This window comes from Platalea leucorodia, assembly GCF_965183815.1.
Source record: "Platalea leucorodia genome assembly, chromosome: Z".
NCBI classification, from domain to species: Eukaryota; Metazoa; Chordata; class Aves; order Pelecaniformes; family Threskiornithidae; genus Platalea; species Platalea leucorodia.
This window is the reverse complement of record NC_138858.1, coordinates 29613803-29902160: the sequence shown is the minus strand read 5'-3', so window position 1 is coordinate 29902160 and position 288358 is coordinate 29613803. Positions and strand designations below refer to the sequence as shown.

At 41.6% G+C, this 288358-nt stretch overlaps 3 protein-coding genes across 13 annotated transcripts; 2 read left to right on the top strand and 1 right to left on the bottom strand.

The window, feature by feature from the left end:
* Positions 1 to 54372: 54372 nt before the first annotated feature.
* Positions 54373 to 156685, bottom strand: DOCK8 (dedicator of cytokinesis 8). Of its 5 annotated transcripts, XM_082337052.1 has the most exons (51): positions 156390 to 156685; positions 154373 to 154579; positions 152481 to 152653; positions 149442 to 149495; positions 129177 to 129279; positions 124794 to 124969; positions 121677 to 121748; positions 118140 to 118263; positions 117708 to 117920; positions 117078 to 117163; positions 116450 to 116516; positions 116048 to 116197; positions 115340 to 115420; positions 113652 to 113811; positions 112921 to 113060; positions 112595 to 112688; positions 111272 to 111434; positions 102173 to 102290; positions 100417 to 100487; positions 99584 to 99722; positions 98007 to 98108; positions 97202 to 97297; positions 95867 to 96101; positions 94734 to 94898; positions 92805 to 92980; positions 90933 to 91028; positions 89513 to 89608; positions 88565 to 88714; positions 85991 to 86104; positions 84801 to 84956; positions 82312 to 82451; positions 81546 to 81715; positions 79773 to 79918; positions 78865 to 79047; positions 78046 to 78181; positions 77372 to 77459; positions 74670 to 74766; positions 73259 to 73393; positions 71251 to 71403; positions 69997 to 70155; positions 69107 to 69207; positions 68459 to 68651; positions 63045 to 63188; positions 62054 to 62185; positions 61145 to 61279; positions 60545 to 60634; positions 59881 to 60117; positions 59107 to 59250; positions 57979 to 58085; positions 56971 to 57138; positions 54373 to 56316 (listed from the first exon to the last, which is right to left on the bottom strand). In XM_082337052.1, the coding sequence occupies exons 6-51, from the start codon at positions 124919 to 124921 to the stop codon at positions 56253 to 56255; spliced, it is 6114 nt and encodes a 2037-aa protein (XP_082193178.1). In that variant the 5' UTR covers positions 124922 to 124969; positions 129177 to 129279; positions 149442 to 149495; positions 152481 to 152653; positions 154373 to 154579; positions 156390 to 156685; the 3' UTR covers positions 54373 to 56252. The 5 variants fall into 5 exon arrangements, with proteins under 5 accessions (XP_082193178.1, XP_082193179.1, XP_082193177.1 ...); XM_082337053.1 differs by lacking the exon at positions 154373 to 154579; XM_082337051.1 differs by lacking the exons at positions 149442 to 149495; positions 152481 to 152653; positions 154373 to 154579; positions 156390 to 156685 and adding an exon at positions 148264 to 148501.
* Positions 156686 to 156789: 104 nt separating this feature from the next.
* LOC309603014 (zinc-regulated GTPase metalloprotein activator 1A-like) lies at positions 156790 to 186023 on the top strand. 7 transcript variants are annotated; one of them, XR_014230764.1, is made up of 16 exons: positions 156790 to 156869; positions 157009 to 157164; positions 158347 to 158433; positions 159328 to 159424; positions 160648 to 160739; positions 164180 to 164239; positions 165306 to 165343; positions 168614 to 168660; positions 169426 to 169512; positions 170220 to 170264; positions 174228 to 174284; positions 175615 to 175666; positions 182674 to 182742; positions 182842 to 182907; positions 183716 to 183937; positions 184673 to 184755. XR_014230764.1 is itself a non-coding variant. In XM_082337305.1 (16 exons), exons 2-16 carry the CDS (start codon positions 157053 to 157055, stop codon positions 185588 to 185590), a joined length of 1113 nt encoding a protein of 370 aa, XP_082193431.1. In that variant the 5' UTR covers positions 156790 to 156869; positions 157009 to 157052; the 3' UTR covers positions 185591 to 186022. The 7 variants fall into 7 exon arrangements, 6 of the variants coding, with proteins under 6 accessions (XP_082193431.1, XP_082193435.1, XP_082193434.1 ...); XM_082337305.1 differs by lacking the exon at positions 183716 to 183937 and adding an exon at positions 185517 to 186022 and having other exon boundaries at positions 184673 to 184802; XM_082337306.1 differs by lacking the exons at positions 156790 to 156869; positions 183716 to 183937 and adding exons at positions 157918 to 158002; positions 185517 to 186023 and having other exon boundaries at positions 156876 to 157164; positions 184673 to 184802.
* Positions 186024 to 203261: 17238 nt separating this feature from the next.
* Positions 203262 to 280835, top strand: PGM5 (phosphoglucomutase 5). Its single transcript, XM_082335426.1, has 11 exons — positions 203262 to 203551; positions 211578 to 211740; positions 214277 to 214423; positions 216954 to 217079; positions 219623 to 219813; positions 220714 to 220868; positions 249918 to 250033; positions 259162 to 259297; positions 260274 to 260457; positions 266554 to 266688; positions 278327 to 280835. Exons 1-11 carry the CDS (start codon positions 203291 to 203293, stop codon positions 278414 to 278416), a joined length of 1704 nt encoding a protein of 567 aa, XP_082191552.1. The 5' UTR covers positions 203262 to 203290; the 3' UTR covers positions 278417 to 280835.
* The last annotated feature ends 7523 nt before the right edge of the window (positions 280836 to 288358 follow it).

Sequence of the window (288358 nt, the reverse complement as noted above, 5' to 3'; positions counted from 1 at the left end):
CATAACTGCTTATTCAATTATTTTGTAATTAGTCGGAGGCGCAATCATTTTCCCAAAAAACATAGCTCAGTTTCTACCTACCCAGCAATTCTTCTGCCATTTCTAACCACGTTTGTTTATACTGCATACAGCTTAGCCATGTTTGCATTGACGCACACTGGGAAAATCTGTGCAGCCATCCCTGAGCACCTCATTAAGAGCAGCATGAAAGGGAGGAGGAACGGGGGAAGAGGAGGAGAACAGGAAAGCACCCTGAGGCTACATGTGCTATACATAGCAGATGGGTATCATGCCTTGGCACACCACATTTCATGGAAACTGCATGAGAGTTGCCAGCCAAAATGGCTGTTGGGAGAAAAAGGGTTAAAAACTGCTCTGCACTCTGCAAAAAAGGACTCACCAACTTCATTGTGGAAAGATAATCCGTAGAGGCCTCTAGAAGGACAAAACATGATTTGTTATCACGGTTACAGACACTAGGCAAGGACATAGCTCTACTTAAAGCAAGTTTTCCAGAAATTTCATTACTTTTACAGCTGAAAGTGAGTTTGGACTAGGTATCTACTGAATCCATTAGACGATCTCATTAAGAATCAGTTTCTGTCACTGCAGAACCCCTCGGGGCAAACAACAGCATTGTTATGGTAGTTCGCTAAAATCAGCATGTAATTCATTACCCTCCCTATCCATTTCAAATTAGTGGAGGGCAATATAGTGTAACAACAAAAAGGAGAAGAAAAGAGATTTTTGTCCCTGTGATGTCCTTGTGATGCACAGGGTGAGTATGTCCTGCAATCTAGCCGGCAGAACCGGTGTTGGTACTGCAGACAGGCTGAACTACGTTCTGCCATAAGCACTGATCCCACCCAAAGCTTCGCCTGGCTGTGTGGCAACAGGCTGCCACGCTGCAGATTTCAACAGTGAGGTAATCAGAGCACAAGGCATCTGCGTTATAACCAAGACAGGTTTTGTAGCACTGATCAAACCTGGAAGAGGCTGCTGAACTTTGTCCCACCCAAACAACTTTTATACATCTTTTTGTACCAAGAGAAGAGAGAACAGAAAGAACAGGAGTTTTCTTTCCCTTATAATAGGGCATGCTGCAACTTGTCAGAGACAAAGCACTTGGCATTACACCTGGGTGGGGATGGATGCAACCACACACATTTTACCCTCCTGCCCTATGCTTTCAAAAAGAGAATATTTTAGGCAGTACCTTTCAAAAATAATCGAAGGATGCCCTGCCCCGCCCCCCCCCCCCCCCTCAATTCCTATCCTAGAAGAAAAAAAAAAAAAAACATCATATTTTAACACAGTAGAAAAGGAACTGGAAATACCACCTTAAAATTGGTTCTTTAAAAATGAAAGGTTGTCAGATAACTTTTGTTCACAAGCCAAGCCCACCTGCCTCACTGCTCCCCTACCACTTTGCATTTATACTGACTGCTAGGAAAAGCCTCTCGTGTTTTCCCTTGGGAAAATGAAATTATTTATTTATTTTTTAATCAGCTACTTTCCGGTCCTTTTGCATCATGCCATTCCTGCAACACCTGAAATAGCTCTATACGATTACAATTAAACATTAATATTGTTCCATTTCTTTTCCTCATATTTTTAAAAGCCATACTTATATGGGATAGGAAAAAGATTTTGCTGCAGGTGTCCCTGTATTTTGAGCATGGCCTGCAGAGATCAGTCATGTGAAGCTGATTTCTTACCACCTCATCCATCCCACTCTCAAGGCCTTCTCCACAACTGCTTTCCCAAGGGTAAAGAATTTGGGATGGTAGCAAGCAACACTCAGATCACTTGCACAGTAGATTTCTAATCTAGGTAACCTTCTGAAAGTCACTTGACCTTTTGGGACTACGGCATGTTTTGTTAGTATGAAGAAATTAAGAAACGTCAAATTGCGTTAAAGCTCTTTTGTGTTTGCAGGACTACTGATTGACTTCTGGGGGGTAAATGAAGAGGTCAGAGTAACTTCATCCATGCACTGCCTGTGGAGTGCACAGATGCAGAGAAGGAGAATCCATCCCCACTGTACTTCGCGATGTTTCCTTATCTTACAGTTTCTCATTACAGCAGCCACTAGCAATGTCAGTGAGAGATGCTCTTTTAAACAAAGATCAGGAACAAGGAATTTTCAAAATTGTATTTCTCTACTGAAGTATACTTGTTTCAGAAAAAATTACGCACACACACACACTCATACTCCAAAACTGTCTGAATAGAAGAAGGTTGTAACAAAGCCAGAATTGTAGTAATATGGCTGAAGTCTGTCCTTCTGTATGAAAACACAAACAGCTGCACACCTGTTCCAAAAACAAAATCACAGGAACGTCAATGTCCAATTGTTTGTATTTTCTGTAAGATAAAATTAAATGTATCCTCTTCAACCAGCACAGAATTTTTAGTTGCCTGTATTACATCTGAATTGGATAAACATTTCAACTACTGGGAAATTTGCCACTTTGACCAACCAAGTGAATTATCGCAGACCTATCAGAAGGCCTATAGAAAACCTTCCGTTCCCCTTCCACAACAGCTTTCCATGCATCAAGCGAGCCACAAAATTCATGATGTTGAATATCGAAATAGTCTTCAAGATGTCGAAGCTTTCCTTTAAATCCTCACAGCACCAAGACCCTTTTAAGATAAATGATTTTATATTAGCAATGAAGGAGTTAGAGATTTACAAAGTCAGTAAGAATTCATAACTTTCGCATTTTAATCATTCATAGCCACTGTATTTGATTTACCCCACAATTTCCATCAGAAAATGAAAAAGTTTTGAAGAATGAGTTATTCTCAATGTAAATCTCCAGCAAGCCTCTGTCAATCATGTTAGTCCTTTCCCCGTTAGTCTTTCCTGCCTCCTGATTGAAACTACACAACCAGGTTAATTACTTCATTACTTACTTTAAAAGGCTGTAAATATATGGAAAGTTAAACTAATACACAGCAATTCTCCATGGAATATAGGAAACCATTATAAACATCAGTATAGCTCATGAAGATCAACTATATACTTTTCACTACCCTAACACTTTTACAAAGGAAAAAAAATCTGTAGAGGTCTGGAACGCTTCTACCAAAGGATATGTATGCGCACACATAAAAGAGGGAAATAAACAATTCCATGCTCAAATACAATATTTGCTTTCCACAAATTGTACATTCTCTCTGCCTCTAATAGAACAACAACCTGTGGGAAGCTACCATTCCAGAAATTACAGCTTAAAAAGAAGTTTCAGTGTTGGACGTTTGTTGGAAAGATTAAGCCTTTGATAGTTTTGCTGGCAGGTTTTATTTTTTTACTTACTTATTTATTAATTTCCAGTGTTGAGCAACTCATTGTACCTTTGTTCAACTACAGGGAAAGAACCGTTTAGTTTACAGCACAGTTTTATATGCAAATTATATTCAGTAGACTCTCTACTCATCATAAGTGTCAACAGGAAAAAAAAAAGTATGACAGATTTAAGGCTGTTGAGATTTTTTCATAAACTTTGAAGGAACACTGAAATTACAAAGCACACCTAACTCACTGTAAAGCATTTTCTCTAAGTATATGCTAAATCATGTATACTAAAGGATTTTTTTTAAACGTACTATGACACTTTGTGCTCCATTTTCCATTTCTAAATATTTGTGACAACTAAAAAAGTCATGTCTTCTGCATACAGTCAAACTTACTGTTTGCTTAGCTCTTCCACAAACGAAGCTTGTTTCTACTCTGTGGAAACATTTCCATTAGATTTAGTAGCACTGGAGAAAAAGCAAGTTTTCTCCCCCACACAAATCAAAATTCAGGAGGAAATTCAGAGTTCAAAATGAAGAGCTATTTTACTGCCAATAGGGGAAAAAAAGTCTTAACAAATCAACCAGCTGTTGCACTAACAACATCAAATAAAGAAATTGTAGAGCTTATTCTACCCTTTATCAATAATGCATGGCTGCGCACAGACAATTTATAGCTGTTTTCCATCACTGTGTATTGTGTAGTACTAAATTAAGTCTACAAAATTCAAGGACAGTCCACCCACACAGCTACTGTAAGCCAGCCAGGCCACTTTGAATAAACATTTTAAAGGCATAAAGTGAGTTTTATTAGCATGCTGAGCCACAGTTCCTAGTGGACAAAGCATCTTCTTTGAAAAAGTAGAAGTACATTTAGCAGAAGGACAGATGAGTTACTCTTGTGCCTTACACGTAGAGAAATAGCAAAAAGGAAAAAAAATATATACATGCAACAACTCAAAACCCTAAATTTAAGATTAAAACATGAAGCACGATAATTTATTTTTCTATACTAGAAATTGATTGTCGGTCTCAGAAAATCCTGAGAGGTGCTGAACAGGTCAGGTTCTGGCAGCAAAAGAGCTAAAAACCAAAGATGGTTTTGACAGGTTTTGTTTATATTTAGATAGCTCCAAAGATTAACAGACTTACTTTTTAATCCTTCTTCACAAGTCATATAAATCAGAAAAGCACACGTAAGGCTTTCATCAAGATAAAGATCTAGTTATCATACTGAAATCTCCTCAGCAACTTTTACAGCACCAGTAAATATGTGATAGTTGGGGTCCCTTCCACAGGCCAAATTAACCAAGAAGTGGTATGGCACAAGTTGGTTGCTTTCGGTCAGTCCACCTCTTCCTACCACAGCAGTCCCAGCACTTGAATGCCTGGAGCACAAGAAAGCATCAAGGAACTTGGAGCACACAAGCTGGCCACCAGCAGCAAAAGGATGCAGATGCCAGGTCTGTGCATCCAACAGTTTTATCCAGGCTCTGCTCTGGCAGTGGCCAACATGCCACCTGGGTCCTCCACCTGGGTCCTCCACCTGGGTCCTCACTAGCTGGGTTTCAGGTGTGGAGTCAGGTGTAACCAGCCACAACATGGATGGCACCACCACCAGCAGGTGGGTTTGGGTCACATTGCAGACTCCTACTGCTGTTCCTTTTACAGTTGCGCTGCCCAGCTTCCCTCTAAAAAAAATACTGGCAAGTAGAGGTTTGTGACGGCTGTTTTGTAACCAGAGCACCACTTCATGTGGGACCCTCCAGGTCTCTCTGGTAACTGGCATAGACAAGATGACATCCCTGCCTGGAAAAAACTACTTTCATACAATGTGGGATGGCGGAGGATGTAGCACAGCATGGCTGGGCAGCTTGATAGCTTTGTGGCATATTTAAGCACAACCACAGCTAAGAGCAGGAAGGATGCAAGAGACAGGACTTAAGGCACATCTGCTCTAAGTTGGTCAAGTGGAAATATCTGGCCAAATCAAAAAAAACGTGACTGCGTTTATCATGCAGGTGTGGAGAGGAAAAAAAATCCCACTCTGATCAGTGGTAGTTGGATTTGCAGACACCTTCCATTTTCTAGTTAAGGTGTATACTACTCTATAGCAAAGTTTAACTTCACTTACAACAGGCAGGCTTTGTCAAAAATCAGATCCCCTTTGCAGATGCAAGTATCTCATAGACCTCTGAAGCCAACTAATCAGTGTGTAGAACTCTGATTTAACTGCTCCAGCAAACCCTGAAAATTCAGAAAGTGAAGAGCCAGACTTGACTGAATCTTCTCACTACATTGCTGTGCCAGAGCAACCAACCCCCAGCCTTTGGTGAAGCTGCTTCGCCCCTGAGAAAGCAGAACCTGTCTGCTCTGTCCTACAGGCAGAAACTATCCCAGATGAAGTTGTACTGAGATCTAGTCATGTTTTCTGTAAAATCTGTTTTAAGATTTTCAAGATAAGCAGAAGTCTAAAAAACCTACAGCTTAAGGAAAGCAACTGTTGGGTATTTGTATTTTAACCCGTCAGAAGTGCAAGGTTTTATTCAGAGGGTTGGTTGGGGTTTTTTTCCATTTAATAGGTTGAGTTTCTGCTGTGAAAAGTGAAAATGCTGTTTTTAAGTCTGATGATATTGCAGTAAACCCCTTGGCTAAATCAAGGCTACAGGACACAGCTTTGAGAAACTCCAGACAATCCCACTGACGCAACTGTGGCTTTATAAATGGAAATTAATTTTAATAAGTCCGTTGCTCATCTCACATTGCCAAAGTCTGTTATCCAATTAGAAGCTCACTGCTTTCATGACCTGCACAGGGAGCACATTTGGTGAAGTTCAGAGACACACCAAATGCTCTTGGGGCCTCTCCATGGAGCATGTCACTCCTGTGGGATGCTGGCTTTGTAACTCAGAGGCAAAGAGCACTGAGGTGGTCACATTAGTATTTCAAAGTTAGCAGTTATCTGTACAAATGCAGAATGTCTTGAGCACAATGAAATGCTATTGTGTTACATGCCATCATGGGCACACATGATCTTCAAACACTGTATTTTATGAAGAAAAATTGAGACCACTTCTTCAAAGACTTGCTAAATTAGTAGCCCTAGTGTACCGACATTTAATTTGTAGTACCTCTATATAGTGATGGCTATTGCCATTAATGCCTGTACTTCCCTGTCCTCTGTAACACCAAGTTACAGCCCAGCACTACTCCAATATACAGCAGGACAGTTTGCCATGGCACTTGGTGTAAGAATATGCAAAGAAGATATGTATGTATATATATATAACATGAGGAGTACTTAAATTCAAAGCATCTGAGAAGCCCATCTCTTCATCTTGCTCCTCTCTGTAGCCACAGCCTTGTGATGAGCGCTGACATAGGAGCTGCCTTTACTGTCCATTTCTTAGCGACTGTACATGATACTCCTGTGCTTTCTGAGGAGCCACCAGACAGTCAGCAGTCACCACTACTTTGGCTCCCTGACAGCAGATACAAGTCTGTTCTGGGTTTTCCAGCCTTTCTGCAATCGTACTCTTCCTCTCTGTCCGCATGTGTTTCCTTACAGCCTCCTGCCCTCTTCGCCCACCCCGTACCTTGCATGGCCACCCATGCACCCCGCCAGACATCCAGGCCATGACTACACTAGTTTACTGACACCTGCCGCAGTGCACCGGGCAGTCCAGGTCTGTTGACCTGCAAGGGCAATCTGAGGGTCTCTATGCATATATCCACATTTCCTTCACTTAGAAGCCCATGCATGGCTGAGGGTGCACGCTTCTATAGCCAGGACATGGCAGTGGCACACAGCCACGCAGGAACTGGGACAAGCCTAGTCACAGTGATAAGTTTCCTTATTTAGCCTTTTCTAAGCATTTCTCCTCCCTGCCAGCTACAGTCCTGCCTTGGGCCCCAGAAGCAGTTGTGGCTGCTTTCCCCCAACTCCTGTACAAAACACTTCTCTGCCACCAGAAAAGACAAAATTCACGTACAAATGCTTTTCCCAGTGAAAAGAAGGAGCTCTAGAAGAGCAAAAGCCCTGATATGCCCAAGTGAAGAACAGCATCCTGCAAGGAGGGACAGGCACCGCTCCACGAGCAAGAGCCCAGGGCCGATTTGAAATGTGCTGGCGTGAGGTCTGCTGTGTAAAGTGCAGGCAGGCTTCCCGGTCATGGCAGCTTGCCACAGGTGCATTGCAGCACCCTCTGCCCCCTCTCTGAACTGAGTTTTGCGCAAGAGAGCCAAAGGGAGAGTCAGTGGAGTCTGGGTGCATGCACGTGCACACCCACACGCCCCATCTAAATGGCAAGTTCAGAGAGTAATGAAGAAAGGCAGGCGATCTGCTCTTCCACCCTTACTGAGTTTCGCAGTTTGGGAAAAACAGTTGGTGCCCCTGCATCTTTGGGATCACTAGATTCAGTAGCCCTCTACCTGTCCCAAGAGCTGTCGGTAATTCAAGGCCACGTCTGTAAGCACAAGATTTGCTCCACACTCAAAAGCCAAACAAGCTGTCCCCCACCACTTGGTTTCACTCTGATTAAAGCATTAAAAGCAGCACAGGACAAGTTAATCTGCAGTGAGCTATCCTAAATAGTCAGAATGACCAAGAGACTAAATCTTTGCTCTTCAAGAGATGAGTTCAGTTTTAGGTGTGTCTTAGCTCTCATCCAAACCTGCAGCACACATAACAAGGTGGGCAGTGACAGTCACCAAAAGTAAATAAAAATAGCAGTCAGCTGCCACTTCAAACAGCAGCTGTCAAACCTGAGGGAATTCAGGAGTCGGCAACAAAGAGAGCATTTACATGGGGATTACCCATCTGGGTTTCTTTTATTACAGATTTAATTCGGGCCCTCCCTTTGGTGTTGCTCTTAACCTGATTTGTGTCTTTGCACAGCAACATTTCTATACAGCCCTGTCCAGCTGCGGTGCTTACACCGAGTCCCTCGTCACCGAAACAACTCTGCAGCAAGAAAAGGCCATGGTGTGCACTGGGCATTGCACAAACTTACCCTCCGTTGGTCTGGTCTGTGGCTGGTGTACTGTGCTGCTGAGAAAAAGCAGCAGCAGCACTACAGTGCAGCAGACAATCCAGCTAGGAATCCAAAAGATGGGTACAAAATATAGGTAATTAATTAATTAATGAAAACGACGTCAGCAGCAGCTCTAGTCAAAGCAGAATGGTCACTTTTCCAGCTACAGTTGCATTTAGCTTCTTACCTACATTTTTCCTGGTGAAGAATTTGTCTCAGCCTGACATCCCATAGGGACTGAAGACTAAATCTTTTTACTAGTAAAACATGAATAATACATAGATGAAGGATTAAGGCATTCTAATGGAAAGGTATACAAGCACTTAAAAGTGTAGAATTGGTGATGTAGAAAAAGAAACCAAGTTGTTTCTTCATTGCATCAATTTTTACTTTATTGGAGTCAGTGAATTGAGTTATAACTAACAAATACTGATAGTCGGGTCCAGTCTAAGAGTTCATGTTAGTATGGTTTATTACAGAGCCGGGGGGGAGGGGGGGGGGGCGCTGAGACAATCTGTGGGACCACATCTATTCTCTTCCCTCTGCCCCCTGCAAAAGAAGTCACATCTTACCTTAAAACATTGCAACAGAAGTGCCAGTCCTCTACTTCCCTTTAGGCCTTTTTAAACATCAGAAATAATGCAGAGGATTCAGCTAGTTCAATGCTTCAGCATTTGACAGCACATTCAGGTTCCTGAGAGTCATCCTACAAGAAGAGAAATGAAAAGCACCAATTAGTCATTGTACATGTTGGGCAACATAAGACCTGTTTAAAACAGCTGATGCCTGGTAAAGCCATGGTGCTAAACAATAATGAAGTTACCAACAATCACAAATAGGAAAGGCTGTTATTTCTTGCTTCCGCGGTGAAATGCAGAAGCAATATTTTGGTTAGAGCACCCTGGAAAGAAAGCACACGTCTTGCAACAGATATGTCACCGTGCACTGCCTTCCTAGTTTAAATTGTCTTTGTTCAAACAACAGTCCATGTGAATGCACAGAAACAAAGCTCCAGGCATGTCAGGATACACCAGCCATGCCAGTTACAGAAACACAACAGTAAGCATTTAAGGAAGGTAACCTGGTACTAGTTTGAAGTGGGAAACGCAGTAGAAGCCCACATGAGCTAAGCAGTAAGCCAGGATGTTGGTGTACATGAAAGACACACACAAGTATTTTACAGACTGCAGTAAAAGGAGAGAGATCTACAGACTGGTTTGTCTCATTTCCCTCAACAGACTTTTTAAAAAATTCTGATCTTGCGAGGACTCACATATGCTAAACCCTTACTGAGTAAAGACACTCCAACTGCAGCTAAGTTCATGCCTGCACCACAACAGCACATAAGACAGGCCTCTTCCTCCACAGCAATTCAGCTAAGATATTCTGTTACCAAGGTGTAGGCACTCGTTTTTCAGTTCCAACTCACTTGGCATGTCTAATCCGCCAAACGAGCAAGCTTCCCAAAACCACAGGCACACACATAGAGAGACACCATTCTTTGCACCAAGACATCCCACCTCACAGTCACTCACAGGTACAGTCCAAGTCGGCTACACCCTGAGGCTGTGCTGATGTTGAATCGTTGCACAACAACGCTGCTGTGACATTTGACAGCTAGGGAGGGATGGGATGGCAGAACAATTTATCTATATCTATCTCTTACTCAAGAGAGTTTTGAAGATTATTTTCAGGGAAAAGACACTTCTTATCCTCCAGGTTTTAATTAAGTATTTCTCTAAAGCTTTGGTATGAAAACACACAGTGATCATTGTCCCCGTCTGTAGAACTACAGAGTTGTGGGCTTAATGGAGTACAAGGGAATCACTCCAAGTAAGAATTAAAGAGTTTTTCTTAAAAATTAATAAATAAACTGGCACTAAAAGGATGTCTCAGACCAGTATACCTACATATATATATTGCTCTAATCCTACACTGTTTACAAATCCCTAAAACAGCCTCCTAAGGGTTAATTGTTTTCATAAACTAAAATAACAAGTAGCATTTGAAGGGAGAGGACAAGGGTCTGTCTGTGGGAGCAGCAGAGGGGGGATTAAGCAGGAGACCTTACTCACTGGAAAGATAAACCATAAATGTAACATCTGTTACAAGACCCGATATCCAGAAGTCCCAAGCTTAGGTGAGCTTTAAAATAGTACTGAGTGCTCTTAGGTTACCCCACAGTAATGGCAGTCAATTTCTTCTCCCCTCTAACACTTCTTCAGTACATTTTGTTATACTTTCAGCTATTCATGTAAAATATGAACTTGTTTACATTGCATGTTAGCTGTTCATGATACCCCAAAAATGCTTTTCTTGCATTCCAATGGGAGTGCATTCCAAGATGATTACAAGTATCCCCATTTACATAATATTAAAAACTGTAATGCATTAGGAAACTTGAGATGATAGAAAACAATTATATCCTTGGAGCTATATATTCACAGATAATAAGAAGTACCACAGCCATCATATTTCTATATAACCTCCTGCTCTACACTTCTGTATAAAGCGTTACAGCAGTTTTCTGTAAAAATTCTGAATATTTCAAGACTTCAGCCTTTATCTTCCAAGTTGTTCAGTCAACAGTTACATATCCTGGACCACTGTTCGAGGACATAACAAAAACTGACTTTCAAACCCCTACTACCATACCCACCATGCCATGTCCCCAATACACGGCGTGACGATCATTCAGGTATTTCTCATGGGTTAATTTTGCTCCAACAGATTTCACCTTCGCACGTTGTCCCACAGCTAGCATAAACTCTATACCAGGTACTCTGTGTAATTCAGCTGAAGGGAGTGTTTATGCCTACACCTGATCCAGATCAGTTTGGAAGCACAGTAACTGTGCAACACCGAAGGCCAGGACTAGGACACAGCTTGAGCTCCAAGATGAACTAGTGACAACTTTGTGGGAGTTGCTCCTCTTTCTCAAAGAGGACTGAACAAAAGTCAGAAATCCTTTGGGAGCTAAGATTTATCACATACCTTACCATTTTCCACAGCAATGCTTCAGTTTTGCTTTTTACCCCAAACAAATCACAGCATACAAGCATACACAATCATCTGACTCCTACACATCCAAGCCCAACCAAAACAAAAAACATTACGTTGCATGCCCATTTTTTCCCTTAAGGTGAGAACAAACCACACCTAACAGGTATTAACAAAAACATCAAACATTAGAAAATATTATGATACAATGGGGATTTAAAAATATATATGTAACACTGTAAGCAAAATTTGAATCTGTATAAAATGGATTTACGTATCTCATACCAAAAAGTAACTGTTCTTCTAAACTGTCTCACAAATGGCAATCTAAATTGATTCCCGGGCAGAAAACTGACTCAGTGATTAGCAGAGTGCTAAGTATAAGCAAAGAAAAGCAGAAATGAAAACAAATACAGTAAAACAGTTAAGCAGAGATATTACATATACAAAGGGAGCACATTTGCTGATAAAGTTGTCATTTTTACAGGAAGCTTTAACCTTGATAACATTTTACGTTTCAACAAAGCTTGCTATGCAACAGGTATTTCTTAAATTTCCAAAGACATGGTTTCACCAATTTTTCACGGAAAGTCTACATACTTCACAGCGTATTCTAGCTTGACAAGCTCTTCACAGGCGGGTGACACACGTATTCCATCTTCTCCTCTTTTCCATTTTAATAGTGTTCAACACCTCCTCCCACACACTCCTCCAACACATGCACCTCCCTCCAGCAGCCAGATTCACTTATCTAAACAGGAATTTATGCTGGCCTGAAAAAACACCAGCCCCTTCAACTGCAAGGACATGCCTGGATAACTTATTGAGATATGCCTCAGATGTTGTGTCAAACATTTCAAAGTCAGTTAAAGATGCACTGCATAGCACTAGAAGGGTAGTTACATTCTTGCTGGGAAGGAGACATTATTTTAAAATAAATTGGAATTTGAAGGCAACATTTCCAGTGGTAAATACACTATTTCTTGGTGAATATGTTCTAAATTTTTTGACAGAAAGCCTTTAAGTAGTCAAAACCAATATTCAATCTCGGTACACCTCACTAGCATAAGTCCTCGTAATTGCTAAAGGAAATAACTAAGGCTATGTCTGCATGGCACAAAGCACCATGCTAATTAACCCTGCAGAGACACTAATTAATCTGGGCAGGGTGCCACGGTAACATGTCTACTCTGCTGCTTCGGGAATGTCCCCATGCTGATGTATCGATGTATCGTGCCATTCGGTCACACACACACACACAGAGCGGTCTCTTTCACATGAAAGAAGTCTTACACCAAAGATGAACCCCCCATGGAGGGGTGCTTCCTCTCGGAAGCTGTCATACAACTCTTTTATTTAAGCCTGTGACCTGCAGCATACAATATGGAGCTGTACATTGCACTAATTCTTAACAAACAGTCAAATAATCAACCAGTATGACTGAGGATCATAGGCTGCTAGGAGGAGGAACGTGAGAGGGTGTATGTATGGACAGTCTCCTTGGTCCCACCCAGCAGAGATGGTCCAGGAGAGCATCCCAGAGGAGCTATGTGTAATGATAATCATGATTGCCTGCCAATCACCTGAAGCAATTCACCCCACAACATCTTAATTTCTCAGCTGGTCTCAAAGCAGAGCAAGGAGAGACCCTGTAGTGCTAGTGTAAATGTTCGCCAGTTAGTAGGTTCTAAATAGCAGATAATGCTGTGGTTGTTAGCACATTAAAAAAAGTTAAATTGTTGCCAGAGCAACTTTCCTTTCAACATTCAGGTGATAAAACAAGTCTTGGGCTAAAGCCAGAACACCTTATCTGCTGTACCTGATGCCACCTCTTGGTACAGAGACCAGCTCTTCACGTACTGCAAATGGACTTTGAGCTTCTTGTGACTTGTTAAAACACGTGCCATAGGGAATAATGTACTCAGCAGTAGCTTGAAGTGCCTGTCCCAATAGGAACTGTTTTTTGAGCAGCCAGAGAGCAAGAGGGAAGGGGAATGTCTGACATGCGATACAACCTGCAGCAGAACATAGCCTTGTAGCCTGCCCAACAACACAGGATGGGAAGACACAGAAGGGTCATTCACTGTGGCACAAACAAGCCAAAGTCAGGGAAAAGTGTTTTACTGCCAGGCAGAACAGCCAATTTCAGAGTCTGAACAGCCCCTGTCCAGTCCCCTCTTTTTCCTCCCCAGCAATCCACATCTAAAAATGAAGCATTTTCAAGACAATCCTGTTCGCATGGCCTCTCTCAAGAAACGCAGACCTTCTGCAAAGCACAGCCCCATGAATTTATGCATGAGTTAGCAAGGGGACTCACATTGCTGGTAAATGGGATACAGCAGCTCAGCTAGAACCTGGCGGGCAAGGCTGGCTTCTCACATTTCAGTCCCTTTGCACAGGCAGAGGTCAGAGCGCGAGAAAGGGCAGCTTCACCTTGGTCCAGGGTTTGCACTACAGCGGTCAGAAACCAGTGACAGGTTTCAACAAGTAAGCTGTTTATTGTGGCAAAAGCACAGGGACAACTGTTACTCTAGTATGAAGTGCGCTGCACTGAGACTGGGAGAAACCACATGAAATAAGCAGCATCAAAACCCTCTTGAGGCTTTTCAAGACTTCAGCATTTATCAAAAGCCTTGAAGCATCAAAACCATGCTCTCAGAGTGGACAAGTACTAAAATATGTCTGCCAGGTCCAGCACGGATGAATACAAATCCTACACCACTATAAAAAGCATAATCGTTAATTTATGAGAAATAAAATTGCATTTGATAAGTAGGTGTTAAAGCAGCAGTTCTCACACTTAGACCCAAAGTACATCAGATCATGAAAAATGGAAAGATGTCATAAAATACACATTTGCTACCTGATTGCTTAAAAAAACAGCAAGACTTTTTTCACAGGCACATGGTGCACATGTAAGTTAGAGACTGACTAATAAAAGGCTGTCTCCTTCAAAACATTTAGTTTTTTTTTTTTGACCCAAAGGCTGAGTGTTTGTGAATTGGACACAGTAAAAGTGACAATCTAGGTAAACACTTCAGTCTCCAACCAACAAAAACTGGTCAAGATTGTGACAAAACAGTAAAACCCAGCAAGCCATACAAACAGATGTGCCAAATCTTAACTCTTTTAGCTGTCAGGTCAGGTGAGACTGACTCACCATTCCCTGTGCCCTCAGAGGCCAGATACATGTCCCACTCCCTCCTCCAGCACCCTCCCTATACAAACTGTGGAGTTTGCCATGGGCTTTCTGAGTGGAGATCTTTGCTTGGCAGGACAAACAGTGCTGTGACACAACCACCACTGCAATGGAGATCTTCAGCTGACAGACAGCAGTCGAAGCTTTAACCACGCATGGGCAAACTCCTGAAAAGAACCGGCACAAATACCCACTCTGATGACTGACGCTGCTGCCAGAGATAAAGATTCACTTGCAGTGCCAGAGCTCACCCAGTGCCGCCTTTTATCCCATCCGCAGGGAAGTCACTGCTCATGGACTTCATCAACCATAGATAGGGACTCATGTCCAGAGAGTAAGAGGAGGGGAAGTCCTTAGCACACCTAAGTTTTGTTTATAGGGATTTTTTACCCTTCTTTTTCACACGTCCCCTTTTGCAGCCAGATCTAATTCTTTGTTCTCTGTCTGCAAGGCTAAGTTACCAAAACTCAGCCCAGATTTAAAAACATAATGCACTTCCTAGGGCTCTAAAGCAGGATGGGCTTTACAAGGCCAGTTTAGTTGAGATATTTGATGTTATGCAACGAATGGAGGGAGAAGGGGGTGTCACAACTGAAGCACTGGTGTGAAGTTACTTAAAAGTGGTTCAAGCAAGAAGGAAAACTGGGAAGACCCTCAGCTACAGATCATCTTCATTTAATCTTTCTCAATACTCCAGTTATATCCTGTAATACATCCTTTATCCAGTTATATCCTTTGCTTGTTTATACTATCATATCATGAAACACCTCTCACAAGCAACAACACACGTGATAAATCTCTGCTTGCTTCCTTAAGGAGAGCAGACATTAGGAGAGGGCATGAAGGTCATCCTTTTGTCTTCAAATGAAAAGGAACTGGGAAGGTGGAGAATGAAACTGAAAGGGACCATAAAACACTATATTGCTTGCCTGGTTCCTAGGTCAGATGGCCTCTTACCTGCCTGTAAGACACAGGTGCATAGACACAGACTGCTCCTGATGAGAGCCACCTGCTTGCTCCTCTGGTCCTATCTAAGCTGGGCAAGCAGAAGAAGGGAGGGAAAGGGGCCTGCCAGCTTTTAAAAGGAAGAAGACACTTCATCAAGCAATCTTCACCTTCAAAATTAAGTTAAAGATACAGAGCTGATTGCCATTATCTCTAGAAACAGCAGCTCAGAAACACTAGTAACCTTGATGGGCCCCCAAAATTCTTAACTGCTGGATTTCAAGTGACAAAAGCAAACCTCTGTAAAAACTCTGCTCTTTCTTTGTGCTATTTCCCCATCCTCATAGAAAATGAAAACATTCCCCAGCTGCCAAGCATCACTACATATCTTCATGAGTGTAACACAGCTGTAGATAACAACAACAAAATAGGCAGTTGATATGCTCTAGAACCACACCAAGAACCTGCATCTTAGGGAATACATATCCATCTCCGTATGTAGGCTGAAGCTCCCATTGCTTTGGGACAGGCCATGACATGCAGACGCTTCGAGTTGGAAGGAAAAAGACAACAGGACTCACGTGCTCCTCTGGCACCAAAGCAAACCTTGGACCAGGTCACTTGCCTTTGCAGCGCAGGCTTTCTATATGCATGGTGCCTAGCTGCCTTTGGGATGTTCAAACAGATCTTACCACCATCTCCCTAGTGATATTCCAGAGCTTATATTCCTAAGGGATGGGATTTTTGGAAGGACTTCCATAGACCAGCCTCCAAAATCCAGCAGCGTTTGTGAATGACCCTCAACACCCACCACATGCTCCTGTAATAGCTCTGAGAAATTTCTGGTACTGAACCAAGATGAGAATAAGCCTCTATCATATTTTCAGCCTAAAGCTTTGAAAATGCAATGAATTGATGAATCCTAAGCTGCACAGTTCTATTGGGTAGTATGTTCCTCACTACAGCAGGCTACAATGAGGGGAATACTCAAAAGTGTAAACATAGTCACATATAAGTGAGGACTACTGTCATAGCAATGCTGTTTCCCTTGTGCAAAAGGGAAAAAGAAAAAAGTATGACAGCTGTCTTATCAGATGTTCTGAATCAATATCTTGAACAAGAAAAGCTAAAGTCATTCTGAATTTACCTCCTGTGAAGCAAACTAATCCAGAATAACTGCTGTATGTCCTTAAACCTTCAAGAGTACCACATTCTAGACATGGCAATTCATTTTGGACAAGGAGTGGTAGACAAAAATGAGCATTTCCAGGGATTCAGTGACCAGGAAAATTAAGCAAACAAGCATGTGGCCTCCAAAGGAAAGGACAGATTATTCTCCAGAGTCCCACCACTAGCTCTTAATAGAAGAGCTTTCCCCAATTTCATTTCAAGCCCTATCACACTAACACATTTGTCTGTGTCCCTCAGAAATGAAGCAGGAGAGTAGCTGGTCCTAGCATAAGCGAGAAAGATTAGCAAGGGGAGGACAAGCATGAGACATGTGGTGCTGGTCAGGATGTTCTTCTCTATTGAAATTGTTATCACGGCTAGCATATTCAGCAATGGCACAGACTAGAAATTCCACAAAAGAAGGCATACACAAATGGCAATATTCCTGTCCCTTCGGCCAAAAGATAGGCAGGGAGACTGTCATTACAATAATAGTAACATACACACACGCAAGAGTGTTTGTGTATATGTATATATATACACACGCACTATATACATATACACACTAAACACTGGATTTTCAGGCTCCCACTCACAGACATTAAGGTTGTAATCTAACAACATAATCTCTCAAACTAGACTGGGGGAAACACATATGTGAACAGGGTGATCTTCAACGAGGTGTTTCCCTCGAACAGCCAAAATAATAATATAAAATTGCAAAAATCCCCTCTATGCACACAGTCCATAAAACATGAAGGTCACAGAGCAAAGCGACCTCAACCGATTCCGCCTGAAAAGTTGCAGACTCTCATTTGCAAGCGCAGCCAGCAGAAGGCGGGGGAGGGAGAGGACAGAGTGGAAAAGCAGATGAAAAAGCCAGCACAAGCTTTGCAACACTGCTTTATTACCGCGGCTTGAAGGCTCAGCCTGCTTGCGGGTACTCAGGGTCACGGCGGATGAAAAATCGCCAACTTAATCGTTGTCCCGCCATGGCTTCTACCTAGCAGATGTTGATTTGTGCAGGACTATCCGGGTTGTTGCAGCAGTTTGCCCACCAGAAAGAGATACCAACGGAGGGATTTCTCACGCACACGTATACACACACTCTTATACTTCCTCAACATTAAAGTACTGACATTCAAAAACAAATCACCACTTCAAGCCACAAGTACTCTCCCATTTAGATATATAACCTACTCGGTGACACAAACCAGATCAGATTTCACTATTTCATGAAAAAGCCAAAAAAAAAAGACTGAACTTACAGGGCTGTTAGTCCACTGTTTCTCTCTAGCACACGGTACATCATTGAACTGCAATGCCTGAAACAGTAACTTGACCTCTCTGGGAAGGTGGGCGGTATTATACAAGCTGAAACATTAGAAACATGCATAATTATGCTGGGTATTTGCCACACATTCTTTCATCCGTGAACAAATATGAATGGAAAAGTCACACTGACACTCCAGGCTTAGATTATGTGCAAACCGTCAATTAAGAAAATTTTTCACAAGGCCCTGAGCGAACAGAATTTTTTAGGGCAAGAGACATTTTCTTTGGACTTAAGCTGTGCATATCTTACAAAGATACGACGACAGTGCTGCCAGCTCAAATCCCAGACAACAGTGGGCTACACCAGGGGTTTTCAGCTTTCTTCCCCACCACTGACAATGTAGTGTCACTTTGTTCTCCCCCGACCCCACGCACCCCTTCATGCAGCACTTCTGAGGATGCCTGCCGGGGCACCAGCCGCATCCCGTCACTCATCATCCACCAGTTCCCGCACAGTGATGCCTCTCGCACACCTGTGCGGTGCTGCCTGCTCCTCAGCACAACCACATGCCTCCATCACACCAAGGAGCTGTAGCATAAGCAGTCCATCCATAGGGCTGGTGGGGTTGAAAACACCACTGCAAGGACAAATGGGGCAGGTGATTGAAAAGAAGAGGCCATGCTTCCTCCTAGCTCAACCGGCAACCCCAGCTCACATCACAGCTGCTTACGCTTACGGCAATATCCCTTTCACACCAAGCATACAGAGCGTTCTCTGTGTGTAGCCATTCACCTTTTGAGTTTTGGGTGGCAGAACCAGAAGACAATGAAACACCGCAAGCCAATATTCACAGCTGGAGCCTAGCAGCATACACACCACTTTCAAAACTTTTAAAGCTAGAAGACAACACAAAATGCAATTTTTTTGTAACAAGGAGCAACTGTGGTTCCCAAAGACAGAAGAACTGTGTACACATCTCTAACTACAGTCTTCTCCTGTTACATTAAGTTCTCCTATTCCTCAAACTCAAGACCTAGCCACACTCCTGACCAAGTGAGATGCAGCAACATCTATAGTTGTGCACTGTGATCCCAGTTGCCCCTCAACTTATTTTGATACCAACATCCACATGTTACTGTTCTGGGCAACTAACTTGCTTGTCCCCTTTCCAAAATGAAACGCTTCCAGTGTTATTGATCCAGTCCATTTCATTCCTGGTGCTTGCCACAAATAGATGTGGAACACGGTATTTATTTCAGCTAATTCCCCATGCACTAGGGACAATGCACACATCTGGAACACTGATCCAGCAGAGATACATGAAAAATTCTAGAATAGTTCTTCTGGTATGTACTTAAAGGGGCCCAACTCCCTCCATCTCTTCACCTTCATTATATATTTTCAAAACCTTTGAATATTGTGGCAATGCATATAGTGAAGTACCTCTCGATATATGTAAGTCAGATTTTGCAGTTTCCGAGATCTGTGTTTCTCCTTTATGCCAGATAACCATGTATGTCAGGGAACCTGAGTTGCCACGATGACCATAGAAAAAAAGTAAAAACTTAAGAGCAAACTTTTTCCACATGTATCTGAAATCTCAAGATATGAAAATTGGTCAGTGTCAAGTTATTAAGACAATATAAGCAGAACTTGCTGGAGATTTTTTTTTGGTTAGTTTTAAACCTGCTTTTACAAATAGTGGTTTATTCACTGATTAAATCTTGCACACTTTCTTAGACTTCTGAAAACTGTGGGCAGCTTGATTTTGAAGTTCCTCTCCCTCTTCCATATAACCTAAAAATCAATTAAAAGATGACAGAGCAACCCTCTTAAGCCTTACCTAAAGTATCTATTCAGAATGTCTGGGCTATGTGATGAAAATACTTTAAGTCAAACAAGAGTGGTCTGTGGTGAAAAGAGAGGAAAATTGATGTGCATTTCAGCACAGAAACTGCTACAGAGCAAAGATCTGAGTTTGCATCAAACCCTGCTTGGAATCATTTAATTGTCACTAGGTAAGAGCAGGAATTTCTCAAGTCTTTTCCAGTATTTGCTTTTCCAGTAAACACAAGAGAAGGGAAAAGTCAACACTATAGTTTTAAGATTTCAATTTATAAGTGGTTTGATAACAACCTTCCCCAAGTCATTCTCCTGGGAAAGAGTTTAGAGCACAGAGCTAATTAGGGCTTGTCAGTTAAGCTCTTTCTCCTGCTTTGTTCAGAAAACCTAGACAAATAGCTTATCCCTGGATAGACCTGGGGGCCTTTCACAAATATTTTGTATTCCACTGCAAGCTTAGGCACATTACATAAACATCTGGAGTACCCACTAGCAATGCGAACACCTCCCCCTCTGCCCTACAGTGACTGTCTTCATGATGCTTTCATCAACAGTGACATAAAGAAAACAATATTATAGAGGGCTTCCATCCAAAAAAATGCTGTAATCTATAGCTTGTCTATAGATACACAAGGGTTTGAGGGAAAAGGGAGGTGGGGAAATTCAGGTGCATAAACAAGTTTCCAATCCTCCTTATCAGTGCTTAACTTCTGAGAGAAAGGAACAAAGTGCCTTGTATCATTAATAACAAGAGACTGTTTCCAGAAGGATTGGAGACTAGACTGCTCTGGGGAGAAATCAGCAGTGAGAATCAGGTATGTTCATCTTTTCCCTGGAGGTGCAGTCCAGTTTGGAAGTGCTCTGAGCACCAAGTACCTTGGGCAATGCCAAGTCATCCTGGTGTACTCTTGACACCACCGCAGACCAAGAGCATAAAGAAAACCACAGACACTGTATGAAACACGGGCATCTACAAAAGGTGCCAGCTGTGTTGACCATGCCAGGGCCCATAATTAATAAACCAGTTGCTCACAATGTAGCAGATACTTTCATACCACATTTCACAGCATGGCTGGATTGGAGCCAAGGAGCTACTTGCTGTGTGAGCCAATCTGTAAGGAGGGAAAGGCTCACAGCTCTCTCTGGGATGCTTTTCCCAAAGTCCTAAAACAGCAATGTCAGCACCTTCAGCTTAAACTGCAAAGATTCCTGCAGAATTGCAACTACCAAGCCTAACCACTGGGCAACTTTTTAATGTATTTGTTTATTTTTCGAACCTGTAGAGAAGCTGTACCTTACTGTACATTTCAGCAACCGCATAATAGGTGCAGCTTAGTCACCCCAAAACATTCCCTTCAGAAAACCAGGGAAACAAAGGCTTCCTCTTCACTGATACTCCACAGGAGGGCACTGAAAGTGTCTGGTGAGACAAAGGCAGTAGAAGACAACCAGTGTGATAAACTATCATTGAGATTTTATTCCAATGAGTAATAATTACGTGGTTTAAAAATACACAAAATCCGTGCATATGTTAAACATGAAAGAAACTGTCCTGAAGAGGTAGATGCTCCGAGATCACATTTCAAAGCCATGCAGTATCATTCTGTTAATCTTTTGGGAAAACCAGCATGGGTATTCTGCTTCAGTGTGATTACCCCAGGAATTCCAGCCTCTCCATTGTGACCTTCCACAGAAACCTCGGGGGTCAAGAGTAGCAGCTTGTATGTGTCCTGCTACAATGCTAATATATCTGTACTATCAACAAAAGCCTTCTCTAACAATAGGACCAACAAGTTTCAGGGGAGAAAGGGAGAGTCTACATATACACTCTAAGACTGCCCCAAAATAGTTTCTATGCAACTGTTAAGTGAAATTTTTTTCTTCTCAAGGTAGTCGCAGAAATTTCATTTTTGCAAGTTTACAGATTTACTTCCATGTTTTAATCTCAAAAAATACCCATACCCTATCAAAACAGTAACAAATAAAAAACTGCTTTCTTAGAGCAATGGTTAATGAACAAAATAAAGCTGAGAGAAAGGCTACTTCTTGCTCTGACAGTGAAGTGCTAGGCAGAGAGAGGGAGGGTTTGGGGGAAAGGTGTTGGGTTTTTTTTCCCCTTGAGCCACATGACAGTAAATCCTTGGTGGAACCTGAGGAGCACAAGCAAACCTGCAGCCTGCAGTGACAATGCTGGTTCTTGCCGTTCGTGCCAAAGTGGCCATGGCCTCCTCCCACAGCGCGTCTGTCTCAGCAGAGTGACCGGCAGAGACTGCTCCAGGGGAAGGGAGATGCGTGGGCAGGCGAGGAGGTGACGGACACTGCCCTGCTCTGCAAAGGCCCTGGGCTCCATGAGAACAGCCGGTGAAAATTTAAACTGAACCCCACTCAGCGTGCTTGGCATAAATAGCCTCAGGATGGCCAGGATCAAGCCATGAAAAGAGATCATCAGACGAGTTTTTTCTCCTCATTCTTACCCTTTGCAATCTGAGAAGAGTGAAAGAGGACACCAGCTAGCAAGCAGTCTACTAATTAAGTCCTCCTCACCCAGGCACTGCAATGCTTATAGCTGCAAAGTACCTGCTTATCTAGGAACAGGCACTTGATAGCATTTTAAGAAAGAGGCTTGATTCGTTCTGGAAAATGCCGTTAAAACAGACACAATCATCTCACAAGATCAGTTTGTAACATTTTCCCTATCAGCAGTGAGAAAAGATGAAAGAAAAGCAGCATCACTCTTGCCTACATTATTTTAAGCCTGGTTAATTTTCAGAGCACCAACCTATGTTGCGCAGCAATTTTGATGAGAGGTCAGCATGCCACAGGCATAGATGCTTTCAAAAGGATGACTTTACATGAGGAAGAGTCCTCGCATCATCTCTTAGGTGAACAAGTTTCCCCGAAATAAACTATCTCTGAATAAGCTGCAACAGGGTAGAAATGTCTCGCTCTAAGGGCAGGACCAGAATGCAGAGTGCAGGTGACGTGCCAGTTTAAGACACAGGCAGCTAAAGCACTTTAAAGCTAAGGGAGCAGGACTCTGTTGTCTTAGGTGCTCAGTTAACCTGGATCAAAGGCTAGAAAAAGCTATTTAGAAATAGCACTAAGACAAGAGATGAGTCAGACAGAAGGAATAATGGAAAAACACTAATGGACCCCACAAAGAGATTTCAGCATACTCAAGCTTTCTGCGACCAGCAATAGTCTGTTTGCCTAGCAAGGCTGCTCAGCTAGTGCTATCACAATACAAACAAGAGGAGAAGTCCCAACATCAAGAGTTAAACTCCTGGCTGTCAGTAGGCAGATACAGCCGTAAGTCAAGTATCATCTGAAACACCTGCAGCTCAGCTCTAGCCTTTTGGAGTGCCAAAGGGACATCACAATCATTAAAACTTTGAAGAACAAATCCACCTACAGGCACAAAAGCTCAATAATCCAAACAACTTTCATCCTTCTCACTCTATTTATGACTGTGATGTCCCTCCTTTTAGCTAGGACACAAAGCATGGAGTTATTTAAATTAGTATTTTGGTTTTTTGATGAGGCAGGACAAGCTATAAACTTGTGCAACACCCGAAGTACCTCTAAACTTATCAATCACTCTTTTCTAGTTATGTTTAAATGCTCCCGGCACTATTTCTATTCACTACCTGCTTCTACCCAGGGCAAAATGGGAGCACCAAGACCACCTCTTCACACTGCATGGGTACAAGTGAGAAACAGGCCAACCGGACAAACACAGGCAACGGAAGGGATTTTTTTTACTGTGTTATCACCTCCTGGGCACACAGAGTGCACGCTGAATGCACAGCAGATGTGCAGCCTAGCCAGCTGTGTTTTCTCACATCAATTTCCCGTTCCTTTGTCCCCATCCTGAAACTGCTTTTCTTTCTACCCACCCAGCAATCTCAGCCACATATCTTCCCCTGAAAAAAAGGATTATAGTTTCTGGCCTTACCACAGCTCACAAATTTCATTGAAATCTGAGAAGCAAGAATGTTTTACTTGGTTTGAATCTGAAGACACCTGCAGTTCAATCTCAGGTGTGCAATTCGGAGCCAAGAGCAAAAGAATGGAAATGTCAAGGACCAGATACTTTCTTAAACATACCAGATTTTGCTCTAGGCAAACAATGGGAATACTGTTTGTTTTGTTTTTTTCTTTTTAAATCAGAAATCCTCCACTGTAGGACACACTACTGTAGGTTAATCAGTTCCCATGTACAAGCTCCTCTCTGACGAACTGACTGGCTTCAAGCCCTTCTTTGGGCAGGTAACCTAGAAGAGGTCAGCCAGAGGACCCTGCAGGTGCAGACAGGCTGGATCAGGAATGCTGGTGGCCAGAACCCAGACTAGGTAAGCAGGAATTACACAGCTATCCTCTGGGTGATTACTGAGCATTTCACACCAATGCTATCAGATCTGAAGAATGGGACAGAAAACAAAATGCATAGGGACACATTTCCTACTAAACCCTGTAGCTCCTTCTCAAAAGCAATAAAATGTCCTTTTTCAAGTGTAAAAGCGAGGGCGAGTCCTTCCCTACTCAGAATAACCACACTTGTGCACATTCCTTCCTTTTATACTGTGTACATCTCTACTTGGCATCGCAAGCTGTTGCAGGATGATTCAGTTTGTTACTGATTAACAGCTCAATTCAAGTCTTTTCTGTGTGCCTCAATCCAACTCTGCTCCTATCAGTCAGGCATCCTGACACTATCCGCTCCTTACGACTTTGCCCTCGGGTGTACCAGACAAATACTAACTCAATAGCCCAGAGTTCACCATGTACCAGCAATCTTCTTCCCCACTCTCCAGAGCACATACCAGCAATCTTCTTCCCCACTCTCCAGAGCACAAACCCCACCTGCTTGCAACTAGGCAGTCCTGCAGCACAAGCCTTTCACATCCCCAAAGGCTCTGCAGGCAGCAGAGCAGGGCTGTGGTCTTGCTGCCATCCCAGATTTCCGTGCATGAAGAGACTAAGCTGCAAGTCAAGAAGAGGTGTCCTCTCAAGGGAAGGTTCTGCCCACTCAGGCACCTGCAGATACCTGATAGATACCAGCAGATGGTAGACAGCTGGACCACCATGCAGCACATGACCCATCCACTTCTGGAGAGCGGGGCCTGGCCCTCCTGCCCAGAAAGGGTGTGTGTGCATGTACGGGGATGGGAATTACTTTAGGGTGACCGACAAACACAGCGCTTCAAACCAGAGACCAGGGGAAAAACTTCAGTTTTGGGTGTATTTCACCCAAATGAAGTATTTTTTAAAGAAAAAAAATCACCCTTTTCCTACATATTGAAGACAAGGTGTCAGGCCTTCATAAATACTGGGACTGCTGTCTTGAATAGTCATCCAGAGCTATGTCCTGGCATGGACAAAAGGCAGCATCCCCCAGCAAGCTTTGCTCAAACAGCTGCTGAAAGGTGATGTTATCCAGCCAGCACCTCACTGCCTTCCACCCTGACCCCCCCACCACCATCACCACACCTTCCTCCCATGCACCAACACGACCTCATTCAGCTTCGTTTGCTCGCAGCGCACAGCCTCCAACCACCTCCATCTGTGCCTGCAGCTCACGCTTCTCCCACCAGTGCTGCTGCCTGCACGGGCACATACACACCTGCCCCTACAGCAACACCCCACCTGCCTGCCAGCGAAAGAGGGAATCCCAAGCACAGGATCTCGCCCCTTCTCTCACTCTTCTTCCACAGCGTGGTATTTCCAATAAAATATTTACAAACACACACACAAGCTGTGCACGCTGCGAAGTCCTGCCCAAGGGTCTTACCCTACCACGTATTTGCATTGTGCAATGAGTGCTCCTAAGCCCTGCCATTGGCACAAGCATGCCAGAGAGCCATGCAGGGGTGAAGTCATATCTTCATAGCCTCACAAAGCCTCCAAAGGCTGAGGCAGTGCCAAGTGACATGCAACTGTCTTTCAGAAACAGCAGCAGAAGAGAAGGCAAAAAGACAAGTCACTGCCAACACTGGAAGCTTGTTTCCTGGTTTAAGAGTTGTATCAGGGGATAAGCTAGAAGACCTTCTCCTGCCCATCTGCATGCAACTACTGGCACACCTGGTCTTATTTCCAAACCTGATCCCTAACAGTCAATGCAGGCTGCTTCATGAATTTAACTGTGCCAACCCCAATATGATGGTTGGATGGTTAATTAACAGTTGGACTTGATGATCTTAAAGGTCTTTTCCAACCTAAACGATTCTATGATATGGGTGATAGCCAGAAATCACTCCTGTGTCAGGAGCACTGGTAGTCCCTATAAAGATCAGACAATATTTACATCTGCATCAAACCCATGGTTTGGCAAAAAAAAAGTTAATTCACCCAAGAGCGCTTTGATCCTCTGACAAATCATTTCCTGATTCAAGTTGAAACAGCACAAAGGACTTTGGACACCAACCAGCTGTCGCCCTTGTGTTGTGAGCTGGCACTAAATCCCACACAGACAGAGAGGAAAGATTTAGGTGGTGGGAGGGGAGCAAATGGTCCATTTGCATTCACAGCATGTGAGAAGTTCCTTCTGGAGAAGCGATTCCTTCTCTTGCTACCTATCTGATGCAAGCTGACAGAACAGGGATCCATCAAAACTCATGAACAGGAAAGCAGCTGCAGGACACTTTGACAGCGCCAAAGTACAGCAGAACCTGTTGGATGTACTACAACCAGGGGGGGTGAGAGGAGATGGTTTTTTCTTTACTTTGCTCTCCAAAGGATGCTTAGGCACTGACAGATCTCCAAATGCAATGACCCCCTTGCGACCTTTGGGCTTGAGCTGGGTGAGAGAGAGAAACAAGAAGTGAGCTTAACAAAGATCTGAGACAGCAGCTGGGAAAAGCGAAGGCAGAGCTGAGGTTTAATAGCCATCTCCTTTTGTTCTGTTTAAAATAAAGCATTCACACACTTACTTGCAACCCCCCAAAAAAACCCCAAAACAACCCACAAAAAACCTGATGCTAGCAGACTGCTTTCAACATCCTCCCTCAGATAGTCTCTCAGTACAGATATATTCATATTTTCCTGTGTTTCTATTAGCAAATATAGCACTTGGCAATTAAAAAGAAATGCAGCTTGGGGCGAAGCTGATTAGAAGCATAACTTGCTACATAGTTCTGGTATGATGAACTCTTAATTCAAAAAACATTATTAATTCAAGGTGTTGAAAGAAACAGTCCACAGAACTAAGTAGTTTCTTCCAGTCTCCATTCTCATTTTAACTGATGTGTTTTATTACCAGGCTTTGAGAAACTGATTCTACAATCTTGTTAAATGAACAAGCCATAATACACAAGCCAAAGAGAAGTGACTGACTAACCTCTGAGATGCTCTTTATGTTTATTGACTTATTTTTACTGCAGGCGGCAAAAAACCAAACCCCTAAAACTTCTCCCTGTGACAGGCTTGTTACTCTTCTATTATTTCTCATTAAAACAAGTTTTAGTGGCCAGGCAACACTCAGATGTGCTGCTTCACCTGCCACCTGCCTACTTCCAACTGGATCAGCGTCTTCCAACTTAGCAGCACAAAGGGATCAACTTGATAGAACTCATGCCTGGCTTTGAACTGCCTAAGCCAGATCCAGAGCTGACATTACTCCAAGTCTCTCATGGGGCTCTGTTGTGATGCAAATAATGTACAATCCCCAGACACAAAAAAAAGTAATTAAATTGGAATTAGGTGTTATAAGTAACTGGCAACTTGAAGGAAAAATCAGGGTTAAAAGGAACACTAAAGAAAGATGTACAAATCAGAAATAGCTGTTCACAGTTACACTTCAGCAAACATAAGGGAACACAGGTACAAGGACAGTACAGCTCTGCAGCAGGCAGCCTCCACCACAGGCTCAGCCTGCTTTCCTTTTCCCAGTGCACGGCATGCACCCACATCACCCTTCTCCCTCCATAAGCCTGACGGACTTCGCCATCCAGCCCTGCCTGTGGGCCGAGAGCACCGATAGCATTTTAACTTTGCAGCCTCCTGCTAAGCCTGCCAGCCACATCGGTCGGCAGACAAGGCTAACGACAGCAACAAGCCAGCTCTGTGTGCAACCTGGAGCCAAGGCCATCCCATCTCCAGCCAAGCTTCCAGCAGCTCCCCAGCTGCTGACCAAACAGGGAACCGAGCAAACCAGGCAAGAGCAGAGGAAACACTCACATGCTATTAGGTCAGGAGTTAAAATATCTCAATGACCCACAACTTCCATCATAAACAGGACTGATGAATGCCAGAGACACACGGAAGAGAAAATCATCTACAAAAAAAACATCCAGTGTCTCATGCAATTTCTGTCACTCCAGATAGCCAGCAAGGTGAAAGTAAGAAGGGTCTCTCCCCTTCAAACAAATTAAACCATGACTTAAAATGAAGTTTTCAAAAAACAATCAAGGAAATGGATGGAGATAGTGGAGACTTCCTAGATCAGAGAGAAGCTCAGCATCTCAGTCTAGCAAGACAGCAACATCAGCACTGACCATCGTTCACCTCATCCGACTTCAGTCCCGATCGGGACATCCAAGATGAATTATAAGCCAGTCATGAAGCACAACAGGTTTTTTCCTGCAGTAACAAAAACATAATTCGTACAGGAATGTACAACACAAGTTGTGGCTATTCTTCCCCCAGAATGTAAGCAGCCCTGTAACAACCAGCTCTCAATTAACAGGTTAACAGTGAAAGGGAATCAAAAGGTCAGTTCAAAAAAAACCATGCGTAAATAAGGCTAGAAGAGTGTTCACAGCTAAGAAAATACCAGATTCCTGCAGAAAGCTTAAGAGAGCAGCCAGCAGAGCAAGCACATCCTTTGTGCCGCAGGCTCAGCTGGTCACAGCCCCTGGTCAGAGGGGAGGGCAGCGAGGGGGTTAGTACACAGCCCACGCTACCCAGCTGCAAACACCCGGGACTGGAGACTAGTCACAAAAGTACCTGTGGCACCTCAAAGCATTTGCGTGTTGTGATCCCTGGCCACTATGTGGTTTATCCCAGGTTGGATTCTATTCTATTTCTGAGAAGATGACAAAAATGCAAGTTCTCGGACATCCACAGATAAGACAAGATTCAGGCCAATGTTCCTTGCCAGAAAAAGTTTCCTCTCTGCAAACTGCCATGAAGTAGCATGTGTATCTTTTATTAGATACGCATAAATTTTCTTTGCAATGCTGAAGCTTGAGCTTGGTACCAAGAATAGCCCAGTATGTCTTCTTTTTTCCATTTCCAAAGTAGAACATCTTGTAAGACTGCAGCAGCCTGAAAAGTCGCGGTAGTTGCCCACTGCTGCTGTGTTACAGTGTGAGGCAGCTATATCTTCCCCGCCCCCCCCCCCCCCCCCCCCCCCGCCCCTTGCAATGAGGAGAAAAGGAACTGCACAGCTGGCTCATCACTTCTGCTCCTGCAATAGCCCCTTGAGACAAAGTTCAAAACTAACAGAAATTTGATGACAGGCTGAAAATGCAAAGGGAAAGACAGATTTTCAAGAAAAAGTTTTACTTGTCAGATTAGGCAGAGGAGCCTGAATTCTGTCAGGGACAGCTCTTTCACTTCTCCCTTTTATTTCTTCCATTTTCTTCTTGTTACCCCCTTTTCTGTATCGTCTTAGAGAGTCTGAATAAACAGAGCAAGCATTCAGGGGCAGGGTGAAAGAGAAGGAGCAGGCATGACTTGATGGGCAGCAAACAAAGCATGTGCTAGATGGAAAAGTTACATGAAATAAAAGGAGTCCGGAGAGTCGAGACAGAGGAATAGCAAAAGCATGAAAACAGCTGAGATGCGAGATGCTTCACAGACACGTCTGGGCAAACTTTCAAGGCCGTGAGGTAAGACTACCAGAAGCCAGGAGTTACATCGTGCTTCTTCATACTGCAGTAAAAACTACCCTGAACATCTCCCAGGAGGGACCCACAGGCAGCTCACAACTTCCACTCCAGCGACTTGTTCAGAACTGGGAGAAACCAGTTGTGTTAGATATCCAGGCCTCCCCTAATCCCTCTTAATCAATAGGCGGCTGGTAATCAACCTGGCTTAAGTGGTCAAGATGAGGCGATGGGCACAGATGGGACGATGAACTCACAAGCTTTGTCAGGAGAGTGGTCAGCTGGCATGGACCAGTTAGAGCTGTGCACTGAGCACATTTAACCTCCAGTATCCAAACCAGTATTTCTAGCAGGGATATTTTAAGAAGCCTCATATCTCCACAGTACAGTCAGAAGCTTCCTGATAACTCTGCAGAATTGTTCTCCTAGTTCTCCAAAGCCAGCAGGAAATTTATTTAAATTTTTCTCACGACACTGTGCTGAAACCACATCTACCTGAGCTGTTCAGGCATCCTGCTGTGGGCAGGTACTCTTGCTGAGAGGCAGGCTAAGCAGGTGGTGAGAAGTACCATTTCAGCTATCTAACTTTAATTTACCTCTGCGTGCAAGTCAAAACCATCTCAGCTAAGGCCAATCTCTTTCTAGCAAAAGCTAGGATACTATACTGCAGTTACATCCTCACCTGCAAGCCACCATTGCTTTAATTAGATTCAGTCAAATCCAGGTCTTTGCAGTCTAGACATGGTTTAGCAAGTGCTTTTATGTGAGTAATTCATTGCAAGAGAACACAATTCTTAAAAGGAATTAGAAAGATAACTCATCACATATGAAGTTTTATGTGGAGCTTACCTCAGTCTTGGCAAAGAAAACCTCGTTGGATTTTAACAGGGCAAAGTCAGCCTAACCTAAGTATTCAAGTATCAGTCCAAGTGAAGATTTTACTTGAGGAAGGAAGGAAAAGAAAATGTTCCTCTTTGAACCTAAAGCTTTTCCAAAGTTTAGCCAGCCACAAAAGGCTTTCTGTTCACAGCAAGAGCATTAACATCACAATTTCACAACACAACACAGAAACACGAATCTTGAGGTTAGACAGAATACAGACTTCCATCCCTTACCCTGGCCCCTTCTGTAGCCTCTGTACTACTCTGGGTTTTAGGCAAAGGTATGAAGTTTTATACAAAGGAGACAGAAGAGGCACATAGAGAGTAACTACTGCTTCTGACCTACAGTACAGATACACTGGTCACATTTTCAAGGACCTCCCATGCTCACACACCTATTTACAGAAACTTAAGGCAGGAATATCAGGGCAGCTTTGTGGCTTGACAACTTCTGCGTTGAAATCAAAGTGATGAGATGCTCCAGCTCCACCAAAGTCAATTTGACTAAGCTTTAATATATATACAAAATGGCTGTTGGATGACAGAAAATCTTAAGTGCCAGCACTATTGTGCTCCTAGGTGTGCATAAAGACATTATTTTACTGCTATGTTTGATTTGCTCAAAGAATCTCTGGCAGAGTGTTAGCAAGACATGGAGAATATCAGCCCAGTGTTTCTGAAGGCTGGATCGGCAAGGGAAAAGACCTTACATACCCAGCCAGTTCTTCTCCAGGGCAACACCAGTATCACAGGCCAGCCAGTCCTTCTCCTTGTAATGAGACTCTCAGCACTGGTACAAGAATGGCTGTAACTGGACATTGCAGTAATACAGCATTAACCAGTTCAATTAACAGTTGTACTTGAATGCACCAGTAAGCATAAAGCAACTCATAAATCATCTCATTTTTACTCGAACAGTTGAAGAGATCTTATTTTCTGCAACTTACTAAGGAGACAACCCCAGCTCACTTTTGTGATGCAAATTAGCAAGTTGCTTGGAGGAAGAGGGGAAAAAAAGGTCTTTTAACTGAAATGACAATGAAACTTCCTCCCTATACAATAGCCACAGACACCAGCACCCACTGAGCCTCCTCCAGGACTCCACCATTCTCCTTCAGACCATGCACAGCCAAACCTCTGGCCTCTTCATTGCACACTCTCCTCCCTGCTACACGCCCCTGTCACCTCACTCACCTGCAGTCACCAAAAAGGCCTGGAACCACCCAGAACCGGCACCAGATGTGTTACACTGCGCTCAAAACTGAGGGATGTAAACCACTGCCCTTCCATGAAGATGTAGCTGTGAGGAAACTCCTTTACCAAGCAGTAACAGCCTGCAAAGCAAAACACCGTCCCAAATGAAATGCTGCTGAGGAATGTGAGCTATGTGGGCAGGGGGGCTCTGATGGATATTGAGGGAGGACAGGAGCAGGCAGGCTGCTTTCACAACCGACAGTGGTTTCCCAGCCAGAGCAGAGGACCAGCCTGGCCGCCCTCCCTTGCCCCACACCTGTGCAGGCACAGGCATGCCCGCACAGGTAGAGCCTGGGGATGTGAGCGATGCAGACCCGGGGCTGGGGGTCCTTCGCTGCCTGGCAGAGAGGGATGGGAGCGGGTACCCGGGAAATAACAACACCAAGAGGCAGCTGGGGTTGCTGCAGAGTCGCAGCACTCCCATTAAGGCGGGTCTGTGGAGGGGCCGCAAGGCGTGACTGCAGGCTGCAAACCAGCGAAGGGTCCCTTCTTGTCCCACTCAGCCCGTGCTTGTGGAAACAAAACTGTACGTGCAACTTTGCAATAAACCTGCCCGTCATTGATTTCTACCAGCTGAAACAAACTGCAGGTCCCCCGGTTTTTGGCTAGTTGCTGACATGAAAAACATGCCAGCATTAAGACTAATAAACACATGCACTTAACACTTCCTGAGCCAGAGATCTGATACTCAGCTGTACAAGCACAAGCCGTTTCTCCCCCAGGCTAACAGAGGATGGAATTGCTACAGATAAAACAGACCTGAAACCCACCCAAGCCTCCTTCAGCCAAAACCAACAATTCCTTACAGCGTGAAGAACATATTCAGTCACCTGCTATTTTTAAGGTTCTTGAGGAACTCCGTTTTATTTCTACCATATTTTCTTGCTCCACAGGTCTCAGTCCAGAGAGTCAGTGAACGAGCACCGGCCGTCTGGCTGGGCTGCAGCCGGGCAGGAGGGGCTCCAGCCGGGGGCCAGCAGCGCGCGCCAGCGCCGGGTGCCGCCGGAGCGAGCACCGAGCGCACCGCCGCAGCGCGCCTGTCGCGCAACTCGTGACAGTCCTCATGTCTGCGCCAGCACAAAGACGGGCTTGTGTTCCTTGAATTTCCCCAGCTGAGAGGCTCCCGGCCGCCGCTAGTCTCTTCGTTGACGTGACTGATCTCGCACATTGCTTAAAAACAGGACAGCGGTCACAAGCAGCAGCAGTGATGGGGTGAGAAGCCGCAAGAAAAACGCAAAAGAGGTAAAGACCGAGTGATGGTCTCACACAGAGATGGGATCAGGATCCAGACTACGGCGACCCCCACTCCACACACGGGCACACATCAGAGCCCTTGTCTACTCCAAAAAACCATGAGTAAAACAGCCCACAACACTGCAAGAACAAAGTAAGAAGCATGCTTGAAGTTTGTCAGCCCGGTTAAACGATGCTGACAAGATACATAAACTGCAGCAAATCATGCCTACATCATTTTAAGCACCTCCTGGTTTCAGAGAGATTCAATCCCAGGGTCTTCTTGGAGGTGATTTTATCTCATCTGGGAAAGTTACTGACTTGCCGTGCACAGAAAAGAATCTGAGCAGACTGCTGGTAAAGTACACAGATGGAGAAAATGGTCAGTGACGCCAGAGTAAAACTAGCATTCGTCTGAGGAAAGAAAACTCGTCAAGGGCTTACCATGAGGGGGAAAAAAAAAAAAAGGGCAAGTTAAAAGTTTAAGAACGAGTTCAACATCACATGGCAGGAAGGAATGGAACTGAAACTAAAAACCTCTTCTTATGTTGCTTTTTGTAAGTCTTAAGATTAGCCTGGGATAAAGACTGTTGTTTTAAAAGCAAAGTTGTTTATTGAAAAATGTGGAGCGTGGTTTCTAAAAAGTACCATGAAGCAGCTTAATTCTAATCCCACTCATGTAAATCCACACTGAACACCTGAAAAGAGCCAGATGACTTTTAATGCCTTTCAAAAAAAGAAATAATAAAACCTGACTCCCCTGCTCAAGAACCCTAACATTTTACAGTTTATTCATTGTTTTGGTTTTTTGTTGTTGTGTTTTTGTTTTTTTTTTAAATACCAAAACTGGCTTTTCAGCAAAACTGTCTGAGAGCTAAAACCATGAGAAATTATAGTAAAAATGGAGACCTTCTGCATTTTCGTTTGTTTGCAGAAAACTGGAGATTATGAGCAGAGTTTAGAGCAACTTCAAAACTTACATTTCTATTAACATCTTCATTGTGAAGTGGTTTCAAAACCAAGTGACAACTGCTTTTCACTCAGCAAGCCCCTTTTTGGTTGCCAGTCTCTACAAAGAGAAGGTGTTACTGCCACATGTTACTGCCAAATGGACAGAAAGCTGGAGAACACAGAGCAGGTTTAAGAGAGCAAGAGAAAGGCTCTGAAAAGCACAGGAGCTATAGGAATTCTACTTCAATATAGGTGTCCCACCTTGGTATAGCTGCATGATATTCCGTAACATCCATATGCAGTTTTGACAACCGTCCTCCACTTTGTTAGGATTTCTCCAGCCATTCTGCATCCATCTTCTACTTCTGCTCTCCCGTGTGCTTACACCACACAGAACAAAAAAGCTAAGTCTCGCCTGCCAAATTACTTCTGCTTCCTGTCCCCGTTTGCCCCAGAAACCCAATTACAAAGTTAACTCATGCTAATGGAGCCTGAAGGGATGTGCACTCACACTCAGCTACATGACAGGTCACAATGAATGAACCGCCTGATTTTCACCCTGGTTTGGTATCTGAAACGTAAACAATGCACATGGAAGTTATCTATTGCAGAATTGCAGATAAATCTTGGTCTATCTGTGGGTAATTGGAGTGAAAAGTCAGATTCCAATAGATGACTCATTATCCATTAAAGCACTCTGCTAAAAAAAACCCCCACACTACAGTAGGACTGACCCCAGTATCAGTTTCTACGCTGAGGAAAGATTCAGCTAAACTAAACATTTTCTCTCAGCAGATATTTTGCTGTGTCTGTTGAGGTACATCCACTCAGAAAAAAAGCAAGGCTTTTGCTCTAGTTCACCCCTCCAAAAGCTGGACTGAAGTGGGAAGCAGATTACGTGTTAATATATCGATCTACTAACACTGCAAGGATACTGGAGAGGAGGAGTTGAAACAGTACAACCTGTCTACTAGCAGCTGGGTTAATAACAAAGCACCGGTGAGAAAAAACCCAAAGGTTTAAATTACCTTTGCCAAGCTGCAAAACAGAGAAGATCCATCAACCCTTTTGTTCCAATTTCTCTTCTGTCGGAAATCTAGAAATCAGAGACAAACTCTGCAATATTGTTTCATTTAATAATTATGCATGGGTCATGTCCCCATACTTTTGTCTCATAATCAACATCTTAACTGTCCTTTGTTACTTTTTATACTCTTAATTTTAAAACACTCAAAAACCAAAAATAGAGGGAAAAGCTCTCTAGTATGAATCCAGAGATTCCCACCCACCCCCCAATCACTGCACTTCTTGGCAAATTCTCTCTGGAGAAATACTGAAGAGCCACATAAAACACTCATGTGTCTGTCTTTCTCTGTCCAACCCAGATTAGTCTGGAGTAACTCTTAGAGATCCTCTGCATCACCATATGCTGAGACAGGGATGAAAAGAGCAACATTTGCAGAGAGTTCACTATTGTCTGAGGTCCTTGGGGGTTTTTTGACACAGCTGTTCCAAAACAGCTCAGGAATGAGCCCCATCCTTTTCTCATTTAACAGCTCATGCACTGAATGAAAACACTGTGAGGAAGCCCCACCATGCACAGCCATGTTTATGCACCTAAACAAACACATTCAACCTCTGACATTGTCTCACTCCAGGGGAGACTCCCAGCCGTTAAACTGGGAAAACAGTTGCAGTTAAAAAAAGGGAAAGAGCCAGAAAAACCCTGGGGAAATCATTGTTTTAAGCTAAACTCTTCATCTTTGAGAGGAAGAAGGTGCAGGCCAGTAGCATGCATGAATATGAAATGCAAGGCCAGGAGCTTTCCCAGTCCCACCCACAGCGCAGGATGCTTCTGATCATCCTCTGCCAAGATGGTCCTAATGGACCAAACTTTAGAACAAGTCACATTGGTTTCCAACAGTTCACAGGCTCGGGAGGGAATCACAGTACCATGATTTCATGCCTACGAATTTCTGACACAACCCCGTACTGCCGCTGAGAGGCTTCCCACCCTCTCCCGCTATGCTGGCACAGCACGTGGGATGCTGTGCACACAGAGAATAGCCTCGGGGGGTATTTTAGCAGGTTTGTTTCCAGCCAGATCAGTGCTCCGATCTGTTTCGTCCCGCAGCCACATAAATATTAGCATCATCACAAAGCAGCTGGCAGCAAAAGCATAGGAGGAGGGCTCGCTGTTCTCAGCCAGGCACAGATTTACTGCCTACCTGCAGCCCCTCTAAGGCCCCCGTGGCGTGGGCAGCTGCAGTCAACGGGAAAGATCCAGGAGGTGCAGAGATTCATACAGGTGCCAAATAAAACAGGAACAGTTCTGACGCCACTTTAGAAACTAATGGTGCCAAATCATCTGGGTCAATCTGGGCAGCATCCTCCCCCTTAACAACGACACTGCAGAACTGGGAAGGGATCAGAAGTATGTAGAAATCATAAAAAAGGCTTCAAAAAAACACTTCAGCTTTTAATAAACTAAGCAAATACTATTTGGAAGGGGCTCAGGAATTATGTAAAATAACGAAAGGCGCATAAAAGCTAAATCCATTTTTCTCCTTATCTCAAGAACGAGGGATGATCAAGCTATGTAATTAGGGGGCTGAAATGTGTGCGGGCACACGCTACAGAAGTCATTATCACTGCACAGCAACCATGAAGGCTACCAGCTCAGTGGGACCAAGAGAAGGATTGGACACTTGTGTGGGTAACAGCCCTATGTGGAGCTACACTTAGGAATACTAATTAAAGTCTTCAGGGAAAAAAAAAGTCCAGGGACTTACGGCTTAAAAGTCAATGTCCACTAATTACAGATCCATACAAGACATAAGGTAAGGGACAGATTAGCCCTCATCAGCCTTAAGTGTATGGATACTGCACATTTCTCAGAGACTCTGGTACAAAACCTCTCAGCACAAAGCACCTTAGCAGGGCTGGCATCTCATCCTATAACCAACATTTTGACTGCTCTCCCCTCCTCAGAAGACAACAGTGCCAGCACAATCCACTCCTGCCAGGGAGCTACTGCTTCATGTAACTGCACTGGTCACCATTTGGGCAGAGAAGATGGTAGACCAGTAAGAAAACCCCAGGTGCTTGGGATGAGGCATGGGTACGTTTGTGCAATGAAGAACTCAACAGTAATGCCAGCACTTCAGCTCTGCAAAAGCAGCTTTTGTATTTCCTCAGCATCTCCCACCAACAGCTCAGGGCACCTACAGCCAGGAAGGGCATCCTCTACTTCAGAGCATTGGCATATGATGAAGCAGGTTTAAGAGATCACCAAGCCAGAGCAGACCAGTGATCCCTCCTGGGAAGTGTGGTGCTATGAACATTTGCCCAAGAGACCCAACGAGGTGTCCCCACTGCCCTCGTGGACATCAGCCACCACCAATGAGGGCAGAGTTGCCTATAGCTCATGGCACACACAGCTGCAGAGAAGATGGAGAAAACCCCCACATTGCATGTAAAAGACCCTTCTCTCACTGCCATTTCTTCCTCCCAGGCTCTGCGTGCCATGCAGCAACACCCAGTGCTTCAGGCCAGCACAGACACCTCCCTCTGTGCAAAGAACAGCATGGAGGCACCATCCCTGAGCCCAGAAACAGTCTGGGACACCCCCACTGCCCAACACCCTCCCACCATCACCTTCACCAGAACATTTTCTAGAGATGCCTCATTTCAGGGAAACAGTTACAAGCTCCAACCCATCAGGGCAGATACTCAGGTCTGGTTTTGGCTCCTGTGTGCAACAGGGAGCCTGTACACTGAACAAGTATGTGAACAGCAGTTGGGCTTATAAAAAGGCCAGACTGACTTTGACAGATTTGCTTACCCACAATTAAGTTCCAACTGTTCTTGTCAGACTCCTCCATCTTCAGTCTACTCACATCTCTAAAGAATTAAAGGGACACTCAAAACACGCATTCATGACTCATGTTTAATTGTCAGCTGTCCTTCCCCAGTACAGCTCTAATTAGAAATCAGAAACACATTTTTGAGCACAGAAAGACACAAAAAATTGGCATTAACTGCCAAGGGAAGCCTGTGGGAGCATTTTAAGTCTAACAGGATGCCTTCTTCTAAGTTGTGCTTTAGCCAAACTAGTCATTGGGCTTAATACAAAGGTAAGAGCCCAAGGCCTGTGACAGCCTGGAAGCGAGATCAGACGCTCTTGCCATCTAACCTGAATGACAGAAGTCTTTTCATTACTAGCAGAGCTCAGAAAGCATTTTCAGTATTCACTACAGCACCTTAAAAGTAATTTCCTCTTTTCCTCATCACAGACAAGTACGTCTTTAATGCTGAGGAAGTGACTATCGCCATATACATCTTTCTGCTATTTTGCAGTTTGCCTGGGAACCTTTGGCAAAGTAAAAATATAAATATAGCCTAAACCAGTATTCAGATTTAACAAGTCTCAACACTGCTGTCATGATTGCAGACACAGTTTCCCAAAGTAAAATACATGGGCAGTATTTAGAGTTAGAGAATGAGCTAGACATTAGAGCATAATTCACAGTACAACACTGCTAGAAGTGATCTGCATAAAATATATAAACTGCAAGGAAAAAAAAATCAATTATGCTGGTTGTTCATTCTTGATGTGTATTATTACTTCCCTTCAGGTTCCAGTCTTTTGATAGCTGGGAACAACCATATAATTTGAATGTTATTTCCCCTCGATATGTAGCGTCTATAATGGGAGCAAGAGAGAACTGTGGAGTGTCAGAGAGTTGACATGCCTAAGTGGCTTCCCCGATTTCTCCATGAGATGCCTAAATGCCTTTTTACAGCACTGCCAATTATTCAACCACACAGATACTATTAAGATACTTAAAATGAATCATTTCCCACTAGAACCAAACACATTATAGTTTGATCATAAATCTGAATCTCTAGTCAAGACAAACTTATTTCAGTGCTTACATAAGGTTTATAAAAAGATATTGTGACTTTTATATATTTTTATGGAGCTTGAACAAAAAACTTCTCAAGTAAATCCTGTAAAAAAATTACAGCTGACATTTCAAGCCATCTGTAAACTACATTTACAGATTAGGTGGAATCAAAACTTTTTGCAAGTTGTTCATTGCTACTTCATGTTGTAATTCCATGTGAACTTATCATCATTATGACACGATAACCTAGTTATTAACTTAACACTTGTCATCTTGCCACAACCCACAAAAATTTAGATAAAATTCATACCCGTGCATGTATATACACACCAGCTTTCAAGCCACTTTGCAAGTTCTGTGTTTCTTCCCTTTCTAAAGCACACAGGCAAATTCAGATGGATCTCGAACAGTCCGAGCAGTGACACCTGAAACTTCTCCTATGGCCCATTAGTCAATTCCATTAGCTAAATGACTAGGGAAAAAAACCTCCTTCCCCCTGACTTACCACTACAGTAGGTGCTGACACCACAAGAAAATCTGCAACTGTCCTCAATTAACAACTAATGCTTTAGTAACTAAAAGCACGATCAGCTGCCCATTTCTGACAGCTCTTTGCAGTGGCCTTGCATCATTTGCAAAAGAGACTCTTCATTTAGATGTTTTCATCTCACTTTCAGCATCTATTATTTAGACATAAAGGGCACTGCAGAAACTGAGACCGCAAGCTCTACCAGAGGCTTACAAGCCTGAGAAAACTGCCAGAGTGGGAAAAGGCAAACAGATACTGAGGGGGAGAGACTGAACAGACTCATCTCATACAAAAGTCATTTGTGGTATGAGAAATACATCCATTGCCAGTCCTCCCAATGAGGCAGGATTTTCAGAGACTTGCTAAACCGCCACCTAAAACTAATCCATATTCAGTTTTCAATCTAAGGATCCAGTTTTATTCTCAGTTTCTGCAAGTGCAATTTTAAAGTAAAGCCTAATCTCAAAAGAAAGCAGGTGTGTACAAATTTAAAAACTAAGGCACTGGGGACTCCTGTATAGTCTGAAGTGCTACTGAAGTCGTCACCAAATTACCCAGAGTGGTCATCAGTAATTTATTTGATGGAGGTATCACGTTTGCCAATAGAGAACTATCCACGTCAGCTGATGAATTTCCATCTAGTTAGAGCTCTGGCAATAAAAGGGGAAAAAACCTCACTGAGACATCAGACAAACGAAACACAAAGAGTTCAGCATAACATCAAATTGCACCAAGCACATAGTCGGCAAAGTCACAGATTTTGAGGCGCACAAGAGCCTCTATCCACCTACACTTCTGCCCAAACCACTCTCTGGCAGCTGGAGTTGTACTGCTGCTGGGGGCTTCTGCACCCGCCCTGGTGTGACTGACCCTGCTGTCCCCACACCCAGCGCTGTGCGGGATGCTCACGCAAGGAGCTCCCGCGCCCCGGCCCCCCCAAGCCTGGTGCACCAGAGCTGCAGCCTCCCTCGCTCAAAGCAGACGGAGGAAGGACCAGGGCTTCCCTGCCATAGGACAACGCCTCATCTTCTGTTGGGAAGGTAGTTTTGGGGTAAGATCCCATTTTACCCAGTCACTAGTATGAGGCAGGTGTTCCCAGGCAGAAGAGAGACAAGACTTTAAGGATACCGCTTGCAGCATGGATTGAGGGCAGCCCCACTGCTGCCCCGCTGGCACCCGCTCCCTTTGGAAAACTGACTCCAGACCTGAAGGCCCAAGCAGCCCTCCCAAGGGCTTGAAACCCTACCTGAACGAAAATGTCATGGCTCTCTTTGCACACCTTGGGCACTTAATAGTTAGTTCAGCCTTTCTAAAACTCACATTGACCCAATCAGCCTCCTATCACTTATCTCATATTTTGCTTTTCACAACATGTACCCACACAACCTTTAATCAGATCCAGTCACCCTGCCAGAAAGGGTGAAATAAAAGGGTAAGATACATCCGATATCTTTAATCAGCAAATTGTGGTCACCTTTCTTGGCTAGCCAATATGCAAGGTTGTCAACTAAGCTACAGAACTGCCAGATGGGCTCTGCCGCTAATTAAATGTTTGAGAGCTTTGATTTAACAAAAAGCACATTATCCTTGATCTTAACGTCAGTACAAGAAAGTTAAGCTTAGCTTGGTCTTATGTGAAACCCAGGGCCAAAGGAGTCACAAGAAAGTCACTGTCATTACTGAGGCTTGTAATTATGCCTGAATCAGTCTTCACACGTAACTGTGTTTCAAGCTATAGAGCCTCACAATGTTCTTTGTTTCAGAAATAATAAGACGGTTTTCAAACACTTCAGGATGTCTTTAAGAGTTTTTTGAGATCCGTGAAGAGCAGCCAAAGTTAAGGCATATTCATAAGCATCAAAGCCCAAGACCTACTCCCGCCCCTCCCCCCCCCAAAAAAGAAACTCGCTATTGTCTTTTTAAAGTGCCAGCTCACAAGTTAGACAGTACCCAAGACAGGCCACTTCAACAAAGCACCGCTGAACACCGCTCCCGCCGCGGCTGCGACCCCCTCCCCACACGCTGGTCCCCGGTCTCAGCGCCGCTCTCCGCCCCGTCCGGCCGCACTTCCATCCCCCGACGAGCACGAAGCAGGCAGCCAGCGCTCACGGTCGGGGGAAACTGCCCAAACCTGCGGTGGGCGTACGGCGGCTGCCCCGAGGAGCCCACCGGCCAGACGGGCACGCCGTGAAGGGGAGGGCTACGATGCACCTTTGCTGCCCCGAAGTAGAGACGGGATGCAGCGAGGCACAGAATGCGCCCGTCCCTGCCCCCCAAGCGAAATCACGGATTTTCACTCAAACCGGGGAGCGGGTACCGGTAGCAACAACTCTCCGCCACACCCTCGCATACCGGTCCGCCGGGACGGCCGCATCCCCCCCGGCGGGGCAGGGCGGTGCGGACCGCCGCTCCCCGCCCCAGACGGACCCAGAGGCTCCCCCGGGGCGGCTGCTCTCCCCGGCGAGAGGGGCAGCGGCGCCGCCGCCGCCGTCCCCCGCCCGCCCCGCCGCCGTCCCCGTCGCTCACCTCCGGGCTCCGGCGCCCCGGCGGGGCCCCGCCGCGGCCGCCGGCGGGGGGGGTGGGGAGGTGGCGGTGGGGCGCTGGGGAGCCCCGCAAAACTCCAGCCCCCCCGCCAGCCCGCACCGCCGGCAGCCCGCAAACTCCTCTCGCAGCCGCTTTGTACCCGCCGGCGGCCCGCACTGCGGCTGCGCGCTGCCCAAAATCAACAAGGCGCGCTTCCAGCCCCCCGCCGGCACCCTCGGCCCTCCCGCCCCCCCCACCCAGTAGGGCCGTCCCTCCGCCCAGGGCCATCCCTCCACACCCCCAGCAGCGCAAATCCTCCACCACGCCCCCCGACAGCAAACCCTGTGCCCCCCGACAGCGCAAACCCCGCAGCCCCCGACCGTGCTCCCCGCCGCAGCGCAAACCCTCCCGCACCCCCGGCAGCGCAGCCCCCAGCCCCTCCGCACCTCAGCGCATCCCCCCGTTCAAACCGTCCTGCCCCGCCGCGGCGTGGGGTGGTGTGGGGAGGGTTCGGGGGGCGCACGGCGCGGCGTGGGCGGCCGCGGCGCGTGTTCCCCACGCAGCTCCGGAGATGCGCTGGAGGGCGAGGGCCGGCGGCGGCTGCCGAAAGGAGATCCCCCGCCTCCATCCAACAGCCCGGGCCAGCGGCCACCGGGACGCGGGAGCTCCCTGCCAGGGAGAGCAGGGCTACCGTCGGGGCTGCGACTGAAAGTACAGCATCCTTGGGAAAACCTGTCCGGGCCTAACGTAGATGAAGTATTCCCTGTCCTCAGGCTGGAGGGAGTGATTGGAAGCCCGCGAAAGGAGCGTTGGTCTCGGCAGGGTTTGGGTCAGATGCGATACCTGGTCAAGGCTGGCGCTGCCCGGTGCCAAGGGAGTGGGATTCCCCACAGGGGGCTGTCATGCGAAATGCTTTTTTTGGTGTCAGAGCCTCGGCAGGACGCGCCCACCCGCTGCCGGCTGTTCTGCTGCGCTGGACCGGGGCCTCGGCCAAGGCCTTCAAAGGAGAGCAAAGTGTGCATCAGCTCCCTCTGCATTGCTTTGTGAATCTCAGCTGAGAAGCAATGTTTTTAAACTTGTGCCTTGACCTTTACTGGCCAGAACAGGCTGTCTCTAAAGCCTTTTCAGCTGTGAAAGGATACAGTGATCCCTCTTTTGTGAGCCTTGAGTTTTTTGCTTAACAGTTTGAATATTAGGTATGAGTTGAGGCATGGTTTCTTTCACTCCTCCCACTCTTATCTCAGATGCTATCCTCATTGCCCCGGGGCTCCCAGATCCCCAGGAGCAAATGCCTCGGAGGCTTTGTGGTGATGCCGGGAAGGGTTTCATGGGCGGGAGCTGGACAGTCCCTCCCAAACACAGAGAGGTCAGCAAAGGGAATCCACAGGCCAGCAGTAAGCAAGATGCAGGGGACTCAGCGAAGGCAGGAGTGTGACAACACCTGGTCTTCTTTTCCACATGCGGAGGTGGGACCCTGCAAGGTGATTATTGTGAGTTACTTCACAGCACAAAAGGATGCAACTGTGGTGCATCTCTCCTTGCTTTTTACTGTTTTCCCTGTAGTGTGCTGTCAAATGCTGGCACCTCCTGACCCTCCCTTCTCATTTCCTTCTTTCTGTGTCATTCGTCTGCTTTTCTTCTGCCTTTCCCTGAGCAATTCTCCTGAAACTCTGCGTATTTCCACTTTTTTTTTTTTGCAGACATGATGCCTGAAGCTCATGAATGGAGACCAGCAAAGATTGTCACAATGAATATTGATTCCAGAATAGAGCAAAGAGGATATTACGGAAATTTGAAAATCTCTCTGTCTGTTTTTCCCAGTGGACCACACTCAAGTAATGGTAGACAGCAAATGGTAGGGTTTTCTCGTTCTATAAAAAGCTAGCAGGCTCGGTGATATTTCTGTCTAAATCATTTCCAGTATTTCTTCTGAAATCTCTGAAGCCCTTAAAACATTTTAGAGATTAAATAACATCAAGTATTTTTGTAAGTAAAGCTACTATGACGTTGATATAAACCATCTCTCAAACCACTAAACTTTTGTTAAAAAAAAAAAAAGCTTTTATACATTTTAATTCAAGAGCACATATTTTTAGAAATATTTGCGGTCCAAATCTGCGACCAGACCCTGCAGCTCTTTAAGACGCTAATAATTATTAATCCTGACTGTGCTAACTTCCCATCCACAGGCTATTTTTTATGGCTGAGGTACCAACCCTAGAAAAAATGGGGGACTGATGAAAGAAATAGTGGAGACAACAGTGAGCACCACTTACCGTTATTTATATTAACAACCAAAAAGAAAGTATACTCAGGCCAGCAAACAACTCCTTAGCATCAGCTTATTCATCCGAGCAGTTGGGTCAGGACCATGTTGTACCAGAAACTGTACAAACACGGAATGAAAGCACTCCAGACTACGGCAATGAACAGAGCAAGCAGATAGGGCTCTTTCCACTTCTCCCACTTAATCCTTTCTTTCAGGAGTTGCCAGCTCTTGACAGTTTAAACAAATGAAATTAAATAAAGAGGTCAATTGTTGCGTTACCTGCGTAAGAGTGACAGGAAAAGACTTTCAGCGTGGTCATGCAGTGGATGGGGCTTTTTTCTTTGATGGTGTAATTAAAACCACCAGGTCTTTGTTCACCCTTCAGCTCCTTGGGCCTTGTCTGGCACTGCAAAGAGCTTGCAAAGTGCACTAACCCGGAGCCTGGGGATCTGCCAAATGGGGCAGAGGGGGGATATAAGGGAGCAGAAAGTGAGGGGGGCCAGTAAGCACCTGCCGCTCTGCTCTGTCCGCCCTGGCCTCCCGGGCACAGGCACATGGGGGAGGCTGGGAGAGGGGACATAGACCCTCCATAGACTCCCTGTAAAGCACCAAAGAGAGCGACTGGCTTCAGTCTAAACTGACCCAGGCAAAGCCTCAAGGAGAGAGGGGGATGAGGTTGTCAGTGTGTTCCTACCCCTCGACAGGTGGGAGCGGCGAGGAGCGGGGTGCTGCTCCCCAGCTGGGCATGCCCTGGCTGGGGCACTGCCGCTGGCCGTGTCACCCTCGGAGACGCCTGCGCAGCCCCCACCGTCCACCCAGGGCAGTGGGAGTGAGTGAGTTTGCCTTGCTTAGACCAAGCACCAGCGAGAAGCACAGAACAGGGAACAGGTGCTTTTTCAGGGCTTTTCCAGCTCCCTGGGGTGTTTTTCATTTGGGACCTGCTCTGGCAGGTAGGAAGGCTGGACACACCATTAACATTTAGCAAAAGAACCCACCCACCCACCTTCAAAAAAACCCAAACCCACCTATTTCCTTCAAAAAGCCAGATGCCCCATGTCTGTGACTAGGTAATCCTAAGTGGCGTGTCCAGAAGTAAGTAAAGGTAGTACTTGAAGAGAGAGAACACATTGTATTTTTCCATGATTTGGACCTGGTCCAGCTTAGTATTGTGTATGCCTTGGCAGAGTTTTCTGTGAGATTTTAGGTTGCACACAATACAGATAAAGCCTATGCACACATAGCGCATGAGTTAAAAAGAACGACTTAAGAGAAATCATCCCGCCCAATGTAATTTTTGGTGCATTGAGCAGGAGCTCAGGCAGAATGAGTTCCTATGGACTCTCAGGCCGCATCCCTCTGGGTTTTAACACTCACCATGCCTGAAACCTGTTTTGTGTTGAACATCCCGCATAGCTCACTTGGGAGCCATGGGGCTGCTAGAGCACGAGGGTCACATCAGCAGCCTCGGAGGCTGGAAGTCCACCTGAGTGCAGGTGGTCTGGGGGCTAAACTTAGAGGCAGATTGCACCGACCCTACTCCCAGCTGTGGCCCATACCCTGTTTGGAAGTGTGAAAAGGCGGGGGGGGATCAGACATCCCCTCTGCTGCTGTATTTGGCAGCAATTCTTTGCTTAGCTGCAGCCATATTGGACCACAAGAGGCCACGCATATCTTAGATGAGTTGCCTGAGGTCTTCCTCTAACTGGGATGGGCATCTACGGCTCCACACCAAGCAGCTCCTCAGCAGGACAGTGGGTGGAAAAGGCTGAGGCTAACTCACTTTTTGAGCAATGCCCCCCTCTCCTGCCTTCCCCCAGCACACCCAGCATCTGAGATGCTGCCAGTCCCGCAAGGCTGACAGCTCCAGGGGAGCCCCTGAGGCCACAGCAAGCTTCACCTGATTTGTTGGGATAGTGGAAACAGCTTTGCCCTGTAAACAAAACAATCCTATTAAAATTTTATAAACAGAATAATTCTGGTTTTGCCAAAACAAAACATTGAAATGTTCTTTCCACAGGAAATGGCAATGCTTCCCTGTGCCATGTTTTGCCCATTCTGGAAATACCACTTACCTGAAAAAAAATTCCATATTTGTACCGAAAAGAAGGTTTGGCTTGCAGGAAGTGATGTTCACAGCACCTGGCTAAGCCTGACCAGAGCACTGTGACCCCCCTGCCCGCCCCCAATTCCTCCCTGCCTTTGTGGGGTCTCACACAGAGAGGGGCTGCGAGGGGGCAGGGCTGCGCTGCTGGGAGCTGCTCCCGTCAGGGGCCCGGGGTGCACTTCTGCCTGTGAAGGACACTTTGAAATGCTGATCACTGCCAAGCAGCTGCAGTTGCCAAAACTGAGTAGCAACTTAAGGAATTAAGTAAAACCCGATTTTAAAAGCACTGGACCTTTGCTGCCCTGAATATTCTGCAAGCCATTGTGAAAAGCAAGGGTAACACATTGCACTGGTGTGAATGACCCCACGCAGTGGGCATGGCAGCTGAGAGTCAGATTAATCCTCTCCGCTGGCAAGCCTGTAAAAGCCCAGCTTTTTCTCTCTGTGCATCTACTGTTCTGACTTGCTTTTAGGGAAGCAGCGGTTTCAGTAGGTGTACACACTGTCACTCTTCTCTCAGCATAGCACATCCCTAGCAAATCACACTGCGTGGCTTCTTTCTGAGCAACATCTGCAAAGGAGAGATGTTACACAAACAGAAAAGAAGGCAGAGCGTTTTTTCTGCCCTGATTCAGGAGGACTCACATCAGTGGCAGCCTGGAAATAGTACCACATACTTGCCTGTCAGTTCAAAGTGAAATGAAATGATGCAGCGTGCAGCTGAGCTTCCATCATCTAAGTTTTCAGTGCTGGAGGGTACTGTTGCTGTTCACCACACATTGTCTTGGATCTCACCATTAGGCCTACGGATATTTGAGGCACAACAGCGTTCTTGATTTGTGCATGAATACACAGGAATGCAACTCCAGAAATCATTTACTAGATGAAATGTAGCACTTACCTTTCCCCTTATCTTTAAAGGAACAGTGTCAAAATACTATACTCTCCAAGGTTTGACCAGCTCTAATAAGATAGAGGAAAAATTTTCCTAACCTTGCCTTCTGGAGTTTACCTGCCTTTTATCACTGAAATATTGTAAAGAATGCTTGGTCCTCCAGAGCTCCCAGTCCTTTATTTTACCTCTGAGCTGGGTGAAAAGGCCACTGCAGTTTAAGTTGAATCAACAGCATCATGCAGTTGTATTACCAAGCTTAGTCTCTGCAAAAAGTTTTACTTGGACTTGACGTCTGTCATGAGTTGTCTGAGAGATTACTGTAATAATTTCCTTAATGGGTATGTGCATACAGCAACTGATGTCTAGAACTACATTGGGGAATCATGCTAAAACCTAACATTACCACCAAAGATCTATTTGGACACCTGCGCTGGGGGACGTGAGCAGGTCCACATGCCAGCTCATGACAAGAAGATTTGGCTTGGATGAGTTCAAGCAACAACTATAGGAAGAAAGCAGGAGATAAAAAGTTTTGGCAATTTCTTGCTGGAACAAGGAATTTGTTAAATGAACTCCCAAAGTTAGGATCAGTTGGCATGATCCTAAATTTGTGCGTGTTCATCCCAGGGAATGGCAGAACCAGGAAATTAATGACCCCAGTGTTCCTTTCCCTGATGCGTGGCTCCTTGGAGGAGTTCCTCCCTCATCGCAGATTTTGGCTCTACAACAGGGGATAGATAGGACCTGAGGGACACTTTGAAGGACCCCTGCATTTTACATATGAGATATTTGGGATTTTATTTCTGTCTTTGTACACTGCAAATTCTGAAATTAAAATGTGCTCTGTGCCAAAATTGGGCTAGCAAGGACCACTCCTATGCACAGACGGATTTATTTACTTTGTATAAATGATGATCTGATTTCTGTCATGATGATTTGATTTCATCAAATGAATTAGTCAATTGTCCACTTAGAATGTAAGTTTCTCAACCTTCATCCTAGTTTCAAATGCACAAGTGGATTTTAACTTAGAGGCATGGTACCTTTTTTAAAAAAATGTGATTAGGATATGGAATGCCTTGACTGTAAAACTGCAAGCAAAAAAAATTGATGTACTTGAGCATTTTGTTGAAAAGGGTGGTCAAGCTATCTTCTCCTGTTTTTCTCACTTGCTGACTGACTTAACAAATAAGGGCCCATCTGATGATTATTTAGTGACAACTCTGAACAATAAATGTCTCATCTTGACCAGTGAACAAGCTGAAGAAGAGAACAGGTTCTTCGTTCCTGTTTCGCAGACATCAGTGCGAGGCTGCTTTGGCAGAGACGCGGGAAAGTTTTAGCTGTTCTTGAAATGCATGTCTTGCTGATTAATCTGTGATTTATAGCACTGGAGGTGGGTGTAGATCCTCTCTCATAACTCGCAGAGATTCTTCATCTTGCAGCATCTGATACTGGCTGCTGCATGGGTAGGAAACTGGACGAACTGAACGTCATGCCCAGTCTAATAATGCTGTATTTACGTTTCAACAGACTGTGGACTAACAGTGGAAATCTCCAGCCTTCAAATGTACCTCCTGACAACATGACCTGGCACAGACAGCAAGTACAGATTCTTCCATAAACTAAGCTGACCTATCGCTTTATTTTTGCTAGCCAGAGGCTTCATCTAGGATCTGGCAGTTGTTTTATAGGCACAGGTACCCTCTCACTGTTTCAGACCATCCTAGAACATATGAAGAGTCACTGTTTTTAATGCATGGTGTACAACTCTCCTCTGTGGATGCAGGGAGTGCACTTTGGTATTTTACTGATGCACAGTGCTGCTGAGGATTCAAAAAAATGCATTAATCCCCAAAGCATTTCCTGGGTTTGGGCAGTTTTCCACCCTCCTTCCAGCAGTGGCGTTGAGCAGCTCCCACGGTGGCATGTTCCTGCATGTCCCAGCTCTTCTGTACAGTGCCCTCGGTGCTCTCCTGCAGCCGTGCCTGCAGAGCTGTGAGCCACACCGACACCTTCGTGGCCGCTCCCTCCTACACCGGACTGTCCTAGTCAACCCACACGTAGGTTCACAGCAGTCGGGTATGGGGATCTTGGGCAGGGGGTGAATTACAGCAGCATCACGGAGAGGAGAGACGGGGACTGTTTGAAAGAGAACTGCTGAAGTTAAACAGAGGATTAAACAAGCTCCAGTTTTGCAACCGCAAATACCATGTGTTAAATGCTTTTCCTTACGAGGCTGTGGGAATGATCAGCAGGGAAGCAGGGTTTAGCTGGCCTTTCTAGGAAGATTGTCTCCATCTGTGAAACACTCTGAGTGCCAGGAGGGCAGCTGGTGCCACGGGGTCAGTTCCCCAGTGACGGTGCATGGCTTGTGAGCAGGATCCCAGCAATTGCAAAGCCACTGGTGTGTGCATTTGGGTGCATTCTCCATCGGTTAGCAATACAGAAGATTAACAGTGAACCAAAATTAACAGAAATAACATGACATTCTGCCTTTGCCCTCTGTCTCAAACTATGCCTGTCTATGACTGTATTTCCAAGCTGAATAATTTCTGTCCACAGCATCCCTTTTGTGCATGGGCCATGGAACCAGTGGTCACTCTTGGCACCCATTACTGCAGGAGATGTGTGCGGCCATGTCGCTGCTCCCAGCTGGCCTGGATCCCACGTTGGAAGTAACAGTCCTGATGCTTAGTCTGCCTCCTTCAAAGGAGCGATGGGAAAGCACAGCGTGCATTTTGTTTGTTGCTTTTGCAGTGCCCCCAGTTCTTGATGGAAACTAGGAAAGTCTAGGCAGTCAGCATTAAAAAACAAAAAAACCCACCCCCAAAATCCACAAAATCCCCCCAAAACCTAAGAAGATTTTTATGAGAAATATTAGAGTTTTCCCTATTTCATTATTATTATTTTTTAATCTTTTGTGAGTATGTTTTTCCTGACAGCTTCCATTAAAGCACAGCAGACCTCAGTTTGGTGCTGAGTGCCCCACATGGTCTAGAAAGTGAGATGCATTCAGCACTTTAACCTGCCCTTAATTCCATTTCCATGGTACTACTCCCCTTGTTTCCCGCAGTGTGTTGGGTTTTTAATCTTTTGCTCTCTGATTGCTTATTTATTTCTTTATGGATGGATTTCTTTCACTCAACTGCAGCCTTTGTCCTAGGCTGCAGCAGGCCTTGGGGGCAACCGGGTTTCTCTACAACCTGAGCTGAGCAATCCTTTCTGCACAGTCACAGAGGACGGGTTTTATTTTCTTTAACCTGCCACAGATTATAAGAGTTTTGTTCTTCCTAATTTAATCAATGGTTGAAGTCTGTTACATAAGCCAGCCTCTTCGAAATCTTTTAGACTCTGTTGATTTAATATTATTCTCCCAATGTTAAAGGCCAGCAGCATGAAGTTGCAGTGAAAACAACATCCTTCCAGGCTGATGAGAAACCTCCAACCCCTGAGGCAAGCACTATCAGCTTAACTTTTGTAAAGTTGTTCTTGCTGGCAGCCCCTCCCCCTTCCCTTCCCTTCCCTTCCCTTCCCTTCCCTTCCCTTCCCTTCCCTTCCCTTCCCTTCCCTTCCCTTCCCTTCCCTTCCCTTCCCTTCCCTTCCCTTCCCTTCCCTTCCCTTCCCTTCCCTTCCCTTCCCTTCCCTTCCCTTCCCTTCCCTTCCCTTCCCTTCCCTTCCCTTCTTTTCCCATTTGAAAAATGCCACCCCAAGGGTTTCGGTTTGAGCCCAGGATTTTACACCTTAACTCAAGAAGGAACACACTCCTTTGGGAACACTTCCAACCTTTCTTTGATACCTGAGAAGGGATTGTTCATTTCTCTTGAAGCTGAGCTGCAAACAAAGGAAAGGATATGGTTTTGTGCCTACTTCCTTTCTTCACTGTTTATTAAGTCCAGAAACACTTGTTTGCTTGGGGTTTTGAGATAGCTTTCAGGCACTCTCAAGTTCTAGATGTATCAGCAATGCTAAGCTTGCTTTTTCTGTTTTTTCAGAGAGCTCTCCTTGGGGAACAGAAATTGGTACAGATGTTTACATTTGGGAAAGTTGGAAATGTGTGGTAGGAAATCTTCCCTTCCAGTTGTTTTACAGGTGCTTGTTAAATAACGCCAGACACAGTCCTCCTGCCATCCTGCTGAAATACCTTGTCCCTTTGGTTATTAGAGTTTAACTTTCTTTGTCATTTGGATTTCACCACTCCTAGTAGTCATTTAATACATGTTTAGAAATACTCTACGAATAGAGGCAGATAGGGAAAAAACTTATTCATGTAAAAATAAATAATTCTAAAAAAAGCTTTAGATCCACAGATGGACAGAAATAGAAAATCAATTTTATAGCATAGGAAAAAAGTGTATAATGATTTAGAGCATTTACATTTGCATTTAGGTATCTTTTCATTCTGTACATGTGGTATTTAAACAACTACACACCAATTTTTCCTCTCACAATTTTTCCATTGAGAAGGTATATAGCTTATAAATAGTGCACCTGTATAGTAACTGCGACTAAATGCATGCTTAGCTCTGGATACCACAGCATATGCTGTGTAAATTCATTAAGGGAAATTAAAAAAAAACAAAACAAAACAGAACAGTAGAATTCAACTTTGCATTTTTTTTTCCTAAAGGGAAAATTTTGTTTTGACGGGTGCAAAGCAGCAGATTGCTTAGAACAGCCAAGCAGAACAAAATGTTACAACTTTCAAGGCTGTCTAAACTAACCCTGGAAAAAATACTGTTGGGTTTTTAGTTTGTTTTTATCATCTGAGCATTTAATTTGATATTTTCAGGATTGTTTACTGAGCAATATTGAATGACTACATTGTTTGCAAAAAACACTTGGAAAACAGTCAGGTTTTGAATAAAAATGCTTCATTTAAGCCAATCCTTCACTGAGAACATAAGGAGTCACAGAAACATATTCGATTCACTATGTCAAGCACTCAGTCAATGCCAGATTTTACTGTTACCTTCCCAAACACTAATTGAGCTCTACTGTGAGTGTGCATTGCCTTTATTCATGTAATCAAAAAGGACTTTTTCCACAGGGGCCCCTTCGCCTTTCAGTGCATTGATTAGACCAGAGCATTACCCAACCTGAGATGACTTATCAAGACCTGTTGATTGCTTTTTAATCACTCTGTTTAACCAGTTTAAAAGATGGTTCAACCATAGTCAACTGAGCTACTCCCCAAATTGCCCCACGCCCAATTTCAGCCCTAAGGGGAACAGCCTGTGAACACTCCTTGTATGTGTTCCTGTCCACCAGAAGGCAGCAACACTGTAGTGCAGTAAAACACAGTAAAACACTGTTACCATGTGCTTCATTTTCATAACAAGCATTGCTTTTAGAGATTATAACATCTTAAAGACCCTAGGTGGCTCTATGTCAGGCTGTCTGCTAAGCTTTAATTCTCCTTTCTGTAATATTTGACATGATGGTACTTCAAACAGAAAAGAAGGAAAAACAAAAAAAGGAATTAAAATGTTTACTTTCATTTTTCCAAGTCCTCACATCGATAGTGTCCTGGTTTCAGCTGGGATAGAGTAAATTTTCTTCCTATTAGCTGGTATAGTGCTGTGCTTTGGATTTAGTATGAGAATAATGTTGGTAACACACCGATGTTTTAGTTGTTGCTGAGCAGTGCTCACACTGGTCAAGGACTTTTCTGCTTCCCATGCTCTGCGGGGCGCACAAGAAGCTGGGAGGGGGCACGGCCAGGACAGCTGACCTAGGCTGGCCAAGGGGCTACTCCATACCATATGATGTCATGTTCAGTATATAAACCAGGGGGAGCTGGCTGGGGGGCAGCGATTGCTGCCCAGGGCATCTCCCTTTTACCCTTTCGATTCTCTCCCCTATCCCACTGCGGGGGGGAGTGAGCGAGCGGCTGTGTGGTGCTTAGTTGCTGGCTGGGGTTAAACCACAACAGGTGGGAAACCTAACGAGGAAGCATTCAGCTTCCAGAGAGAGGTCGTGGGACTCAGACCTGCCAGTTGTAAGTGACAACGCTGCATTTCTCTTTAGCCGGCACAGGCATGGCTACAGCTACTCACAGTCATGCCTGTTCAGTCCACCACCTGCTGAAGCCTGGAACGTGTGATTTTTTTCACGCAGTATGAAAGGTGTGCTCCCTTTCCGGCTGCTGTTCTGCAAACTAGGAAATCTAGTGTTAGAGCTGCCCATGTAGGATCAGTAGTGCTGACCAAAAGCACCCACCTTGACTATCCAAACGTGTTCAAAACATGCTGACAGGTTAATTTGTACTTCTGGGCATTATTGTTGGTCTCCCCACAGCCAGCATGGACTCCTTACATATGCGTGTTGTCTGCATGCTCACAGACGTGCGAGTGTGTGCTCCCACCTGATTTGGATCAGCTGTGCTGCGCTGGGCGATGGGCCTGTGTGCAGGCTTGACGCGGCTGGTCACAGCGTGCCGCTGTGCGGTGCAGCGGGACGATGCACGGCTGGTGTGGCGAACAGGGAGATGCTCATGCTGAGCTAAAGGATTCCAGCCCTCAAACCAGCACCACGCTCCTTAAAGCTGGTGCTCGCTGATGGTAAGTGCAAGGAGTAAGTGAGCGATGGTGAATTCCCAGCCGAGACAACTGTGGGAATCTCTGGACCAGAATGGGTGTAGTTCGGTGCCTCACTTGCTGGTTCCCCCGTGACAGTCTCAATATTCTAGCCCTGGACTTAAGTAGTGTGGACACATGCAGCTCTCCCTCATCTTGAATCACCCAGATGGTGTGTCATTCAAGGATCAGGCATGTTTCTGCTCTACATCTACACACTGGAGGAAGAAAGGAGGGCGCTACTGCCACTGAGCTTCCCACTGCCATTTTTCATGGATGCTGAATGAAAAAAGAAGTTAGGAAGCAAGTTGTTGTCTGTTGCTCCTGCAATGGACACAATTTATCCTAAAGACAGACTGACACCTCCTGCCCCAATCTTTGTATTTCTGCTGAATGATGCTTCTACAAGGAAAGGTTGTTCCTACTGAAATTTTCTTTCCAGCTGGATTGTATTGAGGTATAAAGTACAACACAAAGGCACTTCTCAACATGCTGTGAAACAGTCACTTTATTTTTATCTATGAAATTTATTTTATTTATTTACGAAAGAAATGTAAAAACCATGTTTCATTTGTAGAAGGGACAACATGAGCTATAAACTGAGGGCAAGACTGGCCAACTGGTTGAGGAGTGCTCAGCTTGTAAAATGTGAGTGAAGAGTCCTTCAGTATTCATATTATCCTGAGTATTGTTTCAGTTCAAGGACCAGACAACATGAAACACTTCATTACTTTTACATAGTATATTGTTCACCTGTAGGGTTTTTTTGTTTACCTGAGGTTTCTGTTATTTGGGCTGTAAAGAACTGAGCTTTTTATACCATTTGCTTATGTACTTTCGATGTGTTCAGTTCAAAATCACAGAGTACTTACTCCTTATTACTGCATTTAACAATACTGTGAATGAGGAGGGAAATGCTTTCTTACACTCCAAGTGCTGTGTAAGTACAGGGTTTATTTCACCTGTTTCCACATTTCATCTTGTTTGATCATCCCTGTGAATCTTCTACATAGCACATTCAAAATCTGACTCACTCAGATGTCAACAAAGTGCTGGGAAAATTCCTGTTATCAAATGGTAAGGCGGCAGATGACCATAAAAAGCCAAAATGTTTCCACTAAAAGCAGTAGCCTCAATCTCCCTTATACTTTGGGAGCAGAGGCTTATGCATTTAGAAACACATGGCATCAGCTCTGAGAAGGTTCACTGTAATTTTCTAAAATTAAGTACAAAGGAAAAACTTAATTCCACTGTTTCTTTTAACATTAAATTCTGTGTGTGGGCAAATGGGATTAGTTACCTTAATCAGCATTGAACTATAATTTCCAAAACCCTGAAAAGGTGGAGGGAAGGAAATAATATCGAGGGACACTTTCATGGATCTTTGTTTCAAAATACAGACATTACATGCTAAGCATGGTCATAATACAAATTGTGGCTCTGCCACTGCCTGACTAAATGAGTTCCAAAGTCCTAATCTCTCTCTCTCTCTCCCTCAACATCCTCATCTACAAAACTGTAATAATATTTCCTTACTTCAGAGAAATGCGGTAAAGATTATTTAGTAAAATGTTTGCTCAGGGTTCAGAAAATACTAAGCATTACGTATTATAAATTATGTGCTAATTTCTCTTAAGCTGCAGTAAAGCCTGAGTGAAGTGCTTTGTACGATATCCCCACTGTGCGCTTCTGTAGTTAATTTTGGATAAGATTATTTACATAAGGGCATTGTATTGTAGAAGAATCACTCATAGCTTAGCATCTTCTTTTTGAACTATTACTTGTTAGCTCTGCTAAACATGACACTGATTATTAAGAAATCCAACTGCAGGTCAAGTAGTAGTCCCTATACTTAGAAAAACATATAGACTATCTCTAAGAATTATTTATTGCTGCTTTTTGCTTTCCAAACTTTGGTTGAGAAAACTTGTGCAGAACTCTCCCTGCAGTTAAGGACCATGCTAGAAACTGGTGACAGAAACCGACTGAGGAAATTATTATTTCCTACAGTTCTAGCTCAGCAAACACTGAGCAAGGGACCATGTCACTCCTCATTAAGACAGAATGTGCTCCATTGCCAAAAGCACATGGATAAATGCTGTCTTGGAAAAGGACTATAAATAGACATGATTTGTCAGCATCCCTTAGACACGTTATTTGGATTCACATAACACCTCAACCAAACCACACAGAGTTCTGTGTCTGTTAGCTAGTGGTGACTGACCTCATGCCACTGACCTCATGCCACTCACCACTCTAATGGTCCACCCCTCTTTATTAAGCGGTTATTTTACAATATATGCAAAAGCATCTAAAAAGCAACGCCCTCCTTCCCAAGCCCTCATGAGATGTGGCTGATTAGGAGTCATCCCCAGTTTTCATTCAGTGATCTTGTGTAAATGCTTTTCTGCATGCTGTCCAGAAAGCGCACATGCTGCCTTGTGAGAGATTTCTGATTTCATAGATGTTGAATATCCCATCACTTCTAGCTTGCAGCATGAAGCTCTTCCTTGGCCAAAGCAGCTAGTCCTCAGGTGCTTTGTGAAGAAGTCTGGGCATCATATTTCCTAAAACTGTGGTTACGAAAAGATTCCCTGCAATGAAATGGATCCATAAATAAAGCTGGCAAATGAAAAAGAATCCAAGAAATACCTGCCTTGTGAAAAGGAGCAGCTGACAAATCATCAGCTGAAACATGTTATGTGTTGGCAGGTCAGAGGCATATTCCTTCTTCTGCTCCCACCCCACACTGGACACAGTGGCTTTGTGCGGAAGCGTATATTCGTAAGTAAAGGACGTAAGTTAAGACTCTTCTGTCTCAGTCATGGGACTAAGCTGGATTAGGTTGTCTGGGACTGAAAGGATCACTCTTACTTCATGCTGACTAAGACCACGTGGTGCTTTGTGTTCAAAACAAACACATACCTGTTCTATCTCCTTCCTGGCTTCACATGTTGAAGAAATGGCAAGATGTTTCCAATATCTTTTCATTAGGGCGAGGGGGAAGTCTTCTTTAACAATGCATTAAAATGACATAAATCCCCCACCCCAGGAATGAGAAGCAGCTTGAGAAACACAGTTAATACTACATTCAGCTCCAGCGGAAGTCATCAGACTTCTTTAATCAAGTATGAAGTTGGCAGCGTATATTATAGCCTGGTTTTAGGTGCCAGTAAAACTGCTTTTCTTCCTCGCACAAATGGCATCTTTTTGTATAGGTACGACAGATAACCCTGCCCTAACTGTACCTTGTGCTATGGACTTTCACTACAGGTTTGTACAGCTCTGGGATCTTCCTCTCAATCATGGGCCTAAGGTTCTCCTTCAGCTTCCCATAGTTCTTTCTGAGCTCTTGCTGATATTCCCGCTGGTCAGCAGTAATAAGGCGCTTGTTTTTTTCCACTGCTTCACCACACCTAGGCAAAAGGAAAGAAAAAAAGGCATGACATGTACCACCTATTTCTGTTAAACTCATTAACTTTGTGTTAGGTAATCTGAATGGCCAAGCATCCACCTGCTCTGGGCTAGGCATTCCTCTGATAACTTGTGAAGTCCAAAATGATAATGAACTAATAAGAAACCTCTGTCTTTTCCAAGTACACAAATTCAGGTGATATTTTTAAGACAGTAGAAATGCATGAGCTAATAAAAAAGCAAATTTAATGACTGCAGAATACTGAGCTACCTGCCTACTTACCGTAAACAGATGCAGTGACAACAGCAGAGAGTAGAGGCTGTATGTTCTGCATAAGGCTCATTTTTATTTAACTCGAATTTATCCCTCAGCAATTACACTTTGTTTGGACTAAGGACATGAATATCTTGTTAAGTGAGTATGCTTGTTAAGATTTTTTTAGTGTCTACCACTACCAATGTGTCTGCTGACAGATAGGGTCAAATGTTTTCTTATGAAAACCTTCCTACATAAAAATGCCATTTTATTAAAAATAAAATCAAGGCAATAGTCTGAAATGCTTGATTTCTGTGAAATGTCAAAAGATCAAACAAATGGAAGACCTTAATTTGTACATACTTAGTTTGAAGTGTTAAAATTTGCTCCCATTTGGGATGCAAAGCTTACCAAAGCATTGATCATGAAGCGGAGAAAACAAGTCTGGACCAAGTGTCTAAAGCGTGAGATGCCAGGGTTCACGATGCTAACTTGCATAGTTAATTACACAGTAATATTAGCGTTGCATTATTGCGATTATTTGCTTTATTGATGCAATTCAGCATTTCAAGTTTGTTTTACTGACCTCATTATAAACTCTTTGAAGCACAACCTCAGCTTGTTGTGATGTCGATAAAGTTTGGGGTCTGCTGGAATTTCAGCCAGGAACACTTGCGCTACCTCTAGCGGTCCCTTATAGGAATAACATAGGAAAACGTCAAACACACCTGCTTAGACTGAAAACAGACCACATGTTTGATTACGCTGTTTGTTATTTCATGGGCGGAATTATGAAAGAAAACTATGCATAGACACCACAACAGGATGGTTCTTTGCTTTCTTTTCCCCCCCAATTTTTCCTTCGGCAAGCAGAGTTTTTGCCCATCATATTTCATCCCCTCCTGTTTTTATTTTTCCTCCAGCCCCACAAAAAAGGGAACAGACGAATTCTCCTCAGCAGAGAAGAGATGGGATAGCTCTACTGCCAAACCTGGTTACACGAGAGAAACACAGCTTTCACGTGTGGCATTCCAAAACCCCAAGGGAGTTAAATAAGCCCAGCGCAGCAAAGGACCACTCTTTCCAAAGCCTACAACAATGTGTTACTTCAGACTAGAGGCTTTCATTGACGAAGAGTATTTAGGCTTTCAGCAAAGAAACCAAGCTCTGTGAAATTGTGGATAATGCCAAGTTTTCTCTCAGTTATGTCTGCATTCTTTCATTTTAATTTTTTTAACTGCCTTTTTTTGTTAGCAGGCATATTTATGTTATAATTATTGCATCTCAACTTTCCTTTGGGGCACTCAGGTCTTGACTTCATGTATTTTCTGTGAAACTCTGAGTTTGTGGTGGTCTCACAGCAGAATTGTTATTATTAATCCCATTCCCCAAGGATACACCTGGAGTGAACAAAATGGCTGAGACGGCTAGTGTGCTAGAAATGGAAAATCCTTGGATGCATTCACAAGGCTTCTTGAGTTTCTGCACCTACAACCAAGACAGTGCTTCCACAAGCACTTTCACCAAAAGCACACCTAATGAACAGTATACAATGACTAAATATCAAGGGATGAAGTTTAAATGCACATTGTGACTAAATGTGCCTGACTAGATGTACTCTACTTCCAGTGCAAGAGATGAGAGCGACTGAAAAAGAAAGTACAATGAGAGAAGTATGCAGAAACTCTTCATCTGGCTTATTTGGATCCCTTACCTGATTTACAGTGGCTCCAACTGAGCCCTGCAAAACCATCTGGAGCATTTTGGCATCTGGTGGTTCTTGGTTGGTGGCTGCAGTTAGTTCCTGTGTTTTTTTCCGCATATCTTCAATTGCAACTTCAATTGGGGTTAAAATAAACTAATTGAAAGGGAAGAAAAGATGCCTCATTACCTGAATCATGCATGCAGTTGACATGTTCTAAATCTGGCAATACCACTGTCATTCTCTCATGCAGTAGTTGTGAAACCCAGGAAGACTGTTCAATCTAAATGTCATCTTGGTAGATGCTGCATCTGATCCAAAGCTCTTTGACATCGTATCTTTTGCAAGAATAGGATGTGGATCTGACTCCTTGTTTGCATAAATTCATTATTATTCTAAGTTACTGACTTCATATCTGAAATGGTTTTGCACTTTCTACCTTCATAAAGCTTCCCTGTCTCTAAACCAGCTCTGAGCCTACTTTAGTTCTTTGACTGTGCTTTATCAACTAGAAGTACAGCCATAAACAGAGCTCCACACATCCTCCTACACAGCATTACAACCAGGAGGTCAAAAGAAGAATATACACTCACTATCCTCTCTTCTCCATAGTAAATACCCATCTTGCATTTGTCTACCCATTCTATGCCATTCCTATTTATGAGAGTAATATGTCTGAGAAATTCAGCCTTCTTTTTTTCTGCCAAGCATGGAATCTGAAAATCTTCCCACCCAGAGACTCCTTCAGCACCTGAGAAATTAGATCTATTCTCAAAACCCAATTACCTCTTCTTTTTGGATTACATTAATTCTAGTTTTGATGTAGGGGAAAGCATGCATTGTGGTTAGGATGGTGTTCCTCTTGTATTGCTCGCTAAGCTCTCCTCTGGGGCGCCCATCCATGGTGAAAGGCGTAGTGTACATGAAGCGACAGAGGTTGAAGTTCTTCTCAAAATAGGTTACCCTGTCTTTCATCTCATACTCATCAAAATACGGCTCCACAAAAGTAATTTGTATGTATGCCTGAGAAAAGAGGGAAGAACCATTAGAGTACAACCCAAGAAGTGTAAAAGGCCTATGTGAAATATTCCATTGTTCACATTGGCTAAGCATGGTCTGGAAGAGCACAGAGCTACAAATCCTTCAGGGCTCCTTCTCTTCTTCAGAGATGACAAAACTTGCATCTGGGGATGGCATAGCTTAACCCTGGGGATCAGAGCCAGAGCAGGGACCAGAGATCAGAACTTCTAATTTCCACACTCTGTGACAAGCTACCAAACTAAGCCTTTCACAGAAGCTTTAAGGATATCCCTGGGCACAGAGATACAGCCAAGGGGGGGTTTTTTTTTTTGGTGCCTTAATGTTCAAGCATAAAAGTTTCAAGGGGATCCCCCTCTTCCTTTCTCTTCTGTGAAAAAGCACTCGACACTCTCAGTAGTACTTGCTCTACCTTATTGGGATCCAGCTTTCTTTTGTCTACAGGAGCAGAGTCCTTAATCACTTCCACAGCATCCTCCCCAAAACACTGGCCATAAAATCCCTGGAAAGGAAATAGAATTATCACGCAGTGTTTTTAGTCCTTAATACAATGAAAATGATCTGTATGCCTCTAGGAGAAAGAAGTAACCATGACAATTTCTGGGCTCTGTCTAGTCAGTATACTGCTTCACGAACCACTACTGGCCAGGGTAAGGCATCTTCCGACAAAGATCAGTGTGAGTTGCTCACAGAAAAGCAAAACTCGAGGTAAAGCGATCAGAAGGGAACATTGCAGTTCCATGAAAAAGCTGAAAAGATACCAAAGCAAGTATCTGGCATGGTCAAATCAAATCATCAATATATTACAGGCCTGTCCATAAGAGACATGGCCTCAAAAGAATGGATCACTTTCATCATTATGCTGTAAAAAGAGCTACAATGGAAAGGATATACACAAATGAAATCACCTGTGGTACAAATCAGTTTGTTACTGATTTTTATGTAGCAATAATACTATTAGAACTGTGTGAGTTCATTAGAAAGTATAAAATAACATTGGAGATCATATTACCTCTAATCTGTGAGAAATCTCAGGAAGTTTGGTAATTGCAGGCTCCTTATAAACAAATTCCTGTTCATCCAAGTCCCCAAATTTGGATCCATAGAAACCAACACGGAAGTAAGTTCCAAACATACGCTTTTGACCCTAATTGGTAAAAAGAAAGAGGAAATTTATAATTACTTATTTTTTTATATCAATGTTGTAGTATTTGGATGCCTTTTTTCCCAGCTGATGTATAAGAAAACCCACTAATCCTACATTTCCCCTATTTCAGAGCCAGTTCTATGTATCATCAGTGCTGATGGATTAGAAGCACATATTCATGAAGGAAAGCATACAAATTAAGGGACATTTGACTGAAATCTAACTTAAAATTTAGGCTAATCATGAATTGACTTTTGCAAAACAAAATAACATTTTTTAATTCCACTGGATACACATTAACAAAATTAAAATTTTGCAACGAAAATTACTAAGAATTTGAAACTGACTCAGAAATAAGATTCTTCTGGAGAAGGAGAAGGAAAGGGGTAGTATGAGTGCTGAGAACTTAGCAAGGCTTTTGTATTTTTTCTGTTTTATAACTGAAAACACTAGTTAATTGACAATAACATTATTTTTCTTAAGTAGATGTGGCCAGGTGAAATCATGCACCTTCTTCTTCTAAGTTTGACCTGTTCAGCTATTTTTCTGTAACTCTAACCCACTTTTATATTCATCTCTGCTTTTTCCTGCAGAGAGGATAGAGCCTCTTTTCACTGTAGACTGCCCTTTGTAGGTAGGCCAAAGCAGATGGAAGCTTTTGTTAGAAAAAGGAAATTGATATATTTCACATGAGCAGTTTTATTATCACTAGTCTTAAACAAACAGTGCAACCCAGCAATGTGTCTTGCTAGCAGTGCCTTGCCTCACGAGTACCTTATTAATAATGCTGTCAAAGGCCTTCTGTAGCTTGCTGTGTGTCAAGGTAAGCTTCCTGAAGTCTCGATGTGCTTCCAGTATGGGGATGACAATTTTGTACACCTCGTTCACAGTTTCATACAATCCCCCCTTGGAAGGAAAAGAAAGAAAAAGGAAAAAAAATAGAAGAAAAGAAATGGGTCCTCATGCACTCTGAAAAGGTATCAGATCTCCATTAATGGCCTAGCTGAAAAGGGGATTGATGGGACTTGTCTTTTAATCTGCTGTGTTGCTTGTTTTAGCTTTCTAAAACCTGGTAATTATAAATGGGTAGTTCTGAGCCGCAAACAACAAACTGGATTTAATTTCAATCTCTGATCTGTTGGGGTCTCAAGCCCAAATTTCTGCGTAAAGCACATGGTTTCTACTTAGGGGCTAGAAGAGTTAGAAACGCAGGTGAGCTGAAGAGATGGATTTATTTAGCACGTATGGTTCAGGGCAAGCAGAGCTGCATCTGGACAAAAGGAACTCAAATGCTATCTTCACAGATGCTAAATCATATATCCTCTTTAGCACTACAGCAATACGATGAGCTACTGGAGTACTAACATCACGACTCTTTACATGGTAAGTGTAGATTATGAGGCTGGTGGCTTTCTAAAATCTATAGTTTAAGCAACATCTTTTTCTTCAACGTACTATTCCATGAAAACATGAACCAAAAGGCTTGGTTCATGCCTGGGACAATCACTTTCTGCTGATGCTGCCGGTAGTCTGCACAGTAGAGGTGGATATATGGCTGAGCCAGGCTACCTGAAAAGCCTAGCTTAGCCAACTTGGCTGGCAGGGCTGGGCCAGCCATAATATGTGTCTCTGCTTCGTGTTGTTTGCAGATCTGTGGAGCCTGGTTTAGCAGTAAGACTTTGTTTCTTCATGTGCAGGAAAGCAAGCTACGGATCTGGCCCAGATAGCCCCACTCCATCTCGCAGTGATTTTGGCCCTCACTCACCGTGCCAAAGAGCTCTGCTGCTTGTTCCAGCAGCCCTACCAGGCCACTTTCTGAGAAATACCTCCCAGAACATATACCATCTTCATCTGGAGACAAAACATCATCTGAAACAGCAGATTCCTCCAGCACATTGGATGAAATGTTCTAAAATACATCAGAGCAGAGAAATCAGAAACCTAGACCAATAGTCTATCATAAAGATCGAGGAAGAAACAGTTTCAACATATTTATATGATGGGAAGAAGAATGAGATTATACAAGTGCAGCCAGGGGATACACAGTTAAATTCCATTTAGAAGCAAATGTAAGATCATAAATCTCTGCAGATGGCTACAAGAATCCTAAACTTTCTTTCTTGCCTCAGGTTTAAAAGGCAGACTCCTGTAGGTTGCTAACTGGCCTCCCTCTGGTGGCTGGATTTCCATGAAGGTGCAATGAGCTCAGTCTCCCGTGCGGCAGGGGTCAGACCCCATGTGCCTTCCCACTGCTGGTGCCTGGGGGTGGGAAATTCCAAGCTGCACCCCGGACCTCCTGCCACCTGCTTGAAGAAGCTGAACTTTCAAGCTGTTGATTTGACTTTTGCAAGCAAAGGAGAAGTAGGACATAGACAATATTGCTCTAAAAACTGCAATAATTGAACGCTGCTTCTCGTTTCAGCCTCTGCCGTATTACACCTTGATCCTGCAGAATTTACTCAGTCTTGTGTTAAAGTTACTGATCTTATTGTGTGTTTAAATAAAACTAGATAAAGTACACAGTGTCAGTCACTCTTTGAGATTCTAGACCATGAAATAACATGTCTACAGTTCTTCAGGATCCCTTTGAATAAATGACACTGGGTAGAGTCAACATTAAAAATTTTATAATACATAGAAATACACGTAAATGAACATTAAAATATGTGTACATACAGTATGGAACCAGCATATGTAAGTTTCAACAGCAGCAGAAATGCTAAGCTTCAATTTGCTAGTAATTAAAAGGAGTTAAGTTAGTGTCATAGTGTCTCACTTCAGCAGAAACTGGCAACGACAATCTGTCTGAGTGCAGGATAGATGCCAGCTGGCTAGCTAGCCGAGTCCTTAAAGACATCTTTATAAAACGGCAGAGGCACTGAGGGCTGTTACTATTGATCAGATTTCAGATAAAGCATTGGCACCACACATCACTAGCAACATGGGACTTTCCCCCTCGTGTTTTGTGGATGTATTTATTTCTCCATGGGTGAAATTTCCTCCAACCATGCTGCCATCACAGTGCCTAGTCTGCACATCACATAAGCTCCACTGGAAGGGTAAGCACAAAGCTCAGGACAGCATTCGCAGGAGTTACGAATATGTCTGAATTTCAGCCAGAGGGAAAACTGCCACACGTTTTAGCACACCTGTGCCACTTTTTACCTACCAGTCTCATTGAAGACAGTGAATTCAACCAGAGTTAGCCTCCCTGGCACATTACTTAGGACAACTCATACAACCCATGCTGCAGCTCAGTTTCTGGTTTTCTGTTAACAGTAGCCATTAAGAACTGTTTTCACAGAATGGCATGTGGCTTTTGGTGGCTTTTTTTTTTTTTTTTTTTTTTTTTTGGTAGCAAAGGGAAAAGAGTCCAGAGGAGTGATTTATTTTTGAAAGTAACCAAGAAAGTCACAGACACCAATTATCTCATCTTTGCCTTTAAACCTATAATAACTCTCAGGTATGTATTTCCAAGTTTTACAGTTTATGCACTCTAGTAGGAGAGAGACTTCATGACATATTCCTGGTGCCTGCACGATCTTTTGCAAAGTGGACATGCCTCACCCACCTTTTGCCTTCATCTACCTTTGCTATTGAATAATTTTATATGACCCTCATATAATAAAGGCAATACACGAGTTACCATGTGTATCATCAGCAATTATTTTGGACCTCACAAGCCTGGTTTTCTTCAAGGAAAAGAAAAACTCGTGTAAACTCAAGGGGATTTACTGTGATCCCCATCCCTTATCACCATGTTAGATGTGGCTAGGGTACCCTGCAACCTAGATCCCCAAAACAGCACAGTCGAATTAGGCTACTGCTGAGCCCAGGCTCATTAGCCCTGTGCCTCAGCAGGTAGACACACACACTAAATCCTTGTCTGTGGTAATATAAAGTGGCTTTAAAGTCAGTCCATATGCAATTCTGTCGTGGTTTAACCCCAGCCAGCAACTATGCACCACACAGCCGCTCGCTCACCCCCCGCCCCCCCCGTGGGGTAGGGGAGAAAATTGGTAGGGTGAAAGTCAGAAAAACTCGTGGGTTGAGATAATAACAGTTTAATAATTGAAGTAAAATGAAATAGAATGGTAATAATAATAATAATATAATACAATAATAATAATGTAAAGCAAGTGATATACGACACAATTTCTCACCACCCACCGACGATGTCCAGCCCGTTCCTGAACAGCAATCGCCCCTTTTTTTCCGGCCAGCTCTCCTCAGTTTATATACTGAGCATGATGTCATATGGTATGGAATAGCCCTTTGGCCAGTCTGGGTCAGCTGTCCTAGCTATGCTCCCTCCCAGCTTCTTATGCACCTGGCAGAGCACAAGAAGCTAAAAAGTCCTTGACTGGTGTAAACTCTACTCAGCAAGAACCAAAACATCAGTATCTTATCAACATTATTCTCATCCTAAATCCAAAACAGAGCACTCTACCAGCTACTAAGAAGAAAATTAACTCTATCCCAGCTGAAACCAGGACAAATTCATACTCTCTCTAAGTCTGCCTTATCACTTGCAAAGGGGATTTAGTGTAAACACGAATTAAGTTTGAAGAGAATGTCACTGAAAGTGATCCCATTCTGATTTCGAGGGATAGTTTTGATTGCACAGAGGGAGGCATACACAGTTTTGGCTGGCACAGTGTAAGGAAAAGTGTTACTCTACTGACAATCAGTTTTCTGGACACTAACAGAGTCACTACAGAAGACCTAGGTTAACTGATTTAATCCTTTGCTGCCTCATTTTACTCACTTGTAAAAAGGAGATAACACTTTGCTCATCCAGAATAATCTTTTTTTATACACACTATTATCACCCTCAATTCCACAACTAAATGTATATAATCAATATTAGTTCATTTCATATCTGGGCTAAATGAAGAAATGGACACAGAAAGAGTCAGTGAGTGAGATCTGGGACTCCAGGTAAAGCTGAGACAGTCTGAGTAGTGTTTCTTTCTTTTAACAAGGTCATCTGAACAAGATCTTCACAGGTGCTACAAAACACAAACCTGTGTGTAAATCCTCTTGAAAGGCTTGGTAAAAATGCAAAATTATTAATAGTTAATAATAAAAATAAAAATTAAAATAATTAATTATTGTTATTAAGCAAACTGAAATTCAAAATTATGCTGTCAGATAAGGAGTTGTGCAATTTGGTTTCTGGTCATTAAGGCATTTCATTACCTCTCTCCTATGAAGCAACTGTTACTTTGGCAAACAGGTGTTTACACAATCTCTCTTTGACGGGAGAGATTGATTTGTGGCTTTTAAACTTCTAAGGTTTTGCTTGCCTAGTGCCTTGCAGAATAGACTTCAGTTCTCTAAAATAACTGGAAACATACCCATTCATGGCAATCTGCATAAGCTGGGAGTGATGGAAGGAGGAGTTACATTAGGGTCAAGCGTGTGAGATTACAAGCATTCAAGGCAGCCTGGGAGCCGGAGGACATTGGGAAGCCTATATCTAAATGATGATAGTATGTAACAAGCAGGGACAAAAGAAGAAAATAGAAGTAATGAATGGAAGTTAGAAGTTAGCAAGTATACAAAACTGATAAGCGATGCAAAATGGCAGAAGTGTAAATCCATGGTCAGCTTAGGCAGTAAAAAGAGCATATACAGCTATCTTAAGAGCAAAGGAATTTAAGAATAACACTAGTCCACCACCTGATTGCTAAGGTGGAATTACTAATGCCCAACATACTAAGCTCAATGCAAAATGCAAAGTGGTTCAATCATGTTCGCATTTACTCTTCTGAAGGGAAAAAACCTCCAGGTGGTATGGTTATATCAAGGGATACTGAATGTACCAACTACTAGTGTTAGCCATTTCAAAATCATCTGGACCATAAAATGTGCTCCTCAACAGTTTAAAAGAGCTACGCAAAAGGGTGTTCAGGTGGCAGCTACTGAGTTGCCATATGTTTTAGAAAACTGGGGAAGTTCCAGAGGTGGAAATATGCTTTGGGGACCACATTTTTTTAAAAGTAAACAAGATGAGCAGGTAGTGCTAGGTTTATCAGTCTGCATCCAGGACAAAGTGGGGGAAATACTGATACAAAATTTTACTAAGGAAAAAATTAAAGGTATTGTAATTAATCTGAATCAACACCAGACTACAGAAACGTGATACTTTTAAATATATTACAATCTCATAAAGGCACTAAGGCCCAAACAGTAGATGTCTATACAACATCTGAGTTGATTTTGTAAAATATTTCCACTAATTAGTTGGAATGATTCATAACCATTGCAGCAAACACTCTAAATGAACAATGGTCTTCACTGGTCTTAGAGAATAGTGATAAAGGAGGAATCATCAACACATGGGAATATTTCAAGGGTTCAGCTGTTTCTATTTTTAATACTGTGTGAAAAAAAGCAGTAAAATCACTGAATTTGCACATGAAGTCAGTTCAGGTAAGGGTAACCAAAACTGCATAATCTGATAATCTACATATATATATATATATATATATATATATGCATTTCATAATGTCTAACTCTACCAACAAACAGTTATGCTTTCATCTATGTGATGTAGAAAAGAAGGGTGAAAAACAAAACCCAAGAAAATTCTCTGGAAAAGATCAATGTATCACTGAGTAAAGAGCTCAACAAAACCAAAAGAACCAGTGGAGTCTTTGGAGAGATAAACTGAGAGATACTTCCCAGGCTTAAAGAACTTATGGGACATTTTTACTTTACTTTGATGTGCCTGCCTCTAGACTATGGTGATTGTGTCATTCATCAGTCAAAAGGGTTCTGGCTAGTAACTGGAGGACAGTCAAAGTATTGGAGAACATGCCTACAAGAACAGAGTAACTCCAATTACCCAGATTATGAGAAGGAAGTTTGAAAGATGCATCTGTCACAGTTCTAAGTAACAGCCCTAGGAAAAGGCATGTGATAATAGAGCAAACAATAGATTACAGTATCCAACTGCTGGAAATAGAAGCTAGAGACAGCCAGATACTAAAGTACCAGTTTTCATCAGTAAGAATAAATCATCAGAACAATCTACCAAGACTGGTGATGGATACTCTGCCATTGTAACTTTTCCTCCCCACACTTCTACTCTGCTTAACACAAGGAGGAATACACACACCTGAACAGGCCATCCCAGCCTCATGCTGTCAGAGCTTGGGAGTCTCTTCTTACCTGAAAGCTGACACTGCCCACTGGGAGGTAGTTTCGATCTTCAAGCATGCTGAGGTACTCTGCCACCAACGCTGCAGCATGGACCAGACACATAGCTGCTTCTGTGTAGCACTTCCTCTTGGTGTGCTTCTCTGCCATGTTCTGCAGCCAAGTCAGCCTCAAGTCAGGTGAAGTCTGGTATCCTTTGGCAATTCTAACAACACAGGGCAGAAAGGAGGTGTGAACGATCACTTCTCAAATAACAGAAAGAACCTTTATAATTCTCCGCCTTGGCTGAGTGGAAGGAGACATCTCTGTCTTTATTCTGTATAATTCACTAAGCACAGGGCAAAAGAAACGGTTAGGCAGGCATAGGCAGGACACACAGTGGCTATGAGGAGAGTAAAACTGCTGAACCCAAGACTCTTCAGTGCTCACCAGTCCCTGACTCCTATCTTTGCCCAAGTCTATGCCCATCTCCCAGTGGCTCCACTGCAACATGCTCAGTCCCACAGCTTGGGCCCCCTGTGACAGATCAGCTGTGCTAAAGTGGGAATGTACACAAACAGAACAGCTGGAGGGTTTGTCCACAGCTTGTCCCTAAAACACACAGTTCCTGTGCTCACCTCACTGCAGAACGTCCTCAGTAGCAATTCTAAACAGATTCACCTGTACATGAGATCCATGAGCATCTCCGGATCTTCCTGAAATTCCCTCATTTTCACTGTATCTGACAGGATGCTGTTCAGATTACACAGCAGCTCCTCTACCTGCAGTAATACAAAGATCAACATGCATTTCTCAAGTGTTTATTTTTTCCCTTCTAGCAAAGTAACAGCATCTTCACCAAATGATGTTACTCTCTTTTAGTCCCTCTTACCCAAGGAAATGTCAGGATGCTGAATTACTACAAGGTATGTTTTTCCAACTATTCAATGCAGTGAAGACTGCTGACATAGCAAAATTTATACACATATTTTAATTAATCAAAATGAGCTGGAATCCTTTGATCTGTTTATTTCTGAATGAAAAAAAAAATCAAACCTATGTGCTAATGTTCAGCTTTAGTTAATACGTGATCTGATAACAAAGCAGATATTTTTGTAAGTCTTCAGCACAAGCTGAGTTACTGTAAGAATTTTAGCAAAGCGTCTGACAGTTGTCCGAAATGTTTTCATTATTACTGCTGCCCCTTATGAAGTGAAAAAGGGAGAGAAATTTCCATGATGCTACTTGTCTGAAAACATAATGAATCAAATTCCATCTTGGGAAACTCTTACAGAGTGCAGTTCCTGCTAGGGTCTAGAAGAAAGTTGTACATAAAGCTAAGAGATGATTCTCCTGTAATGTGATTTCAGTGGAACTTCTTAAGAGTTTATTCTATGGAATTATGTCCTCCACTTCTTCCCCACTTACTGTTATGTTAGAAATAAACTCATGCAATAACCCCTGCATCCTTATTTTCATTGCTTTGGAAGAACAAGATCTAGGACTTGCGCCAAGCATATTCCTATGTGAAAGCTTCTGATAAAATCCACAGATGTCATAAAAGATTTGACCTGAACGGGAAATGGAGTTGCCTGCATATCCGCATCTTCCTCTGCATAGGCTAGGATGGTTCGTAAGGATCGTCGAAGGAATTCCTCATTAAAATCGGGTGATTTGCCAACCAGAGAGGCTAGTGACATGGTCACCTGCATCTTCACTCTTGCAAAATTCTTTCAGAAGAAAAAACAAAAACATGAGAGAATAATGACTGCACTGCACCATGCATATCAATTCACATCTCTCTGTCTATTTTATAAACCAGACACACTTTCTCCTGCCCACACTGAGTGTGTTAAACTCACCGCTCACATGAGTGGCCTCTGGAGCATCAAAGCCAGTCCTGTTTTACCTGGTTAAGCCAAAGTTCCCTAATTCTGCCATGTCTGTACTTTGGGGCAAGAATGTACCTTGGAATACATATGCTTGCTTGAGACAAGGGGAAGTCAGAAGCACCTCTTTCCCCCTCTGCACAGGCTGGTGGGTGTGTCGATCAGGCCACCCACAGAGGAGATGAGGAGGAAGCAGGACTGGGAAAACATTCTGGAAACAAGTCTGGGAAGCAAAACGCCTCTGAGGGCTTCACGTGGTGATGTACTATGCCTTGCTGATCATGGTGTCTCAGAGGCACATTTTCCTCCTGCAAAGCCATCACTTTTTACATATTCAAGGCTTCTAAAGCAATAACTGGAGAAGAAAATGCCGTGCAAGATCAGATGCTGTCCAAAATGCTTATGCATATCCTTTCGTGCTAGGACATTGTGAACCTATATGCATAACATATGTATTTTGCTCCATATGTGTGGTGAGAAACAGAGCCTAGTCCTGAGACCAAGGGGCCAGTGAAGAATTCCCATTAATACAAGCATACAGTAGTTCTATTGAGGTTGTAATTGCATTAGAATAGAACTAGTCTAAGTTTAAGTAGTTCTGACACAGGAGTGAAAAAAAGAAAACAAAACATGACAAAATGAAGAGTATTGCTTATGCATTGTCCTTGTTATCAGAGGCCTAATTCTGTTCCATTTGAAGATGCATTTACAGATGTTGCAGTAAAAGTAATATTTTCCTAAACAAAATATTGAACAATAACTAAAACTACTTCCCCTCTACACTTCTAGCACTTCTGGCTCAAATGTGCAAAACAGCATTACATATAACTATTTATCTGCAGGATGCGTTCCAATTGCTATCACAACTTCCATTTCAGTTTCAATTGATCACAAAAAAAGGTGGCACAAAACATACTGCTGCTGGCAAAATCTTACACTGGTAGAGCTGAAGCTGTATCTCATGAGGAGATAAAGAGTGGCACAGGCTTGCGTCCGTGTAATATCTATGCTGCTGCTGCAGTGATGGAGAACTCTTTGACATAGGTCAGCACACTGTTCAACCTCCTCTTCAAAAAGGAAATCTCCAAACTAAGAGAAATAGAGAAGAAAACATTCATTACTCTCCTTTCTGGCCATTAAAACATCATTTAGCTTAGTGCACAAAAATCACAGGATTCAGATAAACACTGAAGTTTGCAAAACCTACATTTTATACTTTTTTTTAAGTTGGACTTCTGATTCCTGTGACACAATAGGTTCCATTTTCATGCTTTTCTACAGAGAAGAAGGATTTGAAAATAGTCTTTGTGTTTAGAATAAGAGCAGCAGAAAGAGAGAGAATAAAAAAATTTCTGAGTCCCATGTCTCCAGGAGCTTTTCAAAACATCAAATATTGCAAAATTCTTAGAAGCATGAAGAGTTGCTATTTTCAGAATATATAATTGTTGATGAAACATGCAAATACTTCCTTAAGCATAAAGAGCAATTACTAGTTTTTTGCATCAACGCCCTACCCCTCCCCAGCCCTCCAGCATGTTCTTCCTCCCACAGTGTGCCACAAAAATGCCATTGCCCAGCTTTCATGCCAGACCCTCCTTTACAGTGTCTCCAGAATGCACCTAGCAGAAAATAAACCCAGTGGACTGGATGTCTGTCCTAAGAAACTCTCACCGTAGACAGCACAGATGTACCAGTACCGTATGTGCGTACATAGGACTGATAAAGGTGTGCGAGCAGAACACAGGATATTATTTCTCATTTGCAGGCCCATTTCCCAGTTCTGAACCTTTCTTCACTCCATTATCTCACTGTTTTATGTCTAATTTATATTACAAGCCTGCTGGAACAGGGTTCTATCATTTTTATTTGTAAAATAACATCTATATACCTACAGTGTAATAGAAATAACTGGAATGATTGCTTCATAAAATACAGAATTGAGTCAGCTTAACTAGAAGATCTATTTCAATGAGAATAACGATTGCTTCACAAAATTCATTATTGTAATTGGAAGTTAGCTTTCAAAGATAAAGTACAATGAAAATATAATTATGAGTTTCATAACTACTCAGATATTTACCCTGTAATTAGGCTTTGTCAGCCAATCTGCATTTAACAGCAGACAGGTATTAATTGGACAGGAGTATCCTGTTTGTTATTCGCATTTTAGAATAGTTTAGGGGAAAAAAAAAATCATGGATTTTTCCTTTGTGGAACTGCTTTTCTTTGTAGCAGAATAAATCTTAAACAGATTTTAGAGAGTCGTCATGAAGAACCTAAGCCGTTATGACCCATATTAGAAAAATATTGGGTCAAATTCTGTCCTCATATACATTTTGAAATATTTTTTTTTATATTGGTGACACAGAAATGAAAGAAAGATTAGGATTTGGCTTAGTTTTGAGGCAGAATGAAGATGAAATCTGTCAACATCTTAGAATATACTTAGAATTTTGGATCCTATCTTAGAAGTAGAAACCTAGAATGATCCCCCCAATCTCTGAGGAGTTAGCTTTGATTTCCCTGCTGCCCAACTGGTTGGAAACTAGTCCTGATGATATAATAACTTAAATTTGACTTTATGGAATCTGTGCAAACCCTGGCATTCAGATTCCTAATTAAAATCAGAATGTATTTGAAATATAATGGGTGGAGTTTTTTACCTTTTTATTAGTAAATCTTCTATATGTAAGAGTAGACTGCTAAAACCACAAGATTATTCAGGTTCAATTATTTCATCCTGTGTGGTCAATGAAATAACATTACAACAGCTGTAGAAGTCCCTTAACATCTCTATAGATAGACATTTCTATTTACATATGCAAAACATATTTAACGAATGCCAAAGAAAAAGTGGTAAGCAAATGCACACAGCTCTGCTCTAGAAATGTTGCTCTAGTAACTTGATTGGAAGCATGAAAACAGAAGTATGTCAAGAGCATACCTTCGCAATGAGCGCTCTGAGTGTAGCAAAGCAATGAGTCAGGTAAGTGGTGCTCTGATCACAGCCAAGAGAATTTACCAGGACCTTCAAAACTCCTCCCAGAAGATTGTCTCTGCACTCTGCTGCAAAGCTTGCCTACACATGGAGGAGAAAAACAACAATAACTGCATGAGGTAATTCAGCAATGAACTGGCATATAGGAACTGAAGTTCTGCTCTCCTGTCCATGAGACACATCCAGGAGTCTAGAGATCACAGTTTTTTCATTTAACATTTGCTTCAGAGGAATTTCAAAACACTTTTGTAGTGATCAGGAAGACAGAGGGGGAAAATGTCCCCAACATTTCTCAATATCTGCAGACCCTCCAATGCATTTTTAAGCTCAACCAGCTTCTGCAGTGACTCTTGAAGCTCTGTCCACCTTCTGTCCAATCTTTCATGTACCTTGGATCAGGAAGTAATCCTGTGGTGTGCAAGCACCATCCTTCCCTGGCCTCTTCATGCTCTGATTTCTTGGGTGTATAGGCTAAATAGGCACACTGGTATGCACTGATCAAACCCACAACCCAAATAGTGGGGTGACTAGGTGGTATGAGTGCTGTCATGCAAAAATCATGTGCAGTACTACAAGATCTAGTAGCTAAATGCTTTTCTACTAACAGGTTTTCAAGAATGAAGTTTTCTCCTCGCTATCTATGAATATGCATGTTGCTCCAACAGTAGTATTCCCATACCCATGAATTTGGAGCATCTCCCCTAAACCAGGATACCATGTTTAAGCAGAGTCAACTATCATGGTTCCACTGCTGTCAAAGGACCTGTGAAATTTTACTGCATCTGACTCCTAGAAGTTAAGTAAGTTCTGTACATTACATTGCTTTAGGGGGGCATAACTCTTTTTGGAAGGACTCCATGCAGGTGGAAGATATTTCCTGCACTGAGCACTCAGTGGGAGTCAAGATTAAATCCTTTTGTCTCACAGGATCATACATGCCAGTATGACCAAAGGCCACCCAGCAATCTAGTTCCAAATTACTAATACCTTCAGATACATAAATGAAGATTTTTCTTCCCTCATCCTCTCCAGACTCCCAGATCATAGTAAGACAGTGGAAATGGCTTTCAACAACATCTACTGAAAACAAGGTGGTAGATTTCCCTTTCATTCACTGTAGCGCAATGCCCTACAGTAGAAGGGGCTTGTGGCAGCAGTGTAAGGCAGGCAGCAATTTCATCTTTGCATTCATTCTTCTTCATCTTTTTTTTTTCCCTTCAAGATTATACAAGTTTACAGAAGATCTTTAATTAAAACATTTTGCATGGCCTAAGAACCAAAACAAGAAATGAATCTTGCTTTCACTGGCTTCTGAGGGAGCAGGGATTGGTACCAAGCCAGCTCTGCCATTTCCCACCTGGATGATGTTCTCTTGCATATCAAGAATGATCAGGTTAGCTTCAGTTGCCAGGTTTCCACTGATCAGAGCTTCTTGATCTAGCTCAGCTTTTGTCCTGCAAAAAGGAGTTCTAGTTAAAGCATGAAGAGAGTACCCCAAGAGTTAGATGGCCTGCTGTTTAAACAAAGCCAAAATACAAGCAATACCATTCTGAATGATCCCGTAAAAGCAAACAATGAAAACAGTGTTCAGAGGTGTTTCTTAAGAACTACGGAGTCAAATGAGGAGAGCTGATATTGTAGAACAGAAGTCCCAAAGGGGGCACCTGAAAACTAGGCCTCTGGATAGTTCAAATAAATGCTTCTGCTTTCTTAATAGCAATCTGTGTAATGGCTACTTTGCCCTCAATATCATGTTCAATTGTTCAATAAGCTATGCAGTAATTTCTGAAAGCATTGCCTGTAGCAGGACACCAAAACCCAAAATGGAATAAAAGGCAACTGATGTAACACTTCCAGAAAAAAAGTAAAAACAGCAGGCTTGGGCAAAGGGGAAATTGCTTCAACACCATAGCAGCAGTGTTTAATGTAGGCAATTTAAAGTGTTGATTCTTGAGACCGTTGACAACGTAAGACAGCAGGTCCCACAGCTGCGGAGTCAATACAGCAGTGCCCCAGGCCACTTAAGAGAAGACTGAAAAATTTATAAAAGGCAGAAGGTGGTGGTAAGGCAATGCATGATACCCTCTTAGTTGAGACTTAAGGACGAAGTCTGGAACGCAGCTCCTCTGCAGATGAACGCTTTAAGCACAGGCACAGCTCATAACAAAGGTGTATTTTCAGAGATCTCTTCCATGCCAGGAACACAAAGGGAAGGCTTTGTTCTTTTACCTAAACTGCTCAGAAAAGGGCTGTTGCATGGCCAGAAGTTGCTCTCTAGAGCTTGAGATTAGAGCTGCTCTGGTTTGGGCCAAAGTTCCTAAGGTGCATTTCTGTGGCTGGAACAACACCCTTACAATCACACTTCTGATAGACTTCAAAATCTGTGGCTTTTCTGCTATGTCCACTTACCTTTTCTGCCCAGTGGAGCCTTACCCAAAAAGAAAACCAGAAAAATAAAGAGCCATCCTTTTGGGCACAACCAGATAATTCTGAGAAGGGCTAGGAAAGGAAGTCAGGGCAGTTGTATGGTTATTAATTACAACGACTCAAAGCAATGAAGAAGGGCCTGCCAAAAGGCTGGTGCTATAATCAAGCCAGGGATGGCTAAATATGAGTAAGTACTGAACAAATTAAGCAAGCAGCATAGCTGTTTGAACCATTTCCAGCAACCACTCAGCCTTGCACATTAACCATGCTGACTGGATCCTCTCTGACACCACACTTAGCTTATAACCGCAACTACAATCCCAAAGCATGCTGGACTCAAGAAGAAGCAGGCTGAGTGAGGCTGAGTGGCGACTTGTGCAAACCTGCTGTGCCACGTACTACCTGCCAACACCGTATTTATGGGACATGTACACTAAAAGGATCCATGAAGGATAGGAGCAAAGATCTTGCATACCACAGTGATGAACGCTGGGTCAAACAGAAAGGCCTGGACAGCATGCAGAGTTTCACTTATGTAACAGAAGTTTTATTTTAAGTGGTTTAAGTGAACTACTGTAAAGAGATATTGTAGAGTGGCTGCTTGAGGACTGTTTATTCTGATTTCAATGAAACTGTTTGGGAGAAAGCAAGCTACTTTCAGGGCCAAATAAGTATCCACACAGGATCTGCACCTCCTCCAATCTAGCACAGAAGGTGGAAGGAAATTTTTTAAGTTTGGATAAATTCCAAATTAACAATCTTGTATTCAAAAATGTATGCAATAATCATGGGTGAATGCTAGGCTACAACAACATAGCTGCCGCATAGCACAAGCCAGTGTTCTCAGTTCAAATTCACACGTGTTGAAGGATATCACAGGAGCTCACAGCAGCTGGGCTGGTGAGAGGCCACAGTCTCTATCTGACACACAGTGGCCCATTTAGATAGTCAAAATTCAAGCAAGTATTTATGGACAAATGACACATCTCCTTTAGGGAAAAGCATGCTAACAAAAACTTAGCACATACCATATGAAAATGCTGTTAGTAACATAAACCATTCCCGAAAATACAGTTTTCCATAAACCTAGACACTGACTTGTCTACTACCATTATAGGGCTGATAAGGTGAAATGTACTGAGACATCATAACTGCAACAAGAAAAATATTCACAACAGAATCATCTTCCCCTACTTCTGTTAATAACTCTTCTCAATTTTAACATAGCATGTCAAACCCAGCTCAACCGATTTAATGTGGCAAAACTTATACCACAGTACTGTATACAATAAGGAGCCACAGCAACACCAAAATAAATGTCACAGCAAGCCTCTGTGGCGTATTTGATACAACTTGTATCAATAACTAGTGTTTACCACGCTGCTAATCAGAAGGAAAAGATGTGTTGATAACTAGTTAAACTTTTCAGTCAAGTGATCTCTTTGTCGTGTCATAGCAACAACTGGTTACTTCTGCTGCACAAACATTTTCTATTTCTTTCTCTTTGACCGAAGAGGAAAAGGATTGAAACTGCTGATTTTGTAATAAAACATCCTAGGAGAAAGAAAAAAACATAAAATCCCCAACATGTTGGTTCTAATAAAAGCAATACATATTTATTAAATGACTTACTTATCTTGTCTCTCATTTGCCTGCCGCCAGTGAGTCTGCTCCTTTCTCCAGCGCAGGTTTTCATTTAGCCCTGCTGATCTGTCATTCCCTAGAAGTGCAATATATGTCAGTGAGATTAAAGCAAAAGGGGACACCTGAAGTCTGATGGCTCGCTGAAAGAAGATACATGGCTGTGGCAGTCTGTCAGAACTGAAACCATTCAACTTCACAGCCTCAGGGCTCTAGTAAAAGGACAGGACCCCATCGTTTTTTTCATCTAGGATTTTTAGAACATTAGCTTGCTTACGGATGTCTTCAAAGACCACAAATTATTCCATTTACTAAATGAAATAACCTTTTTTGCTATGAACAATTTGTTCTTACTGATAGTTTGACACCACTTCTTGGCTCTTGATTAGACACTAACACAATTTCTCAGACTGTCTTAAAACTTCTTAGTTGGCCTCATATTCTTCACCCGAGAAGAGCTCAGTCCTAGCTACACCTTGGATAGTTGAAAGCTAATGATATTTTTATCCACAGCAAAAACAAGAAAGGTCTGCATAGAAAAGGACTGTGGGTGAAAAATATAAGGATGAAAATGGGGAGTATGCATAAAACACAACAAACCCATTTATGTCTACAACCTCTTGAGATCCTCTCAAAAGACATGGGGGGAGAGGGGTATGAAGTACCAGCTGGTATTCTGCAGCGCTTCATCATTTCTCCTCTGGCTCCTTCACCTCTCAGTAAAGCCTCTTCTAATCGGGCCTTAACGTCTCGTGACTTCTGGAGTGCTTGGGTGCTAACTTTATCTGAGCTTTGTTTGCCCTGAAAGTAAAGTCAAAGCAATCAACACCAATGCCTCCATCTTTGGACATGAGTCCAAATTACATCTCCAGAACCAGAAACAACAGGAGAGACCTGTTGACAGAGAGGGGGCAGAAAGCAACGAATATGATTGACTAACATATAAAGGCTAATTAAATGTTGCAGATGAGGAAATAGGTAGTATATGTAGTGCTAATAAACACAAATATGTAGCTCAGTGCTACAGAGAGAGAAATTAAGGTTCAGAGAGAATGTTATTTGACCTGTTTCAGACAGACCCTATCAAAGAGGGGAGTCCTGATGTCCAGTCCCAGCTCTCAACTAAAGGATCATCTACCACAACCTTGCTTTGAAATGGGAAGAGCACAAGAAGAACAGCTCCAGTACTTACAGGAGCTGTCAATATATTGTCCACCAAAAATAGCCCTCAAATCCCCAGGAAAAGGAAAATAATAAAACAATTTAAGCCAACTTCACAGGACTTCCTCAAAGGTTTTGGCTGCCTTTTGCTTAAAGGGTAGTGTCAGTTATTTTATCTGAATTAATTTGTCTATTTGTACCATATATTAGACAAGACCTAATTCAACAATTGTCAATAACAGATTTTCCCCAGGCAGCTGGAAGGTAAGGAAAAAAAAATTAAACCAAAACAGGACAACAAAATGAGGCCATGTTTTACTTACCTTGTACTCAAAGCATGAGACACAAATGAAGAGGAGGTCTAAAATCCTGTTCAACTGCATGGATGGAAGGTCTGCAATCCATTTCTGTATTAGATTCTGATCAGCATTTTTCATGATCCAGAGGAAACAGATCAAAAGGTTGCGAGTAGTATCAGGACCTAATGTGGCACTCTGTCTGTAGGGCTAGGAGCAGATAAAGTAAATGTCAGTTGAAAGAAGAAAAAGAAGAGGGAGGTCATTCAGGTGAAATAAGGTTATTTAAATCCCAGTGAAATCAAATCTTGGGACTGGATTTCAGTAAGTTTAACCTCTTCCAGGTTATACTGATTGTATTTTTTTAATGTATGTATGTGTTAGTGATAGGACCAGTTGTATGCATGTGAAAGACAGAAAAAAGCACAAGTGCATTGTTTGCTAGATGTTTGTATTTTAATTTCCTTAGAATAATGTAGAAGAAAGATCTATAACTGTTTGGTCTCCTCTTGCCACACAGTTGTGTCAGCCAAATTGTATAGAAGATAAGAACAACCATGAAGAAAGAGATAGAGAGAGAAAAAGAAGGATCTTAAAGCCTAGATCCATGGATTCAGGTGAGACTGGGACTGGGAAGCAGAGGTGGAGTCGCAGTGGCATTTTCTGATCTGGAAATGAGTCTGGGTTGGGTGTGGAAATGGAAATAGGCATGTGGAAGAAAAAGTGGAACTACTTATGGTAAAGGAGTAATTAAGTGACTACAAGAGAAGAGGAGGAGATGACAAGAGGAATATGAGGAATTCTTTGGGGCTGGAGGAAACAAGAATGCAGTTTCTCATGACTGTAGTTATTAGTCACAAGAAAAGATAAAAGGAGAAACCAAAGAAAGAGGAAAACAGATACAGGAAAGGATACTGGCAGAGCACTGGACATACCAGGGACACCAGAGACATTCCAGAGCTCCTGAGGTTGAACTGATTCCCTGCAATGGCAAGGGCCACGTTTTGATTGATTGCACCTGCAGACTCTTGTTCTTCTTCTGGGTTTCCTGTGCGTCCCTTTCCACTGCGGCCATCTGAAACTAGATGTGAAATATCCCATTGGAACTTCAGGATCAATCCAGTTGTTGCTGCTCACATGTCACAGTCTTCCATTGGGCTGTAACCTAACAAAGCAACTGGCACCTCCATCCCTGACACTGTTGGTCTGGCTGATGTACCAAGCAGTGAAAGGGCGTAGCATTAGCCAGACACATTGCAGCCATCTATAAAGGCTACCAAATTGTTCAAATAAACACAGGGAAAGGAGATGTGTCCAATAAGCGCCAGGTGTTCAGACAAGCTAAATTAAAAGCAAAGGCAGCAGCAAACACGAGGTTGTCTCTGAAGTTCAAAGCTTAGCCAGCACTTCATAAGACTTGGAACCATCCAGTTCCAGTCCATTTCAGGTAAGAGGATCAATGTGAAAGCCGTACATGGGTTTGGTGATATTCAACAAAGTATGTAAGTCTGCTAACAGCTGACAGAGCCAGTACTGCCTGCTCGCCAAAGAACAAATTTAATTTCAAGCACCTAGCTGATTCTATTCCCTGCTAGTTCTTGACATCACTTTCAGCAAATAAAGCTATTTATACATAAGTTTTGTAAAAATCTCTTCTGATTCTGAGTGTCCATTTTGTGTTCTGCAAGTCCTGTTTTTCAGAGAAGCTGAGTGACCAGCCAGTCCCAGTGTGCTCAGAATGAGATCAACAGCCTCCTGTGACAGATACTCATACAGACACTGTAAAACCTAGCCATACTGGTACACCTGGGCTTCCTCATAATGTCTCCTTTTCATCTGTGGTATAACGATAATACTTAAATTAGAAGAATGGGGTGAGATCTGATTAGCCAACATATAATAAATGCTTTCATCCTATTAGACTGAAAGTGCTAAATAATACTTTCATAGTATTAATTTTTCATCCAGACATCTAAACGCAAAACAGAACTCGTGACAAAAATATATTCTTCAAAGATTATACCTTTTTTTCTTTATAGCCTTTATTTTATTTATGGAAGTGAAATGTAGTTTTCCAAGTAGCAGAGATCTACTATCTTAGAAAAAAACGTGAAATAGCTACTTTCAGAAGTATCGTGTGAACACACATGTAGCAAAATACAAGGAAACAGCTTAGATATTGTTTTAAAAGGCTTGATAATGTAGAGCAAAGTTATAGTTATAACAGATGATAAAAATGTATTTCCTGTGTGATGATTACATTTGCCTGAGAATAATTCTGATACCATGTTAAAAGCATTAAAGAGCAATAGAAAAAGATAGAAAGAATACAATCTAATTTCTTTAATTGTGATGTAACATGATGTCAGTATCACTCTTCTTTTCTTCCCTACTATCTCTTAAACCTATCTATATCTCAATATTTCTCACAGATCTTGCAGGCTTTATTTGCAGGATCATAGTTTTTACACTAAGAGATAGGCAGGAGTACTTACAGATACATCTCTGGTCTATCATTTGCTCATGAAGTGAGGACACTGAAGTTTTTCCTGTCCTTAAAAATCCAGTTTACTTCTAAGTAAAGAAATATTCAACCTTACTAGACTGTGTGGAATTTCTGCACTTAGCACGATCTCTTTTATGTTTGATAGATTGTTTAGACAAGTCACTCTAAGAAGCTGAAAAATACAAAGGGAAAAAGGTCTTACTTGTAAAATCATGGAGCTGTGGCAGTGAATCCAAAATGATACCAACCAAAGGGAGGTAGAGAGCTGCAATTTTAATCTTCACCTCTTTTTTGGAGCAACGTGGGTCTAGGTCATGGGAACTCAGCAGGCTAAGGATAGCACTGACAGCTTTTCTTTGCACCTTGCTAATCCTGTTAACACAAAATACATCCATGAGCTCCATTAATGGGTCATGCACAAATTATTTATGAATCAAAGATTTAAGAAACAGAGTCGAGCTGAAAGAAACAAATTAATACACCAATATTCATTAAATAATCTCGTCCATTCTGAGCAGAGACTCACGTTCCCTGCAAAAGGTAGCTATCTTATATCTCCAAGCCACTTCACCACAATCAAAGAGCACTCAAGTCTTTCAAAATTCTCATGAAAATTCAATATGGTGAAGAGAGGTGCTTAAAGAAAGGCATCAGATTCTGGCCAAAGTTTAGCTAAACTCTTAAGCTCAGACAAAGGCAGAGGTGTTTTAGAGAGAAGAGCAATTGAAATTTTAAGTTGTGTTCTCAATTCATGTATTTAGCCAACACTACTGCAACAAATAGTACATTTTTATTCACTGGGACTAATATACTGCAGATAAAACAATGACTGGGTTATTGCTATGTTATAGAGTGACTCATTGAAAAGAGTGGGGGAAATGGGACTGCCCTGGAATCAAACTATGACCTTGCCAAGAGTAATAGAGTGATTCGATTGCATTCTAAAATCTGCAAATTGGGATACTCACCCCTCACTGTCTGCATCCAGTGCTGCTGCCAATTCAGTGAAAAGTAAGCCGGTCAGAAAGTGCTGCTGACGGTATTCGGCTGAGAGGTCAAACATACCAGCGATTTTCTGGTCCTGGAAACTAGAGCAGGAGCTAGAGTTCTGCAGAAGTATATCAGAAATGTTAAAGAATGGTCACTGAAATCAAAGCTTCTTAAAGAGATTGTAGTCACAGCCCATGTAGCTAATGGAAAATCTCTACCAGAAGAAAAGCACAGACTTTGAAAGAAGGTTGGACATTTTGGAGGAAAACATCTGAGTGTGAAATAAAAAGCACCTAGTTTCAAATGAGTTGCTTGCTAGGATGCAATCTCATCCTTTCCATTCTGTGCAAACAACTCATTTGACATTTTTTGAGATGTAAAATTCCTACCCTGTATTTATTAGTTTGGACAGGACACAAAGTCAGAGTTTTCTCCATGTTTACAACTCTTTACATTGCCCTTACTGTTGCAGAGCAGCCATTGGGCATTGTACAGCAAGAGGCTGCCCCTACATTAAGAGGGACCTTCGTGTCAGAAGCTCTGCACTTTGCCCTCTTCAGCATCCGTGATGTCTAGCAGGGAAGTAAGGTCAGGAAAGACATGCGAACAGTGTTTCCATTCACCCTGGAAATCCTTCGCTGAGCTTGCTGGCAGCTGGCATAATTTAGAGCAGCCTTCAAACTGCTGTAACTTATGGCTATGACTGATATACAACCAGCCCAGGAATGGAAAGTTGCTGCTATATATGTGTTGTGAACTTCTTAGCTTCTCCAATCATAGGTCTGTGACACAGGTCACCTGGAATGTTTTTGTCCCCTGATCGGGTAAGCATAAGTCTTAGACTCTACTCCCCAGTGCAGCTACTGCAGTTTATGAGTCCAAATTGTGCTTTTAATTTATATTCTTCAATATTCTCTCCCAATATTTCTGTCAGTCACCTGGGAATAGTCCCAGAAAACAAACACATGAAGTAGCAGTATACCACACTGTGGCAGCTGTCTTCCAGCATATTGGGTCAAATGAAACTCATGTTTCTGAGCAGCCCCATATTTTGGATCCACGTACTTAAGCTCACTCCCATTTCAACCTCAAGCAGACAGGCATTGGCTGTACTAGGTTTGTGTGGAATAATGTTAAAATGTAGAGCACCCAGTTAAGTGAATTTGGCTTCTCTCCAAGAATTCCAAAAGATTTATTCACAAGGCCACATTTCTTACTGAAAATCTAACTCTAGCTGGGCAGCACTCCTGCAGACAGACCAAAATTACTGCAAGAGTGCTCAGCTGATGTATTAAATCATCCAAGGGCCACAAAAGCCTTGTTGATTTGCACAAGTTGCATTTCATAGGTTACTCCTAAAGGAGAAAAAGAGTTGGTGATGTTGCTTCATCCCAGTCCTGACCTCTGCAAGACCACTGAGGTGGAAAACAGGCAGGCTATCACCCTTTGTGAAGGGGTCTGCCCCATGGCAAAAGCAAGATACCAGCTAAGTAGAATGTAGAGGGGAAGAGCACAAGACTGGCAAAACAGTGTGTCGCGTGCCAGGCAACAATTTCTTTCTTGAATGTGTTTGTGAACTTCATGGCCCGGATGGTGGATGGGAGGTCCTGACATTCGAGAAGTCTAGAGCTGTGTCAGTATCAGGTCAAGTCTGGAAATATGTGCATGTACTTGGAATGACAACCTGGGAGAAATGAGAAGTGATGAGGAGGGGCATTCACAAAAATTGTGTGGAGATGTCTACTCAGGACACCTGAGTGTTTCCACACAGAAAAATCATAAAGTTCAAATAAAAGGGAAACCGCTGTCCAGAAAACACAGAGAAATCATTGGGAAAGTCATAGCATCATCTGTACCACTGGGGCAGGGAGGAATCCAGAACAAAGAATGCTGCTATTTGAAAAGGAAAGCATGATAATCCTGCTCTGAACAACGCTACGGCTCAACAGAAATCCATGATTCCAGGATGTTGAAAATTGCAGTGTTTTAGTCACTAACATAGTAGTAGCATCTACATCCACTTGGAGAACAAGAAGTTCATCTAGAAGGCAAACACACAGGAAGTTTGCTGTGCACTGCTGCATGCCATAGTTCTCCAAAACAAATACTGAAATACATATTTGTGGTTGTGTATGTATGGGATATAGGTGCGCCTGTAAATTAGCCTTAAGAGCCGTGTTCCTTTTGGACCTTCTATGTCTACCTTAACAGCCATTTTCTGTTTGCAAGTTTCTAGAGGGGCACATACCTGTGTCATGTTAAGTTTTAACTTGTGTACATGTAGTTTTGCAGTAGTACTCCCTTAGCCTTTATTCTTCTGCCCCTTTTATTTCAAGAGGGAAGTTGTTCTCCCTGATCCAACAGTGGCTAATTCTAACCTAAGTATCTGAATACAGAGCAACATAAGTCTTTCTCTACATGTGTGTTTCATGTGACATTCATGCAATATCCTCTAATGGATGCCTACCTGGGAGGATAAGGAGGGAGAGGGGGATGCTGGAGCAGACGCGGAGGTCATGAAGAAGAGGTTCAGATTGAGGTAATGCTCATGGCTGCAGAGAATTCTCAGGAACTCCAGTCTCATGGAAATCAGGGTGGAGAGTGAATTCAGCTTGTTTGAGAGCTAGAAAAGCAAATAAAAAAAAGTGTCCTGTGATGGGCGTGCACTATTTAAAATACCATGCGCTGAAATATCCTGCTTCCTGAAACAGAAATAGACAAATAGCCCAGCACGCATTAAAACGCTCACTGGCTCCCTGCACCTAACTAGTTTCCATCCATTAGCTGCTCTTTGTTGGGCAGTGGTGGTGTCTCCCTCCCCACTCCCCGGCTAACTTACCAACTTCCCAAAAGACAATAAATTGTTTGGTTTTTTTTCTCACAAAAGAAAAACATACAATATTTTCTCCCTTCTGCATACCACAAAGATTAAAATCAAACAAAACTCTGCTGAGTCTGTGGCAAACTCATAAAAAGTCCTGCTAGGCAACACAGAGCATCAGTGGTCTTGTCATTTCCCTTCATATCAACAATGACATCAGTGGACTATTGCACATACTATAGGAAACTGGGGTGGTAGCCACCTTGTGTTCTCCTATCTACCATCAGCTGACAGAGGGCCTTCCTTTGGCAGAGAAACTACACCAGGTGTATCAGGTCACAAAACAGAAGGAAAACTTTCCTTTTCAAATACAACAAATAATTTAATAACAAAATCCTGCATCATCATTTATTTTTAATTTTGGGGAGCTTGTAAAGCAAGAAGACAGAGATGGATCATTTTGACTGAACCCCCCAAATCTAAATACTGTCCATCACAGCACTGTCCTGGAAGAGTCATGGACCAAAAGCTGCTCTGTATTGTCTGCAGACCCTGCTGCTAAGGGATGTAAAAAACTAAGGGAAGAAAAGTAGCTCCATAGATGCTCTCCAGCAGTGCAAGGTATAACATTTCTAAAAGAGTCCTAACCTCCAATCAATTTTTTTTCTGCAGACCACAAATCAAAAGAGGTTTAAAGTCTCTGTGTATGCAATAGGAAATAAGAAATTTACCTGGCCCTTTAACACAACTCAAAGGATCTTGATGGATAAATGAATCAAACAGAACACCGGACTGGCCATAAGCCAAATGCAATCCCAATCATGCATGGTGCCTACCTGATTACAGTAATGTTTGATGAGATTAAACACAAATCCTCGGTCCATTAAAGAAAGAAGATCATACAAGAAGAACGCCAGGCTGATATTAATTTTTTCTGCTTGCTCACTTTCCTTTAAAAAAAAGGGAAAAAAAAGAATTTCAGTTGTGATGTATAAAACTTATATAAGGGTGGAAGACTTTTTAGAATCATTAAAAAATAGTGTAGGGGACAGCTCCCAGAACCACCTCCTGGAACATATTGGACAAGATTGTTTCAGTTCTCCAATTTACGTGATCTTGTTAAAATTATGCAGAATCACTCCTGTAAATTATTTCAGCTGTTGTAGCTTTCACAGACGAATATCACAGGATGAATGAACAAGTTTATCTATGCAAACCTTTGGGCTGACAACAATGAAATGGAATTTGAGACCTGTTCTGAATTCCCTATGGGCTGCAATCCTGCATATGCCTTTTTTTTTCATTGAACATTTAACATTAGAGAATGCTGGTTTAGGTACTTAAAACATAAAATATTGTTTTAAAATATTAATAAAAATCTGCACTGGCTCTGCTGATGGAATGCCAAGTATTCTGTTTAGAAATTTTAAGTGTAAAACTGATAGTAAAAAAATACTGGCAAGACAAATCTGTGTGTTTTACCATTTAGCAGCTAAGTTCTTGCACGCTTAGAATTGGCCTGATTATCAGAGATATGCAGCCCGCAAGTAAAAATCACAAAGAAAGAACTTCACGTGCCCTCTAAAATAAAGCTACAGTTACTTCAAACATACCAATTTAAATCATAAAATCTCAGTAGTGTATGTAGTTCACCAAGAGGAATTTGTGGAGGTGCCTCAGGGATCTGCACATGTTTAATGCTCAGAGCCCTCAGGTAGGTTCACTCAAGACTGACAGACAAGATGACTGAGAAAAATGTTGTCCCTACTCATGTCTCTGACTAGTGAGAACAGCTGTGCAGCACCTCAGGGTGGTTACAATTTAATTTTTAATTTTTCAACCTTTTTGTTGCTGTTCAGGAATATAGATATATATATTTTGTACAATCTGGAATTTACAGAGCAAAACATTTTTCTCCTGTGAGAAAAAATTAGTTTTCCACTGCCTTACTGGGTAGGCTAAAATATGCCAGACATATCACTGTAGAATCCCAGGGCAATCTGACATGCTCAACCATGTATTGAAACACAGATTATTACTGCTCGGGTTTAAAAATCAGAGACACATTACCTACTGCTGCTCTGTACAACTAACCAATGGCCCTAATTCTGCAAACACTGCAGTGGGATTTTCACACATAATCAGGTTCTATACACTCACTCTATCAAAACCAAATTGAATTAACAGCCCATAAAACCCTGTGTATTTCTTATGAGGAAGCTATAAAATATTAATCTCTTGGCAAAACCTACAGTTCTGTTAAAATATTTTTAATGTAACAATTTTTTATTACACAACGTATTTTTAAAAAAAGGTCACTGACACCCTAAGTAAACATTTCTGTGGAAATGATTTCTCTGCATGTGGCTATCACAGAAGCACACCAAAGGATCAAGCAAAGGGTAAAGCTTCAGGAACAACTTCTTGGTGGACAGTGACAATCACTTCTGCCATTCTCTGCTCTCAGTTGTCTGGTCTTGGCCCTTTCCCAGTTTCTCCTCCTCAGCAGAACAGTGGCGCACACAGGGAGAAGTGGATCGGGAAACTGAGCTGGTTCAAAAGTGGCCCAGCAGGCCAGCTCTCCAGCCTGGTCTGCCCTGTGGCAGAGCACACTGCTGGGCTAGCACAGTGCATTTGACAGCTCTGGGCATGAGACAAGTCACTTCCAACATCTGAAAAAACAATAGTCACCCAGTGCCTATCTCTGGTCTTAACTTTGCTAGCCAGTGCGGAGTGACATCAATGATGTAAGCTGACAGTATTAATGTTGAAATATAAATTACATTTTGTGATCCTTTCAACTTTATAATCCATTATATCAGTGCAACTTGTTAAAATATATCAGGAGAAAGAATTTCATGAGATTTAGGGCTCTAAATCCAGTGCCTTTTTAAGGAGATCTGGGGTTAGATCACTCATGGCTGGATTTCGCAACCCTCAGGAGGAATACTGCCTTCATATTGCACAGCCCATTGCTGTCAGAGAAGTCAGATGTGAAATAAACCACTATGCAGTAGAAAGGAGGGTAACAGGAAAGGGGGATAAAAGGAATAAGCCCTGCTTGGGCTGCAGTTTGATGTCCTGGCTAACCTGGCATAAAGCAGCACTGCAACTGAAAATGGGTGTCCAACCTTTCCTGTCAATGGGAAAGGGGATTCCCTCCCTGCACCCTGCAGCCACACCGAGAAGCAGGCTGGGGAGCTGAGCTGAATAAAAACAAACTGTCGGCCAGGGGAGCACAGGGCTGCTCCTTGCACAGCCACAACTCCCGCTTAAGGTCCATGTGAGAATACCACCTTAGTTTTGGCCTAATTCTAGTGACACTGCTGAAGGTGAAATGGGGTTTAATACAGCTCAGTGTAACACAAGGTGAGTAGCAATGATCCATGGTGCTGATTTCATGCATTTACCTTTGGTGGTTTGACTAAAAGTGCAGCAATCTCTGAAGTAACCACACTAACTATAGTGGTAATATCATCTTTGAAGCGATCGGAGAACCGGCTTCTTCGTGGGTTGTCTTGCTTCTCTAGGTTGTGAACATACTGAGCCATACTCTTTATCTGCAAAGCAGAAAACAAAATATTAAAAAAATGCTCAAACCAGAGGTAAAACTACTGCTTTAAGTTAGTCCATGGAAGTAAGATTCCCTGCTTGTTTTTCCCTGAATGTAATCACTCTCATCTTCTCAGAGGTGCTGTGATAAATCCTACATGTACTGGCAATGACAACAGAGAGCCTAAGACTCAAACACAGACACTGATTCCTGTTCATGTTCACGCAGTTGGCTACACTCAGCACCTGAAATCAGAATCACCCTCCCCGGTCCCTTGCATCTGCAGCTCTGAAATACTGCTGTTTGCAACTTCTGTCCTTCAGGATGACAGACAGGGAGGGACACTTCTGGAATGAATTCTTATTTCTTGACCTGCTGTTGGGTTGCTTATATGCTGCCAGTGGAAATCAGTATATTTTTTCCACTGACATCCATCACCTCAGGGTTCTGTGAAACTGTGAGTTTGGGGAGCCTTGTCACTGCTCCCATGTTGTTAACAAAGCGGAAAAGACAGGGACAGGTATTCACAGAAAAGCAAGGGCTCAGTTTGATGTCTGTCATTCAGCATTCTGCAAGCTGTGGACCACTGTGCATGTAGTTCATGCAGGGCTGCCATCACAGGCTGTCAGCTGGGAACAGGGGTGAATATTGAGAATTCTTTAATTGTACTTCCATTATTTGGGACCTCCCCTTTTCACACTGGGGCTGAGTAACTGAAGAAATCGCCACCCAACTAAATCTGTGCCTGGAGTACCTGCTACATTTCACCATTAACTTACTATAAAATATCACTGTCAAATCTTACCAGGAGCTCAAAGAAGAACCAGGCATACTTGAAGACAGATTCTCTCACCATACCCGTGCTGACCACCATCTGCAGTGCCAGCTCCTCGTGGAAATGCTAGATAATAAAAACAGAGTGTTTGGAAATGCATTTTCAATCAACACACTTTCCAGTTTCAACATCCCCCCTCTTCCCTGTGGGAAACTCCCCCATATTTGAGAGTCAGCAGCTGGATGGGGATGTGCAGACATCCCTGTAGGATGAGAAGGCAATTTTGACCAAAACGACATATAAGGAATGTTGATGGCAAACAGACTTTGGGACCCATTTTTCTGTGGATCCAGAACCCTGGATAATTAAACTGGGAAATGCCTTTGGTGTATCCTCAGGCCATTGGCTGTGTGCATGACAGGGAGCAATCACGTTTCCCAGTCCACACTAAGCATTTCCTTTTTGCACATCTATGTTTTTTGAGAGAAGGTAGAAGTAAGATTGTTTCTGTGGTGGGAGAGAAGGACACAGCAATAACCACAGCAGAGCTTGTACAGAGGTTTGTAGCTGGAGACAATACTCTTTGCAGTGAGATCTGACCATAAGACACCCAATCCCCATGATCTAAACTTTTAGGAAACTCAAATCTGGACTAAAAATTTATTGCAATGTCTATTTTCCATTCCTGACACAAACAATAAAGCTAATGAGGTTCATAAGCATATTTACATTGAATAAGACATATTAATCCATCCAATATTCAGATTGGGTATAAACCGCTATGCTTTTTGGCAGAAATCAAACCAATAAACAGGAGTAAGAAAGGAGAGCTTCTTAACTGTAGCTCAGATTCTGAACTGCTCATTGCAGGGTTTTTCTCCTGCTTCTTCATCCAAAGCCACTGGTGCTGCTGAATGCCAAACACAAGATACAGCTCTGGAAAAATTGTCTGTGTGATATGGTATCTTCTCTGTTTTTAAAAAGGTATTTTGAAATACATACTCAAGATAGAAAGGAATTTCTTGGTTCTAAAAGGTACAAAAACGGGAAAAGAAAAACATTCTTTAGAGAAGAGAGAGATGGCAAACATTTCTGAATGCAGTTTACTGTAACATGTAAAGGCAGGCATCCAAGGGCAAACAGCAGTGGAAAAAGACAGATGCTCTAACACCTTGAGAAAGAGAGCAAAAGGGAGGATCCAGGCAGGCTGCTACTTGTCTAAATCTGTCCTGGAAAAAGAATCTAAAGACTCTGGAGCAGAAGCAGAAAAGTTTGGGTAACATTTACCCACTGATTCAATATTCCATCATAAACTCCTTGCTCGATAAAAGTGGTTGTTATTTTGTTCTCTCTCTCCTCTCTTCTCATTTAGAAGTGCTAATTACCAGCACTGCCTCAGGAGGCTCCAGGCTCTGTGAGCTCTGCGCCCTCACGCTTAGTGGTAGGCTACCTTTTTATTGGATGGTCTTGGGCTTGCACTAACACTTGGCATGTCATTTGTTCCTTCGACGTAGAAAGACATCCGACTGGAACTGTGATCCATAGGCTGGAGGGCATAGCCAGAAGAAAAACATAATAGTAAGTTAATACATAAATTAAGCTAATTAACAGAGAGGAAATCAGCAGCGGTGGTTTTTTTGGAAGGTATGCACGGATGTTAACCTGAACAGCTCTTCTCTTTCCCTCTCCCCACCCCCCTTCCCAGTGGAGGCCAAAGACCACCTGAATGCAGCAGCCGCAGGAGCGTGCAAACGCCAACACTGCCATCACCTGCCCCGTTTCAGCACTGCAGCTGCATTTTGGAAGTGCTCCGATTCACCCTTTCAAGGGTAACTGTCCTTTTAAGTTCATCTGGTGGCTCTACATCTGAAATTAACTAGCATCTGGGAGTCTTCCTTCCATTAAAAGTAATGCCAATTTAAAAGGCAGTGAAATGGCAGTAGGCGATTGTAAATTGCTACATTTATCAATGTGATGAAGCTGTAACATCAAACATTTTAATTTTGTATTAATTTGGAAAAAAAATGCCTTGAGTGCTGTTTTTTTAGGACACCGCATTAGAGTAAAATTCATAAAGCTATTAAGTTCAACTCTACATTATTAAAAATTGCTATGGATGAATACGTATGCCCATATAAACAAATCAAATAGATTGGCAAAGCCTGTGCATCTTACTAGTTGTGGTTTAATTTGCTGAAGACAAGCACCCATTCACTTTAACTGGAGAGGCACATGATCATTCAACAGAGAAAACACTTCAAAATCTTTCTGAAAATAGCCTGCTTGAGCAGCAGTATTTTACATACGTAACACTCAAAGAAAAGGGTGGGGGGATACGGTTCAGAGCTTAGCGGACATGCTGCTGCGGTGCTCTGCCAGGGCTGCAGCTAGGAGCAGGCTCCTTGCACAGGGGAAAAATCCTGCTTTTGTCAGAGGCACAGCTTCCCAGCTCCTGCTGAATGGGGAACTCTGGATTTTGCTTTCCCCAGAGAACTGAGCACAGATGTCCTCGTAAAGCTCTGAGATGAGCCTGGGATGCTGTAGACCAGCAAGCACCAGGTGCCAATCAGGGAAGCAGAATCCTGCTTCTCGGCTGTCATTGTCCTTTCTATCCTGCAAGCTGTTGGTGGCATACGTAGTTGTGGATGAGAAAGACAGAGGAAGTTTGTGTTTCACTCAGTGGTTGAATTAAGTATTTGGAAAGACCCAGTTACAAAATACGCACATGGCATCTGTACTATAGCCGATATAAAATCATGGGGCTGCTGTCATATAAATTGCCTACTTTTTTTAACAGGAAACTATTTAGCACTAAACAGGCTCTGTGATTTAGAAAAAAAAAGAAAAAAGAGTTAAAAGGAGCAAGAATAAATTATCAGTGCATTTTAGGAAAACTGTTTCCCTTCTGAGGACTCTTTCACCCCTTTCAGAAAGTGAATCTGTTCCCAGTGTAATCAATAGTAGTCTTTTCTAACACTGACTGGGCATCATGGGCCAGCCCACATCACCAGACGTGAACAGAACCTAAATGTCAGGAAGAACAGGAGAGTGAGGCATGTCAAAAAAGCAGACCCCTCCGTGGAGTGTCTAAGCCTCAAACAAGAGACAGAGTTCTTACCTCTTGCTCTCTTCACTGATAAGAGACATCAGAATTTAGTAATGAGATTTAACATGTGCCTATGCCAAAACAGATAAACAGCAAATGCTTCTGGTGATACGTACAGTGCATTTACAAGAAGCAAATCCAACCCTCAAAGAACAAATCTAGATTATCAGGTTCTGGTCCATACAATTCTCCAGACATTTGACTTCATTGTCTTACCTTGGATGACATGATGTTTTTGACCTCCTCGTCAGTAGCAGTTTGTGTAACAGTGATGTCAGGATTGCTGCAGCTTATCACTCGGCTCTGCAGGAGTTTACTCCCAACAGCCATTGCAGAAGTGCGTCCAAATGTGTAGTAACGAGATTCTGTCAAAATGGCACTGCTGCCTGCACCTGCCCATAGGGAGATGTTTGAACTAAGACTAAAGGACATATGTATGAAACAAACATGAGATTCAAGCCAGCTTTGCTCAGTGCTGTTATAGCATCAGCATTTTGAATAGCATAAAGCTCCTGAAAATCTCACCACCAACTGCTTTGTTAACAAATTACATAGGCATTGAATGATAAGGTGCAGATGTTTTCTGAGTCAACAGCTCCCAGGGTGATTGCACAAGCAGTAACGAAAGATTAACAGGGCTACCTGAGCAGCAGCACTATTACAATAGCTCTTTCTTCTTCCCATCAGCTCTTCTTAATTTGCTGTAGATTAAGACAAGATTCACAGGCCTAAACACAAAATACCACCTTCAACACACAACATTTAACACCACGTTCAAAGTATCCAAGGAAGCAGGGAGCACTGCCAGCAGGAGTTTCACTAAATGATTACCTAGTTTTCAGCTTCCCCATGGACCTTACTTTTCCAGGATAAAGAATTTCCAAGTGTAGGCAAGCTCAGAGATTTTAGCACATCCTAACATCGGTCTAAATGTCCCTCAAGGGGCATTTAAATGAATATTTGAAAGAGAAAAGGGCCTACCTGTCTTTAGCGCCCACAGCACAGCTGCTTGGTGGCAAGTCAGTTAATACAGAGCAATTGAGCAAATGAATCCTACAGGCTTTAGGACAATGGACTGCAGCAGAAAAACAGAACGGTTGAGGGTGGAAGGGACCTCTAGAGGTCATCTGGTCCAACCGCTCTGCTCAAGCAGGGTCACCTACAGCCAGTTGCCCAGGACCATGTCCAGACATGGACATGGTCCTTTCTAATATCTCCAAGGTGAGAGACTCCACCGCTTCTCTGGGCAACCTGTGCCAGTCAGTGCTCGGTCACCCTCACAGGAAAAAATGTTTCCTGATGTTTAGAGGGAACCTCCTGTTTTTTGGTTTGTGCCCATTGCCTCTGGTCCTGTCACTGGGCACCACTGGAAACAGCCTGGCTCTGACTTCTTTGCACCCTCCCTTCAGGTCTTTGTATACATTGAAGATCCTCCCTGAGCCTTCTCTTCTCCAGGCTGAACAGTCCCAGCTCTCTGAGCCTTTCCTCATTGGAGAGATGCTCCTGTCCCTTCATCACCTTCGTTGCCCTTGGCTGGTCTCTCTCCAGTATGTCCATGTCTCTCTTGTACTGAGGAGCCCAGAAGTGGACACAGCACTCCAGGTGTGGCCTCACCAGTGCTAAGTAGAGGAGAAGGATCACCTCCCTCAACTTGCTGGCCAACATACACAATTTTATCCTCTGATGACATCCCTAATGCAATGGGGAAACTGGCAGAGCTTGGCCCTATGCCACTTGACAGTAAGTTAGTTTGGCCTCTTACGGCCATTTTAGTTTCTGGAGGAAATTCCTCTAAAGAAAGGCTCACTTTAGGAGATGTCTCTCACTTTCATCTTCACAGAGCTACAGTGTTGCATATAGATGTGGAGTCCTCTCACCTCAACCCTGCATCTTAAATGAATGACTGAGAGAGATTATGGGGGGTAAGTCCATGTTGCTCTTTGCAGCGCTGACATCCCTGACCTTCCTCTAAGAAAAATGATACATCTGAACAGTGTTGTGCTTAAACGGTATGCAGTCTGGGTCTGAGAAGCTGTGTTTGCTATTTTATAGGCCAGTTCCCCAAGTCCTCCTCTCAGAAGCACCACACTGAATAGCATGTATCAAGAAAAAAGAATACTTTTGTGACCCTTGCACCAATATTACCTGGTTTGACTACTTCTCTTTGAGGGTCTGGCAGACGAAATACATAGTAGACATAAGACGCTAAGAGGCAATTCCTCCCATGCTGGTCTTTGCTCAGGTCTTTGCTGTTGTGGAGACTGTTCACTATTGCAACCACAGATTCAAAGGCAAACTGTGAGAAGTTGGCTGTGAAACAAAGGCAAGAATTAGTCTCAGCACTGAAGGGTATAATATAATTAGGTGAGAGCATTCTTTGTACCAACAGCAACTAGTCTTACATGCTTTAATTCAGTCCTTAACAAATTCAGAGCTCTAGACAGCAATTGTTATACGCAACCAGACCCAAGGTCTACATAGGCCAATAACTCTTCAGTAGACCCACTGACTTTCAACCCAATCACTGCTACTCCATCACTTTGTGCTACATAAAAGCAGACTGTAACTGTTAATTACCATTTCTAGCAGCCTTCACGCATTTCCTATAAAATACCTACTTGAAGAACACTAAGACTCATTATTCTCCAGCTGACAGACAAATACAAGCTAGCAGTCTTTTCCACCAATATTATAGTGGATGACAAGTGTTGATTACCAAAATGAGACAGGAAATAAACTACACCACTGTCTCCAAGTATGCCTTCCCTCCAGAGTTAAGTTATGTGATGGGCAACTGGCAGCCTCAGTAACAGAAAAATCTGTGTGCATTACTATATCCTCTCTGTTTTTGTGCTCACCCAATTCTGTCTAAAGATATTTGGGCAGAGGATATGGTTCAGTCAGCAATGTCAGCTGTAGAACAAGTGATTTTGCTGTTTTTTTCCTTGCAAAACAACTGAATTCCAAACAAAGTTAAACCACAACCCACTTTCTGACCCAGATAAGTCTACTTTTCTTTCCAGGTAAGTAAAATACTACAATTTAATGTACCTCCCAACCAGAGTCTGAGAGTCTTATATGTAGGGGGAAAAGGAGAGAAGGCAGGAACTCAGTTAAACCTCATTAAATTGTGCAGTGAAACTGTGTCTTGAGAAGCACAACTCCTTCTGAAGTGGACCACCCCAAATACTAAACTGAGCCTGGATATCTAGCAATCCTTTCCCCCACATCTCTAGGTTGCTCACACCACAACTCCAAGGCCATGCACCAGTAAATACCTGTCTGGCCAGCTATGACCATGGGCTGTACAGCCAGCTGGAAAAGTTTATCTAGTACCAAATGTAAAAATAAGACAAGGGGTTCAAGGCGTGAAGAATTCAAACAGATAATGCTGAGTTTCAGTTCGTGTTCCAGTGTAGCCTCTGTAATCTTCTGGTCCATCAGTCGAATGGGAAATGTCACTTGACTTTCCAGAGAATGGCACAGAGTGAAGAACTTCTCCAGGTGATTGTCCTGCAAATACAGTAGACTCACAGTTAACAAAGTTGGTATAGTTCAGGCTGCTGCCAGCTAAGCAAAGCCTCATTGTCCCACCTGATGAGACGAAAGAAAATATTTTCACCCTTCTGGCTTGCATTGGTGGCCAGCCCTAGAGACCAATTTGTAAAGCAGCTGTCACAGCCTTTTGTTTGTTCCTTTTCATCTGGCTCAAATTCAGACTCTGGTTACATCAGATTAAAAGCAGGAAAGTTAAAGCCCCCACTAAAGTGATTGCTTCATTTCCTGAAAAAACTGTTTCCTCTCTCTGATAAAACTCTGTCACATCATAGGTCTATAGCCCCTCTGCCACCCACACCTAAGTTCCAGCTACACACAAGTCATGTGCTTTATGAGTATGCCCTACTTGTATTTAAAAAGCATGCTGCAAAGGGTGATGGACCTGCTTCAGACACAGGGCCTCCAGTTTTTAGGACATAGCTACTGGGGTTAACTAGAATGGGATGATGGGTAGGAGACACTGTAAAGGAGCAGAAACAAAATAAAGCTCCTCTGCCTCAAACCAGTATCCCAATAAGATGGGCAAAGCTCCAATTTCCTATCACATTTAAATGACCAGAACTGTAGAGTTCTCAGTCAGCCCGAAGCTTGTGTCCCCACACCACATGGCATTGATGGCTGAGCTGCCTGAAGCATTCTGGCAATTTAATCTGTCCCTATAGTTGGGGAGGTGCTATGTCTCTCCAGATGTAGACACATTGTCTGAACTAGTCTTGCAGAACAGAAGATGCAGACCACAGAAACCGGCACTGTGCCCTGCCGGTGTCTTTCAAACAGCCTAAGCAGACCCTTGCTGAGCTGAAAGAACACCAGGCTCCCTGTTGCTTGATGTGACTTGCTGCTGAGAGTGCTCATTTGTTCACTTATACCAATAGGTTTCATTTCACCAAAGGATTTCATTTACTGAGGGTATCAGGTTATTTCCATAGCTGTTAGTTGTTTTTACACCTGTGGGGGCTTAAACATCTCCATTTCATAAACCTCCTTAGTCAGCCTGGACATCTGAATTCCCTTTGAAATGAAACTACAGCTGTGTGTTGCTTCTGATGCATTACCTGAGTGTGAACGGATGAAACAGCTTGCACTTCAACACTGAAAACACCCTTGTGTCCTTCAACCCACTTAATAGGTGGTGTCTGAGATGGAACTTTCTGTGACGGAAAAGAAATATGGGAATCATCATCTTGCTTTTAACAATCAAACAGAAAGCCTGTTTTCATGGGGGTCTATAGGATAATCGCATTATTCACTTCATTTTAGATATCCGAATTCAGTGCCATACAGAGGACAATAGCTACACATGACTTGTTGGAGCACTTTAGCTGGATACCTAGTACAGACAGTCCAAATATACATCTTCTGATGGGATAGTTTTAAGGCTAGAAGTACCCAGTTAAAGCACTGCCAAAGGCACTCCATGATGACGTGGTGCAGTTTTAGCCCTCTGGACAGTTTCCTACTTGCCATATTTACTCAGAGGGCATAGTTTTCTGCTCCAGTAGCAGCACCTGATTCCATTTCTCCTCCCTCTCCCACACAGCCGCAAAAAAATTAGCAATCATCCTATGGAAGAAAGCAAATTATTGACTTGACACCCTCCAAACAAATGTATCCCTGATTAGACAATTTACAAGGATTTTCTTGGATAACTAACTTTAAAAAACACAATATAACAATATAAAATAAGAATAATAACTCCAGTGACAATAACAACAACAACATTTTTCTCCAGAGCTTTCCCCTTTTAAAGTACAAAAAGGAGGCATTGTCTACAAGCAGACAGAAATGTTAGTTTGTAAAACACTTATGCTGTTCTTCTACATTAGGAAAACATTATCTTTTCATAATTTTCTTTGTTACCTCAGGAGAGTGAATTGAATAGTGGAAAGGCAGCTTATCCAATGCAACAGGAAGACAATAATGTCCAGTTTGAAGACGATCATTTAATAGAATTGGCAGCCACTGAAACAAATGAAGAGAAAACACAGCAATATTCATGACTATATATGATTAGGGCTATTTATCTAATTTGTTATGTACAGTCATCAAAACAACAAATGAGATATTGACTCAAGCTTCTCTGCTTGAACCCATTCAACAGTAAGTTCTTTGCATTTTAAATTCACTGATAGCTACTGTAGAAAAATGTACAAGACTGCTTTACAAACCATCCCTTTTGAAGAAAACAAACACACAGCTTTTCATGTGTGACATATATTTTTCTAATAAATCCTACCAGAAGGATTTAGTAGAGTCCATGTTTTTCTTTTAAAAAATCATGTATCCTGAATAGACTGATCCTTGGCTTTGAAGCAAATCAACAGAGTCAAAGTTTTGCTAAGGATAAACCGAACATCTTGGTTGTGGTCACCATGAGGATTAAGGCCAGAATGACTCATCATAACTCTGTCTTGATATTTGGACACAATTTTTCTGCTATTCAAGTCTGAAAGAGGCTGTGCATTTCAGTATCACACGGCAGAAACATTTTGTATTTAGGTGAACAGAAGCTTGAAAATTAAGTCCTCACCTATGTCAAGTCTTGCTCCTGAACTACAAACTAATTTACTTCTTACCAATGCCATTGATATTGGTGGGACAATATCTGTCCATAAAAGAAAGCCATTTGAAAGGATTCTCAGTACTGGGATCAAAAACAAATACAAACTTCATAGCAGGAACACATGGAAAGCACTTGTCTGGCCCCACAGCTCGATTGCTGACCATACCACTAAGACGTTTCAAATCTGAAGTATTATCATCATCTATGCTTTCCTCTTATTTTAAAATCTCTCCAGTTAAAAATATTGATTGATAAAGAAAAAAGTCAAAGAGACTATGCTGCAATATGTATTTCTTAAGCTAAAACATGCTAGTCTCAACATGAAGACAATGAATGCAAAAGAATTACATTTTACCTTCTAGATTCTTTCTGGTTTTTAATTTTGATGCAGGTAAAAGACAATTTAGAAGATAAAAGATATGCACTATAAAACCTAATTGAAAATATTATATTAGTTGTTACTTCATGTATGAGCATGTTAGATAGCAGTAAATAATTGTATGTGTATGTTTTAGGGATTTTTTTTGCAAGAAATAGAATCCAACAGAATTAGGCAATATGCAATGATTGCATTGCTGTTGCAAATATTTAGGTGCATACTTAACTTCAGTTGCATCAGGTGAGTTCACCAACTTCAAAGACACTGAACAATGTAAAATTATAGGATGAGGATGTAACATAGCACAGGTTCCATCTCGTTTCTGTGAATTAACATTAAGACCTTCTACTGGTTTTGATGTATTACCATAACCAGAAAGGGAATATATGACAAAATTCTTGACAAGCAGAGTCTGTTTGCATGGGATGTAGATCCATATATGTACACACACACACACACACACACACACAGACTTATATATCACATGGAACTTACTGAATACCCAAGGAGGGTTTCCACAGATGCTCCTTGCTTTGGTTGGCAGCTGATGTGATAGAACGTGAACAATAGATGGTGTTTCTCTGTGAGTTTTGCTGGCAGCTTAATTTTCACTTCTTCATAAAAGTCAGGGGACCTGTTTAAAAAAAATGCCAAGCACATTTCCAATGCAAGTATGATACTGAGCAGAAGGCAAATTTGCCAGTAGGCTTTTAGATGCTATAGTTACAAAAACTGTATAAATCCTGAAAACAGCCTCAGAGCCGAGTTAAACAAAGTACATATATATACAGCTATATTTATGAAGTATATACAGCTATATTTATGAACTATCTACAGCTTTGAATCAGGAAGAGCAAAGACAATATCAGCTGGAATGTTTCAGCTTTCACCCATTTCTATACTTTCAAAAACATTCAATCTTAATTTTGGGTTCCAGCATATTTATTGTGTAAATCCTAAATCCCAAGTCCACATTCATGACAACAGGAATGTCCCTTCAGCTCTTTTGGATCTGTGAATTCATTGAAGTGAATGCTCTTACAAAGTTGTGCTGCTGCTTGTTGCTCCTGCTCCTTAATCTTCAGATTAGGAATATTCTCAACTAACCTCTGAAAAGCTCCACACAAGAAAAGCAATGGTTGCTTATGCAGTGGTCACTTGTGCAAATGCATGTAGCAATCCAAACTAGATATGACAAATCCAGATAAAATGTAAATGTTTAACATGGATTAGTGCCATCATTCCTTGATGAACTATGTAGGCTAAGAATTATGTAAAGAGGTCATGATTAATTCTTCTCAAGTCATATAAATAGTAATAATACTTACTTATTGTGATATGTGATAGCTGTGTATATTTCTTGCACAAATTCTGGACCTGAAGATCTCCCGAAAATTACCTACATTAAGAAGAAAAGAAAGTAACAGCAGTCAGGTCTAAAGCATTTAATTGTCATCATCTTGTATAAATTTTAAGACAGTATCTGAAGGCTGAAAATGACTCTTCAATTTTAACTTAGTACATTGACACAAATGTCTTATTACCAGGCATCTTCCCCACACACCATTCAGGGTAAAACACCAGGAAAATGGACCAGAGAGCATTTCTGGAGCCACTGACTACCTCACATCACATTCTCCAGTCATGTACTAGAAAGTTCAGAATTGCAGGAATGAAGTTATGGTAAGCCTCACACATTGTCACATTGCCTTTAACTAAACGCTAAAAAGTTAAGTTAAAATTATTTTTAGAAGTTTGTTTTTCAGTTGTAGCCTGATCATTTAGGGTGAGATCCATCTCACCTTACCTTAGAGGTCTAAAGTTCCTTTAAAATCAATGAACAGAAATAGGCATTTTTGGTGCTTGATTTGTTTCCCTCATTTCAGACACAGTCTCATGGTAAGGCCCTGGAATCCGGTAACTTTAAAGGGAGCCCTGAGAGATGAGCTTAGGCAGGGATATCTGTACAGCACAAGTCCATATGTATGGAGAAGAAGCTCTCTCATAGTGGAGTGGGATGCCAGATGAGCTCTGTCTGTCCTGAGCATTTGTCAAAATCTAATTGTAATATGGGCAGAGTTCAAGGAAACCAAAAATGCAGTATTGTGTAAAAGATGGTGTTACATTCACATGGCACAGCTCCAGCTCTGGAAGAAATGTGGCTTGGGAAAACTCTGTGCTGATGCTCTGATTTCAATTCCAGAGCTCATGTGGAGTAAGGCTGCAAAGTATGCACTCTGCAGTGTCAGCATGCTGATAAAGGCTGGTCAGGTGTCAGTCCTTGCTCCAATGTATTGTAAAGTTCCTCAAAGCAGTATTTTCACTCTTTTTTCCCCCCTTGAATGCATAAAATCACAAAAGATTTTATCCCAATGTCATTCTCAAATAGCCAATTACACTGTCTGCAAATTTCCCAAAAAATTCAGGCTGAAGCAGGTGTCCGGGTTAGAACACTTCAAACTGAACATCTGAAGCTTGGTAAAGCTGAAAGTAGGATCTTATAATCAAATGCTGAACAACCTGAACATAGACAGTGCTGCCTGCTGTGCTAGTAGTGCATGCCTGTGCCCTAATACACAGCGTATTTCAAACACGGAAAACTTGATCTACACTCCATGATTGTGTGCCCATTCAGATTCAGGCAATGAAGATCCCAACTTCTACCTTCCAGTGTTACACCTGAGTATTTGTGTACACATAACACATACGGAGGAGTTACACTGGAAGATAGACTACATCATTCTTAAAAGGTCTCTGAAGCTCTGGAATTTTACCACTAGAGTTTCCAATACAGCATTGATTTAATATGATGTCACTCTTCTGAAAATAAGGTAGGAGGACTTAGATAAGAGGGAGTAATATGCCTCTGTTCCACTTGAGTAACAAGTCTTTCCTGTTGTGGGTAAGGACTACAGCCCTGCTTTCTGATGAGAATGACAAGCTCCACAAGCTCTCTGATGTTAGGCTTCCTAAGGCCCCACTAGAAACTGTGGTGATGGGAAGTAAACAATGAGTTATCTCTTCAGACGTTCCTCAGGAATGCACGTAAGCAAAAGTCTGCTAAGAAATCTCAGCATTTATTACTGGCATTGCACAGGACGGGTCTTCGCCACACATAAACTGGATCTTGATGGTAATGTTTCTTGCAGAAGCCGGTCGGTTAGCAAAATTCAGCCTCTGAGGGTAAACATAGAGGAGATTTCTGGAAGAAAGAAAAGGAAGAATAAAATGGGTAAATGACAACTGTTTGCATTTCAAAATTATAGAACCACAGAATCATAAAATCATTTAGGTTGGAAAAGACCTTTAAGATCATCGAGTCCAACCGTCAACCTAGGACCGCCAAGTCCACCACGAAACCACGTCCCTAAGCACCACATGTGCACCTCTTTTAAATACCTCCAGGGATGGAGACTCAACCACTTCCCTGGGCAGCCTGGTCCAGTGCCTGACTACCCTGTCAGTGAAGAAATTTTTCCTAATATCTAACCTAAACTTCCCTTGGCACAGCTTGAGGCCGTTTCCTCTCGTCCTATCGCTTGTTACTTGGGAAAAAGGACCAACCACCACCTCGCTACAACCTCCTTTCAGGTAGTTGGAGAGAGCAATAAGGTCTCCCCTCAGCCTCCTTTTCCCCAGGCTAAACAACCCCAACTCCCTCAGTCACTCCTCGTAAGACTTGTTCTCTAGACCCTTCACCAACTTCATTGCCCTCCTCTGGACACGCTCCAGCACCTCGATGTCCTTCTTGGAGTGAGGGGCCCAAAACTGAACAAAGTGTTGGAGGTGCAGCCTCACCAGCACCGAGTACAGGGGGACAATCACTTCCCTACTCCTGCTGGCCACGCTATTTCTGATACAAGCCGGGATGCTATTGGCCTTTTTGGCCACCTGGGCACACTGCTGGCTCGTGTTCAGTCGGCTGTTGACCAACACCCCCAAGTCCTTTTCTGCACAAATGAAGTGCACAAACTAGCATTTTGCTGATTCCTCTCCCTGTCCTTCAATTCCACCTAGACAGTGAAAGCTTTGCCTGAACCCCATTACAAAAGTTCACAAGGAAAAAGTAATTTCTTGGGGTGACACATAGAACATCATGTGTTTAAGGTTTCTCATACAGTAGGCTATGTCTCTGAGAAGGCAGTCTTCCTATCTCTCTTTTTTTTTTTGAAATACGTAATTCCCAGTTACAAATGAATTAATATCTTTGCTTGAATATTCTTTGCAGGAATCTCTCAAGAAAACAGGTCCTTTCTCAGCTGTGAAGAATCAGATTCTGGAAGGGGCAAGGAATCACTTGGAGGTGATGAAAACAAGTAAACCAGCAAATAAAACCTACAACTGCAGTTCATACATTCCTAGCTTATAGCAACAAAATGGTATATATTTCTAGATTATGCAAATCAAAAAGCAGTATCAATGAACCTGAGTACATATAAACAAGAAATTTTGAACTATAATTGTAGAAACTGACATTTTTTAGTAATGAATATGAATAAGGCTTTAAAATACAGCATACTTTGCTGTTTACTAGCTTCTGTACACAGACAGATCACTAAACTTAAAAAGCACCTTTAATTTCTGCAGGGAATTTGGCAGCATAGATGATCTTCCAAGTTCAAAATCCAACAATTCTGGTAGAAGAGTCAAAATGCTAACAGAAAGCTTTTTCTCCAGTGAAGTCTATGTTAAATCTGAGATTTCAGCTAGACCTGGATTACACATGTTCTGGCATCACGATTATGCCTATTTAATGTCTCATTTTCCCAGTCTGGTACAGGATTCTCACTGTTTGTCCTCTGAGTGTAAGGAATAAGACTAGTGTTGGTGGAAGCATGCTGGCTTCCAATGAGAAACAATGAGAACTACTCATGGGCTTTCATGCTTTCTTTTTGCCTGTGACAGTCAGAAGCTACCCACAAAATTGCCCTGTCCTTATCACAGATATCTTCTCAGCACCGTTGTCAGCTGAAAATGTTGTCATTAAGTCAGACAGCCCATCTTCCATTTGTTGTATCCCAAGACCTGGAAAACTGTGGTTGATTCTCCTTATTGCCATGTGCCACAATACGACAATACTCCTCAACAACACAGTCCAAGCCACTTTGCTAACCAACGTATGCTACGTGGGCCGTGGCATGCCCTGGCAAACAAACTAGCATGTAACTTGCCTTTCGCTTTGTTCAGAATAGTACTTCTGCCTGCCACACTAATGCACTTTCTTCCTTACCTTCTCAAATGCAATTTCTCCTCTGACAAATTCTCTCCAAGATGATATTAGGAAAAGCTAAGTGAAAGAGAGAAATATATTGGTAACCTCCACTGAATTATGCTTGGGGTAATGACATATTAAATGAAGGATATTATCAATATTACATCTGCCAGAGGTGAAGAAATACATGTAGAGGAGGCTGCATAATCCAGTCATTGCTTCATTAATCTGCAGCCCAGCAGAAGATGTCACAAATCCATATAATGTCCCTGAGCACTAGATTTTACATTTAGATGTGACTTGAGATGAAAGATATGTAAAATCACAGAGAGCTCTCTGCTGACTACACAACCAAGGAAGCATTATTCCAGCAAGTACTGTACCGAAGAGCTAAAGCTTGTGCCATTTATGCTCAAGCAGTTTTAGGGATCTTGCTTACATGTGTATTAAACCCATCAGTACCAAGGAAGAACAGAGGCAAATGCTGACTCTGGATATCCTGCAGAGATGAAAGTGATGGCTGATTTTTTAAAGTAGGAAGGTGGGAGATGATCAAAAGAGGTTCCTTCACACAGGCATGAATTGTACACCCATTGCTGACCGCTGTGTAAGTGCTACTGCCTGCCAGCTTCCTCACCCTCTGAAAGCCTGAGAGGAAGCAATGACAAGGCACATTTCCACATGGCAGTTAGCAGGGGTGTCAGGGCAGCACATACTGCTGTCTTTTAAATAATAGGACAGCTAGCAGGCCCATAAGGATGTTGTGAGCTCCAGGAGACATTGTGTCTCCCTTGAGGCTCTGCACTTAACAGAAATATTCGAACAGCATGCCACAGCAATTACTTTTGGTCAGTGTGATTAAACTTCTCCCCTCACTCCCCCTGCAGAAAGTGCAGGGCTCAACCTCCAGATATAGTCAGATGTGTTTACAAAAAGCAAAAGAGCTATTCAGGAGTCAGTATGGGTCTACAAAAGCCATGGCAGAGCACTCAACTTCACTGAGACCAGAGTCCCACAGGACAGCAGAGTCCTGGGTGAGGCACAGATCCAGACAGCTTCCCTGGGTCAGAGACTGACTCAGCAGAGGGACAGTAAGGGCTATTTCAGAATCGGTTACTTGCTGGGAATGCTAATGGTCCACCTAGCCTGACACGGGACACCATGCAGCAATTCTCATTCGAATTTGCTGACCTTCCTACACTTTCATGGGAATTAGCAGTGGTGATGTGATCACTTTCCATGGCCAAAGCAATGTAGACCTATCTTCTTCCAAAATAAAATGTATGCAGAATTTCAAGTCTGTGACCCTTCTCATTGAATATTCCCACTTGTAATTACGGGTTGTCCATATGTGTGACATAATAAAATCCTTCTTGCTAAATTACACAACGTACGAGGTGTCAACAAGTGCATCTCAAACTTCTAATGAATATGAGGCATGTTCACTGATGACTGCGACAAGAACGCCACACATAGCAAAAGCCAATATATGTGCAAATAGTCACTACTGATAAAAACCACAAATGTTCTATAGGTGAACAGTGATGGATGGGTTAACATTGCCATTTAATACTTATGGTACTGGAAACAAAAACTGACAGACCCATTAGTTATAATTTTCAATCTTTGTTGATTCCTCTACACTTTTGTTGCGGTGGGTGGGGAATCTTCGGAAAAAATGGTTGAAAATTACAATGCAAATCACAAACCCTTTACCAAATATGGAAACCTGTTCTATTCAGCCACTGACTAGAACAAATGGCACAATGACAGAACTTCAACATGTCATGTTCAAGAGGATGTATATGTGTCATATATTCTGTATCTTAGTACGGATAATTTGGATAATAGTTTGAAAGATTTTTCTCATGTTGCTAAAATTAGGAATCATCTAAAGAGTCAGTGGTCAGATCCTCATTAAATTTAGGCTTAGAGTGATTGTTACTTTATTCTGTCCATTAGCATTTGTGTGAAAACCTTAATAAATTTTCTAATAAAGTTTTAGTCAACACGAAAAAAATGTTGCTAGAAGAACTGAGTGGAAGGCTGACTCAAAACATCAGATTTCTGCAGATTCAAATCACAAAATTATGACAAGAAAATACATATTTTTCAATAAGAACAATGGCATAAAAGTCCGTCATCAGATTTGTTTGGAAGGCAAAACACAATATTTATCAGTATATGATGGATTTTAAATAGTATCAAAGTGCTCAGCAGAATGTGAAAGCAGATACTATACTAATGATTTTCATACAGAGAGCTAGCAGCGATTCAAGACACCAAACTGTCAAGATTTTTTTTAAATGCTGTTGTTGCATTTTGAATTATACTTGCTTAAAAGTCTGCTGAAAAGAGAGTTTTCAAGAATCTAATTTATGACATCAAATTACAATTAACCAAAATATTTTGAAGAACCCCAAGAAGCCCTCTAATTAAACCACTTGCATTTGATTATTTTTTTAAAGAATAATGACACATTTCTTTAAAGGCTTTGCTTTCATCTGGAAGTTTAGACAAACCTATATTTTATTCAGAGTCTCCACTCAGTGACTACACAGAGATCACCATGCCATGGTGGCATGTTTTTCTCTCTGCCTGTATTACATAATTAATGAAGTTTCTCATGAGGAGTCAGGTGTAATACCTCATCTGAAAACAGTGTGCCAAACAGGGTGCCTATGGGAGAGGGGCATGCACTCCCAGAATCCTGTGTGTGGAGTTTTTGTTTTTATTGTTTCTGCTTTGTTATGCAGTATTTGACAAAGCCATTTTTATCAGAGTGAAAAGCAAAGAAAAATTAGGAAAACGTCCAGGAAACCGCTTACTGTTGAGACAGTATAGTAGATGCCCAGGAGAGATTACAGAGCTTGGAAAAAAGCAGGCAGCTGTTTGCATTGGGATGAAATCATGTGTACTGAGGAGCAGAATATATCAGGACACACACATCTCTGTCTGAAAGTGTAGTAGCTAGCTTAAGCTGTTTCCTTCACCTGTGCACAGCAGTGCATTACTAATCTCCACTTTGTTTACTCTGAAAAAGAAGTTAGAAGTGCTAGCATCTCTGACTGGCACAAAACTAGAGCAATGGCCCTGTAGAAGACGCACAGGGCTACCAATGCTCTCTCCAGATCCCACGGGCAGAGAGGCAGAAAGGAGCAGATAATGCTGTGATGGCAGTTACAGGAATAACAGATCATTATACACCGATAGCCTTTCCTTGCTCAAAACTAGTCAAGGATGGGGTAGAATGATTACTACCAAAGCAGAAGGCCTCCAGCTCACACTGCAGACTAGAGCAAGTCTGAGCACAGTGCCAAGTGGTTTGCAATTAAATGAAACAAAACAGCAAAGGACAGGTCCTGCCTGCCCCCCGCCCCGAAAATCCTGTAAGCGTTATGCAGTTCCCCTATCAAAGCAGGACTTCCTGTGCCTGGTTAAGCTGAGTTACTGCTGCAGTGATGGGACAAATCCCTCCTCCTCAGCACCAACATTTCACAGTGGCAGTAAGCAGCATCTTTTCCATTTATATTTCATGAGAAAATAAAATGAAAAACAAACTTTACATTATATGATTTTTCCTATTAAGGATAGAAGAGTATTGAAAGAAATAAATCTTGGAATGTTTTGACATTTTCAGGGAACTATTTTTATTAAAGAAATGTAGGTACACAACTAAAAGAAGAGCTCAATTTCACAGTGCACAAAGAAACTGGGCTGGCTGATCTCTCTGGGATAAATCAGAAATAGCATCATTTAAAATAATGGCATTACACCAGTATAAAAACTAGCAAGAGCTATGTTCAAAGGCTATAACAGAAGACTCAGCTTCTCCTATCACAAAGGAAAAAGCTATTATTTAAAAAAAAGAGACTTTTTTCCTTTGAAATATCTTACATTGGCAAAAAAAAAAAAAAAAAAAAGGAAGTAAACAAAATCTTTGCATTTCTTTTAAACATTCAGGAGAAAAACTGAAGCTAGATGTTTCATTAGTATTTGTCTGGACATGTGCAGAGGTATTATTATGCCAGTAAGAGCTTACCAGAGTGTATTTGTATAAGTTTTCATTTATTTGTTATTCAAATACATTTCTATATGTAACCGTGTCCTACATTCATGGTAATGTTAATAGAAAACAGGTAATTATTTTATCCATTTTTCATTCTTTTAATACGTAAATCTATAGCACTGGTAAAAAAAAAAAATGGTTTGCAGACTTACAATCAAAAATTAGGAAACATTAAATCACCTGTAACACACTAGCAGGCCATGACACTCAGTTATGACTAAATGCTGGCACATTGCTTAATTAAGACAGGATGGTTCTACTTTTCAGATTAGCAGAAAGGGAATAAAATCACATGAAACACTTAATATCTGGCTCTATTCAAATTCAGAGTTACTTTGCATAGGTTAGTTTAATCTCAGGCTCAAACCAGTATTCACCACCCAGAGAACTAAGCAAGGAGAATTGCATGACAGTTAAAATAAGCAAATACATTGGCCTACATTCCCTAGCTACACTTTTGCTCACCGACCGGAGCACTGGCATGATTGTGTGGCAAAAGCATCTCAGATGTGGCTAGGTGATTCTGGCTTGTGGGAAAAGGAGGTGCTTTCAATGGCACTGTGCAAACACAAGTGTTATTCCCTGGATGGACCCCACCAGGTTCCAGACTCTGCTGTTTCATGTTTGCAAAGCTGCCTCGTCTGACTTTCTGGGGAGCTATTGGCGGAGTCCATTAACAGTTTCAGTTGGCAACTCCCCTTTGTCGCTCCAAATATGTTTGTTTTCACAAGGCAGCTGAAACACGACCTAGCACTTCTGCATTTATTTCACAATTTCCCCAGTGTATCTAACCGACTGTCTAGAGTTTAATTTGGGTATTAACTGATTGAGTTTCCAGTTTACAGTATAACACTACCTGTGGCATGTCAATTGTGTTATCACCATTGATTCACTAATTAATGTAAAGATTAATGAAGGCAAATATTCTTTAAAGATATTCTCTTCATTATTACAAGTTAGACTGGAGAGATGCTACTTTGTTTTGTTACCATGACTTTTACTTAGGGTGAAAATCAAAACAGAGCCCAAAAAGCCTGAAGAGATTAAGCATGCTGGGTGTGAACTCTTGCACAAAGAGCGTAACTGTTGAGCTACAGCAAGCGTTTCTTCTAATGTGGGTGTATGTATTCAACACAGACACCCTAGCAACTGAAGGATAGTGTGGAGACACCCAAACTTGCTTCAGGAGATGCACAAATTGATTTTCAGCATGGTGGCTTTGATATTCATCATGTCTGGCTGTAGAAGTCTACCGTGCTGAAAATTGAAGAGAGAATATTCTGTGCAGACTCAACTCTCTTTCTAGCTCAGCAACACAGCCATTGCTAATGCTTTTCATTTTCAAAAGCAGACCTTTAGAAACTACCAGGCTGCACACTGCAGTTGACACATGCTACTCCTTATAGGGGCCAGACAACGAATAGGAAAGTTAAAACTCTGTCTTATTTTTTTCATTAAAAAAAAAGGCGTCATTACGCAAGTTCATTTATATTTGCACTTTCAGTTGTATGAAAACTACTTCCCCTATAGAAATATCTGCATAAAACCCCCAAAAACTTGGGGGACTGCTGTGAAACACAGTACCATAACACTCTGCATTTTAGCATTCTGGTGCTGAGAGTGAAAAGAAACTGCCCTCAGGAGTCTGAATATCACAGATTCATGGCACAGCCCAGGAATAACTCCAAAACTTCTAACGAGGCTCTATCCAAACTGGCTTATTTACTGATTTCCCTGCTGACGCCACATTGCAAGTTGTTATTGTAAGATAAGATACCACTTCCTCTTTTTACTTTTCTTAAAAGCTGAGACCCAAACCTAGGCATCACCAACAGCCTCACTGGCTCTCCAGCTTCCTGTAAAGGCATGGAGCATCTCTCCAGGATAAATGAGTCTGCAGCCTTGCATTTCTCAGTTGCACTGAACCACAAGTCTTGCCCTTCCCTTCTCCCCTCCTGGGTGGGGTCAGGTAAACGGGTGAGAGAGCTTTACATTTACATAAAGCTTTACATTCCTTTATTTGCTTCTTCATTCTGTGATTCCTTACTGATAGTCACATCTTTGCCACCAAGTAATTCAGTACCTGCCTACTGTTTCAGGGATCAGAAAAGTGCCCTAGAATAGCGTCATCTAGTGTTGCAAGAAGCATTCTGCTTTACTTCCATGCCTCCACTGACACAACGGTCACATGAAAGCTAGTATTTCTGTTTCTATAATACTGCAATACACCCGTTTTTAATTATCGCTAGTTAGCTGTTACCAGTATCACTGCTCACTAGCACTACTATGCTGAACAAACATGTTGAAGCACATTCTTTTGATATTAATTTCTTCTTGGAGACTCAGATGTGCCAGACCACTAAGAAATTACGGGAATTGGTGAGTTGCATGCTACTGAACGCTGGGATCTCCTTGAAACAACCAGAATAGAGCAGATTCAAGAAAAGAAACGACATAGCCTAGAGTCCTTGTTCATGGTGAAAAAGTATGCAGAGCAACACACCACTTCCTCAGATGCTCAAATGACTCAAATTAACAGTAGACACCACCCAGCACATTTACCAAAACTGTTAAAAACAATAAGAAGATCTACTGGGAAAAAAACACGTAAGAGGAAAGATATATATATGCCAAGTCAATGAGAGTTGTTAGGGGTTTTTTGGGGGCATTTTAGAAAAATTTTCAAAGGACAACATAATTAGATTAGTCAATACACTATAGAACATCCTGCAGGTGTTTTATCTTGTAATGGCTAGCAAGATTAAATCATCAGCCTAACGCATTGTCGTTAACATTTTTAAAAAATAGTTCTGGTTTCTATTTCTGAAAAAAAATATATCTAAATTATAACTGTTTTTGAAAATGGATCTTAAGAATTTAAAAAATATGTGTTATTTCTTACCTATAAATCGTATGGGGAACATACACTTCTCTAATTGGGAATTCCAAAATCTCTTTGTGAGGACGATTACGGTTTTCTGGAAATGGCTTCACTGGTTGTAATTCTGGTGTCAGACAATAACCAAGGTTTTCTGGAGCTGGTGAAATCTCCAGTTTAAGTGTTCCTTTAAAAAAAAATCATGAAATCTCAGCAAAAATACAAAAAATAACCAATGTATAATAAAAAAAAATGAAAACAATATGTGAGGTTACATAGCAACAGTGCAGAAATACGAACTGGATCTTTGGCTTGAAGGCTGCATGAGAATGAAAGCACAGGGGTAGAAAGATACACAGGAAGTAACCTACACACATCCCTACACAACAGGGCAGTATATAGGTCTTTATGTCTACCCCATACAACTTCAAAGAAACAGGAAAGAAAGAAGGAATGCTATATACTGGGTTGATGTTCTAGTATCTTTCACACACAAATAATATAAAATTTGTCTGGGAGACAAATAAAGGATAAAAGGGCTACTGTCTAATACAGTTCTCTCTCACTCCCCCCACTCAGATTCTGCTCTGATTAATCATTGCCAAAGTAGACACCAGCCACCAGGAAAGCCAGGCTTGCTGTGGTGAGCAGCTACACAGTTAATACTGATAACATTTACCCCAGTATAACTACATTTTCAATTTAAACTCTCTATTGTGATAAGTGAGAACCGTTTGGGGAACTCAGACTTGTCATTTCTGGCAATCAGCTAAAAAGGCAAGACAGCTTTGTGCTCAGTTCATGTTTTTTAAGGTTCCTCTACAACCCAGAAGAGCTTAAGCTGTAATTTATGCAAAAAGAAAAAATAAACTGGTCAGGTTTTTGACAATAGCCAAACACTATCTCTGCTTCTCTAATTTGTTAGCTAACACTGACCCAAATACCCAAATAAGATGAAATGTGTACTACATTTTCATCTCCCTCTGTAAAATATGACCCATTTAAAAACATTGCAGGGAAATAGCAAGAATCTTAGAAATCTGCTTTAAAGCACTGTCTTCAAACAGTATGAATAATAACAAAATACATCCAGTAGATACACTGTGAATTAGGGAGGAAAGCAAATAATTTTAGAATATCAAGCTAAATATAAATCTCCATACTCATACAGAAAAAAACCTCAAAAACATCTGTGCTCAGGCAGACAGTGGGAACCCAGGAAGCTCCACAGTAGCACATACTATAGACTTAAAACCCAAGTTAATTATATTTTAGGGTTGGAATTTACAGAACAACTTAGGGGAGAAAAGTACATACATCCTTATCCAACCAAAATGAATTATGTACCTGGTAAAGTCTTAATTCTTCTCTGCAAGGAAGACGATCTTTTGAAATCAGCTAAAAATTTGAACAGATCTTCATCACTGAGCCTGTCTCCTTCCTACCAGGAGAAAGACAAAAATCAGTACCTTTATAACAATACTCCATAACACTCAGAAAAGCTTCTGAGTGAACCATGGCCTTGAGGCATGCAAAGCAAGTGGGTTACTGCCTACTTGACAGCAGTTATCCTCTGTCCCCACACAAACATCACTGGTAACTTTTCCCAACACAGTTCACATGACATAGATGAAAAATGTCTTAGGCAATCAGAAATAAAGAGTGTCCAGTACCTGTTTAAAGAAGGTGTTGAGGGTCAGAGAGATTGTTTTGAAGTTTGATACTGGATAGCTGTCCTCTGAGCTGAGACTTCTCTCAGAAAGTCTTCTTGCCTGTAGCAGTGTTGCCCTCTTGTCACTAATGAATCCTTTCCCTTCAAAGGGAAATGAAATGAAACATCAACTTGCTTTGTGTTGCTTCAGTACTAGGGCTATCAGAATACACTAGAAATCCACAACTTTCCAGCAACATCAGAGGATAGAGTACCTAAAATATTCCACCACTTCTATTTCAGGCTATGTGAAATAGTGGAATGCCAGGACACACCTAATGAAGTGACATTGCTTCTGCTGCAGAGCACAAGCTTATTCAAATTTTTAATTCATGGCTTATAAATCACATTGGTCAGTGTTGTTCACCAATGGTCCTGTATACTGTAGAAACTAAGATGATACGTATTTTGATTGCCCTGTATTGCAAACGAACTCCATATGGTAAAGGGAGTTTTACTTCTACAAAGACAGTGTTCAATGAAAACTGGGCCTAAAACATCGAACAATATTTAGCAGAGATGAAACAATAAGCATATTAAGTTTTAAGTGTTTGTAGCACTGAAAAAGAAGCCGGAGAAGATGTGACTTGGAATCTGTTGTTCACTCTTGATACCAGAGTGAATGACATTGTTTCCTGTGCACAGTCCTACTGAAGAGTCACTTTGCATTAGTTGGAAAAGTTAGACAGCTACCGTTTAAACCTTCGGCCTCAGGTATTTCTCGTTCAAGCGTTGAAAGGTTGAAGAAATTAGTTAGGCTTATGGGAATCCATGCGAATGGCATTCTGTATTTCCCCAACCGCTGACAAAAGGATTCAGCTTGGGCTTTCAGTTTTTCAATCTTTTCTTTTGTCTAAGACAAAGAAAATAATGACTGTTTAAAAAGCTATCAGTTATTTTAATGCTACTATAGATAAAAAATGGAAATTACATATTTACAGTTCAGTAAATAATTTACATTCTTGTCTCTCGTGTTTTCTTGCTACATCACTCTCAGGATCATAGCTGGTTTGATTTGTACATTTCTCATTTCTTTTCAATGAGTTAATTTTCATTATAGAAAAGAAGAATGCAGACCTATTTGTAGTGACCCTCAAGCCCAGCATAAACAATCACCATGAAATGTTAGCAGGTTCTACTTCCTTCATCAGATACAGAAACAATATTCTGCTGAAAGCAATATTTTAAAGGTGAGAGATGTGTGGAAGCCCAGCAAACATTGTCAGTCTGCTCCAGGGAGGTAAATGACCATGAGTTCCCTGAACAGAGCTCATCTTATATATGGATGACAGCACTGAACTGGTCATGTACATACTACAACTGGTTGATTGCCCATCCAAATCAATAACATGTCTCTGAGGTACAAATAATTCTGCTAACTCCACATTGCATTGTCATCTCCTTTGCTCAACCCTATCTGCTTTGTGACTCAAGACTTTGTCAGCATTGATTTCCAACGGGGTCAGTAATGAAAGTGCACCTTACTTTCTCATGACTTAGAATCACAGAATCATAGAATCATTAAGGTTGGAAAAGACCTTTAAGATCATCGAGTCCAACCGTTAACCTAGCACCGCCAAGTCCACCATTAAACCACGTCCTTAAGCACCATGTCTACCCATCTTTTAAATACCTCTAGAGATGGAGCCTCAACCACTTCCCTGGGCAGCCTGGTCCAGTGCCTGACTACCCTGTCAGTGAAGAAATTTTTCCTAATATCTAACCTAAACTTCCCTTGGCACAGCTTGAGGCCGTTTCCTCTCGTCCTATCGCTTGTTACTTGGGAAAAAGGACCAACCACCACCTCGCTACAACCTCCTTTCAGGTAGCTGTAGAGAGCAATAAGGTCTCCCCTCAGCCTCCTTTTCCCCAGGCTAAACAACCCCAACTCCCTCAGTCACTCCTCGTAAGACTTGTGCTCTAGACCCTTCACCAGCTTCATTGCCCTCCTCTGGACACGCTCCAGCACCTCGATGTCCTTCTTGGAGTGAGGGGCCCAAAACTGAACACAGTACTCGAGGTGCGGCCTCCCCAGTGCCCAGTACAGGGGCACTATCACCTCCCTGCTCCTGCTGGCCACACTATTCCTGATACAAGCTGGGATGCCATTGGCCTTCTTGGCCACCTGAGCACACTGCTGGCTCGTGTTCAGGCGGCTGTCAAGCAACACCCCCAGGTCCTTTTCTGTCACGGAGCTCTCGAGCCACTCCTCTCTACTTCTTCCTGTTGGTCACAGACACCAGATTGCTTGCACCATGGATGCACCAACTGGCTTCCTCCCCAGTGTTCTTGGGATTCTATTCCAAAGGGTCTGCTCTTTCTCTTTTTTTCCTTGTGCATGCATTTTTTAATCTAAACACTCTTTATAGTTATTTACTTACCTTGCCAGCCTCACTTTCTTTAAGAACCATGTAGGGTTCCGCACAGTCTCCAATTTCTCCTTGCTGAAGCACTTTTTCTATCTACAAAAAGCAGTAAAATAAGACAGTCGCAAAGAAAAAATATCACCCAAATAGTAACATGTTGCTTCTCTGGCAATATGAAAGAGTCTGCCTAAATGCACAATATCAAATTCTTAAAACTGTCTTTATGGAGTAACCGATACTAAACATTCTCCTAGTTTTCCATCTGGTTTGTTAGAAAGCAGAAAATACATATGTGACAACACTGTCAATCAGGTACTACTGCATTTTCACTGAAATCAGGAAAATTAACATATTTCAAATGAGTTCAGGCTAACTCAGTTTCAGAATTAAACAAACAAAATGATGCAAAGTGCACTAAACCAAAACCGAAAGACCTCCACAGACTGTAATTAAAATTTTAAAAAATGGCTTTCACTTTACTTTAAATTTCCCTTAGGCAGAGATAGGAAATTATAAATACTTAGTAGAACTAGAACACAGGGTATCAATGTAACTTCTTAGCTAGGGAGTGAGATATACCAGTGGACACCTGTGCATGTACTATTAAAAACTATCAGAATTCATCTCAGCTACAGGAAACTCATGTTTGTCAGCTCCAGGAACTCAGACAACAGGCACAGCTGGGAACAGGAAGAACGGTGTTGAAGTAGCACTGTAACATACCTTTATTACTAGGTATATATCCGATGAGGGATAAGTGACAGAAAATACTGCCGATCTTGCCTGAGTAGACAAGTCAACGGAGGGTGTATGAGAACGCAAGAATCCTCTTAATGAATCAGGGTTGAGGTCACAATGAAAATTTTCTGAGATCTTGAAAAGAAAAAGAATGAAAATGTATTGCAAAGCAAAAATGCATCAAATTTTATTTTAACATAAGTCAAAAGTAGTAACTAGAACTACAAAATAAACAATTGAAAGCATGTGACTTTCACTGAACAAAAAGAATCCTGGATCAGACTGCATATGCAAAAAAGTTGCATGTTTTTTGTAAGTTTTCCTGAATTATTACTGCAGAGATAAAAACCCAAGTCAACTGAACAAAACCACTGTATGCACACTTACCTTTTTTCTTTCTTTTATATCATAGAGAGCTATGCATGCAAACAAAGGTTCGATCTCTATATCAAACCTGTTAAGGAAAGACACACAGGACACTGATTAATACTGCACTCGTATGACTTTGTATAATAAAAAAATGAAAGAGCTGTATTTCGACTGGCACTTCCGTTAGAAAATAAGGAGAAATACTTAGTTCCAGACCTCAGCTCTCTCAAAGCCTGGAGGATTTTTTTATTAGTGCATTTTATTAGATGATTTCAAGAGGAAAAGAAAGGAAGTAAACTGCACGCAATGCATTTTCTAAATTTGTCAGAAAGGTGGTCTCAGATATCAGTTATCTGAGAAAACAATCATACCTTTCTTGAATTTTTTTTCTGTTTATCAAGTCCAGTAGCATGTATGGAGATCAACCTAATTTGTTGGAAATATATAATCTGGGGTCATTCCCAACTCCTTTTCACCCTGACAAGTTGAAGACTTCTGTAATGATGGATAGGAATAGTCCTGTGCTACACTAAGAAAGAACAAGCAAGCACGGAAACACTTGCTGAACAGGGCATCGGCAGCGGTTGGCAGCCGTATGCTGGTACGAACTGAGAAATGGTGAGTGAGGCTTGTGAAGGATACTTACTTCAGAGTCTGCAGCTTCACCAAAATCCTGTTGCCCAAATGTTCCTTTGGGCAATCTGGCACCGGCCGTATCTCCACTGCATCTTCCTATCATATTAAACAATTATCGTAGTCATACTCAATTAAAACAACTGTAGATTTACATACGTACATAACACCGTTATGTGATGTTAACCGGGCCAGTGCTACAGACTAGCACCTTCCCCAACTCAGCAGGCATTTCATCTCTTCAGAGATGAAAGTTGATATATATATTTCTGAATATTTACACTTTTGACCCCCATCTGGCATTTACACTAAATATTTACACTTCTGGCCCCCAACCAAGCGTTATGGCGAAGGGTGACACCCTGACACGACCAGCGTATCGCCAGCACAGGGCTTGGCCCGCACCCAGCGGGGTGCAACGAAGCCGCAGGCAACACCGCGAGTGCAAGTACAACCCCCCGAATGCACATTCAAGATAGCTGACAGGAGCCCACAGCGACGTGCTTTCAGCGTGGTATTATCCAAGGGAGACAGATATCCAGCCCACAAACCCTGTTTTTTGACCGTGGTGCAGCTTTAACCTTAAACATGCCGGGACAGCCAGCTCGGGAAGGCTTGTGGGCCAGTCAGCCTCCGAGCTCACCTCGTCCACGGCGGGGTAGAGGGCGAGGAGCTCGGCGTGCCTGTTGGTGCGCCGCGCCTCCTCGTTCTGCCTCTCGAACTCCTCGGCGCTGACGTGCCGCAGCAGGTTTTCCAGGCGGGGGTCCGGCTGCAGGCTGCGCAGGTCAAAGTCGGAGGAGGCGAGGGTCGTCCTCGAGGCCTCCTCAGGGAGCGCGTGGACGTGTCGGGGCCCCGCCTGTTGGAAAGCAACAAAATGGCGAGCTGCGGCTTGGACGCTGGGGTGTCATGGAACGTCTCGTGCGTGTCTGGCAGAGAGGGCCGCAACGCCACCTCTGCCAAGAAGCCTAATGGCAAGCACGGCCCTCCGCTTGATGCCATTACAGAGATCCTGGGATGCTTCCCTTGCGGAAAGCTGCTATATTTGATCGCTCTTCCCAAAGTGAAGAAAACGTACCTGGAAGTTTGCATCGCCAGAATCCAATGTTTCTGATTCAAATGTTTGTTTTTGAAGCGTCTTGTGAAAATCTTTTCGGGATCCCTTGTTTTTCAGGCTACAAGTATCTGAATTCCCTTGGTTCCTTTCACAGAGAAGCCCGAGCAAGTCGGGACAGCACAAGAAGGAGTTAAGGAAAAATAGAACAGAAAAGACAAATTTTAAAAAATATTAAGCAACTGGAAACATTATTGTGCAAAAGAGCAGCGTAGCACAGCTTTTATGCAAAAATGTGACAGTTCACAACATTTAATTGTTTTATCACACCACTGCAACTTTATCCTGTATATCAAGAACAGTTTTAAAAGGAAGAAAATTCGTTCAGATTGCTTTTGCATAGATTGTGAGCCTGAGACAGCAGCAAAACCTGACCTAGGTACAAATTCAGCTCTGAGCTGCTCATCAGACGCAGTGGTCATTTCAGCGACCTTCAGAACATGGATCAGGATCGCTTATCTCCTGGCCCGCTCTTTGCTCCTGCAATTATACATCAAGGAGCTGACTGCTCTTGTCCTGGACCTAGCTGGTATCCCAAGTTAATCACATACAACAATCTATACCTTTCAAACAGTGCTGGTTTTTGAACAGGGCTATTGCTATGGCACAACATAACCCTCTCTGCTGGCAACTTCCAAAAATTTTGCAGCGAGGTACTAATTTCAAGTTATATTTTTGTGGCAGATGGAAAAAAACAGCAGGTACCCTGAAAAAAGATACCAGACACATCCAGAGCTCTATTTCTTCCACTTTAGTATGCAATTTGTTAAATCCTTTTTGCAGTCAGCCTCGTTAGTTACAGTATTCTGCTTCATTCACTTTCCTTTCCGTAACACTCCCAAAGCAATGCCTAAACACCTGAGTACTTTCATAAAGATGCCATGATAAGCAATTATTGATCAGGGAGACACCTTTTTATTACATTTTGGGAGTAACTGAATTATATGCTCTGATGTGTTTTAGTTTTAATTGTTTGCATTTCAATCGTTTACCAGTTCACTGCAAATGAAAACTGAAGTCATAAAAGAGACAATCCCAGCTCTCCTTGGATATGACCTTGTTTTGGAACCACCTTAATCATCCAGAATGAAAGACAGAAATTCTGCACGAGTTTACTTTAAGACATTTCGGCATCCAGAAGAGGTTTTGTTGATTATTTTTTCACTACCTCTGGTGGCAAACAAATGATTAATGGAGAGATTTATGTACCTCAGATCACGCTTTCCCTGTGGTGTACAAGTTACACTAAAGATGTCTTTCCCCTAAAGTATTTCTGGAAAATGTATTTATATTGTTCATTTATATTGTTCATTTTGTTCATGGTAGCAATTAAAACTCAACAAGAGGCAAACCCCTGCTTTTAGCACACGTGTCAATTTAATGGCCACACACTGAATTAAGAAAACGGGTCAAGGAAAAGGAACAAAGGACAACTGAAAGGGGAAACTGACAGGCACAGGAACGAGCGCCTCATTCAGCCTCTGGCAAAAACACACGGACTCCTCAGCTGTGTCCAGCCCCTCTGTCACATACCCCTCCACCCTGGGATACAAGGACCACCTCTGCTCGTCCCACCCACTGAAGACTCTTCAATCTCCTGTTCTGAACCTTCATATCCATGAATGGATGAAAGTCACTTACACACTCCTCTCATCCATAGCTCACCAGACCATACGTTCAGCAACCTGTCCTATGAATCTTTGTCTCCTAAGCAGGCAACTACAGTTTTTCCAGCCTTTCTCAAAACAGTTGAAAGCTTTCTACAACTACTTTTTCTTACTTCTCTCTTGATGTCTTTTCTTCCTCTCATATGTGCTTTGAGAATAGTGTCAAAGCATAACATGAAACTCCCAATAACAATCTATCACTGGTTGATGTGATACTGCAGCATCTTTTACACTTTGTTCTTTGCAATTTTTTGCAAAAAATTTTTTGCTTGCTTTGTTAGCCACAGCCGTCAAAGACCAGGTCTCTGGCAGGGCCCTTCATCACGTTTACCGTGGACTCAACTGATCAATAAAGTTTTTGAATGCAAATTTGCCTTACCTGAATGAATGAAATAGTAAAACACACAACAAATGTTTTCACGCATGTGTATTTCTACAGCTCCATTCACATTTCTACAAGCACACGTAAGTGCAAAAATAACTATGTTCTGTTTTTCACCTCACCTGCTTTACTGCTTACTCCCTACTCGTGTGCACAGACAAAGCTGCAGGCTGGCTCTTTACAGCGCACTCAGAACAACGCTGCGCGAAAGAGCTAGCACCCGTGCTCTGAGCGGTGCAGGTGGAGAGCCTGCAAAACCCACTAGCTTATTTTTAATGACTCACTGTGGAACAGTTCTGAGAACTCAATCGATTTCATCAGCACCCCCGGAGGAAGTCTCTTAATAACCCTCGGCGGCTGCTCCGTCCCTGCACAAGCTGCACAATTAAAGAACGCAATTCCTTTACAATCACCAGGAGTCAAACCATTGTGCTGATGTACCTCAGGTCAGAAAAACAGAAAGCAGCAAGGGCAGGCAAAGGGGCACAACAAAATGGCAGCAAATGTGCTGGCACTCTACCATCAGCTGCTCCTACTGCTTCTCAAGAACAGGGCATGAGCGCGGGAGGGGATGAACAGGAAGCAGCACAGAAAAACAGAGCTCCAAAAACCTCTTTCTGAAGAACATGAGGGGTTGATGGGGAAGGAGGTGAGATCCACGGTCACAGCGTGTCCCTGAGGGTCTGGGGACAGACACCCCCCACACAGAAAGCACTGAGTGAGAGTTCTCTTCACATTTGATACACAAAGTGGAATGAAATGAAATGAAATTTAAAATAAAATAAAATAAAATAAAATAAAATTAAATAAAATAAAATAAACAAAACAAAACAAAACAAAACAAATTAAAGGAAATTAAGTCACTTATAATGACTACAGGTCCAATTCTGTGTGTTGAATTACACTGACCGCAAATGCAGAAATCACTTACTGATGTAAAATAGTAAAGCTGGATGTTACACTAATAATCCCATGAATACAATCAATAACTGCTGGGAGAGCCCATAATCCTCGTTTTTTTGCAACAAGCACTTCTTTTTGTTTTAAGACACCATTAGAAATCAGATCATGTTGAATTTTCAGGGCATGGCGGGGAAAATGAAGAGCATACAAATGTAATCTTTATCCCTGTTATCTTTCCTTACAGTGTGATCAAATAGTAGTAGTATTCCTGATTTAGATAAATTATCATTACAGACAGTTGATGTGAACTTCTTTCCAGTTAGTTCCCAGAGCACCTGATAACTAAGAAGCAGATGCAACAATATTTAGCTATAGCCCACCAGCTCAAACAAAACAATATGGTTATATATAGTACAGAAAAGTCAGTTCCTGTCTTCAGTCATTGATTTGAATCAGTATTCTTCAGGATTATTTATAACAGCATGCATCTCCTCTCTGACAAATAAGATGCAAGGTATTTTCTATTTTATTTACTTGTATGTAGCTTACTTTCGATTCACAATCAGCCACTCCCGGATATACGTCTGAACACAGTCTCTGACATGTAAGTCCAGTTCAACCCTGGGGAAAAAGCAACATATTGTAAATATTTTAGTACCTAGGTCATACCTTAAGAACAAAGAAATTTATCTAAACATGTTGTTCAGATAAAGGCCTCTCTGTTAGTCCTCTCTTGTATATTTATTTCACTGCTAAACTATTGTTCGAGGTTTAAAGAATTCTGTGTACTGCATGAATTCCCTGATGCAGGTTTTTGTTACTGTGTTTATAAATTAACAAACATACATTTAACAGAGGTAACCATTTGTGACACTATGCATTTCATTACTGTAAGACTGATGTTGCTGTAAAATACAGCAAAATAAAAGAAATTATACCAGGTAGCTATCTTTGTGATTTTCAAAACTTGATAACAAGTCTCAGCATACAGAGATATTTTTCCAGAGGCCTCAGGACCTGGACTCTTGCAAATACATAGTCTCTCGTATGTTTTCGGTGTAACTTTCTCTTTCTCATAGAAATGAAGAAAATTCTAGAAAGGGATCCTAAGCTTTTAATCAGATAGCATAATAAAATTTTAAGATCTAAGAATATGTTATAATTTAATTTTACGATTTTCAGATGAGTCTCATTTAATGTAGGGGATTGTCAGTGCTGCCTGATAGACTGGATACTGATTGGAACTGAAATATTTTAAGCCAAAGTTGATGTCCAAGAATTTGCTGTCATGATGTTGTAGCATAACTCCCCCATTCCTATTTTAAAAAATGTTAGTGACCCATGCCAAAATCACTTGTTAATGACCTCGGATTCAAGTGAGTAAAAGAGTAGCACACACATGCAATGCAGGAATGGGTGAAAGGTATGATAGTTTTTAGCACTTTCCACCCAGAACTCTTATCAGATTTCCAACCAATTGCCAAGACTGGGCAACAACTGATTTGGGTTCATGCGTGCACCGCAGAACAGAGCCTTGGCCGATACCGGACTGCTGCGTGGCCCTGCCACCAGCAGACTGACACGGCACAGGGTCCCCTCCTGCATCTGGTTCAGGTGGGACGTATGTTTGCAAGCAGGCAGCACGTTAACCCCGTTTGGTCGGTGGTGTCTGTTTCCTGCTCTCCATGCAGGAAGACACCACAGGCTGCATCGCCTGCAGGCGAATCTTTGGTGCGTGCCCCTCCTGTGCTCTCATCTTGCCTAACACACCCTGGCACCCTTGACCAGGATTTTCTGTGAAAGCACTAATATCGATAACAGTGGTGTGAATGGCTAAACGGGAAGCTGCTGTGTAAAAAAACCTGCTGGAAGCATATTTGTTGGTATCAACTATTTGAGCTTTTCCACAGACTCCTCACAAAACCCTTGATGTCACTGTGGTGCAAATTAGCCCTAAAACTTATTGTACTGTGTGAGTCTACACATTCTTCTACTGGAAAAACAAACAGATAACTGCTGTTTTAAACAGCAGGCGTGCTGAGAAGTAACCTTGGAAATAGGGGAGAAATGGTCATCTTATCTTTTAAATCTCATTTCAAAGTTGGATAATTTTTTACTATTTTTGTCCATCATTTAAATAAATGGGAACTTCAAGCACCAAAATATTCACTGTCTCCCACATGCATTCTCTCTCCCCCGTCCACAGGAAAACAAGAATTTGTGATAAAGATTGTAACATTTTCCACGAGTAACTTTGAGTGAAAATCACCTTTTGTGCAAATGTTACAAAATCCCCTAGGAGCTGTATGATTCAAAGAGTTCTCAGGTGACCTAGCATAGCACCTCGCCTCTACCCTCTGCTCCCCTGAACTTCCTGAGGGATGCATTGGACCAAGAAAGAACTTGCAGGCTGAGACTTTACTTAGGGAGAGGGGTCTTCAGCTAGTCCACAGCTGGCAAAAATCATATAAACTGTGGTTCCTGCTTAGCCTCTTTGCATTTGGTATGTTGGGCAGAAAACACTGAACAAACACCACAGTTGCATGGGGCTCTAGTTTATACAGCTGGCCGGTATAAATTAGAGGAGGCTGTAACAACTTTTGCAGGAACAGAGGGGGATGCAGGTCTACTCTGTGAGCCAGGACACCATAAGCTAAGCCTATTTGTGTTCAGGTTCAGTGTTCAGGTTCAGCACAGCAGAGAATATAGACTGTGCTGTTCATTTCCTGAATATACTGGAAGGAGCCAGCCCCCCATCCCAAACACGTTGCACAGTTAGCCATCTTTGCAGACATAGCAGCTTGGGGATAAGCCAGTGCTGGCTTCACGTTTATCCGGCTGTTATCACTTGCAAAACTCAATAGGACTTCATGGTTCTACTTGAAGGTACCATTTACAGCGACACAACCCTTTAAGAGTATTTTGTATAGAATGCATAGGACTCTCCTAAACCACATCAGAAAACTCTCCTATGCGTCCCCTTTTCTCATTCTGAAAAATTCTGTTGCCCATAGTTTGCCTGTTTATCAAACCAGCTTAAATATGTCCAGGATGGCCCAGCACCACTATCAACACATGCTGCCTATTTTAATTTAAAAGCTGTTGAAAATAGTGGAATTATTTCATTAATGTCAGCCTGAAACCAAAACTGACTCCTACACTAGAAACTAACACTTTTTTCCCCCCAAACCTTGTGAAGTATGAACTATTTCCCCCCATTTAAGCAAGAAAGCTACTGAGAAAGAGATGATTAGTGATCTGATCAATGCCATGTAACACGTAGCTGGCAAAAAAAAAAACAACAACAAAGGAAAAAAAGAAAAAACCCTTCAATCCTATGCTTACTACATGATCAGAATCGACTTCCACCTCTGGGATCACAGCTACAAAGCTATTTTTCATACCACTGTCCCGCCCTTCTTTACTCTTCTTCCTGGTCTATGCCTACCTCACTTCTGCCGCTACCAGCTAACTCAGGAAGTCGTGTAAGCGCTTGCATAATTTTAAGTGTGCAAACAGGCCTAACAGAATCAATGGCGAAATTGAAATGTTTAAAGTTCAGCCAGTGCATAATGGCTGGCTGGATGGCAGTGAGGTGTCTGGATCAACATCTTCAAAACTATTTTTAAACCTGCAGCATTTCAGAGAGAGAGCAAGTCTCCTTACCCGTCTTCTGGCATAGAGGGCTGCAAAGTCCGGCACTCTTTGGGTGTAAAGACAATGTCCAAGTCATCTTCAGGAAAGTCACCAAGTTCTTGTGCTAGTTCTGAGTCCAAGTTGTTCAGCCGCGTCATTACGAAGCCTTCAAAATCTACAGGGTCTACCACATCATAAAAGGAAGGCTAATGGAAGAAATAAAGAGGTCTTTATTTGAGCAACAAAAGGTTTTTCTTAATAGTGTAATTTAGGCTTATTTATTTAATTCCTGACATTGTCCCACTATTTATTAAGCATCAGAAAGACTTCTAACCTTATATAAAATGCCACTGCATTTAATGCAGGGAAGAGATGCTAATGAAACATTCAGCTGAAAAAAGAAAGGGAACAAAGAGAGAAAAGTTTTAAAACCCAAAGAAGAAACGGAAAATACTACACCTAAATCCAAATTTGCACCTATTTTCTCTGTTGAGCTTTCCTAGATGCTGATAGGAGGGTTGACTCACGTACAGCCTGGATGCTCTCAAATGTGTTCTGCTGGATTCCCATGAATTAATCAGAGTTATGAAAAAGGCAGCAGTGGGTAGAAACAAGAGAGGACAAGGGCAGGTGACCAAAATGATAGTGACAGGCAGTTCCAGCTGGCAGGGAGCTGCCAATGGACTCTACAGCACATGTGACGAAAGGCACGAGCAATTACAAGGCCAAGGCAGTAAGTCTCAGAAACTATACTGAGCCAACTATAAGCACCATGGCTGCCATCATGAAGATGCCACTCATTTGAAATGAGTGCCACTCAGTGCTGTGCCTGAAAGATACTATTAGAAATGCTGTCTGCTTTCAATTCCAAACAAAGTTGAGGGCAAGATATACCCTAAATCAGAATATATTATTATTTTCCATCTGTGAATGTTACTGGTTTGCATATTATTGGAGTTCTAATTTTATTGGATTTTTCAAGGGTTAGTACAGTAACTACACAAAAGATTACATGGAACTACTAAAGTTGTTATTGCAAACCTTAATTGCAAACCACCATTTCTACAGCACATGGCACTGCACCTTGATAGAGAACAGTTGTAGCTGATTTCATTTAATCAGCCATTCTTACACAGATTGTCTGATCAGAACAAAGTTAAACAAGTACAAGCTCTGCCACTCATACATGCTATGAAGCTGTCCGGCTCTTTTTATCTGCTTAGTCTCAAAAACAGAGGCAGAAAATCTTGTTTGGTATCGTACCTAGAAATGTTGCACATATACATAAATGCGACTTCATGAAAGTATATGCTATTCTATGTATATAGATAAAACTGAAAATTATTTTACTTGCTGTATAGCCAACAAAAATAGCCTGTATATGTTTAGAAAATAAAACATCTGTCCAGTAGAGTACAGAGACCAGCATCTCATATTATTAATTTTCTTGACAAGTAACAAACAGATCTAAAAGCTACAGCTTTAGAAAACCTATAGTTTATGTTCTGTGAGTTCCAGAAAGGCCAAGGACACCTCAGCGTAGTAAGAGCACAGGAAAATAGTTAGAGCATTAGAATAATAGCACTGGAATAACTTATTTACTAGGAGGAAGAATTCTAGAAAAAAAAAAGCTATCAAATCATCCTTGTCTGTAAAGGGATTGCATTGCACTGATTAGCCCAAATACCTTTCACAAGACTGCCTTCTGAAGCTGCCAGCAATAAGTAGTCTGAACATAGATCAGATAATCTTCCTCTATGGTGCTCTTGATGGGGTGTGGGGAAAATAAGGCACCCAATGTCCCTGACATCAACACTGCCTTTATATTCAATGTTACTGTGGCTACTGTCTCCTCCAACATGCGTTCTGGAGCTATCCTCCTTATACTCCAGTGTTCTCCACAAATAAAATCTGTGGGCCAAAATCATGAAGGCTTCACCCATTATTACTGAGTCCGACTCATGCAAGGCTCTCATGTAAGATGACAGAATTTTCGCCTGAGCATGAAGCGACCTCTGCACAGAACAATGTTACACCCACAACATCAGGAATTTTAGCTCAATAGGACAATGAGAAATTCCACAATTTATGAAATGTGCAAAGGTGCTCAACAGTGACAAAGCTCTGGGTAACTCTGAACTAAAATGGCTCATATATCATATGCCACATCAGTCACTGTAGATAGGAAAATGAGTTAAAGCTGATTAGTAGTAAATACGAGTTTTGAAGCCTTTTTATTGTCTGGAAATGTAAGTGAGGAAGTTACTCAGCTAATAAAAATCCATAAACATCTTGCAGAAAGTGAGGCATATTTAGAAGAAACGTGCTAAAAACATCTAGGAGAAGCAAAACAATTTAACCTTTTGAAAAAAAAAAATAGATGTGGTAAATACTCCTGCAAATGATGTAGTAGAGACCTTTGAACACAACCAACCACCACCCCCCATCCCAGGTTCCCCTTTTATAGGAAAACTGCATTGGTCTCTGCATAAATAAAGTCTCTGAGCTCACCCCTCTGCCTGTACATTTACGGGATCGACTGAATTCTCTGAAAACACCTTTGGGAAAATCTCTCTCTTTCTTTGCTCTTTTTATCCAAAGGGAAAACCTAAAACTGACAGTAAGTCCAGCAAATCATGAGGCAGCCAGCTGAAGAAATACACTGTGCTGTTAATAAATCTTTAGGTTCAGCACTATCTCTGGTTTGTATCTAGTGTATTGCTGAGCATACTGGATCAACAGTTATCAGTAATCAGTGATCTTTATTAGCTATTAATTTTTTATTAATTGTCAGCATAATATCCTTGAAGTTCACTTACTGTACTGCCAGAGGGTAAAACATTACATGTTAGTGTATATATATATATATGAAGATTTACTAAAAAAAAATAAATCACAAAAGATTAAAGTAAAACACAGCTTAAAGTATACAAAAGCATATTACATCTTTTCAGTTGCTGAAGATGTAAAGTTTTCCAGGCAAAATATTTTTGCTTAATACAATCTGATTTTTGATTAAGCATTGCACTTCCTTTCAGAAATCACACTTTTCCAGTCAAATCCATTGCATTTCATTATGTCTTCTAACTTTTTCTAGTTGCAGTGTTAAAAATAATCTTTAATCACAAGAAATATGTGCTTTTGACTATCGTATGGCAGCCACAAATGTAAAAAAGATGGTGAAAAAGGTAAATGCAGATGGAGGGTAATGGTCTCCCTAATGATTGGCGTAAATTATCAAGGGAAACAGAGATGCTGTTTCAACTAAGAATCCAAAACTCCTTTTCACACATCATACAAGTGTGCAAAACAATTATTCTACAGAAAATGCCACAAAGTATTACCGCAAACGTACCTTTTTAAGGATGATGGATTAGAGGCATGTAGATTGTGACAGCACACAAAATGGCAGCTACGGCGTAATACTCAGTAAATGAAACGTTATCAAGTTTCTCAAGAGCAAAAGCAGTTGGCTGCATGTAGAAGAAGGGACCTAGCCTCCCCAGGCTGAATAACCGCAAGGAACAAGCGAAAAACACCACAGCATTTCAGATTAAGGAAGTGAGTAGTGGCGGGAGGCCCTGACACACAGGAAGTAACTGCTTACATCTAGTGTTTTACATTTTCACAGTCACTGGTGCACAAAGGCTTTTCCCGCTTCTATTTATTGGGTCTTACAAAAATATGAAAAAATTAAAAGCGTAGGAAGAAGGAGAATATCAAAATCTTAGTCAGTTTTATTTATGGCATAGTAGGTTTGCAGAATACCCATCCTCCCGAATGGCAATTAAAAAGATCTGGCATTTTTTCCCTTTGTTGTAAGGGCAGTGTCATATGGTCTGACTTCTTTAGAGGGGGATTACATGTGGAAGGCTGAGGATGATTCGGAGACACGTAACAGTTGACTCAATTACATCTATGCCAATCAGGGCATACTTCGGCATTTCTCACTTAACATGGTTACTCTACAGCGCTGAAAAACAGGTCAGTGTGCTGTCTCTGCTGCTAGCTCTGGAAACTGTGCATTAAGCCAAGCTAGCTGAGCCTCTACCTTTCTTCTCTTCTCTTTATTCACTGACCTCCTTTTGCAAATCATCTGTGATCACCGCACAATGCATTTACTTGATGGAGTTGAACGTTTCCAGCAAGGAAAGGATGTAATATTCTCCAACACTTACTAATTAACTTTGATTTATAGTAGTATGAGAAAAACTGCCTATTTCTGCCTCCAAGGACCATTCTCAGTTTTTTCAAATGCATAATTTCCTCATCTCACCTGGGAGTATTTTTTAACAACTTCAGGCAGAAGCCAGTGGAAAGCAAGACAACTTAAGAAGATCACTTAATTTACCATAAAAACATTAAGCAATGTGGATGCCAAACCTGTGTAAAGAAGATAAACCCAGAACTTACCAGATGAAGAGTAGAAAAGCCAGGGGTACTCAAGCTTCGTTGACAGAACTGCGCAAAGCCTGGTTGGAGAGTAAATTGCTTTCTTATTTCTGCAGATGAGTGCCTTTAATTAAGCAAAGAAAAATCCTTATAATAACAGTTAGAATCGTAGAATCCTAGAATCGTTAAGGTTGGAAAAGACCCTTAAGATCATCAAGTCCAACCGTTAACCTAGCTCTGCCAAGTCCACCACTAAACCATGTCCCTAAGCACCACATCTACCCGTCTTTTAAATACCTCCTCCATTATCCCCACACAAATTCCAAATGCCAGACTTTAGCTAATTTAGTCTCCTGTACCTGTATTTAGAAATGTATTTTGATGATGTTGTAGACCCCTGTTCTTTTGTAGTTGATGCAAACCTCAAAAAACATTTGCAGTCCTATATGATTAAGATTCTGACACTGTTCCAACAGATTTCTATCATTATATTGCAGTCCTCACAACTGGGAAAGGCTATGCAAGGAAGAATAACCTTGCCCTTGAGCGAAGTGTGACTGCAACCTGCACAGCAATATTTGCAGACTCATTTCTGCAAAGCAAAGATATGGGATAATAGAGCAGAGAAAGAAAAATGAACATCACAGAGGCAAATATTTTAATGAACTAGTGATTGACCAAGGGATAAAAACAAGACAGGACCAGTCTGAACAGTGTAAGCCCAGACTTATGTTAATAATGCAGTCTGCTGTGAAAAGCACAAGACAAACCAAAGCATGAACTTAAAAATCAGCCTGTACAGTATCAGCTGAACATTGAGGAAAAGACTTCTTAAGTGCTAATTAACTGATTTCAGCGGGAGCAGAAAGAAGCCAGTACTGAATTTTTTAGAAATCCCAGAGTGATAGTAAAGTTGCATGTACCCAATCTGAAAATTCGGTAATCAGAGTAGCTTGGTCATTTTTCATGGAAACAAATCAATTAATATTTAATATGATTTAAGAATAATCAGCCATGAAATGGTAACAAAACATCTACAATATATTTCACCATGAACGTTCAGGACAAGATTTTTAAAAGACCAACATGCACTTGAGCGGATTCCAAGTAAAAAAAAAACTTGCAGCCCAGCAGGGCAGCCAACTGGGAGACAGGAAAATACAGAGGTTAAGAAGAGTATGAGACTCTCTTCCAACTCCAGCAAGCATTAATAGGTATCCTAGAATTACCAGATGCCATGGGACAGTTTCCCTGTTTGGTCTGCACCTTCTCTCCTCTGTGGCCTCTTGATTTCTACGACTACTATATCTATTCAGTGACACTTAATCTCATACTACCGCTTTTCCTAAGAAGTGTGACAAACACCTAAACTCCACTCAGTGCCATTCTGCTTGTATTAAGAGACAGGCATTTCACAGAAGGTATTAAAGGTATTAGAGGTATTAGGCCTGATTTCTGAAGTAAAAGATGCATAAATAAGAGTAGCTGCTCGTAGGTCAAAAGGCCACACCAGATGTGAGTGGGACATATTGCTCCAATCTGAAGGCAACGGCAATTGCAGACAGAGCAAAGCCGGAGTTATAGAGAAAGAAAAGAGATCCATTTGGAAGAGAAATTCCTACTCATCAGCGGTATTCCAAAAATTAGACAGGATGAAATGGAATTTTTTTAAAGGTTATTCAGTAATTATATAAGCAAGAAGCCTCATAGGAGTAAGGAAGTCTGTGCATTCCTTAGATTATTTTTGCCCTATTTTAAAAAGAAAAGCTGCTTGTATATCAAGTTTATTGTCACTTGTCTTCCCACTGCAAATAATCTCTGATCATGAATGCACGTAGCAAAGTATAACACAAAACTCAAATTAGTCAAAATTATTATTTTCCTTCAAACTGAGTCAGCTTCTACCCTATGCAGAAGTATCTGTTACTGATATAAATAATAGAGGTAGCAGCAGATGTTCGCTGAATCTATGTAAAAAACTGTGTTACAGTGTATGGCAGAAGTTGCTGCTGTAAACAATGATATAAGACATCTCTGAATTACACCAGATATGGGGTCATCAGACTCTTTGAAGAGGAAATGGTATGAATTTTCATCTACAAAAGAGGAAGCATGCATGTGGACGAAGGGCCAAATTTGCTCTCTGGTAAAAGCCTATGCAAGCCCAGCTAACCGAGAGGACACACGTTTCTCAAGAGCACCAACATTAGTTCCAGAGTCTCCCCAATATTCAAGGAGAGAACCTGCAAAATAAATCAGTCCAATGGAAGATGAATTCTGTAATCTATAAAGGTGAATTTCAAACAGTTTAAGAGTAGTTCAATTGATTGAGTTCATGCTTTTCATATCACTGAAGGAAGAAAGGGAGAAGAAATACAGTAAGAATACCAGAAGACAGCAAAGTTGGTGTGAATCAACTTAGAAATGATTGGCAGGCTCTACTAGGAACAGGTGAAGGAAAGATGCAGCTGCTAAAAGATGCTAAACCAAAAGCACAAGTTAGCTCCCCCAACATGGAGAAAAGGTGGGTGTTACAGTCAGAGATCAGCACAGAAAGTTTTGAAAACCTGAGAACCAAGGTGGAAACAGAGGTCCCTCTAGACCGCTCTTCGATAATGCCAGAATGGCTGTGGTCTGTGAGATGCCTGTTTTCTGATCAAACAGCTACCTCAGACACTGCCTGGGTACCCGCAGGAAAATGGTGGTCCACGTTAACCTAGTGCATGTGGTATCCCATCTTTTATGGAGGCTGCAGCCCATCTGTGTCGCGGCCATACTTTTACCCTCCCTGCCTGTACAGCACCCCTGTCTGATTCCGAGGAGAGCTTTACAGTCACCCTTAGCAGCAAGGACGGTCTAGCTATGCGCTAAAAAACAATAAGGAAAGAAGGCAAGTGATTAACGATGAACACAAAGCAGCCACTGAAAAATCTAAGCAAAAAGCACAACTAGATCTCTAGAAAGGACGGCTCAAATAATCACGAGCCAGTCAGCCAGTCTCTGACACTCAAAAAGGTGGTAGAGCAACTTACTGGACAATCAACTTGTAAGTGGCTGGAACATCAGGTCCCAAACTGTGGTCTTCAGTGGAAGCAAGAGGACCATGAAATCATACTTAACATTAAAATGTACATCACCTTAGTAATGCTTGTTTATTAATAGTCTGATGTATGGTGGGCAACTAGAAACTGTGGACTGTAGTAAGCTATAGTCCAAAAAGTTTGGCAATTATTGGTATATTATTGGCAATTATTAGGTAATGATGAACAGCTAATATGGATTTATCAAAGGGCAGTCACGTAAAACCAATCTAATACTTTTCTGTGGTAGTTTAACTGGCTTCAGTACGGCTCTTGATAGTGTCCGTCATGACATTCCTACAAGCAAAATAAAGAGATAGTGGCTAGCTGTTTCCAAAACTGGTTAAAAAAAACATATTCAAGGTGTAGTCATCAATAGTTCAAGAGAAGATTGTGAAGAGTTTCAAAAAACGTACTACTGTAAGTGAGAAGCAAGTTAATTTTTTCTCAGTCTAGTTCCAGTCCATATTTTGTTTTACAACACTGATGATGGTACAGGTAACATAGTAATAAAATTAGTGGATCACATCAGACTGGAAGGAGTTGTGAGTGCTCTGAAAGGCAGGACTAGCACTCGAAATGATCCTGCATTTTAGAAACAGTCTAAAATCAGCAGTTAGATTAAATAAAAATAAATGTAAACTCATAAACTTAGGAAGAAAAAAAAATCAAATGCAGAAATACAAAAAGGGAAATGAACTGTCTGAAGAAATAGCCATGCCCCAGAAAAGGCTCTGAGAGAGTATACTGGGACACTTACTAACAAAGTACCATAAGTGAGGAAAAAGAGAAGTTATTTCTGTTTATGTAAGCCAATGAGACAGTGCTTAGGCTGATGTACACACGTAGAACACCACTGAGTAAGATGAAATCAAATTTAAAAGGTTTCAAAAGAGAGCAGTCAGAATGCTAAAAATTTTGGGAAGGATGACCCATGAGGAAAGACTGAAAAAAACAGATGTTTTACAAAAGAGCTGACTGAGGGGAGACGGCAGTTGTCCTCGACTATGTAAAAGGTAGCAATCTGTAAAGAAAACAGTGAGGATTTCATGTCCATAAAGGGAAGAAGAAGAAGTAATCTGCTTAAATTGAAGCAAGAAAGATTCAATAAGCTATTAGGAAAAATGTTCCCACTGCAACGGCACACTGGGAGTGGCCTTCTGGTGATGCCACAGTGCCAAGAGCACACTGGTGATGTACATCATGTCTCTGAACTACCTGGAGAACAGCATCTGGGAAACTGCAAGCCTTTCAGAGACCAGCAATGGGACTCAGCAGTGTTAATAGCTCTACAGACCTCTCATATTGGTACCTGTCCCTTTGTTTAGGACAAAGAGGAAACACTAGCTGAAAAGAAAAGGGTGTAGATTTGGGGGTGTTTTTTTCCACAAAAGTCACTGCTGAATTCACAGTTAGTCAGCATTCACATGGCATGTTGCAAGACAGTAGAACCTGTGGAAAGATGGGAGATGATGGCAGCCTAAGGCTCTTCTGGACTTTTTAGATCCTTGGCTGCTCCATGGTGTTGGTGCAAAATAACGTCAATTGGAATTCATTGCTCCACCCTGTGCTGCCTTGGCCCTACCTGAACGATGATACTCCTTTGGTGTAAATCTTGAAAAAGCTGGAACTCACCAGACTTCCTGATCCACCCAGATGGGACTGGAGGGTAGCAAAAAAAAACCCAACCAAACAAAAAACAAACGACAAAAACTGGTGCTGCTTAATCAGAATTTCACCAGTGTCTGTCCCACTGATAGATGCAATCCTCCAGCAATTCTGAATTGCTAAGAAAATGTTGAGACATAGTCTGTATTTCACAAATACTCTCCAATGCAAAGTGTACAGTTTGCATAATATATTAAAACAACAGTGTAACTGAAGTAACAGACTACACCTGGGGGTTCTTAAAAGTAAATTTAACTTGTAGGTCAAATCCTGGGACGTTTCTCAGGGCAGAGCTCGTTGCAGGATTGGGAACTTGGAGATCTGGCTTATTGGTTGGGCCTAGATGAGGTATGAGGAAAGGAAGATAAAATAGCCATTTATTTTCTCTCTCTAACATATGTTAGATCTGTGGCTGAACACTGCTGGGTTCTATAATTAAAATTATATGAATGCTCATAATGCATAAAGCTGGTTCTGTAGTTTCACTGTCAGTTCTGCTCAACAATATAGTTCTTTGAAATATGTAGTTTAAAAGCAGGCACAATGGGTGTCTTGCTAGTAAGCAGATAATACGAAAACTTAAACACAGAACAGCAATTTAGAGATAAAAGAAAACAGAAAGAGAACAGCTTTAAAGATCATCTGTTAACTGGAAATCAGAAACTTCGTAAGAAAAAAACTGATTTTAAAAGTATGCTTCACATGCTTACTGGATCAAGTTATCCAAAGTTACCTACTATTAGAAGTTACCTACTATTAGAAGTTACCTACTAGATGAAGGCAGGAAAAGTAATCCTTAACACTCTTACAACCCCTTCCAGCAGACTCTGAGGAACAGTGAGTTGTCTTCTGCAAGAGCTGCATACACAATTAGACATCACGGAAAGATGAAAAAATGAAAGAAAAAGAGACTATAAGAAATAACCCCAAGGATGGAGAAACATTTACATTTAAATGAATACAGATGGCGGAATCATAAAGTAAAATAGTGAAAACTTTTGCTTAACAGGTAAAATATTCAGTCTTGGCTACCCTGAGGAGTAATCCCTTTTACCTGACACTGACATAGAAAATTCTCAACTAGCTTTTGTTCTTTTTCTGAGCCTAACGTGAAACTTCTTCACTAGTTGCAACTAAAAACAAGCAACAGAAAACTCTGGAAGAGAAAAAGGTAATGACTACCTACCCCTCTCCTCCACTCCCACACACAAACACACACAAAGTTTCGGGCAACAATCCAGATCTTTAACTAGCAAACATGGGAATCTTGCTTAGAAGCCTTTTCTTACTGCCAGTGGAACTGCCTGTTTTTCTTCTAAGTTTGTAATTAGTCCTTAAGGCACCAGAGCTCTGCTTTGTTAGTCACTGTTTGCAGCAGTGGTCGATCTGAACTAGCTGCTATTTCCTTGACGGCTCAGGTAGGCTATACACCCTCTGGCACATCGCTGCTTTGGGGTCTACCACATTAAGACTCTGTATCAGCTAAGGCAATAAAGCTCCTATTTGAGATGGCTGACATTTAACCACAGTCTTCTAAAAGGAGGTGGTGCAGGAACACAGAAAGAAGTCTATGAGAGGAAATCATTGACTTCATTATGCCAGCAGCTTGTTACAAAGTAAAACGGGCAAGAGGTCAATTTTTATTTTTGTCCCAGGTCATGTATGCCATTCGTTCAGTGAAGATTTTTAACTGCTGCTCAGTTTTGCTGTTTCTCCCTCAGGAAGAGACATAAGCACACATAAAAATTAATTTTCTAATCCTGGTGGTGGAGGAAAAGGACAACCATACTTTCAAGCCAGGCAAAGAAACAAAGCTTAGGATTTGGCCCTGATGAACCATGCTTTTATGTGCTTTTTAATCACTGTGCTCTACAGATAGTATGGAAAAGCTATGATATAATATTTGAGAAGACATTGCGCATGCAGTGTTGACTGGCTGGCTCTTGCAATGAAAGTGGTTTTAGGTGTAATGTTTCATATGATAGTTTAGTGGTACCTCCTGGAAAGCAGAGACTATAAATCCATCTTATCTATCATCCTATTATAGGCTTAAACTGATCATGATAGTTTATATATGCAATACAAAGTTTCTAATGAATATTTCACATGATGCTAATTAATGATGCTAACAGAAGATAAATTTGTGTGAAAACAACAGAATTCTTTTGTTGTCCCTGTTAGCTTAAAATCTGTCAGCATACAGCCATAGATACACAAATCTTTCATACTGAAGGGATTAATCTCAATTTATCTAAGGATAATTTTCTGTGGTTGGGTCAGAGCACTCTCTGCTTCAAGTACTAAAGCTCACATTGGTGCCTCATTAAATGTTCATTTCAACTGAGATGCCTGAAGAAAAGCTTTCTTTCAGAAAAGCTTTCTAATGAATGTGCCCCTGAAGTCTCCAGAAGACTCTACAGGTCTATATTCCAGGGTAAAACTTTGTAGTTAGGGCCCACCTCTTTTTTTTTTTCCCCTGGCCTGTTCCTTGCTAAATTGTTTAAATGTCTTCCCAAATCTTACATCCTCTACAAAAACAACGATAAGGGCAATTTCAAAAGCATTAGTGATCATACATGCCATCTTCCTTTTATACTGTGACTTGAAATGTAATAGAACAATACCGGTTCGTGCTTTTAGATTTTTGTTTTGTCTGCACTATCGTACCAGTTCACAACAGGCTGATTATGAAATAAATGCAAGGATTTATCTTCCAGCTCACATGTATTATCTGAGCTTCACAAGGACTTCACTAAGAAAATGCTACCATAATGCTGATAATTTTGTAAAACCCGCACCAAGTTTAATAGTTTATGTGCTTTATTTTCACTTTCTTCCTAATAAACAATTATTAATAATAAGTGAAAAAAAGTCAGACATTAAGAATAATAATAAAGACCATATAAATGTTATTCTAGGGAATTTCTTCTTTTTGCTCCTACAGAGTTGTTTTTATTTTTATCAAGGTCACAACTGGTATTTTTATCAACAAGGAAAAAAGTGTGTATTTTGTCTCTTTCGTGACTGACAACTTCAAAGAAATTCACAATATATTCACTGATGGGTCTTTAATACTGTGAGTAGTTCAAAAGCCAGGGGAGGAGACAATGCAAATGGCACAGAACTGGAAAAGTCATTTGTGTTAATATTTTGGCCCTTCGTTTCCTAAGAACACAGATTTGTGGAGCTTCAGTGTGACCCTTGTGACAGGAAAATCATGAGTTGGGTTTTTTCCAGTTACTTCTTAGAATAATATTTTTTCTTTAGAGCTGTAAGTTTAACTAGAAAAAGTAGGATTTTTTATTAGGGCAGTATACCTGAAAAAAACTGGCCCAATTTCAAGTACATGAAGAGGTCCTGCCATTTATGGGATAGGGAATTTTGATTCAACTTCAGTGGGAGCCAGAGCAGTAGCTAAGACACACTTGAAAGCTGGATCTTCCACTCACACTTTTAAAAATAAGAATCTCCACAGAATTTCACATATGTTTACAACTATGTTGATAAAAAGAATATATTTTTGTATCTGCTAGCTATCGCTACAGGTACAAATGCCATAGAAATTATATTACACACCCTCACAAACATATTTGGATGATGCAAGACATTTTACATCATAAGTTACAAACTGAATTTCACTTTGCAATTCACCTGGAAAATGTCAAGCTTGGGGAAAGGTTAAATTTTACTCTAACAATATTCTAAACATGAGGTTTTGTTATTATAATGATTGTAAAGCTCAGATCGTGTGACAACTGAAATAAAATATACTCTTACCTAATCCAGTTTGCTTGACTTTAGGGGAAAATGCTAATACCGAGTCCAGGTGTGCTGTCTCCTTTATGAAGCGTCTCCAGATCATTATTACTGAAGCCTAAGAAACTGTGTGATTCATCATGTGCCGTATTATTCTACAAATGTTACGAGGGAAAATATTGTGGACTTTTTATATGAACTTGGCTCAAAAGCTGATCTAGGCCTGGACCTATTTTTCTGTAACTGCATTCATGATGGTAAGCATTTTGTGTAAGTATGTTATCAGGTAAGCACTTTTCACAGGCTATCCTTTTTCCTACTGCTACAAACAACAGTACAGTCTGGTGTGTGTTTTTCAAATCAAATTTAAAAAAAAAAAATCGAGTCAGAATAGAAAAAAGGACAACTATGCTGAACTATGCTCATGAACTGTAATTTTCAATGACCATAAAACCTAAAAGTGGTAGAGGGTATAAAATACAACATTAAATATTTCTAACTTGCTGGTTTTTACTTCATGTCTGAAAACGAAAACTGTTTGGAAAGATAAATAAGGCATGCTCATAAACGAGACCTCATGGACATAAAGACGTTTCTCATTTGTAACTAAATTTTTCTTGGGTAAGCTTAGGATTTCCTGTACTTATAAAAAAAGAACCTCATCATAAATTGCAGCCTAGACTTTACAATGCATATAGATGTCTGAAGTCTAAGAGGGACATAAGATCTTAAAAAAGGATTTTAACATGCAGCTTATCTGCTCAGAGCCTAAAGTCCGTTTCCTGCTCACCAGCCACCTTCCAGGGACAAAGCAAAACCCTCAGTACTCTAATCATGTAGCAGGGATTATTATGTCTGATTCCAGTGATTGCATAGATATGTAAACACAGTATAATACCAGCCTTCAACAACTGCAGTAGAAAATAGATGGTTATATTTTAAACACTATTTGAGTACGCAGTCAAATGAAAAGACTAGCTTCCTGCTAACAACAGCTGTCAATAACATCTGTCTCAACAGTAAACAATATTCTGCTTGCATGACCAACTGTTCTCTAAAGGCTTTGTTTCTATAGCTGCCTACTTGCCGATAAAGAGCACACTTGTATTATGGAGCCTATCTTTCCTGCACTTGTAATTTTTCATAGAGATTTGGCTGGATGGGCCTGTGTTTGCCATCAACACCCTACTTAAGTGGCTGCTATCACCTTGATTGTATAGCAGGCAGACCACTCCAGAAAAGGTAATCATAAAGTTCGGGGTAAACAATACAAACCCAAAGTAAATCACTGTGAATAACCAAAGGCATGAGTATCCTCTGGAAAGTAGTTAAGAGGGCATTTTCTTACTCTTTCTTTTCTGCTTCCTAAAAGTTAGATGTATTTTACGCACGAAATGTTGTAATCTTTCACAAAGTGTACTGGAGGAAAGGTCTGTGCATTTAGTCTTTGTGACGGACAATAGGATGTCAAATCTAGTAAGCGTGTCCTAAATAATCTTGTCTTTGAAAAATGAGCAGATACTTACAGTAATCTATATTAGCACTATGAATTAATACCCTATGACATAGTCTTGATATATAATATTGCTTTCTTCCTCAGCTTACTCCTGTAACTGATTTACAATTGACCTCTGCTAGAGGAGGAAGCAATGTTCACACAGTTCCCCATCAGAATTAGAAACATCTTAAGGACACACATACAGTTTTGCACAGACAAACATGGCTTTGCACATTGTTTGCCTTTCTTTTTATTAATTTTGTACTTGTATAAAACATGACAGACTTGTAATCTTAAGCCTAGTCCATAATAAATATTATAGCAGTGTTCCTCCTTTCATGCAGTTGCCTCTCTTAGGACCTCCAGCTACATTCTAGCCCATATGGTCTACAGCACACCTTACTCCCAGATATAAATCAACAGGCTGTGTGGATGCAGACAGGCTTTGACATAGTTGGACTTCAATGTAACAGTTATCAATGCCAGAATGTGAGATGCAAATCAGCTGATACTGGATTGAATTATACATAGGGACCAACCAAACTGTATACTGCTTAAATTTGTCATTTGCTCAAGTGTGGTTGTAAAACATGTTTAGAAGTGCTACACTGACATAGATTTAGTCTAATTTGCCTGCTCACTGGCAACACCCTAGCAAAGGCAAATGAATTATCTTTAGAGCTGATGAAAAGATAACCTCACAGGCATTAGGAAGTTCCCTCAATTATCTTTAGAGCTGTTTACAATAGATAGAATCCATCCCTAGCCTGCTTTAATATTCTTGACTTTGTGGTAGATTTAGAAGGTCGTTATTCCTGCAGGTTATATCTCTCCCCTGGAGTGGAGGAGTATCTGTAAAAATGTCCCAAAAGAAGAGAGGCAGGTTAATGTACCTAAGGAAACAGCCATCCGAGGCATTTAACAGCTGTTTAGTCGTTCACATGCAGTGAGCAGTCGTAACTGTTACAACAGGGATGAAACCATGGTCTCAAATCCTCCTTATCCTTTTTGCTCACTTAGATTGCCTTGAATCCAAACAGTGGTGGGATGGGAGGTAAAGCATCTATGTGCAGAGGCTGCAGTGGGGACTAGCCTTTTGGAGTAGTGTATGAAGGAGCAGAGGTCCCTGTCTTCTCTCCCTCCTCTGCACCTGCTTTAGAACCATGTACAATCTATTTCTTATGCCGAATGCAAATCCAGAAGACACCAAGACAACGATGCCATAAAAAGCTAGGAGAAATCAGCTTGCAGTAAGTCAAGAAGACAGGAGTGACTTTTTCTGGGAAGAAGTAACACTTAGGAGATTGGGTCCTTCACATGTCTAAAGGAAACATGTCTAAAGCTGGTGAAGTATGAGCTGGATGAGCAGACAATGAGTTGGACTGAAAACTGGCTCAATTGCAAGGCCCAGAGGGTGGTGATCAGTGGCATGAAGTCTAGTTGGAGGCCATTAACTAGCAGTATACCCCAGGGTTCAATACTGGGTCCAATCCTGTTTAACATCTTCATTAATGGTCTGGATGATGGGGCAGAGTGTACTTCAGCAAGTTTGCTGATAACACACGGAACTGGGAGGAGTGGCTGATGCACGAGAGCATCATGCTGCCCTTCAGAGAGACCTCAACGGGCTGGAGAAATGGGTTAACATGGAACCTGATGAAGCTCAACAAGTGCAAAGCCCTGCACCTGGAATATTCCCATGCACCAATATATTCTGGGCGCCACCCAGCTGGAAAGCAGCTTTGCAGAAAAGGACCCAGAGGTCCTAGAGGACCGTGACCACACTGGTCCTGGGAGACCGTGACTTCATCCAAGTTGAACATGAGCCAGCAATGTGTCCTGGTGGCAGAGAAGGCTAATGTTATCCTGGGGTGCGCTAGGCAGAGTATTGCCAGCAGGTTGAAGGAGATGATCCTTCCCCTCTGCTCAGCACTGCTGAGATATGCCTGGGTTCTGCATCCAAGCCTGGGCTCCACAGTACAAGAAAGACATGGACATCTTGGAGAAAGATCAGCCAAAGGCAACAAAGGTGATGTAAGGACTGAAGCATCACTCCTGTGAGGAAAGGCTGAGAGAGCTGGGACCATTCAGGCTGGAGAAGGGAAGGCTCGGGGGAATCTTATCAATGTATACAAATATCTGAAAGGAGAGCTAGGCTCTTTTCCGTGGTGCCCAGTGACAGGACCACAGGCAATGGGCACAAGATGAAACACAGAAGGTTCCACCTGAAACACTTTTTTACTACGAGGGTGACTGAGCCCTGGCACAGGTTGCCCAGAGAGGCTGTGAAGTCTGCCTCCTGGGAGGTCTTCAAAAGCCATCTGGATGTGGTGCTGGGCAGCCAGCTCTAAGTGGCCCTGCTTGAGCAGAGGGGTTGGACAAGATGACCTCCAGAGGTCCCTTCCAACCTCAACCATTCTGTGATTCTGTGAAAGAAACGAACAGATACTTTGGGCAGTTCATATTCTATCCCTGTAAACCAGAAATGGGAGGTACACGCTCTGGCAATTGGGAAAAAACTCATGTTGAACTCCGCTGAAAAACTGGAAAAAATTGAATGTAAAAGTTAATGAAAGGTGAAAGAAGTGTAATGATATTCCTGAAAGACAACCACCCCACTATTTCCTATAGCCAAATTAAAATTCTCTCAAACAAAACCAGTATGCAGGAACAAGACTAGTCATCCTTACCTCAGTGCCCGCTAAGATCATGGAACAGATTCTCCTGGAAGTTCTGTTGAAGCATACGGAGTACAGGGAGGTGAGTAAAGACAGCCAACATGACTTCTCCCAGGGCCAATCGTGCCTGACTAATCTAGTGGCCTTCTACAATGGAGTGACTGCATCAGTGGACAAGGGATGAGCAACTGATGTTATCTTCCCGGACTTCTGTATGGTCTCCTACAACCTTCTTACCTCTAAATTGGAGAGACATGGATTTGATGGATGGGCTGTTAGTTGGATAAGGATCTATCTGGATGGCCGCATCTGAAGAGTTACAGTGAATAATGTCCAAATGGAAACCAGTAACAAGTGGTGTTCCTCAAGGGCAAGTATAGGGATGTATCTATTTAATATCTTCATTAATGACATAGATGGTGGGACTGAGTGCACCCTCAGCAAGTTTGCAGACAACATCAAGCTGAGTGGTGCAGTTGATTCACTTGAGGGAAGGGATGCCATCCAGAGGCACCCTGACAGGCTTGAGGGGTGGGCCCATGTGAACCTCATGAAGTTCAACAAGGCGAAGTGCAAGGTCCTGCAGTACAGACTGGGGGATGAATGGATTGAGAGCAGCCCTCCAGGGAAGGGCTTGGGGATATTGGTGGATGAAAAATTGGACATGAGCCAGCAATGTGCACTTGCAGCCCAGAAAGCCAACTGTATCCTGGGCTGCATCAAAAGAAGCGTGGCCAGCAGGTTGAGGGAGGTGACTCTGCCCCTCTGCTCTGCTCTGGTGGGACCCCACCTGCAGTACTGCGTCCAGCTCTGGGGTCCTCAGCACAGGAAGGACATGGACCTGTTGGAGTGGGTCCAGAGGAGGGCCACAAAAATGATCAGAGAGCTGGAGCACCTCTCCTATGAGGACAGGCTGAGAGAGCTGGGGTTGTTCAGCCTGGAGAAGAGCAGGGTGCAGGGAGAATTCTTGCGGCCTTTCAACACTTAAAGGGGGGTTATAAGACAGAGAGAGACTTTTTAGTACGGCCTGTAGCAACAGGACAAGGGGTAATGGTTTTAAACAAAAAGAGGGTAGATTCAGACTAGATATAAAGAAGAATTTTTTTACAATGATGGTGGTGAAACACTGCAACAGGTTGCCCAGAGAAGTTGTGGATGCCCCGTGATTGGAAGTCTTCAAGGTCAGGTTGCACGGGGCTCTGAGCACCCTGATCTAGTGACAGGTGTCTCTCCCCACGGCAGGGGGGTTGGACTGCGTGATCTTTGAAGGTCCCTTCCAACCCAAACCTTTCTATGGTTCTAAGATACAAACCTGATCTTTATAGTCCCTGCACATGCAACTCCAAGTAGTTTGCTCCAAAGGATTAAAAAAATTCAGTTTCTCATTTGTTTTTATGGAAGTCTAAGAAAACTGGCCATTTACTATAAACTGTTACTAACAGATTGTTATACATAACATATGAAACTTATATACACCCTATTTTTTTATCTTTAATCTGTTATCAGTGTTTAATATTCTCTGTACCAAAGACAAAACCACTACTATTTCACACATGTAGTATGTAAGAAGTAGTGTTTTCCCATAGTAATTACAAACTGGAATTTTTTAAACTCTCTTAAAAGCCATAGTGCGCTGTATATTTATGATACGGATTTTAGATTTGATTGTTTGAAAAAACAGTCTCGAATATAAACCTGCAAAGGCTTATTAACTTGAGTTATCTTCCCTTAGGTAGATTCCCAGGGTGCAACGCATTAGAGTAGAGCAGGATTCAACCCATTCACCAAGTGTGCTCTCCTTTGTGACTCTCTTTCTTGAATTAGGTTGACTCAGTAAAAACGAACACAGGATTTTTAATACTACCACTGTCCTGACATTACATATTATAAGGCTATGGCTCAATGGTCATACTTGATAAGAAGGATATATCTACAAGCAGCTTTTAAACGTTGATAAAGTATGAATGTGCATTTTAGGTGTGCAGCAAACACATGGCAAATGCCTTTGTTATTAGCAGACTGGTACTTTTATGAACATTTTTATGACATATTACTTTAAGTAAGAAACTGACTATGAGAATTTACCATACCTTTTTTAAAAATGCACTAGATCTTTACATTTACTACATAAATCTATTGTACACACAAAGGACTGAGGTTCTCCCTGCAGCTTATTTAATATATTTAAAGTTTAAAAAGAAAAATTAATTAAAATAAATAGCTTTGCCTATACAATGGAGTCTGGACAATGCTCTTAAGTAATTAGCATTTTATTATATCCATATAACAAGGATTTTATTGAAATTCAATGAAAAGACGCTGGCCTCAGCCCCATAAAGGCGTTGCACTAGAAACCTGCTATCAGAGTACATAGGAAATAGCTTGTTCTGCCACTGAAACCATTTTGCACTGTACCTGACCCCTCTGCAACAGCCTCTGCCATTTAGGGTAATTTCTTGTGAACCTTCAGGACCGAGACTTTGTACAATATAAGACTTAAGCTGACCTTTTCATTTCAGGCAGAAATAATTTAAATGTATTGTCATCATTAATGTAAAGTAGAATTCATGGTATAATTTGAGAAATAAGTAGAGGTTTGACTTCTATCACAGGCTTTTAAAAATTTTAAATCTTTAGCTAAATGTTTGCTCTAATATTGGTAGTTGTTTGTTTTTTCAAATATAAATCTATGCATGTAAACTCATCCTTAAGTACACTTCTTAAAACTAGTACAGGAAAAGAAAATTTTGTTTGGCAACTGGAAATTTCAGGGACAAGGAAATGAAATTATAGAAGTAAATGCTAAAAACTTGTGTTATAACACTTGTAAAATGCAGACATTGGTTGTCTATAGAGACAGTTGACGAGTATGTTTATTGGGAGTGTTTCTAATTGCATGTCACATGAGTGAAAGTTAAGTGATATGTTAGGGAGCCATATTGCTGCTCTTGGTAGTTTTCTGTTTTGTAATTTATGTATTGAAATGTTTTGATTGTATAGCACTGGTGCCCAGTGTGCCTAAAGCACAGTTTTGTTCACTTGAAGTCAAAACAAATAACTACTACTGCAAGATCTATGTGGAAGATAAAATAGTAAACTACACTAGCTAAATAAAAGTAATAAAAATAGAAAATCTCTTCCGTGAATGCTGTGTTTATCCTAACATACTGCTGAGACAAAGTGATAAAAATTCAGCTTTTATGGTCTCTCAAATGTACACTGCTCAGCTGGTACATGTTAGAGCCCACACTTTTAGCAATGATGAGCTGTTTTTTCTCAGCAGTTTACAAAATTATTTTTCAGCTTTCTTGGTTTCTGGGTATAAATACTGTGACTGGAAAGTAGACACATTTACAACATGCAATCCAGATACCTTCTAGTTATTATCCAGGACTCAACAAGGATGATCTACTTTTTCATGTCCCATGCTGGCTTCCAACCACCACAGGCACCTAACACTCTCAGAGAGCGCCAGAAAGGTGTCTTAGTGTTGCACATTAATGAGAGTTTTCTGTCCCTTCCTTTGTCCAATGCAGGAGGCCGTTGGGAAAGACAGTTACAACTTACTTTTAAGTGATACTTTAGGCTTCATTTCAAAGAACGTATAAAGCTGGACAGAAATTTAATTTCTCTCGTAATTTAAAAAAAAAAAAATAAATTTGCAGGTGATGTTTTCTGAGGTCCTGCTCAGTTTTCAGCAACTTAGCTCTGGGTAATACACACGTAAGTAGCAGGAATGCTGCCTGACATGAGGGACACTAAAGGCTTGCTCCTTCACTTCTACATATGAGATGAACATCATTATACATAAAAGTTATCCCGTTAAAACAGAAGGAACTGCTCACGTACATGCATTAAAAACACATGTGCAAGTCTTTGCAGGATTAAAAAAGGCAGGAAGCAACAGGTTGGGGCAACAGACACCAGATGGGTGGAAGGAAGAATAAGGTGAAAGGAAGACATGGTTACGTGGGCAGGTTGCATACGCAACTTGCAAGTCTGGAGGCATGTGAATGCCCGATTTAAAAGTTTGACCTTGTTTTGAACAAATGCGATGCTTGTCATGTAACAGCTGTTCCTGAAGCATCTGCAGCTCCCGTGCTCATGATCGATAACTCACAGTAACTTTAAATCATGACGAGACTGCTAACACAACATTTTGGATTATGTTATTGCTATTTTTTTACAGAACAGTGTTTAGCACAGTTCATAAGGTGGTCAGATATCCATCATGCTTCACCAAACACACCAGGGTACAGCTCACGTAACTAGCAGGGAGGTGGCTGGTGTCATTGGACTGAGGAACCAGTACAGAGCCTAAAATGCTGCCAGTCCTCATAAAAACAGTACACAGCTTAGCCAAGTCACCGGCAAGAGAAAGAGCGAGAAAGAGAAGAGCTTGCATGCCAATTTGTAGTGAACGGAGAGTAATTATACAGGCCATGTAATAACTCCTGCAAATGATGCCTTGCCAGTAACATCCAACTTTCACTAAGAGTTGCATTTTGAAGAAGTAAGCAAGCTCAGGAACTCTGAAGAAAGAGGAACGGAAGTTTATAGCTGTAAATTAGCCTTTTGTGTACAGGCAAGAAAGCTAACACACTGACCTATTATTCCTCTCATTTTGAAAATTCCTTTAAAAAACCCAAACCACCACATTAAAAATGCTTCCTATGAAGATATGTTGCTCTGCTGTCAGCAGAACAAACTGCACTTGGGTCATGTAAAAATGACCTGCTCCTTTTGAAGAAAGGCAAACATGATGTTCTTCTAGAAAATATATGTTTTTTCTACCACACTGTGTAAAAGAGAATATTCTTACTTGCAAAATAAACATGCAAATTGTTAAATCGGAATCATATTCAGATCACGATGAATAACATATTTGAACATTTAATTTGCTAAAAAAAATACTGAATAGCTCACTATTGAATCAAAAGAAAAAGAAATTACAAAAAAATATAACAATGGTTTAATTTCACAACGGTTCTTACTAGCAAAACCTTTGTGAGACTTTGTGAAATTAAGCCAGATTAACTGTTATGATTCCACTACTTTGTAAGGCTTTAGTCATACAGATGAACAGTGACCATCACCACAGCTGGGAAAAGCTGCCAGAAGGCTGACCCTAAAAATAGGAAGAAAGAAAATAACCCAAACCCTCTAAATATCAGCCAGTTACGCTCTTTATTCAAGCAAGTCTCCAAATGATCAGGAATCGTGGCAGGATCCTGTAGTGAACTGCTCATCTGATGGCTTCTCAATATCACGTCTCACTCTTGTGCATATTCCATGATAAATTTAAAATGAATTCCCAAAGGATTCAGAAAGGTACACTGATGCGTATTCTGCCATGGGAAAGGCACATCACAGCAGAGCTAATTTTATCCTCTGCGACTGCAAACCCCATGTCTTCCAATAAATTGCTGAGGAGGTGGAGTTTCTCGGCATACTTTTCTCTCTGGCACGGAGACTTATCCTCAGTTTGTATTACCATTATGCTATTTGTTCTTTTTTGTGTCAGCAAACTCAGTTACCTTGCACTTACATCAACACCCTGGAAACACAGTTTTTGGCTCAGATGACAAGACTCTTGAAAACCTAACAATATGTAAATAATTGTCTTGGTTTCTTACTGCCACCACAGAGCACAGACCAGCTGAGAGTCAGCACTTCCCTCGGAAAAGACACCACAGTCTAGTAGACAGCAACCTCAGTCGCAAGAGTACGGTGTTCCAACAGCTGAACTCTTAATTTACTTGGTTTAGGGAAGGAAGGGGGGAGGTAGTTTTATTTTCAATCATCAGGATTTTTTCTTTTCACAGATGAAAGGGCGAAAAGAAAAACAAAAATCCCAGGGATGTGTGCCCTTGAAGCACTGATGCCCCACATCTGCCCCTCGTGTCCCAGGGGCGCTAACTGCGGCACCAGGTCCCTTCGCCGCTCGGTGCGGAGGAGGAACCCCAGCCCCGCCAGCGAGCAGCCCCTCCGGCCGGCTCGGGGCTTGCCCGGACAGGACAGACGGGGACCAAACCCCGGGGGTGCCACCGGACGTTCCCTCCCTGCCAGGGGACAGGGACCCGCCGCCGCCTTCGCCGGCGGAGGCTTCGTCCGAGCAAGGCGAGTCGCAGAAGGGCAGCCCGGCGCTGCACCTCCCCGGGGCCAGGCGCGGGCCGGCGGGGCCCGCCGAGGGCGGCCGCTTGCCGGCGGCGGGAGCAGCGGGGCGGAGGAGGGAGGGCGGCCCGCCCGAGGGCCGGCGGCGGCGGGTCAGCCCGGCTGCCGGGAGCTGGCGGGTGGCTCCACGCCCCGGGGGTCTCCAGGGAGGAGCCGTCCCGCCCCCCGCGCCCGCAGCCCGGCCGGCTGCCTCGGCCGGCGCTGGGGCTCAGCCCGGCGAGGAACGGCTGCGAGGTGCGAGGGAAGCCCCTTACCTGTTGATTTTCAGGGCGAACGCCCTCCTGTCTGCGGCGGGCAGAGTCGCCATGCGGAAGGGCGGCCGCGGCTGGCGGCTGCCGACGAGGACCGACGCCGGCTGTACGCACGAAGGGCGGCTTTATTTTATTTATTTTTTTTTTAATTGCGTGCTGCGGGCTAAAAACCCGACGGTCTTCTGACAGCTCTGGGTGGCGACTTCCGCATTTCACCTTCCTCACCGAAATCGTCCGGAGTGGGAGGGATCTGCCCCGGTGCACAGCTGGCTTCTCCCCCCGCCGCCGCCCGCCCCGCCACCCCGGGCCCGCCGCGCCGCTCCCCGGTGGCTCCCGCGGGCTGCCCGCCGCGGCCGCAGCGCTCCCGGGCGCTGGGAGGGGACGGGAATTTCACCTCCCTCTTTAACGCAGGCGGCACCCGAACCGCCCGTGGGTGCTCGGCGGGAGGCGGCGGGGAAGGCAGGCGCTTGGCCAAGGGCGATGGGGGGGGAGGCACCTTGCGCCCGTCAGGGCGCGGCGCGGCGGAATCCCTGCGCACCCCGGCCCGCTGCTTGTGGAAGCCGCGGGGCCAGCGCTGCTCTGCGGGGCGGGCGAGGGGGCAGCGGCCACTGCTGGCCACCGCCGGGCGCCAGCGCGGCCTCCCCCGGGCAGAGGGAAGAGCCGGGGTCCTTCCCCGGCCCCGCTGGCGCAGGGACGGAGCTGTTGGGGCGGGTGGAGGCAGAGGGGTGTAGGGGGTGAAGAGATGCCTGCTCGTCACCTGGGATGATATTTCGCCAACGCACACGTGAACCCAGGATGTTATGTTCCTCTTATCCCTAAACTGCGTGAGGAAAACTCGCACGTACCAACACCGGACACCAGCTCGCCTTGGCACAAAGCCGGCCCCGCTGCTGTTCTCTTCACCTGCACTTGTAGCTCGACTTTTTTAAAAGGCCATTTTTAGTAAGTATCTTGTCATTGTGTTACAAAGTGGTGTTTCCTGACTGGTATTTTTCTCTCAGCCTTGGTGCAGACTTCATTGATTCTGCAGATTAAACAGAACTCGGGCTTCATTTGAAAGGGGAAACAGAAGCCAAACATGGTTCCTACAGGTGAATTCTGGGATAGCAGAGGCAGTTCAGTCTCAGATTGTGCTATTTTTATTAAATCCATGCCTTGGTGGCAACAACATTAGGACTCACCCATTGAAAGGCAGTCATAGCTTCTCTCTCCATTCCCAGTGAGCTGCAGGGTACCTAGAGGAAAATAGTGTGATTCGAGGCAAGGAATGGAAGACTGTCAAACAGCGAAGGCCTAAAATTGTGCTAGCAATGATTACCTCTTACTCTGCAGGATTCACCATTCTCTAGAGCACTCTTAAGTATGGCTGGTCTCAAATATGAATGTTAAGCCCTATGGTCTCTGAAGAGCACTGGCTATGTGCCATTAGGGAAGTGCAGATGGCTGAAGAGGTGAAAGATTTAACAAAAAACAGAAGTAAATAGAAAGAGTTGAAAATGGAAAGAAATATGGATATGTTTGGGGGGAAAAAACCCACGAGGATTTACAGCAGAATAAGACCTCAGATACGAGTCTGAAAACCTCAGAAAAAAAAATAATAAAATCTACTATTAATACAATGGTATTGACTAACAAACATTTGCTTTGGGAAGAATAAATTAGACACTTTATTGCATGGAACTTACCCACCACACCCATCCTTTCTTTATGCTGCCAGGATAAAGCTAAGGCCACTTACCTACACGTAATTTGAACTTAAATATCACCTAGTTACAAATCACTGATACGTAGCTACAATCTGGCATGTGTGTTGGTGACAAGAAAACTCTGGAGTGTCAGAGATACTGGCCGTGGCAAGACACTGCTCCACAGCAGCTTTCCTCTAGCCTGCACTTGGCGTGTCTGTTGAAAGATGGTTGCTGCCTTCACAACTCTCTTCAGTGCACAGACTGGCTGCAGTTTTAGTAGATGTGTTACTGCTCTACAAGAAACTCAAAGCGTGCAGCCTGCCTTCTGTCAACAGTGGAAAGAAACAAGAAAAATGTAACCTTTTTTCAGTTTTAGTAGACCCATGTAATTTAAATGGACACATCCATTTTGAGAGCCTAATCTGAGACACACAAAGTTTAATTTTTTTCCTGGATCAATGGTATGCATTTCTTACCTACTCTACTTGGAGTTCAGGGCCTCAGCACCGTTGAAAGCTATGCATCCAAAATCCAGGTGAAATGCTTATTTTAACATCTTGGCCTTTCTAGTATACCTACTCTCTTTGCTCTTACAGGAAATTGGTGGAGAGAGGAGCTGCTTCTCTCCTATTTGCTTTTCAGAATTTTAGCTTAGAGATTAATATAAACCATGCTCTCTTTAAAATGCCATGAAATAACCATGAAATAAACACCAGTTTGTCAGTTTTCTATGCTGTCTAGACCAGGGCAGAATGGGCAAGGAACACTTCTTATGTACTCCTTCCACATGTCGAGATCTGTTCCACCTCATTCTGTCTCCTGTATAGAAGGGAAGTGTGGTGCTTGAGGACATGGTTTAGTGGTGACTTGGCAGTGCTAGGTTAACGGTTGGACTCGATGATCTTAAGGGTCTTTTCCAACCTTAACGATGCTGTGATTCTAAATAGGAGGAAAAAACATTATGCAGTTCTCCACTAGTACAGTAGGTCCTTCCTATCACATGAAATTGTTTTCTGGTAGCTTAACTGTGCATATAACCTGTCACTAGAAGAGCTGCTCATCCACAGTAGGAAGTCAGGTCTTTTCTCTTTCTCCAAATACTGCTTTTGAAAACCATAGCCATCCTTTTCATTTGTTTAATTTCAAAAGCTTCCATGAAGTGCTATGCCTCTGTTTCTAGCAACTTACAAGCTAAGGAGGAGAAAAGTAAGCAATGAAAAAAAGGCAGGTAGCTCCATTAACCATTCTGTACATTGTCTGGTTGCAGAGATGGTAAGACAACAATTTTGGTATTAGATAGGTTTCAAACCCATCTTTCTGTTCACGGCAGGTCCCACGAAAGGAATTGGACATTCTTCCTTTACGGAAGTCTGTGGTTAGTTGGGTTTAGGGTGTTGGTTTTTGTTTGTTTGTTTAAGAGAGGAAGATGTTTCTTCTTCTGGCTGTATCTCCAGAACTACTAACTACTCAGGAAGAAACCACTACCTCATTTTTTATTGAAGCTATGACAAAGAGTCCAGGCTTCATCTCAACAGCTCATGTGGCGTGAAGTAGGACCTTCCTTGATTGCCAAATCTGGCCACACAGCTCGAGCTAGCAGCAATGCAGATAACATCTCAACTTGCACAAATATACCCACTTATGAATGATACAACTATTTATTTTACAGTTGCGTACATTCTTGGTAAGCATGGACAAAAGGATTACTCAAAAATATTTTGTCACATGCAGGAAAAAATGCCCGAGGAGACACACAAAAGTAAGGTTTCCAAAACTGCTAGTATATTCAGCCTGTACCCACCAAACACTTAGATCATTGTAAGTTTTCATCTTTTTGGATGAACTGAATTATCAGCAGCCTACTTCAGCATTTGAGCGTCAAAACTCATCAAATATTCCTTTTCATCTATTATGTCAGCAATTCCATTGCCTTTTTGGGGGAAAAAAGAAAAAAGAAAAAAAAAAAGGAAAAAAAAGAAGGAATTTTATCAGAAAGTTCACATGGTTTTAACTCACTGGTGTACTACCAGATGAGATGCTGGTAAATTGATTTTTTTAAACTATCTTATCCAATTAAGTATTGTCAACAGTACTGCTCCAGCTTACTGTTAAACACTATTGTTTGAATTCCTGCAACAAGCAAACCTGCTATACACAAGGTCATGGGGTCTAATCACGCCTTTAGAACGAGAAGTAGAACATGATCTTTCCAGTCAGGAGATGAAAAAAATGGGATCAAACCAGGTGCCAGTGAAGTCAGCACGGAATTGAAAGTGAAGAAAACAATGCAACTCAGAACAGACCATGGTTTTCCAAACCTAGCTTGCTTGGATGGCAGCAGCTGCTGGTGGATCTTGTACACGATACAGTAGAAAGCATGCTTACAGTCCCCATTTCCTCACCCCCATCCTCCTGTCACACACACGTGCATCCCAAACGGTGGTCCGAGTCATCGCTGCATCACTTCAGCCCTAGAATAAGTGATAAAGCCGCGCTTCCCTCTCGTTCCACTTGGGCTTCAAATGCTCTCACCGTGCGTTGGTCTTCCTCCTGCAACCTGACCTGGAGGTGGCGGGCCCACGGTCGGTTGCTGTGCCCGGGCAGGCTGAGGAGCAGCAGGCCCAGCCCCGCCACGTGCTTCGGGGCAGAACGGCTGCGGCTGCCTGTTGTTTTGAAGCGGTGCGCAAGCTGGGGTTGGGGAAACGCTGCAAGAGACAATAATTGGCACGTCTATACGCCATCTACCAGTTGTTAGGTTTTTTTCTGTTAAGACACACATTTCCTAACATCTTTTTTCTTAAAAGAGTAAATCAGCAGCCACTTCTTCACCATCAGTGGTATCCCTCCAAAGAATATTGCCTGATAGAGTATTACGGCATCGTGCCCATCATTAAACACAACTTCGTGGTCCGGGATAGTCATGGATGACAAAGCCCTGCTGAAGCTTTCGTTGTCACCTGCTTGTTTATTGAGGATGTACCTTTGATGCTTGACCAGCAACTGAGTTAAGTCCATGGGAGTTTTCTCAGTATCTTTTGTAACGGTAAGTTTGCATCCTTGGCAAAATACACGGGCAGTATCTAACTTCAGCAATGAATAACTGTTGTCCGATTACCTTGTAAGAGTATCTGGAGGTTCACACCAAAAGCAAAACTGTGATGATCTCAGTGCTTGCCAGCAACACGCAATGCCCGTTAATGTTTGCTCATATTCCACCTTCCTATAACACCACTGGCTAGGAGAGTATAATGTAGCCAGTGCAGCTAGACACTCTCTCCTTAAAGGAAGCTGACATGCCGTCAAGTTCCGTGCTCTCGCTGGCATGGATCTCAACTGTATCCAATAAAATCTAAGTGTTTTTTTCAAGACTGTTTTAAACAAAAAATGTTATATGAAATTTAGTAGGCTAAATCTCAGAAAAATAAATGTAATTTTCCATTACTTCTACTGATGTATTAAATAGATTGGCAATGAAATACTGAACCTTCCTTAAAAAAAAAAAAAAAAAAAAAGAAAATCACTCCTAGGTTTAAGTTTCATTTCTGTGTTGGTGAAACAGGAGAAAGGGAACTTAGATCACTTTGCAGCCTTCTGTTTTTTCATAAAACACTTGACTCAAAAAAAAACCAAACCCAAACTCTATGTGAAAACATATCTTCTTTTTCCATTTGTCTGTGCAAATTCTTCTGGAGAAATAAAAATGTTACTGCCCAGATCCTCAACAGAGAGTTTCTCCAAGAGAAGCATTTCTTTGCTGACCTTCGCAGTAAACAGAACTTAAGCAGAGACAACACTGATAAAATTTTCCCTTACTGTCACCATCTTCTTACATACAATTAGGCAACTTGCTAGATGATGTATGTTGATATTTAAATCCTGACTATAAGCCATACCTTTATTCTAATGTTCTCAGTTTCACTACGTTTCACATCATAACAGCATATTGAGTACCTAAGTCAAAAAAAGCAGCAGTGTTAAAAAGCAGGTGCACTGACTGGAGTAATGTGGGTGTTTCCAAGAGATCTTCCTTCTCTTACACGACATGTGAACAATCTACATTCTTCAAAGAAAAATGGAAGTCCAGTTGCCAAGAGAAGCTATCCATCCAAGTATAGATAAGAAAATAGAGATAGTTTAATATAGAAATAGTTAAACACAGATAACAGGCAAGAAAGAAGTAAATGTACCCAGGGGAGTATGCAAATATACTAAAGTTATGCCTCTGCTTACCAGCTTATATTTTGAGATATATGTGGGCCTGCTCAGCAGCTACTGAGCTGATCACAAAACTGAACTTAAGTTCTGTTTCTGCATTGTTTTGCAGGTTAACTATAATTCAAAAAATCTGGCATCATTGTATGAATTTGCAGCAAATCCTTTCTCTGTGATGCTGAACTACATTGTACTATACAGATTAGTAGTACCTTAAAAGAACCTCCTTCTCCAGCAGTCATGGTGCTTTAAGACTGTTGTATTCCAGGTAGTATTGAAACACCAATGATTTTCTTTTCCTCTTGTTTAATCAGGTCACGCTCCCCTTGCTACTGTATCAGGAATCAGTAAGCTGCAGTGCTCTTCAGTGCACGCTCTTCCTTATTTTCGTGGGTCTTGCAGTCGTCTTCCCCAATTCTCTTCAAAGAATAACAGCGTTAAACGCTTTCATCCATCATCCAAATCAGCCCGAAGCAAACGGCTTTGCTTGCACTGAGATCTTCAGTATTTGGGAAGGGACTAGCTTATTTCAATTGCAGCCACCTCAAGTAGTAATTAAATATGACTTCCTGGTACCCATCAACACTTCACTGCTTTCTGATCTTGTATGTCTGGTCTACAAATATCTTAGAAGAAAACACTCCAACTGTCCCACTCAGATTTAGGTTTGTTATGCTCATTTTAGCAGCCACCACAATAAAATATGCAGCTTTTGCATCTATCTTTACGAAGTAGGCTTTATTACACAATTCAGCAGAAATGCACAGACAGTTAATACTTACAGCAAAATTATAATGTTTGAATATAAACTTTAAAGAAACCAAAAGGAAACCCAGAAACCACAGTATTTATTTTATGTAATTTTGTTTAAAAGAAAAATAATGAGCAGGGTTCATGTGAACTGATGAAAAGTAGAACAGCTTACAGAACCAGGACACTGGTTTCATCACTTTTTTCTTCCCCAATACCAGATGTCTCACTGACATGTAAATGAAATCTCAGTATTACAAATAGCCTCATTTTTGAAAGACAATTTACAGCCTTTTATATGCTCTGTGATGCTAAGCTGCTAGTTCCCAACTCCCTTCTGACTTTTTCTTCCTTTACCCCACAGCTTTCTTGCAGTTAAAATCTTAAATTTTTTTCTTAATCAATCCCTTAGTAACAGAGCTATGTAAAGCTGAGCAGTCTCAGGACAGCAAAAACATAGGCCATTGGTCAGGGTTCTAACAAACATAGCTTTGAAAAACTGATCGGGTTTTTCCTTTAAAACAGGATGCGTCATACAAGGGGATAACCCGAGTGGTTGAAACAAGAACGCAAAAAGATGCAGTTACCACGTATTGGTCCTAAAACTCTACAAATCAACAGACTATATAATCATACCCTATAATGAATGGATGAGATTCACTGCTTTCCACAGTTAAGGAAACAGAACTCCACAACTGATACCTGTCAGCTGCCCTTATTTACTAAAGATACCTAAGCCTGTCACCTTGCTAAACTCAAAAATTTCACCCTTGTGCCGCTGCTGACATTCCACAGAGCTGGCAGAATATTTATAGTGTAGGACAACATGAATTATTTTAACTACAACCAAGGCAAAAAAACTGCATCTCTCACAAATCAAGATTTTAATCATTTGCTTTTGAACTCATTATCTGGACAATCACGTAGCTATAGGTATTTCTGTTGGAATAAATATGGTTGTATCTCCAAGGACAAGCTGAATTAATGCATTATATAAGTTATTTGATAGGCTTTTTTAGACCGGACTTTTACATGCTTGTTAAAATCAGAATGGCTAAAGTAAAAGCAAACTATTTAGAGTGGAATATCATCAGACATCATTGGTATTAAAGGAATGTTTTAATTTACACAAGAAGATTCAAAGATAAATACTAAGTATATTTACTGCCATACAAGCCAACAAATACGCAAACAAGATGAAGCCCAACATACTTTATGGGTCTGTACTCAAACCTGTGTTACTGGACCTTATACTGACAGCAGAGAACCGCACCTGGGTTTTGAGGAGTATGCATATGTAAGTATGCATCAGGCAAATCTCTTCTCCATGCCTCCCCCAACACTATTACATTTACACCTTTTGATGCGAAGACACGGAAGACGTTATTACCCATTTGCTAAACCTATGGTCCACAAAAAGCTGGGGAGTTCACCACGCTCTTAAAATTAACCATAGATACGTCTTATACACGTACGTACCTCCTCACGGTATCTAATGGAAAACAGGGAAAGGCAATCTTCAATTTGTAGCTTAATTTTATTTGATTATAAATAAAAGACAGCACATCCACCCCGCACAAGGTTTGCTGACCAGACCGGGTCGTCTCCAGCGCTCCCCGCGGGTCAGGACCGACATTTCTCTTCCCGAGATCGGGCTGAGGAGGAGCAGCGGACGGGAGGACCGGGCGCCGCGCCGCCGCTATCGCCCACCTCAGGCCGCCCAGCCGCCGGCCGTTAACGGACGGCTAACGGCCAGCCCCACCGCCGCCGCCGCCGCCGCCCCAGCACCTCAGGGCGGAACGGCCGCACGCTCGGCCACGCCCCCCCGCCTGCCCTCCGGCTGCGCCTGCGCGGCACGGCCCGGACGGGGGCCGCCGTCGGGGAGCGGGCGCATGCGCCCGGGGGGCCCGCGTCCGCGGCGCTGCGTGAGGCGGGGTGCGTGACGCCAGGCGGGCGCAGGTGAGTGGGGGCTGAGCCCCGGCCGCAGGGGCGCGGGGAAGCGGGCGGCGGTTTGAGGGGGAGCGCGGCGCCTTGCGCCCTCCCCGGCTGTCGCCGCCGCCGCCCCCCCGCCTGCCCCGTGCCTCTCCTTCTTCCCCAGCCGGGGCTGGCGAGGCGCGCCGAGCTGCGGGGGCCCGCGCTCTCATGGAGGACGAAGACTGCCCCGACCTGGTGCCGATAGACGCCGGCGGCGCGGAGGAGGCCGAGTCCAGCCCCGGCAGGAAGATCCCGGTGACGATCATCACGGGCTACTTGGGTGAGGAGCGGCCTGCCCCGCTTCCCTGCCGCGGCGCGCCGCGCTTGCCGGCGCGGGGAGGAGCTGGCCGGCAGCCCCGCCGGCCTCGGTTTGTGGCGTCGGGAAGCCCCTGAGGGAGAGGCTGGGCCGCGACGGGGCTGCGGGGGGGCCCGCACATCGGCAGACCTGTCCCGGCAGGTCTGAGCGCAGCCCCCGTGCCCAGGGGCTGGCCGAGTCAGCGAGACCCTGATGGCCCAGCAGAAAGGAGCCCTTAGCGCTGCTCCCTCAGCGCTCCGCCGCCTCTTCAGCGCAAGGCCCTCCTGCCCCTCCTAGGACCGCGGTTCCAGTTAGATTTGCGGAACGGTTTTGAACAGCTGTATGAGCTCCTGGTGTTGCTTTTGCCAGCCTGATTTCAGGGTCCGATTTGTTCTGATCATGTTTGACAAATCGCTTTTTGCCACTTAATGTGAGAACAGTGTAATGTATTTGCCTCAGTTAAACGCAAACTGAATTGCAATCTTAAAATTTGAGGTTTGGCTCTTAAACCAACAGTTATTGGGAGCTTCAAATATATAAGGTAAACATCAGGTTAAATATAGGATCACCAACGCTGTTCTAAAAGTTGTAGCTTTGTACTGCATCATACTCTCTCACAAAACCTTAAGGGCAGGGGAAGAAGGTTGCTTTACCAAATTCCTCTGTTGTGATCTTGGGCATGGGATGAAACTGTTAGTAATGTGGTATTACAGAAGTTGTGAACACCTTGCTTAACAGTGCCTCGTCTAATGGAAGTTAGTAGCACATCAGTGATTACCGATGAAAAAAGAGCTGGTCAGAAGAAGCATTGGAAGGGAGAAGAGTAAGTGCGCCTTTGGTTAAGAGAAACATAAAAATGAGTTTTCTAGGAAAAGACTGACCAGCTGGTAGGGGACTTGTAAATCAAGCAGTGACAGTTTGTGAATGGAAAACTGTGGGTCTTTTAAAGCTGAGATTTAATGTGCTGATAGTTCCATAGCATCAAATATCTCTACAAATTAATTTTTACAGTGTGATAATAGAATGCAGCGTTCAAGAATGAAAACTTGTGTTTCAGAAGAGATCAGATTTGTATCAAGTGTGCACGTGCACAACAGTATTTGCTTTTTATTTGAAAATTTAAGCTTTTTTTGTAACCTTTTAATAGAAATATGATCTGTCTTGTAGGAGCTGGGAAAACAACTCTTCTAAATTACATACTGACAGAACAGCATAATAAAAGAATAGCAGTTATTCTGAATGAGTTTGGAGAAGGTACGTAAACCTGCAGAAACATTTTTTTTAGCTGTAAAATGAGAAGTACATAAAATTTCTGGAAATCAAGAACATTGTAGTTTTAAATCTATTACTGAAATTATTGACATACATCATAGTATTCAGAAGGGCAAAAAGTCTTTTGGCTAGTGTTCATAAGATACTGCTATGCATTAGTCTGTTCTGTACATAAATTCAGTCCCTCAGAGTCAAGTAAATGGATATATCACCCTGTTGGAAGTGCTACTTTGGAAGTGTCCTACTCCATTTCAAGCAAATGGAAATAAAAATAACGTGTTGGTAGATAATATTTTCTTTTCTTTCCTTTCCCCTCAGCCACTTACAGATCACAAATTATCCTAGACCAAGAAAATGGAGAGATGTGTGCTTTGTGTCTGTGGTTCTCTGAACTCTTTGCTGTCCTCCTCAGGATTTTTAACTGTTATGGATATAATTTTATATCTGTACCATAGTCAGCGTTGCTTACAGTTTGCACTATGTTGGTGGTGTTTTTCTGTTTCTTTGTTTTCATCAACAGAGATGCATGCCACTTTTCTGGTCATGGAGCCTAAAATAAAATGTATAGCCAGAGCCTTTATTTGATATGGAGGTAGAGGCTGACATGCCTTTCTTTTAGCAAAGTTTGTGGCAGTTATGCTGTACTTTCATCCTCTGGGTTTTGGTCTTTGTAGAACCAACCTGACTTTGGCTTTGAAATTTCTCATAAAATGGGAAATATGAATTTCTGAAGAACGTATCAGAAAGATGGTCTCAGAAGAAAAAAATATAATCCAAGAGTAAAAATGTATACCAACTTGAATCTTTCATATCTCTTTTGTAGGCATTGTCATGCAAGTTTGTAAATTAAAATTATTGTACTACTTACATTTACAGGAAGTGCCTTGGAGAAGTCCCTGGCAATCAGTCAAGGGGGAGAACTCTATGAAGAATGGCTGGAGCTCAGAAACGGCTGCCTGTGCTGTTCAGTAAAGTAAGGAATGGACTATTGTACAAGTTCTTACAGTGGGTCTTGGGGAAATTGAGGAAAGGAGAAGACATCCAGGATTTGATTCCTAAAACTGATAGCAGTATTGATTGAGACTTCATTTGTCAGATGAACCAAGAGTTGGAATTTGGGAGATGGAAATTTATTTCTTTTTGTTGCCTTACTGGAATTGGACTCAGTGTCTTCCAGAAAAATAATCTAAATACCAACTTATACACCATTGGGTTGTTGTAGGGTGGGGAGCTCTCCCTCTTCTGTTAGTATTGTATGCTTTTATATAGAGAGCTAAAGGTTCAGGGAGGCTGGAACTAGGACCCAAGTTTCCTAATTTCCACATTGAATACTTCCTCTGTGTTTCTTCCTCTGTATGTTGGTTAATACTTGAATATTGTATACCTCAGAAAGGGTGGAGGGAGAACCTTTTGGTGACCTAATGAAACACAGTATCCCAAATGGTAAGCTGATGGTCACATTAAAAAGTAGGAGTGTATCTGTTTCTTTGACATGTTTTTACCCTGTTTGTTTGAATGCTGGATTGTTTGTGCTAAGTTTGTAATAAAGAGGATGGCCTGTTTGTCCTGAGGATTTGGAAGAACTGGTCCTATGCCTTAAACTGGGATAGTAAGTGGAAAACAGAAGACCCGATTGCATTGTGTTCTACTGGGGTGTAAGGAATGCTGCCATTGCTGCTATGTTTTATATACATTGATTTCTAATGTAAAATGCCATACATTTCTGCTTCAGGCTGACTTCATCAGCTGAGATTTAAGTAAATGGCACATCTTAGTTTTGCTGTAGGTGAGGTGCAAAGGCAGGAGAACATGATTCCGTTCCGCCGCCCCTGCCCTCCACACCCCCCCTTTCTTTTCGTAATCTTTTTGCCAAACCAAATAGTAAAATATTTATACAGCCCTCCTGTCCTTTACAGGGTTTTCAGTGTTTGAAAACAAATCTTTATTTAAATCCCCTTTATTATGCCTATCAGGAGTAGGCAAATACTATTTTCAGACTAAAATGAAACAGAAAACCACAGTTTGCCTAATATTAGAGCAGCAGATTGATGACTGAATTTTCATTGTAGACTGTAAATCCTGACTCAGGTCTTTTCTTTGATGGTACTGACACTGTGTTCTGCATCAGAAGATACATGTTTGTACATGTTTTAGCTTGTTTTGTCTGTTCTCAGGTTTAATTACTTCTTCTTACAGGGACAATGGTGTGAAGGCTATTGAGAACCTGATGCAAAGGAGAGGAAAATTTGACTATATATTGTTAGAAACAACGGGTTTGGCAGATCCAGGTAGTTCACATTATGGTTTTCATAACCATGATAATTATTCTGTTTTTTATGAAGTGCTTATTTGCACACCGGTCAGTTCACTATGCAAAATGTAATATAAAGTGGTGAGTTGTCAGGCACATGCTTTGATTGCTATGTAGACTAAAACTGAGTTGGATAAGGTGCAGAAGCAGGGTTGTGGGTGGGGTTGCTGGGCTGGGTGTTTTGGTTTGGTTTTTTGAACTTGCTCTGAATTGACTCTAAAGCTTAACAAAAATCCAGTTAAAATATATTTCTATTAAGAGAAGACACTGGGCTTGGAGAAGAGACGCAGACTCTGAAACTGGTAGTTTTCAGTAGGCTTTTGCTGTTCTACATTGCTTCTTCTAAAGAAGAAATTATTAGTATCTGATATATTGTTACATTGGTTGTGATGGCCTTATATTTTGTGAGTCATAAAATACACTGCAAAACAGATTAATACATTCTTCTGTTAGGTACAGAGCAATAATAGATCTTACAAATTCCTTGTGTGCTCTTTAGTGATATTTATTATAAAAAGGTGTTTAAACTTGAGCTCATGTTATTAATAGCTATCTAAAACAGTTTTCTCTGAACCATCTCAATTAAAAATGTGTTGTTGATCGAGAGTGATGGAAATTCTTATCAGAAATTCAGTTGTTTCCCATTTAGGAGACTGACACTTTCCAGCTCAAAGCTAAATAGTTGTCATGGTAAAGTAATTTTCTTCAAAAGAAAGGACATTGATTTGGCCTCTGTTACACACAAATTCTATTTGAGTCAAATTGGAAAACTATTAAGCTTTTTGGAAAAAAAAAATCAATAGATACCAGAAAACCATTAGATGTTGTGGCCCTTGCTATATCTTGCATGAGTAAGCACTGTGAACAACTGGCAGGTATTTGGTGTTGATACAGAGTGATGTTTGGAGGACTGCATCTTGTCACTTCAGGTGGAGAGTCTTAGGTGTTAGAATGAGTTTGGTTACTGATTTTTTTTTTTTCTTTTTTTTCTGATTTGCTTAATACTCTTGGACAGCCTGCTGGTAACTAAGGATCTGATAATTGAAAAAACAAAAGGACTGTCATTGCTGTCAGCTCCTCCTGTCCTTCATATTGTGGGACTTATATATGTTAAATTGGTTTGTTTCATAACAAATTATGATTTTTTTTTTTTTAAATAAATATACAGCACATCCTACAGTTGCTAGAATCTGTTTTACAGGGCCATTGTAGCAGGAAACAGGAGTAGCATATTCCTAGGCCATGTGTAGTACACAGATAGCAGGTCACAGATTCCAAGCCCCTGATAGAATGTGATCCCCGTTGTCCAAATACTTATGGATTCTTTTTGCTCAAGACTCGTCAGTTTAGTATGTTCCATTTCACATTCTGAAGAAATACAAATGGCTATACAAAAAAGAGAGAGTGCTACGTGTTTCATTATTCCAGGACCACCTCATCTGGATGGAAATTCAGTGGATGATGAGGCCTATCATGTAAAAGAGACTAGAATCATATAATCACAGAATAATTCTGTTTGGAAGGGACGTTAGGCGGTCTTTGGTGCAACCTCCTGCCCAAAACAGGGTCAGCTGTAAGACAAGACCAGGTTGTTTTGGCCTATCAAGTTATATATTGCCGTCCTCTGAGGATAAACATGACATGACCTCTCCAGGCAACCTGTTCTGTGCCTGCCGTTTCATGGTGAAAAAATATTTTTCTGATATATGTGGTCTGAACCTCTCTTACTTCAATTTACTACACTTGTTTCTCATCCTTCTGCCACAGCCTGGCTCAGTCTGCTGGGTGACTCACCTGTAGGTACCAGGGAGGCTGCTGCTAGGTTCCCCAGAAGCTGTCCCTTCTCCAGGCTGAACGAACCCAGTTCCCTCGCCCCTCCTCACAGGGCCTGTGCTCCAGCCTCAGCTGTCTTGGTGATCCTATGCTGAACTCACTCCTGTATGGGGAATCGCCATGCTGGAAGTGCTAGCCAGATGTGGGCTTGAAAGTGCTAAATGGAGGAGAATAATATCCCTTGGCCATGCTTTTGTTCCAGCAGCCTGGGTGCTTTTGGCCTTCTCTGATCCCAGGGCACGCTGCTTGCCTGTCTTGCTGCCTTCCAGAACCCTCAGGGACTTCTCCGTAGACCTGCTCCCCAGCCAGTCTGTCCCTAGTCTGTACCATTGCCAGGTGCTCTTTTTTCTTAAGTGTATTACTCAAGCTTTTTCGTTGCTGAATTTCATCAGGTTCTCATTGGCCATTCCTTCCTGCCTGGCCAGGTTGCTCTGAAACATAGCTCTGCTGTTAGGTATATCAACTGTTCCTTTCCGAATTCGGTATTCTCTGCAAACTTGACAGGCATGTTTTCCATGCCCTCCTGAGTTCCTGGTAGAGATGTTGAACAGGACAGGTCTTAGGGTAGACCCCTGCAGTACCCTGCTTGCTACCGACTTCCAGGTAGGGTATGACCTGTAAACTGCAACCTTTAGAGCTTAACTATCCAACTGGTTTTACTTAAGTTGTCTTTCCATTCAGACTGGCAATGTTCAAACTTGGTTCCTAGAATATCTTCAAAGACAGTGTTGAAAAATTTGCTGGAGGTGATGTAAATGGCATGCAGTGCTCTCCCCTTGCCCATAGATGCAATAATTTTTTTCACAGAAGGCCAGGTATAGCCTTCACAGATTGATCAGGCATGGTTTACCCTTGTAAACTTCCCTTCCAGTACAATATCTGTTTGCAAATTGGAGCTGCATTAGCTATTTCTTAACTCGATCTATCTTAAAATTGCCTAGAGCCAGAAGCTTTACTGTACAGACCTGAGATAATTAAAGAAAACATTCTTTTCTATACCTGGTTATTCTTGACTTTCTTCGTCCTGTTGATTTATGATGTGAGAAGCTGCATAGGAGAGTTTATAGAAGCCAGTGAAGAAGTGAAGGAGAGAGCTGATTTCTCCCAGATGTGCCAATTCCATTTTTCTTTAACTGTTTTATCTCCTTTTTATCTCCTTTTTTTTTTTTTCTGTGTGTGTGTGTGCACGTGTGTGCACGCGCCATGACGTAGAAACAGTGGCTGCAAGGTGAGGAGAGGGAGTACAGATTTTTTAGAAATGAGGGAGCCTTGGAGTATAGTAATGACAGATAATTGATATTACTGAGTAAAGGTAATTTAGACAACTTACATGCATCTGGAATTGTGAGATTTGTAAAGCTTTTCGTAGCCTTGTCTGTTGATGTGCACACAAGCATAATGCCTTGGTAGCTGTTGTTAGATCAAATGTTTGGTTGGGTATTTCACCTCTGTGATGCTTTCTGAGTTTGGAAGAGCGGAGTTTCAAGTACAGCACTACAAATAGAGTTTTTCTGTTAAATGTTTGAATATTGATAGTTTACTGGAAAATGTCAATTTTGCAACTAAATGTACTGCACTTCTTAGGAGCTGTCGCCTCCATGTTCTGGGTTGATTCTGAGCTGGGAAGTGACATCTATCTTGACGGTAAGAAGTGCAAGCTTGTTTTCCAATGTATTGGCATTCCATATCTGGATTTGGTGTAATGTATCCTTATCATTTAGGGCAAGGTTTCAAAAATATTTGAAATACATGATCTTGGTTCTCACATCCCCAAATTTGACCACAGATGTCCACTTGCTTATTCTGATGCTTGTTTATCTACTTGGTGAGCTCTTGCAGTTTGCTAAATCCGACAAAAGTTGTGTAATGTTTTGCTGAGGGATCAGACATGGAGAGATCTTGATTGTGGTATAACGGGGGAAAAAAACTCTCATTAGTTAGCTGTTATTAAACATTATTTAGGAGTAATATTACAGGTCTCTTTTTTTTTTTTTTTTTTCCCAATGCAGTGTTTCCTAAATTGTTTCATTTTTTCTGAACTCTTGTCAACGTCTGGGCTCCTGCCTTTTTTTTTCTGCCTTCTTTGCCTATTTTACTCTTGTTAGCTCTAGTATTTGCTGTGTTCCATTAAAAATCTGAGTTTACTGTAATACAAATCATCACCATATGTAGTTAAAGAGCATGTTGAATGTTGATCTATTTTTTTTTTTTAATGTAGGAAAAAACGTTACTTTTTGGCTTAAAAAGAATATCCTACTAACACTTTGGTCAGTCTGTAACATACCCATCTAGCCAAGGAAACATGCAGTTGAATAGGAAACAGCTTCCTAAGTTCCTGCCAGAGAATCGCAGATTCCTGGTCACTTATAATCAGAATAACTGTGTACCTCAGTCAGTCCTCTTAATTTGTTTCGATAACCTGTAAAAACATACCTCTGCAAGTTTGCGGAAGAAGGAGGAGAGGCATCCCCCTTGTGAGAATTTCTCTCACCTGGTTTGGTAGACATCTTTTTACCACAGATATGAGTAACAAATAAGAAACTAGTTAGGTGACAAGTCTTTTGTTCAGATACGCTGAAAGCATTGAAAGTATTATAAGCAGTTGTACATGTGATACTGTTGCTTCAGTAGTTTTACAGGAAGTTTATAAGTTGTTAAATTGTTGGCTGCTTTCAGCACATTTCTATTCCGTTTTAATTTTCTCTTTTAGGTATTGTATCTGTTGTTGATGCAAAGTATGGATTGCAGGTAAGTTACTGGATTTGTTACATGGTTTAAAACCACAACGTTAGAACAGCTATTGCAATAATTTTCATTCGGTTCAATTATATTTTTACAATTGCTTTAATTCTTACAATGAATGAGATTGTATTTCAGTTGCTGTGGTACATTAGTACTTATTTTGAATGGGAACAAGGAAGTACTGATATTCATAGGAATTCAGATTCTTACCAACACAGCAGCCTGTTTACTAAGACTTGTCAGGTTGCTAGATACTTGATTCCTTCTAGTTCTATCACTTCACTCAGGAGTCTTAGTTGTATTCCAAACAGGCATTTGGATTACTGTAAAGCAGTGGAGAAATTTGTCTTACGGAATGTCATTGGTCCATGTTACCTGAAAGGAGAGGAGTAAGAACAGGCCTCTGATACCAGTGTGGTAACAAGTGAGTTAGGGCTCAAATTGGGAAAGGTGCTGATGTAATGGCGACTGTGGTGAGGAGAGGTGAGAGCCAGGTGTCTAGGTACCATTTCAGATTAAAAGATTACTTCATTACATGGAAGCACACAAAAAGAGCGGGTATTAGAGTAATCTATGTAAAGTGCAATGTAAGAACAGCCCTATAGAACAGTCAGGTGGGATAACAGCAGAAATTGTGATTAAATCAAATAGTTCAACTTTTTTTGTAATAGCTAGTCATAAAAATAATTATTTGCAACGTAATAACTTAGGAAGTGACTACTTTGATTAGGTATTGATTTTACAGGATTCAAAATAAAAGTGACCATAAGAAAAGAGTATAAAAATCCCATCATGCTGTGAAGGTATTTTTAGTATCTCTGTACTTTACAATGGCTCCAAAAAGCTGAGAAAACTGAAGAATAATGGTTAAAAAATAAGGAAGTGATCCCTCCTTTTAAGGATTTTATTTTGTTTGGAGTGTTCGGGTTTTTTGTTTCAATTGAGCTGATCTAGCAGCTGATTTACCGAAAGGGGGCAGTCCTGTCCTCTTGTCCATTTGTGTTGCACCAGGATGGAACTAATCTAACCTCATAGCAAGCCAGTTTGGCGAGTTAAGTGGTCATGTTTTGCACAGACTTTTGCAGAGGAGTTGGGAGAAGAACAAGGGGAAGGGGCTGAGAGCTGGTTTGCCCTTTTAAGCAGGAACCAACTTTTAAATTAGGTCAAGTATCACAAGAAACCACAGCATGTCTTGTGTCAGCCCCCTTTTCAGCTGGGAGCCCTCAAACTAATTCAGATGTGTTTTATTACTTGCAAAAATGTTGTTCTGTTTATCTTTCTCTTCATGCAATGCTGATTTATTGGCTTGAATCAAATATAATGGTGTTGCACACAGCAGCACTGAATTATTGTTGTTTAAAAAATAAAATGTTTAATATTTAAACTTTCAAGTAATATGTCAGAAGCAACACAAAAATGTTTTGAAACATTCAGCTTTTCTGTCCATTATTATCTTTGACAGCTCGCTGAAAACTCTTACTTTATTAATCAGTAAGCCTGTACAACACTGACATCCACTCAGAATAACAGAAACTTCAGACTTTCTCAGTTATATGCCAAGTAAATAACTTTGGCTTTGTATAAAGGACTTGCTAACTTGCGCAATTCCTCTGGTTGCAAAGCTTGACCTCAACAGCTGCTTGTGATTCAAAGAATTCTGAAAGCCATACAGGTAATGGCATTGAGATAATAGGCAGCAATTTAAGGGTGTCATGCTTCAAAGAATGCAACCCATCACAAGAAAAGCTGGCAAATAGCACCCCCTGACCAGTCAGCCAAATTGAAACTGAAGTGGTAAATTGATATCATGGGTTATCACTCTAATGGATTTGTCACCCAGCAATCTGAAATAATCATTTTTTTAATCACAGACAAACAGTTGTACAACTTGAAGTGACAGTTCTCTACTTTCAGTACTTGACATCTACACTGCTAGCATTGTTCTTTTCAGCACAACAAATCTCACAACATTTAATTTAGTAGAATCAATAAATGGAGGATTACAAAGAAAAGGTCAGAGGAGAGGTTCCCTCCCAGTCATCCTGTTGTTATGCTCAGCTTAGGTTGTGCACAATCAAGAAATAGGGGTTTTTTCTTCTTTTTAAGGCGACAGACTGACAGTATGCAATAATCTAGTTTTGTTTTTCAAGTCAAATAATGCAAGATGCCTGGTTTTTAGTTTACGTATTTCCCATGACGATTAATTCCATTTTCATTTGGTACTCTTCTGTCTTTAAAACCAAATTTTAAAATAATATTCCTGGTACATTTAGAGCTGATGAAGGAGTGCACAGGACTCTTTAATCTCCCCAGAGATGTCAGGCGTAAGAGGTGAGCTCTTACTAATATTACAGCACCGATTTAAAGTCTTGCTGCCTCCAGGTGTCTGTGATGCTTCTCTCCTGGAGACTGCTGCCTCCATGGCAGAGTGGGCAGAAGATAACTTCTAGCTGAACCTTTGCTGCTTCAGTGTAAAGTCTGTTGCTCTGCCAAATTATTGATGGAAGTGCAGCTTTATGTTGCTAAACTTCATGCTGCTGCTTGAGATGCAGGCACTTTTTTTCCCTTTCACTGTGAGGACATTAGCTTGGGCAAACAGGTGGAGCACAAAGCTGCAGATGGTTAAGATACTAAACTCCTGCAGCATGACCAGAAGCTGCTGCTTTAGTCAGTGCTGATGGACTCTTCTGCCCAGTTACAGCTTGAATAGGCCATGAGCACTGATGTTGGGCAGACTTGCCAAGGAGTAGTGGTTTATTTGTACAAACCCAGAAAAAGTTACGAATTTTTACTATAAAAGTAAAGTTTGTCAAATCTTTGAGAGAAAAGGAGTATGCAGTTATATATATGATATCCCTTACTGCAAGCCTAACTCATCTTTAACAGTTGGTCATTAGAAAAATGACTGTACTCTCATTTTTTCAGATGTGTTTTTCCATGGTTACTATATGTCATGGCCATTTCTTTTACTTCATCGTGAATCTGAAAAGTAATTAAAAATAAATACTATAATACAGTTTTCCAACTCTTTAGCATTCTAGTAATAAAATTCATTGAGAGAAGTGTTTTCATAAAAGAAACGATAAGCTTCTGAAATGGTGAATTTATAAATGTACTTTGTCACCATAATTTTATAGAAAAATTCTAGATGCCATCTTCCTCAACACGTTGTTGAAAAATATACCTTAGCGGAATTGGTTTTGACTTCATTTAACTGCAAATGAATTTAAATGTCATTTGAATATGCTTAATCCAATTGTTTTAATTTTTGTCTAGCACTTGACAGAGGAAAAGCCAGAAGGCCTTGTCAATGAAGCATCTCGGTATGGGTATATGTATTAATTTTATATATAACAGTTAGGATCTGTGCTGTGTAGAAGTTCATTAGAAATGGCTTCTTTTTCTTTTATAAGGCTTTTCTCTCCTCCTTTGCTTTTAAACCAAGGTAGATTGGTATAATGAGGTAGAAAATAGAAAAGTGACTTCATGTTCCATTTGGTCTTTTTGCCAAGATCTGACTCTTCTTCTGACATATTTTAAGAGGGATGGGGTTTTACATAAATGAAGGAAAACCACCTGTGTTGGGGAGAAGAAAGAATTGCATGCTAGAATCTACCCGATGCTTGAAGTAGAACTGGAGATAGAGGAATATTTTTTGCTAGATCTGGAGCCACAATGATTAAGGGTAATTGTAACAATAGAAGTCTTCATAAAGCAGAGACTTCAAGTATGACTTTGTGAAGAGTACATGCAAGAGAAATAGGGGGCTTGGGAAGTTCTTAAGTTACGAAGCATTGCAGGTTAGATGACTTTAAAAAAAAAAAAAAGGTACAACAAAAAAACAAAAAAAAAAATCAAAAACTAGCAAGCCTTTGTAGCTTGGTAGACGACTCATGGCACAGAAGAGCACCTCAAGAAGACAGTAGTGCTGTAGTCACATTCCATGATGTTCTAGTTTGATTAATGATTGCCTTTCTGTACTAACAATGCTCATACTGCTTTTTGGTGTAATGGGAGAGATGGTGCTTCTGCCTTACAGAAAAAGTATTTGTTCATGTTGTCTCTTTTTTTTTCCCCTTAATGCATAGGCAGGTTGCATTAGCTGATCTTATAATCATCAATAAAACAGATTTGGTTTCAGAGGAAGAACTGGATAAAGTCAGAACATCTGTCAGGTATGAAACTTTTGGCATAACTGTAACACTGTACTGGCTGAAAGGTTATTTTTATTTAAACATAGTACTTTTTTCATGCTGTTAATGCAGAAATTTGATCTCATGATTACACTGACAAATCATTAGCTCGGCAGGTAAAAGAGACTGCCCTGTCCTAAATGCATTTCAATACCTTCATGTGCTTACACAAGCTTAGCAGTTTGCCTATCTAGGTGAGATTTGATGTTACCAACTAAGGGCAGGTGATCAACTAATGGTCTTGGGCGTAGAAGAACCAACGGTCTGAATCAAATTAATAATCAAAGGCTTGTCCCATCTTTTTCTATCAGTACCGTGATAACCAAAACAAAACATTGAAATTTTGAAATTCTTTACAACTCTATTAGTGGTTTGAATTTTAAAAGTAAAAAGGCTTAGTTAGACCAAGCAGAGTGTATCATGAGGAGACTTGCACAGGAAAACGCTCTTCTTACCGGTAGTATTTTGTTGTCAGAACTTGTGAAGTTCCCCAGCCCTTACTTAGGGTATGAAAGTCATAAAAATGAAGTCGTGTTGGGATGTCTGTTGCTTTGTTCAACAAGTTGGTAACAGATCTGAGGTTATTGTTGTGGTGCTGTTTCTCATGCTGCTTTCCATGGTTAAGTCGTTCAAGCAATGTATTACGGTTGCATTTTCATCTAACTTCTGATTTCTCTATTTTATTTTAGGTCAATAAATGGACTTGTTAAAATTCTAGAGACACAAAGATCAAGGTACTAAATGGCCACTATTACTAGGTACCAGATCCTGCTTCTTTTGTGACAGATTTAAGTATGCTATTTGATCAGTTTGGTTAAAGGAAAACTATTGAATTAGGAATGTTTAACTCACTATTTATTTTATTAATAATCATTTAGATAAAGAAATTTTTTTAAAGAAGTAAAAACGTATTTTTCTTTGTTACTGTTCACATCCTACACTCTAGTGTATAACTAGTTTAAAAAAATCACTATTAAGATGTTGCTTATTTTACAGAGCTTATCACTAGTGGGTTTTATTGGAGTTTGCAATATAACCATAAATATTTTTTATTTACATGAGAGGTGGATTTTACAAAAGCTTGGGCATTAGTTTTTCCAAAACCTGCATTTTGTTCTAAGTTTAATATGAATATGGCTTTTAATTATTAAAGTTGCATTTTGGTCGTGTTGCCATTTATGGAGTAGTAGCATTTGGAAAGGTCCTGAAAAATGCTAATATAGATGTAGTTTGATTGGCTTCAGCATATTCCAAAAATGTACCAGATTTTTAAGGGACTGTTACAGGTAGAAATTCCAAGTTTCTTGTAACTCATTAACCAGATCTTGTAACTAAAGAGCAACTTGTAAGGCTAAGTTGTATCTGAGCTAATCATTGATCATGTGCACTGTAATGGTTTTTTTCTGTTGTGTCAGCTGAAAGATTTTTCTCACTTGTGATGGCTGCTGCAGATAACTTGTTACTACAAAATCACTTTGAAAGCAGTGCGAGGGAGTTTATAAGAAGGAAAAGTAATTGCATTGTTTTTGCTATTTTTTCATTAAAATTCTGACTCAGATTTCTTCCTCAATAAGAAATTAAATGGAAATGGTATTCCCAGGGGCGTTAGGAGAGCAGTGTATCTTTCAGACTGTTAGGACAGATTTGTGTGCTATTACATTGATTATTTGACTATACTATGATAAATGTTCCTATAATACAGGTTCCTGTTTTAAGCAATTTTTGAAGGGAAAATAAGATTATATCTACCAATAAAGCATACTTGGCTTTTTAAAGTTATTGCCAAACATAGTTAGACAGTGTAGAGAAAAATATTTGATGTTGTTGCCTGATCAGGTAGGATCAACAAGTGACTGTAGAATATGTATTTTATTTGGTAACCCAGGGTTTTGAAGATGGGTGCTTGTCTGACTTTAATCTAAAGATCAGCTCAGTTTATATTTCCAAAAATGTTAATCTTGTTAACATTTCTATTGACTTCAGCTTATTTGAAACTCTGTCTGCAGTCTGATCACTGGAGGTTTTATGCCCTGCTGTTGAACAGTTACACTATGAAAAGCATTCTCTTTCGTGACTATCATGTTAGTTTATAAGGATTATTCTTATATTGTTTTCATTACTTTGTTCAAGGAGGAAGGTGAAATGTTTAAGTAACTTTGACAACTTCACTCTTCTTTCTTGTTAACTTGCAAACTCTGTTGAAGAATGCTTAGAACAAGAATAAACAATATTATAGAGGGGATCATAAATTCTGTTATTGAGAGGTGTTTCATATTGGTTCATTTATTGCTCTTCTAGTGATCCTCAGTAAATAATTTCTCATAAGTCAGCATGTGTCTCTATTACATAAAAAGTTATTTTCTTCAATGGATCTATTGTCATTTAGGGACTTAAGTTCAAAACAGCAAACGTGGATAAACTTGTGAGCAATTCTAATAATCAAGCTTTTAATGTTCACCAGCTTTTTTGATATGTTAAGAGTTTTAATGTGTAAATAGTCACTCTAGAGTCTGCATCAAAATTTTAGACTTTTTTTAATTTATCCTATTCTCTAAATACAGTATTATTAAGTTGGTGTTTAATAAAATTGAGTTGTGTTAGAATAATGCTACTAGCGTTTTTCTCTGTCTGTAGATGGAGATGAGAATGTTCTGGTGACTCCAGGTTAAATTTAACCAAGATTTTATTCTGATGGTAAATCATAGATAATTACTTATAGCTAATTTTACGATATCCAAATTTGGCTCTCTTTTATTTTTGAGACCTCTGTATTATTTACTGTTTTCATGACCTCTGTGCGGTGAGAAATGTATTCATCTAATGTATGTACTTTGAGTGCAGCATGAAAGATTGAAAGACAAAAGAAGAACAAATACTGCAAAGTGATGGAATTGCAGAGATACAATTGTAGCTTCTCCATTTCCTCCTGTTTAGTAACCTTTTGGGAATGTGATACTAATTTTTAAAATTCTGGAACTTATATTATGAGGAATGGGGAATTTTACCTTTGCCACAGAATGGGGAAGAAAATCATGAAGGATGATCAGGGCTTAGGAAAACACTTACTTGAAAAAGATTTGCAACAGATTGCTCCAGCTGAAATCAAAGAAGTTGCAACATGATGATTTTACTGAGGACAAACAGTGGTTTTGAGAAAGCAGATCAGGAGTTCTTTGTTCTTTAGCTGAAAGGCAGAGTACAGAAATGGTCAGTAAAATGCTTTGAAGGGGTAAAAGAAGCAAACTCTATTGATAAACCGCTCATAAACTGCATATGCATGGGTCTGACTGCCCTAGGAAATCAGTGCAAGTTTGACACCAAGATTTTTGTAACGTGAAAAAAAAGAAAGGTTTCTGTAAAGATGATGACGGTATCCAGCATGGCTAACAATTTTGACGAGGATATTAAACTTCATGTCTTGAATCTTAAATCAGTATCTGTCCATTTCCATTAGGAAGAGATTCGATATGTAAAATGTGGTATCCACATCTGTACCATTCTCTGGTGTCTGATGCCAGCCAGCATTAAATTTTGAATATTAGATTAAGTGGACCTCAGATGCAGTCCTCAATGACAACTGCTGTGTTACTAGTAAATATTCTTTAGTGAATGACACGTACTGTCTCTCCCATGATTAAATATTCCAAAAGTGAAATAAGCACAGAATTAATTTATTAACAAGTTATTTGAGAACATGTCTTCTTTAATTAGGGGGTTTTGTTCCTCAAAGACCTGCATGTAAAAGGGACCAATATAGCACTTTCTTGAGTGTTTCTGTATGATTTTTCAGAACACTGCTGAGAACGAACAACTAGCACTGAGTTGGTCGTGAATTTGAGAGAGGCATTATTTATGTGTTTTACATTATGCACCTTTCATCTTAGAAACTGCTTTGTAAAGCTACTGTTGGGTGTAAAAGTTTGATAATACCAGCTACACTCCAGAGATCTCTTTTTTGTTGTTTTTGGTTGGTTGGTTGGTTTAAACCTCTCATATGTTCCTTGTATTTAGCCACATATCATTAACTGCATTTAGAAAGCTGTCAGTTGCTATTAGTAGTGACACCTGTAGTCTACATTGCTTTTATAAAAAAAGCTTCTTATGCAAGTTTATAGGTTGCCGTTCTTACAAGTAAATACAATCAGTACTGTCTGTTTCGTATTACATTTTTCATTTGTCTAAGTTTCAGCTATTAGAGCTGAAATTCTTTATAGTAGCACTTGCCTCATAGCGTATTTCAGTTTTGTTTGCTAACAGTGTGTCAGCAGAAGCTACATATATTCCAGGGCTTTGTGTGTTGAGAGGAGGATCTATATTAGTAAATATTAAGGGTGCAGAATAATTGCTGGAAGAACTTCAGGGTTCCTTTTCCCATTTGGGGAAAATTAGTTATTATTCAGGCATCGAGTATGAGGGATTTTATCATCTTTCTTGGAAATACCTTGTATTTTACTATATTTTTTTAAAACTACATTTTTGTGCTTACGTATTACTATGTAAATAAAAACTGCATTTCCTTATAAGAGACAATACCAACCACCAACATCCAAAAATAAGGCTAAGGATTGATGGCATTAGAATGATAGACAAGAAAACAAACATAAGCTTCAGAGAACCATTTTAAAAATAATTATTTAAGTATACACAATATTTAAATATGGCAAAAATGCAAAGCTTTCTTTCTTCCCCCTGTTTAGGGTTGATCTCTCCAATGTCTTGGACCTGCATGCTTTTGACAGTTTGTCTGGAATAAGGTATGGTGATAATTTCACTGTCTCTTATTAGAAATAGTGTCCATTGTATAAGTACCTGCATGAAATAGACACACTCAAACTGTGGCTCAAATTTGCATCTGAGTTTCTGTTAGAAATTCTAGTTTAGTCACTTATTTAAAATTCTTACTTTGTAACTGGTAATCTCAGACTGAGAATTCTGTCCGCTTTGTTGTGTGCAACAAAAGCTTTTTGACTTTGTAAAGTGAAGTGAGCCGGAGTGTGCATGGTTGGTTGGCTTTTTTTCCGCAAAATACAAATTTTACTTTAATAGTAGTACCAGAGCAAATTTGTACACTCTTTTCTGGTTCTCTTAAAACTTAAAGGATTTCAAAATTTTTCTCACTTCACATCATGATGAACTGGAGGCCTCCTTAGTTTTCACAGAAACCAATGAGGGACTGAGGTTCCACAACAAATGAAGCCACTCTAAATTCTGGTTACTGTGTTCCATGGGTTTTTTTCGTTTCTTTTAGTGCCAAATACGAGTTTGGCATGGTAGATGGGTGGAAAAGTAAAATTGGAGGCAAGGGGAGAAGGGCTTTCTGTCCACTTTGTGTGCTGGAAGTGTTTGGCGAAGAGAGCAAGGAGTACTGGAGCAATCGTAAAGGAAAGGAGAGAATATGCAACTGGGGGAAGTATCAGTTTAATTTTTCTTCCTGGACACATACTGCTCACTTCAGGTAAAGGAACGTAGCCACTTTCTTATTCACAGAAGGGAGAAATTGCAGAAGATGCAGGCTGGTAACCTCTAGTAGATGAGATGCGCTCATGAGATTTCTCAATGAACTGGTGCAGTTATCCAAAGGATAGCCTGCTTTTCCTGACTCTTGGCTGCCCTTTCTTTTTGCTGGCACTGGCTTTTGTCTGACCTGTGAAGCAACAGCTTTGTACGTTTGTTTTTCTTCTTACTTTTCAAATCATCCTTCTACAGATTCTAGTGATTTTCCCTTCTTGCTTTATGATGTAGTTTGCCTTTTGTTCCTACACAAAGGAATATCAAGGGTGTTGTACTTCTTGAAGTATAAATACTTAAAATCCCAAAGATACTGCACATTGTTATTATAATTGTGTTTATATTTTAAAAACTTAGTGTTCTAACACAAATCATTAACTAGAACAAACCAATATAATTAAACATATCTATTTTGAGATTAAAACTGAATTAACAGTTGAAGCTTATTCTGAGTATACAGTCTATCTTGGATATTTTAGTTTCGCTTTGCAATACTGAAGAGTTTATTTAAATTTTGAAATAATGACATTTTGTCCATCCTACACAAATGTGACATTTAACTTTACTTATTTTCAGTTTGCAGAAAAAGCTTGAGCATGTAAAGACAACGCATGCACATCTAGATAAGGTAATTACCAAAACTACTGCTTCAATCTTTTTGTAACAACAAGGTTGTTCAGGGTAATTGCAAGCATTGCATGCTAATCATGTTACCTTTTCAGAAGGTTTCATTTAGGAAGCAATGTGTTTTAAGATCTTTGGAAGATTACATTGAATACATATAGGAATGTGCTTTGTTGTAAATAGATTCTAAATGGATATAGTAAGTCTTACTTTCAAAAATAACTTCTAGGCTTTCAGTGCTCCAGATAGTCACGTCATTCATTAATTCACATGGAGTGTGTTACTGAAACAGATAAATAGCACTACTCATTTTAATATTTGCAAAATCGAGTCCTAAATTGGTAGCCAGTTTTTATCCTGTACGTTTTCTGTCTAGATGTTGTCTGTGTAGGTAGATATCAGGGAGATGTTATTCATGACTGTGCATTCTTTAAAGTTGTAATAAGACTTGACTAAGTAGTTAAGCATGTGTAGATTTCCATTCTATGAGTGCTTCCTATTTTTTTCACAAGAAATATTAACAATTTAACTTGTAACAGTGAGGAAGATTCTGCCCTACCAATCCTGTAAACACATGTATGCTAAAAAAACCCAACCCAACAGTTCTGTTGATGTTATTTTCATATGTAAAATTAAACTCTAAAATGTATTCCTGTCCGCCGGCCCCCACCCCTGGTACTCAACCCAATGTGTGTTTATATCAGGGCAGGACCTTTTCTATCCCTGTGTGCAATGCAATGATGCTAGCATAATGCAACTGCAAATAGCATTTCTGCCTTTGTGGCTTTTATTTGGGCAAATACAGTATTTTTTGTGATCAGCATATCTGATTTCAAAGACAAATTTAAGGAAAAAGGGTCTGGTCTACCATCTCTACAGAATATAAACCGTTCTATGCTAATTGCTACTTTTAAGCACCTCTCTTGATGTATAGGTTTTACTAGAAAGGATCCCTTTTAATTTTCTTTTTTTTGTTTGTTTGTTTTTTTTTCCAAATGTTATGATCACACTATGTTTTTCTGCTTAGGGCCTTCTCAAAAGCAGAACAGTCTTAAATCAAGGAATTACTGAATTTATTGCGAGGCAACAAAAACTTACAATTATTGATTTGAATACTGAAAAAAGAAATGCAAAACAATTACACAAACACTTACATGAACACCTCTCCTTCTCTCTCCCTCTCTTCCCCATCTTTTCCTGTTTTTTCAGTGGCTTACACTTAGTCCGTCCACGTTCTCCCAGCAAGGCCACACGTAGCATAGGAAGTTGGGGGTGTTAGTGTAATGATTTTCTGTTCCTCATCCCTGCTCTGTTCCCTCAGTCCCTGTGGAGTGCGCCTGCTCCGTGGCTAAACAACAAGCTGCACTCTCTCGGGGGTGAACGTACCCCCTTCGGCATGGCGTGCCGTGCCTCCTCCAAAGAGTCTTCAGTCCCAAGTGGCTGGAGGTGCCTGTCTCTCTAGCAGGGTGCCATGCATTTCTCTGCCTGAAGATGTGTGGGGTGTTGGGTTTTTTTACTGTTGTATGGTTTCTTTTCCACTTTCCAAGTCCCAGTTTGTAGGGTGGGAGCATGGAGATTTTTCATCCCCTCCTGACACTTTCACAACTTCAGTTTTGTCATGCTTTGCCATGAGGCTGATCTCACACTTGCTTCTGGCATGTTCCCCCCAATATGATACTGTAGGTCATTCCTTGATCAATAGGATGTCACACCTATTGGTGTGACCCTCTGGTTATCAGGTGATACCAGAGGGGCAATAATGACTGTGCCTAGCTGTCAGAGCTTTTCGTCTGTGGCCTCAGCCTTTTTGGGGTCCCTTACCCCTTGCCTGTAAACACAGCAGGAGTCAAAGTGATCAGAGTCGATTGCCCCTTCTTCTCAGTGCCTCCACCGGGATCTTGTTTGTGGGATGAGAAGGATTGAGCTCAGCATACCCCTCCATCAGTAAATCCCAGAGTTTCCTAGTTTTGCAAGTGCCCTTCTCCAGCTTCCCTGCACCACCACAGCCACTGCAGAAGCAACTTTTGTGGGCAGCAGCCATAGGTGTCCTGCGCTGCTTTAATTAATCCAACTAAAAGGTCGCAGAGTGGTTGCAATTTGGGGAGCAGTGCTCCTGTTTCTGCAGCACTGTAACATGGGCTGCCTGATAGGACTCTCTTAATTTTAAACTGGCTTACTCTTTCCATAGTAGATTGGATAGCTTGTCACACAGGTTTCCCTTTGGCCAGTTCAGTGTTACCCACTGCTAAATTTTGATTCGGGGTTTGTTGTTCTTGCTGAGCACTTGCTGGTGCATCTTTTAGCAGACCATTAGTCTTAACAGTGACTGTCAGTCTGATGGTGATGAATTCTAAGCGGTCCCGATTTTTCTGAGGCTCCATTTGAAGCATATGAGAAACTCTTGTCATACCCCCGCAGCAAAGCAGCACGTCTCCCAGTGTTTTACAGGTGGTAGTTCTATCCCTTGCAACTCCCGGGCTAACTTTCTTGGATGCTGCCCTAGAGGACTGTTAAGGCCCTGTGCCATGGGTGCGTGAATTTGAAGCTGGCACCATCCTGTGTCTTCCCAGTCATCTTCCTGTCCCACTAGGGCTTTCACAAGTCCCTGCTTTTTCCAACAGTTTATACATTGTCTGCACACATCCATGCACACGTAATGGGTGTACCACTCACATGAGAATATCCAATGACAGATTCCCAGTACCAGAACCAAGGCTCCTTCTGGAGTCCCCAGGTCATTGCAGTAATGCACTCCACTCTGGTGAGACCCCACCTGGAGCACTGTGTCCAGCTCTGGCGTCCTCAGCACAGGAAGGACATGGACCTGTTACGGTTGGTCCAGAGGAGGGCCACAAAGATGATCAGAGGGCTGGAGCACCTCTGCTATGAGGAAATGCTGAGAGAGTTGGGGTTGTTCAGCCTGGAGAAGAGAAGGCTCTGGGGAGACCTTACTGCAGCCTTTCAGTACTTAAAGGGGGCTTATAAGAAAGACGGAGATACTTTTTACCAGGGCCTGTAGTTTTGTGTAGTAGCTTTCTGCTCCTTTTTGCTTCATAGTGGTTTTGTCATTGCTCTGTTCCTTAGTGTCCCAGCTCCATGAGTCGGCCATGGGCCCCAGTCCATATAGAGGTACACCACTCTGTGGATGAGTTGTGGATCACAGTCCTCTCCTGGGTATCCCTAATTGGGTGCAGTTCACCCATGGGCAACAGTCCCCTCAGGGGCCACAAAAAAAGAAAAACATGTATTTTTATACAGTAGCTTAGAAAAGTGTACTTTCCTTTTAGAAAGTTGCTATGATTAAATTTAATTTTCAGGTTAAAATACGATGCATACAATGCCTGAATTTTTTTCTTTCTGAAACAGGAATTTTTTTTTTTTTCTTTCTGAACAGCAGATCTTGACTGTGAAGTTGCTAGTCTTGAAAACAGTAAAAGGCAGTTATATTCTCCTTTTGGAACTAAAGATTAAATATAAAATCAGTTTTATGCTCCAGCTGTAATTGCAATCAGAATCTTAAGTTCATAGTTTTTTGTTCAATTAAAATCTGTGTTCATCCTAAATATGTTCAGTTATAGTAATAACAGTCTGAATAGATAGCTAAAGTAGAAAAGAAGTTAAATAGAAGCCTTCCTGAATGTTAGCACAGTTATAGCATGCTTATATTGTTAAGGAAATTATTCTTGGTTTTGTAGTGTGGAGCCATTCGGCCAGTAGGAAACGGTGAGAATTCATTGTTACTATCCCTGTTTAGTTCAACACCCACAGTTTTAAGATGGTTGTTGAGACGGATAAGGCATAAATGAGAGCAGAACACTTCTCTTGCAGTAGGCTGCAAGTCCTTGTTGGATGATAAAGTGTGCTTATTATCTTCACGTGGAAGGTCAACAGAAGCAATACTGCACTGTATGTGGAGCACAGTGAGCTTTTGTCTGTCTTGTTTTGAAGCTGCTCAGAGTGTTAGCGCTTGGTTGTTTTGGTGAGTTTACTAAGTCATTAGCTAAACATCTAGATTTGCTGCTTGTTGCTTATATTTAATCTGCTGCTTGTTGCTTATATTTAATCAACTTTAGTTCCAAAAGGAGATATAATTGCCTTTTGCTGTTTTCAAGACTAGCAGCTTCACAGTCAAGATTTGCTGTTCAGAAAGAAAAATACAGGCCTTGTATGCATCATATTTTAACCTGAAAATTGAATTTAATCATAGCAACTTTCTAGAAGGAAAGTACACTTTTCTAAGCTACTGTATAAAAATACAAGTTTTTCTTTTTTTGCTGCAAGCGGGGGAGAAGACCAGCTTGGCTGAACAGGGAACTCCTCATGGAGCTCAAGAGGAAGAAGAAATTGTATGATCTTTGGAAGTAAGGTCAGGCTTCACAGGAAGAGTACAGAGCTGTGGTTTGTTTGTGCAGGGAGAAGACATGAAAGGCCAAAGCTCAATTAGCATTGAAGCTGGCCAGTGTTGTTTCAGATAACAAGAAGCACTTTCTAAAGTATGTTAATAGCAAGAGGAGATCTAAAGAAAACATTGGACCTGTACTTGTTGGAGATGGTTATTTGACTAATAGGGATGAAGAAAAAGCGGAGGCATTCAAGGTTTTTTTTGCCTCAGTGTTTAATAATACTGATAGACCTTGGGCTGCCTGGTCCCCTGAGTCAGGGGACCACAAGTGTGGGAACAGTGACTTTCCATTTGTGGACACTGAAATTGTAAGGGACCAGCTGTGTCAGCTGAATGTTCACAAGTCCATGGGGCCTGATGGGATTCATCCCAGAGTAATGAAGGAGCTATCAGATGTTGTGGCAAAGCCCCTCTCGATCGTCTACCAAAGGTCTTGGGAGTCTGGGGAGGTCCCTGCTGACTGGAAGCTAGCCAGTGTTATTCCAATTTACAAAAAGGTGTGAGGGAGGACCCAGGAAACTACAGACCTGTTAGTGTAACCTCAGTTCCTGGAAAAATTACGAAGAAGATTATACTGGGTGCTATTGAAAGGCCTTTAAAGAATAATGTAATCATCAGACACAGTCAACATGGATTCACACAGGGAAAGTCCTGTTTAACTGATTTGATATCCTTCTATGGTAAGGTCACTGGCCTAGTGGATGCAGGGAAGGCGGTGGATGTAGTTTTTCTGGATTTTAATAAGGTTTTTGTTACTGTCCCTCACAGCATCCTTCTGGACAGGTTGTCCAGCTGTGGGTTGAGCAGGTTCACAGTGTGCTGAGTGAAGAATTGGCTGAAGGGCAGAGCTCAGAGGGTTGTAGTGAATGGGGCTGCATCTGGCTGGTGATCGTCACCAGTGGTGTTTGTTCCTCAGGGTTCAATTCTAGGGCCAGTCCTGTTCAATATATTTATCAACGATCTGGATGCAGGAATTGAATGCACCATTAGCAAGTTTACAGGTGATACCAAACTGGGAGGTGCTGCTGACTCTCTGGAGAGACAAGAGACCTTGCAAAGGGATCTAGATAGATTGGAGCATTGGGCAGTTATCAGTGCCATGAGATTTAACAAGTCCAAATGTCAGATTCTTCACCTGGGATGGAGTAACACTGGGCACAAGTATAAACTGGGAGAGGAGTAGCTGGAGAGCAGGCTGCAGAACGGGATCTGGGGCACTGGCTGGCAGCAGGCTCCATATGAGCCCGCAGTGTGCCCTGGCAGCCGAGCGGGCAAACGGCATCCTGGGGTGCATCAGACGCAGCACAGCCAGCTGGGCAAGAGGTGATCATCCCGCTGTATTCAGCGTTGGTGCGGCCTCACCTGGAACACCGTGTGCAGTTCTGGGCCACACCATTTCAGAAGGATGTGAAGGTCCTTGAGTGTGTCCAGAGGAGGGCAACAAAGCTGGTGACGGGGCTGGGAGGCAAGTCCTGTGAGGAGCAGCTGAGGACTCTGGGCTTGTCTCATTTGGAGAAAAGGAGGCTGAGGGGCCACCTCACTGCTCTCTACAGGTTCCTGAGGAGGCAAGGTGGAGAGGGAGGTGCTGAGGTCTTCTCCCTGGTATCCAGTGATAGGATGCATGGAATGGTTCAGAGCTGCGCCAGGGGAGGTTTAGACTGGATGTTAGGAAGCATTTCTTTACCCAGAGGGTGGTCAAACCCTGGAACAGGCTTCCTAGAGAGGTGGCCGATGCCCCAAGCCTGTCAGTGTTTAAGAGGCATTTGGACAACACCCTTAATAACATGCTTTAACTGCTGGTCAGCCCTGAAGTGGCCAGGCAGTTGGGCTAGATGATCATTGTAGGTCCCTTCCAACTAAAATAATCTAGTCTAGTCTATTCTATTTTATTTCTTAAGTTAGACTAGTCATCTGAAAGCAGTAATCATTTGAAAGAATTTTGGGTTGTACAAAAAGTAACTCTCTGTATGTTCTTCTATGCCATTGAGAGGTTATAGTGACAAAAATAAGTTTTAAGACACATTATTTCCTTTATTTTGTAAAAATAGTTAATTTTAAACTACACATTCTATTACAGAATAAAACATCACTTCAGACAGCTTTATTTTTGGAATCTATTCCTACATAGTCTATTTATAAAAAGTTTTTCATAACAAGAAAGTATGGATAGGTGAAAAATACATTGATTAATTTTTGTCTGATAGAATAGTGATGAAGATCAGAAATGGTGACAAAGATCAGTATGCCAAGAAAATAGTATTCTTAAACATATTTGAAAGATTGAGCTTACTAGCCTATAAGAATTAAGATTCTTGGGCTTTCTTTGAGAACAAACATCAGCTACAGCAAAGAATTACGTGGTAGAAGCTGATGGCATTAACCTATTCAAAGTATTGTGTATGCCCCTTAAGTGCACATCCAAACAGAAACAAAAAGTGTAGCATGATATAGAAAATTAGAGTGTAATAGAAAGGGATATTTTATTTTAATTTGACATGGGTATATAGTTGCTTTTTTATGAGGCCAAGTTATAAAGAACACTTTTTGAAATTAATGTAATGAAATGTTTTTTCAGCTCGGTAATAATAAGTGTGTCTTTCCATTTGCAGGGTATAGTCACAGTAACATTTGAAGTTCCAGGAAATATAAAAGAAGAAAACTTAAATCTCTTCATTCAGGTAAGTAATACATCACTGTTAACTGAAAAATCATTGTGGCTTTTCATAGAAAATCATCCTATGCCATTCTGTTTATGAAAACATTTTTCCTTTTCATAGAATCTTCTGTGGGAGAAGAATGTGAAAGATAAGACGGGACGCACCATGGACGTCATAAGACTGAAGGTTAGTCAGAAATGACCAAATTCTTTGTTTTGTGCTTTTCCTCTTTTACACCTAAAAAACTGCAGTGTGCTGTCAGTTACAGACCTATCAAAGGCGCTACTGGATCATTGTAACAGAGCAGACAAAATGGAGAATAGCAATTTGTCATTGTTCCACGTAGAGAGAGTTTGTTACCTGCTGGCTGGTGGAACAACTCAAAAGGAGACAGCTGACAGAGAAGCAGACACTGATCCTACTTGTTTTGAATTGAGAGGGAAGATGTACAGTCCCAAACATCAGTGGCAGAGTTAATAATCAGGACATAGTTAAATCACTTTTTCATTTTTCACCTCCATTGCTTTGAAAGGTTCCATCCATCTCACATAAATGTCTCCTTATCTAGGGATGTAACTATGGATTGCTATCCGTAATTATTATTGTTGGCATAATATGCGGAAGTTGAATTTGGCATAACGTGGCAGTGCAATACTAGTTGTGGTCTACACCTAAAACTTTTTACAGTATTGTCAGACTGTAGTTTTAAAAATGCAACCCATAAGTATTCATCTTCACGGGCATTTCATATGTTTTTCAGGTGCATGGTTTTGAGAGGAGTATAGGTGACAATTTAGGCTATATTTTCATTTTCCTTATACCAAGCAGCCAAGTAGATCATTAAAAAATGAGAATCAAGTCTGTCATTTGGTAAGCTATAAGAAATACAATAAAATACGCTCTGGTTTGTTTTCTGAGAACACTTGTGCGTCATGGATAGCAACATAATTATTTTCATTTCATTGGAAGAAGGGTTGTATTCTTGCTCTTTCAGCAACAATACGAGAATATCCTTGTCTTCCTCTTCCTGACAAATAGAAGAAAATAGCTACTGATGCATCTTAAGCTGTCTGAAAACAGTACTGCTATGCACAAGTACACTTTTTCTGTATTGAGCATTGGAATCAAAGTAATTGTTCAGGAGATCTGAGGCCTGCGATAAGCTGTGTGCTGGCCCTCAGTCACAGACAAATACATCAAAGAAAATGAACCCCAGGTAATTATAGAATGGGTTCCAAAGTTTGTTGCTTTTATGTTTATGCCTTACCTGTCATAATCCTTGTAGCAGTGATAGTTACAGAATTCCAACTAATACGTCAAATGCAGACCTTTTTTCATGAAATATTTTTAACTCCTTTTTGTTTTCTTTAGGGAAATATGAGGCATGTTTTACAGAATGTGTTACACTAGAATATTTTATAAAGTTTTACATGAAGTGATGAAAACTCTTTTAATACAACTTTTGGTATGTGGGTTAATGGGCTCACTCTGACAGTAATCCCTTCTAATTCTGTTGCTAGTCATTTTACCTCACAAATGTTTGTTCCTTCTCCAGTATTCAGAGATTCTGTTTCAGAATAGTGAAAATGCTGAGCATGAGAGCTTCATCAGAATAATCTGAAATCAAACATTTTTGCTCATTTTACATCATCTTTGATAGGCAATCAATCTTTCATAGACACATACATCATACATATATTTGAAGTGGTATAGTAGCAGACGACATTTTATTTTTGTTCAGACATGCTAGGTACTGACCAAATGAGGAACAGAAGGCAGAGTATGGCAAAGTCTAATTACTAGTTTTTAAAAAAATAAGGAGATGGGAGAATGGATGTTATGAGAAGTGATCATGCTACGTGGTTGTTTTGACTAACTGGTGCATCACTGCCAGGGATATTTCATTTTTAAAGGTTTGTTTATATATCCTAACAGTTATTTTTCTGATAAGGGACTGGTATCTATTCAAGGCAAATCTCATCAGGTGATAGTCCAAGGTGTCCATGAGCTCTATGATCTGGAAGAGACTGCAGTAGCCTGGAAAGAAAATGAAAAGAGAACAAATAGACTGGTCCTAATAGGTAAGAGGAAATTACGTGTCTCCTTGTTTGACTTTAAGAAGCTGTTTTTTCAGCATGCAGTCCTGTGACTTGTCCAAGGAAAAGCAACAAGCCTAAACCAGCCAGAATAATAGCAGTGAGTATGTTCTGCATAACCTTCATTCAAAGGTTTATCCGTGAACACCTCCAGCAGTTTCATATTCCAACTGAGAGGAATCTACACTATCCCTTTTAGAGAAACAAAATAAAAAATAAAATACTAAGCATTCATAAATTATGTTGGCATATTTAATGTTATTTTTAAAATCCATAATTATAAATATGGTGATGGGAATGGTTTGAATATTTGATCAAATATTCAGTAACTGTAAGGAAGGTGATCATAGCCATGAAAATATATAAAATCTGGGTTTTTTTCTGAAAAGCTTGTAATGTTGAGGTTGTACATTTCTCATTTCCTGTGTGTTACTCTCTGCTTTGCAAAGTGTTTTTATTACCAAAAAACCCGTATTTTTCCTCCTTTCCCTTACTTGTACAGCTTGAAGTCTGTTGCCTGTAAAATCTAAAGTTGTCTTGTTACCTGCAGCTTAATTTTAATTTTTAATGTTTTCGCTCATTGGTATAATAAACATTTTCTTTGGTGAGAAGACTTGCAGGTTGCTGCTTGCATGCGTTTTGATAATACACTGTATTAATACTGTAAAATGCAATTAGCTAATTTATTTCTCTTTACAGGCAGGAACTTGGATAAGGAGACCATCAAAGAAGTTTTCATAGCCACTGTGAGAGAGCAACAAGGGAACAGTTGACATCAAACTATGAAAAACATGAAATGTCTGCTTAACCCTGCAAGCTTTTTATGACAGAAAAGACTGAGTGACATCCAGTATAGTAGTTTCTTTTTCCTCTTGCAGTTTACACAACAGTTAAACCCCAAAATCCTCCTAAGAATCCCAGCCGACATAATGTTTAAAGATTAGCCCTTATGGTCTAGAATCAAACACAAAGAATTTTACCATTTTGGATTTGGCTTAAGTTATGTCAGCAACATCATTTACCTGTGCAAAAATGCACATAGGCAAAAGACTTGTTCATGCTGTACATGAAGTATTACAGTGGGAATATGATAAACATGTTTGAAGCCTAGTGCTGTCTCTAGCTAACTCTCTTTTACTGCTGGAAATGAAGCAACAGTGATAATTGCCAGTGATATAATCACACTGAAAACTATTTAGTGTTTACTATTAAAATGTCTTCCATCACCTTCCACTTGTTTTGTGATTTTTTTAATATATACATCCATCCTGGGTACTGCTAAAGCTGTTGTATAAATGAATCTAAAAATACGTAGATAGCAGAGGCTGAAGACCACATGGAATATATACTATCTGCATAACAGCTGTGTGTCACATGTCACATACCTAACATTTGCTTTAGGATAAAAGGTGCATCAAACTTAAAAAAAAAAAAAAAAAAAAGAAAGGAAGGAGGCCATTACTTTATCAGCCATTTTAAGAATTTTCCTTTTGCTTCTACTAAAAGAAATAAGTTTGGAGTTTGTTTCTAAAGAGCTGAGGAAAGAGACATTGTTAACCTTTCCCTGCCACGAGCTGGTGTCTTATTTGGTTAATATATGAAGTCGTGTGTCCAATACGATAGAGCTCTTCAGTCTCCCGGTGGATACATCAGCAGACATGACTTCATTCCTCACATCATAAGTAGTTTTAGATAGCTTGAAGGAGTTCACAGAAATTACCTATTTCTGTAAACTAAGGCAAGGTAAAAAGAAAGAACAATCTACTTAAAATGTTGCTTTCTGTTTAGTGGAGCATTGGCGGCATTTGAGTGAGATGGGTATATTGTTCAGCGACATTGTGATAGTTTCCCTTAGCGTTTGCATATCTTCATTTTGAAAACTAATACGTATTCTCACACTGATAAATGTTTTGGATTAAATAAATGACGTTTAGTCCTGCATGAAAATTAGTCAAATGATTGCCATCAGTGTTATGGACTGAGTTATAAGCATTGTGTAAATGCAAAATTGTGGATAATACATTTTTATTTGTTGCTGCTTATACTTCCATTCTTCATAGAGAAAGCAATCAAATACCTTTTATCTTATGAATGCCTCATGTAATTGAAGAACTGTTATCTTTGGAAACATTAATCTCTGAAGTGCCCAACTGATCATTCATTTTCCTTTTGAAAAACATGTTCAGAGATTTAATAAGAAGAGCTTCAACCGTGAGTCATAAGGGAACAACCCATGGATGTCTTACACACTTACTGTCATATTTTAGATGCTTATTTTTTATATTTGCTCACCAACCACATACTCCAAAAATCCCATGACGACTGTCACTATACTGGGGTTTTTTTGTTGATGTTAAAGGGGCATCTCTGCAGCTGGGACTCTTCTGTATAGCTCGTCTTGCTATGACTGGTTCCTCCTCTGCAGGGCTTTCCCCGCACTGCCCGCAGAGGTGGTGTCAGAGAAGCTTTAGTCAGCGTGCGCAGCTTTGCCCCTCCTCCCCCTGCGTATTTGCAGGGAGCCCCTGGGACAGAGAGCAGCCCCCAGGCGGGATGAGGATGTTGAGGACGTGCACCTCTCCGTCCTGGCCGGTTGTGGGGATGCCCGCTCTGCCTTCTCCTCTATTCCGTTCACACATAATGACAGCGCCAACACAGCCAGGGGCCGGATCTTCATCCTCTTCTCCCAAGAAGACTGCTGTTTTCTCTTCTTGGATATTTATTTAACTGGCTTTTTCTGGTCTGTTCTTATACGTCCACCCTGGGGTGCTAAGTCTTGTTCTTGTGTCGTGGCAAAATGAAAAGAGGAGGAAAGGTAAATGACAGAGCTCCAGTAAAAGCTGCCCTTAGTGAACTGATTGATGGTTGCTTTCGGTATTTATGTACTGGCAGTTGTATCAAAGATGCCCTTCCCCAAGGAACTGGAACTGGGTTAAAGTGAGGTTGTGCCGGAGGCCGGAGGGAGCAGGCAGGCGCCGCTCAGCCCTGTCCTGGGTGGCAGCGGCAGGGACGGTGGGGCGGCCGAGGGATGCTCGGGGCGGGGGGGCGCGAGGAGGGGTCAAAGGCATTAGCATTTCTCCCTGCACAGGCCCCAGGAGGGGCACAGCAGGGAGTGAGCTGCACCTGCTCATGAGGAAATGGCGGCCACCATGGCTGCAGGGCAGCCATCCACGTCTGGGCCCACTTCGGAGCCAAAATAACTCCCAGGATAACAACGCTTCACTCCCCCCCTCCAAGACATGCCACGCACTAGGTACGCGCTCGGCATCGATCTCATCAACGTGCGTTTTCTTCCCTAGCAGAGGCAGAGAAGGAGTTTCTTTCTTAGAGACAAAATGCAATGATTTGATCACCTCTGCCCCCTCACGAGCTTCAGGAGTCTACAGAAATCACCTTTCCAAAACTGCATTTTCTCCACTGTATAATACTTTCCACATGTTTTTATAAGCTCTGTTAGACTTGAAAATAAACAATAGAAATTATCTCCCTCCTTGCACTAACCATCGTGCCATTTGTTTATATCACCTGTCGTGTTTAATTTTCAGGAACTACCCAGGGAGATGGATGAGGTTTAATTTTTCTGCTTTATGGTGCCCTTTAAAATTTAAGCGGTTCTGAATTTGCTAGATTTTCACTAGATTCTTCCTTTCTAATCCTGAAGTATAACGACATTCCTTGCCTCCCTCCCGCCGCACCGGGGTGGGGCAGTGGCAGGGGCCGGTCGTCCATGTCCCATCCTGTCCCCCGTGCGCGGGACATGGCCGGATGGGAGAGGACGGGTCAGGCTGGGGTCCCAGCTGCCCACTGTCCCCATGAGCCACCCTGCTCCTCCGTGCGCCCGGCGCCCTGCAGACCCCGCGGCGGCGGCATCCGCGCCGCCACCCAGGGCGCTTCCCCTGCTACCGGGAGCGCCGGCCCGAGCAGCGGCCATCGTTTCTTCTTCCTCCCTCTCAGACCCACCCGAGCATCATTTTTATTTGTTTGCTACCACGCTTTGCTCTGCAGCCCCACATTGCATCCCAGTTTGCTATATACGTTTACAAATGTTAGATAACATGCGTTTGCTTGCTTTATTTTACTCTTAAAGCCAGTTTTATCCACCTCCGGATCTGCATTGTTTTAACTGACAATCGTTACGGGGCCTCCGGTGCTAGGCCTGTGCCCCATCTCTTATCACCCCGTGCCTGTACTCCTCTACACCAGATCCCTGTCTCCACTTCTCAAGGCCGCTGATACCGTATCAGGCATGTGTTTCTCCACGCTGCATCATTACATTACAGCCATAAATATCTCATTCTGCACGGAATGGCGGGTTGTTACTGCCAGCTGTGAAATCTATGGTTGTTAACACACAAGGATAAAGAAGTAAAACAAATTAGCAATAGACACCTAGTCAGTTAGAGAAACTGCTGTCATAGGCAACCAAAACAACACCAGGCTGCGGGCAGGTCAAGAAAAGATCAGCCACAGCAGGCATGACAAACCTCAGCCCTGAGGCCTTGCGCACTCAGTAGAAAGCTTATGGCCTGTCACTGGCAGTGGCAGTGCCATACTGCAGGGCGACATGGTTACACTCCCATCCCGATGCCCTGCATAGGGTCCTTCTGTTCTTCCAGCCACAGACACGCAGCGGGCAAACGGAGCAAAGAGGAGGTCCAGCTCCGGTTAGGGCCGGCAGCTTCACAGAGGCGTCCGGGCTCCAGCGCAGCTTGGCCTAAGTCCTGCGTCCATGGACATCCATGGAAATTTTGGGAAAAGAACTGAGCTGTAACAGATCAAGCATCAAGCAGACTAGGAAATGTATTGCTTGTTAAGAAATGGGTAAAAGACTTGCCACTTGCATTTACTCATAAATATTGGTCTAACATATAGACGAAAGCTTCCAATCTTCAAACATAGCGGAAAGTCCCAGTGATCTTACTGTCCTTGCTTGGGTAGTCTGAAATAGCTACTAGTTTTCACATGGCACTCTTAACAGGATTTCAATCCCATCTACAAGCACAGTTAGCATGTTAATGGGTTTCTTTACTACTTTCACTGTACTGTTCTTGTTTGACAGCTCTTTTTAATAGGAATGAGCAGCTAATAGTGATTTTTATACTCTTAAAATGACTAAAAGATATTGGTATTTTTATAATTTCATTTTCAGCTAAATGCAACATGAAAGACTATAGTTCTCTATGTTTTGTATAGCGCAGAAGTTTGTTTTAATTCACAATAGGTTCGTCAGATTCACAGCACTGAATCTTTCCTTACGGAGAAATTTTTTTAAAAAAAACAACACTACAATTAGCTGCTAACAATCTATAACAACGTAATGCCGTTGTACCATTGTAACAGGGCGAAGGGACCTGGTTGTTGTACAGTTAAACCCTGCCAGCGGCAGCCAGGCAGGGCAGAGCAGCCTGCGAGGGGAAGGGCTGGCCTCTGGCACCAGCGGGTCTCCCGGCTGGCCCTCCTTCCCCCTGTTCTCTCAGCACATTTTCTTAGGATGCACTGGCATGGTCACTTTGGGGGGAAAAAAAAAAAAAAGCTGTGGTGGTGTGAACTGTTACTGCTCCTCTGCTGGAGATGCCCGTCTTCCCTGCAGAACGGCTCCAGCCAGCACTGCCGAAACCATTCCGGTGCCAGGTCAAACCAGTTAGGTCAGGCTGCCCTGAACATGGGGCTGGTCTCACACTGCACTGAAGAAGTTCATGTTCAAGGGCGTTAACCGATAAGAGCATTAACCTCAACTGATGAGCAGTAGTACATGGCTGGAAAAGATATTTTCAACCGTGCTAGCTAAAAGGGGTCGCCTACATTACAATAGCTTAATTCGCTGTAACGGCACAATTCTCTTAGCGCCATTGTTAGCAGGTGCGATTTTTAAAACCAGCTTGTCTTCTGGAGCCTCTCTTCATCATAAGAGAGCAAAAAACAATAAACAGACTTCTCAAAAGGACCATGGGAAAGGCAACTAAAATCCGTTCTGTCTGTTGGTGCTAAAATATTCTTTGGAAAACTGTTCAACTTGCTGAAGAAATCAGAATTTCCACCCCTTGAGAAACTGGAGATTGCTGGTTCCTTTTTTTTTCTGCTAGGAACTAAGATGAATTCAGAGCTCTAGAAGTAACCTTTAGCTATCAGAATCATCCAAAACCTCATGCTATTTATATTTATACTTATATTTATACTATTTATATTTATACTATTTATATTTATGTTTATGTTTATGTTTATGTTTATGTTTATTTGCTTCTCCCTTCTAATGCTATGCTTTTGGGCTTTTTTGTCCACACCTATTGTCAGTTAGTTTAATCACCACTGCGAAAGACTTTTCACAGATTGAAGCGTTCTAAGTCTAGCAGGAGAGCTCACAACCAGAGCTGAAGACCACAGCCAGATCTAGAACATTCAGAGCAGTGGAAAGCTGAAGTTTTCTTTCAGATATTTAACTACTTGAAGCAACCTGGAGTCTCAGCTACCTGAGGTCATAAGTCAAAGTAGGATATCCTTCTAGAATACGCTTTGTTGTTTGTATTCCTTGGTATCACACTCCTGGAGTTATGGATGAAATATGACAGGCTGTTTTACTGCAACATCCAAGAAAGTCAGATCAGATATCACACAGTTGTGGGTTTTCGCCCTAAGAACTTATGACTTTTCTTTTTTTTTCGTATTAAGTTTTTTCCTATCATCAAGTCAGTAATTTTTGAAATGAATTCACAGTGCTGATTCTATATTTTTTACTATAAATAAATAAAACTAAATCTGAAAGAGAACTGTTGGCATGTTCATGGAGTGTATCAAAGCAGTGTTCTGCATTGTGTCTATGGTCATCTATTCTGTTGCAGCAAGATGATTTTTTTTTTAGACATGAAATCCATGACTGATTTTATCATGACAAAACATTACTCACAGTCGCCAATTGAGGATAAGCATTGCAAAATTAAAAATCTTTTAGGTCTTTTTGCATGCTTAAAGAGTGTCTGTGGTATGGAGTTTGTCAAAGTGAAGGACTGGTTCTGTTTACCAGGGCGGCCACCAAGCAACACCCATGGCAGTCCCTGGAGGACTGGCGCTTCGTAATTCCTTGGAAGCTGACTTTCAACTTGTGCTGATTGCCTGGCAGGTTAAGGGAAGTCCAGTGCTAATGTATGCTTGCAGGTGAAACGTACCTCCTCCGTGGATAAGACTTTCCCTGTGCTTTGACAAGATACTTTTTAGAAGATGTAGGTTTAGAAAGAAAAACTCTTTGTCCAAGTCCAGCAGTTTCCAACCAGCTGTGTATCGAGACTCAAGACCTCCCTCCTGGTCCTTTATGTAGAGCCAAGTTCTGCTTCTTTTGCAATAGCCATGACCGAATAGTCCACCCATCAAATCCATCTCTCTCCAGTTTAGGGAGATGGATGTTGTGGTGGATGATGTCCTCCTGTAATGGGAGCACTACTGATTTCCCATTTACCCGAGCTATCTACCCAAGATTGTCCTTTCAGAGTACCCACTCCCAGAATACTCGTTTTGCCCAATAACAAGAGGCTTACATTCCCCCTGCTGCAGGACTGGTTATAAGCACCTGCTCTCTTCTACCTGGGTGCACTGCGTTTTTACATGCCACCTTACCTTTCATACCGACTTCTTTCTCTCCTTCCAGCGCACGCAGCGCTCTCCCACGGGCACACCTCCCTCGTCTCACGTGCCACAGGCGAGATGCGTGCCCCACACATACTTCACACTTGCTCCAAGATCTCAGGTTCTAGGTAAGACCAATCCCTAACAAATTTCTGTCCATGCCTTGTGCTGTCTCCCGGGGTCTGAGTCTTTTCCGTACGCAAACCTTTAACTGAGCTGTTAGACTTGCGGGTATGTAAGGGATGGCACGTGGCAGGGAAAAGAAAGCACTTCCACATTTTCTGTACTTACTTAAAACGGATTCTCAAACTTTCTAAACAAAAATGTGCAACAGCTTCATTAAGCCCCTAAGTCTTGTAGTTGCATTACTTTTTCTAGTAAAGCAACTTGTTCCTTCTTCTCCGCAGAAGGAAAGAGACTGTCCCTGTATCTCACTCACCATCAGCTGAGGGGTCAGAAAAACCTTTGTCCATTACAAATTAGTGTTTATCATGTGGGAGATGTGACAATGCCTGTGCCAGGTAGTGGCAGTCAAATATTTTCCTGTGAAGACCAGAATGCAGCTGTGTGGCTTGTGACAGGGGATCTCTGCTTGCGAGAGCTGTTCCTGGCATCCCAAGTCCTTTGGTAGGGGAAGAGATCGTGCTGCTGTGTCCTGTGAGGCTGAGTGTTTCCCGAGGAGGCACTTCAAGTCCTGAGTCTAATGTGAGCTACTCATTAAAAATTACCCATTAAAAATGTACCTTTAAAAATTATCTGAGTGTCAATATTCATGAGTTCCTTATTTTAGCTGCTGTCAAACTGAGTAGTTTACAGGGCTGAGGAATGGATAGCCTCACACATGACAGCAGAATTGGGGGCGGAGGGAGAGGAAATCTGAGTTTAAAAACTTTAAAAATACTCATTTTTACTTTCAGTTTTATTAGAAAACTACCCTTGAGAAATCCAAGTGTCAGGCAAATCTGCTTGTGTTAATTTGCTCTGCTTTCCTAAGAATTAACTTCACTTTCTTAGTTTATAAATTGCCTTATGGGCTGGCTTCCCTCTGGTAGGAGCACCTTCTTTTTTTTTGCAGGAGGCAAGTAGGGAAGGTTGCCTTTTTCTGGGTGACTCCTCCTGTTGCCAAAACTGTGCCTACCTTACAATAAGCTCTTTGTCTACATTTTTTTTTTCTTCAAAAAGCCTTTCTTTTATGGATACCTTTTGTGGCAGTTCCTTCCCTAATACAAAGAAAGGCTAGTTAGCTGAAGTAAAGTCCCATTTCCTCTAGGATCTGAACTTTGATATTATCCATCTAAGGTTGCTTGTTTTTTGAGAAACTCTGATGCTTTCCTTACACTGATACAGCTGCTGTGAATGTATTGGGGGTTATCTGAACAAAGGCTGTGTTGGTATGACATTAAAACTGTATTTTCCAGAAGGACCCAGTCATAATCACAGAATCATAGAATGGTTTGGGATGGAAGGGACCTTTAAAGATCATCTAGTCCAACCCCCCTGCAGTGAGCAGGGACAGCTTCAACTAGATCAGGTTGCTCATAGATAATAGCCTGAATAAACAAAACTTCTTAATCGTAATATTTTTATTTGTTTCTTTGTAAAAATTCTGCTGCCTTTTCCTGAAAACATCCCTGTGGGATCAGCATCTGCCTTAGAGAAACTGAGGGAAAGTGAGTAAAAATCAAAACTGACACAGTTTCTGGAGTTCCAGTTTGCAAACAAGACCATCAGAAAGCCTAATAGCTCAGAGGACAACTCTTCAAAGCTAGGACTAAAGCAGCGTGCTACTTGGGACAAAACAAAGAATTTACAGCCCAGTAAGTGAATTTACTCAATGAAGAACTCTGCTGTTGTCTCCAGGGGGAACAGCATTTGTTTCCAAATGGGGATTTATCCCAGATCCTCCCTTAACACAGGATTTCTTTGGCTATTTTTGTCTTCTAGTAACTGAGCTGCTCACAGGAAAGGAAATGTCACAGAAAACTAGTATTTGCTGTCATCTAGTGGTAAAATTTTTTTTAGCAACTGTTTTGTTTGCTCTGCAACAACGCTCTTTCAGTTTTCTTTTGGGAAATTCTATATCCAATGTTGGGTTTATGCTCTTTTCCAAGTAGTAAAGGAGAGGATTTATGAAGAATAAAAAGCTCCTATCCTTTTACTGATGGTTCAGTCTAAAATCATAGTGAGATTTTTTTCCTGCCAAATGCTTTCCTCTTTCTTCTAAAACTAAGAGAATTCTGACTTCATTTTTTTGATGAAGGACTTTGCTAGCACCATTGCAAGACTGAATAGTGATGACAAAGGTTCCTGAGAAGACAAGCTTCCCCCCCACCCCCACCATAGGAAGAGGGATAACTTTAATCAGCTTCTTCAAACACAGTGGAGAGACAGTTATCTTTGTAGTTAATTTTTTCCCCACGGGTATTCTTGGTGCTACAGGATGGACAGTGATGCATGAAATCTTGCAGTATCATTCACATCTGTAATACACAGATATATACAGCAATATATGCCTGGTGTGCTGAGTTACAGCTCCTATTGCTTGGTTTAGCTCTGTAGCTATCAATAAAGCTGCATCAATTTAGACTCTTTGAAGAACTGTCAAATAAGGTACCCCTGCTTTGCATCATCCGAAGGCAGTTGCACTGATGGCTGTTCGATAGCACAGGCTCTGGAGAGGACTGTCCAATCATGCAGCAGAAAAACAGGAAAACCACGAATTTTAAACCTGGGATGCTGCACTCTGCCCAAGGTTTGGCATGCAGGAAAGGATGCATACAGCAGTGCTGGGAAAGGGTAGGATGGGTGAGAAATGAGGCTATGCCATCATACACCCTTGGTTAAGAGACAACACTAAGAAAAAGTGATGTGGGGTCCACAAAGACCCACTTCCCAGTTTATGTGAACCTCTTTTTAAATGTCTGTGTTATAACAATGTGTATTAGAAAGGAGAAAGTGAAATTGTCATATGTTTTCAAACATGCTTCCAGCCCTTTCCACTTGAATGTAATCTTAGGAAGGCTGAAAGACAAGCTTGTAAACTGTGGACCAAGAATTATTTTGTGTTAAGGCAAGGATAGCTTCATCACTGGAGAAAAGGTCCAGAAACCCCAGGAAACCACCACTTTGGTAGGGTGTTTGCTGGTTAATCATGTAGCTGCGGAGGAGGCTGGAAAGGAAGTGGCATCATTGACATAACCTGATTCAAAGTAAAACCTGACAGGCAAAGGCCAACAAAAGCAAGTCAAACCAGCACCCTCGGTAAAAGTGGTAGGTAGAAACAGCCCTCCACTTCTGTGCAAGGGGAGCCTCCTGGAAACAAGAACTTGCAATTCTAGAGTAAAGAAATAAAGCAGCATGTCACTTCTCTGAAAGCACTGTAGTCTAAATAAGACTGACTTGTTCAAGTCAGTTCCACGGCAGATTCATTTCTGCAGCAGTAGTCTCCAAAGACCTCAACCCAGATGTGGAGTGCAGGTATAAGTAGATACACGAACTCTGGGTCTCTGCCAATCTTGAGGAAATGCCCTACTGAACACCTGCAATTAATACTTTATTTTACCTAACTTTCTATTGCAACTGCCAAGTACAGCCACAGTCCCTTTCCAGAGTGCATCAAATTTTTGTTGCACTTAACACTTTCACAGAATCTAAACAAGAAAATCTGAAGTTACCCTGGATTTATCTGAGGCCAGATGAAAGGTCAGGCAAGCTCAGGAGCGGAAGACACACCAAAACCTAAAGGCTAGTCCTCCTGACTACAAGTGCCCGAAGACATACATCCAAATGGATATTCCTAATTAAGAACACTTCCTGGCTTGCAGGTCGTGAGAACTGAGAGCAAACCTCTCCGAGATGAGCCAGAGCATATGGTGCGTGACGGAAGGGAAAAGTAAACCAGACTTTTCCCGTGGACGGACCCCTCGAAGGCCGGACCAGCCGCGCCCACGGAAGGAGGCGCTGCTCGACCACGTTCCGCGTTGCTGGTGGCCCCTGCGCTCGGGTGGGCGCTCAGCACGGGACTCAGATGCAGATGTCCTGAGGCATCTTGAAATTACACCTTTGATGCATTTTGTCCGATTTTTTTTTTTTTTTTTCCCTGGATCTTCAAGTCAATGGTTCTTTCTGGATTACTTTTATCAATTTAAAGAAGTACTGCTTTCACGTCTATCTAACCTCACTGCTGGCCGAAGAAGCAATCAGAGCCACTTGGATATGAAGAAGTTGTTTAGCAGACACAGTATATTGCTGTAAGAATTTTTTTCTTCTTTTCATCAGCTATAGTCAGAAGACAAAATAAGTTTCCTGGCAAAATCAGTTTGTCAGCTAGAATTTAGAGTATGTATGCTGAAAAATTACGTGACCCTTGACATGAAAGAGAGGGGAACTGTTAAAAAGAGAAAAATCCCAAGTGCTTTGTCCAATAATATTCCCCCAAATGGAAGGGCCAGCAACAGCAGGCAGTGAAGAGTTAACAATGTCTTTTTCAGTGGGTGCAGAAACAAAGCAAACCTTTAAGCAACGATGCAAAGTGATCAAAACCATGATATTGACACTTATTAAGGAATTGCTGGAATTCTGTCTGAGACCCGTTTGTAAAATAGGGCTTTCTAAACCCTAGGTCTCAAAGTGCTTTCTAAAAGGCCAGTGAACTTGGTTGGTGAACTGAGGGACTTAAATATATTTTGACTTCCCCAAAACTCAGAAAGAAACACCCCCCCACCCCCCTTTTTTTTCCACATTCCAAGGAGCTGTTTTTCCATGATGCCTTATTCTTCCATTTTTGTTGTATTCCTGAAAAGCTTTAGTCTTGAGTCCTTGTCAGAGACACTGTGACTCAGAGCAGGGGTGATGACGGTTTGCTTTTCCTACCTTGATATATTGTTGTAGAAGCCGGTGGATGTAAGATAAGGAATCCCTGTACCAAACCATCATTATGTCAAGTGTGTATCTTCCTTCAGATGTGATTTTTATCAGAAGCGGTGTTGAGGGAACGTTTCCTGCTCTGTGTTTTTAAACTTTGTCTATAGGCTTTGACATTATGTTAAAAATCCTGGACTTTTAAAATGGATGGACGGTAGATCTGTACTATAAATTCAGTCTCTTCTTCATGTACCCATCTGTTAGTAGAGCAAGAAAACCAGCATATTTCTGTTACCTTTACTACCTAGCATCCCTGGGGCTGGTAGATAGATAGCCAGGATATACTTGAGAATGTGTGTTTCACCTCTGTATTACCACTGCCCAGCTCTTAGGATCAAACCATTGTGCCTGAGCTGAGATTTTTGTTTTACTCAGTAATTCCACCACTGAAAGGATAAACATACATAGAGAACGTGCTAGCTTGTAAGGAGTGGACCATGATCTGACAGGATTCTGCAGTGCGTAAGTGGGTAATCATGTGGAAGAGGCCGTTCAGTTGGCAGTATCTGTAAGGCATATTTTGTCATGGTTATAGAGCATGATGTCATCTGAGCATTACAGCCTGGAGGGCCTAGTCTTGTGTCACTGTCATTGTATGCAGTGGTAGTGCCTATTTCTCATGCCTCTGAACATCAGACCTGAAATCTGCAGGTCCGCTGCAGTAGGACCTGTTTGTAGGTTGTTTTATTCTTTGCGTATCATGCGCCAGAATGCCAATCATATGGTTAAAGTTTCCACTCTTAACTCGTGACATATAACTGGTAAATAGCCATAAATGGAAGTGTAAGGCTTCCACAGTGTATATGGAGAAAGCTATTGCTAAATCAGGCCTTGACGACACGTTGCTTACTTGGCAGCACAAACAGCTTCTTGAACAGAATACATCTCCATCACATAGTCTAGCAAGACTGTGGTGACTGCACACTTAATTTTACATATAGCAAGACTAATTAACTTACTTATTTGCAGTTAGAAGGAGTATGAATGTCTTGACAGTGGACAAAAGTAAGGGTGTGAAGCATCTTTCCGTATGCAGCACTTCCACAGAGAGATTATGTTGGACTCAGAGAAGCAGTCACTTCCTGAGCAGGAATTTACTTAGTTAATTACAAAATGTTACTATTTGAGAACATTAGTATTTTAGATGGATTAAGTATAGTTCCAGATTTTGTGAAGAACTCACATGGGATCCATGTCAGACATCTTTGGGTTTTTGGGACTGCATCTCTGCTACATTCATGCCGGGAATTAACTACATTGAAGCATATTTATGGGGTAGCAGGAGGGAATTGTACTGCATAGTGTCCTCTCCAACTGCCTTCTCCTCCCACGAGAGAGCAGACCACTAGACTGCGTAGCTCTGTCTTGTCCCTAGCCTTTCCCTTCCCCAACCCCATCATAGCCCTTTCCACCCTTGAATCATGTTACTTCCCAATCTGTACTTAATTAAATGACAGTAACAAACACTGCATGTGCTGACGGTTCATCATTCTATCCTGAATTTTCTGGTATCAGTTTATTTTTAATTCCCACACAGAAAAAAAAAAATCTCACATCTGTATATAAATCCCAACATGAACTCAAGTGAAAAATACAGACTTTCTTCCCAGAAGATGCCCTCTGCAGATGTCCTACCTCCTAATATTGGTGGCTAGCATGTGCCTAAAGAATTGTATAAATTTTATAGCTTATTTGAATGATTGAATCTAGCAGCTGTTAAACAAGGGTTATGGAACAATACTGGGAAAAACTTGAATCATATATTACTTACAGCCTTTTTATCAATGCAGCATTTATTCCACCCTTCGTTTCCCCCTGTGCCAATCCAGATAGGCTGCCTAATGAGAAGCTGTAATTTGTGCAGAAGCATATCCACTATATCCTGGATTTCAGACATCCAGCAAAAGCCGTCACACAGCAGCGCCCGTTTTGGTCTACACAGCCATTTAGCAAACCCAGCATGTGGAGTAAGACTTTAACACATCTGGTATTATTTCCCTTAATCTACAAGGAGCGGATAACAGGTGACGGATCTAAGAAAGCTGTGTAAATAAGTAGAATGGTGCTCTTGCTAGTAAGGCGACATACTCAGAGGGGAAGAATTGCATATCCCCTTGCAGGACTGGAGAGAGGGCTTACTTCGACTCCCAGGAATTACATTTTGTTTCCTGCCCTGTGCTGGTGGGTCACATTCCAAGCTGCTGTTAAGGCGATAGGAGAATTAAAGTGTCAGCTGCTTCCCCTGCTCGTTCCAGTCCTGGCAGCGGAGGCTAGACCAGCAATGGAGCTGCTGAACTAACTGTGGCAGGACGGGAGCGGGGACAAAGACAGTTGCTTGGGTCCATGTTCAGATTCTGCTTCTTCCCCACACTGGCAAGATCCATCACACGACGGATCTGCTCTTCATACACCTGCATAACACCTCGTGGCCTAGCGTTCAGCGCGCTTGCCTGAGCACTTCTATGGGATCACTTGTTGAAAACAAGAACGACGGGAAGGGACTGGCCTGTTAGTAGCACTGGAAAGTGAAAAATTGCTACTGATTCTAAAGCATCCAAAGCACTAATTTGAGCAGGCATATTGTTAGAGTTTTGAAATGGATATTTATCTTGATTTTCTCTGCTATGCACAAAACTATTTGGTCACCAGGTCAACCGAATTAGAAGTAACTGTGTGGCAGTAGGGGGCTTCTGTTGCTTGGGACACATTTCTTTCCTTCGAGACAACACAGACAACAACCCAATGCCCAGCTCAGTGCATGAAAAAATTGGACCTAAAGGGACAAAGAAAGGCACCAGTACAATGCTAGTAAAAAAAAGCTCAGGAAACACAAAAATTAGGGCTCTTCAAGTAATTAACATTGACTCAGTCAATTCCACAAGACAAATGAGTTACGGTAAACATCTTAAGGCTCGGGAATTAAAAAGCTTTAAGAATCAAAGTAAGGGTTGAAAATGTTCCTGAACTAGATAGCATATGTCAAACCAAGCTTGCAAAATTGGCAGTCAGAAAGCTAATTGTTTTACTTGGAAATGGAACAAATTTAACACGTATCCTATCACTCCATTAAGTCGTTTTTTATCTTAACAACCTTCTACAAACTAACTTACAACACACTATGGTAATACTAAGAATATATTTAGCTGTTGTTTTCCAAGAAGGCATTCCAGGCTTTTAATGTCATCCCATATTGATAATTATTCCTTTGCTAGAGATACATAGCAGGAATCACTTAATGAATTGCAATATTGGCTATTTACAGAGACCGGCACTTTTCAATGAAATCTGCTGAGAGCAGAACTGCTTGTGGGACTTGGAATTGCTATAAAAAAGAATTCGAAGCGCATCCCCCTGTATAAATGTGTCAATGTAATGCTAATCCAGGTACTTGAAAATTGACACATTTATTTAAAAAGTAAACTATTGTTACTTCAGCATTTGTACTAGAATGTTCAGGCTCTCTACATCAACTTTTTAATGCTTCACACTGCTACAGTGAAGGCTGACAGGTTTTTTTTAAAAAAAACCCCTGAGCTTCTCATGAAATAGCACGACTTTGAGAACCTGAGTTTTGCAAAGTATTACAGGAATCACAGTAAAAGAGGGGTCACATAAACTTTTGCTTGGACTTGTCTCAAGCAGAGCCTGAGTTTGAACTAAAAAATTTACAGTGCTCTTTACAGCCCATTACACTCCTGGTAGAGCCATTGTCAAGGTGATGCTTGAAAAAACTGCAAACCACACTTTTTCTTTACACGCTTTTCTTTTTCCGCACTGTTAATGTAAATGATATGGGTGAAGACAAACACTTCTGGAAAATTGTTCATCTTAAATGTATATTCTGGGAATGTCAGGGCTTGCAGAGTTTTTGTTTTAAGAACAAAATCCATTTTAAGTTTGTTTTAAAAACAAAAGTCCGATTCAAACAGATATGTTTTCTTCCAAATGCTGAACACATTTCCCCTATCCATATGAAAAATGCAGTCAACTCTCTATTTTGAAGACTTTTTCTTTTTTGAAGAATTTTTCCTTTTGCTATGTAAAATTCTGAATCAGTACAGGAGGCCACCAACGTGACTACAGACTAGGAGGTCTAACAGAAGACAAAGAAGAGATTACTGCTTCCCTGTGTCTGTTCTGGCCCTCTGCCCGAGTACATGGCCCAGTACACAGGTGTTCCCTCAACAGAGGTATAATTCCTCTATGTGCTTCAGTGGATTAGGTTACTTAAACTAAACTGTTGGGCCTTGCCTACTGTAGCACATGTAGCGTTCTACTGTGAAGGCAGCGGTCACTGCCGAAGGGATGGATGAGCAGCAGATGATTCTATCTTAAACTGCCATACTCTACCTGACAGGAACCAGTAAGGAGCCTGCAGAGACAGGGCTCAAAGCCACCACTGAGTTCCTCTGGTCGCCATTCATCAGGTGACTCCCGCTGACTCTTCATGAGCTCTTAGTCTACGTAACTGACAAAAAGCATTTTACCCCATGTTTGCCTGGCCACCTCCTCTCACACAGCTAACGCGTTGTCTTGTTGAGCCGTGACACTCCATCCTGCTTCTGAGCAGTGTATGAGCAGACTCCTTCGTAGGGGCCAGAAGAATGCCTTACAAAATTATTTTTGTCTGCTCAGGTGCAGGTCTAGATCAGGGATTTCTTAAGCGCAAGAATGACATCTAGGTTATAGGACTATTTTTTCCAACTCTCCAGCCAACAGAGTTGTCCCGGCAAAATATTGTTGTGTGAGCCCAGTGTGAAACAAGCATTTGGATGGAAAATTTCAGCTGATGTTTGACAGTCACAGGCATCAGTAAGCACAGCCTTTATAGTGGGAAATGTCAGGCATCTTCTCAATTGCCAGTGCCACCACCTCTGCACAATGAAGTTACGCAGAATGAACACGTGTCAATGAACTCAGCCTCACCACATCCGTATGAAATACCTTACAGTATTTCAAAGGGAAAGACACTTTCAGAGGGTTGCTCGGCCTCACAGGGAGTAATCCCGGACAGAAACCAGCATGATCAGTTATCCTACAGTCAGGCCAGACTCCTCCTGTAGCACTCGCCTCCTGCCGTGAAAAAACCAAAACCAAAACCCCTCGGTAAGCTTGCTTACTACACAAAAACCTTGCTTTTGAGCAATATAGTAAAAAAAAAAAAGAGAAAAAGAAAAATCGATTCCCCTCGCTTAAGGTTTGGTAACGAAGGAACCCGTTCCTTCTTGGATTGCCTGTTCCTCCGTTTTCTCGCCCGCAAAACGGGCGGTGCCCCCTCCAGCCCCGGGACGGGGCCCGCGCTGCGTGGGGGTGCGGCCCCGGCCCGGCCCGGCCCCGCCGCCGGCGGGCGGCTCCCCACGCCGCCGCGGGGCAGGGGACGCCCGGGGCGCGGCGGCCGCCTCTCCGCCGGCCGGGAGGGCGGCAGCGGGCGGGGGTCGGCGGGGACGGCTCCGGCGCTGACAGGGCGTGATCCCCCCGCGCAAGTGTGCGGCGCTGGCTCGCCCTCTGCCCCCTGCCTCCAGTTACATCCCTGGCAGGGGACGGCGGTGCTCGGCGTGGCTTTCCAGGGTTATTTTTGGCCGGGGCCGCCGCATGCTGATGGCAGCGGAGCGGCGAGCCCCGGGCGTCCTTGCGGGCGGCCGGCGCCGGCGGGGGCCCCGCCGAGCGGGGGAAGGGGCGGCGCGCACCCCGCTCCCGCCCCGGCTCCCCCGCGGCGCCGGGCTCCCGCCGGCGGGGCCGCCGAGGGCCGAGCGAGCCCGCCTCCGGCCCCGCGGGGGCCGGCCGTGAGGGGAGGCCGGCCGTGAGGGGAGGCCGACCCCGCGCCAGCCCGCGGCAGGGAACCGCCTCCCCGCTCGCCGCCGCCGGGCAGGCAGCCTGCGTGAGGGGCGGCCGCTCCCCAGCGGAGCCACAGCCGGGCGGGCGGCAGCGGGCCCGCCGCCATGGAGCGGACCCCCATCCCGGTGCTGACGGTGCCGACGGCGCCCTACGAGGACCAGCGGCCGACGGGCGGCGGGGGGCTGCGGCGGCCCACGGGGCTCTTCGAGAGCCAGCGCAACTACCTGCCCAACTTCGTGCAGAGCCTCCTCTCCTCCGTCGACCTCCGCGACCGCCAGGGCTGCACCATGGTGGTGGGCAGCGACGGCCGGTACTTCAGCAAGACGGCCATCGAGATCGTCGTCCAGATGGCCGCGGCCAACGGGGTAAGCGGGCCCCCTCACCCTCCCCGCCGCCCCCACGCCGTCCCGCCGGCGGCCTCCCCGCCGCGCCCCGCCGGCGCCCCCGGCCCGCCTCGGCCCGCCGCCCCCTCGCCTCCTGGCAGCGGCGGCCCGGCTGCTGCCTGCGGCCCGGCGGCGCGGGTCCGGCCGGCGGCAGCGCGGCAGGGCGCTCCCCGGCCGCGGCCCGCCCAGCGCCGCAGGTGCCGGCGGACGGAAGGCGAAGGTGGCGGCCGGTGCCGGCTCCTCCGTCCGTCAGGCTGTGCCGCTGGGCTGTGGCGGGGCCGCCTTTATCCGCCGGTAACGGAGGTGGTCGCCGTGGCCTCGGGAGGCTGCTGGCCACGCCGCGCTCTTTCACACCTTGTTTTAGACCGAGGCAGGAGTGGGAGCTGAAGAACACGGTTGACTCTGCAGGAGAAAATGTAGCAGAATTAAAAATAAGCGTGTGGGAAACGAAGGTATCAGGCGGGTATCTGCTGCTCAGGATCTTTTAAAAATATTAAAGGAAAACGGTGTTCTTGAAGCAAGAGGAATGCAGCATTTTGGCTGCGTCTTAAAATAATAATCATTCTTCTCTATTGTTCACTTGCGACCAAATTACGAAATGCAGGATCACAGTGGCAAATACCTCTGCGATCAGACGGGTTACAGCTTTTCCTGTGCAGTTTTGAAAATAGGAAAGATCTCGGGAAAAAGACTGATGTCTTCTGATAGATACGTGCACATTCATGTGTTGGTGTGTATGTACAGAAAGCTGGAAATACCAGCTAATGTAGGCTTGAAGTTTCTACTTCAAAGCAGAGTTGAAGCCGCTGTCTCTTGTTATGACGGCTAAATTGATTCTCCAGATCAGGCAGAAGAAGTGATATAATTTTATAGGGGTTTTTTTGGGAGTGCATTTACTTTTTCTTAGTTTTTTTTTCAAAAGCCCCATTCTTTAAATGCAGTCCAGTTTTGTAACCAGGAGACCTTTCAACTTTGAAACGAATCTCCATATGTGTCTAAATTTCCCCTGCTGATTTATTGTCATGTACAAGCTATATGGATTACCCAGGCTGGTATAAATAATGAGTATTTTAGATTTATTTCTAAAGCACGTTCTCACCACGCTGATACTATGAAGCAGACGCTGAGTGATACCTGAGGTTTCAGAGAGACCGGCTGTGTTACGTACTGGCAACCTTTTGCAAGCTCACCCTTTGCACAGGGGCTTGGTAGAGGCCAGGGCTTGTGTGGCCCAGGCTGTGAGGTGGGCTGTCGGGGGGACACTGGCGAAGCTGGGGACACTGGTGAGGGTCGTGCGGTGGTGTTTCGTCCGCAGCGGCGGGGAGCGAGCGTGCGGGGAGCGAGCGCAGAGCAGCAGGAGCGGGCTGGTGTGTGGGGCATTGTGAGGAAGGTAGGACAGGGCGCGAAAGGAGTGCTGCTCCCTAGCCCCTTCCCCAGTGTGGCTCGGCGGAGAAAGCCTCGCCGCCGGAATTGTACCCGTTGACCAGGTGGGATAAAGCGCAGCAACAGCTAAAGCAAGAGCCCTGCGGCAAGAGCTGCCCTGCCGAGGTTGAGGTCCTTGCCTGCCCTTGCACGCTGGTGGGAGCTACAGAGTGGGTTACAGCCACAAGGTGACCACAAGGACTGAGGTGCTGAGGAAGACAAGAAGTTTAGGGTTTGGAAGACCAGGGGCTTGTCAGCCAGGTTATGCTGTATTTAGCACTCTTTCCTGACTGATTTTTCCTGTCAGCTTGCCTCCTTTCTGCTGCTTCTGTCACGTTCCCCATTTTGCTCTGTTTCCCCTGAAGATCAGGTCTTTTTGACCTCGGGAGATTTCCAGTTTGACATGTTTCTGGCACCTTGCTGTAGTAGTGCTTCCCCTTTCTTAAGTTACTGCAAGTTTCTTGGAAACACAGTTTCTTCCTAGTGTTTTCTGAAGCCAAAACCCAAGCTTTTCTGCTCGCAGTTCCCACAAATATCTGAATTCAAGCATGATACTCTTATTAATGACACAGTCGTCACAAATTCAGCAGGCCAGCTGGTGGGGTGCTGCTGATACTGAAAAGGCTTCCCATTTTCATCTGCTGATGCTCCATCCCCTTTCTACCATCCTCACCCGGCTCACCCTCACCCCTGTTTCTCTCAAGCACACTGTAAATGCGCAAGCCTCATGTTTACTTAGTGAATACTGTTTGTTTGTATGTTTTAATCTTTGGCTGTTAAAATACATCTGCTGGGAAAATATCTGAACCTCCCTGACGGCATTGTTTAGTGCTGCGCCATGTAAGTAGGGGGAGAGGAAGGGAGTACTCCTGAGGGCAAAGATCTCTCCCTTTGGATGAGGTTAATGTCACTAGAAGGCATGTAGCCAGTATCACAAGGAAAGAAGTGAGCTGGTGTAGGCAGGATCGGATGAAATGTGTGGAAGCCTTGGAGTTGCATTCAAAACCTTTAGCCACCCCGGCGTGCCAGGAGAGGGACAGCCACGCAGTGCTGATAAACTGAACTTGAATCTCCTTCCTGGAAGACCCATACTGAGTGTTACGTTTAATTGTGCCTGCTGAGTACAAAAATAAAAGGGATTTTCTATTATCAACTGTAAATGTATTGCCCTTTAGAGTTGCTAGGTTCCCCTTGTTCTAATTTGGTGACTCACCCCGCATTCCCCCTGCGTTAACAGCCTAGCACAGTTGGCATAGGCCCCGGTACAAGGAATGAGATGAGGCCCCCTGCCCAGTCAGCTGCCAGTGCTTGCCCTGCCGCCTTCTCATCTCCAGCCCCTCTGGCTCGTGCCCTCCAGCTTGGGGTTGCAGGTACGCACCTCACAGCTGTAGCCCGCATAGGCTTCCACGGGTGGCAACGGCTACAGGCTGGTCCGTGCCCTGCAGCTGTCCTCAGCATGTGCTCCACCACATCTCTCGGTTCAGAGCTGGAGGTGGCCAACCAGAGCCACCCTTCGGTGGGTCACACAGCTGGGGCTGCAGCAAACACGTTTGGGTGAGGGACTGCCTGTCATGGGAGGGTGGCGGAGTGTGAGGAAAGCCACGCAGAGGTCCTGCACCATTCTGGATTGCAACAAGCAGTTTTGCAATGTTGGGTGGTAGAAGAGTGTCTGAGGCTCTATTTCCCTTTTCACCTGTGTCCTGTCAGTAGTAGTGTCCTTGTACCTCAACGTCTGGAAGAACCGAGGTAAAAGGCTCCATCGTTTATAATACAGTTCCACTACAAATTAAATGCAAGTATTCCATTAGACCCATCAGCTGGATGTGGCGTCTCATTTTTGATGCAAAATTTAGGATGGGTTTAAATGAGAAGCTGCTATGTATGAGTCTCAGTGGCAGATAAGAAGCTGATGATCATACTCTGAATATGGAAAGTCATAGCAGCATCCTAGAGAGATCAGGGAGTATTGCTAGGAATGCTGTAGAACTTTGAGATGGCAGAGAGTTTTCCAGTTGTCTTCTTTATAATACCGTGTTGGTTTTATTTTCCGTGGTCTTCCATGCGGATCTTGCCCTTCCTCCCCAGACCTGTATGACTGATGTATTTGCCTCTACATTGAGTGTGGTGCTCAGTCATCTTCAGGATACTATAGTAAAAGATAGGAAGGCAGAGCCCCGTGCTGTCCGGGATATAATCTGCTTGCCTCATATTCTTTCAAGTTTAATTGACTGAGGCATGTGAGAGATTGCTGGGAAAAATAATAAAAAAAAGCATTAAGTGACTCCATGATAATCAACTGAATCGTCTGAAAACGCACAGCTGCAAGTGGTAATATTGCATAAAAATGTTCTTGTCAAGTACTTGTTAGGGTGACTATTCTTTCAGCTGTAACAGTTTGCTGAGGATCATGGTCTTTGTTTCTGCTGTTGCTACTAAAAGCAGAGTGACAAAATAGAATGTGGCGTAGGGGCACAGTATTAGAAGAGACATGACATGCCTGTGATCTCGTAGCCATGCAAGTTTTCGAATTCCAAAGATAATCTTCCCATGCTATGAAACTGTCCAAGATTTTCAGAAGGATATTGCTGGAACTTCAATTGTGAGTCAGTACGTGGACATTATTTGGTTACTGTTTTAGCCCAGATTGCAAGAAGTCTGTAAATCTGAGTGTTTGTTTCTTAAAATTAATTAAATGGCAGTTTAGTGTTTGGTTCAGAGACAAAATGAACAGCTTCTGCGCCAAGAGAGGATGAGGTTGTGCATTCTTGCCACCAAAATGAAGGGAGCAGAGGAAGATTGGTAGCATGTGTACACTTTTAGGGTCTGCACTGTCCTCAGGGAGTTTTGTAAATGCACTGAAGACCTTCACATAAGATAAAGCTCTTCGCAGTAGTCACTGCAAATAAAATATACGTGTATCATTCATGTAACTTCACTTTCAACATCCTTAATTTAGAATACTAAAAATTGCAGTATTTCTATAGTATAGAGATTAATATAATAAATAATATTTCTAAGTAGTACAGAAATAATAGCCTTATGACAAATGCTGAAGGCAAAGCAAATTAATCCTGTTCGTATTAATATTTGGTGTCCAGAAAAATGGGAAAACTGGTTTGTGCAACATCTGTTGAATAGGAAAAAGATGAAAATATGGTGAAGAGAGAGTGCCAGGTAATTTGTGCATCCTGAATAATCTAAGTATTCTACTTACTTTAAAAAAACAGTTTCAGTGTGCATGAAGGCAAAAATCTAAACCTCACTAGTTTAGATTTAGAAGTACAGAGAATATGTGCTCATGATAAGCCTGTATGCAAGTACAAATGCATTTATACTTGAGTACCTCAAGATAGATTCAGTGTTGTTGTTTTCAAGCATTTTGCAAAATGTAATTCCTGTCATCTTCCTTTTGCTTACCCATACACAATACTGTTTTAAGAGCTGGCACCCATTTCTGCCAGCTGTATTTGGAAGATTGAGTCATTGCTCTAGCTTTCTACATGCTTCATAGTTTAGAAAAGGGAGAGACAATATTCAAAACAAACATTTTCAGTATTTATTTTCGTCATGCTTTTATTTCCATAATAAAGGTACATGGGTAGGCTGTTGTATAGACTGGAGGAGAGTTTGTTGAAGTCTGTTTCCCAGTGTCCTGTGTTTTTTCTAATGCTTCAGTACAATTGGCAATAGTGATTAAATGACAGCATAAATAGAACAGTCTAGCAAGACATGGCATGTTGTCCAAAAGCTGCTTCATGGACTGAAAAGAAGCCATAAAAGGACACACTCAAATTCAGAACAATTTGGAAAAAATCTCTATTTCTCTTTCAAATTATTTACATGGCACTGGTTTAAATAAAACAGTAAATTATGTGGCTAATGGAAAGTTTTCTTTCTTGAGCTTGACTCTAAAAGTGTGTCAAAGCACGTGCTAGAGCTTCTAGTGATTTCAGGGCCCATCCTGATGGATGGAGTTTTACCCTACGGATTTTCTGAGGTAAAACTGTGCCTGTCAGTTGTCAGCCCACAACAACTGGAAACGCTTCTGGTTTAAAAAAGAAAAAAAAAATAAAAGAGTCTTCCTTGTTCCACAATGTAGGAATTGCATTTCTGTGGTAACAAGTAGGGCTGTATAGAAAATATTTTTGAAGTACTCTAGTATTGAAAACAGTTGAATAAATAAAATATAAATGTAGCATTTGGAGATTTACAAGAGTTTTAAAGGTTGGGAAGAATACTACATAAATGTGAAAAAGTCTGATCAGTAAGAGAGATACCAATTTTGTTCTGTAATCAGTGAAGTAACATTTAATCAGCTGCTTCTCTTGGCTTGGAGCTAGGAGTGGAGGAAATATACCTTTATTGTTGCTCCTAAGGTCTGTAAATTATGATAAATTGAGAGATTTACAAATATACATGCTGTAAATTACTGCTTAGTTTTACTTTCAGGGAGAAGCAAGAGTGGGAAGGCAGGAGAGAGATAAAGTCAAAAAGCGATACAGAGTCTCGCAAGTAAATGCTGTCACAGTACACAAGCATAACATTTAATCTGTTCTTCAAGGAAAACTCTATTCGCTGGTATGTTTTGTTCCACAAATGATCAAAGGTATTTATGTTATAATCGGCATCAGGTTCTATGAGAAGGAAGACGGCAGTGCTCTTAATCATTCAGTTGTAGGTTAATGAAACTGTATCGCTAGGCTTAAATAGGAAGTAAAATTGTTCAACACCACTGAAGCAAGCAGAAATGAGGTTCAGCTGTGTGGTATATGTGTTAACCGTGTATACACTCCACCCTCACCAACTGGCCATGTCAGTGGAAGCACTGCTTTAAAATAATCTGTTGAAATAGAAAATGTGGATTCTGCTGATTTGCAGACAATCAACAAGGATACTTACAGTTTTACTTACAATTTTGATAGCTTTCTTGTTTTCTAGCAACAGTCCATAAGCTTCAAAATTGTCTACAAAAACTGTGAAAACAGAACTAGGTAGAAAAACAATCATCCTGTCACCGAATCTTGAGGTGGAAATCTCAGTTAATAGAATGCATTGTTCTGCACATTTTTTTTAAATTTGAAAGCAGATCTTGTAATTCTCAGTGAAAGAGAAATGGCTGACCACAGTTCCTGCTTTGTGAGGGGTAGCAAAAAGTAACTCGTGCTTACTTTAGAAGTTGATCATTTTGATGTAGAAATCTTTATTTTTTTATTAAAATAGTTCACAAAAACTGGCGAAGTAAATCATCTATTAATCCTTTGCTTTTCTGAAATTATTTGGAACTGCACCATTAAGGGCCTCACACAAGTGCTGGACCCAGAAGGTGGTCATCTGTATATGAAGGAACGGCTCTTTATAGAAAGGAGGCAGCACCTCCTGTGCTGCTGCTTTGCCACACAGACAGTAGAGCTATCAAATCTCCCTCAAACTAGAGAAGGAAATCTGAGGTTGAACTCCCAGTGTGCTTTTAGATGGGGAGCGGGAAGGATTCTACCTCTTCCTACCTCCGTCTCTCCCTCCCACCCCCTTCCCAAACTACTGCTCAATAGTGGTGGGTGGTTTTTTTGTTTGGTTGGTTGTGGGTTTTTTTAAAAGTGAGGATATTAAAAAAACCCAAACTTTGGCAATATGCTTTTAAGGTCCATATGCAGCTGCCTCAGTTCTCATCTGTGACGCTAACCTCCCTTTCTCCCCTCATTTTTTTGTATCTGCCTGTTTCCCACGAACTGGAACCTTTTCATATTTCTTTGTAAATACATTTTTGGTTGGCTCCTAGATTATTTGTGTTGAGCTGAAACTGTAGTAACTGTGTAGGGGATGAAGGCAAGGTTTTGAAATTGGAACCTTGCAGTGGAACTGCACATAATACCAAACACATTGAGTCAGTATTTAATAACACCACCTGAAAGGTTTTTTTACTTTAAGAATGGTGGGAACTTCCCCTGCTCAGCTGTGCACTGGGAAACACACCCTCTTCATCTGGAATAGCCAAGGAGTCACTGATGGCTGGAGGAGGAGCAATGGTGTCTATGGGGCAGGATGTCCAGGGGTGCTGTGGTAATAGAGATGTAGCTTGCAGAGACTACAGGTCTTCGCATGTAGTGATGTTTGTGATTACACTGAAAGGCCACTCCATGAAAGACAGTTTGATTGCTCTTCTCTTTTAGGCTAGTTAAAGCCACGGCCCTGCAAACTGCATCCACACAGTCAGCCCTAAACTATATTGATATTTGAGGGGATTTGTTGGTTCATGGGGATACCTGGAAAGGTTTGGTAGCAGGATCATAGCCCAGTGCTATGCTTGGGAGCTTTGCAAATCACTACCATGGCTGTGCTCTTGCTTTACTGTCAGTACACAGGCCACTGGGGTTGAATGTGCTGGGATACAATATTTTTTGTTAGCTCTCCAGATTAGTATGCAACCAACTCACGTACATATATTTCTCTGCAAAAGAGTAGGTTCCGTACTAGGACTTTACAATTTCTATCCTATACACGTATGCCTATATGTGTGTGCATGTGTTTGTTTATTAATTTTCAAAAGTTTAGAACCATTCAGAGTATTTTGACTTCCTTTTCCACCTAGATCGGCAGACTGGTTATTGGACAGAATGGTATTTTATCCACACCTGCTGTTTCATGTATCATCCGGAAGATCAAAGCAGCTGGTGGAATTATCCTAACAGCTAGCCACAGTCCTGGGGGACCTGGAGGAGAGTTTGGAGTCAAGTTTGAGGTTGCCAATGGAGGTAGGTTTTTTTTTTTAATAACACATTACAGCACTGCATATCGGTGTGATGAAAATAAGCTGACAAGGATGACTAGCTGACCTTACCTATGTGCTTTTCAGTTATTCTATTAAAACTGTGAAGAAGATATGCATCTGTTTTTTTTTTTTTTCTTTCAATAGTAGGAGCGTATTTGTTTACATCGGCCTGTACAATAAGCATTAAATGTTCACTGAAGTCCTTGTGGTAGCTGTAAGATTTCTGTAAACAAGAGGTTTGCCATCCCATTTTTATAGCATTTTGTGTAGTCTGCCAGGTCATTGTAACAGTTCTGATCCTTTTATAAAGATGCCTATGAGGGAGCTCTGTTTTGCTTATATTTCTGCGTTGCTTGTCTTGGCATTTACTTTAAAGCATGTAATTTCAGAAGTGCTGTAAGCAGTGTAACTCATTGTCTTGTATGGAAGAAAGTACTTCTCATGTTTACCCAGGAAATAACTGCTCTTACCCAGGGAGAGGGTTGTACCATTTTAACTATTGCAGTTCCACTGTTGAATAATGGAATTTGTTTATATAGCTAATGTCTTGTATTCCAAAATGGGCAAGCTAACACATGTAGGTATGTTATACATTGTGTATGTTTTATGTTATAGATCTGTGTATACACATAAAACAGCTCAGTGACAATTGCTGACACCTTGTATACCGCACACAAGTAGAGTGCTTTCCATCTTAAAAAACTGAAAGTGCTCTTAAAATAATGTTTCATTCCCCATTTTAAAGGTGGAAGAACTAGAGAAGGGAATGCTTCTCCCTCGTACCTCGTTTAATTGAAAAACATGCATGGTTAAAGCAGTGTGATTTTATAAACAGAATAGGCTTGAATCCCAGAGAGATTAAAGGGACTGCGTAAGGTCAGGCAGTGAGAAAGCCAGGGTCACAGCACAAACATACCAGAGCCAAACCATTAGATGCATTAGCACTCTATAAACTTTAAAACACCATGTACACCTAAAATCTGTTTGATAAATGAGTAACAGTTGGTGGGGCATTCTTTTTAGTGTACTTTGCCTTTTTAAAGAAAATTCAAACAGGCTATTAAGCTTTAAATATGAAACACTCCTCAAGTGCAGGTCACAAGGTTCAATTAGTTACGATAATCAGCAGGGACGTAATGAAAAGTAGTTGGTTTAAGTTGCAGCTGAGAAAATGTGGGTTAAGTATTAGGCAAGGCTTTTGAACCAAGAGAATGGTTAGGCGGCATGACAAGCTCCTAGGGAAGGCGGTTGTTGCGCTGCATTCTCATTCAGTCTGTTTTGCTGATCAAGGGCAGGCAGAAGCAGTTTGTTTCTATAGCTGTAGGAGAGAATGCAGAGCGACACTGTGAGATCTCCTTAGCTGGAAATATCAGTAGACAATACAAGGATGATCTGGAGCTAATGAAACCTGTCCTTACCTGTTGGATGGGTTTGGATTCGATGAATAAGAAGTCATTTTCTAAGCCAAATGAAGAGTTAAGTGACTGTTGCTTATCGTATTGCCTTGGACCATCTGGTACACTGCATCTGAGATGGAACACAGTAATTTACGTGGCAAAGCTGCACTGAATATAGCAGCATTGCTAGAGGAGTGGGAAGTTAGCACTGAAAAGACAGAGGCCTTGGATTAGGAGAGAGAGTACGTAAAAGAGAATACAGGAAGTAATTTTTCGGAGTGGAAGTGTGGCTTTAATGCAAGCAATGAAGAATCAGATAAGCCAGAAAAGACTTTTGTTGTAACTGAGACTCAACTCTTGCACTACATATGGCATAGCTCATCTGGTAATTTTTGCATCAAGCCTGCAACTTTTATTTGATTGACAGTAAATCTTCAAAAATAGAGCCGATCTTCAGGATTTGGCAATAAAAGTCATGCACAAGTAAGATGTGATTTCTGTTTCTGAATGACATAACTGTTCCAGTTCAGCAATTAAATTATTTTGAATTCTAACAAAGATACATTTCATTAAGCCATTGGAGGAAAACTGCAAGACAACACCACTGTCAAACTGGTAAGATTTTTTAAAATGATAATTATGTCTAATGAAATAATGTGAAACACAAAGCTATTTCACCTTCACAAGCATGCATTTGCAGAAAGCCCTATCTATGAAATACCAGAAACTGCTGCTGAAGGACAGGTTTTCCTTTAATATGTATATTGAGATTCTGTGTAGAGTGAAAAATGGCAGTCTTTGAGCAATAAACCCAAAGAAAGATGGCTGTGGGTTTTTTGGTTCCCTCATCCCCCCTGCTTTGGATAGTGATTCATTTAAATACTCCATGTGAATCAAAATGTTGCAAGTAACACACTGTACTTCCATGTTTTGTTTCTTACAATAATGTCTTAGACCTGTGTTACACTGAAAGAAGAGACCTTATTTACTATAGTTCTTTGTTTGGGTTTATTCCTTAGCAACTCCAATATATTCAGAAAAACATTTGCTATAGTACTCACTTTTTAAATAGAGAACCTTCATTTAAAAAAAAATGACCCACCACATTCTTTTTTCTTATAGGACCTGCTCCAGATATGGTTTCAGATAAAATCTATCAAATCAGCAAAACCTTGGAGGAATATGCCATTTGTCCCGATCTCAAAGTTGATTTATCACGCCTAGGAAGACAAGAATTTGATCTGGAGAACAAATTCAAACCTTTCCGAGGTATCAGTGTGTGCTTTTGTGCATGCTACGTCCATTGATTCTGAATATTAGAATTGCTGCAGAATGATAATGGGTAGTTATTTAAACAGAACTTTAATTCTTCAAAATGCCTTACTACAAGTTCGCAAAATATTAGGCACTATAGGTAGGTGTTGCATTTGTTTTGCACGTAAGGAAGCTGAGTTACAGACTTGAAGTGCATCAAGTCTCATCATTTAGCCAAATACCTTTGCCAAATATATGTGCTTAGGCTTGCTAGTAGTTAAACACCAAACACAAACATTTTTGGACTAGGAATGGTTTGCTAATGGATGTCTAATTGACAAAAGAGTTCATGAGAGTCTCAGTTTATTCATTCTCTGCTCTTTCTGAAAAGTTGTGGGATGTGTAAGGCACTATACATCCAGTGACTCCAAATGTAAAGGGAGTGCTTAAGCACATGTTTAATTTTAAGCACGTGAGTACTTTTATGCCTACACTTGATTTAAGAAGAGCTAACACAGCCATTTTGTCGTGAAGGAGTCAAAAGCAAACGAAGGGGTCCAGACAGTATTTCAAATACTGTAAAACTCTGTGTGGCTTCAAGAATTCTTCCTCATTCGTGATGTTGTAGAATTAAAGCCAGTTTATTTTCCACCAAAACATTGTATTTTGAGACAAAGTACATTTTGATAAATAAAGTTTTTGATTAAAAAATCCTTAAATTATGTTGGTTTTTTTTTTTTTTTTGATTGCAAAGAACATATTTGGCTTTTTAGGCAAACAAAAAGCAAAGATGATTCAGCTCTAGGACCACTCTGGAATCATGTGATTGCCACAGTTTTAAATTTTGCTTTTTCAACTTTTTAATCTCTCCAAATTGTATTTTTCTAAATGAAAATGAGACATCCCCTCTCCCTACAGGTACTATAAAAATGGATTAAAAATAATTGCAATTTGTCTGAATGTTTTTCTAAGGAAAATAATTTCCTAGTCATCTTTTCCCAGAACACATTGTCCTGGGACAGTAGAGCTGCCAGGAATCCCTACGAAAGCAATGTAATTGGCTTACAAGTGCATGAATAAGTATCGTTTACACAGGTCTGAATGCAGAATGAAAGTGCAGAAAGAATGAAAATAATTTAAAAAGTATTTTAAGATACTATCATCTGATGTATTTAAAACTTCTGCTTTTTCCGTTGTATGAACTAAATCCTGTGAATCAAAGCTACAGAGGTGTTGAAGAAACTGAGAGTAAACCAGTTGGATTTGGTAGGAGCTAAAGTAATTTTTAGACTTTAATCCTACACGTACTTTATCTTAACGTGTGTGAGCAGCTCCACTGAAGTTGAGGCATTTGTTCAGATGTGTGCAGCTTAGAGCCTACTTAAACATTGTTAGGAGCAGGGCATAGAAGATATGCAGTAATGTAATTTTGGTGAATCCTTGAGACTTTCAACATATACCATAGAATTAGCTCATTTTCACATAGGTTTTACAAGTTGTTTTTCAGCCTTGAGAACCTTTTTTTTTGTTTCTCCATTTAAGTGTATCATCACAACCTATTCTAAGTGTTTTTCTCAGGCTCAAAAAATGTCTGTGTCATTTTCATGTTATACTAAAGAAGAGCATTAGGGTGAGGTCAGTGTTTCTGAGAAAAACTGGCTGATGTTCTAAGTAATAATTTAACTTGTAACTAAAATATTTCAAGATACTCATTTAACCAGATAAAAAGACATTTGCATAACATAAGCTTTTTAATTTAATCAGGAAAAGTAATACATTCCAAGATGACTGAGAAGCATGGCTTTTGACAGTTGCTTGGTAACTGCTTTCATTATGACAGACTCACTTTCATTAATTTGTTTTAGTTTAATGTTTTACATCCAAAAGAACTAGAAGAATTGTAGCTATCTGCTTTTATGAATTTAGAATTCAAATTAGCAAGACCTTAGCAAAAGACAGATGTTGTGTCTGAGCCTAACTTTCCTAAATCAGTGAGATCTAAAAATGCAAAACTATAGTGGTAGATTGACAACAAACTGGAGACAGATATTCCAGGTGCCAAAACCGAGAAAAATAGGCTGTATGTCTCTCCTGATGGAATGATGCAGACAAAAACTGCTGTCAGATAGAAGAATAGAATGTGTGGCTTCAACTCGGCATGGGCATCTTCCATCCTCTGACAATAAACCTGTTTATCTTGAGAAGTTGTTCAGTGATGTAGTGAATGATAAATAAAGAGCTTACTTTGATACAATGTACTCTTATGAATGTTTTCAGTGAAATAGGAACTGTCAACTTACATTATCTCTGCAGTCCTTTAGCAGGCAAAACTGTTGATCTTTGCAAGGCTTAAAGCTTGATGGTAGCCACACTGAAATCAGTGGAAGTCTTTGACTTTGCCTCTATGGGCTTCAGATCAAATCCATATTATGTAGAGGTTGCACGCTCTGATTTTAGTTGAGGTGCATGGCTGGTGGGAGTGTGCTGAAAGAGCTATTTTCCCATGTGTGAACTGTAGCGATTTTTTTCTACCTAATTTTTCTAGTGGAAATTGTGGATTCTGTGGATATCTACCTCAATCTCCTTCGAAGTATCTTTGACTTCAATGCGATCAGAAATTTGCTGACCGGACCCAACCAGATTAAAATACGGATTGATGCCATGAATGGAGGTATGAACTTAAGTTGTTATCAGGACAAAATTGTAGGTACATTGCAATAGCTTCCCCATAAAGATGGTACACTGCAATAGTTTCCCAATAAAGGTACAGCATATAAAAGTCAGACTTTTTAGTAAGGTTAATAGTAATAAGAAAGGATTTGAACATTATACTAGTAACAAAGTCAGTCTTAACAATGGGTTAAGGCCCTTATTAGGCAAAGAGGTTTATGTTTCTTGGTAAAGAAGTGAAGGCATATGTGTCCAATAAACGTTCTCTTTCTGTATTCAGAAGCAAGCAGGATGAGGTAGTCTTGCCATGAGAGGGTGATGAAGTATGTTGCAGTGTGCAGTACCCAAGGAGGTTACAAGGCAGCCTCTACTAAGAGTAAATTCTAACTAGTATCAAGTTAGTTAAGTCTGAATAAATTGCACCCAAGAGTTCTTAAGGAGTTGGCTGAGACCTCTGTCTCACTAACATTAACTGTTAAAAAATTCCAGTGTACTGGGGGCAGGAAAAAAGAAAGTGTCACAGGAGACAGCAAGGGGACTGTTTTTGTGCCAATATTAAAAAATTATAAGCTGAGTCACTTGGGGAAACATAGATTAGTATGAGATCTGTCTTAGGCTACATCATGAAAAAATAAAGATAGGTTTCTACAGATAATTGCTTGAAGGATAGGAATATAAGTAAAGCTGTTCCACATTATCTTATGGAAAGCAAATTCCATCAAACAAACCAGGTTTCATTCTTTAATGGGATTACAAAAACAGACCAATAAAGGGAGCTGGATAGACTTACAGAGCTTTTGTAAAGCATTTAATCTGTTACAGTGTGACAGTCACTGTTCAAAAGATTATAGTGGGCATACAGTCAGTGTGAACACCTAGTTTTGCCAGGCTGTGGCAAAAGGGCAGATGATGTCCTTGAACAATGCAGAGGGAGCAATGAGGAAGGCACTGCCTCCCATTGTGTACACTACTGGAGGGAATGTTACTCAAATAGTTTATAGAGCTCTGATGTCCAGATCTATAACTGAGTGTTGAAAAATTTTACATGTGGTCAAAAAGATGCATAGTCTGGCTCAGGGTTAGGAAAACTGATGCATCACAAAGATTTTAAAGGACTGAGTTTGTTTACTTTATTTACAAGGTGACAGAGAATTGGCTTTATGACTTTGTATCTGGGTGGAGAAGTAGCCATACTGTGATACATAGTACACATACAGTAAGCGTATACAAGAATATTTGTTTGTAACAGAGAGAAAGGTTGGTTTTTTTTATTCTGCAGAAAAATTATTTCTCAGTCTTCTATTCCCCAAAATACCAAAACCAATCAATAGTGAGAAGTTGAGGCCAGACTAATTCAAATTGAAATGTAGCTCACTTGTTTATGGGTAACAGTGAATAACCACTGGAGCAATCTACCAAAGATAGTTGGGGTTTGTCCTTCTCTTGGTGGCATCAGATCAAAAGACTTTCTGGATGAGATGCATTAGCCAGAAGTGAATCACCAGCCACAATATAGTGAACATTAGAGAGGATCGCATGTGTACACGGACAAACTGTCTTTCCAAAGTTTGTTTCAGCTCTGCACCTCTGGAATATGCTTTTATGCCTGTAAGCATTGATACTTTAACATTAGTGTAGAACAGAGTAATTTGTCAGGTTCTTGATAAGAACCTGAATCATTGTTTACTGTATATTTTACAGAGTTAGCACCTAAATTTTCTTGAACACAAGTTTGTCACAGTTTTACTTTGGGTTACAGTTGCTCCAGTTAGCAAGATTTGGGAGTAAGGTAGGAGAAAGACAGAGCACGAGAGAGCAAGCAATCACTCATGAATTTTTTACCTCTGAGTGACCTCTTCACACCTGCCTCAGGGATGCAAAGAGCTCAGTCGGTTGTTAGTGTCCGTTCAGCTGCCAAATGCATATAATAATTATGATATATAGTAGCATGAGCTGGCGTCTTAGTTGGCCATATCTTTAACAAAATGAAGAAGTTATTTTGGAGTTAGTTTTGAGAAAGTTTTTGTTTATTATCTGCATGGTAGTAACTAAAATGTGGCAAAATTCTTTGGTGGACAAACCAGTTGTAATCTTAACATGAATTGGAATGTTGAGGTAAGTTTATTTCCCATTTGTATTCCCCTACTGTTTACTTTCCTTGCTATTATGTGTTAAACTGTTTGCATTCCAGGATACATAGAATAGCATCTTATTTTTATTCTAGTGAGAAAAAACCCTCTAGGTGCATGATAATTGTTTTACTTAATAATGGGTAAATAAAACTTGCATCTTTCACCATTCAGTGATTACATTTTCACTTCCACTAGTGGGGAACTGTGTTTTTAATGCTGAATTGCCAATTGATTATTTACTGGGGGGACAATCACATACTCCTCTGTGAAATAATAGTTTGCTTTTAGTTGCTAGGACAGATGTATAGAATTGCTGAAAGTATGTTTTGTATCAAGTCTCCACGGTGCCGTGAAAAATTGGAATGTCAAGCATACGCTTTTGTGATTGCATGGCAGATTTCTGTTTTTGCAGTTATGGGACCTTATGTGAGAAGAATCCTGTGTGATGAATTGGGAGCTCCTGCAAATTCTGCCATAAACTGTATTCCTCTGGAGGATTTTGGTGGGCAGCCTCCTGATCCCAATTTAACATACGCAACTGCCTTGCTGGAGGCTATGAGAGGTGGCGAGTATGGATTTGGAGCTGCTTTTGATGCTGACGGTGTAAGTATTTTGATCTGTCTGGAGGTTTCACCATAGTTGTTTTGTCTGGGGTCAGGTATGGGACATGTAAGTATAATTTATTTGCTTTTCAGTAAGCCCTGGAAGCTGAAAGTGGTATTACTTTCAGGTACAGATGACAGCATTTGCAACCCATAAATCGGACACATATGTTGTAATTTGTCTCTGCAGATGACTGCAAATCAAGCAGGATTTGAATGCAGAATGAGAATTCTTTAAATATTAGGCTGGTTTTATCTTGTACTGGTGTGACACTTTTATTCCCTGTTTAGGAAGAGACAGCATACATAGATAATACGGACTTGCTTCACAGTAAGTAGTAACTAAGTTAAGTCCTTTTTGGTTAACAGCGTAAATCGAGAGATTTTTAGCTAAATAAAGCACTGAATCATAATCTCTGTTTTAATTTTTTTTAATGTCATATTATCAGCATTATAAACAGCAAAGTATTACAGAAACGACTTTCTGTCCTGACAGGGTGAGAGAAAGATGAAAATGTTCTGAAGAACCGAAGCTGTTTTCTGTTGTCAGTAAACACAAAACACCCTCCTACTCCCTGTATAGTGTGTGTCATTGGCAAAAGGATTCTCCTACACAAGCATTCCCTGGCAGGAACAGACCTACTGAAGTGTCGTGTAGGAGGCTGAAGCTAGGGACTGATCTCGAGCTTTGACTTGCAAGGCTGGAGGGAGTGATGGTGTGATAGTGAGATTATAAACCTGCCAGGATGATACCAATAAATTATTCTGCCTGAAGAGGGATGCAAGTAACCCAAAACCTGTCCTTTTTTTTCCTTACCTACAGTGGATCTAATAAAAGAAATTACCACTCTCCAAAACATAAAATTTAAGATGTTTTTTTTGAATTTCTTTTCTTCTCCAGGACCGCTACATGATCCTTGGCCAAAATGGTTTCTTTGTTAATGCGTCGGATTCATTGGCTATAATTGCTGCCAATCTGTCTTGCATTCCATACTTTTGTCAAATGGGTGTCCGAGGATTTGGCAGGAGCATGCCTACCAGCACAGCCCTGGACAAGTAAGACGAAACATTTATTTATATCACCTTGGTCATTACATTAGTAATCTCTCTGTTTTGCACTACATAGCAATTCCAAAATTGTGAAGTCTTTTGATAAGAGCTTCTAATTTTCACAATCTTTATGTGCTTTATTGTTTTAGCTAGTTCTGATGATATTTTGATCTTACCTAGACTAATTTTACCAACATTTACTTGGATGAAAATAGTTTAATTCAGCCTGGAAAAGAAATAAATAGGTTGAACCTTTTTGAGAGTACAAACACTTGACTGGTAATTCCTTTTCCAAATAACTTTACTCTTTTTTTTGGTAAATAATGGTTTGCAGCCTAATCTAGCAGCCCTGCTTATGAAAATCATGGACGTTTAAAACAGATAAAGTAGCAATTCAGTACTAAACAAGCATTTAACACCCCCTCCCCCCCTTATTTTAAGCCATTGAAATATATCATCTATTATGATACAAAATGTTCCAGAAAGGACTGCAGGCAGTCATGAAATCCATTTCCAGTTTCAAGGCAGGTTAAAAGTATACCTAAATCTACTTCTGACAAGCCCAATCTGCTCTTAAAAGATTTGCTGGATGTGCATTCTGTGTTAGCAGCTGAATTTTGAACAAGTCTCATCCAGACCTAAATTTTCTGTAAATATTGGCATAAGAGGATTAAGCTAAATATTATTGCCTTATATGTTCTGTGTGGAAAGAGCATTCACTGAGTCAGTTGTGTCTCAGTGTTGATCTGATTGCATAGCTTTACTACCACAGGAATGATCTGCTGCCCCCATTAAATGTGTCTAATCAGGAAACAGTAATTCTAAAGTGAAACGTAGCTCGTATGAGAAGGTTGATTGCTCTTTGAAAAGCAAGAATATTAGGGTGCTTCCCTATTCAGGAAATTTCTGAAAGTTACGAAATTCAGAGCTAGAAGCTTCCTCTAATGCTTGACAGAGTCTTCAGGGAAATATTCCTTACTTGTAGGTAGATGGTCTAGTTTAAGGAAATACTGTTAGGTCAGGGTTTGCTGTATTTTGTTTATTCCGTTTAGAGAGCCAAAAATCTCATTGTTTAAGTGAAAGCTGCCATTGTATTGAAATACTATATAAAATAAAGAGAGGTTCATTTTGGATGTAAAACCCAGGATATCTGCATTCCTGTAAGACTTGAAGAAACAGTGACATTTAAATATGTTTGTCTGTCTTCTTGCCTTGAAGTTTGGTAGTTGTGTCAGAAAGTATGACTATACTGAAGTCCCCTTCAATAACACTGTGACTATTTGAATTATGTTCCTGACAATGTTTACTTGACCTTCTGGAGCACAGATTGCCTCATGGTGATTACTGCCTTATTTAGTTCTGTGGAGCTAAGCCTGATTATTAAATAAAACTGAGGAATTGATAATGATGGAAGCATGTAAATATTTTCCCAGCCATTCTTACAAATATTTATTATTATGAAGTTTGCAGTCTGTATCCAGGACACTTGAATTTCTTTTTTTCTTTCATTTTGTGGTTGTCTTTGTTTTCCTGAAGATTTAAAAGTTACATGTTTTCAAAGTTGGTTGCTTTTGTTTTGTGACTCATTTACACACATGACAATCCAAAATAACTGAATTTTAATTTTTTGTAAAAATACCATAATGTTGTCCAGAGATTCTCATGCTGTGGTGGCCCAAATTGTATAACCTGCTGAACTGATGAGTGCCAGTGCTGAACTCACTCATTGAAGAGCGCACCTTAGACCTGCAATCACAGTCAGTAGTTCATCTTAAGCAAGTCACTTTTCCTATATATTGGCTGGCTACATGGATTGGAACGCAGTAAGGAGTATCATAAACACCTTCCTCAGAGGTTCACTGCATGAGTTATTGAGCCATCCTGTCTTCCAGGATTCTCAGTGAAACCCACCATAAGGAGCTGCTGAACTTCCAGGAAAGATGGTTGTCTGTAAGAGGTATTTTTCAGTAAAATCGTGGAATGCCATTCTCTGAAATCCAATATATTGCTTGAAGGAGTGGCTAACAAACAGGTTGATTCTCAGTATAGGTTTCATGTTGAACTGAATTCCAATTTCATGTATCTATAAACATAAGGGACAGTTCCACTAGCGTCAGTGAAATCTTAGAGTGGGACAGTGGGTGTAAAAGAATATGAGTAAGGCATTCATGATTCCATTCCCATGGACTAACTGGCCAACTTGCAAGGAAAAAACAAAGCCTTTTGGACGGACAAGAATATTCCTAATACAATGAAGCAAAAAGGAAAAAAGAAAGATTGAGCAATTCTACGTAGAATTAGCACACCAGCATAATATTTAGTATTAAAATTCTAAAACCTCAATCTATACTTCTGCAATAGGAAGGGAAATCCTTTCTCTTCCAAAATGTGATGTCTGATACCATGTTGTTTACTGTAAGGGCCAGCATCCTCTCTGTGTTTGCTGCTGCATGTCTCACCTCCAATATAATAAAATCAGTAAGGAAAATATTTTGTGCTTTGAGTAGAACATTCAGAAAAGAATGGATAACACTGCTTGCTTAAGTCCTGCAGTAGGTTTCAGGTTACTGCTTACTAGTGTATGCTTTAAATCTATTGCTTTTTTTGTTTCTTGATCCCTTTTATTCCTTTCTAATGGACTGGTCGTGTGTGCTCCAGGGACAACTGTCACAGAACCCTTTTGTATATCTACCCATAAAGCTCATGCTTCAAGCTTACGCACTGGAAGCATTACAAATTAATTTAAAAACTGTACTGTGACTATTAATTCTGGCAGAAAAGGAGGAAATAATCACAGATTAGTGGAGGCCGGAAGGGGTGCCTGGACATCATTTAGTCCAATACCCTCATTCAAAGCAGGGTCAACTAGAGTGGGTTGCTAAGAGCCATGTCCACTTGGGTTTTGGGTATCTCCAAAGACGGAGACTCCACAGTCTTTCTGGGCAACCTGTGCCAGTATTTCACCACTCTCAGAGTAGAAAAGCTTTTTCATAAGTAGAAACAAAATTTCCTGAATTTCAGTTTGTTCCTGTTGTGTCTTGTCCTGTTACTAGGCACTGTTAGAAGAGTCTGGCTCTGTCTTGGTTACTCCCCTCACCCCCTATTGGGTATTTATGCACATTGACAAGATTTCCCCCCTGAACCTTCTCTCTTTGAGGCTTAGTAATCCCATCTCTCTCAGCCTGTCCTAGTATGACAGATACTCCATCCCTTAGTCAACTTTGTGGCCCTTTTCCAGAACTTTTCCAGTAGGTCCAGAAGTGGACTCAGGACCCCAGGTTTTGTCTTGATAGTGCTGAGTAGTGAGGAAGGCTCAATTCCTTCCACCTGCTGGCAGTGCTCTTCTAATGTTACCCAGGATGTTGTTGACCTTCTTTGCCATAAAAGCTTATTGCTGGCTTATAGTCAACTCATGGTCCACCAGGACCTCAGGTCCTTTTCTGAAGAGTTGCTATCCAGCTTTTTGGCGCCCAGTATGTACTGGTGCCAGGAATTATTCCTCCCTGTGTGCAGGGCTTGGCAGCATTGCCCTGTATTGACTTTCATGAGGTTCCTGTTTGCCAGTTTCTCCAGCCTGTTGAGGTCCATCTGAATGGCAGCACAATCTTCTGGTATATTACTCCTTCCAGTGTTGTATCATCTGTAAACTTGCTAAGGGCGCACTCTGCCCTATTGTCCAGGTCATTAATAAAGATGTTAAATAGTATTGGCCACAGTATTGACCTACGGGGGGCACCCCTGATGACTGGCCTCCAGCTAGATTTTGTGCTGCTGATCACAACCATTTGAGCCTTGGAATTCAGCCACTTTTCAGTCCACCTCGCTGTTGACTTAACCTACTGTGTGTTTTGTCATTTTGTCTGTGATGATGTAATGGGAGATAGAGTTGAAAGCCTTTCTAAAGTAAAGATAGACTATCTACTGCTCTCTCCTTGTTCTCTGAGACAGTAACCTCATTGTAGAAGGCTATCAGGTTGATCAGTCATAATTTCCTCTTCCTAAATCCATGTTGACTACTCGTGGAGGACCTTCTTGTCCTCCACGAGTTTGGAAATGATTTCTAGATTAGTTGCTGCATCACCTTCCCAGGGATTCAGGTGAGACTGACTGGTTTGTAGTTCTCTAGATGTTCTTTCTTGCCACCCTTGAATATAGGAGTGCTATTTGCTTGCTTTCAGTCCTCAGAAGGCTCCCTCAATTGTCACAACCTTTTGAAGATAACAGAGAGTGGCCTTGAAGTCGCTGTTAGCACCTGAGACCTCATGGACTTGTGTATGTCTAGTTTGTTTAAGTGTCCCCCAATGTGTTCGTCCTCTGCTGAGGGCAGGTCTTCCTTGCTTAAGGCTTGCACTCATCCCTCGCCTCACTCTTGTCTTTAGAAGACGACTCTTGTGTTACATAGTGCTAGTTGTAGTAGCAAGTATATTGTTAAGGTGAGTGAAACATCTGACAGTGAAAGCTTGTGGGTATTGGTCAAAATGAACTCAATGAAATAAATTCTAATGAACTTCCAAATAGTGATTTTAATGAAATAAGTAAGAAGTTTTGAGTGAAATGTTATGGATTGTCATCTGATGTTAGCTGTAATCTATCCTGTTTGCATAACTTTCCAAAACTGCTTGGCTTTTGCCTTTTTTGCAACTATTAACTATTTGTAGTTATACCAATGTTAAGGATTTTGTTAGGTGCTTCTAAAATGGACATCAAAATATGTATCCAAATACTTATGGCGGGTTGACTGCGGCTGGCTGGCTGCCAGACCCCCACCCAGCCACTCTCACTCCCCCTCCTCAACAGGACGGGGGGAGGAAATAGGATGAAAGAGCTCGTGGGTTGAGATAGAGACAGGGAGATCACTTCCCAATTACTGTCATGGGCAAAAGACTCGACTGGAGGAAAATTAATTTAATTTATTGCCAATTAAAATTGGCAATAAATAAACCTAAGCGGTGCAGGGGGATGGGGAATGGGGTTGGGGTCAGTCCGTAACAGCTTCCCTCTGCTGCTCCTTCTTCCTCACGCTGTTCCCCTGCTCCAGCGTGGGCTCTCCTCACGGGCTGCAGTCCTTCAGGAGAAAATTTGGTCCAGCGCGGCTCTCCGCCAGCTGCGTTTCCTGTCAGGAAATATCCATCTGCTCCACCGTGGCTCTCTCCGTGGGCTGCAGGGCAATGTCTGCTCCAGCACCTGGAGCAGCTCTTCCTCCCCCTCCCTCTTCTCTGACCTTGGTGTTCGCAGGGACGTTTGTTCCTCAGTCCTCACTGCTGGGCAGCTTTTTGCCCTTTTAAAGTATGTTTTCCCAGAGGGGCCACCAGCTTGCCTGCTGGGCTCGGCTGTGCCCTGTGGTGGGTCTGTTGGAGCTGACTGGAACTGGCTGTGTCTGGCATAGGGCAGCCCCAGCCTTGCCTCACAGAGGCCGCCCCTGCAGGCCCCCTCTGGCAAACCCTGCCACGTACACTCCGTACAACATCTAAAACAAATCCCTTAAACATTTAAATATTTCTCTCGTATCTAGACTGTCATTCATTCAAATCAGCATTTATTCCATGTGAGGTAGTAGATGCATAGCAGACCTTATACACAAAGATTAAGTGGTAAGTTTTGTTCTTATTTATACCAGTCGACATCCATGGGTTTCTTAGACATGTCCCACTTACCTCGCTAGATTTAATCTTGAAGTATGACATCTTGAGTTAGTCATAATTTGGCCTTTAATGCATGTGCTGTACCATTCAGTTCCATGGGAATGGTTGTTTAAAAACACTTTGAAAAGTCCTTTTTGTTAATGAGTTAGAAAAAAATAAATAAAGGAAAAGGACTTTCAGGCCAACTGTTATCTACATCATGTAATAGTATGGACAAGAATAAGAACAACACTTGATTAACAAGGGAGGGAAAGCACATTTAATAAACAGAGTAATTAAAGGTTTCTCCTGTGCTGTTGAGTGCTGATACTTCTTATTTTCTGTATTTTGTTGTTCTAACACTAGAAATAGAGAAAGTGTTACAATAAAGATGATTGAAAAGGACACGGCAACATTTGTAATAGTAGATGCAGTAGGATAGCAGAAATAGTGCCTAGCAAAACAAAAGAAACTTACATTTTACTTGCTAATCTTCCTGAAGAAGTTAGGAAATGCTAACTTCAAGCACAGGATTTAATAATACAGTCACTACTCCATAAAACATCTAAACACTTGGAAATCTTTTCCCAACAGATATTACCGGAGTAGGGAAACAGAGATAATGATGGTCAAAAAGAGCTTGTATGTGAACATTTCTTAATTTTTTTTCATGAGAGCAAGATGAATGCTGCTAGAAATACTTCGTTGTATTTGATGGTGTCATCACAGTGTCTTTGGGATAACACTTCTTTGGTCATCAGAGCCCTGCTATTGTCTGAAAGGTGTAATTTGATTTGTGTCTACAAAATTAATCTTACTGTAGTGTACCGAACTGTCTGTTTTTGCCCGCTTCTGACCTTGGTACTAAGAGTAGCTGCCGTGTGAGGGAATTGGATCAATTCCTGTCCACTTGGCTACTGTCTTTTGAGGTCATGGGCCTCACTCCTGAAGTCTGTGCTAGAGAGCAAATGAAAACCACCTCTTCTTATGGTGCACCCATATTGTGTGGCCACAGTTTAGCCTAAATCTTTGTACTAGAGCTTTTCCTTAGCTATAAAAAAAAATCATATATAGTACTTGAAAGAAGGGATTTAGAAAATCTAATGCTTTTTCACTTGTATGCGTGATAATGTGTTGTTTAATATTTTTTCGCAGTGCATTATTAAACTGAAACAGAAGGAAGCAATAATCCAGAGGACTGTAAATGTTGCTTAGGAATACTGCATTAACAAATGGAGCAGTGGATTACAAGAGAATTCACTCAAGATGTTTAACATTTACATGTGTTTGCTTGAAGTGACTGCTGGAATATACTAGTATGTACTGTAGGGAGAGCGTAACACTTGACAGGAAACATCTGCTTTAATGTGCTCCAACGTCAACAGGATTGTGGCAGTACGTCTCCAGACTTTGGTTCTCTGGCGATATGTACCCTTAGGTTGGTGTTCTTTTTCTTGTGGGGAATGTGAAGCTGTGTACCCTGTTAACAAACTATTCTTTTTTCATATCCTTGTATTCTGATTTATCTGATGTCTGCATAACAGGAAAGGAAATGAAAGGCTGACATGTTAGCTAATGGTCTCCAAAATGAGAATCACAAGGGTGAGTAAAACTTGTTTCTGCAGGAATTACGAAGCTGGATGGGTGTGGAAAATAGCAGTCAAGTTGGCACTGGAAAAGAAGGTTGTTGAGAGAATACCACTGTGGCTAGCATTATCTGATGCCTTGTTTCTATAGCCAGGTCATTTCAAGAGCATGTAGGTGCTCTGATTATACTTACCCTGAGCAAAGCTAAGCACCTTACCATGCAGCACCCTGCCACTTTACATCTGGTAGACCATCTTTTAATGCAACTTTGACACATCAGTGTTCTGTCGGCTGATTGTTCATTTACTATCTGGTCAGCTAGAGGCAGGTTTTAAGGGGGCCTGCAGTGACACTGACTGTTCTGACTTGTTTAAAGAAATGTCTTCATGCAGTGAAGAGCAGAGATGTGATGAGCTCTAAACAAGCGGTCTTGGGTGCAGGAAGGAGGCTGACCCTGGCAGCAAGGAACTCTTAAATTCACAGTGCTGGTTTGGAGTGGTGTCCATTTTGTCTGGCGCACAGCAGGAAGCTTGCTTAAATGGCTCTGTATGCTCGTTTTTTTTAGGACAGGAGCCCCAGACATTATAAGCAGCAATGAATGACACAAAGACAGGATGAAAAATATTAATTCAACTAACTGTCTTCTTACAATTATTTTGTCCAACTACCTGGGAAAGTTTGCCCACTTGCAGCAAAGGCTGGATTTCTGCTTACTCATTATTATCAGGTGGGTTGCTCTCTCTTACTGCTTAGAGAGGAGCAACAGTGCTCCAGGAGTTTTTACCTCACTGTGAGAATTAGGAAACAAAGAAAGAGTTGGCTGTTTGGTAGGAATTGTCCAAGAAGAGGTCCTCTCTTCATTCTCAGCTTAGGTCAGTTTGCTTTTGTCTCTCACTCCTACCTGGAAGCACCAGAGAAGCAAATTATCTCCAGTAACAAATAATGAACATTTCTCTTTGTCATTTAGAACACAGTTATAATAGAAAGAAACCGCAAGGGCATCATGAACCTTGAATAACGGGCTAGTGTGTACTGTGTTATGTCAAAGTCAAGCTGTGCACAAAAATTTATATAGGTTGATGGGAAGGTGAAGAAAGAAGGGCTGACTGTTCCTCTGCAAGTGGTTCACAGGGCCTGGTACCAGCAGGGACAGTGCTGTTGGGAGTCAATGGTCTAAACCCAGTTCTCAACCAGGGAATGCAGACCCAAGGAGACCTTTCTTCTTGAAGCACTGGACCCTTCCTATATGTTTTTGTTGAGGAATGTGTTGTCCAGTGTAAGTGCTTCTGCTGCTTCTTCCTGTAAAGCTTAGTTTTTCCTCTGTAAACATTGAAAAAGGTTTTTGAATGAATTAATGGATGGGGCCTTTTATTGCTGTTTAACAAGCAGTAGCAGTTAAAGAAACATATACCTCTGGCCATGGAGAACAGCACACTACATTCCACTTGTGTCTTTGTGATTATTTCCTTGAATTCTTCATTTACAAATCCAACATTGGTTTTTTTTTTTTTTTGTCTGTCTGTTCTTGGGAATCTGTAGCTTATTGTTTCTTTGCAACCTTCTTCTGTATTGATCACCTGTTTTAATGAAGAAGTTTGTGCCAGAAGCCAGATAGGCGCTGTGCATTTCTTTCTCTACATGGATGTCATTTACTGTTGAGCTGTAAGGGATTCTTCCAACGTAAAGACTTCTCCAAGTTATAAATACATCTTTCTACATGGTTGATACTGCGTTCACTCAGTGACTGTGATTTGTTCAAGTTATGCCAGTCGTGACCTCACTCTTTTTATCTTCCTTCAGTAGGATAAATCAGTCTCACTTTCTCTTATCTGGAATAGGCTTGCTGTGAATTTTTTAAGACACCTCTGTCAAACTGAGTCCATGTCACGTACAAGCAGTTTTTAAATTAGAGGGAGCAGAAGGACAAGTTCTGTTCTGGAATGCTGCATAAAACCTTCATGAATATAATTTAACATGTTTGAAGTTCAATACAAAGTTGTTGAGCACTGTGGTGGGAAATTTGTTCAGGATTTGTAACTTTTAAAATAACATTGCAATATTAAAAATAGCTATATATGTCCTCTTCATGCTTGTATGTCTAGTAAAGAATGGTAGTTTTTCTATATCAGCTTTCAAATATGTTATGCAGCTAAACATTTTATTTACACAGATATGACATGTTTGAAAAGATTTGTGGAGAAAAAAACAGCTGTGATTACAAGGCATTGATGTTCTTTCATTAGCTGTGCCTCTTAGTTTTATTTCTACAATGTGCTTGGAAACTAGCTGTTATGCTTTCATACCTGAATGTTTTTTAAGCAGTGGAGGTGATTTATCATTGCAAATATTTTCAAGGATATCATCAAGGAGCATTCTTTGTCTTCCTTGTATTTTTTTTTGATGCTGGATTTGGTATGCTTTAGTATAGTGTGGTATATTTGGCTGTTGCAAGCCCACCATATTCTTGGGCTATCCAGTGTTTCATTGTCCTAGCCTGCACTGATGAAAACGTGCCTCCCACTGTGGTCATGGCAGGCCACATTTTGGATGTATGTGTGGTAAGTGTTTATTCTTAACACTTCTCAGGATGGCAGCAGTCTCAGATGCTCTCAGATGCTTTCTCAGCCAAAATGAGAATGAACCTCTTTCAATGTATTGCATGCTTTTGAACTTCCCAGGAGAGAATTAATTGATGCTGCATCTTGTGTTCTTCAGTGGCTGCATTTCATTACTTGTGAAGAAAAGGACAGAAAACATGTTGGTGTTCTGTGAAATATCAGTAGAAAACTCTGTGTTGTTCTTTATGAATGAATGGCAAGAGAGGCTAGGTGGTCCTGTGGGTTACCTCCTTTTACTTGGCACACAAGACAGATAGTTTCTGGGTCTGAGAGGGATTCACTGGCCAGTTCTGAGCCTGAAGGCAACTTGCCCCTGTTAGGAACGGCAAGCTGCAGAGCAGCATTACATGACATACAACTCTTACTCTCATTCATAGTTAGTTGCATTCTGGCCTGCGCCTGGAGCGGAAAGCTATAGCTGCTTAGCCTAAAATGAGCAGGTTCATTGGTTGTGCAATGTGCAGCTTTCAGGACTTCGTACAGAAAGGTGTATTGAAAGCTCTCTTCATTTAAAAGGAAAAGATGAGTTGAAAACTATGCAGTGCTCTGTTTCCAGCTTAAGCTTTGGCCATAAATGAGGTCAGTTTGTCCACCAAAGTTGGTGGACAGAGAGCAAGATTTGGTGCTTGGTGGGACATAAATATATTCTGTAAACTTGGTTGACTCTTGTTAAGAAATGCGTTTGTTTACAGTTCTCACAAACAAACAGACTTTTGTCCGGGCTTAATGTGCCACACGTGAAAAACTACCTACTTTTGCAAAACGTTCTGAGCAGGCCTTGCATTGTGCAATAGACAGATGTCGGGTAACAGAAAGTCCACAGTTTTCTTAGTGCTGCATCTGTCTTATATCTCAAAAAGTATACATCTATGAATAAACAACAGGAAGTCCTACAAATGTCCAGATCAAACAGTCCCAAAGTGTTTTAATTAAAACAATCTGAGGAAGTTTACAGCAAGTCAGTTAGAGAAGACTTTGTGACTACTAAAAGAAAGTTTAAAATAAGGGCCACTTTTCTTTCAAGGGCTTAGCAGTCTTATTTTATGCTTCAACCTAGAAAGGCTTCCACATGGGTTAGTGTGTCTGAACATGTTTTGCCTGTTGCGGACAGCACAGCTGGTATCAGCCCAAGAGCAACCTTTCCCATCAGTGGATTTTTTGTAAATGGGTGACCTTCATGGAGAAAGCTTCGTGCTGATTTAAAAGAAAACTTTCCTGGCGCAGAATTTCAAAGCAGTGTGTTTAGAAATTCTACTTCTTATATGTATTAAAGTATAACCTTCTGCTAAGTTACTTAGATTGTTTACAAATTAAGAAGACAGGAAATTGTTCTTTACATTCTGGGTGTTTTGAAGAAGATCTCTGTAAGATTGTGACAAAGCCAGGGTACTTCACATTATTTGAAGAAGTTTGAGTGTCCTGTTAGATCTTACTTTAGGTTATAGTCACTTGAAGTGTCAGATTAATTTTGGAGGACAAGAAACTTTGTCTTCTGTTTCTTTTTGTGGGGAAATGGAAGAGGCCTAAGAACCTTCTAACCTCAACCATTCTGTGATTCTGTAGTAACAGTCTATTTCTATGGCATATTATAGTTTTGTCTTCCTTTTTAATTTTCTCTGTTTCTATGAATGCTATCATAAAGTTGTTAAACTGCTTTCTTCCTTTCCCTTCCCAGTCAAGTACCACAACCACACAGAGCACTTTTACTAATTCTCACTCTCTTAAAATCCACAGAACAGTTTTCAAGAGAGAAAAAGCCAAACTAGTGTAAGGAAGGAAATCCAAATCTCAGTGGCATCATTAGGGAGCTACTAGAATAAATCATGTCTAACCAGTCTGCTTGCCTGGCTGGTAAAATGGTTGAATCTGTTGATGAGGTTAGGGGAGCAGATGTCATTTACTTCCATTTTACCAAGGCTTTTGACACTGTGCCCTGCATTATTCTTGTATCCAACTCAGGACTTTATGATTTGGATGGGTGGACAACAAGACAGGTAAAAATCTGGTTTGGTGGTCAGGTTCAAGGGCCTTGGTTAATGAGCTGGTAAAAAGTGGGGTAGTGCAGGGGTCTGTTCTGTGACCTGTCCTGTTTCACATCTTTATCAGGGGTCTGGAAGAGGGGATGGAGGGCACTCTAACCAAGTTTGCAGATGACACCAGATTGGGGGGTACCTGTTGGTATGCTGGAGGCAGAGCTGCCAGCCAGGGGAACCTGGACAGCTGAGAGGAATGGATGGACAAGGACCTGATAAAATTCAGCAAGGACAAACTCTGAATCCTGCCCCTAAAAAGGCAGAGCCCTACCGTGATGCCGGCTGGGGACAGAGGGGCTGAGGAGCAGCTCTGCAGAGACAGCCAGGGGCCCTGGTGGGCAGTGAGCTGGGCAAGGGCCAATTGTGTGCCCTGGAATTGGAGAAGACCAGCAGCACCCTGGGCTGTATGAATAAAAGCGTGGCCCAGAGAGTGAGGGAAGTGATTATTCTCCGCTCAGCACTTGTGAAACCACTTCTAGATATTGTGTCTGGTTTGGGGATCCCCTCTGCAGGAAAGACAGCAGTAAGCTGGAGCGAGTTCAGAATGGGATCACCAAGACAGATAGGGGCTAGAGCACAGGCCCTGCGAGGAGAGGTTGAGGAACTGGGTTTGTTCAGGCTGGAGAAGGATAGCTTCAGTGGGACCTAATAGCGGCTGCCTGTAGCTACAGCGAGGCTGTCAAGAAGATGGAACCAGGCACTTCACAGCTATGCATGGTGGGAGGACAAGAGGCAATTATAATAATTTGAAACAAGGAAGTTGTTCCGTTTCCAACTGGATAAAGACATGAGCAACCTCTTCTTATCTCATAGCTGACCCTGCTTTGGTCAGGAGGTTGGACTAGAGACCTCCCATGGTCTCTTCCAATCTGAATTATTTTATAATGCTGTGGCCCTATGAAGAGACTTTTGCTGGAAAGTCCTCATGCTACCAAGACTGTTGAGCCTGCCTGCACTCTTGCAGTCTTGTAGTTACCATGATTAACAGCAAGGTGATGTATAGAAAACCTTGATGTTGCCTTAAATTACTTACTTCTTTATTTTCTTCTAAACCAAGGAATTATCCAACTGGAGAAACTGCACTGTTTTTTTCCCGATAATTTTCTGAGCTATCCTGCTGACTCTGCATGAGAGGATAGATGTAGTATTACAGTACTTGGGAGGTGAAGAAGAAGCTGTGGAAGCAACCAGTAACTTCTGATATGTACCTAAAGCTATTTTTTCTCTATTATTCAGACAATTCAAGAGTACTGAAACCCCAATTTGAATCGCTGTCAATACAGAGTTTTGTACCACATATTGTGGTTATATGCACATCTGTTTTGCATCTTTGTCAATGAGCATAAGCACAGAGCCTTTTGAACCACCTGACCTCATATGGGCCATGGGTACTCCTGAGTTAATGGAGGGTTTTGTCCCTGTGTGTAGGTTCATAGGATTATTGCATTTCCTGTAAAAGACCACAGGTCTTGCCAGTCATTAGTGATGGCATTACTGAGGCTCACCTCACTAAGTATCTGCAGAAGGATGTGAGGAGAATACCTCTCCCTTTTGTCCATTTATTACATCTCTTCTCTTTTCTGGTATAATAAAATCTCCCTGACAGTTTCTATAGAATAAGAGAACTTACAAAACATTTCCCCCTTGCCTTCGTAGACCATTTTTATTGCTGGAAAACTCACAGGTTTTGTATGCAGCAGTGACCATGCAGGACTTGAGGCTGGAACAGAAAATGTCCCTCTTTGAGGTTGGGGAGGTGTGGAAGCTTTGAGTGTTGGTTGTTCCTTGTTCAAGCTTTTTTCCCCCATAGTATGCATGCATTGCAGACCTTTCTGGCATTTCATTGTTGCACTAAATATGCAGTTTTTGCCAAATCCTGAATGGGACAAAGTCCACCACTGAAATTCATTTGTGTAATTTTGTATCTTATATTGGTAGGTGAATTTCCTTTTCCAGGGACAGGCTTGCTTTGAACAACCTGAGTCGTTTTGTTTGTTTCTGTTCTTTCTGGGCATTAAGAAGATTGTTCTCCTACCTGCCTTATTCAGGAAGCCAGTAACAAGGCAGGCTGTTAATAGAGCATAGCAGGGACGGGTGTTTTTCTGGATGTATATATCAAAAAACCTGCTTTTGCTCGCAGAGCTTAAGTAGTCACAGGCCATGCTGTTGGGAATGGGACAGACACGGACTGTCTAATACGGTCAGCTGCACTCATAAAAAAAGTGGACAGTATCTTTCCCAGAACAAGGCATAATCTTTCTGCTGCTGAGCCATGGCAGAATTCGGAGGCTAAGATAAGCTTGGAATCCTTAAAGGAATTACATTTGTTATGTCCAAGTTCAGTGAAAATGCTAGAAGTCATCATATGTGATTGCTGTCCATTCCCTTCGTCCTTTAATTTACTGACAAAGAGGAGTTAACTTACTCTATAGGCATATGAATGCTGAAATAGTAATGAAAAGTGATTCTTGTGTCTCAGCCAGGAAGGGCATGAATAACCTTAGGGATTACTGCAGTACATCTGGAGAGCATGGCCACATGCTTGCCAGATGGTTGGACTTTTCTTCATTAGTACTATGAACTCTGCGATCAAACCTCAGATTCTGTGTGGATCTACAGTACATACGTGTGCAATTTGTCACTGGAACAGGCTCCCCAGGGAAGTGGTCATGGCACCAAGCCTGTCAGTGTTCAAGGAGCGTCTGGACGACGCTCTTAGTCATATGGTTTAGTTTTAGGTAGTCCTGCGAGGAGCAGGGAGTTGGACTTGATAATCCTTATGGGTCCCTTCCAACTTGAGATATTGTATGATTCTAATTTCACCTCACAGGGATTCAGAGCACTGTGCCAACTGGTTTTATTATGTGCAAGACAAAATTCTGTTGGGATATGTTGCTGCCAAAGCACATCTCTCCCTCATTGTATACTCAGAGAAACGCTTGTGTTTGCTAGTTGTCTTTAGCAAAGCAGCTTTTGTGTCTTGCTTTATCCTTACTTTTATCGCAGCCATATCTAGATACTGTATATGTCAACAGCTGTTTCTAGTCATTCTATTAGACCTTGTGTGAAGGGGACAATGAAGTTTTCAGAAGGCAAGGAGTAACAGGCACTCTGTCCTGAAAGTTATACTTCCTTTGCGAGTTAAGTCTTGAAACACTTACAAAAGAGGGTGTGAAGTTATGCATTTTGGATTTGAATCTCGAACTGATGACTAAAGCAACATGAGAACAGCATTTGGTGTGGAACATTGTGGTGAGTACACCTGTTAGCATCCCACACACTGAAGAAAACAACCCCATAATAAGAAGGAGTTACACAGACTGCATCTTGTGCAAAGCTTTCCAAAACATTTGTAACCAGGAGAAACAGTTAAAAACAAAATTAGTTACTGTAATACTTTTTGTTAGAAGTTTTCAAACTTGTAAATTTAGGTTCCTGGAAATGTACAGTTCAAAGGCAGTGATGGCATTTTCATGAACTTGCATATGATACACTGTGTGTGTGTTATTTATATTAAAGAGAAGAAGAATAATTTCCCATATATATAGCCTGTGACTGTAATGCATAAGTAGTTTTTTACCCTACCTGATTTGGCTGGGAGACCGGTGAGAATTTTCATGTTTTCATCACTTGTATCAGTTATATCACTTATTTAAATTTCTGAGAAGAAGTATGGCCTTGGTTATTGATGAAACCCATTAGGGTTTTGCTGTCCAAGTAGCATTTATTACCACTAAAACAACATCATGAGATTGCCAAAATGTTACAGTGTGGACTAAGCCACAGCCTCTAAATTTCCTTAAAGGATTGCTCTTTGTTGTTTATTTCGTTTGGTAGTATGGATCTCAGGTGTGGTAAGTGTAGGACTGCAGTACCATGGGAACCTGTGCTCTATCTTTGTGTGCTCTAGAAGGTATTTATTTCCATCTCTAACTACCGAAGTTCAGCAATATCTTCCTGGTACTCCAGTATGTCCTTTTATTGAAATGTCATAAACATTACTAATTGTTATAGGTGGTCTAGGTTAAGAGGCATCCATAATCACTGGCATTCGTATTGTTTAAGGGATTTTCAGTGCCCTGACTGTTGTTTGCTCCTTGTTTCAATTTTGTTCAAGTTTTTCACATTTCCTTTTGACTTTTTCTTTCCATCTAGGAAGAGTGAGAGAGCAACCCCACACTTTGGCTATTTTCTACCACCAAACACCACAATACTGTGGCAAAATTTGCTTCCCCCCTGCCCAAGAGCGACAGAACTCTATCTATGGATAGGCTCCCAGGTGGCACACTAAAGGTGCCGCTCCCTATCTCTTTTTCCGCAGTAACTCTTACTGTTGCTCTGATGGGTAGACTCACAGCATGCTATGGGTTTCCTGTAGTATGCTAGAGAGCCTCCTTACTTAATGTCAATGGGCAGGCATTACAGGTGGTTTGACTGGCCTACAGAATCTTTTTGTAATTCCAGAGAGGAATAACATAGATACAGCAAATGTCTCCATACACTTACTGCTGGGTTGTGTTAGGAAATCAGCTTAGTCATAGATCTATTTGTAAATTGAAGAATTAAGTTCTTTAGCAGCTGCTCCTGACTGGCTGGTCACTCACTGCTGGGGTCGTCTGCTGGGTTGTTTTACCTCTGCAATCATCCAGTGTCATGTTTTTTTTCAGTATCTTTCTTCCCATGTGAAGATGGATTTCTTAGGGAAGACTGGGCATGATGTGATTGTAAGGATAGCTCCTTTGTAGGCCAGACAGCATTGGTTGTCAGCCCTTGTGCACTGGTCCACACCAGCTCTTGGTTCTTGAGTCTTCCAGAATCAAGAGCTAATTCTATACCCCTCCTAGTTACCTGAATCTTGCTTAGATAGTTCTTCAAAAACACAAGAAATTGTGGTCTAAAATCATACGAGTCTGTATGTTCTCAGGAGGCCTATTGGGGGCTGGTAGATCTGCAAGATTACTTCCTCGTGTTCAAATGAATGAGCTCCCCATCAGGTACACCTAAAGCTCTCTTAGCTTCTTTTTGTCAAAACTCTGTACAAACATAGTTTGTTTTGCTCTTTCTCCCATCATTTAGAAATGCTTAGGAGGCCTGATTCATGCTTGCTTTTGCCAATGCCTTACTGACGTGGTTACCACTCTGTGAGCTGCATGCTCCTCATCCAGTTTAAATCTGACTTTGCTCCTTCGCAAAAATTGTCTTTGTGGTGGGTATCGCTCAGCCAGCATAATTAGAGAGTGAGTTTAGGTTCTTGTAACTCACTGGAATGAAGTATTGGTGGAATGTCCTGCTGAGTTTACTGTAATAATATCTAACTGCAGCGTAAACTAACCCATCGGACCCGTCCCTTTCTATCCTTACAGCCACCATCAAATGCAGGATGAATCAAGCTCCACATGTCATATGTTTTCAGAACACTTTGTTATTTGTATCACATAAGTCAATTCTTTCTTTCACTGGAAAGAGTTATGGAAAACCTGGCAATATCTTTTTGGAAATTCTTCAAATGGATCATTCAGCACATTAAAAGTTTGTTACTAATGAATGGATGAGAGTCTTGGCAACGCTTTAGCATGCCTAAGAGTATTCCCATACCTGAGATAAAATGGGCAAGGAGTCTACTGAGTTCCTCCTGTGCCTGTTGCTCATGCCTCAATTTAAGAAGAGCTGTTTTACACGCTCTTTATTTAACCAGCTATCTTTAGGATCTTTTAAACATCACCCTGTGACTTGGGAGACTGCTGGAAAGTCACCATAATAACTTCGTAACATTCAGTAACTATTTTTTCTAGAAGGTTTTCTTCCCCCATGTGGGTCCAACAAACTGGCCTTTGGAGTCCGTCTGAGCTACAATTCATTTGTTAGTGATGACTGATACCTGTTCAAGCTAATCTGTTTGATGGGCCTTGAGTACAAGGTTAAATAAAGTCATATGAACAACAGAATTTTCCTATTGGTACTTCTGGTTAGAGATAAAGGAGACGTCTGCAGGGGTGAGGCAGGAGGACCACATGCAATTTATAGTCTCAGCACAGACAAACATCTCAGCTAGCTTTAGTTACACTGAAGAATCGTTCATTGGGCTTCTTTATAGGGTGTGTCTGCAGCATCCTGTTTTTCTACATAGATGTGCACAATGAGGAGAAATCAGAAGCAAAAGGATGAACACGTCCATTTTTGCACTTTGAAATTACTTCTTCCCTCCCTTTAAAACAATAAACCTTCCAACTTATCTTTATTTACACAGCCCTGTCCACCTTGGCATCAATTTTTTTCCTCTTCATAAGGAGCAGTATTTCTGTTTGCAAGGTACTGGATTTGTTAGCAGATTACTTGGAAACAGGTCTTACCGTACACATAACTAGTCTTGCTTTATAATGGGTGCTTAATACTCAATAAAGCAAAATAGTTGACTTTTGCCTCTTGGCACCAGTTCAGCAAAATACTTCAGCACAGTTAACTTTTGGACTCATGAGAACCCCCAGAGATTGAATGGAAATATGAAAGTTCATTTAAAAAAATGAATGCAGAATATAGAAAGAAGAAATTTTTCACAAAAGTGCTAGTTTTTCCATGACTTCAATGTTTTGTCTTTCCCCCCATTTTATTATGTATTATCCTCATTACTTTTTGGCGCTGAGCCCTTGTGTAAAACACTTGTTGTCCTGCAAAGGAGAAATTGCAGTTGTGCTGTGACTGAGTCAGCATCCCCTAGCACGAACCTCCTAGATGGCTTCTCTTCATAAATCTCAGCATGGGTGGCATGCTGGAGCAGGGCTGAAAAGACATAGGAAGGCATGGAAGTGGAAGGGATAGGAGGAACACAACTGAGAAGACTGGATTGTGTGTCCACAGACAGTACTGTAGTTTGAAATCGTATAAAGCTTGTCAACATTCTCAACACTGCTTCAGCTAAGGAAAATACAGTGCACTAATTCAGCAAAGTCTGAGTCGTGCCTGCTTCACACAATGCAGTGTTTTTCATGGAAGCCTGGATAAGCCCATATGTCTACACGGTACAATACAGAGCAGTGCAGGGATACTATCTAGAGTCCCACTGCCTGTGTGTGTTTGTGCTAGCGAAGCACCAAACTCGGCCTGTGAAGGAGACCAACCAACGGGGGCACAGCGCCGCACTGATGGGACCAGACTGCTTCCTCCTGAACAGATGGCTTCTTCGCCATGAGGTTATAGATCCCTGAACCATGCTTAGTTGCACAACATGGCATGTGTTTTACTGTCATTTGCACCTTCAGAGCTGCCTAAGGTTAGTGAGTGTCTAGTAGGACTTAAATCACTCTAGTCCCCTCCTCCCATGAAAATTTGGGCTACGAATTTAGCGGAGCTGCACCTGAGAAATGCTGCAGACTTGTTCCTGGTCTTCTTTCTTGTTTCTTCTCATCCTGTCATGTCTGTGTTTTCCCTCACGCACAGCAGGAAAGGACACTACTATAAATACTGTACTTAGAATAAACACTTACTCTTAGCAAACTCAGTCCAGATAAAGGCATTCAAGTTGACAGTCTGGGTTAGTTTTAGACGCAGTGGATTCATTCTGACTTTTATCATTCAACAGGAGAGAAAGAAAAGTGTTGGCCATGTGAGGAGTTCAAAAGGGTAAAATTACTAATAGTTTGGAAACAGAATTTTACACTCAACTAATTCCTAGTAAAAAGTAACTGAGAATAATTTCTATCAGTTAGATGTGAATTCATGTAAGACCTGGTTCCACTGCCTGTAATAAGAGCACAAATAGTTCTTCTGGAATTAAATGTTTCTCATTATGATTAAATTAATTTTTCTTTTAAAAAAAGGCAGGAGAATTTTTTTTTTCCTCTTGACCTACTAATGCATTTATTACAGGTGAATTCCAATGTTAAAAGCAATTTCAAGAAAGTGCTTCTTAGTAGCTCTACCTATAGCAAACACCACTGAGTCAGTATTTATTCAATTTAATTTTATTATTACTGTGCAAAAGTCTAGCATCTAGCAGTTGTGTCCATTTCTCATTCTTTTCTGAACATCTGCTCCATGCTAAAATCTGTCAAAGTGCTGAGATTTTTTAAAATGCTGACAGAGGGGATTTCATTTTTTTTTTCCAGAGACTGCGAAGAATTGTGTGTTTTGTAGTCTGAGCTACAGTGCTTTCATGCTGACAGCACTGTCCATACCATGATAGTCTGCCTGAGCAGAAACAGATGTTGTAGGCTCACTGGCCAGTTTCCTGTCTGAAGGAGAGGCTTCTGATAAAAAGTACAGGTTTTCATGGTGGGATTTCTTTACTGCTGTATTTCCTTGAGAAGAAGAGAAGTTCTTAGTTTCCATATTCACAAACTTCTATTAAAGAAAATTAAGCACTTAGGTCTTCAGGGAACTTTTTTTCTGCCATGGAATCATATTGCTAGGATTCTATCTTATCATCCACACTTCAGAGAGGAACTTATAAGCCAAAGCTGTACTCAAGGCCTTAAAACCTAAGCCTGTGTATGAGGTCTCCTCCGGTGCAACTTCTTAGAACTGATTCAACTTCTCAGAAAAAGCTGGTTTAATGCCTCATGGCACACACAAATTGGGGATGGTAACAATCTCACTGTGGTAACACATATGTAACTTGCATGCTATTGATACTTTTAACATTGTCAGTAATTTCGTATCTTGATCACTATGACAATAACCTACTTGCAGCACCTGCAAATATGGGGTGAAAAATTCCAGCTTTGCATGCCGTCTGCTTCGTGTGTTTGTTAAAGGTGCATTTACTGTCCCCATTCACCACTGAATTCTGCATCAGTGGCAGTTCACTGCACAGCAAATTAGGGAGACTAGGCTAAAGTACAATGTCCATAAAAAGTATCCTTGCACCTCCTGCCCCTAGTGAACAGGATTATCACATTAGTTTTGAAGGCAAAGGCAGACTCAGCAAGGAGCTGTGCTGGCTATTTTTACTTTGACCACTTACTCCCTGAAGAGCAGGGGAGAGGCAGAGGCATTTTGCAGCCCTTTCTTCAGAGATTTGAAGCAGAGCTGTGCTGCAGCTGTTGGCCTGCTTACAAATGCATTTCAGTTCTGCAGTGCTCCCCTGGCTCTGTAGCTGGCTATGAAGTTAGGCACGTGAATTTACTTTTACCCCCTGGGACTGAATCAGAAAGTTGCCCGTTGGGATAGAGACACAACTTAGTTTACCATTATTTTGTAAAGTGTCTCAAATACTTTAAAGACTGCTCTCTTTTTGATATGTTGCACAAGGTGCTTGTAACTTTTGACTGAGATAGTGGAGTCTGTGTGCAGGAAAACTTAACGGTATGAAACATTGAGCTGTATGTTCACACCATGGTCTATAGGTGGCAACAAGGAGTGTCAATAACTGCAGGCCCCCACTGTGTGCGTATTTGGGAGCCTGAGTTCCCTGATGAGTGTTTTGACTCTCCTTGTGCTGGTGCAAGCCTTTTAAAGTCTGCTTCTACAGGAGACAGAAAAGGTCCGATGAACTTGAAGGGCCCAAAGGGAGATACTAAGTTTTAAATTTGTTTGTTTTAGGAATTCAAAGCCAAGGGGCTGACCTTCCACAAAATAGTTCACATCCTTGGAGTACAGTGGTGTTGTGCTGAACATGAGTGTGTTCCATGTAGCTCAAATAAGTTTCTAATATGTATGGTTGCTGTGTGTTACAAGGCATGATCAAGGTAGGTTGTGTTTCTAGGACTTTGCCTTTCTGCTGGGATAATTTTTAGTTTTTGCTGTTGAAAGATTTCAAACACGGGGAAAGGCCAATGTGAGACTGAGAGGCAGGAGAGAATATTGGAACAGTTAGCTGGCAGCGCAGTTACGTTGCGTGAGTGCCAGGAGGCTCCATTGATAGAAAGGGAATTCAAATTGTCCTGAATAGAATGTAACAAGGAGATGACTTCTGCAGTTATTAGCAATCTATAACCGTCCTCACAACTGTTGTCAGCCAAAAAAATCCACATGAAGTTACCGATTTTCAAGACAGAAATTACGTCTGAACATCAGACCTTGATTCAGTGTACCTTTAGTCCACCTGCAGAAGTGTTTCGAAGTTAAAATTTTGGAGCGGTGTGGAGGAAGCAAAACCAAAAAAGCAAAATTTTTTAGATCCTTTGTAGCTGAAGTGTCTTCAGATGCCTTTTGTTTATTGATTCCTGTTACTGTGATCTTTCTCTGTGAGATGTAGCATACTAGAAAGCAGAAATAAAAGGAACTTGCTGTCTACTAACTATTTTTTTTCTGCCTTATGCTCCTGACAGCTTCTCTGCCAGCCATGGCAGTTTGTATCTTATCTTAATGATATGTCCTGGTTATCTGTGTTGTGTGCAAGGGCTTAGCATTCCACTGCTTTTTGCTTAATAAATTAAGGACCAGGAAGGAGTAACACTGTAATACTTGACCATATAAGGGGGGTGACTGTTGTTTTAGTTCTGCTCCTTGCACAATATGCAGTTGAAGCCTTTTAAGGGAAGGCAGTGCAGACAGAGTGAAAACATCCAGAAGCAGAACATCCATTTTACGTTATAGTTGGTGCCAGTGCTGGTGCTGTTATTGCTACTGCTGTGAATTTCTCACAGGCTGTTGGAGTTGCACAGTTAAAAAGGAGAGACTTACAGATGAGACTGAAGAAGCAAGTTAAAACCATTTAGTTAATGGCTCCTGCATCTTGAGAAATAATAAGAATGAAGAAGGAACTGACCAAAGGTGAGCTGAATTAGACTTCCAAAGTTAAGAAATGAAGTAGCAAGGAGCTCTTCAGCATCAACAAGAAGAGACCACAGAAAGAACAAGTGGAAACATCATGCAGTGTAGGGACTTGGTGACTAAAAAGGCAATGAATATCGTGTCTAAATTTTCAATAAAATAAAAAAAAAAATTCTTTGCAAAAGAAATTTGAATGTTGGAGAGGGAATAAGATAAGTAATGCAAATGACTGGATGGAAAAGAAACTGTGGCAGCATGATAGTTCAATCCTGGATGTCATCTTAGTATTCCAAAAGAACGAACCCATAAAAGTTTAGGTCTGGTTGCAGGTACACTTATGTAAGTCCATCAAGGCAAAGACTGTACTATATGATTAGAGAATAGCAAAAGTAGGATCTTTAATAAAGGGATGGGAAAATTGATACAGGCAAACATAAGTCAGTTGTTTTGATCTCAGAAGTGTCCAGAGTGTTACAAAAATTTTGAAGCATCTCAGGTGGTAAAATATCAAATAACACACATTTGTATGCCAAGGTTAGACTGTGTGAAGACTGTTATTTTCAGCTGGAGAAATTATTTTCTTGATAAATCAGATGCAGATCCTTACTTGAGGTATTTTTCATTCTTTGCGTGAAGAAAGACTACAGAAGTGGGAAGAAAAACTGGTTTTCTTAGTTTCAGTCAAACCATAATCTTGTCTTTAGAATAAAATATGCTTCAGACCTTAAATCAAATGAGGCTTTTATCAGCTGGAGATTAGATAACACCGTCTACTTCAGTGGCTAATAGAGATTTAGAAGACCCAGTGTGGAACCTTTTCTCTTCTATAGCCAGTAACTCTGAAAGAAACCGTTACAGAGGTTTGATCTCTTGCAAAATGCTGCCACCACACACTGTCTTTCGGTGGCCCACATGTCTGTCCCACAAATTCCTTCAATTCCTGCTTGCTGGGGCCCGAGAGTGCTTAGCCCTCTGTAGAATCAGGCTCGTTGATCTGTAAATTACAGCACCTTGTCTACCTCAGTGCTGGCTCCACGGAGAGGAGTGGGACTGAAAAAAATGTGTCCAAGAAACACCAGTCTGTATTTTGAAGCCTGCTCACCCAAACGTCCGTGAGCGTCTTTCACACGTGCAGCTGGTACCTGCAGGTGGTGGAAGACGAGAGGCAAGGCCATGCAATAGCCGCCGCTGTAGTGATTCTTTCATTAATGTCTCTCTCTTCCTCCAAGTTAAGACTCCAGAATGAATGCAGTGCTGCAGTTTACCCTATCCAGCATTTCACCTACAATGCAAAACTCTAGCCAGTCATTTACAACGGTGAAAGCCCTTCCCCCAGCGTTGTGACCTTTATCTTTGTGGTGAACAGGTGTCACGACTTTGGCAGGATAATTTTGTTTGATTGACTGATCTATTCTCAGAAGTTATAAAAGTTGCACTGGGTACAAGAAAGTCAGCTTGCCGCAGGCCATTTGTTGTATCTGAATGATGTGTATTCATAGGACTTTTTGTGGCATTGTAGAGAACAGGTTGGAGCAAACTTCCCTCTGACTTTCATTAATGTAAGTCAGGGTAATTCTGCTAAAGTCAGTGGTGTTTTGCTAGTGCAAAACCACAGTGACTGGGAGATGCACTCAAGGACCACTTTTCTTTATTAGCCCATCTGTGAAAAATAGTCTGTTGTCTCCACTGGGTGGAAAACTGAAAGAAAGGTATCACAGGGATATTCCTTTAACCCTTTTAAATAAAATAATTTTTTTTTTTTTCCCATGGAAAGTTATCTTTTTACTATGTTTTAGTTTAAGCAGTATATTTCTACTATAATTCCAAGGAAAATCATTTGGGCTATCAAGAGTCCTGTACCCTCTGCTTTCCTAGTTAGGTGACATGCATGTGGCTATGAAGTATATGGAAGAAGATCTGGGACATTCAGATGTGCAGCTGTACAATAAGTAGTCCAGTTGCCTACTGCAGAACAGGTAAGTTTTCCACATTAGTCTGTTAAGGCTTTCAGGAGCAATTTTATAATTGGCTGTTAATTTTTTTTTTCTGACAGATTTTCAAAAATTCTGATCTTCATTATGAAGACTATTGTTATGTTTGTTATTACCTTTATTATGAACTGGCCAGCTCATGCTTTGGTGAGACTTAGTGTAGAGTTCAAGAATTGGCTTAACAGTTCTGTGTTGGTACTAAACTCTCCAATAATTCTGTTTTCTAGTGATGAAATAACTCAACTGCTTCTCATGGTTGCGTTGTATGTGTACTCCTTATGCTTTAATAAAAGGTGGGCAGTCAGTATAGATAGTGTGGGACTAGCTCTTCAAACTAAAAATGAGAGTGGCGTTGTACAGTAGGAGGGTGGATTTAACTATATAACCTTACACTAATTTATATTTTTATTTTAACTCACTTTATTAGCTCTCCATGCAAAATCAGCTGCTCCTGCTTTTTTAAAATTTACAAAATATGGTTTTAAATAATGTGTGTAATTGTGAAAAGTACAGTCCACTCTTCTTTGATTTGTTTTTTCTCCTTAATTAGTATTTCAGCATACTGGGAACATAAGTACCCTTAGCTCTGATATGGCCAGAATAACTAAGGTGATAGCCCTTCAGTTTAGGTCCAAGTGTAAATACCCCATTTCCCAGTCTAGCAAGAGCTAATTAGTGCTACACACAGACAGAAGAAACTTTATTGTGTAATCTCATTGATGTAGTGAGCACTTACGCTGCAAGAAGGCCAGCAAGAATACTGTTTGAAGTCAGTCCCATTAAATGTCTGAGGTGACAAGAACCAGAATGTCCACGGTTTGTTGTATTCCTTCTACGTAGTTCATACTCATGGAACATATAAACACAGGTATATCAACTGTGTGGTTAGACACAAATAGAATGCCTTTACTTCAAATAGACTAGGAAAAGCAACCTATTCATATGGCATATTTTTTTCCAGTTTTTATTTTGAATTGCTCAGGAAGTATATTCCATCCATCAAGTTGGGCCTTTTGACAGCTAACACCTTCACCCAGAGAACTCAGAGACTGAGGTATTGCCCTTACAGGAGCACTACTGCATCAGTATCTTGCATCAGATACTGCATCAGTATCTTGATGATGATATATATGTGTGATATATATGTAAGGACATATAAAATTTATTCTGATGAGTGAAACCTCTGCAAGATATAAACTCCTTGCAGGACCAGTTCCACAACTCACTTTCTGAGAGAAGTAGTATGCTGTCTGACCAACAGATCTCATATAGACAATAAAATTTTTATGGTAACCACTTCACTTTCCATTTCTAACTCCCCAGATTTAGGGACTTGAGTGTAAATGTACAGAAGGAAGAGAAACTTAAAAACCTGTATATATATATAAATTTGTTTGAACTGTCCTGTGAAGGTACATTGCTAAAAACATCATAGACTGTAATTAATGGATCTGTAATTTGTTATAGATAAAACAAAAAACTTTGCCATGACTCACCAGCAATTGTTCTTGCAGAATTACAAGTTCCAGAAACCCTCACCCTAAACATTTATTTGCCTAGCAGAATAAAATATTTACTTAGTATCTTTCCAGCTTGTCATGAAGTCATATGCTGTGTTAGGTAGTGCTGGAAATTTTCAGTGATACTTAGAAACTAATTTCCAAATTTTGGTCCACAAGGGATGCTACCCTTTTGTCTCAGTTGGCACTTTTTAAAAAAAAAAATCTGGCTACTTGGCGTAGCAGTGACTGAAAGCTCTGATTTTGTCATTTCCTCTACAAGAAAGCAGATTGGTCAATGTAAAGTGAAAAAAAGTTTTGGTAAATGAAGATAGGTTGTTGGTTTTGGTTGTTTTTTTTTTTTTTTTTCCACTTTCTCTGCGCTGAAGTCATACCACTTCTGTTTCTTGTTTAGAAAGATGTAGATGTAGAAGCATTAAAAATCCCTCCCCCTTCCCACATTTAATGTGGTTTCCCTGGCTTTGAACATCTAGTGATTTCCCAGTTACAGAATATTAGTTTCCTTCCTCTGAGGGTATTTTCCTGTAGTTTGCATTGTTATTTGTTTGATCTGATGCAGCACATTATTTCTCTGAGTCCGCAGCTCTGAGAATTTTTTGCATCTTCCTGTGGGAACCCCTCTCATATTTCCTGGGGTGATCATTCACCTTAAATGTCTATAAGTTGCATAAAGGCTTCTGCATTTATTGAGACTTCCAGTGATGATTCTTTAGTTCAGTAAAATGGCAATAAAAAGAGTATGCTTAATTTTCAGTGTGCTTCTACTTATTTACTCTGTTAAAATCTTGAGAGTCAGGAGCAAAAAGCATTGCAAGGAACCAACTGTTGTATTTCACTATAAACTTTGTATGTATGTTTATATGTATGTTATGTATGTTTGTTTGTTTGAAAGGCTTAGTTTAAAGTAAGCCCAATGCCAACAGAATCAACATCTGTATTTTCAGTGCTAGCTTAGTGCATAGAAATCTTTGAAAACCGTTACAGCCCCTGGAAGCCTTTGGTGCTGGTCAAGAGAGGTCCATCCAAGGCTGTTTGTCCCCAGGCTAGAGGAATACAGAAAAGTGAAAGGGAAAGGATTTCCTGCTCCAAAGCAATACCAGGATATGGGAACATTCTGCAAGCAGAGACATTCCTGCTGTATTGTTAGGCTACCTCAAGAGAATTGGTTTTGCTCTTCCAGCATATTAGCCATTGTTTCCTGGTTGACTGTTTTCTAGTTTTTGGCAGTACGGTCCTGTTCCCAGCCTGCAGTTACTGTCACACAGAGATTAAATCCTTTTACGTTCTTGATTTTTTGCAGAGCCAGCCAGAAACCTGTTCAGCTCCGTACTGTATAATCTGCCTTATGCAGCAGCTTTTGTAAGGGCCAGTAATATAGCTAGTGCTGTATAAACACAAGCAGGTATACACTTGTCTCTGCCTGTAAACTAGAGACATGGAAACTGAGTTTAGGATTAAACATTTTGATAATATTTTTTCCTCCAGGTACCTCTAGCTCTTTTCAAATAAGTATCATCAATTCTTACTCTATCTCATTTAAAAAACACTCTTTTTAGATGTAATATGTAAGTACAAAAATGAACACCTAGGCTGAATAGGAGGAGACTTAGATAGCAAAGGATATTTGTTACATTAAAAAAAAGTGGATTTGGAGACTTAATACCAGTGCTGATTAACAATTTAAAGATTTCAGAGAGAATACATAAGGGCTGAACTGTCATTTAGGTACATTTATGTACCAGGTTTTGAAAGGGTCAGTATTTGCGTATTTGGACAGTTCATCCCATCTACCTTACACGCCTTGCTTTAAGACAGAGCAATGGACCATCTGAAAACAGGTGTCTCGCTGTTGATCATGGACGTGACTGCTTTCGCCTTGACACATAACTTCTGGGTGGATTGTCTTAAGCGCATTGAATCCCACTTTAATTGATCTGCTTTGCCTGAGCTTGACTGCAGTCAAAATTACATAAGTTGTCTCACGTCAAGTATTCTTCTGTGGGGGTGGAATTTAGGAAATGTTTGTTAGGTGTGATTACTGCAACAATCCTAGGGAGATTGTAAGGTCCTTTTTAGGCAGTCAGATTGCTTGACTGTCTCAAGTCTTATTTTTCATATTAAAAACCAGTTGGCTCTGAAAATCCTAGGCATACAATGAAAACAAGCCAATACAATTAGAAACAAGAAGAATGGTAATATTCATTCTGCATAAATCCTAGTTTTGTAGTGCGTTCCTTAGAGGATTTGTTTTTTTCTTCTTTCTTGTTTTTTAGTCCAAGAAAGGATTTTTTCATTATAGTTTATAACAGGAATAATTACCAGTTAACAACCTGGGGAAGGGAAAGCACATCCAGCTTATGTGGTGGTTTATTTTGGTTCTTGAAAATACTGGCAGGTCAGCCAGCTAGTGGGAATATTTCATATAGGTGCATCAGAGGAGACGGGGAAAGTGAGTTCAGACCCAGGTTGAGACCGGGAAAGCTTTTTTAGAGGAGAAGCTGCATCATGGAAACATTTCTGTATTGTCTTGGCTTTGAACACATGAACAGAAGTAAAAGTGTCTTTCAAGCGTATAGGCCACCTGTGTTTTGTAAAGGAAGGTACTTCAACATGATGCTTTAACTTTCATTAAAATATTAGTATAACAAAACCGTGCACTCTAGATGTAACAGTTTCTTGCTCAGTAACAAGAGAAATACACTGGTAAAACCTATTGAGCTGTGGTCCTACATTTTCCAAAATACTACACTTAGTGTATAAACATACCTAGGTTCTGGTTCAAGTCAGGTTCTAAGACAAAGATCCATTTTGAATGGTGCTGTTGATCTGTTCTGTTTTGGTTTTTTTTTTTTTTAACTTCTAGCCCAGCTGTCAGGAGATGTAGCAAGACCTAGAATATTCCTCAACTGATCTCAAGCCATATGTTAAAAAAAGCACTGTCTTAATCCGTTGGTGTTTTATTGTGTCTTTTGCAGAGTGGCAAAAGTAATGAAGGTTCCTGTGTATGAGACACCAACAGGATGGAGATATTTTTCCAATCTTATGGACTCTGGACGTTGCTCGCTTTGTGGAGAGGAAAGCTTTGGCACTGGTAAGTAATATGTAATCAAAAATTTCCATCGACTTTTAATGACAGCTTTTAATTTTCCTGGGTGCCTCAAGTCAAAGCCAAAAGAATCAGCAAATTAACTCTGTCTTGTGCTGGAACAGAGAACTGTCAGTTGTTCGCATCTTGAGGGTCTTCTTGCAGCTCTGGTGCCCAGTACCTTGAGGTAAGAAAAATGTGGAAGGTGGACATTCAGAAGCCGTAGGTAGTCTTATCACTGCCCAGACAGTTTTGGAGGTGCCTGGCATTCTCCTCTGACTTGAACATAATGCAGAAGGGTCTCACTGGTTCCACTGTAATAGTCTTTTCACAGACCGCAACAACATTTGGAGGGATTTTGCCAGTATGGAAAAACCTCATGTTTTTTCCTAATGTGATTCAGCGTACAGGATATGAGGATTGGTACATCTAATGATATGTCTAATCAAACCTATTGCAGGTGTGCCTTTTTGGAGCAACACAATTACCAAAACTCAAAATCATAATTAGAAGAAATTCAGTTACATGTCAGCATCTGTGTTTTCCCTAAGTATTTCTCCCTTATCTGTCCCAAGAACCAGTCAAACAATAGAATGTAGAATGAGAGACAAATTTGAGCCCTCATGAATTCAGTACTGACAGGAAACATTAGAGCAAATTATTAAAATATGTAGTCTGTAAATCTGCACGAATGTGGTTTTGGTTTATGAGAAAACCTGAATAATTTCACAGTGTTTCTTTTTTTCTTTCCTGGATTCTGGCACAGAAGAAATTCTTTCTCCTTTTTATTTATTAGTAGGGTTATGTTTCAACTGGTTTTGAATGAGCACATATGAGAATAACTTAACCATTTTCCTGGCTAACAATTTATTCTATATTTTGATGTGAGTTCCATGGAGTTCTTTATTTTGGTGTATAATTTGTTGGCTACAGGTTTTCCTACAAAATAATTTATCATGCAGTAAAACTTTGTTACAAATCTCATTTTGCTTTGATTGAGTTAAGTCTAGTGTTAAGTTTGTGGGTTAAGGTCAATTAGAGCAGAATGCCGCTTTTTTAAAAATGAGGATACCTTTAAGCCATAGACATGCCACTTTATGTGTTAGCCTGTCATTAACTGTCTATAAGTGTCTGAATGGACTATGTTGGGAGAACCAAAAATGTGTTAGATTTCTTTGGGTGTCTGTCTGTAAAAAGTAAGAGAATTTAAATTAATAATGAATGCTTGTTGTCTTTCTGTTGTGAATGGGAACCAATGTCCCAGGATGAGCAACCTGGATGCCTTGGCTTAATTGCTGTGCCTGGCACAGGTTTGTATTGCCTGGAATGTACCTTTTGAATAGATACCTTCAGGGGGCGTTTCTGCAAGGTCACTGAAGGAGTTCTAACTTGGAGAGAGGGGCAGGGAGATCTTGTACCTTTCCAAAGGTACTGCCATTTGTTGCGGTGTGTTGTTAGACTGTGTCTCCATTTGCCCATGAGAGGTTTGGACTGGGGAGTTTTCAACTCTCACTGCTTTTTGATGCTTTTTCACCAGGCCAGTTCTGTACCCCTTCCCTCTAAATATTGAAGTTCTTCCTGCTCATCCAAAACCAAATATTTCCATGAAACTTGAGTGGGTCTTGAGACATCAGTATGGCCTCATTAGCATCCAAATTATTTGGAAAAAAACCCTGCCTTCATAATCATGCTGAAGAACAGGAAGTGTGGATTTTGACTGGAAGGAGCTTGTAGGAGTTTGATGGTGAGTTCCCATAGGCTGAAGTACATCTGGATACCTTAGGCCACAGAGTGCAGCGTCTCCTGCTGCGTGCAGTTTTATCTGTAGAGGTATGTAAAGCAAGCAGGGGTGGCCTCTATGTGCCGTATGCCATGACAAACCACTGCCTCAGGCCTGTTTCGGCTTGGGAAGTAAGGCTCCTACACCATCTTCATCTGGTGATGTTGAGCACAACTCTTGCAGATGCTTCCTGTCGCAGGGAGAAGGGAAGAATCTTTGGTTGCTTAGTAGAAGCCTTGTCTCCTTTGAGGAGACCTGTCATTAAAATTTCATGGTGCAGTTACAAAAAAAGCCAAATGGCAAATTTCCATAGCACATTGAAAAGGCATGTTCAGGTCTTGCTAAGCAGGCTGTCCCAAGCATTGGTGGACTTTAGCCCTGCAGATCAGTTATATAGGAATCAAGTGGTTTCAGGGCTTGATCTACTGAAACACTGAGGGCACTGTGATCTGTGTTGGCCCAACTTTATCACCCTGAGTAGCAAATGGTTGTTGAAGTCGGGACAGAGGGATGGATGTCTCACAGAGGTCAAGGAAGGGCCCCTGGAGTTTGTCCGTTCTTCTAGGTAGGCAAGATAATTCCTCTAACTTCCCTCTGTTCTTACACTTTACTTTTATCCTTCGCTTGTATCCTTCTGTAGGGCTCTTGTACTATGTAGAGCATAGGGCATAATGTAGGGCATTTTGTACTACATTTTGTATTATAGCCTCTCTTCCTATTTTGCAGCTCCTGTCTCCTGACCTCAGACCAGTCTCTGTGTTCCTAGCACTCTCTGTGTTCCTGTCTTAATCTGGTTCTCCTATGCTGTAATTAATTCTTCAGATTCCTGATGAATTCTCTCTTGTGAATTCTAAGGGTGCTTGAACAATGTATTGCTAGCCAGCATGGTTCTGGTCAGATGAGCTTTGTTGTACCTGCAGAGCTTCAGTGCAGAAAGCCTCCTGACCATTTAAGCCAATGCCATCTAAAAGCTAACCTGAATCCTCAAGATGCAATCCCACGGTCATCCAGACAACTTGAGCACTAGGTTTAAATTCCTCAGCCCGTGTGTAGTTGCTGTGTAAATGAACCATGACGGTGCCTACAGGGCAATTATGCAATGACTATGATGCCTCAAGTTTGTTTTTCTCCCTGCCTCAGTTTCCTTATCATCTTTCAGTTCAATGCAGCTGTCTGAAAATATCTCATATGCCAGGAGGTTTGTTTGTAAAATGTGGTCTGGTCTGTAGGTGACCAATACTTTAGGGATGTGAGCTGTTTTTAGCAATAAATATTTACCTTATTGCGAATCTTTTAGTAATGTCCTAAGCTGCGTGACCCTCACAAGTTTCTGCCAGTATTGAGCATTTGAATCAATTTTACAGCTTTCCCCTCAATCATATCTGTTTAGGGAAATGAAACTTGGCACTTCTTTAGCTTTCAGTGTGAAATATTTAAAGAAATGTACCATATAGCTGATCGGAGTGGGAAACTTGCTGTTCTGTGCAAGAGAAAGGGGTTTTACAGATCCACAGTCTATTGTCAAACTAAATGAACAGCACAATTGGAGACAATTGCTTGTGTACCCAGGTAATCCAGCTCAGCTGGAATTTCCAAATAATACAGAGGCCTGATTTTATAACATAAGGGATTCTGCTCTGGCAAGTAAATAAAAGCAAATTTTCTGCTATAAAAGGAGAAAAGATTTTGAAAACATCCCATAGGGCTGTGTTTCCCAGACTTCTTGTCTGGCAGCTGATCTTGGAGCTCAACCAGTGCTTTAAAAACTTCTTCCATTTTTGTAGCAGTGTGGGGAGCTTGTCAGATGAGGTTAGTAGCTTTCTGGTTCTATGACTAATGCCCAGGACACAGTTCAGAGAAGGGCATCAGCAGCAGCAATTAGTTTCTAAATTTCATCAGCAAACTATTAATCAGGATTAGGAGAGCTGTGTGGCTGATTTATCTTTCTGCAGTTTAAGCCACTTCAGTAATTGCTACATCTTTCATAAATTTCAATGCTTCATCTCTGAATTTCCAGCTGCTATTAACATCAGCTGCATTCTCCTGCAAGATTATGTAGAAGAAGAACTAGTGGAAAATACAAAAATGTGCTGCTGCTGAAATGAATGAAAGAAGCTTAGAAGAGCTGTTTGGTTGTATCTGTCACAGTAACACAAATCTAAAATAATCTCATTAGCTTGAATAAAAGAACAGATCAGAACGCCCCTAAATCTCCATTTGCCTGAAATATTGTCAAGTTTCAGATTGCTGGATGATAAATTTGTAAGACTCAAAGTGTGTGCAAACAAAATGGTTTACTGTGAGTTTGTATACTCACTTCAGTCAGATTTTTGTTTTAAGATTATATTTACGGAATGCAATACGCTAGGCAGAGATGACTAATTTAGGGGAAAACAATTACATTTTCTTCATGCGTATGACCCTCAGGGCTCACTGTCTCTATCAGAATTGGAAATCTCAGGTACAGAATAAGTTAGACATGTAAAAGACAGCCTGCATGCCCAACAGCTTTCCAATATCAGAAAAATCATAATATGAACATTTTTGCATGATCTTACTTTGTTTCTCAGGCTACTGCCTCTCAAAACTTTACTTCAGTTTAAGCCTGTTTAAACTGAGTACTTCTTTATGAATGGGAACATGCTCTGAGAGCTTTTCCCAGATTGTTTACTCTGAGCCCGGCCATAGCAATTGACTGTTGCAGTAGTAAAAAATAACTTTTGCTACTGTTACATGGAGAAATATGTGACAAATTAACTTAAAAATAAGTTGTCGAAGTAGTTGCAGTTATTATAATTTCCCTTATGATGGCAAATTAAATATAGTGGGATAATCAGAAAAATATTTGTTGACTCCTCAGTTCTGTTGTCTCTTTCTGCTTCAGCTCCTTAAACAGAGTCTGGAATTCATTAATGCCTTGGATGTTTCAATTAAAAATATCACTGAGAATTATCCTGAGATTGCTGAGAGCCCTCAGCAAGCCAGGAGGACTATTATATTAGTATTGCAATCTCAGGAATACACAGTTGTGGGGCGCCTTTTACTTGATCCCTTTGCACAGGGCAACTCTGCCTCTGCAGATCCCTGGCAGTAGATACGGGATCTATAAAGCAAAGAAGAATGGTGTTAGCTGAACTGAGGCAGCAGAATGAGCTCCCTCCCTAGAGTTTCTACCATGTCGGCTGGGCGGTAGGAATAAGTGAGAGAGAGAGAGAGAGCAAAGATACCTACAAACAACCGTACAGTAGGTGAAAAACAGAGTTGACTAACAGAGTTGCAGTAATAGATTTTCATTTGCTAAAAGAAGGGCAATAAATAGAACAACATATGTCCATATAGTAACCCAGTTGGTGGATATGCTGGTGAAATAAAAGAGGTGAAATGAACAAGTTCTGAGAAATCCCAGTTGCCAGTTTTCCTCCTATTAAGAATAACAAACTGAGGCACTTCTTGGGCACACAGGATTATTGTCCCTGTACTCACATCAGGCTAGCGTTTTTAATTGGTGACTTTTGGTTCTGGAACAGCTGGGTTGTTTCCAGCTTTTCCATCCAGACTTTTGCCTCCGGGTTACTTTCTTCCAATGCTTTCTCTTTCCAGAGAGGCAACAATCTGTATGTCCTCCTGAAGGACACACAAGGACACAGCACATGCTAAAGCTGCTAAATGGATCAGAAGAATGATAAGTGTACACACTTATCCCTCTTCACAGAGATTTATGAGCTTAAGCCGTGCCAGAACAAGGCTCAGAGCACAACAGAGAGCTTTCCAAAAATTCTTCTGTCCGTGTTTCACTGGACCATTTTGGTTCAGCGAAACATGCTCGAACTGTTTGTTAAATCAAAACTCATCTCTTCTTTGGTGTTCAGTTCAGACCGTTGCACCGATGTCATGTTGTATAGGCCATTTTGCTGAATGGATGCTGTGCCTTTCACTCTACAGTTCGTTGGCCTGCAGTCTGCAGAGTGTTACACAACAGGAGAATAAATGGTCGTTTACATTGGAACAAATTGCTGAGGTGTTCAGCCCAGTACCACGTCTCCACTTCTTGATGGTGCCTGTTGAGGCATTTAAGCTGTTTAAGTTGCTGGTAATATCAGCAAAAGAGATGGCTTTTTAAGTGAAATTGAATTTTTCAGTGCTAACGATGAATGGCTGAAAGAAGAGGTAAGCAGGTTGAGAAGGAAAGGAACAGCCATGGTGGGGTGAGCTTGCTGTTACCAGGGCCCTGCCAAGCCCCCGGGCGCTCCCCCACCCTGCCCACAGCCCAGGACCCCATGTCAGCCCCCGGGGCCGTCAGCCCCTGCCCCAGTGATGCTGTAGCAGGGCCGGTCTCCAGCTCCCCGCAGCCCTGCCCTGCCTGGCCGTGGGCCGCCAGTGCCAGGCCTACCCGTGGTCCCACATCCTGGCCTGGCCTCAGCCCATCCCCATCCCCAGGGAGGTGCCTGGGGCTGGGGCTGCCCTGGTGCCCCCCCACTGCCCCACTCCTGGCTGAGGCGGTGGGATGGGCCCTGGCTGCTGGGCCCTGCCTTGCCACCCTTGGGGAGCCCCCGCTGCTCCCAGTCCCCAGGGAGCCCCCAGCCCCTGTGGTGACCCCGTGACTTTTCCTGCTGCTACCAGAGGAATGATGGACGCTGGTGGGAAGTGACAGCTCCGTTCTAGGTCTCTCTTTTGGTGGCAACGGCAGAAACGTGCACCATTATCTGAGAGCAGACTCTGGGCTACAATAACAATGATCATGGCCATGCTGTCTGCTTTGCCTATGAGTAAGCTGAGTTTACTATCCACAGGCCGTATTGCTGGTGTTTCTGTGGAGGGCATCCTTCAGCTGATTTAGTGTGTTATCACAACAAGGGAGTAGAAAAGGTGAGGACCTGATTGTCCAAAGGGCTGGCTTCCTGTGGAGGGACATTTGTTTTCCTTTCTTATCTGAACCTATTTGCAAAGCTATGAGAGCTCATAAATAACTCTGCCCTTTTTCTTCTGATTAGTTGGCACCCCATGCTTTCACAGCACCCGTGACTGTGGAGCAGGGAACAGAGAGAGCTGTCGCTCTTCCTACAGCAGCTCCTGGAGGACCAGCCCATAGCTCTGGCCATTGTAGTAGGAGACTGCCCTTGTTGCAGAGAGCTCACAGATTACAGATCAAGGCAGATAAAAAGTGGCAGAAAGGAAGTATTCTTACTATTGTGACAGCTACTTTCCAAATGCAAAGGAACGTTACCATCTGTGTCAGCTCTTAAATCCATCTATACTATTCAATGACCTTGTTTTCTGCATTACCTAACTCAAAGACACAGACTTAATCTTCACCTAAGTCTTTTTCCTCTTCACAAATCTTCAGTAATCATTCCTGTACAGCTCTGATATTGTGCTGAAATAGTAATCTGCATTTAGTTAACTCTGTAGTAGTTAACTTGCTTAATGTTAGATTCGGGGTGTTGGAGGTCTACACCCCCAGGGCTGAACATAACACAAGAAGAAGGGGGAGGCAGAGCTGTGGCAGGCCCAGGACGATGGGCTCTTAGCAGATGTGTATGAGTAGCAGCTGCTACCGTGACTGTTGCTGTCTCCCAGGAAGAGGGACTCCAATTCCAACGCAGCAGCAGTGACTGGAAGATGGACGTCAAGACTGAACCCTAGGAATCACAGTGGCTCTCTGCATGTCTTGCTGTTTTCCTTATATGTCTTTAATTTTCTGTTGACAGTTTTTCGCAGGGTTAACAGCCCCAGTGCATCAAGTTATATTATGGGAACCATGTCTTCCGCCAGTAGCAAAACACAGCCATTTTGACAGATGACTGTGTAGACCTTAGAGGCTGTTTTGTAAAACCACAGCACTGCAAAGCACTCTTACTGCCACAGGATTTTTGTGTTTGAGGAGGGAGGATATTTCATAAAACAAGTTTTCAACCTACGACTTTTTAGATTCCTCTCTGGAGGATTTGCTAAGTACATTCTAAGGGTACATTCTAAGATAGTCCAACTGATTGCCTCCCTGATTGGTAGGTAATTCATGGAGGAAACAAAACTTGTGGATTACTGCACTTGCTTTGTACTCAGGGTTTCAGTAATGTGTGACTAGACAGAAAGTGATAAGGTTGCAGCTAACAAACTTCAACCAAATCTAGTACTGTTATGCCAGAGCAATGGCCACGTATTTGATGTCTCTTCAAGTTTCTTGAGTCTATTAGCTTATGTAGTTGTCATCAGTATCTACTGAGTGTCAGATGTCTCAGATCTTAATTTATCTTAACTCTCATGCATGCTTCCTTGTGATTTTGTGGTAATCTGGGTTAGATATGTATTGCCACAGAAGCTTGTTCTAAATTATCCAAAAGGAGAGGGCACTTGCTGAGATGACCAAGAACCTTGCCATGAAACAGTCTTTTGTTAGAAAATACTGATTTTGTTCAAACTTTTTGCTGATTGATACATTCCAGTTTTAACAGGCAAAGCTTAGCTACACAGAAATATTTCTGGTTAAGATACATTACACGTCTATTGCAGAGCAGCCTATTACTCCAAGCTGGCACTTTGGCTTTGGATATGGGAAGTGCAAGATTAAGTCTGTGCTCTTCTGAATTCAGATAATAGACTTGAACTTGTGCCTCCCATATCTGAGAGTATGTGCTAAATCCTATGGGGTATTCCAGAATTGTTCATAGTCTCCATTGTTGGATCAATTTCTATCTTCATAAAGGTTAACCTACGAACGGTTTTATATCTGAGCATCCAAACATCTTTACCACTGAGAGGTATGGAGAAATATAGAAAGGGGGAAAAGTGCTATTCTCTGGTTTGTTTTTTTTCCAGAAACATTTTTTCAGGCTCTCATTTTTTGTCCTGATGGGAGGTCATGAACATTCTGGAAATCTTCATTTTTCATGGAATGGGAAAACTCTTTCTCTGCAGCTTGACACGTGAACATCTTCAGAGACAAAGAGATGCTGTTGAACTTGACTCACATAACTCAGAACATTCTGGTTCATGGCCAGGGGTTTGCATATCTAGCCCAGTTCTGTGAAACAGTACCAGAGGTGTGAAAACACCCTGTAGGTCAGTGAGCAGGAATCATGACTAAAAATTTTTTTCTTACTTTCCGATTTCTATTCAAATACTCGTACGTCTTTTTATTTAACCTTAGGAGTACAGACTTTGTCATATATAAATAAATTACATTTTAAACATTAGTTCTGGTTGTCTGTCTGGAAGATACCAGAGTTGCTGAGGTTAGTACTGTTGATTACTGTTATGTGACATACAAAGTTAATGAGACATTTGCCCAGCTACTTTACCTTGTTTTCTGATTTGCAATGATACCAAATAATGTGCTTTACGTATGTCTCTTTAGGGTCTGATCACCTTCGAGAGAAAGATGGACTATGGGCTGTGCTGGTGTGGCTTTCAATCCTAGCAGCTCGAAAGCAGAGCGTGGAGGAGATTGTCAGGGATCACTGGGCAAAATTTGGCCGGCACTACTACTGCAGGTGAGAAAAATAAGGAAAAGACAAGGAACTTACGCAGTTGATAGGACAATTCTGCTATAACCATGGCTTGTTGAGCTGTGCTGAGCTGCATTTAGGTGTGCATTTGCTGTGTCCACAGAATGAAAATCTGCTACAGATTGCCACTGTTCTGTAGGCAGGTTTTTTCTGATGAGTAAGTGGCAGCAGAAGTTACTTACTTACTGAAGGAGCAGTGTGTATATGTCACTTCTAGTATGTGAGTAATTGAATTTTTTGATATCAAATGGCAGAAAGATTTGAATTATTTGCTTGTGGAATCTGTAGGCATAGCTTATTACATGGTGTTGAAAAAAATTAAAATCCCAGCAAGATTTACTCCTGCATTTGTTTCTGTGTGTGCTTCTGTGTGACAGTGTTTTAGTGAAAGCTGGAACTATGCCTACTTTTAATTCAGGAGAATGCCTACAAAGACCTGAACATTTACTCATTTTTATTAAGGTCTCAAAAGGGTGAATTCTGTCATTTACATCTTAGCTTCTGCCTCTGTCTTTCTCTCAGAACAGACTTAATCCACAGGAGTTCGCAGATCCGTAAGGTCTTTGCACACCACTGTTCCTCAAAACTTGTAGCAAAGTTTTCTCTGTTTCACTTGGCTGTTGAGCACTGCACTGATTGTGTCCTTAATCTCAGAAAGGTAGCTGTGTATCGATGACATTTTCTACGCTGCTTTAGAAACCATGCTTTTCCAAATGATTTCTGTTGACTCAGAGTCAGGTGACCAGTGTAGAATTGTGGTGCACACACATAATGGTCAGATTGCACAGGACTTGCATGCGTGTGCTGGTTTAATTTGCAATCAGTACTTTAGTGGTCCACCTCTGATTTTTGAAGTAAGCAGTAGCTTGCTAATTGTGAGTATACTGAGTTCTGTGAAAGCAGCTTTTCTCAGCTGTAGAGGACTTACTTCTTGGTTCTACTTTTTTTATATGTGTGCAAGGTTTGATTATGAAGCACTGGAACCCAGAACAGCATATTTCATAATGAGAGACCTGGAAGCTTTGATCACTGACAAATCGTTCAGCCATCAGCAGTTTGCTGTGGGTAACAATATCTACAGTGTGGAAAGAACAGACAGCTTTGAGTACATAGATCCTGTGGATGGCACTGTGACCAAAAGACAGGTATGGCTGTAGTGATGGAGTAGCAAAGTTTTGCAACTGTCATATTGTCTCTAACAGTGTTGTTTCAAACGTTCAGCTGGCAAGCCTCTCCATTTATTTATAGGATGGTGTTTTATTGGGTGTGATAGATACCACATTTCCTACTTAAGAGTAGCTCAGTCTGGATAAGATAATCCACCTCTGGTTGAGCTTGCACTTGCTGTGCGTAACTGGAGGCAGTAGCGTCACAGAGGATGTAGGAGGAGATGGAGTCCCTGTTGACAGTAATGCACATATAGGGAGGGTTCCCTTTCCTGAACAATGCAAAGTGTCGTGCAGAAAGACAGTCTTTCCTTTCTCTATTTTCTATCTGAAATCTCCACTTGCTGTACATTACAAAAAAAGTTTAAATTTTCTTGCTCTTGGTGACCCAGAGGGTTGCATAATTAAGGCACAATATCTGTTGTAGCCAACAGCATGCAGAAGACTTTAGTTGATTGTGCCATATGTGGCTATGTTTGACTTCTCTAGCCCAAATGACCAGTTCTGTGTTCCTTCTGGGCTGTGTCCATAATGAGATTCCTTAGCTATCAAGAACTGCAGTTCAAACTGAGACTCCAGTGTTTTGAAATTCATGATGTGCTCAAAACTAACTGTGTACTTTTGCCAGGTACAAATGTATATTCAAACATCTTGAATATGAGCTATGACTCATATTAAAATGTGTTCTGATTTTATGCAGTTTATTTTTATTGTCCTAGTTTCTCTGGTTTGTAAATTACTTGACCTGACCAGACCCTAGCAAATGGTATTACAAGCCATTAAAACTATTGTCATGCCATTCTGCTCAGAGTCTTTATAGTTTCCATTCATCATTGCATCCAGAAAATATAAGCAGCCCACCTGCCACTGAGCTACTCTCTTTGTGCATTTTACTGCTGAAACAAGATACGAGGATATTGTCATAGCCAAGTCCACTGGAATATTACAGGCACGGCAGACTTGTGGCCCTTGTACTTTTAAAAAGCAGCTTGTGAATTTTCAGTGCACTTTTCTTTCCCATAATTTTCGTCCAAAGCCCTTGTCCTAAATTGGAACATAATTGCTAATCATATCACCATGTAACAGAAACAGACAAACATGACTTGGCCTGTTTTCAGATGGACTTTGAAAGTGAGCCCATAAAACCAGAGAGCATGTCTTTCATTTCGTCAAGAGAAGCACGTATTTATTGAGAATACAGTTCAACCAGTTTATCTTTTGGCAAGGACACATTCCTAGCTTCATGTGTCTGCAGCCTCAGTGGGATTCTCCAAGCACAATAAAATAAGAGAGGACATTGATCCATGCAAATGAAACAACAGTTCACTGCTGCCATTCTCCTCAGGTGGCTTGCTCTTCAAGTAAATGCACATGCCTCTTTCTGACTGTCATGAGCTTCATGCAGATTTTCCAGCTATGTTTTCAGGAACCTGTTCAAAGTTTTGCTCCCCAGTAGGTAGGGGAGAGAGATTTATATTCAGTGTAACTTCACTGTGTCTCATGAATGAGAAGCTGGCTACGTGATAATTAATCAGTGTTAATAAACAGTAGGCTCAGAAAACAAACACAGCAACAACAAAATAGGCAGCAAACAGTATGGCCAGACAGTAGCTTCTAATTCATTCTGACTATTGAAACCCATGAATATTGTTTATCACAGTGCAACAATAAGGCATAAATAAAATGAAACTTCCTGCCATTCTTGAAGACTGTTTTAATTTTTAAAGTCCTGTTGTGCTAGCCTTTGCACAAATGAGCACGTAACAGTGCTGCTCCTGAGAATCCTGCAAACCAGGAATGGGAGCAGTTGCTTTTTTGTGTGAAATTTGAATTGGAAGGATGAGAAGTACAAGTTGCCCATTATAATGGTTAACTTTGAGCTCTTTAATGAAGGTTTCTTATGTTCTGAGAGTCACAGAATAAAACTCTAGAGCTTTGTTATTGAAAGTTCATTAATGTTTTCTCCTTCCTTTGTTAGATTTGGGATGCAAAGGGCTCTGCACGTAGTCTTGGTTTTTTTTGCATTTCAGTTTGAGCAAGAGTCAGGAAACAGGCATTGAAAAAGTTGGAAAAAAGTTATTTCAGATAACTCTCCAGAGATAAGGCAAAAGTTCTTCTCTGTTCAGAATGATATTTCAATTGTGTGTCAGCAATGAGGTATTTCCTGTCAGAGTGGCGAGTGTGGCCTGCTATGCCTAGGGCACACTCAAGCGTCCATAGAGGAGCAAATAAAAATGGTGATAATTGCAGTGTTTTGAAGTATAACCATTTTACGTGCTCCTAATCTATGTACATGTCTCTGTGCATAATATATTGCTGCTAGGCTAGATTTTCTACTGGTGTTAGTCCCTGCCGTTGTGCTTTAACAATGTTTTTTGAAATCCTAAGGTAATTTGCTTTAAGTTTGCTGCTTAGTCTTGTTGCTGCTGATGTATTATGCTAATTTATTATTATTTATTTAATTATGGAATTGGTAACTGAAAAATGCCCCAAACCACTGAAAACGAAACAACATGGTACGATAGGTAGTAGGTATAGTTTTCCGACTGCTTCGTACATAGTAATACATCAGTATTACTGTTTCACTGGATTGTAATGTAAAAGTGAGAAATCCCTGTGAAGCTCTCTCTCCATCACATCAGCTTCAAAGCCAGTGGGTTAACCATGGAACATAGTTTTGTTTCAGAGTTTCCACACAGCTCATTAATCTCCATTAGAAGGCCCAATTTGCCTAAAATAAATATCTGCAGATGTTCAGTGTGGGAGCAGTACTGAACCTTTTCATCTGCTTCCTCCCAGAAAAAAAAAAATTATCTGTTCCCATAAGAAAACATTATTCTTGTTAGTGACAAATAGTGTGTCCTATTTTATTAAAACTGGGAGTTATTCTGTCTTGTGGGCTTTTCAGTGTGTTACTCTTCTTTCTTTTCCTCTTGTGTTGGTTTATAAGTTCTGCATATAAAATTTTATGTTTCATGGAGCTGACACCTTCTATGTAAGAAATAGCAAATATGTGGCTTTAACGAAGCTTATGTCAGGTGAAAAAATACCATCATGAAAAACAGTAAGTAAGGCTGTTTGTGATTTCACCAGCTTGCTTTGACCTTGCTGACCACAAAAGCTCAAAAATGTCAAAAAGGAAAACTTTTATATACTAGACTGGGTATTCTCTAACAAGTCGGGAAAAACTGTTTGGTTTTGTCTTTACACAAGATGCAGAGTCACAGGTTGTTCTCCAGGCAATGCTTTTTCATATTTATTTGGTAACAGTGTTTTGGCTGGGTTTTTTTGCTTTAACAAATATTTCTCACTCACGGCTTTTAGGTATAATTTCCAGAAAACAGTGAGGAATATAAAAATTTAATAGCTGTCATTAATTTCTGTGGCCTTCCTGAGTGAAAAACTTTGCTAGTGCTTAAATCACTGTTTCCAAGGGAGAGCCAAAAGTCAGATTTTTTGCTGCTGGGCTCTCTGAAAAAATGAGTTAAACTGCATCTCCAGGTGCAAGTATCATGACTTTAAAAGCTGACTATGACAGTCCAGCTCCAAAGGCCATTGTTCCCCTAGCGTATGGTTTCTCCCTGGCACTTAGGATTATTGTTTTTAAGGAATACAGCCACTGTGTCTCTGTAATTCCCTTTTACAGAGTATTCTCAGCTGTATGGCAGGAATCCTAGTCTTACAGACAAATATTAACTTTCATCATGCGTGTGTAGAAATCAGTACTGTTGGTCATGTGTCCCTGAGAAATGCAAAAGGAATAAAATAATAAGCTCAGAAATAGTATAGTGAACTGTCTGAATGCTGGTCACGTATCTGTATATGTTGCATAAACATCGTAAGTGCCATTAATAAAGATCATAATTTAATGAGTGGTGAGACTTCAGATGTGCTAAACCAAGTAGCAATGTGTAATGGTTATTATTGCCAGATAAACATGGAGTATGTGGAGGAGTATTTAAGTGGTCTTGCTAGTCATGTCTTTGTGGGAGCTGCTAGGCGTGGCAGCAGCATGTAAAATGCCCATTTAGTCTTTGAAGAGAAAGACATTCACATGTTTGTGCTTTCATTTTGTGCAGATATGTTAGACTCTCTTCCTCCTCTCTTAAAGCTGATTGACATTAATGTTCTATACTTTGAGCTGCTGATCCTGGGTTTGACAACCATTTGAAACAAGCTATACCCAGAAATGCAAAACTCTTCAATTTATCTTCTTTCTTTTCACTGTCATAAAGTTAAGTGTAATGAGAAATCAGCAAGAGATGATTCCTTGCTCACAGGATCAGGTCATAACAAACTGCCTGTATAATTCTAGGCATCCCAAGATGAAATCTTGTTTCCATTGGAATCAATGGCAAAACTCCCATCAGCATCAGTTGAACCATCTTATTACAAAGTTGGCTTAATAGCAAATATTAGAAAAACATGCTGTAAAGCTCAATCTTCTGAATGTAAACTATTGCTGTTTGTCACTTATGCTGTACATATTGAGACTACTAGATAAATTGCCGATACATGTTAAAATTAATATATAATACCATACTAGCAGCTAAAAAAAGTTTCATGGTATCACCAAAGCTAGAGATGGAAAATATCGCTTAAGCCATCTAATCTAACCCTTTATCCATGTGGGATATTTTCCTGTTGTATATTTTCTAGTGTTAATGGGCATTACACGGGAAAGACATGGACCTGTTGGATTGGGTCCAGAGGAGGACCACAAAAATGATCAGAGGGATGGAACACCTCTCCTATGAGGACAGGCTGAGAGAGCTGGGGTTGTTCAGCCCGGAGAAGAGGAGGCTCTGGGAAGACCTTATTGCAGCCTTTCCATACTTAAAGGGGGCTTGTAAGAAATGTGGACAAACTTTTTCTCAGGGCCTGTGGTGACAGGACAAGGGGTAATGGTTTTAAACTAAAGGAGGGTAGATTCAGACTGGATATAAGGAAGAATTTTTTTACAATGAGGGTGGTGAAACACCGGAACAGGTTGCCCAGAGAGGTGGGTGCTGAAGATGTTTTGGCATATACCTGAAGAAACAAAGGTTTCTACTTATACTTTAGAATATTGGAGCACTGTGTTCCTAACAGCAGTGTCTTCTCAAGCTGCTGATAAAACTGGAAGAATAAAATGCTTCTCTCTTAATTCTCTTCTCTCATTTTTTAACGGTGTACTGCCCCTTAAACAAAAGTAGCACGGATCTCAGTTTATGCAGTGGGCGTTTACCAACAGCAGGACTAAAAGGGGAAATAAAGTTCAGTGGCATAGCAGTGGTGGCACTTAGCCTAAGGGTACCATTTACAGACTGCGTGTTAGTGCAGACTTGGTAGAGTATTGAAACACTACAACTCTTTAACTGTCGAATTTAGTCCTTTGGCCTTAATGGCCTTTTTGTACAGAAAGTCTGTCGACTCTGGATCCAAGTATGTGTTCTGTAGGAGAATGTATTCATATATACAGTATGAAAGGGGGGTGAAGGAAAGAAAAAAAGAGGTGAAGGTGGAAGCAAAGAGCAAATTCACAGTTAATGAATAATTAATCCTTTTTATTCTACACACAGTTAATGTGCATTAATTAGTGTACTTGAAAGTAATTAACACCTTAAGTTTCCCAAGTTGTACTACATACTCTTGTTGAAATTCTTGTAATCAGATATTGATGCATGGTCTTTGAGGGGTAGCAACTGATCCTGTCTTTTGTATTCACTACTGACAACTGATTTTTGATCCTGGGATCCTGTAGCTACTTCTTAGGCCACTGATCCTTGCTGATCTTATAACTATTTCTCCGGCCATTGATTTTGTGCTCTGCCACACAGAACAAGAACAAATCAGCTAAAGAAAATAAAAACAGCAGTAAGAGAGTCCTTGTTATGAGGACTGGGAGGGAATACACAAGATCATTTCCAGACTTTAGAGGGGGGGAAAGAGTAATAAATGAGTAGTTCAAAGTTACAGGGAAAGAGGAATTGCATCCAAATGACTCTTTCTTTCACTTTTTATTTTAAAGCAGGGAACTGTGATTTGTAAAGGTACTGCCACCTTACATATATGGTGATCATTCTTCTCCCATAGGGGCTGCGGATTATTTTTTCAGATGCTTCCAGGCTTATCTTCAGAATGAGTGCTTCTAGCCATGTGAGAGCTACTCTCCGGATCTACGCAGAGAGCTATGAAAAGGATCCTAGCCAACACAATAAGGAACCACAGGTAATGCAATAGAATTGTAATAAGTCAATAAGTAATGCACTTCCTCTGTAATAGCAATGACTACAGGTTTTCATCTTTAATCAGAAGGAACACTCAGCACTTTGATCCCTGTTTACTGTGTTTGTGCATGATTTTCCTAATCATGTGACTGTACATGTTTTGAGGCAGGACCAGCAGATTTACTGTATGTTTGTGTAATATCTAACACAACAGGAATGTCAAGGGCTGAGAAGCTTGGTGATAAATGCTGGGCAATGACTTTTAGTCTATTAAGAGAAGCCATGCTACTTTTAAATTTTCACTCATTTTTTTTGCAAGTGTTGTAATCTGAGTTATAGAACAAGAGTAAAAAAAAGATAATTATTTTTCAAGCAACTTATCTGGGGATCACTTAGTTACAGCATCCCAGGGATTCCTCACTATGAGAGTACAGTTAGGAAATGTGCATGCCAGAGTCTAAACAATGTAGGGATTCCTTGTAAGGGAAAGACTTGCAGCTGTCTGAGAATGATCTTGTATCATAACCAGACTCTTTCCTAGGAAGAGTAAAGGTTGAAAGCAAGTTGCAGTATAGTCCAGCAGACGCATAAAATGATTCGTAATATAAATCACATTTTGAACTCTCAGACTTTTCCCAGTAAAACACCTTCATGCTGTGTTACACAACAAGAGAGGACTAAGGATGTTTCATGGAAGAGAGGATAAGCATTTGGCTTGTCGTAAATCAAAACCCTGTAGTTTGAAGTCCCATGTAGTTGTGTGTTCATGACTGGAATGTAAATGCAAATTTCCCAAAACATAAAAGCTGTCAAATGCATTTGAACCCTAGGTAAATGTTTGGCATTGTTTTTTCACCAGATTCCCACCATAAATTTAGCAAGTTTCTTCTTATGCTGTTAAACAATTGTCTATCAGTCATGAAAAGTGCTTCAGTTTTTCCAGAAATGTTGCAGACTCCATTCCTGCAGATATGATCTATTGATTTTATTTGCTTTTTCTTAAAGTAATAGTTTGCATCCTTAGTAACTCCTTGGGTAGAATACTTATAATGTTAAGCCTCCAACAGAGTAAAGGACCATTTTTTAGCAATTTTATTGTTTTTCTGCACATCTGGGTTTAGCCAGCTAGCAGGGTCGTAAGTGTATTTTGACCAAGGAAGAACACTGCTACAACCCCATTCTCACTTGCTACTGCATTGGGTTTATTTGGCAAGGTTTTGGTGGCAGTGGGGCTGCAGGGGTTGCTTCTGTGAGAAGACACCAGAAGCTGCCCCCATGTCGAACAGAGCGAGTTCCAGTTGGCTCTTAGATGGACCCACCACTGGCCAAAGCTGAGCCAATCAGCAATGCTCATAGCCCCTCTGTGATAACATATTTAAGAAGGGTAAAAAACACTGTGCAACAGCAGCAGGGAGGAAGGAATGAGAATATGTGGGAGAAACAACTATGCAGACACCAATGTCAGTGAAGAATGGAGGGGGAGTGATAGAGCAGCTTGGTGGGCACCTGGCAGCCAGCCAAGGTCAATGCACCAGAGCTATGTCAACTTCTGTTACAGCACAAACTGTTTATCAGTTGCAATTAAGCTGACCATTTTAAATATGGTTCTCTGTGCTATGTAGGCAAGGCATAGATGAAAGGAAAATAAGCCACGGTAAGAGACAGACTAAGAGTTCGTTTTAGAGGTTTGCAGCAGACTTACGGTAACCTTGTGATATGTGACACAAAAATTGTGATCTGAACATGGTTCCTGCCTAACAAATCCCCCCCCCCAAAATACTAGAAAACAATAGAGCATATACTTGCAGCATTCATCTAGCTAAACTTTTGACTATTTAATTACAAATGAGAACATGCCATTTCAAAATAGAATCCTTTTTGCGTCAACGGATTGTTCTACTTTACTTGTTACAAGGTATGCAACATGAGAGAAATGACATGCTGGCAGAGTTTAGCCTTTTGTGTCTCCTGAAGTAACCTACAATCAACGCCCAGTATTTAACACTTGTTTTTTTAAATGAGTGGAAAATAGCAAATGTTCTCAGTGATCTTCCACTTGTGAAGAGACTAGATTGAGGGAGCAGAGGCTATCCTCAGAAAATGAGGAATGTGCTGCCCTACTGTTACATTTCATCTCTGTTCTGCATGGATTTGCTTGAGAGAGGTGCATAAAGTCCACTGCAAGGTCTAGTGACCTCACCAGCAACACAGACTGTGTCCAGGGAGCAGCAAGAATGGGGCTGCTGCACAAGGTGATAGGAGCCAGGCACCCAGAGCAGCTACAGTGCAGGCAGTGCCCTCATTGTCCAAGGGACAGTCCCACAGCAGGGAAGTGGAGCAGGCAGAGCAAGGCTCTGGTAACAAGCTTCACCGACCATCCCAAACAAGGTAAGTGATGGGTCAGGTTCAGGGTCCGTCTGGAGCAGCAGGAGATGGGACCAGAGACAGGGCTGGAGACAAGGCAATGGTGTGGGTCCATCCATGAGACACGGTCAAAGTCAGAGCTGGAGACAAGCTATGATGTACATCCAAGGGGTCCTTCAGGAGAGAAGCTACCTATAGCACAGGTCTGAGGTCCACCCAGGCAGCAGAGCCAGACATGAGTCTGGAGACAAGCACTCCTACCGCATAGCTCAGGCAGGCACTAACACCCCTAGGGTAGGCTGAAATGGGCTGCGTGAGCCCATGGGCAGGGTGCAGCAGGGGATCCTCAGAGGAGACTGGGCTGGGCTTATCACTGCCTCAGGCCTTTCAGAGTCTGGTCTTTTATTCTACACACCAAAAGGGTGTGTTACTCCTAGGGACAGAAAAAAAAGCTGGAAGATTTTTTTCTATACATGTACCAGAGCCTGTCAGATTGTTACACTTTTGGCTGTTTATCCAGGATATTCACTGGTGAGCAGATAATCCCAGGAGTGGAAAAATCATTGCCTTGAAACTTGTGGCAGTGACTGTCCCGCATTCATGCAGTGCAAACCAACATTTTAATATCCAGACTGCCTCAGGAAATAGATAGTACTGTGAATACCCTCCTCATGTCTTGCCATGTGCACAAAATCTGGGACAAAGAGCAGCTTCATCTTGATTAATGCAATAAATTCCTTCTTTGGTTTCTCATCGTATAGTATTGCCCAGTTCCTACTGCTCCTCTTTCCTTGCCCTGGCTGGATACATTGCCAACAACATGAGGGCATTAGGACCTGCAAGGTCATAGATTGTATCCCACAGGCAGATAGTGGATTTCAAGGGGGCACATAAATTTGATTTCAGGAGATCCTCATGTTAGTACAAAAATAACAATTTCTCAGGAGCACATTTGATAACCTTCAGTGGAAGATGGAGAAGAGCGTGAATAGCAAATTCCTTTTTCAGAAAACAGCATTGCTGGGGAGGGGTGGCAGAGTTTTCCTGATATTGTAATTCCTTTATTGCTTAGTTTGCTTTGAGATTCATACTGACGCGTGTATGTCTAGAAGAGCTGTGACAGATTTGTTTTCTATTTGCTTTCCATAATAGGCGCATAGTCAAGATATTCATAAGTGACCAGTTATTCAAAGAGCACTGACATAAAGAAGTATGTAAAGTATATGCCTTATATATAGTATTTAAGGAAATTGTTACATTTTGGATAAATGCTTATTTTTCTTTAAGTGTAATTGATCTTTGTAATTGGGTAGATGACTACATGTAGCTTCTGTATCATTGCACTCTGTGTGGAACAGCTGATCAGGAAAAACTCTCTTCCATACTTTTTATATGATAAACCAAGACATAAAATTATTTGACGATTGGCTGCTTAAGTAAATGCTTGGTTGCTTCTGCTCATTGGACCACCTCCTTCCAGTACCTTCTTTTCATTGTTTACATAAACAAGTGGAAGATGAATGCTTTGCATTGCTCCATGTTTTTTGCTGGTGACAATTCCAGTCAATACCTGAAACAAAAGGCAAAAGTACCTTGAGTCATCCTTTTGGCTCTTTTTCACAAGAAATAAATTTCTGTGTCTTAATAGACAACTCATTTATATTGGAAGTTACAGTGCCATTTTGTGGAATCATTGTGGTAACTAGCTTGAGTTTGCCTCCTATCAGCATCGCTTTTTTTTCCCCTTTCCTTTCAGACAAAGCCTCTTCCAAAATTAATCAGCCAACTTTTCAGCAGTTTTCAAGTTTTTCTAGTTTACTTCTGTTCTCTTTGACAGTGTAACTGCTGATGGTGAATCTTCCACAGATAAGCAGAAATCTAAACTACACCTTCCAATATGCATGCTGAAACATGCATACTGTCCTGAAACACCAGTATGACATTGTGGCACTTTTTGAGTTAAGCTTTAACTGAGACATATTGTAAGGACAATATATACAAGTACATTTCTTACATTTCTTCTACAAACAACTGTTCACTTGAAATGGACAGAATTAATCATTCGCATTAGAGGTGCTATACTTCTGTGGATGACCATAACTCCTTTTCCACAAAAGGTTGGACCAGATGATCTTTCAAGGTCCCTTTCAACCTGGGCTGTTCTATGATGAAGCCTTGTCCAGAATAAAATTTGGACAAAGATCTGTAACAATGCTCAATGTCATCCAGATTCAACTACTGTGAGAGTGCTAGCTGTAGGCCCTACTTTGATTTGATACCCAACAGAAAGCCTGACGTACTTTGAAGCACTGTTGGGGCTGCTCAAAGCTGTGTCTTTTAATTTTGGCCCGAGGGAGCCATTCGAGTGAGTGGTGCTCAAGTGAAGATCTCTTCATACTTTGTTGTGCTTCAGTGCTGTGTAACTCTGCATGAGTCTTACGGGAAGAGCTGATTTTCAGGCCTTATTGCCTTTAAGCGTGTATTCTTATTCAGAAACATTAGAGCTTCCGTAAGAGCATTCTTGTAAGCAGACAGAAGCAAGGCTCATAAGGACCTTTTGTTCCAATTTATATGTAGGCCAAACAGTAGCTGCTAATGAATGTAAGGATTACCCAAATCTTGTTTCAGTAGCGTCTTTCATACAATTAATTGGTAATACTTTCCACATAGAATAAATTAAGCATAAACAACTGCCTGATCAACAACATAAGAGTCCAAGGGAAAATAGTAAAATATGCCAATAATTAGAAGTTCAAGGTCATAGATAAATGTGAATAGCAGTGGCTTCTGGCTGTTGAACGATCCGTTGAAAGAAATCAGCAGAAGCAGCTTCATGGTCACCTGGGAGATAAGGAGTGGCTACTTTTTGTCCATGAGTAGTTCAGTTCTTCCTATAAGTCAGTATCAACAGGAGTGAAAGTCAGGAGCAATAAAAAAAAATGACCATTGTGCTCTGTGCAAAGTTTATTAAAAAAAATTCAATGTAAGCATTTTAAAATTACGTAATTCATAGTGATGGTGCAATCTAGTTCTAAAACAAAGTCTTGAAAGCAATGCTCAATGCTTTTCTAAAACTGGAATGTTCCCCTTAGAATGGAAGAAGAGTCTGTTGATGCTCCTTGTCATTGGTGAAGCCCCTCATCACTGTGCATTCCTGAGAAATTTGCTTTCCAGCTAACTTGGAATATTTCCTAAAAAGACTATTTCTTTGGTTTTAACCAGTCAAATAGGCATCCAACTAGCAATTCCAGGAAATTAGTTATAACAAATGACAAACTGATATCTGAAGTCTTGAACCTTTAAGCATGGGTGTGTATCTTTTTCTAAAGCTAATAGAGTTATTGGCTGTGCTAAGTTTAACACCGACGGAAAATCTAGAGATATCTTCAACAGGCACGAAGTACTAAAAAGGTTTATTGACCTTTAGGCTCATTTATAGCCTCATTTTATAGATGAACTCATTATTCATTATTTGCAGATCCCAACACATGGTTAGTATCTTCTTGTCCTTTGTCTAGCTACCTGAATATATTGTCAAACTTAGATAAGATGCAAACAGGAAGTCATATATGAAGACCGAGAAAGAAATGACTCATTATGCAGAGTTGTTTTGAATTGTTTTATTTGTAAATCCAGTGCGTCCTTCAACAACGTGGTTGTACTGCTGTTGCAGGATAAGTGCCCTGGGAATAGTGTAGTGAATAATCTGAATTGTTCTGAATGTGGACTAACTCACTCTGTTTACAGTATGTTATTATTCATTACGTGAATTGCAACAGCATTAAATTGGTGTTGTCATAGACCTATGCAGTCTATATCAGCTAGTCTTTAAACGGGATGCAGTGAATGACAAATGCTGCAATTACTTTTGCCAAAGACTAGTGAACTACGTGCTAGTTAGCTACAGAATCATTAGATTAACAGCAGCCAAGCAAAGATTTTGGGGCAGGAGTTGCTTCTTTGTGTCTTTGTCCAAAAAGGCGCGCCAATTAAAAGAAAAATCATTGGGATAAAGAGTGTCTTGATAATCAAAGACTGAATTTCTGAAACAATTTTTGAATGGCAAGTAGCAGAGGAAAAAAACAAACTGATTTTCAGGTGGACTGTGGTTGGCATATGAAAGGATTATGATTGTATATGATTGTATATATATAGTGGATATATATCTATATATATATATAGATATATATATATAAAGTGGTTGTTTATGGTGTGAGTTTGTCCAAGAGCAGGGAGCTGAAATCAATAACCCAGAAGTCCTTGTGTCCAATATCACTTAATACGGATAAAATTAAAACTTTCTGTATGATTCTGTCAAGACACTCTTGCAACCCTAAGCACAAGTGCAGTTTGCTAGAGAATTACTGCCTCTTTGTTTATTTTTGAAGCACTGCGTCTTTTAACATGGCTCTGGTTGGCTATTAAAGCATACACTACGGTCCAGAGAAATCATATAAAGTTTTGCCTTTACTATTAAAATTTGTAAGATTTTCTTTGAGGGGACATGGAATATGGAGATTTTCATCTGTTTGATCACACTCTTAGGTAACACAGCATGTTGGTGCTGTTCAGGTAATTTAGCTTCTGATTCTGCCCAAAGCCATACAGTGAACAAATTTTAAATCAGCTGAATCTGGAAAGGAAAGTCTGTTTTCCTATTACATAGGAAAAATACTTCCGTAATTATATTTCATGAATCAAGGAAATTAGTTCATTAAACCTAATCTTCACTCAAAGCTCTTTGGATATACTAGAAAAGAACTAATCTGTTGCAAATGTAGATGTTTCCATGCACCACTCAGTTTACAGTTTCCTCCTGTCTTTTTCACTCCTCATGCGTGCCCTCCTCTGTTGCTAGGGTCAGAACAGCTGGCCTCCTGACATTTATTGGAATTTTATTTGAATTAGCAGGCAGACCATGCACAAGAGTAGAGAGGTCAGTTTCCTTTTTCCCATGGCGATTGTGCTGCTTCGTGGTAATAAAGTGAACACCACCAGTGCTGTGGATGTTACAGAGCCAGACCAGTTTGTTCCACAAGGAACCAGGCTATCCAGGTTGCTTTAGTGTTTAGTGTTGCTTTGTAAGTGTATTGGTTTGACTTTTAAACTACATTAAAGCCAAAGGAAAAGCTCCTTCTAACAGGTAAGGCCATCAAAACATGTTTTGGGGGATTTGCCCCTCTCTTCTGCCTTTCTCTTTCTTTCCCTAAGTTCACGTGATAGTGATTCTGTTGCTCAGATTACAAAGGGCTAACAGCAGCTTTAAGCAGTCACATGAAGCAAAGGAAGATGATGTGGGAGCAGGAAGACATAAGAAGGGAAGGAGTTATTTCTCAGTTCTTCTGTGTCCTTGTTCCAGGACTTAGAGCTGTCTCAGTTACCCTGACCTCTGAGCAACCATCTGTGTAATGTTTAAATGATAAAAAGAGAAGGACTGAGAATGAATTTAAGTGTTAGGAGAGAAAAGGATTTCTAGCCCATGCCTGAAATGTCAAGGCTTATCATAATTTATACAACAATAATACCACCACCTAGCAATTACAGCTTTTGCTGACTTCAAAGCGTTCTGCAACCGTGTTTTTCTCAAGGCTACCTTTATGAACTGAAAACTACTTTAATTGATACTAAATCTGATAGACCAGCAGCTGAAGAGGTAGAACTTGGGGTTTGACGGCAGTTTTTAGAGAGGGAAGATGCAGAGATGGAAAGCACTTGGCACATCTTCTATCTTTACAGAGCTCCAAAAGTTAAACTATAGCCCTTCTTTGACGACTTCATGGTGTACTAACCCACTTATTTATCTCTTTTTAATTTTGAGGCATTAATAATTTTTCCAGGTAAGTGAATTCTTCTGGAACATGTAGTACTATGCCAGGTCTGCCTAGCAATCTTTTGCAAGGTATGAACATTTGTTCTGAAATAATTACTGTCCGAACTGTCATTTTGATTATTAATAATTCAGATGCCTATATAACAGTCACACAAGGTTTAGCCAATTGGTGGTGAATCTTTGTCCCCAGTAGGACATTCTTTTAAGACTGTCTAATTTGGATGGCCTTCCATTACCTCTCTCTATGGTCCCAGAATACAGGGAGCAAATGGTTTAGTGTTTAATGTTTTACAAATACTGACATATATACAAATAATTGACCCTGTGTTCCTCGTGTTCCACCCTGTACATTCACTTGAATATATGTAAAGCTGAAGAGAGCACAAAATAACACTGGTGGACATGATGATGTATGCAAAATGCAGATCAGTACAGTAAGAGAAGACAGAGCAAGTCTCAGAACTGTAAAAGAGAGTTGTAGTTACCTGGTGTTCACTAAATGTTTGGATCCTTTTTGAGGGTATTACCATTCTCTGAGCTTTTTTTTGTTTTATTTTTCCCAGATAAATTCTGCAGAATTCTTTTCACTGATGAGACTGCTGGGGCAACTTGTTTTTGAGACTTACATTGGACTAGGAAAAGTGAATTTGAGACCTATGGAAAATGTCCATGCCTAGACTGTGTAAAACACACCTACATGTGATTTTCCTGTAAGATTGAAATTCAATGCAGGCTCGGGGAGAGACTGAAGATAAAATATTCACAAGCTTTCCAGGCAAAGTCTGGACAGATGATTTTGCATCAGAACTGTGTGAATTTTTGATGAAAGTTGGAAGGTTTTAGCATAAGTGCTACATATAGTAGGTTTTCACAAGGTGTTTCTTGATGTATAGATGGCATTTGTCCACCTATTCTGAGAAAAATATTTTCTAAAGCCAAACTCCAGACACATGCTGAGCTTTTAACCTGCAAGCAGGTACATTTCAGCCCTGCCTGAGCCTTTAATAAACTGGATGCATCATGAGGCAAATCTTATCTGAGAGCTTGACTAGAAGAAAGGGAGTTGTATGGAGTTTTCTTGCAAGATCACAGAGAGGAGAAATGCTACATGAGCCAGGCAGGAATGAAAAACCTCTGACAGCTCTGGTACAGATTATTCCCAAGAAAAGGGCTTTTGATCTTTATTTGCCTCATGTTAGATATCTGCTTGTTTGATGTATTTCCTGGTATGAATAATCATTCCTACCAGTTATTTTTCTTTAGCAGTGTAACTTCTACCTGTTATTACTAAAGCAAAATTCTGATTTAAGTCAGTTCTGTTAATTTTCAGTTCTTAAATTTTATCTAAAGGATAACATGCCATATCTCCCAAACAGTTTCCAAGAGATAAATACGTTATTAATGTACAGAGTGATTGCAATTGCCATTTTGAGTTGACATGTTAACAGTAAAGTTTTACAATTTCTTAAGTAGAAAGAACCATTTGAAAAATACTTTTAAATCAAGATGTCTTTAAGATATAGAAGTCTTTCTAGAGTCATATTAATTATAAATGATTGCTGGCTGGGATTTGTCTTTTGCAACTGAAATGTAAACTATTCATTGCAGAGATAAAGGAGTTTTTAAGAGGCATATACAGCTCTAGTTCCTTATTATTCTCTCCTGCTCTAGCCATTGCGAAGAGAATGCACTTTTGTTTCTTTTACATCTGCAGGATGAAGAAAGTGTAGTTAAATTGAAGTGTGAGAGGCCAGAACTAAAACAGGACTTCCTCTGTTGAAAAGCTTGATTGTAACAAGCAGAATATTTAGTAGTAATTGGAACAACTTGGCAAAAGAGCACCAGATAAATTGTTTATGTAAATGGGTGTCACATAAACTCATTTGATTTTGTGTTTTGTTCAAAGCATTGTGTAGAGTTTTGTTTGGTTTTGGTTTTTTTCTTCAGAGTGCATTTGTTGCTTAAGAAAGCAGGGTCAAGTAAAGCTGGTCAGTAGGGTTGCTTTTTAAATTTTCCTGTGCTTTTTAGATTAAATAAGGAAGGGCTTTCTTAGGGGTGTGCCAGAGGGACTTCAGATGCTTTGGTCTTCTTTCAGTTCTCCTTAATCCGTGTTGCTGTAGGGAAGGAATGATAAGGTCCAGACCTTATAAATTGGCACATTTTAATATTTACTTTTGCAGCATTTCCCCACAGATGCGAATTTGTGCACCACATATTAATCTTCTCTAAGCATGTTTGGCTTTAATGGACTTGTATTCTGCTTCAATTAATCAGTAGATAGATATCTACAAATATGGAGTTTTTTGAACAATAACATTTCAGACTGCTCACACTTGTGCATAACTAAGTTTGATCATAAACTCACTTGACACCAATGGCATTCATGGTGTTATTCCATGACTCTGCCTGCACAGTTAGTTTGTCTCCTCACTCTTTTGGTTTAACTGTCTGACCACTTGTATAAATAAAGCAAACACCTCATACTGTCGGAAACTCTTAGGTGGCTGAAACAGATTCAAAGTATTGATTCTACTAAGATTATTAAAAAAAGATATCTGTAAATTTAAGCTCTCCAGAATTACTGTTTTGTTTGATTTGATTTTTAAACCTAACAGGTTTAAAGCCAGAATGTAGTTTACTTGAAAGAGGCAGCAGGGGGAAATCTTTGAGGGTCAGAAAATTACTAGTTTGGTAATCAAATACATGATTCCTGAAAAGAAGGTTTTCATACAAAACTCAGCTCTGCCAGTTTGTCTTTGCATATCATTTAATTAACTGAGAGAAGATTCAGTTGCCATTTGAAAAAATGTATTTTACTTGGTTTTCATATGGTACTATCATAGTTGTTATCTGCATTCAGCCATCTGGACAGTTTCATAAATACGACTATTTAATAAGGTCTGTAGCCTGAAACTTGAGAGTTCATATTGCTTCTGTTGAAATTTATCCTATTGAATACAATTACAGATGGTATTACTCAAAACACACTTTTGTGATTCCCGTTAAGGTAATTGTTACAGTATGTTCTGCCCCTAAGCTTCACAGATTAAGTGTGTATAGGAAGAAAATTTCATCTACATGGCTTCCACTCATAAGAATAGAAATAATTCTACTTTTGTGATTTCTAGGTTGTTCTGTACATCAGATTTCACAAGAGCTCCACGATTCCTCTTACATAGAGACATTATCAGTACAGTGTATTTATTGTTTTCTCTTTTCTGCATAGCTTAGGTATACTCAGTGTAACACTTCACAAAACATATGCTCAGCATGATACTTCGTTATATCAAGTACGACAATATAGACTGTGTAACTGTGTCTGTTTATTAATATTTAATGATTTACTATTATTATATAATACTACAATTAAAAGGGGGATTTATAAATATAAGATGCCTGTTGATATTTCTGCTTTATGTAATTCAATGTATTTCTTCCTCTTTAGGCTGTGCTGAGTCCTCTTATAGCAATCGCACTGAAAATATCTCAGATTCATGAGAGGACAGGGCGAAAGGGACCCACTGTCATCACCTGAAGCCACAGAAGAGTGTTAAACCAGGGCCAAAAGAGGAACAGCAAGGAAGAGACAGGACCTTGCTGAAACATGTTAGCCATTTGTGCCTTGTATGATTTTAAAAGTTTTCTTGGGGATAGAGGTAGAGGGGGAAGAAAAATTCAATATAACATTGAGCATATTCATTTGCATTGATCTCCAAATACAATAGCGTATTGACTTTGTTTTACCTGCAATATCTTAATTTCAGATAACAATATAACCAAAGAAAGAGGCCTTAACCTTCACTTGTTGTCAGCAATGTGACAGAAAAGAAAAAACTGCTTGTTTTTGAATGCTGTGATAAAGGTTGGGGAAATTTCAGTTAGGGAGAGAGAGGGAGGAGTTGCAAAGCAAAGACATGCTTGGTCAAAATTGTTTGAGATCCTTGTCACCTTCTTGTTGGTTTACGAAGAGGTATACAGACCATGTCTGAGGCATAAGGGCTGTATACTAAGCTTTGCAAAGGGTATATTTCCTCACCTGACACCACTCCTCCTCTCCTGTCTCTCCCATTGCTCACAGATGCATGCTGGCAGCAGTGTTGTATACACACTTGCACATGCTCCCAAAGAAGGGGTTACCCCATATTTTTTTTTTACCCCTGCTTTTAAAGCATATCAATGTGACTTGTGCCTTTAGATTTTCCTGATTTTTTGACTCTTTGTTTTGTTTCCTCCAAAGGGAGGCATTTGTGCTACAGAAGCTGATTGTGTCCTTCCAGCAGTATGTCGGGTGTGGAATCTGGCTGTTTTTTGCAATATTCCTCATATCAGCAGATGATATTGGTGCTTACTGTGTTTGAAAGGTAATCACTGCAAGTTCAGCAATTTTTCATGAAGGAGTTATTATGGAAGTTTTTTAAGTATTTGGAATACTCATGCTCCACTTAGCACAAAGTGGTAAGCAAAGCATGTAGTGAGGAGGAAATGAAAACAAATGCGAATGAATTAAATAGAAATACTTGTCTGATTCACCAGCTGGATGCAGTTTCTGTTAGATTCTTTGTAACAGTAGATGATGGAATAAAAATTTGGGGAGTGCAAAGAGGTGTCCCGGCATAGGTCTGAGAAGGATATTGGGGATATGGACATCAGCATTTTTCTGCTTGTGAAATGATAATGCAGTTTTAGCTACAATACTGTGCTCTGAAGAAGAACACAAACACTTTATGCATGTGACTTGTTTGAAAGCTTTGCTTCCTTGGGAACAGTGTGGTCACTTGTATCATTTGTCAAGGTGGCTTGTGCAACTTGCCTCTTTGCAGTGTGTTTCAATTCATTGTGGTTGTCGAATTTTAGTGCAATTTATATAATATTGCAGCAAAGGAAATTGTTTTGATTTCTTTCAACACTTCTGTCAAAAAATTGCTATGACACTTAGTGCACAATAAAGAATAATGCTGTATTTCTGTCTTAATATGTAATTGTGGACAAGACACACTGCACTTTCAAGCATCCTAATAAAACTGCCTTTAATACAATTACATTATCTACTTAATTGACTCTAAACAAATGAGGTACTAATGTTATCACATAGTATTCTACCTTAAGGTTAAGTATTCCCATAAACTAAAAGAGATTTTAAGGCTTTATTTCTTTTTGTAAAGATTTTTTTTGGAGATGACCATGGCATTCTCACACAGTTTGGACATCTACTTTTGAATGTAAGAATATTTATCTTTACAGTAACCTTGTTTATCTAATCTTTCATTTTTCTTATAGATCAAGCTCCTCTAGGTGCAGGATAGTAAGCTCCTAACTAGTGGATCACACATGGTCAAGCATAGACTGGATTATGACATATAGTTCAAATTACTGGACGGCATGAAAGAGCGTTCTGAAAGGCAGTCGAAGAATGTCTAAAATCTCTTACACGTTTTCTGACAATGAAATAATTTTTGATCACATGGTGAACTAGCTAGTAATAGTACCAAGTATCCCATTTGCCAAGCTTCTGGGACTGGGACTTGCACTTTGAAAAGTAAGATGTACTGAAGCCAGGTGTCTTTCAAGATGCAGTGGGAAGACGCATGAGGAACAAATCAGGACTGTGGCGAAGCATACTTGTGCTTTTATCAGAAAGTCACTGGAGCACTAGCTGCAGTAGATGGCAGTCTGTTTTCATGAAGGCAGGCTTCATGAACAAAGGATATGTTTTAAAATCTCAGTACTGATTTGTCCTGGGCTTCAGAAATAATAGTTGTGCCTCTGTACCGAAATGGAGAAAAGGGCTGTCTGTGTGTGGTTTTGAATAGCTGTCAAACAGCAGACTTTCAGAACTAGCCTAACCCCAAATCCACTCACCATGCCTTCTTTATGATGACTGGTGATATTGCTAAAATGTAACAGCTGTTATTTTACACCAGTTAATTGCTTTTCTCTGCAAAAAGATGAATAAAACTTTGTAAGGCTGAAGTGCACTGTGTATCTTTATATCTGATGTGTTTGGGGAAGGACAGTAGCCATAGCGTCATAAAGTGTGCTGCTTTTCGTGACGTCTTTTACTTATTAACATGAGAGGTGAATGCTTGGAAAAGAGCAACATATATGCACGTACACAAAGATGCAAGGTTTCTAAAAACAGACGATACATCTAGCAGAGGGAAGACTATTACTAATACTGTTTGTCTTATCACAGTGTCTAGGCGCTATGACAGAGACCCAGACCCTTCTGTGGCTATTGCTGGATAAGCAGTTTTATCAAGTCTAGAAATTGCAAGATTCCTGTGTTGTTCAGCTGAGATTGCACTAACATTTACTTGGACAGTAATTCTGTTTCCCAAAACCTCAGATTTTTCTGTACCCAGCAATACAAATGTCTGCTTCCAGCATGCTGGAGGAAAAGGAGAAAGAGGAATTCCGAGACACCAGTGAGAGAGAGAACAATTTCAAGGTGCATTAGCAGAGGGCTGACCAAGACAGGGCTTGGGTGAGCCCCAGGAACAGAGAAAGAGGCAGCAGGTGACAGAGAGGATTAGGAGAGGACAAATTGCTGGATCAAGCTGGAAAGAGAGAGATGTGATAAAAGAATACTAATAGCACAACAATGGATTTGAGAGAGAGAAAGCGAGAAAAAGGAAGTAAAGGTGGGAAAGGAGCATAGTCTAAGAATGATTTAATAATGTTCAATATTAAAGAAAACTGTCTATAATATCTGTTTAATGACAGTGTATTGTAACTGCTCTCATGATCTAAGATAAATTATAGTCTGCACTAGGGGGAAATAAGGGCAAATTTGGCACAGTATGAATTGGTGACTCTGACATAACTTACTTTAACAGTTTACAAAAACACAATAGCTGAGACCGAATTACTGAAAACAGTGGAAGAGTGTAGTGCCAATGTGACTAGAAGCAGCAAATTGTTTGGCGTAGTCTCACTGGGAACCATGGCTGTGGCTTTTTACCACACAGGCTTCTAGCATCGGCTCTTTAGCATCATGTGGTTTGAGCTAAGTCATAAAATACCAGCAAATTCACCTGCCAGCACAGCTAAATGGTTATTACATTTTACCTTGGGAGAAGTGCCCTTCTGTAAGAGAGTTGGTGGCAGGATGAGAAGCACATGGTGTTCAGAGACAATTTGGAAGGCAGCAGTACTCACCTGAACCGCGGGATGATGGAATCCTTGAGGTTGGAAGGGACCATCTAGTCCATCACGACTACGATCACCTAGTCCATCCCCCAGCTCAGAGCAGGGTCAGGTAGAGGAGGTTTCCCAAGACCATGTCCAGTCTGGTTTTGATTATCTCCAAGGGTGGAGACTTCACAATCTCTCTGGGCAAACTGTTCAAGTGCTTGACCACTCCCATAGCAAAAAAAACGCAAGCTTTCTTAAGTGTTCAGATGTAATTTCATGTGTTTCGGTTCAGCAGTGGAGCGCCCTAGTGCGGTGCACAGCGGGGCTTCCCGAACCCGAGGAGCCTCAGGGGGAGCCGAGAGCTGCCAGGAGCCTGCAGCGTGTGGCAGCGGCTGAGGAGAGCGGCTGGCTCTTACGGCGGTACGGGACGGCAGCAGCGAGCACACCTGTGGGAGGTGCGCCCAGGTACAGGAGCTCTTCCGCTTAGTGACAGAGCTCCGGGATGCGGTGGGTAGGCTGAGGGGTATCAGGGAGTGCTAGAGAGAGAGATGACTGGAATCGCACCCTACCTTCCCTCAGACTGGCCCAGCAGGCAGACAGGACCCATGACACAGAAGATTCCCTACCCTCTCTCCACCCGGCTGAACACACTGACTTCAGGGATAGGGGGCAATGGCGACAAGTTCCTGCCCGGCGCAGCAGGCGCGTCTCCTCTGTGACCGCCCCACCTTCCCATGTCCCCTTGCACAATAGGTATGAGGTTCTGCAGGTGGAACCGAACAATGATAAGGACGATGGTTCATCTCGCTTGGAGGTGTCACCGAGGTTAAGTCAGCCTATGCCCTGCATCAAAGCAGCTTCTGTAAAGAAAAAAATACCGGTCAGTGTCATAGGAGACTCCCTTCCGAGGGGAACAGAAGGCCCAATATGCAGACTGGACCCACTTCTTAGGGAAGTCTGCTGCCTCCCTGGGGCCTGGGTTAAAGATGTGACGAGAAACTTTCCTACCCTGGTACGGGCCTCATATCACTACCCCTTATTGATTTTTCAGGTAGGCAGCAATGAAGTTGCTACTAGAAGTTCCAGGGCAATCAGGAGAGACTTCAGGGACTTGGGACAACTTGTCAAGGGATCAGGAGCACAAGTAGTGCTCTCTTCTATCCTTCCAGTTGTGGGGAATGATGAGGGAAGACACAGGAAGAGCCAGCCGATCAATACCTGGCTCTGAGCCTGGTGTCACTGACAGGATTTTGGGTTTTTTGATCATGGGTTAGTCTACATAACACCAGACCTGGTGGTGACAGACAGGGTACACTTGTCTCAAAGGGGGAAAAGGATCTTTGCACAGCAGTCAGCAGGGCTCATTGAAAGAGCTTTAAACTAGATTTGAAGGGGGGAGGGGATAAAACCAGGCTTGCTAGAAATAAGCCTGGGGACAGCACACCAATGTTTGAGGGACGTTGTGCTAGCGAGGTCCTTTAGTCTGCTGTCTCAGTGGAGGTAGGGGATGGAGATCCATGCGGCAGCAAAGATGCAAGGGTTATGGATGTGTTAGAAACCATGGAAGCACCGGAGAATAGTCATGGAGGAGTTAGGGTTTCTCCCCCCAAAAAGGTGGTGGGATCAACAGCCCAACTGAAATGCATATACACCAACGCACGCAGCACGGGTAACCAACAAGAGGAGCTGGAAGCCATTGCACAGCAGGAAAACTATGACATAGTTGCCATCACAGAAACATGGGGGAATGACTCGCACAACTGGAGTGCTGCAATGGATGGCTATAAACTCTTCAGAAGGGATAGGCAAGGAAGGAGAGGTGGTGTGGTAGCCCTATATGTTAGAGAATATTTTGATTGTCTGGAGCTTAATAATGGTGATGATAGGGTTGAATGTTTACAGGTAAGAATCAGGGGGAAGGCCAATAAGGCAAATATTATGGTGGGAGTCTGATGTAGACCATCCAACCAGGATGAAGAGCAGACGAAATATTCTATAAGCAGACGGGAGAAGTCTTAAAATTGCTAGCCCTTGTTCTCATGGGGGACTTCAACTTACCAGAAGTCTGCTGGAAACACAATACAGCAGAGAGGAAACAGTCTATGAGGTTCCTGGTGTGTGTGGAAGAGAACTTTGTGACACAGCTGGTGAGGGAGCCAACTAGGGAAGGTGCCCCGCTGGACCTGGTTTTTGCAAACAGAGAAGGGCTTGTGAGTGATGTGACAGTTGGAGGCCATCTTGGGCATAGCAATCACGAAACGACAGTTTTTGATTCTTGGAGATGTAAGGAGAGGGGTCAGCAGAACTGCCACCTTGGACTTCTGGAGACTTCGGCGTTTAGGAGCCTGATTGACAGCGTGGCCTGGGATGGAGTCCTGAAGGGCAAAGGAGTCCAGGAAAGCTGGACATTCTTCAAGAAGGAAATCTTAAAGGTGCAGGAGCAGCCTGTCCCCATGTGCTGAAAGATGAGCCAGTGGGGAAGAAGACGAGCCTGGCTTAACAGAGAGCTTCATCTGGAATTCAGGAAAAAAGGAGAGTTTATGACCTTTGGAAGGGGCAGGCAACTCAGGAGGACTACAAAGACGTTGTGAGGTTACGCAGAGAGAAAATTAGAAGGGCTAAAGCCCAACTAGAGCTTAATCCAGCTTCTGCCGTAAAAGACAATAAAAAATGTTTCTATAAATACATTAGTAACAAAAGGGCTAAGGAGAATCTCCGTCCTTTGTTGGATGCGGGGGGAAGCATCGTGACAAAGGATGACAAAGAGACTGAGGTACTTAATGCCTTCTTTGCCTCAGTCTTTAATAGTAAGACCAGTTGTTCTCTGCATGCCCAGCCCCCTGAGCTGGAAGGCAGGGATGGGGAGCAGAATGAAGCCCCCATAATCCAAGGGGAAATGGTTAGCGACCTGCTACACCACTTAGACACACGCAGGTCTATGGGGCCAGATGGGATCCACCCAAGGTACTGAGGGAGTTGGTGGAGATGCTCACCAAGCCACTTTCCATCATCTATCAGCAGTCCTGGCTAACTGGGGAGGTCCCAGTTGACTGGAGGTTAGCAAATGTGATGTCCATCTAAAAGAAGGGCTGGAAGGAGGATCTGGGAAACTACAGGCCTGTCAGCCTGACCTCAGTGCTGGGGAAGATTATGGAGCAGATCATCCTGAGTGCCATCACACGGCACGTACAGGACAACCAGGTGGGCCCAGTCAGCATGGGTTTATGAAAGGCAGGTCCTGCTTGACTAACTTGATCTCCTTCTATGACAAGGTGACCCGCTTAGTGGATGAGGGGAAGGCTGTGGATGTTGTGTACCCGGACTTCAGTAAAGCCTTTGACACTGTCTCCCACAGCATTCTCCTGGAGAAACTGGTTGCACGTGGCTTGGATGGGCATACTCTTTGCTGGGTGCAAAACTGGCTGGATGGCGGTGCCCAAAGAGTGGTGGTGAATGGAGTCAAATCCAGTTGGCAGCCGATCACAAGTGGTGTTCCCCAGGGCTCAGTGTTGGGGCCAGTTCTGTTTAATCTATCAATGATCTGGATGAGGGGATTGAGTGCACCCTCAGTAAGTTTGCAGATGACACCAAGTTGGGTGGGAGTGCTGATCTGCTGGAGGGTAGGAGGCCTCTCCAGAGGGACCTGGACAGGCTGGATCAATGGGTCAAGGCCAACTGAATGAGGTTCAACAAGGCTCAGTGCCAGGTCCTGCACTTGGGTCACAACAACCCCAGGCAACACTACAGGCTGGGGGAGGAGTGGCTGGAGAGCTGCCTGGCAGAAAAGGACCTGGGGATGTTGGTTGACAGCCTCCTGAACGTGAGCCAGCAGTGTGCTGAGGTGGCCAAGAGGGCCAATGGCATCCTGGCTTATATCAAGAATAGTGTGGCCAGCAGGACCAGGGAGGTGATAGTGCCCCTGTACTTGGCAGTGGTGAGGCCGTGCCTTGAGTACTGTGTTCAGTTTTGGGCCCCTCAGTACAAGAAGGACATTGAGGTGCTGGAGCGTGTCCAGAGAAGGGCAATGAAGTTGGTGAAGGGTCTAGAGCACAAGTCTTATGAGGATCGGCTGAGGGAACTGGGGCTGTTTAGCCTGGAGCAAAGGAGGCTGAGGGGAGACCTTATTGCTCTCAACAACTACCTGAGAAGAGGTTGTAGCAAGGTGGGTGTCAGTCTCTTCTCCCAAGTAACAAGTCCTAGGACAATAGGAAATGGTCTCAAGTTGTGGCAGGGGAGGTTTAGATTGGATATCAGGAAAAAGTTCTTCACCAAAAGGGTTGTGAAGCATTGGAACAGGCTGCCCAGGGAAGTGGTTGAGTCTCCATCCCTGGAAGTATTTAAAAGAGGTGTAGGTGTGGTGCTTAGCGACATGGTTTGGTGGTGGAATTGGCCATGTTAGGTTAACAGTTGGACATGATGGTCTTGAAGGTCTCTTCCAACCTAATTATTCTATGATTCTATGATATTTGTGACCCTTGGCTGGAGGTACTCCAGTATGTCCATGTCTCTTTTGTACTGGGGAGCCCAGACCTAGACCCAGCGCTCCAGATGCATTTTATCAGTGCTGAGCAGAGGGGAAGGATCACCTCCCTCCACCTGCTGGTGATGCTTTTCCTAATGCAGCCCAGGATGTCATTGGCTGTCTTTGCTGTGGAAGTGAGTTGCTGGTGAGTGGTTAACTTGTAGTCCAGCATGTGACCCCCAGGTCCTTCTCTGTGGAGCTGCTTTCCAGCCCACTGGTCCCAGCACGTATCAATGCCTGGGTTTATTCCTCCCCAAGGGCAGGACTTCAGCATTTCCCTTTGCTGAACTTCATGAGGTTCCTCTTGGCCCATTTCTCCAGCTCATCCAGGTTCCTCTGAATGGCAACAAAACCCACTGGTGTGTCAGTTGCTCCATCTACTGTTTTATCATCTGCAAAAGTGCTGAGGGTGCACTCTGCCCATTCATCTGGATCATTAAAGAATATGTTAAACAGTATTGGCTCCAATATTGACCCCTGGGTACAACTCTGGTGACTGGTCTCCAGCTGGACTTTGTGGCAGTGATCACAACGCTCTGGGCCCAGCTGTTCAGCCACTTTTCAATCCACCTCACTGTCCACTTATCTAAACCATATTTTGTCAGCTTGTCTATGAAGATGTTATGGGAGATGATGTTAAAAGCCTTACTAAAGTTGAGGCAAACAACAGCCTCTGCTCTCCTCTCATGCTCTGAGCCAGTCATCTCATTGTAGAAGGTCATCAAGCTAGTTAAGCATCATTTCCCCTTTGTAAATCCATGCTGACTACTCCCAATCACCTTCTCATCCTTCATGGGTTTGGCAAGAGTTTCCAGGATTAGTCGCTCAATGACCTCCCCAGCGACCGAGGTGAGGCTGACCAGCCTGTACCTCCCCAGCTCCTTTTTTTTCTCTTAAAGACAGGAGTGACATTTGCTCTCTTCCAGTCCTCAGGAACCTCTCCTCGTCACCGCGGTCTTTCAAACATAATGGAGGGTGGCCTTGCAATGGCATGGCCCAGCTTCTTCAGTACTGTGCATGCATCCCAAGTCATCACATGGACTTGCGTATGTCCAATTTGTTTAAGTGCTCCCTAACCTGATCCTGCTCCACCCAGAGTAAGTCTTCCTTGCTCCAGACTTTTCCTCTGGTCTTGAGGGCCAGGGATTCCTGAAGGTTGGTTTTGCCAGTAAAGATGGTGGCAAAGAAAGCATTGAGCACCTCAGCTTTTTTCACCTAATGTGCCTGTAGAAACTTTTCTTGTTGCCCTTCACATTCCTCACCAGATTCAACTCCAGGTGGGCTTTGGCTTTCCTAATCGCATCCCTGCATGATTGGACAGTGTCTTTATATTTCTCCTGGGTCGCGTGTCCCTGCTTCCACTTACCATACACTTCCTGTTCATATATGAGTTCAGTCAGGAGCTCCCTGGTCATCCATGAAGGCCTCCTGCTGCCTTTGTTTGATTTCTGTGTGTCAGGATGAAGCATTCCTGATCTTGAAGGAGGTGATCCTTGAAAATCAAACAGCTGTCCTGGACTTGTCTGGTCTCCAGGGCCATAACCCATGGGGTTCTTCCAAGCAGATGTCTGCAGAAGTTTAAGTCTGCTCTGCTAACTCTGGTCCCACTTATTGTCCTTCTCCCTCCTCTCAAGATCCTGAACTCCACTGTCTCATGATCACTGGAGTGAAAGCCTTCGAATGCCCACCCATTTCTTCTGGTATTGTAAGTATCAGGACAGCCATGCACCTTCTTGTTGGCTCCTAAATCACCTGTGTTAGGAAGTTGTTGTCAATGCACAGAAAGAACCTGTTCTGTTCTGAAGCCTTAGTTTGACCAGT

What these genes read in the sequence shown, in the direction of transcription:
- DOCK8 (XM_082337051.1), bottom strand. Translation starts at nt 148,316, where the DNA reads ATGGCGACTCTGCCCGCCGCAGACAGGAGGGCGTTCGCCCTGAAAATC. An exon ending in ATATATACCTAGTAATAAAG is followed by an intron (nt 115,421 to 116,047) that starts GTATGTTACAGT and finishes TGCTTTTTGTAG; the next exon opens with ATAGAAAAAGTGCTTCAGCA. An exon ending in TCTCATGCTTTGAGTACAAG is followed by an intron (nt 78,182 to 78,864) that starts GTAAGTAAAACA and finishes CTTTACTTTCAG; the next exon opens with GGCAAACAAAGCTCAGATAA.
- LOC309603014 (XM_082337305.1), top strand. Translation starts at nt 157,053, where the DNA reads ATGGAGGACGAAGACTGCCCCGACCTGGTGCCGATAGACGCCGGCGGC. An exon ending in CTTGTCAATGAAGCATCTCG is followed by an intron (nt 168,661 to 169,425) that starts GTATGGGTATAT and finishes CTTAATGCATAG; the next exon opens with GCAGGTTGCATTAGCTGATC. An exon ending in AAAGTCAGAACATCTGTCAG is followed by an intron (nt 169,513 to 170,219) that starts GTATGAAACTTT and finishes ATTTTATTTTAG; the next exon opens with GTCAATAAATGGACTTGTTA.
- PGM5 (XM_082335426.1), top strand. Translation starts at nt 203,291, where the DNA reads ATGGAGCGGACCCCCATCCCGGTGCTGACGGTGCCGACGGCGCCCTAC. An exon ending in CAAATTCAAACCTTTCCGAG is followed by an intron (nt 214,424 to 216,953) that starts GTATCAGTGTGT and finishes TAATTTTTCTAG; the next exon opens with TGGAAATTGTGGATTCTGTG. An exon ending in AGAGGAAAGCTTTGGCACTG is followed by an intron (nt 250,034 to 259,161) that starts GTAAGTAATATG and finishes ATGTCTCTTTAG; the next exon opens with GGTCTGATCACCTTCGAGAG.